This window comes from Lissotriton helveticus, chromosome 5_1, assembly GCF_964261635.1.
Source record: "Lissotriton helveticus chromosome 5_1, aLisHel1.1, whole genome shotgun sequence".
Taxonomy (NCBI): Eukaryota; Metazoa; Chordata; class Amphibia; order Caudata; family Salamandridae; genus Lissotriton; species Lissotriton helveticus.
This window is the reverse complement of record NC_136065.1, coordinates 2,066,128,117-2,066,416,474: the sequence shown is the minus strand read 5'-3', so window position 1 is coordinate 2,066,416,474 and position 288,358 is coordinate 2,066,128,117. Positions and strand designations below refer to the sequence as shown.

General features: G+C 47.0%; 1 protein-coding gene across 3 annotated transcripts; it reads left to right on the top strand.

Annotated features, from left to right (window-relative positions):
* Nucleotides 1–175,721: 175,721 nt before the first annotated feature.
* Nucleotides 175,722–263,495, top strand: APOM (apolipoprotein M). Of its 3 annotated transcripts, XM_078645984.1 has the most exons (8): nucleotides 175,753–176,123; nucleotides 200,179–200,336; nucleotides 220,342–220,415; nucleotides 224,625–224,726; nucleotides 245,290–245,388; nucleotides 258,930–258,967; nucleotides 260,654–260,691; nucleotides 263,206–263,495. In XM_078645984.1, exons 1-7 carry the CDS (start codon nucleotides 176,010–176,012, stop codon nucleotides 260,666–260,668), a joined length of 600 nt encoding a protein of 199 aa, XP_078502110.1. In that variant the 5' UTR covers nucleotides 175,753–176,009; the 3' UTR covers nucleotides 260,669–260,691; nucleotides 263,206–263,495. The 3 variants fall into 3 exon arrangements, with proteins under 3 accessions (XP_078502111.1, XP_078502109.1, XP_078502110.1); XM_078645985.1 differs by lacking the exon at nucleotides 260,654–260,691 and having other exon boundaries at nucleotides 175,722–176,123; nucleotides 200,191–200,336; XM_078645983.1 differs by lacking the exon at nucleotides 260,654–260,691 and having other exon boundaries at nucleotides 175,736–176,123.
* The last annotated feature ends 24,863 nt before the right edge of the window (nucleotides 263,496–288,358 follow it).

Here is a 288,358-nt window from a genome sequence, read left to right as displayed (position 1 = left end):
CCTCGGGTACGGTACGTCACCGCACAACACCAGTGGAATACGTGCCGCATGTACGTCATCGAAGTACGTCAGCGCACTTCACCAGTGTAATAGACGTGTGGGACATGCGTCTGCTAAGTAATTGTAAGTGTAAGTATCAGAGTGTGTGTGTGTATAACACCCCCCCCCCACTGCCCACCAGTGCCCAGCATCAGAGTGGGTGGCTGAGATCCCCCCCACTGCCCACCAGTGCCCAGCATCAGAGTTGGTGGCTGAGACCCCCCCCCACTGCCCACCAGTGCCCAGCATCAGAGTGGGTGGCTGAGATCCCCCCCACTGCCCACCAGTGCCCAGCATCAGAGTGGGTGGCTGAGACCCCCCCCCCACTGCCCACCAGTGCCCAGCATCAGAGTGTGTGTAAGGCTAACACCCCCCCCCCCACTGCCCACCAGTGCCCAGCATCAGAGTGGGTGGCTGAGACCCCCCCCCACTGCCCACCAGTGCCCAGCATCAGAGTGGGTGGCTGAGATCCCCCCCACTGCCCACCAGTGCCCAGCATCAGAGTGTGTGTATGGCTAACACCCCCCCCCACTGCCCACCAGTGCCCAGCATCAGAGTGGGTGGCTGAGACCCGCCCACTGCCCACCAGTGCCCAGCATCAGAGTGGGTGGCTGAGATCCCCCCCACTGCCCACCAGTGCCCAGCATCAGAGTGTGTGTATGGCTAACACCCCCCCCCCACTGCCCACCAGTGCCCAGCATCAGAGTGTGTGTATGGCTAACCCCCCCCCCCCCACTGCCCAGCATCAGAGTGTGTGTATGGCTAACACCCCCCCCCCACTGCCCACCAGGGCCCAGCATCAGAGTGGGTGGCTGAGACCCCCCCACTGCCCACCAGTGCCCAGCATCAGAGTGTGTGTATGGCTAACACCCCCCCACTGCCCACCAGTGCCCAGCATCAGAGTGTGTGTATGGCTAACAGCCCCCCCCACTGCCCACCAGTGCCCAGCATCAGAGTGTGTGTATGGCTAACACCCCCCCACTGCCCACCAGTGCCCAGCATCAGAGTGGGTGGCTGAGATCCCCCCACTGCCCACCAGTGGCCTGCATCAGAGTGTGTGTATGGCTAACACCCCCCCACTGCCCACCAGTGCCCAGCATCAGAGTGGGTGGCTGAGACCCCCCCCCCCACTGCCCACCAGTGGCCAGCATCAGAGTGTGTGTATGGCTAACCCCCCCCCCCACACTGCCCACCAGTGGCCAGCATCAGAGTGTGTGTATGGCTAAAAAACAAAACACTGCCCACCAGTGCCCAGCATCAGAGTGTGTGTATGGCTAACACCCCCCCCCACTGCCCACCAGTGCCCAGCATCAGAGTGGGTGGCTGAGATCCCCCCACTGCCCACCAGTGGCCTGCATCAGAGTGTGTGTATGGCTAACACCCCCCCCCCACTGCCCACCAGTGCCCAGCATCAGAGTGGGTGGCTGAGACCCCCCCACTGCCCACCAGTGCCCAGCATCAGAGTGGGTGGCTGAGACCCCCCCCACTGCCCACCAGTGGCCAGCATCAGAGTGTGTGTATGGCTAACCCCCCCCACACTGCCCACCAGTGCCCAGCATCAGAGTGTGTGTATGGCTAACACCCCCCCACTGCCCACCAGTGCCCAGCATCAGAGTGGGTGGCTGAGACCCCCCCACTGCCCACCAGTGCCCAGCATCAGTGTGTGTATGGCTAACACCCCCCCCACTGCCCACCAGTGCCCAGCATCAGAGTGTGTGTATGGCTAACACCCCCCCCCCACTGCCCACCAGTGCCCAGCATCAGAGTGGGTGGCTGAGACCCCCCCCCCACTGCCCACCAGGGCCCAGCATCAGAGTGTGTGTATGGCTAACACCCCCCCCCACTGCCCACCAATGCCCAGCATCAGAGGGTGTGTATGGCCAACACCCCCCCCCCCCACTGCCGACCAATGCCCAGCATCAGAGTGGGTGGCTGAGACCTGCCCAACAGTGGCCAACCTTTACATCAAAAACCTACCATTCCTACAGATGACATGTCGTGGGCTAAACACTTTTAGAGCATGGCACTCACAGAGCAATGTATGCTACATCTGGGTGCACTGCAGCCCGTGACACGCTGTCACACACCCCACTACAAGAAATAACCCTCTTTACACAAGACTGTGCCTTGTTCTCACCATCAGTGAATGCAGGTGCCCTCTCCATGCTCAGCTAATCAGGGTCCAGAGGATTCAGAGACAGCAGCTGTGGTTACCACACCAATGTTGTGCAGGCAAGTGCCCTCCCACAGCCACATGCGGCCTTATATCTGTGCTGCAGAGGGTCTGTGAGTCCAAGGAGTAGTGTGTGATAGGCCACCATAGTTAGCATCCTATGTTCCATCCAATCACATCACACATAAGCCCATTACACACATATGCATGGTTTGAAAATTGAGCCTGAGCTGAACAACAACTTTTGCAACATTGTATACTTTTGCCAAACTGAATTTTCTAGAACACCTGTAGGAGCCTCAAAAAACTCTGTATCCATGACAACCTGGTTGCATTTTGATCAGTACACTGTTCCCCTAGTTGTTCACTATGAATTTTCTAAAATGCCCACACAAGTACGGTGACATTGCGTTGCTAATGCAACCCAGTCAATGGTGTAACGATGCGTACACACGCACGTACCTTGGGGTACGCTTTGCTCGCGCATGGACGAAAAGCAATAGGGAAACGAGGCGTACACATGCACGTACTTGGGGTACGCTTTGCTCGCGCATGGCCGAAAAGCAATAGGGAAACGAGGCGTACACATGCACGTACCTTGGGGTATGCTTTGCTCGCGCATGGCCGAAATGCAATAGGGAAACGAGGTGTACACATGCACGTACCTTGGGGTACGCTTTGCTCGCGCATGGCCGAAATGCAATAGGGAAACGAGGCGTACACATGCACGTACCATTGGGGTATGCTCTGCTCGCGCATGGCTGAAATGCAATAGGGAAACGAGGCGTACGCACGCACGTACCATTGGGGTACGCTCTGCTCGCGCATGGCTGAAATGCAATAGGGAAACGAGGCGTACACACGCACGTATCATTGGGGTACAGTGCGTCAGACATGGTCAAGTGAAGGCTTGTGTAGGCTGCGTCCCTGTCCACCTTCATGTCACCATTGGGAGCGTCACACCAGGAAATCACATAGCAGGGATGTATTCTACACTCATGTCGACGATGTGGTGCATACATCAGCATGCCATACATACATCAGGATGCCCCTGGTGTGGCAGACATTGAAGAAGCAGAGGGATTGTGACCTTGTGCCTCAGTTGATGTGTGAAGAGCTTGCGAGACATGTCATCAATCTTATTGCACATGTGCATCACATGCAGTCAACACTTTGCACCGGAGTAACGTCAGCAACATGTTGCAAGGAACATCAACACTGGAATGGCTCACCATTCAGTACAGGGAACTGGCACATGATGACAGCAACATGCCCACTGTCACAGAGGTGTAATAGTCATGTGTGTGCCATGAGCGACATTGTGCATGCTGTTTGCATATGAAATGAACAGGTCAGTATCGTATAACTCACCTTAGAATATCCCCACATGTCATCCTGGATATGTCAATTTCCGTTCTGTAGTACACTTGTGTGTCGGTAGGCATGTCCTGCGTCTCTGCATGTGTTGTTGGCGTCATGTGGGCCGTGATGACGTTGTCGGAGTACTCATACGTCACCTCTGCATGCACACGTCAGGTCCTCTTTTTTGACAACACCAGCGCTGGTCCCGTATAAGTGTAACCTTACACACTTTTGTTGCCACATTCATAGTACAATCACTTCAAACCTTTTTGCTTGGATTCTCTGACTCAGGACGGTGCCAATAGGGATGTCATTTTCAAAGCCTGTGAGGAATACTAACTAGTCATGTTGGTGACTGACCCTCACCGTCTGTGTCTCCACTCTTATCACGTCAAGCACAACAACAAGAGCTGCTCCCACTGCCGGGACCAGACATATGAATCCAGGTGTGATTGGTCCCACAAGCCACTCATACTCCAGCAGTTGGCACTGCACCACAATAGCTCATGGGCTGGACGTAGGACGAGGGCATGGGCGTTGTAGTTGAGACATCACAGCCCATTAATTTGACATCAGTGCTCCAGGGCAAAGATGTCAGGTAAACCAAATAAGTCAGATATATCTAATAGCAAATCAAAATCACCACAATGCACGTGCAATGCTGCATGGGATTCGGGTGACACCGACCACGCGGCTCTGTCAGAATTCCAGCCGTCGTAGCCAGCACCACGACCTCCGGTCCCTGCCCTGCATGTGACGCAGGAGGAGTTAGTGCACTTCCTCATGTCCATGATGTCCCTCACCCCACCAACGGCCTATGCGTTGGCTTCTGGCACAGCGGACCCGTCTGGGGGCACTAGCGCGTCTGTTGAATAGCCCCTGACGCCATCACTACCTTACTCCTGGACGCAGGCGGCGCATACGTCCCAGAACCGCTCAGACAGACAGGATCTGAATGTTCATCCTGGTCCCCGCTGGTTCAACTCCCAACCTCACTGGCAACTATCCCCCAGGTGTCAGCCGTGGCGCCGTTCTCGGTTGGTGATGTCCCCGATACCACACACTGTACGGCTCCGGCGTGGGAAATGTGCGGCAGAACACCACTATTAATGCTGCATGGGGAGTTTAAATTTAATGAGCCGGGCACTGCTCATTACAATGGTTGTCAATGAGTATTGGGAGGGTCATGAAGAACCACTGGCACGTGAGTGTCAGTCCCAAGACAACAGGACAGGTGGACTGGGGGATGCAAGTGGTCTGGACACCTAGCCAGACACTGGTGATGTCTCTACTCCTAACGTGGATGAGCGGGCAACGTACAGTGTTGTGTTAACGTGGGCAGCCGGAGCCTTGGCCCTTCATCTCCCCGTTGCTGCCATGAGGACCAACTCCTCACTGAGGTCCTTAAACTCTAAGCATGGGAGTAAAATCCGTTCCGCTCGCGGATTTTTGGCAAATTCGCAATCCGCGAACTCTCGCGAATTTGCCGAAAATCCGCACACAGCGGATTTTTTTGCTTGGTGATACAATATTGCGGCGCGCGGCGTGGCGCGCGGCGTTCACTTTCCGTCATTCAGCGTTTGCCGAGTTGTTTTTCTCGATATTTTGCGAGTGCTGCGCCATTTTGGATCTTGCTGCGGAATCCCGCGGGAGTTTGGCGCCCGCGAATACGTAATCGCGGCTTGCCACCACCTTGCACAGCACGCATCGCGAGAGTTCGCAATTGCGAACATGTAGGTGCGGCGGGCAGGAACAATCTCGCACTCGCGAAATAGAGATTTTGCAATTCTGCACAAGAAATCCACCAGCAAACAGCATAAACCTTCAGAAAATGATGATTTTTTATCAGAATCACTCCTCAGGTTGACATTTGCCTGCACTTTTTTTTTGCAAGGAGTCCATTATTTGGGGGGGGGGGGGAAGGAAGTGCCCCACAGTCTCCAGCTTCCTGTTCCTGTCCAGCAGGCTCCTCCCAGTGCTTTCTTCATGTGCTGGTCACTTTCATTTGGACCTTGACCTGGAAGGATTACTTTTTGTGGGTGCTGCTGGATATTTGGATTTGAGGCCTTTTAGACTTTGTTTGGATCACATTTGGATTAGAAATCAACTTTCACAAGTAAGTTTGTTTAGGGCATTACAGTTGCTGCAACTACAATTTTGGAACTTTTTCAGAACATTAAATAAAATATATTGTGGGTAGCCACAGTATCCAGTAGGACCAGGGTTGGTTATGGGTGCATGATACAACTGTTTTGTTGAATTTAAACATCATTGAGGCCATGGATGGGCTAGGATTGTGCTGATTTTTGTGTTTTTTGTCGATTTTTTGGGGCTGCTGTTGGGGCCTTTTGCCCAGGGGTAGTGGTGCATGGACTGAGTCTGCTTGTGGGGTCTCACTCTCTTTAATGTAAACATCCTGGATGGCATTGGATTGTGGTGATTTTTGTGTGTTTTTCGTTTTTTTTTGGGGTGTACTGTTGATGTGGACTGGCCATGTGGGTGGTGGTGGTGGCCATCTTGAGTGCTGGTACAGGCAACATGTGCTTGGGGTTCAAGGGGCCATTTTGAAGAGAGGCAGTGTCTGAGGCCTGCACCCATTTTGCCTAGCTTTCATCCATTATGCCCAGGGGTAGTGAGTGGTGCATGGGCCTAGTCTTTCTGTGGGGTGTCTTCTTGAATTTAAACACCATTGAAGCCATGGATGGGCTGGGATTGTGCAGAATTTTGTGTGTTTTTTTATCGTTTTTTTGGGGCTGCTGATGGGGGTTTTTGCCCAGGGGTAGTGAGTGGTGCATGGGCCTAGTCTTTCTGTGGGGTGTCTTCTTGAATTTAAACACCATTGAGGCCATGGATGGGCTGGGATTGTGCAGAAGTTTGTGTGTTTTTTGTCGTTTTTTTGGGGCTGCTGGTGGGGCCTTTTGCCCAGAGGAAGTGAGTGGTGCATGGGCCTAGTCTTTCTGTGGGGTGTCTTCTTGAATTTAAACACCATTGAGGCCATGGATGGGCTGGGATTGTGCTGAATTTTGTGGTTTTTGTCGATTCTTTTGGGGCTGCTGGTGGGGCCTTTTGCCCAGGGGTAGTGGTGCATGGACTGAGTCTGCCTGTGGGGTCTCACTCTCTTTAATGTAAACATCCTGGATGGCATTGGATTGTGGTGATTTTTGTGTGTTTTTCGTTTTTGTTTGGGGTGTACTGTTGATGTGGACTGGCCATGTGGGTGGTGGTGGTGGCCATCTTGAGTGCTGGTACAGGCAACATGTGCTTGGGGTTCAAGGGGCCATTTTGAAGAGAGGCAGTGTCTGAGGCCTGCACCCATTTTGCCTAGCTTTCATCCATTATGCCCAGGGGTAGTGAGTGGTGCATGGGCCTAGTCTTTCTGTGGGGTGTCTTCTTGAATTTAAACACCATTGAGGCCATGGATGGGCTGGGATTGTGCAGAATTTTGTGTGTTTTTTATCGTTTTTTTGGGGGCTGCTGATGGGGGTTTTTGCCCAGGGGTAGTGAGTGGTGCATGGGCCTAGTCTTTCTGTGGGGTGTCTTCTTGAATTTAAACACCATTGAGGCCATGGATGGGCTGGGATTGTGCAGAATTTTGTGTTTTTTGTCGTTTTTTGGGGGCTGCTGGTGGGGCCTTTTACCCAGGGGTAGTGAGTGGTGCATGGGCCTAGTCTTTCTGTGGGGTGTCTTCTTGAATTTAAACACCATTGAGGCCATGGATGGGCTGGGATTGTGCTGAATTTTGTGGTTTTTGTCGATTTTTTTGGGGCTGCTGGTGGGGCCTTTTGCCCAGGGGTAGTGGTGCATGGACTGAGTCTGCCTGTGGGGTCTCACTCTCTTTAATGTAAACATCCTGGATGGCATTGGATTGTGGTGATTTTTGTGTGTTTTTCGTTTTTTTTGGGGGTGTACTGATGATGTGGACTGGCCATGTGGGTGGTGGTGGTGGCCATCTTGAGTGCTGGTACAGGCAACATGTGCTTGGGGTTCAAGGGGCCATTTTGAAGAGAGGCAGTGTCTGAGGCCTGCACCCATTTTGCCTAGCTTTCATCCATTATGCCCAGGGGTAGTGAGTGGTGCATGGGCCTAGTCTTTCTGTGGGGTTGTGATGTATTCCTATAGGTTCTGTATCGATCCCCCAATTCCTGACCCTGTTCTGGTTAACAAGTTAACTAGCAGCCATCCCATGATGCAGAAACCGTTATCTGATTAAGCCACACTACGGCACAGGAACGTGTTATCTGATTAGGTCATAACGCTTGCCATCTAATTAAGCAAGCAATATTCCTCCAGCCCCTGATAAGGCATACGGAGTTCTCAAAACAAATCAAACCTATGACAACCTGGGAAAAACCCTGCGCCATTGTTTTGATTTCACCGAGAACTTCAGCAAAAGAATGTGCTAACGACCAGCTTGTATGACATCCTTATTGACGTATCTATGTCCATCCTTACGTCAATCTCGGCACCTTACAGGTATAAATATTACCGGTATTGCCTTAAGCAAACACACGCGGTGGTGACGAGATCGGAGCAGCCAGACTTGCCGAAGCCCAGAGCAGAGCAGACCCCGCTGGCGCAGCCCCGCCTTCCTGACGCGCTGAGAACGACACGCTGCTTTCTCCTGCCGAGAAATCCAGCTCCGGCGCTTCCGGGTAGCCCTCGCAGGCAGCCTGGAATATCGAGACCAGAGACGAGAGATACCATCCCTCATTCATCCTAGATTCCAGGTACAGAACTGAATAACCCCTCACAGAGAATTTTTGAGTCAGTCACTTGGCAAAACAAACTTAACTTAAACTGATACTTTCTATTCCCGCCCACGTATTAGGCTTAGGTCAGGTACACTGGGGTAGGCGTAGTTAGAAACACCAGTTGAGTACGATTAGTCAAATGTATATATGTATGTATCTATTTTATCCATTTTAAACCTTCATATGGCTTAGAAACCATATAAATGTTTTTACAGTATTATTTTATACTTCTGCTTTTATTGTATGCACTTTACTTAACCATAAGTATTGCGATAATATCGATCCATTTCTCTTGTATGAGAAAAGAGACTGATCAATAAATAACATCTTTTATTGAACACGCCCGTCTCTTCCTTTTCTCTACAATCTGGTGAAACTAAGAATGCACGTACTGACTGAGTAAAATAAGTTGTCTTTTGTTTTCACACGACTCTAGAGATACACTCTTGATTAGGGGAGAGCAAAGTTGTCATGTTCTATGGTTGTCAGAAACTAAATCCCTTCTTGTCTATCCAGGGAGGTTCAACTCCTCCTTGCCTATTCGAGAACGTTTCTAGTGAACTCTGAGCTAGCTGGCAAACCCAAAACTTTAAGTCTAATATCGACAATAGAAGACCTAGTTAACGTCTGGTCTAGGCCTATACTATTGAAGGTATTATTCCAATGCGCAGAGCCTATTGGGATAATAGGAACTACACTACAGGGTGTCTTCTTGAATTTAAACACCATTGAGGCCATGGATGGGCTGGGATTGTGCTGAATTGTGTGGTTTTTGTCGATTTTTTGGGGGCTGCTGGTGGGGCCTTTTGCCCAGGGGTAGTGGTGCATGTACTGAGTCTGCCTGTGGGGTCTCACTCTCTTTAATGTAAACATCCTGGATGGCATTGGATTGTGGTGATTTTTGTGTGTTTTTCGTTTTTTTTTGGGGGTGTACTGTTGATGTGGACTGGCCATGTGGGTGGTGGTGGTGGCCATCTTGGGTGCTGGTACAGGCAACATGTGCTTAGGGTTCAAGGGGCCATTTTGAAGAGAGGCAGTGTCTGAGGCCTGCACCCATTTTGCCTAGCTTTCATCCATTATGCCCAGGGGTAGTGAGTGGTGCATGGGCCTAGTCTTTCTGTGGGGTGTCTTCTTGAATTTAAACACCATTGAGGCCATGGATGAGCTGGGATTGTGCATAATTTTGTGTGTTTTTTCGACTTTTTGGGGTGTATAACTGATGTTCCTCTGTCTTCCATTGCTTGTAGGTGCACAAGAGAACCACCAGTGCCAGGAAGAAGTCCTGCTGCGGTGTGTGCAGCACAACGTCACGTGTGGCCACAGACAACTCTGCAACTTGTGCAACTGCGGCCTGCTGTTCAGAGTGACATCTGAAGAAGATGGCCCCAAAAAAAGTTCCCCGTAGCTCCTCTAGCAAGAAAGATGCCAGAAAGGAGCAGAAGAAGCAAGTTACCAAGCAGACTGGTGTGCCACCTGCCACATGTTTTGGGAATAAAAAAAAAAGTACGCCTGCAGCAGCAGCAGGATCTGCTGGGGACCAAGCTGGGAGCAGCACCCCCGCTCCATTGGGCTCAGTGCCACCACCACCACGCCAACTTGGGTCCAAGCCCTTGAGTGCTGCAGAGGCCGCCAGTATAGTTGTTCAATCACCATCGACCAGTGATGTTGGCTCATCGCAAGAAAGTAGCAGCAATGTCCCTCAATCAACACAGGTTGTTGTAACTCATCTGACGAGTGTTGAACAACCACAGCCGCAACAACAATCACATGTGCAAGTACAAGCCCAAGTACATGTGGAAGGAGAGGCGGCGCAAGGAGAGGAGCAAGCAGAGGTGCATGGAGGGGCACAACAAGTGGCCACAATAGTTGTTCCTCCAGAAGTAGGGGCACATCTGGAAATCGACAATCAAGCCGAGGTATCATTCGAGGAAGCCACTCCTCCTGATGATCATTCATTGTCTTCCACATCCCGAGCAAGGAAAAGATCAAGGGTGTTGGTGTCTACATCTTCTTCAAGCCCACCTCCTTCTGATGATATGGAACTTACTTGGGAACCAGCACCACTGCCGTCTGAGAGTGAGGTTGAGGAGGCACACCATGATCTGACAAAGGTAGCTAAGCGTAAAAGGAAGGTTGTCGAAACTCTCATAGTTATGGAGTGTGATGACGCTCAACAAGAAGTGGCGTATACTCCTGCTGCTGAAGAGTCTCACGACGACGACGCAGTCATCTTCACTAACGTCACTGAAGCCCCAGCGGGCATGCAGCACACAGACATTTTGACCCTAGCCCGACAAGCTGCTGAGCGTGATAATGAAGTCGACGAGGAGGCAATGGGAACACCACAATCATTGATGTTAACTAGTACACCACAACCTACCGCTTCCATATTTCTTACTCGCCAGAAGGGACCTCCATCCACCTCGACCTCAATTAGTGGTGGTGAAAGTGCACAACGTAGTAAAGTTCAGCAATACACATCCTCCACTTCATCTGGCATTAGCAGCACGACCACCACCAGTATCGCCTCCTCCGGCCCCCACACACATTTCAAGTCCGCCGTTTGGGACTTCTTTAGTGTTTGCCCAAAAAGGGAAAACATAGCCATTTGTAGCATTTGTAAGCTTGCAGTTAGTCGTGGTAAGCTTGGTACCAACTATGGGACTGGAGGCCAGAGAGGTCATCTTAAGAGACAGCACACTGTCCAATGGTTGGCGCACCTAAAGGAGATCAAGGAAGCCCGAATTGCAAGTCGAGAAAACGTTGATGTTCCATCTGATGATGACGAGGAGGAAGAAGTGTCACACACTTCACTTACACCCAGTACCCCTGTCAGCACACCCCCTGTGAGCCACACTAAGAGTGTGGGACAGAGTGAGACACCAATGCGAAAAAGTTCATCAGCGAGCGTAACTGGGTCGAAGAAGTCATCATCATCATCCCGTAAAATGGTCCAGGGCAACATTAAAACTATGTGGTTTTCAGACGCGCCATATGACCGCAACCACCCAATGGTGCGTCTGTATAACACTAAGCTGGCTAAAATGCTAGCGCTGGATCTTCTCCCTTTTTCTTTTGTAGAAGGGGTTGGTTTTCTAGAATTAGTGGCAGCGCTCTGCCCTAAATGGAAGGTTCCTAGCCGGTACTATTTTGCCCGAGTTGCGGTTCCAGCACTACATGAAGATGTGCTGGAGGTGATTGGGGCAGCTTTGCAGAAGAGTGCTGTTCACACTATACATCTGACAACAGACATGTGGACCAGTGGCGCAGGCACTGATTACATGTGCATCACTGCACGCTGGGTCTCTTTTTCAGGGGTTAAAGCAAAGCTAAACACAGGTGCTGACCTGGACCAAGTTTTTAAAGCTGCTCGGAAACATGCAACACTAGCCATGTTTGGCTTGGAGAAACGTAATACAGCACAAAACATTTTGAATGAGTTCAACACAAAGGTCGTTCACTGGCTGTCTCCAAAAAACCGCGGCATTGGTTATGTTTCCACGGATAATGGCGCCAATGTAGTTAAGGCCATGGAACTGGGTGACTATTTCAGAGTGCCGTGTTTGGCGCACTGTATAAACCTGGTTGTTAAAAAATTCTTGGATAAAGACAGTCCAGCATGCCAGTTAGTGGTCACCTGCCGAAAAATGTGCAACCATTTCAGCCATTCTTTTAAGGCCCGGAAGCATCTGAGGCGCCTGCTACATGAACGTCGAATGCCAGTGAAAGCACTCATCCAGGAGGTGCCAACACATTGGAACTCAACCTTCTACATGCTTGAGCGTCTGGATGAGCAGTTTACGGTACTCGATCAGTATTTCTTAACAATGGGTACAGCTGTGAAGGAGGACCTGAGGTTAAATGCGGCGGAATGGGAGCTAGTTAAAAGCCTGACAGACATGCTTCGTCCTTTTGAGGTCTTCACGCGTGCAGTCAGCAGGGAGGACTGTAATTTGGGAAAAGCTATCCCATTGTTGCGCATGCTGGAGCACAAACTGAAGGCGGTGTCTTCAAAGTTTCAAAAAGATGAAGAAAAGCAAGAAGCTTTTGTATTGGCGGAGAAATTATTAGAGCGCTTACTTGGCGATGAACGTCTTCAAAAGATCCACTCAGAACAGCATTACATTTGTGCTACTATTCTGCATCCACGCTACAAAAAGGCGCTGGCAGGCTGTGCATTATTTCCTTTTAGTGATGAAGATGTTACAAAGTACAAACGTTGGCTAGCCTTGTCAGCCATCAGGTTTGAAAGAGAACGGAAGCAAATTGAAGGAAAAGGCAGTACATCAGCATCAGCAGGCCATCCCCAGTCAAAAGACTCCACTTCTGCACCTGTGGCTGTGGCAGAAGTGACCTCTCAGCCGTTAAAGACACCGGCAACCGCATCATCTGCACCAGACACAACAGAAATATCGGGTGATGAAGAGGATTGGCTAGCTAAGATTGGTTATGGTTCTCAAAAGGTCCGAGCAAAAATTCAGCAAAGTGGAGGAACCGTGGAGAACTTTGAGTCGATGGTGCAGGACTATCTGAATGACTCAACAGAGGTCTATGTTAATGCTGACCCATTGGCGTATTGGCATGGGAAAAAAGAATTGTGGCCAGAGATCACCCGCCTGGCTATACATTACTTGTCTTGCCCACTCGCAAGCGTGTCTTCTGAACATGTTTTCAGTGCTGCTGGTGGCATTGTAACTTGCAAACGGACCCGCCTCTCGCCCAAAAATGTGGAGATATTGACAATGATCAAGATGAATGAGCACCTCATACCACCAGATTTCAAAGTACCAGATTGCACGACGGAAGAAGACGAGGAGGACAGCAACTTAGATGAGGGAATTTCTTCTGTGTTAGGTGACACTGACCTACTCCTGTCTGAATTTGCAGAGTATGAGGACGAACTCTTCTTCCCTGACACCGAGCCCTGAAAATGAGCCAATGAATTCAGAAATTTTCTTTTTCGTACTTATTCACTTTTATTCCTGTGTTTCTGTCTTTCTTTGTTTTGCACAAGTTAATATAATTAAAACTTTAATCACCTGTACTTTTGCTTTTTGGCTGTTTGGGGGTCTTCTACTTGTTTTCACCTGGGTTGACGGCTCTGGGGCCATTGCTGGGAAGGTCTAATACCGGATAAAACTGGTTTAAACAACATCCATGAGGAAAAAGGTTTTGCATTTTCTGACTTTTCGCTCAATGTAGCGTTTTCAGGGGCCTGTATGGGGGGCTTCCTGGTGTTTGTGGGTGGGTTTCGGGGTCTGGGAGCACTACTGGATATGGATAGTTTAGATAGCAAGAGGTTTGAAGGAAATCCATGGAGGCAGAGGGGAGTTAGGGCCTAGCTGCAGAGCGCGCGCTGAGTGATTTTGCAAATTTTCAGAAAAGTGACTAAGTCCACATTTTTGTACTTTTGCTTTTTGGCTGTTTGGGGGTCTTCTACTTGTTTTCGCCTGGGTTGACGGCTCTGGGGCCATTGCTGGGAAGGTCTAATACCGGATAAAACTGGTTTAAACAACATCCATGAGGAAAAATGTTTTGCATTTTCTGACTTTTCGCTCAATGTAGCGTTTTCGGGGGCCTGTTTGGGGGGCTTCCTGGTGTTTGTGGGTGGGTTTCGGGGTCTGGGAGCACTACTGGGTATGGATAGTTTAGATAGCAAGAGGTTTGAAGGAAATCCATGGACGCAGAGGGGAGTTAGGGCCTAGCTGCAGAGCGCGCGCTGAGTGATTTTGCAAATTTTCAGAAAAGTGACTAAGTCCTCATTTTTGTACTTTTGCTTTTTGGCTGTTTGGGGGTCTTCTACTTGTTTTCGCCTGGGTTGACGGCTCTGGGGCCATTGCTGGGAAGGTCTAATACCGGATAAAACTGGTTTAAACAACATCCATGAGGAAAAAGGTTTTGCATTTTCTGACTTTTCGCTCAATGTAGCGTTTTCGGGGGCCTGTTTGGGGGGCTTCCTGGTGTTTGTGGGTGGGTTTTGGGGTCTGGGAGCACTACTGGGTATGGATAGTTTAGATAGCAAGAGGTTTGAAGGAAATCCTTGGAGGCAGAGGGGAGTTAGGACCTAGCTGCAGAGCGCGCGCTGAGTGATTTAGCACATTTTCAGAAAAGTGACTAAGTCCACATTTATATACTTTTGCTTTTTGGCTGTTTGGGGGTCTTCTACTTGTTTTCGCCTGGGTTGACGGCTCTGGGGCCATTGCTGGGAAGGTCTAATACCGGATAAAACTGGTTTAAACAACATCCATGAGGAAAAAGATTTTGCATTTTCTGACTTTTCGCTCAATGTAGCGTTTTCGGGGGCCTGTTTGGGGGGCTTCCTGGTGTTTGTGGGTGGGTTTCGGGGTCTGGGAGCACTACTGGGTATGGATAGTTTAGATAGCAAGAGGTTTGAAGGAAATCCATGGAGGCAGAGGGGAGTTAGGGCCTAGCTGCAGAGCGCGCGCTGAGTGATTTTGCAAATTTTCAGAAAAGTGACTAAGTCCACATTTTTGTACTTTTGCTTTTTGGCTGTTTGGGGGTCTTCTACTTGTTTTCGCCTGGGTTGACGGCTCTGGGGCCATTGCTGGGAAGGTCTAATACCGGATAAAACTGGTTTAAACAACATCCATGGGGAAAAAGGTTTTGCATTTTCTGACTTTTCGCTCAATGTAGCGTTTTCGGGGGCCTGTTTGGGGGGCTTCCTGGTGTTTGTGGGTGGGTTTCGGGGTCTGGGAGCACTACTGGGTATGGATAGTTTAGATAGCAAGAGGTTTGAAGGAAATCCATGGAGGCAGAGGGGAGTTAGGGCCTAGCTGCAGAGCGCGCGCTGAGTGATTTTGCAAATTTTCAGAAAAGTGACAAAGTCCACATTTTTGTACTTTTGCTTTTTGGCTGTTTGGGGGTCTTCTACTTGTTTTCGCCTGGGTTGACGGCTCTGGGGCCATTGCTGGGAAGGTCTAATACCGGATAAAACTGGTTTAAACAACATCCATGAGGAAAAAGGTTTTGCATTTTCTGACTTTTTGCTCAATGTAGCGTTTTCGGGGGCCTGTTTGGGGGGCTTCCTGGTGTTTGTGGGTGGGTTTCGGGGTCTGGGAGCACTACTGGGTATGGATAGTTTAGATAGCAAGAGGTTTGAAGGAAATCCATGGAGGCAGAGGGGAGTTAGGGCCTAGCTGCATAGCGCGCGCTGAGTGATTTTGCAAATTTTCAGAAAAGTGACTAAGTCCACATTTTTGTACTTTTGCTTTTTGGCTGTTTGGGGGTCTTCTACTTGTTTTCGCCTGGGTTGACGGCTCTGGGGCCATTGCTGGGAAGGTCTAATACCGGATAAAACTGGTTTAAACAACATCCATGAGGAAAAAGGTTTTGGCACTTTTTGTAACTTAGGGTTCGTTAGGGTTAGCCCTAGCAGCAGGATTACATGTGTTTCGGGGTGTTCTTGATTTTTGCAACTGAGTTCTGGGGTTTAAGAGCACTCGTGGGAATGTGTAATTTTTGTTGCAAGTGATTTGAAGAAAATCCATGGTGGGAAAGGGGGGATCACTTACTCTGTGAGAGGCACTTAGTGTTGAAAACATTTAGCCATTTACACTTAAAGGAAGAAAATGACACAGACTTAAGTTTCAGGAAAACAAACTTACTGTTAAACCACCACCCACCAGACTCAAAAGCAGTAAAAAACAGGTATGCTCAGATAAAGTTTCAAAAAGTATATTTGTATAGCCCTAACAAAATAATCTCCCTCAAGACCCTCCCTAACCCCAACGATTGTCTTTCAAAAGTCCCAAAAAGAACCCAACTCCCAAATCCCACCCCCCAAAATTCTCTAAAAAAAGGGGCAAGGGACACTACGGCAGGATGCTGTTCACTGTAGCGGCCAGGGCATCATACTTCTTGCGGAGGGTGGCATGGTCGAAGCGGAGGCCCTCCACCAAGTTCTTATAGGTTAAGACCTCCTGCTCCAGGTAGGACACTCTGAGGGATAAGCGGCCATTGCTGGGAAGGTCTAATACCGGATAAAACTGGTTTAAACAACATCCATGAGGAAAAAGATTTTGCATTTTCTGACTTTTCGCTCAATGTAGCGTTTTCGGGGGCCTGTTTGGGGGGCTTCCTGGTGTTTGTGGGTGGGTTTCGGGGTCTGGGAGCACTACTGGATATGGATAGTTTAGATAGCAAGAGGTTTGAAGGAAATCCATGGAGGCAGAGGGGAGTTAGGGCCTAGCTGCAGAGCGCGCGCTGAGTGATTTTGCAAATTTTCTGAAAAGTGACTAAGTCCACATTTTTGTACTTTTGCTTTTTGGCTGTTTGGGGGTCTTCTACTTGTTTTCGCCTGGGTTGACGGCTCTGGGGCCATTGCTGGGAAGGTCTAATACCGGATAAAACTGGTTTAAACAACATCCATGGGGAAAAAGGTTTTGCATTTTCGGACTTTTCGCTCAATGTAGCGTTTTCGGGGGCCTGTTTGGGGGGCTTCCTGGTGTTTGTGGGTGGGTTTCGGGGTCTGGGAGCACTACTGGGTATGGATAGTTTAGATAGCAAGAGGTTTGAAGGAAATCCATGGAGGCAGAGGGGAGTTAGGGCCTAGCTGCAGAGCGCGCGCTGAGTGATTTTGCAAATTTTCAGAAAAGTGACAAAGTCCACATTTTTGTACTTTTGCTTTTTGGCTGTTTGGGGGTCTTCTACTTGTTTTCGCCTGGGTTGACGGCTCTGGGGCCATTGCTGGGAAGGTCTAATACCGGATAAAACTGGTTTAAACAACATCCATGAGGAAAAAGGTTTTGCATTTTCTGACTTTTTGCTCAATGTAGCGTTTTCGGGGGCCTGTTTGGGGGGCTTCCTGGTGTTTGTGGGTGGGTTTCGGGGTCTGGGAGCACTACTGGGTATGGATAGTTTAGATAGCAAGAGGTTTGAAGGAAATCCATGGAGGCAGAGGGGAGTTAGGGCCTAGCTGCATAGCGCGCGCTGAGTGATTTTGCAAATTTTCAGAAAAGTGACTAAGTCCACATTTTTGTACTTTTGCTTTTTGGCTGTTTGGGGGTCTTCTACTTGTTTTCGCCTGGGTTGACGGCTCTGGGGCCATTGCTGGGAAGGTCTAATACCGGATAAAACTGGTTTAAACAACATCCATGAGGAAAAAGGTTTTGGCACTTTTTGTAACTTAGGGTTCGTTAGGGTTAGCCCTAGCAGCAGGATTACATGTGTTTCGGGGTGTTCTTGATTTTTGCAACTGAGTTCTGGGGTTTAAGAGCACTCGTGGGAATGTGTAATTTTTGTTGCAAGTGATTTGAAGAAAATCCATGGTGGGAAAGGGGGGATCACTTACTCTGTGAGAGGCACTTAGTGTTGAAAACATTTAGCCATTTACACTTAAAGGAAGAAAATGACACAGACTTAAGTTTCAGGAAAACAAACTTACTGTTAAACCACCACCCACCAGACTCAAAAGCAGTAAAAAACAGGTATGCTCAGATAAAGTTTCAAAAAGTATATTTGTATAGCCCTAACAAAATAATCTCCCTCAAGACCCTCCCTAACCCCAACGATTGTCTTTCAAAAGTCCCAAAAAGAACCCAACTCCCAAATCCCACCCCCCAAAAGTCTCTAAAAAAGGGGCAAGGGACACTACGGCAGGATGCTGTTCACTGTAGCGGCCAGGGCATCATACTTCTTGCGGAGGGTGGCATGGTCGAAGCGGAGGCCCTCCACCAAGTTCTTATAGGTTAAGACCTCCTGCTCCAGGTAGGACACTCTGAGGGATAAGCGGCGCTGGCGTGCCTTGCAACTCCTGTGGGGGGCAGCTGATGTCTTTGCTGCTCGGCGGTGGCGGTTGGCTTTGGTAGCCCGGCTCCGTACCGCTGGAGCACTGCGCTGGCTGGCAGCCCGTGTGGGCCCGGAGGAGGATGCAGCTGTCGCAGTAGATGTACTAGTAGACTGCGTGTCCTCCTCTTCCAGGGCCAGCAGCCGCCGATATTCTGCAACAGTGGCATCCAGCCTCCGTTGCCGGGCCATTCGAGCCTGCTCCTTCCTTGATGGTTTGTTGGATTTGGAAGGAGCAACTATATAAAGAAAGAAAGACATAGTCTGTAACCAATGCTCTTAAGATTAACACAAAATGATTGAGCAGAAAGTTGTGTCACAGTACAAGTAGCAACTTGAAAGCACAGTACATAACTATTGAGGCCAGTATCTATCTAACCTCCCACTTCTTCATCCTTGTCTTGCTCTAACATTAGTGTGAGTTTAAGGAATAAATTCTACGAGCACTATGGACTTCCATTACAGTCGACAATGACAGTAGTACACCAGTCTTATTCTTCTTCTTCTCTCTTTTTTATGAAAATTGGTACGTTATCTTCTGCAAGCCGGCATAATGCCAGCACAGTGAACTTGCACCCGAGAAAAACAGACGCACACCATGATGAGTGAGACAGACTTGCGTTACTGTACCGGTACAGTACATGCAGGTGGTGAAGCTCATATTTTTCCATTACAGGTGGCACTGAGAAAACTCTGTTAAAAGGGCTACTGCTTAATTAATTTAACTTTCACCCTACAGTGCAAATGAGTACTAGAGAAGGAAAAAGAAGAAACTAAATAATCTGATTATCTATCACTTCACATGGGATGTATTTGATTACATATGGGATGACTTTAGGTGCTTTGCTTTTTTGAGTGAACAGTGATACACCCACACATGAATGACGTACTACTACTAAACTAAAATTATTAAGAGAGGTAGGGAGGGTCCACCGTAATAACCGGATATATGCTGTGCTTGCAGTTGCATACTGCCAACCTGCTCCAGTTTAGGAGGGGCCTGAAGACCTGGCTTTTTAACTCCTAGTCTGTTTTAACTGCCTACTGTTTTTGCTTTGTTCTGTTGTCTGTTTTTAGCTGTGTTGTGTTATTTCATTATGAGTTGATGGTGGAAAGCGTCGGGACACTCCTTGTGAGTAGCTGTACGCTATACAAAAGCTTAATAACATAACATAACATAACATAACATACAAACTACTGCTACTATTCATGGTAGTATTTGGACAAAATTACAACTTCTTTTCCTTGCCTTTCCTACACTGGAACGGACGTGCGGGTGCGGTGTTACATGCTCTTCAAAGTAACACTTAGTTCAGGGGTCTCCAAACCGGTCCTGGAGCGCCGGATCCATGCCAGATTTTTTGGATATCCCCATTGAGATACATGTAGTTATTTTAAAAATCTGGCATGTATCCGGCCCTCCAGGACCGGTTTGGAGACCCCTGACTTAGTTCATCCAGTGACCGTCTACTCTCTCTAGATACACATATGCTATCTAAGAGTCAGATAGTCCCATGATCCAGGCATCCATCCATTCAAAGTATATGCACACATACAGTTTCTGTTTCACCCACCAAGGCTGTTCTCCTTCCACCCATTCTTGCTTCATCATTCACCCAGCCATGCACCATACCATATTCTTCTCAGCCACCTTGGGGACCAAGCAAACACATATCATTCTTCTTTGCCAGTCATCATTAAATTTATCGTCCTTCCACACTTACTTACACCCTTCTTTCGCTTTTCGTTTTTTTATGTGCACACTAACAAAAGAATCTCTGTGACAAAAGCAGTAACCACAGACATATGCACATAAAATACTGCTTTTCGTTCATCCCATCCATCAAGTTCATCTCAGATCTGATTGGGATTCTTCTCGCCAAAAACTTCACCGCTAAGTCGAAGTACATTTAGAGGAGGCTACTACCTGGTTGATACACCCGTGCAGAAAGCACACTCTGCAGTCTTCAATCTCAATAAGTAAGGAATATATAGCTTACCTCTGCCCGCCACCACCGTGTGAACCCTCACAGGCACATTGGTGTCGTCCGGCACTTGCACCGCCTCCTCCCCAGAAATGTCCTCCGAGTCCTCATCCACCACCACCACCTCCGCGCTGGACCCGCCACCAGATGTTCCACCTACAAAGTACATTTAAGAATGTTAGAATACACCACTCACTACTATATAATATTTGGTCTAGGAATAAAGAAATGTGAAAAAAAACAGAAAACAATGTAATAATTTGTGACTGTCTAATCTAAAGTAAAAATTTTCCTTTTTCCAGGGAAGGCTCAGTGCATAGAGCTATTGCTGACTAGAATGGGAGTCCAATGGAATTGCCAAATGTGCAATCTTAGTTAGCTACACAGACAGACTAATGAGAATAATCTAGTAATACCACAGGGAGTCATAGTCGAGGCAGGATAAGAATTTAGATACAGTCTAGAAGAAGATCAAAGACGATTTATAAAAAATCGAATGAGGAACGCTAGGAAAAAATAGGTACTCTATATTAAAATGAAAACTTACTGGGGCCACTGCCCTCGCCTGGCCGATCCTAGCCTTCTACAGCAGCAGCAGCAGCCTCCTCCAATGCCCTCTTGCCCCTGGGGGGAGCTGATGTACAACATGAAAGAAAGAAAGACCAGAAAACATGGATGATATTTGTCAACCAAATCAAACATTTCAAAAGAACAATAACAAAATATTTTGGCGAAATAGCAAATAGACAACTATTCCACGGGATATATTGACCGATCTCATGTGGTCTACTACGTTATTAGTATTGCTTGATTTGCGGACCGTCGACTTGGAAAGTTCTTATGTAACTCACTAAACAAACTACTAAAAAGGTTCGCCTAGGCCTGACAGGCAGCAGTCCGCAGCACGCGAAGTGACAGACAAAGTCCATCGTGATTGCAGATCAGTGAATACTCAAACTATCAATCCACCACCACTATTTCTTCTTATCGCCATGTGTACAAAGGAAGGACTGGACTTGAGTCTGTAGGGGCTGATTTGGAAGCCCCTTGCGGCTCTTTTGCTCCATTGTTGCGTGACTTTTGTGACGCAGCGGCAGAACAAAAGAGGCGCCATGGTGCGGCGTATATTAACAACGTGACGCATATGGGAGATGCATCACGTTGTAAAGCCCTGCGCCATCAGGGGGCGTTCCGGCGCAAGGGAGGGTGTTCCTGCGCAGGAACGCATCCTAAAAGTGGCTGAGGGAAATATACAAGATGTCAATCAGTCACTTTTAGGACAATGATGCGTGACTCAAACCCTGCGCCTGCTTGAAGCAGACGTACGGCTTGATGCAGCATTGGGGAGATAGGGCACCCCAGAGCATTGCTGGAGCTGCGCCATCGTTGTCACGCAACTCCAGCAATGCGCCATCTTTACGGCACAGATGCGTAAGGCTTCTGTGACGTTTTGGGCCCATGGTGCGCCACATTGTAAATACGGCGCACCATGGGTGGTGGTGGCATGGCGCACAATTACTGGCGCATCCCTGCTACTTTGCAGGGATGCGCCGGTAATTGAAAATCTGACCCTTGGTGTCTAGCATTACGCAGTTCTTTACACTACACTCATACATAATTTCTCAGGCCAATGAAATGAACACAAAATAGAAAACAAATAAGCATAGTAGCAAGGCTACTGAGAAGGAGAGCAGTGCACCTGAAATGCACAGAAGATTTTGAAATATAATTTACCTACAATGTAATCGGCAGCATTATTGCTCTTGGTAAAAAACAAAAATTTGCAATATAATAACACACAGAGCGGGAGAAAACAGAGTAGTGATGAAATAGCTAGAAATAGCTACTACTACTCACCAAGCCCGGGGATCTCTACGCCGAGCACGTCCAGCAAGTCGCGTTCCCGGTCCATGAGATCCGTCCAGCGGTGGGTGGCCTGGTTATAGGTGCGCCGGACCCCAGAGTGTTCAAACATGGCCCGGCACACCTTCTCCCACCGCTTCCGGCGCTCCCGGATCCCGTAGCCGGTAGCGATCTTGCCGCCTCCCATGATGGTCTTGGGGAGGCGGCGCTGGACGTGAAAGACTAGTGCGGCCACCTCCTCCACACTAAAAATCTCCCGAGCTATAACTATCTCCCCCCTCAAACGCCCGCACGGGAGCCGGGCACGGGGTGCGGGACCCTTCCCCTTCGCGGGCTTCTTCCCGGCTCCCTTTGCCATGGTCTGGGCAGAAAGGAAGCAAAATAATAAAGAAGAAATAGAACAGGGAAGAAGAAAAGAAAAGCGTTTAAAAAAGTAGTTTAAAATTAACAAAAAGTAGCAGAAAACATAAAAATATAGAGCTAGAAAAATAGAGGGATAGATAATAAGTAAAATAGATTAAAAAAACTTCAAACAAGCAAAGGATGGCAGAGATTCAGAGAGGCTACAGAGAGCATGCCCAGAACCATAGCAATGAATGAGAAACAAGATGGCCGTGCCCGTTCACGACCGCGTGGGTAAGTTCGCGCGAGATTTTCCTCGCGATCACACGCGAAATTGTACTAGCGAGCCGCACACTTTGCGAGATTACACATAGCGCCCGGAAACGGAATTACGTCACGCAAACAAGATGGCCGCGCCCATGTACGACCGCTAGGGTAACTTCGCAAACGTTGCGCTACAAGCGGCTTGCGAACACGCAAAAAATCACGCGAACAAACACGCCGCAAAAAAAACAAATCGTGTATTCGCACGAATTTGCGGCTTCTGAAATCGATCTCGCACGGATTCGCGCCCCGCAAATCGCGCAAAATTGCAGAAAAACGATTTTTGCAAAACTGAAAGCACTCAGCAGGTGCAAACGTTCAATCTTAACATTAGTAACCATTCACTCTAGTGCTTCCTGAGGGGCCCCTCCAGAGTTCAGTTGCCTATTTGCAACTATTCTATGACCCTGCTCTGACCCTCACAGCAGGCTCATAGAATAGCTACAAGTAGGCCATAAAGGTCCTGTGAAAAAAAATTGCACTGCAACAGAAAGCAAATTACAGATAAGGAAGGAAGCAGGTGCCAGCCAGACTGGAAGTTTAAAAATCAGTGACACATTAATCAACCCCAAATTAATTCATGGCAGTTGAAGCAGGGCAGGTGTGCTTGCTTTTTTTCACCCCCATAATCTACAGTGATAAACCAACCAGAGGGTGGCAGTGATGTACCAGAGGGTGGCATGGGTGTACCAGAGGGTGGCAGTGGTGAAACAGAGGGTGCTGTGAACCTGTGATGATGAACCAGACGTAGAAACAACATAGTCGCGGCCGTTGCGAGCCGACAAGTAAGTTCGCAATTGCGAACTGGTACACAAACCTCGCAAACTGGCAGAAACCCTTGCAAACACAAAAAAACACAAAAATCCGCAAATTCGCGAGAGTTCACGGATTTTGCGGATTGCGAATCCGTAAATGCGCAAGTTCGCGTACGCCAGATTCGCAAAATCCGCCCATACCTATTAAACTCCACTCCGGCTCCGCTGAGCCTCTGCAGGCCTATCTTGAGGAATGTACTGTATCTATATTGGGCAGCATGTACAGCCACGCATCATGTTTGGCTGTAGATCGGCACGTTGTCAGACCCCCACACCCCTCCCTGGACTGACCATGTTCCCTGTCCTCCCACCCCACCCCAGAGAGCATGGGCATCCAGGCCTCCAAATCACAGTCCACATTCCCGTTAGCTCTGCTGTAGAGGGTATCCAAGAGGTATGAGCACTACGGAAAGATGTCATCATCCTCCCTGAGTCTGGGACTGAGGTCTTCCAACATTACATGCATCTTAGTCCGCTACCCACACTCTCGGTGGGACATGGTTGTGTAACTGCTGGCAAAGTGTGCGTTGTAGGTACGGGCAATACTTGGCCACGCCCTTGTAGGATGCCAATCAGCGGCACTGTCATTTTTACGGTGTGGCCTGGATACCCCCAACTCACTGGGCAGAGCGATGGTATCCAGGGAGGCAAATAGGTCAAAAGCCTGGTATGTATTGAAAGTCGGGAATATGCTACTAACTACTGTTGCTTACTGATATTTTGTTACAAAAGGTAAGTAATTTGTCCTTACTGTTCAGTACATCTGCTGTAGGAGCATCTATGTAGTGTCCTTGCCGTGATGACAGGGTTACTAATGTACGCACACCATGCCACGTGTGTTAATGACCTGTTCATATGTGTGATGGCATCACAGACCATTTGTGAGAATAAAACATTTATGCTGTATGATGATGGATATGTAATAGTTAGGGATGCTACACACCGCAACATGACTAAGGCAGAACTGTGCAAATGATGGCACATGTGGTGTGTGTGTGTGTGTTTATTGCTGTCAGATGTTTGGTTGTGCAGACAACCTGCTACTGACATTCACATGACGTGTGTCACTGACATGATACATTGTCATGCTCACTAAGACCTTTCCATCAGATCGTTTGTATGCATGTCATATCCATTCCACACACCACAGGTCTTTAATTATTCACGGAGGAGTGGCTGGGAGCTGGCACCCGTTACTTCAGTGTGTATCCCACGCCACACTCCAAATTGTCTAGATTATTTGAAGCAGTCTTGCTTGTGCCATGTACATTGTTATAGTCTTAGTCAGACAGTTGAAGACATTTCCGATAATTTGTGTATTGCAGGGCACCCCCTCTGGAAAGGCCGTTGCCTGACTTGGAAGCCATGAGGGAGCGCAATTGCACCCGTCGGTATCGCTTCAACAGACAGTTGATCAAGGACCTGACGAACAGGCTTGAGGCTCACCTACAACCACGCCACAGGTATCCAACTGCACTGACACCCAAGGTAAAGGTGATGGCAGCCCTCCATGTCTTTGCCACAGGTACGTTCCAATTTACCATAGCTGATGTGGGAGGGATGTCTCAGACAATGTTTAGCCGGGTGTTGAGCGATGTTTTGGCAGCTAGGTTGCTCCACCTAGATGAATTCATTAGATTCCCTACTCCAGAAGAGTTGACAGATGTCAAGGGGGAAGTCTATGCCCTGGGCCGCATGCCACATGTAATTGGTGCAATTGATGGTACACATGTTACTCTGGTGCCACCACAGGCTCAGGAGCAAGCGTATCGCAACAGGAAACACTACCACTCGATAAATGCCCTGGTGGTGTGTCTTGCCAACATGATTATCTCACATGTTTGTGCACGTTTTCCAGGATCGTGCCACGATGCTTTCATCATGAGGCGTAGCAAACCTCAGTGTGCCGGGTTGCAGCAAGTACGCGAAGCGGAGCTTTACAAATATTCACGATTTGCGAAGCAAAACACTTTGGAAACACGCCTAAAGAGTTAGAAATTTTCCTGACGCCATCACGGACCTTTGTACAAAGATGAAAATGAGCACACACCCTAAATAGTTGAAAGACACCGGCACAAGTTGCCAAAGGGGTCACGAATATTGCAGCCCAAACCCCGCGGCACAGACGACATTCTCATTTTAACAGGAGCTACTTTGGGCAGGATTAACACAAGTTCCCATGGACTAGAATCATACCACCCTGACGAGAATCCTGCAAGTCACTAAACAGGATTCGAAACGCGTCGGCACCCCCCCTCTTTTTTTCACTGGCCAGTTGGTCAATGATACTGATGCAAAAATGGGCAATGTTCCTGAAATTTAACTGATTACATCGGGTTCAGGTCTTGGGAGTTGATCTTGTTTGAAAAATACTTTTTCCTCTTTTTTCTCCCTTTGTTTGTGATCGTTTGTTTGTAAAAAGTTTCATATCGTTCACAAATGAGTATGGTCAATTTGTCCATGTCATGAAGATGTACTCATGGTAAAATGCACTTATGGTAAAAAGTCACTTTTTGTAAAAACGTTAATTATTTGTTCGTTTTCACTGTATATATGCACAAATTGTTTTTCAAAATTGTATATGGCTAGACATGAGGTCGATAGTGGTCTTAGGTCTGTTTTTGTTAAATGTAAATCTTTTTTGTGAACTGAGTAACAATTGAAAGACAAAAACTATTGTCTGGGTAAACTAATAAACTGTGGTTTACTCGTACTTGAATCAGTGTGTACCTTAATTAGTTTGGAGGCATAGGCAAACATTTCTATTTACAATTGTGTGGCCCTGCCTACCCTCCGTCCCACTGGGCCCAGCCACCCTTGTTTTTTCTGTTCATCATGAGGCGTAGCAGGGTACCACAGATGATGCTGCAGCTGCACAACCACCGGGCATGTCTAGTTGGTGAGTATACACTGTCAGCTCTGTATGTCAGTATGTCACAACTTCATGATCTGCATCATATTAATCACTCTTGTACATGATGTCATTTTGCAGGAGACGCTGGATATCCTAACATGCCGTGGTTAATGACTCCACTACGCAACCCCAGGACAGCTGCAGACCAGCGGTACAACAATGCCCATGGGAAGACCAGGCGGGTGATTGAGCGAACATTTGGACTCCTGAAGAGCCGGTTCAGGTGCCTGGACAAGACAGGCGGCGCCCTCCAATACAGCCCACGCAAGGTGTGCGACATCTTCACCGTGTGCTGCATGCTACACAACATGGCAGTGGAGAAGGCCGTGCCACTCTACCTTGATCCTGATGAGCTGGAACATCCGCCCCTTGAGGATGAAGGCCTTGCCCAGGATGCCAGTGACGAGGAGGATGAAGATGATATCCGGAGTCACCTCATCCGCAACTTCTTTTCATAATGGTGAGTCATAGCAGCTTTTCTGTAACAGATGGACTGTAGAGTAGCATGGGTAGCATGCTGTGTATGCAACAGGCTGTATGCAAGGTCACTTGGATGTGTGTTGGGCAGTGCCCCACATGTGCAGTTCTAATGCAACACACATACGTGTTATGTGTGCACTTGGAATGTACAGGTGTTCTACAACATCTGGCTATTCATCAGGACATTGTGATAATGACATTATACAGAACTTGACCCCTTGTGTGCCACTCTCATCCACAGCTCGCCCTGCCTGTTGTCCGTTGGGGTCATCGTGGTCATCCTGCTATTGCTCATTATGATTGCAACATCAGCCAAATCAACGGAGCATGCATGGACATTTGTAGAAGTTAATTTGGGTAAGGACGCATATGAGGCTGTTTAGCGTTGGTATGTTTTGAAACGTGTGGTACATGTTCATGTGCATGTAGTGAGACCATGCATACATGCAACTACATTATGTAACTTATTACATGTATGCCCACTCCCATGACAGGATATTCACCCCATCTGACTGTCATCTGTTGTAGTTTGAGACTCTGGTGAATGCATCAATGTGTGTAGACATTGCCACTGCAACATTGCAAATACCTTGGGTTGACATTGTGTCAGAGGTCACAACCACGGACTCTGTGGGGGATTGCAGCCTCACTGTGTGCATTAGATTGTGACTGGATCCTCACCTCCAGCTTGTGGCCCAGTCCAGTTTGATTACCATGAAACTATGTGGCGTGGGTGTGGCCCAGTGTATGTTCCACATGTTAAGACAACTGTCCTGTGAATCAGTTTACATGGATGCATTGCCCCTTGTAGCAGTATATCATGTCACTGTCATGTCGTTACCTCAGTGCAGGTTGAGAATACTGCTACGCCAGCCTTCACAGTGAGTAGCAGTGCTGTTTAGATTCACATGATGCCAAGTATGTTTTGCATGTAAAATGAAAATGTTGGGATGATGCATATGTGATTTATTGTGTTGCACCAGTGGAGTGCAGTCATTCACATGAATCTCTGGTCCCGTGCTGCATTCCTGTGTAATGGTAGGGTCTCATTATGTGGCTCGGATCAACATCACTAGCACTTTATAGTTCTTCAACCTGCATGTCATGTTTTGCATAGTAATGCTAACTTGACAGATCAAAAGACTGGCTACAGAGTGCCTCCATTGCATGTTGGTCATTAGCTTCCTCAACATATGTGATAGTTACAGCTGTTGTGGCTGAAGTCAAGTTTGCCTACATGGCCCTTATGGGTAACCAATATCAGATACAGACATTACAGTTAGCGTAAGTAGCATTTCCATATGTTTCCATTTGTTTGTAAGGTCCACCTCATCTGAGCCAGTGAATGAGTTTTTTACAACATAAATCTAATTGCATGGTAGCTCAGTTGTGAGCGGTACACATGACTCTAATGGATGACAGACTGTCCTAGGTTTTATGTGTCCGTGTCATAGCATCGGATCTCATGTGATGGCATGATTAATCATCTAAACTTGTCTCCAGTTAGTACACTTCACAGGTGTGAGTGGTACAGTGTATCAAATGAGGTATTTGAAATGTCAGTGACATGAGAATGTAATCCTAATGGTTATTTGCCTCTGTTCCAGGTCTCCCTCCCAGCAGTTCCCATCCTCTCCTTCCCTCGCCTGATCACCCTTTTGTGTCTGTCATTTGTACTCAGACCAAGGGGCTATTTGGAGGTGGAACCCTTTGAGCATCACACCACTCTGAAGAAGAAAGGTACGGCCAGTCCTTGACAGGCTTGTAGGTAATAGTACTGCTGCATTACAGGTGACATCAATAACAGTGTAATTTGGACTTCTTGCCAATGCACATGTATGTTTCATGATGCTCCATGGGCTCACAATGTAAATAATCATGTTGTGCATGACGTCTGACTTCTACGGAATATTGTGCCGCCTTGATGTCAACGCACATGTCCTTCTAATGTGCATCTATACTATTTGTCATTAACTTAGCTTATGCTTATTATGTGTTTACCTGTAAAGTGACCACACGCATGGGGTTGGGGAAGGCTAGTATACTATGTTGTGTGTGAGGTAGATGGCTTTGTAGCTGCTGTTTAGCTTTGAAAACACTAGCTGTAGTCTACACCTGATGATGCTGTGTGTCCTGTGCCCCACTTGTCCGTAAGGGCCCTGATCCAGTGACTGTGATCTTGGTGATTACTGTGCCATTTAATTGTCAGTGACCCTGAGTGAGGCAGACACTCCTGCCTTCACATACACATGTCACTTTGTGGCTTGCCAATGGCGTTGTGGTATGTGCTTGTTTTGCAAGTTGTCACACCCCTCCTGCCGTCATGTCTTCACTCATTGCTGCTGCTGCATACACAGCCACCATGCAGCGCACATCATCCAGGAACACGGACACCTACAGGATGACCCTCCTTCCATCCATTTATGGAGCATGCTCCTGCCACCCTACACACCGACAAAACCAGACAATCAGCATCCTGGTATCACAATGCTTCGGACTCAGCCATTGCTGCTGCTATGCATGTGTGTGCGACACATACTGGCACGACTATGCAGATTCACATGACAACGGGTGTACGTACCACCAGGTCATGTGCCGTGTCCAGCACACCCCCACCTTCCACGGCACAATATTGTACAGTGTTACCTTGTCAACACCACTATAGCACTAAACTGCTTGCTTACAGTCACGTGGCTGTACACAACCTGCTCACACCACTGCAACATAGCTGTCACAGTCAGTCAAGTTGCCACATGGAACACACACCATGACCATGTCTCTTGGGTGGGGTGTGATTTCCCCGTTGTGGTGTAGGTATTTGTCAGACGTGTGTAGTTGTTCTGTATGCGTAGCTACCATTACAGTAGTATAGTACTTGTAGCTACATAGGGGTAGGTCACCTATTCAGGTGTGCTTGTGTAGAGTGCTACAGCCCATTGCCCACAGTCTGTCCTGCCAGCCTTGTCCTGTGCGCCACACATCACATCCACAGTACTGCATCATGCTGATGATAGGTCACATACCTGTGGACACAGTTGTAGGTACTCCCTACGTGGACCACTACTTTTGTGCCACTGATATGTACACCTCAAAGTGACTCTCCTGGGCCAGCCTGTGATAGAATTTTTGGGATCCATACCCCCCTCCAGCATTTACTGTCCCACGCAGGTGTGTCTTTCCATCCATGTATGTAGTTGATAGGAATTTCTGACCAATGTGTGTACTCACTCAGATTCTGATCGAAGTGTGTGGCTGACTGCAGTTTGTTGTATACCCTTGCATTTTATACATTTGCACACACATATCAGTTTATGCTGTTTCAAAGATAACTCACCAAATGCGTATGAGGTTTAGAATATTTATTGGGTGATCTTGTGCAGGAAACGTGAATAGATGCTGTACCGGAAGGGGTGGAATCCAAAGTTCACTGCTGGAGATGAGATGCCTTACAGTTTGAGTCACCAGAGTCCAGGGTTCCTCCTCCTCCTCCTCCTCCTCCTCCCTCCCTGTGGCTGGTGTTGCACTTTGCCGTGATGTTGCTGGCCTTGTGACACAGGGAGGGGGCTGCATGTTGGCAGCCATCTGACGTAGCATATGGCAAATGTCCCGATGCACCATCAAGAGCTGAGCCTGGTGTGCCTCCACCCGTCCATAATGCAGGTCTTGCCTGGCTATTTGCTCTGCCTGCTGTTGTCTGACCTGGTTGAGGGCCTCCGCAAGCTGGCTTACCTCCCTGGTGTCCCGCCGGTATGCCTCCAGGATGTTAGCGAGTTCAGGCATACCAGGTGCTGCAGCTGACTGTCCAGATTCTCGCCTCCGCCTTCCGCCACTCCCACCACCCTGACCCACATGAGCACGGCCTGCGCTTGTGGGCACATCCGCTCGACGGGCCCCCCGATTGCTGGCAGGGTGGAGGTCGTCACCAACCTCAGGGGCACCCGACAAAGGGAGTCCTTCATTTTCAGACTGGCTCTCTTGTGGATCATGGGCAGGGCTCTGACCTGTCTGCTGGGATGTGGTGGGAATGGGTCCGGTGGTTGGCTGAGATGTAGCTGGTTCAGTTGCTGCAGGGGTTTGGGATCCAGAGGAGCCAGGTTGGTTGGGGTCATCCACAGTGCGTTGAGGGACGGCGCTGTTGGTGGGGTCTAGGTCCTGCTGAGCCTGGGACTGGGATCCTTCTCCCCCCCTGGTTGGGGGGGAGCGCCGCACGTTCCCCTGTGTGTGGGAGAGACAGACACTGTTAAGGCACTATCAAGTGACATCTTGTTTACTTATCCATTATCAGCATCACAGTTCCACAAGCTTTACATTGTTGACATTGTTAAGTTGTGTATGTAGTGGTACAAAATAAAATGTACTCTGGGGTATTTACATTCTTCTATTGTCTTGACAATGACTGACACAGCCATTGCAGTGTCTTGTGTTGCCGGCACCACACGTGTTAAGCATTGCTCAGGTTCACGCAACATCCAGGATACAGTGTAAATCCTTATGTCTGCGTCATGCATGCACAGAGTTCATATGCAGCGTGTTGATGTAAGAGACAGAGCATCATTATTTTGCATGTCATCTACTACTTTGGATGTCTTTTGCTGTCCCGTGCTGGCCAAACAATGCCAACACCCCTGGACCTGTAGACACACAGTTATAGATCATGGCTTTTGAACTTGGCACTTCTCAAAGACGCATCACCTTGTCGATACCCATGTCCATGTCAGTACTTACGTGCATACACAAAGTTCATGAGATGGGGCACGTGCATTGTTTGAGAGGCACAATGGACTAGAGCATCTGCTATGTGCATGTATGAGTTGTATGCATATTCATATGAGTGAGTGTTTTGTTATGGTACATGACAATTGGGACAGTGTTGCACTCCATTGCCTGTCCCCAGGGGATGACTTTCTGTATGGGGGTGTATGACAAGGCATGCTATTACTTTGCTTGGGAATTGGAAGCGTCCATCGTTCATGATTTGGCTGTCCCCTGATGTAGCATGCTGGCATAATCGTGTTTTTGTGTTGGTGCACAGGATGTGTGACCTTGTCCTGGTGTTTGTGTTTGCAGTGATCACAGGAGGGACTTGTGCTGCCTACACCTGTGCCCATTGTGTGCTACAGAGCATTCCGAGATGTGTGTCCTGACACAGTACAGTGTGGACTGCAAATGGTGGGTGTGTTGCAGGCACATAGCAGATGACTGCTGGTACTTGTGAGACATCCCTTAACATTCTGGTCTATGGTGTTTGTAAGGCCTGTGCAGTGCTTAGGTGCAACTGTGTGTGTGCCCAGGGAGCTGCGGTGAGGTGACAGAGGGAGGAACACTGAGGGATGGATACAGAGGGAGGCAGGCAGACAGAGGGAGGGAGGGCAACAGAGGGAGAGGGCAACGGTGGGAGAGGGCGACAGTGGGAGAGGGCGACAGTGGGAGAGGGCGACAGTGGGAGAGGGCAACAGAGGGAGAGGGCGACAGGGCGACAGAGGGAGAGGGCAACAGAGGGAGAGGGCAACAGAGGGAGAGGGCGACAGAGGGAGAGGGCAACAGAGGGAGAGTGCGACAGTGGGAGTGGGCCACAGAGGGAGAGGGAGACAGGGATGGAGACAGGTTGTTTGTGCTTGCTCGCTTGCTATACTGCCTTACTGTGTCACAAAATATCGCATCTCTGGAAGGTGTGTCCGCAACATGAAATTGTTTAGGAGCTGTGGTCTACTATCTTGTGTGATATTTCCCTATCCCTGTACATTGGGCATGGTGCTTGAGTGAGGCCCTGGGACATATGGGATGAGAGCAGCCTCCTACCCTCCACGTTCCACCCTTTGTGGCTCCCACTTGCAACAAACCACTTTTAGTTGTGTCCTGCTAGGACTCATGGCCACCCACCCCATGCTGCTGGGCACTGTTGTAAGTCCACCCATGTGACATGTAATTTTTGTACACTCACCAGACTCAACGGCTCCTTCTATTTTATGTACTCCCACCGGTGGCAGCAGGGCCATGACTCTCTCCTCCCAGGGATGGTATACAGGAGGTCTGCGGGGACCGCCGCCTCCTGTGTGGTGTGCAGAGGCGTAGTCCTGGTCCATTTTCTTCTTGACCGTCCTCCGCAGCTCATACCACCTGGACTGGCATTCCTGCCTGGTGCGCCGGATGGGTGCAACAGCATTGACCCGGTCTACAATCCTCTCCCACAGGCGTGTTTTTTCTGCCAGGCTGGTCTGTCTGACCAATGCGCCAAACAGCTGTGGCTCGACTCTGATGACTTCATCTGTACGTATCTCCGGGTTAGTGAACTTTGGATTCTTGGGTGTGGTCATGGTGTGGGGTGTATGTGATTGAGGGTGTGATGGTGTGTATGGAAGAGGGTGTGTGGTTGTGATTGTGGAGGGGGTGGTGTGGGTGTAGATGTGATGGTGTATGTGTGAAGGTATGTGGCTGCAATTGTTGGTGTGCTCTCAGTTTCCTTGCAAGAATGGGTATGTTGCAAAGGATGATGGGTTGTATGTGTGGACCCTTTTATTGGTCAAATAGTGGGTGTGGCTTAATTTGAATTGGTTGTGTGTGTGTTATATGGGGTGGGTGTTGGTGTTGACCTCTGTTTGGCTGTGACCAGGACATTGATTCTCAATGGTGTGTACACAGGAGACATGTTCAGTGTTGTTGTGCGACTTGTTTGGTAAGTCCTTGTGCTGCTTTGGGTGTTGGCGTTATGTGTGCGTGGCGTACTTGGGCGTGCGATTGACTTGTACGGGCCGTTGGCGGGTGGGGCCTTTCGCGTGGGCTGGTTGGGGGTGTGTGCGCGTGTCGTACTTGTGCGTGCGGTTGACTGGTATGAGCCGTTGGCGGGTGGGGGTGTTCGCGTAGGGGTGTGTGCGTGTCGTACTTGTGCGTGCGATCGACTTGTATGAGCCGTTGGCGGGTGGGGCTGTTCGCGTAGGGGGTGTGCGTGTCGTACTTGTGCGTGCGGTTGACTGGTACGAGCTGTTGGCGGGTGGGGGTGTTCGCGTAGGGGGATGTGCGTGGCGTACTTGTGCTTGTGCGAGGGGTACACGTGTGGTATGGTTTGACGCTGCTTGATGCGACCCGATATTTGCCGTACGAATCATTGTTTGTCCGAATACTTTGTTCCGTCCGAATCGCTGTCAGGCTTCTCGTACAGGATCGTACTTGTGTGTTTGTACGGGCTGGTTACGAATCGTATGGTAGGATTCCCGATGCATGTTCGTACGGATCATCGACTGTGATTCGGACGGTTCGATGATATTCGTACGGAAATCGTCGGGAACGGATCGGAATTCGCAGGTCGGACGTAAAGTTCCCATTCGTACGGATTCGGATACGAATGCGATTCGTACGGCGGAATATTTTACCGGATCGGAATCGGCCCCTTAGTGTTGAATATGCAACCAATATTACATTTGCATACCAAATAAAACACCTCATTGCCCTAGCATACGTGCCAATCACCGATGTGGCTGAACACTATAATCTTTTAATAGAAAGTCCTTTCTATACACAAAATGAACCAAAATTGGCTCCACTTTTGGATTATTTTGAGGACACCTGGGTGGGGAGACTACACAGGTCAGACGACAGCCTAAATTCCTAATTCCTTGGTGGAATGTATATCTACCAACCCTAAATCAAGAAGCCAAGACAAACAACGCAGTGGAGGGTTGGCATAATGCCTTTCTATCTTCAACTGGCCGAACAACTCCTACACTACACAAACTACTAACAGCAATACAAAAAGAACAAAGTTTCCAAGAGTTAAGAATGGAGCAATCCGTTGTACAATTAAAGCCCAAACTATCAAGACAAACAGCCCAAATGTACCAATATTTACAACAACAAGTACAACTTTACCCCACAACAAGAGGACTAGAATACTTAAAAATGATAGCCAAAACACTAAACTGAAAATAATAACCCAAAAAAATTCTGGACATTTAAAAAAGGCCTTAAATGTAACCAAACCATCTTATTCACAAATTATAAGATATTTGTTTTGTCTAATAATTATAAATATATATTAATTTTTAGCCAAAAAAAATATCTAACTCAACATAAATAGTTTTAAAATAGAACATTTCCCAACCCACAACATTTAATAATATAAATGCATTTACCTTTTCACAACAACGTAATTAGCAAATCCAATGGTCCATAACAATCCATGCAGTAATAAATCCACAGCATAAAAAAAAGTGGCCCAATACAATGGAAAAATACAACTGTTCAAAATACATCCGAAATCCCAATAATTCGATAAATCTGAATCCATCAAAAACCCGAAAACGGTACAAAATTTTAAGAAACGCTCCAGGAAACCCGAAAAATAAACAAAGTGTAAAACACATAGCAGTTACAAAAACTGAAATGCACTTCTTTAAAAAAAAAAAACTTAACAGCTCGGAAACGGAAATGGCTGTTTCCCAAAAAAAACGTACAATAGAAAAAAAAACATTCCCACCCACATAAAACTTAGAATAATACATTATTAATAACTAGAATATACATATATCTAACAAAAAATTAATAAAAAGCCACAAACACAAGAACTCCAAGGCCGTTACTGAGAAAACGCTAAGAAAAGGTAAAAACGTTAATAACCAACTACATACGAAGTTAACCCTAACATAGTAGTCCACAAGCAACAAATAACAAAGTACTACCTTCAAAATTTCCTTAAATTAGTTAAAATATAACAAATAGCAATCTTACCTTCTCAGACGTGAAGTAGCTTCCAACCGCGAGCTTGAATCTTCTAAAATGACCTAAAAAGACTTAGGGGTCCATTAGGATGACGGGCGGACTTTATCAGCCCGTCATCCTACCGGTGAATGGGACCACCCGCCATAAGGGCGGGGGTCCCGTTGTACATATTAAGATGCGCCCGCCACAGTGGCGGGCGCTTACCGCATTTTTAACATTGCGGCGGGCGGTGCTGAAAGCACCGCCCGCCGCAATGCTAAAAATGCACGTCGTGCATTTCAATGCACAACATGACAGGCACCGCGAGGTGCCTGTCATGTTGTGCATTGAAATGCAGGGGAGTACCATAGGTAGTACCCCCCATGCGCACCCCCCACCCCTACGGAGTCCCTGGGGGCCCGCAACGGGCCCCTGCAGGGGGACTCCGCATGCCTTTCCGTGGCGGCATTGCCGCCACGGAAAGGCATTCCCAAATGCATATCCTAATATGGCTGGCGGTGTCTAATAGACACCGCCACCATATAAACCCTTTTCCGCCCCGGCCGCAAGGCGACCGGGGCGGAAAAGTGTCGGACGGTCTTTCCGTCCGCCGCGGCCAACCATGCCATGATAATATGGCGGGGGGTGTTTTTAGTCAGGATGGCGGGCAGATTGCCCCCGCCAGGCCGGCGGTGGCTACCGCCTGCCTGGCGGGGGCAATCCGCCCGCCATCCTAATGGACCCCTAAGAGCGGTTACAAAATAAAACACCCAAATGATAGTATTATCAAAATAATAGTTAAATAAATGTCAAATAAATTTGTTTTACTAATAGAAATTTGGTAAAACTGTATAATCTTTTTTGCTACATTTATGCTATGTATTATTAATTTTTCTAGAACAATATTATTTTGATATTATTTTTTTATTATTACATTATTAATATAGTTTAATATTTAATGTTATAATAAAACAAAACATAATGTGTTTAAATAAGTGAAAATAAAAGTGGTTTTTTTCATTATTTATATAAAAATTGTGACTAATATTTTTAATGTATTAATATTAATATTATAAAATTAATATTAATAAATTAAAAATAGATAACAGATATTATAATTTAAAATGTGTAAAAAATACATTGTATGATATTAACTATAATTATCATCTATGTTGTTATTTGAAAATATATCTACATATATAACATATATTGAAGTTCACATTTATATGTAACAAATATATTACTATATCATTTATTAACAATTGTGATGTATTGTAATTTCTCTTAAAATGTATATACTCTATATATTATATTGTTCCATGTTTTCTCATTTACTATATTATTTACATATACCAAAAATGTAATTTACTGGAAAAGTATCGAAATTTTAAAAAATTTGTGACAATTTAGATTTATTTATTTGTTTAAATTGTATAAAATCATTATTTAAACATGTATTATTTGCTTTATTTACTATATGAACAAATAAAGAAAAAATGTGTTTAAAACTGTGTCATTTTGGTCTACTACCCATTATTAAATAATTACTACCAATATATAAATTTAAAATATATTTAACTATATATATAGATCTTATATTTTTTTACATATATAATGAACTATTGCTATTAATTTACTATTCAAACATAAATATACAATTTATTTAAGTCGATACTGGACACTGAACATAAAACATTTACTTATCCTAATCCAATATAAAAAATATTTTTATTAATACTAAACACTTAACCTATTAAATTAACTAGTCCAACTCCTATCTACATTTAATTAGGATAGTTGCTGGACACTGAACCTATTTAATTTACTATTCCAACTCCAATCTACATTTAATTATGGTAGGTGCTGGACACTGAATCTATTTAATTAACTATTCCAGCTCCAATCTACATTTAATTAGGGTAGGTGCTGGACACTGAACCTATTTAATTGACTATTCCAACTCCAATCTACATTTAATTTGTGTAGGTGCTGGACACTGAACCTATTTAATTAACTATTCCAACTCCAATCTACATTTAATTAGTGTAGGTGCTGGACACTGAACCTATTTAATTTACTATTCCAACTCCAATCTACATTTAATTAGGGTAGGTGCTGGACACTGAACCTATTTAATTTACTATTCCAACTCCAATCTACATTTAATTATGGTAGGTGCTGGACACTGAACCTATTTAATTAACTATTCCAACTCCAATCTACATTTAATTAGGGTAGGTGCTGGACACTTAACCTATTTAATTTACTATTCCTACTCCAATCTACATTTAATTAGGGTAGGTGCTGGACACTGAACCTATTTAATTTACTATTCCAACTCCAATCTACATTTAATTAGAATAGATGTTGGACACTGAACCTATTTAATTAACTATTCCAACTCCAATCTACATTTAATTAGGGTAGGTGCAGGACACTGAACCTATTTAATTTATTATTCCAACTCCAATCTACATTTAATTAGGGTAGGTGCAGGACACTGAACCTATTTAATTTATTATTCCAACTCCAATCTACATTGAATTTGGGTATGTGCTGGACACTGAACCTATTTAATTTACTATTCCTACTTCAATCTACATTTAAATAGGGTAGGTGCTGGACACTGAACCTATTTAATTTACTATTCCAACTCCAATCTACATTTAATTAAGGTAGGTGCTGGACACTGAACCTATTTAATTTACTATTACAACTCCAATCTACATTTAATTAAGGTAGGTGCTGGACACTGAACCTATTTAATTTACTATTACAACTCCAATCTACATTTAATTATGGTAGGTGCTGGACACTGAACCTATTTAATTAACTATTCCAACTCCAATCTACATTTAATTAGGGTAGGTGCTGGACACTGAACCTATTTAATTTACTATTCCAACTCCAATCTACATTTAATTAGGATAGGTGCTGGACACTGAACCTATTTAATTTACTATTCCACCTCCAATCTACATTTAATTATGGTAGGTGCTGGACACTGACCCTATTTAATTAACTATTCCAACTCCAATCTACATTTAATTAGGATAGGTGCTGGACACTGAACCTATTTAATTTACTATTCCAACTCCAATCTACATTTAATTATGGTAGGTGCTGGACACTGAACCTATTTAATTTACTATTCCAACTCCAATCTACATTTAATTAGGATAGGTGCTGGACACTGAACCTATTTAATTTACTATTCCAACTCCAATCTACATTTAATTATGGTAGGTGCTGGACACTGAACCTATTTAATTTACTATTCCAACTCCAATCTACATTTAATTAAAGTAGGTGCTGGACACTGAACATATTTAATTTACTACAGCTCATACCACCTGGACTGGCATTCCTGCCTGGTGCGCCGGATGGGTGCAACAGCATTGACCCGGTCTACAATCCTCTCCCACAGGCGTGTTTTTTCTGCCAGGCTGGTCTGTCTGACCAATGCGCCAAACAGCTGTGGCTCGACTCTGATGACTTCATCTGTACGTATCTCCGGGTTAGTGAACTTTGGATTCTTGGGTGTGGTCATGGTGTGGGGTGTATGTGATTGAGGGTGTGATGGTGTGTATGGAAGAGGGTGTGTGGTTGTGATTGTGGAGGGGGTGGTGTGGGTGTAGATGTGATGGTGTATGTGTGAAGGTATGTGGCTGCAATTGTTGGTGTGCTCTCAGTTTCCTTGCAAGAATGGGTATGTTGCAAAGGATGATGGGTTGTATGTGTGGACCCTTTTATTGGTCAAATAGTGGGTGTGGCTTAATTTGAATTGGTTGTGTGTGTGTTATATGGGGTGGGTGTTGGTGTTGACCTCTGTTTGGCTGTGACCAGGACATTGATTCTCAATGGTGTGTACACAGGAGACATGTTCAGTGTTGTTGTGCGACTTGTTTGGTAAGTCCTTGTGCTGCTTTGGGTGTTGGCGTTATGTGTGCGTGGCGTACTTGGGCGTGCGATTGACTTGTACGGGCCGTTGGCGGGTGGGGCCTTTCGCGTGGGCTGGTTGGGGGTGTGTGCGCGTGTCGTACTTGTGCGTGCGGTTGACTGGTATGAGCCGTTGGCGGGTGGGGGTGTTCGCGTAGGGGTGTGTGCGTGTCGTACTTGTGCGTGCGATCGACTTGTATGAGCCGTTGGCGGGTGGGGCTGTTCGCGTAGGGGGTGTGCGTGTCGTACTTGTGCGTGCGGTTGACTGGTACGAGCTGTTGGCGGGTGGGGGTGTTCGCGTAGGGGGATGTGCGTGGCGTACTTGTGCTTGTGCGAGGGGTACACGTGTGGTATGGTTTGACGCTGCTTGATGCGACCCGATATTTGCCGTACGAATCATTGTTTGTCCGAATACTTTGTTCCGTCCGAATCGCTGTCAGGCTTCTCGTACAGGATCGTACTTGTGTGTTTGTACGGGCTGGTTACGAATCGTATGGTAGGATTCCCGATGCATGTTCGTACGGATCATCGACTGTGATTCGGACGGTTCGATGATATTCGTACGGAAATCGACGGGAACGGATCGGAATTCGCAGGTCGGACGTAAAGTTCCCATTCGTACGGATTCGGATACGAATGCGATTCGTACGGCGGAATATTTTACCGGATCGGAATCGGCCCCTTAGTGTTGAATATGCAACCAATATTACATTTGCATACCAAATAAAACACCTCATTGCCCTAGCATACGTGCCAATCACCGATGTGGCTGAACACTATAATCTTTTAATAGAAAGTCCTTTCTATACACAAAATGAACCAAAATTGGCTCCACTTTTGGATTATTTTGAGGACACCTGGGTGGGGAGACTACACAGGTCAGACGACAGCCTAAATTCCTAATTCCTTGGTGGAATGTATATCTACCAACCCTAAATCAAGAAGCCAAGACAAACAACGCAGTGGAGGGTTGGCATAATGCCTTTCTATCTTCAACTGGCCGAACAACTCCTACACTACACAAACTACTAACAGCAATACAAAAAGAACAAAGTTTCCAAGAGTTAAGAATGGAGCAATCCGTTGTACAATTAAAGCCCAAACTATCAAGACAAACAGCCCAAATGTACCAATATTTACAACAACAAGTACAACTTTACCCCACAACAAGAGGACTAGAATACTTAAAAATGATAGCCAAAACACTAAACTGAAAATAATAACCCAAAAAAATTCTGGACATTTAAAAAAGGCCTTAAATGTAACCAAACCATCTTATTCACAAATTATAAGATATTTGTTTTGTCTAATAATTATAAATATATATTAATTTTTAGCCAAAAAAAATATCTAACTCAACATAAATAGTTTTAAAATAGAACATTTCCCAACCCACAACATTTAATAATATAAATGCATTTACCTTTTCACAACAACGTAATTAGCAAATCCAATGGTCCATAACAATCCATGCAGTAATAAATCCACAGCATAAAAAAAAGTGGCCCAATACAATGGAAAAATACAACTGTTCAAAATACATCCGAAATCCCAATAATTCGATAAATCTGAATCCATCAAAAACCCGAAAACGGTACAAAATTTTAAGAAACGCTCCAGGAAACCCGAAAAATAAACAAAGTGTAAAACACATAGCAGTTACAAAAACTGAAATGCACTTCTTTAAAAAAAAAAAACTTAACAGCTCGGAAACGGAAATGGCTGTTTCCCAAAAAAAACGTACAATAGAAAAAAAAACATTCCCACCCACATAAAACTTAGAATAATACATTATTAATAACTAGAATATACATATATCTAACAAAAAATTAATAAAAAGCCACAAACACAAGAACTCCAAGGCCGTTACTGAGAAAACGCTAAGAAAAGGTAAAAACGTTAATAACCAACTACATACGAAGTTAACCCTAACATAGTAGTCCACAAGCAACAAATAACAAAGTACTACCTTCAAAATTTCCTTAAATTAGTTAAAATATAACAAATAGCAATCTTACCTTCTCAGACGTGAAGTAGCTTCCAACCGCGAGCTTGAATCTTCTAAAATGACCTAAAAAGACTTAGGGGTCCATTAGGATGACGGGCGGACTTTATCAGCCCGTCATCCTACCGGTGAATGGGACCACCCGCCATAAGGGCGGGGGTCCCGTTGTACATATTAAGATGCGCCCGCCACAGTGGCGGGCGCTTACCGCATTTTTAACATTGCGGCGGGCGGTGCTGAAAGCACCGCCCGCCGCAATGCTAAAAATGCACGTCGTGCATTTCAATGCACAACATGACAGGCACCGCGAGGTGCCTGTCATGTTGTGCATTGAAATGCAGGGGAGTACCATAGGTAGTACCCCCCATGCGCACCCCCCACCCCTACGGAGTCCCTGGGGGCCCGCAACGGGCCCCTGCAGGGGGACTCCGCATGCCTTTCCGTGGCGGCATTGCCGCCACGGAAAGGCATTCCCAAATGCATATCCTAATATGGCTGGCGGTGTCTAATAGACACCGCCACCATATAAACCCTTTTCCGCCCCGGCCGCAAGGCGACCGGGGCGGAAAAGTGTCGGACGGTCTTTCCGTCCGCCGCGGCCAACCATGCCATGATAATATGGCGGGGGGTGTTTTTAGTCAGGATGGCGGGCAGATTGCCCCCGCCAGGCCGGCGGTGGCTACCGCCTGCCTGGCGGGGGCAATCCGCCCACCATCCTAATGGACCCCTAAGAGCGGTTACAAAATAAAACACCCAAATGATAGTATTATCAAAATAATAGTTAAATAAATGTCAAATAAATTTGTTTTACTAATAGAAATTTGGTAAAACTGTATAATCTTTTTTGCTACATTTATGCTATGTATTATTAATTTTTCTAGAACAATATTATTTTGATATTATTTTTTTATTATTACATTATTAATATAGTTTAATATTTAATGTTATAATAAAACAAAACATAATGTGTTTAAATAAGTGAAAATAAAAGTGGTTTTTTTCATTATTTATATAAAAATTGTGACTAATATTTTTAATGTATTAATATTAATATTATAAAATTAATATTAATAAATTAAAAATAGATAACAGATATTATAATTTAAAATGTGTAAAAAATACATTGTATGATATTAACTATAATTATCATCTATGTTGTTATTTGAAAATATATCTACATATATAACATATATTGAAGTTCACATTTATATGTAACAAATATATTACTATATCATTTATTAACAATTGTGATGTATTGTAATTTCTCTTAAAATGTATATACTCTATATATTATATTGTTCCATGTTTTCTCATTTACTATATTATTTACATATACCAAAAATGTAATTTACTGGAAAAGTATCGAAATTTTAAAAAATTTGTGACAATTTAGATTTATTTATTTGTTTAAATTGTATAAAATCATTATTTAAACATGTATTATTTGCTTTATTTACTATATGAACAAATAAAGAAAAAATGTGTTTAAAACTGTGTCATTTTGGTCTACTACCCATTATTAAATAATTACTACCAATATATAAATTTAAAATATATTTAACTATATATATAGATCTTATATTTTTTTACATATATAATGAACTATTGCTATTAATTTACTATTCAAACATAAATATACAATTTATTTAAGTCGATACTGGACACTGAACATAAAACATTTACTTATCCTAATCCAATATAAAAAATATTTTTATTAATACTAAACACTTAACCTATTAAATTAACTAGTCCAACTCCTATCTACATTTAATTAGGATAGTTGCTGGACACTGAACCTATTTAATTTACTATTCCAACTCCAATCTACATTTAATTATGGTAGGTGCTGGACACTGAATCTATTTAATTAACTATTCCAGCTCCAATCTACATTTAATTAGGGTAGGTGCTGGACACTGAACCTATTTAATTGACTATTCCAACTCCAATCTACATTTAATTTGTGTAGGTGCTGGACACTGAACCTATTTAATTAACTATTCCAACTCCAATCTACATTTAATTAGTGTAGGTGCTGGACACTGAACCTATTTAATTTACTATTCCAACTCCAATCTACATTTAATTAGGGTAGGTGCTGGACACTGAACCTATTTAATTTACTATTCCAACTCCAATCTACATTTAATTATGGTAGGTGCTGGACACTGAACCTATTTAATTAACTATTCCAACTCCAATCTACATTTAATTAGGGTAGGTGCTGGACACTTAACCTATTTAATTTACTATTCCTACTCCAATCTACATTTAATTAGGGTAGGTGCTGGACACTGAACCTATTTAATTTACTATTCCAACTCCAATCGACATTTAATTAGAATAGATGTTGGACACTGAACCTATTTAATTAACTATTCCAACTCCAATCTACATTTAATTAGGGTAGGTGCAGGACACTGAACCTATTTAATTTATTATTCCAACTCCAATCTACATTTAATTAGGGTAGGTGCAGGACACCGAACCTATTTAATTTATTATTCCAACTCCAATCTACATTGAATTTGGGTATGTGCTGGACACTGAACCTATTTAATTTACTATTCCTACTTCAATCTACATTTAAATAGGGTAGGTGCTGGACACTGAACCTATTTAATTTACTATTCCAACTCCAATCTACATTTAATTAAGGTAGGTGCTGGACACTGAACCTATTTAATTTACTATTACAACTCCAATCTACATTTAATTAAGGTAGGTGCTGGACACTGAACCTATTTAATTTACTATTACAACTCCAATCTACATTTAATTATGGTAGGTGCTGGACACTGAACCTATTTAATTAACTATTCCAACTCCAATCTACATTTAATTAGGGTAGGTGCTGGACACTGAACCTATTTAATTTACTATTCCAACTCCAATCTACATTTAATTAGGATAGGTGCTGGACACTGAACCTATTTAATTTACTATTCCACCTCCAATCTACATTTAATTATGGTAGGTGCTGGACACTGACCCTATTTAATTAACTATTCCAACTCCAATCTACATTTAATTAGGATAGGTGCTGGACACTGAACCTATTTAATTTACTATTCCAACTCCAATCTACATTTAATTATGGTAGGTGCTGGACACTGAACCTATTTAATTTACTATTCCAACTCCAATCTACATTTAATTAGGATAGGTGCTGGACACTGAACCTATTTAATTTACTATTCCAACTCCAATCTACATTTAATTATGGTAGGTGCTGGACACTGAACCTATTTAATTTACTATTCCAACTCCAATCTACATTTAATTAAAGTAGGTGCTGGACACTGAACATATTTAATTTACTATTCCAACTGCAATCTACTTTTAATTAGGGTAGGTGCTGGACACTGAACCTATTTATTTACTATTCCAACTCCAATCTACATTTAATTATGATAGTTGCTGGACAGTGAACCTATTTATTTAACTATTCCAACTCCAATCTACATTTAATTATAGTAGGTGCTGGACACTGAACCTATTTAATTTACTATTCCAACTCCAATCTACATTTAATTAGGGTAGGTGCTGGACACTGAACCTCAATCAATCAATCAAAGCATTTGTATAGCGCGCTACTCAGCCGGAGGGTCTCAAGGCGCTTGGGGAGGGAGGGTCCGCTACTGCTCGAACAGCCAGGTCTTGAGCTGCTTCCTGAAGGCGAGGTGGTCCTGGATCAGGCAGTGGTGTGTCGGGAGGGAGTTCCAGGTCTTGGCGGCGAGGTAGGAGAAGGACCTTCCCCCTGTGGTGACTCTTTGGATGCGGGGGACGGCGGCGAGGGCGTGGCCGGTCGATCGAAGCTGGCGTTTGGGAGCGTAGAAATTGAGGCGGCTGTTGAGGTATCCTGGTCCTTGGTTGTGCAGGGCTTTGTGTGCGTGGGTGAGGAGACGGAAGGTGATTCTCTTGGTGACCGGGAGCCAGTGCAGGTCTCGCAGGTGTCCGGAGATGTGGTTGCGACGGGGGATGTCCAGGATGAGTCTTGCTAAGGCGTTCTGGATCCGCTGGAGTCTCTTCTGGAGTTTGGCGGTGATTCCGGCGTAGAGGGAGTTGCCGTAGTCCAGTCGGCTGGTGACGAGGGCCTGGGTGACTGTCTTCCTGGTCTCGGTGGGGATCCACCGGAAGATCTTGCGTAGCATGCGTAGGATGTTGAAGCACGACGAGGAGACGGCGTTGACTTGTCTGGTCATGGAGAGGGATGAGTCCAGGATGAAGCCCAGGTTGCGTGCGTGTTCTGTTGGTTTGGGTGCGCTGCCCAGGGCGGGGGGCCACCAGGAGTCGTCCCAGGCGGAGGGTGAGGATCCCAGGATGAGGACTTCCGTCTTGTCCGAGTTCAGTTTCAGGCGGCTGTTCTTCATCCATTCGGCTACCTCCTTCATCCCTTCGTGTAGGTTGGCTCTGGCGGTGGCGGGGTCGTTGGTGAGGGAGAGGATCAGCTGGGTGTCGTCGGCGTAGGAGATGATGTTGAGGTTGTGCTGTCGTGCGATGGCTGCGAGGGGACTCATGTAGACGTTGAAGAGGGTTGGGCTGAGCGAGGAGCCTTGAGGAACGCCGCAGATGACTTCGGTGGCTTCTGATCTGAACGGGGCGAGGCAGACTCTCTGTGTCCTTCCGGCGAGGAAGGAGATGGTTCACTGCAGCGCCTTCTCCCGGATTCCGACGTTGCTGAGGCGCTGTACTAGGGTACGGTGGCAGACGGTGTCGAAGGCCGCGGAGAGGTCTAGGAGGATGAGGACCGCTGTTTCTCCGTTGTCGAGCAGAGCTCGGATGTCATCGGTGGCTGCGATCAGGGCGGTCTCGGTGCTGAGTTTGGCCCTGAAGCCAGACTGCGAGAGGTCGAGGGATCCGTTCGTCTCGAGGAAGGCGGCCAGCTGCTTGTTGACGGTCTTCTCTATGACTTTTGCGGGGAACGGGAGCAGCGAGATGGGTCGGTAGTTCTTGAGGTCGGAGGGGTCGGCTGATGGCTTCTTTAGTAGGGCGCTGAGTTCGGCGTGCTTCCAGCTCTCCGGGAAGGTAGCGGTGTCGAAGGAGGTGTTGATGATGTCCCGCAGGTGGGGTGCGATGACAGCGTCGGCATTGTTGAAGACGTGGTGAGGGCAAGGGTCGGTCAGAGATCCGGAGTGGATGGTGTTCATCCTATTTAAGGTGTTCAACCTATTTAATTTACTATTCCTACTCCAATCTACATTTAATTAGGGTAGGTGCTGGACACTGAACCTATTTAATTTACTATTCCAACTCCAATCTACATTGAATTTGAGTATGTGCTGGACACTGAACCTATTTAATTGACTATTCCTACTCCAATCTACATTTAATTAGGGTAGGTGCAGGACACTGAACCTATTTAATTTATTATTCCAACTCCAATCTACATTGAATTTGAGTATGTGCTGGACACTGAACCTATTTAATTGACTATTCCTACTCCAATCTACATTTAATTAGGGTAGGTGCTGGACACTGAACCTATTTTATTTACTATTCCAACTCCAATCTACATTTAATTAGGGTTGGTGTTGGACACTGAACCTATTTATTTACTATTCCAACTCCAATCTACATTTAATTAGGGTAGGTGCTGGACACTGAACCTATTTAATTAACTATTCCAACTCCAATCTACATTTAATTAGGGTAGGTGCAGGACACTGAAACTATTTAATTTATTATTCCAACTCCAATCTACATTCAATTTGGGTATGTGCTGGACACTGAACCTATTTAATTTACTATTCCAACTCCAATCTACATTTAATTAGGGTAGGTGCTGGACACTGAACCTATTTAATTAACTATTCCAACTCCAATCTACATTTAATTAGGGTAGGTGCAGGACACTGAACCTATTTAATTTATTATTCCAACTCCAATCTACATTGAATTTGGGTATGTGCTGGACAGTGAACCTATTTAATTTACTATTCCTACTCCAATCTACATTTAATTAGGGTAGGTGTTGGACACTGAACCTATTTAATTTACTATTCCAACTCCAATCTACATTTAATTAGAGTAGGTGTTGGACACTGAACCTATTTAATTTACTATTCCAACTCCAATCTACATTTAATTAGGGTAGGTGCTGGACACTGAACCTATTTAATTTACTATTCCAACTCCAATCTACATATAATTTGGGTAGGTGCAGTGAACTCAAACTATGTAGATTTTTGTTATAAACTCCCCACCCGTATCCCCTATAAAACCAACATTCCACTCATAAACTTTTATAAATAGTTATAATTTTAAATTTCAAAATCCAAAATCTAAATTTTAGATGTATAATCATATTTCTATATTAATATTTGACTAAATATTAACATCTCTATATAAATATTGTAACCACTCCCCACCCTTATCCCATTTAACACAAAATCCCACTGTGAAATGTAAATATTTATTTAATAATTTCAAATTATAAAATTGAAATTTGTTATTTCTAAATCAAAAACTTTATTTCAAAATTCAAAATAAATATTTGGAAATTTTCTTTAAATTTTTTTAATTTATACATATTTTTTTTCAATCCCCCCCCTTATCCCCTATGAACTCAACCTCCCGCTCCAACAATTTATAAAAAAATTCTAATTTCTAAAATAATTTTTCAACATATAAATTTTGCTTTCAAAATTCAATGAAACTATTTTACAAATTATTATATTTTAATGTTATATATTTAATACACTCTATACCCTTATCCCCTATAAACCCAACATCCCGTTCCAAAAAATTTAATAGATTTACAAATTTCAAATTTCATATTCTAAAAAAATAAATGTCATATTTCAAAAATGTATTTTCGAAATCTATTTTATATAAATATATATTGTAATTTAGACATTTTTTTATTTATATATTTAATACACTCCCCACCCTTATCCCCTATAAACCCAACATCCCACTTCTAAACATTTTATAGATTTTCTAATTTCGAATTTCATATTTAACATTTTAAATTTCATATTTCAAAATTTTAATTTCGAAATCTATTTTATGTGAAAATTATTTGAAAAATAATTTATTTTAATTTATATATTTCATACACTCCCCACCCTTATCCCCTATAAACCCAACATCCCGCTCCTACTAATTTTATATAATTTTGATTTTCATATTTCATATTTCTAATATTTAATTTTGCATTCTAATTTCTATGAAATATTTTTTTTAAATAATATTTTTAATATGTATATTTTTAATACACTCCCCACCCTTATCCCCTATAAACCCAACATCCCGCTCCTAAAATTTATAATACATTATATAAATATTTTATATTATAATTAAACATTATAGCTAATTTATATAACATTTTTTATTAATAATATATTAAACACATATATTTTTAAATGTCGATATTTTGACATTTCGACATTATATATGTCGATATTTCTATTATGGACATTACTTATCTCGATATTATTCTAGCGTCCTTCCCACACCGTAACTCCTGAGGCGGAAGCCGGGAGCGCTGACAACTTCTCTGAGCATAAAATTGTATCTGTGCTTTTTAAAATACCTCACTTGTGTGTCACGTTAATCTGTGCTTTTTAACTTGAAAACTCGTGCGCTGCGGAGCTTAGCGCAGACATGAGACTGTTGATCAGTTACTGCTGCGGAGGCCACGCCCCCTCGAGGCCACGCCCCCCCTCCCTCGCTACTTAAAGGCGCTGAATTCTAGCGTCCTTCCCACACCGTAACTCCTGAGGCGGAAGCCGGGAGCGCTGACAACTTCTCTGAGCATAAAATTGTATCTGTGCTTTTTAAAATACCTCACTTGTGTGTCACGTTAATCTGTGCTTTTTAACTTGAAAACTCGTGCGCTGCGGAGCTTAGCGCAGACACGAGACTGTTGATCAGTTACTGCTGCGGAGGCCACGCCCCCTCGAGGCCACGCCCCCCCTCCCTCGCTACTTAAAGGCGCTGAATTCTAGCGTCCTTCCCACACCGTAACTCCTGAGGCGGAAGCCGGGAGCGCTGACAACTTCTCTGAGCATAAAATTGTATCTGTGCTTTTTAAAATACCTCACTTGTGTGTCACGTTAATCTGTGCTTTTTAACTTGAAAACTCGTGCGCTGCGGAGCTTAGCGCAGACACGAGACTGTTGATCAGTTACTGCTGCGGAGGCCACGCCCCCTCGAGGCCACGCCCCCCCTCCCTCGCTACTTAAAGGCGCTGAATTCTAGCGTCCTTCCCACACCGTAACTCCTGAGGCGGAAGCCGGGAGCGCTGACAACTTCTCTGAGCATAAAATTGTATCTGTGCTTTTTAAAATACCTCACTTGTGTGTCACGTTAATCTGTGCTTTTTAACTTGAAAACTCGTGCGCTGCGGAGCTTAGCGCAGACATGAGACTGTTGATCAGTTACTGCTGCGGAGGCCACGCCCCCTACCGCCCCTGCCCGCTATAAAATATGTGCATCTGGAGGAAGCGCAGCGGACGAGCGCAGCGGGAGCGCCGTTTGCGCGCCAAAGGCGCGCCTAAGGCAAGCCCGTCTGCGCCCGTCATCGCCAGAACATCGCCTCTCGCCAGTCCCCCTGCTCAACTCGCTCCATACAAACTGCAGTACGACAGAAAGACCCTCCTTGCACTCAAACCATACTCAAGATGCGATGACCTTGAAGGCTGACTTGGACAAACAAGTCTGTATTGCAAGCCCTGCAGCTTTAGGACTCCTTCACCTGGACTAGCCAGCTACAATACTACTGCCCATAAGCAATACACCCTTACCATCCTCCAACTGAATGTCAGATCTCTGGTGAAACACCATGCCGAAGTGTTCACCCTCATTACAGAGGAACGTCCAGACATCATGTTTATATGTGAAACCTGGCTCCACGACGACCAAAACAGCATCCTAAATCTCTTGCTGCCCGAGGGCTTCTCTATAAAAACCATCAATAGAGACTCCAGGGGTGGGGGGATAGCTGTGATATTCAGATCGGCATACAACTGTACCTTTGAAAAGGAATCTATCTGGGGCTGTGAAAGCGCACGATTCAAAATCTCTACTAGTCCCCATTTCACTCTATCCGGACTCTATATTTACCGACCCCCCGGCCCTACTGCCAGGTTCATTGAGGAACTCCTAGATGTGGCGCACACTCTGGTGATATCCTCCCCCAACTTTACCATCCTGGGAGACCTCAATCTACACTTCGACTCCCTGACCGATTCTACTATTAAGAACCTCCATGCTGATCTCACCGCCCTTCAGCTAAGCCCACTCATCCTAACCTCCACTCACTCCGCCGGACACCTACTGGACCCTGTTTTTTCCAACTTTTCAGACGCCTTGGCTGACCCCCCTAAACCCATGGGGTGGACTGACCACTCTCTTATCAAATTCTTCTTCAAGATCAGAGACTCGACTATGAAAAACCCAACTAGCTCCCGATACAAGAGACCCTGGCATAAACTGAAACCTAGCGATCTTACCAAGAAACTAGGCAATTTCCGCCTCAACCCCTCTGACGGAGACATTAATTCAGCCTATGCGGCCTTTCAAAAATGGATAAACTCAGGACTTGATTCCTTAATCCCTGCAAAGTGGACCAAGACTCGTAACACTCCTTCTAACCCATGGTACAACGAGAATCTTTTAACCATGCGTAAAGACTGCAAAAGAGCCGAACGCCAGTGGAGGAAAGAATATAAGGAGACGGAAAAAGCCGCCTACCTACTAAAACTTAGGTTGTATCACAAGGCGGTTCGCACCACCCGTGCTTCCTTTAATGCGGTAGCAATCAGCTCCAGTTCAAATCCCTCAAAGACTATCTTTAAAATTGTTCAAGAACTTAGAGATACTTCCATCCCAGCCCCATGTATTACCTCCGCACAACAATGCGATGAACTTGCCACCTTCTTTACGGAAAAGGTAAAGAAAATCTATACCACCTTTCCTCAGAACCCTCCGGACACCTCCAAACCTCGTGAGCCTTTGCCTGACAGTCCCAGTCTGTCCCTCATCCCTAGCGTAACACATGACGAACTTGCTAAACTGTGCTCCAAAGTTAAATCTGGCTCTCCCACAGACGCCATGAGACCCGACAAATTCCTAGAATCTCTGGATTTTTTCCTCCCTCCTCTGAATACCCTACTTAACTTTTCATTCACCTCAGCGGTGGTTCCCACTTGCTGGAAGCAGGCATGGGTCTCTCCAATCTTAAAAAAACCTACCCTAGACCCATCCAAACCAGAAAATTTTAGACCAATTTCACTGCTTCCATGGGCCTCAAAATTGGCAGAAGCCCATGTGAACAAGGTTCTTGCCAACTATATGACGCAACATCGAATCTTAGATCCATCACAGAATGGCTTCAGGCCAGGATTCAGCACCGAATCCGCCCTGCTGACCACCGTTGAACATCTTCGGGATATCCTGGATGCCGGCCAAAGTGCTGCGCTGATTTTACTCGACCTCAGCGCAGCCTTTGATACGGTCTCCCACTCTATCCTACTTAAACGCCTTGAGGACATAGGAATTAAAGACCTTGCCTTAGAGTGGTTCCGATCGTTCCTGACGGACAGATCTTTTCGGGTCTCGGCCCCTCCATTCACCTCCCAGCCTCACCCCATAGAGCAAGGCGTCCCCCAGGGATCGGCGCTCAGCCCGTCCCTATTCAATCTTTATGTCCAGCCTCTCGCCGAAATAGCAAAAGAATGGGACCTGACGCTGGTGTCGTACGCCGACGACACCCAGCTGGTCATCTCCCTGTCCGAAGGCCCCTCGATCTCAGCAGCAAGATTCAAGAACGGATTACAGGAAGTTGCACGCTGGATGTCACACAACTGCCTCCAGTTGAATGCTGGCAAAACGGAGGTGCTGCTCCTAGGTAAAAATCCCGACTACTGGACTGATCACTGGTGGCCATCTGCACTGGGCCCCATCCCTCCCCCCAAAACCGTGGTAAAAAACCTTGGCGTCTGGGTGGACGCAGCTCTTAACTTCCAGACCCACACTAAGAAACTTGCTGCCACCTGTGTGGGCCTGTTGAGGAGCCTTCATCCAATTCTTGGCTTTTTTGACCATCATACGCGCCAGCTGATTGTCCAGTCTACCATTCTGTCTCGACTGGACTACGCCAATGTCCTTTTCCTTGGCCTTAACAAAGCTGAGATGGCGCGGCTACAACGCATACAAAACTCTGCTGCCAGGGCAGTTGTAGGCCTCCCTCGTAGGTGCTCTGCTAGAAATACCATCCAGAGACTACACTGGCTGCGTATGGAAGCCCGAGTTCAGTTCAAAGCTCTCACTACTGTCTTTAAAATTCTCAAGACTGACTGCCCTGGTCTCTTGCGCCCTCTCCTAGAGCCTTACACCCCTCAGCGTGCCCTACGCTCCTCGGGGCAAAATTTGGTTGTTACCCCACGTATAAGGCTAAGCAGAATAGGCGGCCGCTCTTTCAGAGTCTTGGGGGCAAGGCTCTGGAAATCCCTGCCACCCCATATCCGCTCCATGACCAATTTATTGGCCTTCCGCAAGGCGATTAAAACCATTCTATTCTCCCCATCCTAATCCCTTTCTGTCCTCTCTCTCCCTCCCTCCCTCTGGTTACTGTTATGGGTCATTCCCGGGACGCCTCGTTGCTGGGGCAGCTGTTCGCGCTCAATAAAACTTAGTAACATAACATAACATAACATTTACTATACATTCAAATCGATATTTTTCACAACGATATTTACTACATCGATATTTCTTACCTTCGATGTTTCAAACTCGATATTAGTGCTAATCGACATTATTAACTCGATATTTTGACTGTGCACCTACTCCTACATGTAACGTTTCACAATGGTTATCCTTCAAAACCTGGTCTCTTCCACATCTCGGCAAAATAGTTGAATCCCTCAAAGCCAGCTTCAGTTAAGATGATGCCTTACCTTTGTCCTTTCATCCCTACACACCCTCATCCTTATCCTCATCAAGATATATTTCAAGAGCTTTCAAGATAGACCAAACGCTCCCACTCCTTTAGAAACCCACACTAGACCATGAGCTCCTCCCTAACAACCGGCTAATCATTCACCTACCCTTCATTGCAGTATTACTCAATGGGTAATCCACGCTCAATTCCAAGATCATACCAGTGCCAACCATCTCCCGCACGATTATGTATCCAACTTTAAATCATGCTGCATGGAGTGCTACCATACAAAGCGTAGATGATGCCTTCTTGACAACATATAAAGATGATCCCTGCCTCTTGATATTGCTGGACCTATCAACCATATTTGGCACTATCCCCCCCCCCTCATACACATGCTGAATTCACTGGGCAGTGTCCTAAATAATAATAATAATAATAAAGATATTTATAGAGCGCGCAGCTACCCCGGATGGGGTGTCCCAGCGCTAATACCGACAGCAGCCGAGGGGGTGGTCAGTATATACGGTTCTCATTCTGTCTTTCCCACGGACATCAGTTTGGGCACATTGACCCCTCCAGGTCCTGGAAGGTCCCTATTATTGGCAGAGTTTGCGAGGGTTCCATACTGTCCTGTGTGATCTTAAATCTGTACGTGGAGATGCTTCATGCCCGTCAGATAGATAACAGCAGCACGATTCACCCTTGCTCTGATGTAACACAAGTCTAATTGAAAGTCTCCTCCGGTCCAGACACCCATAGCCTCAAACTGCTTTCACTTCATCCAGACCTGGATGTCCAGCACCTACCTGAAGTTAAACCCCAGCAAAACAGAGTTGCTGCTATTTGTCGAGAACACAAAGTAATAACTAGCGTAAACCTGGCTCAAGAAAAAGGGTGGATTTGAACCATAACATTCACACAATACCAAGCCACCTTGATTGACTAGCCACTGACCTCGTCCTCAAGGAACACATCTGGAAGAAAACCAAGGAGGCCTTGTGCCAGCCCTCTCTAGTACCAAATAGAAACTGTTCCTCTCGGACTGCTGTTCAAGCCCATTTACTCTCTCATCTGGTTGGTGGTAACATCCAGCTCGACAGCCCTCCACACTCAAAACAGGGTCCCCTAAAGGGCTTCCTGCGTGCCGCAGCATGCCCCTTGAATGCCTCAAGAAATATGACCAGATCACCACTACCCTGTTTGACTCTACAGGGCTTCTTGGCTGGCCTGCACTATTTTAAAAACTATCTACATCATCTAAAAAGCCATCACGATCAGCATCCCTGAATATTTTGCTAGGAGCTCAAGACACAAACATGTGTGAAAAAACAAAGTAGAAGCCATCAGGACTTCTACATCTACACCTATGCACCCAGTATCTGAAAGGACATCCTTGTATCAATCAGCAGTGCCCCAACTTTACACCCATCTAGAAAGGGGTTCAGACACAGTTCTTTAAAGAACAGTACATCTTTATGCACACTTTCACTTTCTCCCGCAGAACCCTGATATGATCCAATTACTCATTGGCTGTATCTTTGCCTTTGACCTTTAAATGCCTTCCACTGCTCATTGGCTGGGTTGTGTTATAAAAACACCACACACCTACACGGCAGATCTATTCTAACTTTTCCCCCTCAAACTTGGCATCTCACATAACTTAATACCCTAAGCGACTGCGTTGTTTGCCACGTGGTTGTAATGGCAACCCCTGACAGTAACTGCTCTGTGTATGGATGGCGGTTGATCTGCTGCTGACAGTTTTGTTATTGTTCTGTGTTCATGATGGCATACCTGTCTAACAGTCTGAAGGCATGCGTGACGACGGCAGCCTGCCCTGGCGCTCTAGCCAATGGTTGTTTGCTTGCTCCGATTTTTGAGCCCATACGTTCAATGATAAAAGCCAAACTGGAAGTCTCATAAGGCTGATCTAAGTTAAAAATGAAGGCCTGACAGACAGGGTCACACATGGCACAGGGCCCTTTGGCATCTATGTGTACCTACTCTCTGCAAATGAGGAAAGCTTCTACTGTTGCAAACTATGCTATAGTTGAACAGGCTGTAAATCTTTTTGTTATAAAAAAAGCAAAATATTTTCTTTTTCTTGCTCTTTTCCTTTCTTTTTCTCTTCTTTGCCCTCACCCTTTCTTATTTCGTTTTCCCTTGTGAGAATTCAATTCTTTCTTCCCCTCACCCAGGCTTTTTTCCAACTCTCATTATCTTTCTCTTGTGTTTTCATTGTTCTCTGTTTCATTTCCAGCCCTGTCAAGTTCCACCCACATTTTAATTCCTTTCCCTGCATTAACATGTAATTTAAAAAAAATTGCAAAGATTAGAGGCCCCATGCTGCTAATGTGAAGTTCACCTAGGCAGGGAAATACTGTAGAGTTCCTAGGGCAACTTCAATATATATGTTTAAAAATTCATCATGAAGGTGGTGTCAATAGAGGAGACCGTCACTCAATGGTAGAGGCTATTTAGCCCCATTGTAAGAAGAGACACTCGCTCATGTCAACCAATGTAATTTTTATTCACGGAGAAATATTTGGGAAGTGGCATTCCTGAAGAAGGCAGACTAGTGCCGAAACGCGTGTAGATGAATTACTGCCACATCCCTTTTTGGTGAATTCCTCGACTGTATATTTAATTGTGATCAACATTGGGATACTGTATCACCACCCATTTATAATTCTTACAATTCAAATGTATAGAATGTTTCCAAGAACTCAATCATATGTGTGATCTGTATGTATGGGTACATAAATGAGTGCAGTACGCATGTTGAATGATTGAGTAATTTCTCTGTCACAATAAGTTAAATATGGTATAAATGATATAGAAAATATTTAATAAAATATATTTTTATATTTTTGTACATTGAGTGACGGTCTCCTATATTGAAACCACCTTCATGATGAATTTTTAAACATACATTGAAGTTGTCCTAGGAACTCTACAATATTAAAATGTAATTTCAAACATTAAAATAGCTCTTCTGTCCACTGCTCTAGGTGCCAGAGGCAACTGGTGTTCAAGGGCAAAGGGGGCGTTGTTCTGCCACCCTCCTGGGAAAGGCAAGAATAGGGAAATGAACACAGAGTAGCTGAAAATAAATCATTGCTCTGGGATAGTGTGCTGAAACCCTTGGGTGAACTTTGCAGATGTCCTATTGCGCAAGTGCCAGCCTGGGGAGGTTTTCTTCGACCTGCAGGCACAAGCTACAGCAGTGACATCACACAAGAGGGAGTGCTGAATTAGAAAGCAAGTGATCCGGTTGCTTTTGGGGCGCATACATAGTGGCCCTGGGAGGAGTTACCAAACCTCATCCACTTCAAGGGCTGGGCGTGGGGCAGGCCGATGAGATAAGGAGGGAGTGGGTGGCAAAAATGTGTTGGTCATCACAGTGGGCCAGGCTATAGGAGGAGTCCAGGAGACTGCTCTCCTGGCAGTAACACATGTTTAGTGCTGCATTTGGTTTCAGTTTTTAAAAAACTTTTGGAGCTGAGCACAACAGAGTGCTCCTTATTTCGACCATACAGGCCCAAGAGAGTGAAGTAACCAGCTGAACAACAATCTCACTTGTGGGCTAAGGTATGCGTGCAGTTAAGCTTCTGCATGCATCAAGAGTGTCCTCCAATCCCCCACACACTTTAGCAGCTACTTTGGGGTGGGGTTCTTGGTGGGCTTCTTCTGTCTGAAACTCGGCAGACAAAGGCTTATAATTCACTTGGGAGCTTGAGTGAGTGAAAGGAAGGATGTGTGGATGGATGGATGGCTGAGTGAAAGGGTGGATAGTTCAATGAGCCAAAGGAAGGATGATGGATGGATGGAGAAAAATGATGGATTGATGATTGAAAGGGTGAATGGATGAGCAAAATGATGGATGGATGAAAGAGGGGGTGGCTAAGTGAAAGGATGGATGATTGAGTGGATGTATTGGTTTGATGGCTGGGTCCTGGATCAGTGGCGGCTCTCCTTTATGGGCTCCACAGCTACACTACAACCTCCTTGTTTTGTGGTCCATTTGTATTGTATCAAGAGTGAATAATTATTTATTATTGACGTAATAAAAATAAAATGCAGACCCACTTCGGGTCCAGCAACAAACTGAGGCAGCAAGTGACATTGTTTGAATGCTAACACGTGCATGGAGCTGCCTGCACCATTCCAGCACTGCGGGCATGTCTGTGTGACTATGTGTGCAAGTTAAAGTGAGAGAGAGTCGGTGAAGGAATGAGCCAGAGTGAGTGACAATGAGTGACAGTAAGGACCAGTATGTGTGAGAATGAATATGAATGAGCGAGGGAGAATGACAGTGAGTGTAACTGAGTGTTACTGTGTGTGAGACTGAGTCACAGTATGACTGAGTAATTCAGAACGAGTGGGACTGAGTGAGACAGCATGGGCCAAAGTAGAAAGAGTGAGACTGGGTGAATTAGTGAGACCAAGTGAGACTGAGTAAGTCAGCTTCAGACAGTAAACTTAGTGCAAGAAAGTGTAAGAGAATCCTTCAAGAAAAAGCTCTTTGGAATTTGAGACAAAGATTACCTTCTACTACTTGTAAAGGTAACCAGCCGCCACTGCTAGGTACTTTGTGAGCTACTCACTGTGCATCATTACAGGCAGCGTGAGCTCTGCCGTAACTGCCAGGCAATCTGCCAGAGCCAACCCTGGGTTGAGGGGCGGTGATTGATTGCCATGGATAACATGTTTGCATCACTGGCTCACACAGCTTTCTAGTAACATCTGAACCCTCTGTGGTGTGATTCAGCCCCACAAATTCAATGAGGAAGTCATAGGCATTTTCTTCACTGTGCTGCCCAAAGTGTCTCACACTACATGTCCCTGGACTCGTTGCAGTGGTTAGGTCTGCCTGGTCTTCTGTGACTATAAGATTATGTCACAGACCGCCCCTGAGCAGCTCTGTGTGCTATTAGCTGCAGCCAGGACACCCCATCTACTTCACCTAGTGTCATTAGTACCTTGGCAAGCCAAAGCTTGAGCGGTGAGAAGTTTCCCTCCAGCTTGGGTGAGACCGAGCTGTTTGAGTGAGAGCATATAGGTAGCAGGTGCACAGAACTGTAGCGACAGACCAACCCGACAGAGACGGCCACCTTCACAGCATGCCTCACCGCTAGAGCTGGCATGGTTGCAGTATGACAAAGACACTTGGCATGCAAGTCTTTTTAGTTCAGTGCGCCCATCAATGACTGGCATTGTGCTCAGCATGCAGCCAGAGTCTTAGATGACTCACAAGTTGAGCAGGCCTGGGGAGAGCAGCCCACTGAGACCCGCAGACATGGGTCCAGGCCTCAGCTGGCTGCTGGCAGTGGCAAATCTGTTCCCCAGAGTGGGTTTCTGGGGATGATGAACATCTGTGGACCAAGCAAAGATGAACCTCACTGAAATAAATGAGCCAAGGAGCACTGGCTGTCCTCTGGTTCAGAGGGAGCAGGTGAATGAATGAATGAATGAAGTTATATTTGTATAGCGCGTAACTACCCTGAGGCCTTGTAGCGCTTATGGACCGCACAGAGAAGGCACATCAATTTAGGGCACATTGCTAAACAGGTGAGTTTTAAGAAGCTTGCGGAAGGCCAGTATGTTTGGTTCGCCACGCAGAGTGGAGGGGAGAGAGTTCCAAAGGTTTGAGGCATTCAGGGAGAAAGAGCGTCCACCCCACTTAGAACGATGGACTTTCCTGGTAGTGGCAGGTGGTTCTGCTTACGTTCATTTGGTGTGGTTAGTGACCTTCAATTCCACGTGTGTTACAGCAGTTTCAAGGTTTGTTTAGAGCTCCTCAAAAGTGGGTCATTTGTGTTAATTATCTCGACTTGGATGTTACGCCTTGCCTTTTTTTGGGTCAGTTTTACATAACGCTAACTTAGCCCAATGGCTTTAGAGCACTTTACATGAGATCCAGATTGCATTACCCATTTTTAGGTCTCGCCTAGCGATGCAGCGCATACGTTGCTCGCCTTGGCGAGACCTATTGTTGTCGGTTTCTTGGCCAAAGGGGGACAGGACATATACCCGCGTAAGGACAGGAGATGTGCACTGTGTACGCGAGCACATCTCCTGTCCCCGTGTAGGGCTGTGTAAGGCTGCCAGCTTCTGCAGCCCAGCCGGCCCACGTTCCACTTCCTGCTCCAAAGAGAAGGCGGGCACCCTCACCCGCTGAGCCCAATGCGCTCTGCCTCAGTGGGCAGCAACACGGAGCCGTGCGTCAAACCCGGCAACAGCCCTCCAATCCTTGGCGCAAAAAGCGGCAATCCCACCGGCTCGGAGCTTGTAGGCAGCAGTAGGGCCCCTGGTCGGACGTGGAGGACTCCACCGGACAGCGGCAGGAGGAGCAGGTCACCGATGCCTGGCGCGGCTTGTTGAAGTAAGTGCTAACATACCCTCATTAAACCTCCCGAGCTCCCCTCCCGTGCTACCCCTCCCGCCCTCACCTCTGTTCACTGTCCCTCCCGGACTGTACTAACAGTGGCCCCCTTGCTTCTAATGTATGGGGAATTTCAAGTCTCCCTGTAGAATGGGGGCCAACTGTGAAGGCATTGCTATCAAGGGTCGGCAATCTGTCACCTAAGCTACAAGCTGCCCTTTTCTCTCATTGCTGTTTCCACGTCAGCGCATCCACCGCCTGCTCTAGTATATTCTCCTGCTGTAGACGCGTTATTTGGTTGCCAAAACTATCCTACATTTCTGGCTCTTAGAAGGGGCTCTCGGTAGCCCGTCCCGCCTCAAGATAAACATTAATTCATTCTCGACCAGTAGCTCCACGGCTTCCAAGAAGCTGTGGACATGATTCTTAAATATGCAGTGTTTGAAACTCAGCTTTACACAGAGGTCTTCACACTTTCTTTGCGCTGAGATCCACCCCCTGCTCCCCCAAGCAATATATTTTGAAGTCAGTACCCCTGCCAAAGCTTTATGGCAAGGATTGGCAAAGCGAGGGTGGAAGGGCTCAGCACCCAGAGAGGGGCATATGGGTTCATTTCAGGGGTACTTTTTTTATTGATCATAACTTACGTTAATTGTGAAAATTTTAATGCATCAAACAAAAAAATGAAAAAACACTGTTCGCCATAATGGGTAACATGAGCTACTCACACTCCCGGGGGCCAATGCAACTTCACCTGGTGTGCTAATGACCGCAGCGGCTCTGAGGAGTAGGGTGTCTCCTGTACCTCATTCACCCTTTCCCACGCCATGCTTTGCCATCTTTCCAATCTTGAAATGCGTCCTCTGCCCCTTTAAGAAAGTAAACTAACCCCCACATATTGCCCCCCTTTTGCAGCAAGGGCGCCTTTGGCCCTAATGTGAGCAAGGAATATGAGTCCCCATGCACCCTTCTAAAGTAAGGCAGTGATAACTGTGATGTAGTGGGGGCCGCTCACACCCCTGAGCGCAAGTGCCACAGCACCTGCTTCACTAATCATGGCTACTACCATGCGAAGTGGGCACTCGGTGCCTTTTAAATAAAAACAAAAAACAAAAAAAAGAGCCCCTTCTGGATTCACCTGCTCCCCAGCAACTCTCTAGACTCAGGGTCAATTTTCCCCTCCTTTGAGTCATTTGCTTTCAGGCCTAAAGCAAACCTTTGGCACAGAAAGGGTGCCCTGTGCCCCAATACAAGAAAGAAAGGATAGTAAAATGGCCATATTAGGGGTTTAGTTGACCACTTACAACACTGGGGTCCTGGTGCCACTGTACCTTCAGCATCAGTGATACTTACTGCCCTGCCTCCTGTGCCCACTCTACTGGGCCATCACTCGTAGCTCTGAGGCCCAAAGCTGGATGTCTGCACGTTTGTTTATTTAAAAAAAAAAAGGGGGGGGGACAAAAGCCCCACATCTCACCCTTGTTTCTTGGGTCCTTTTCCCTGCACATTAAATGGGACCTAGACCCTATTACTAGCAAGAACAGTGGAACCCCATTTCCCTTTATGGTAATAAATAGCCATAAATGGGGTGCAGTGACTCTTCCTACCCCTGACCCCAGTGCCACTGCACCTGCTGCACTAATAGTAATCATGACTCTTATAAAAAAGCAAGTTCCTTTCCTCTTTCTCCTGGGCCATTACTTTCAGTTTCCAGGGGACCGTACTGGACATTCATGGGTCTGTGTATGAATGGAGCCCGGCTGTCCTACCCCCGGCGACCCCAACGGCTTAGCTGAAAGGACATCTGCATGTAATTACAGGGTAAAGTGAGTAGGATCCATGGGGACTTCCCATGCTTTTTTAAAGTTTTCAAGTTCTTGTACTTTTTGTTACCTGGACAGTAAACGGAGACCTTGAGGTGCCGCTGGCCAAAAAAGAAGTGAGAGTTATATCTAATGTGTTGTGAAGCCCACCGAGGGACATGAAGCTAAAGAGTCAGGCCTTATCACCAGAGGGCCTGATGCTTAAAAGCAATGTAAATGTGCGTAATTGGTTGATCAATGCACAGGCTGCTCGGGACTCTAAAAACATGAACTGATTTCGTCACTTGAGCCAGTGTGAAAAGATGTATTTTATTCATTTTAGGAGGTAATGTAAAGGGGTTATCACCTGGGTTCTGTACTTCATCATTTTAACAACCACCTACCTCAAATGTTCACACCAGATACTATCTGTTTACCTATTGCTAAAATATATAGCATGAAGGCAATTGTTTTGTCTTAAACACAAAATCATATTGCGGCAGCCTGTCTTGCATTGTGTGTAATACGGTTTTAAAATAGTCACACACATATCAACAGTGCTTTCTTTTGTAGGCTAAGGTCTCTTACCACTATAAATACACAAGTCATTTTTTCTCACTGCATCAACCAGGACTCAGTTCTGTGGCTCTCTGGTGGCACACACAGACATCTGCAGTGGTTACATTAGCCAATTGTTCAACACAAAACTAAGAGTGGAATTGCAAATCATTGTTTTAACTTGCATACATATTTAAATTGACCCACTGCAGTGAATGCCCTGCGAGGCATGTTGTATTCAGGTAGAGACTTGAAGCTCCGCCCACTCCCCGCCCGTATTTTTAATTGGCTTGTCATTGTCCACTGTAAACTGTGGCTGTCCATTGGTGAAAAGGCTTAGTAGTCCCTATTACCGCCTTGTCTCATTTTGTAACCTCCCATGGCGACACCCCCTGTTTCGTTTATTGTTACTTGGTAGGCTTTAATTACAGCCTCCAAGTATTATTTTCTCAAATAGTTTTGTCCTGCATGCTGCTGCTTTCAAGATAACCTTTCTCCTAACGTTTTAAAAAATAAATAAAGCACGGGCGCCGAATGCAATTGCAATGCAATGGTATACAACGGTAACAACGCATTTTTTACAACGCGGTACCGTTACCACGCTACTTTTACCACGCATGTCGTTACAACGACATGCGCTGGGGGGCGCTCCATGATAGTAAATACTTTAATTTACTATCCAACTCCTTTCCCTAGAGTCCACGGGGACTGGAGTTGGAATAGTAAATTAAATAATTTACTATCCAGCGCCCCTCCACGCAAGTCGTTGTAACAACTTGCGTGGTAAAAGTAGCGTGGTAACGGTACGCGTTGTAAAAGTACGCGTGGTACCGTCATACATCCAAAACAACACATAAATAAAAGGCATTGTCATTTACAATGCCAATAGCTCAAGCACTCGTAAATGCGAGACCTATTGCATTGCAAATGCTTGTTGTTTTTAGGCATTGGAAGGGTAAGTGATTCAGCCAGAATCACAGGAGGTTGCACTCAAGCCAGGACTCAAGCTTTGTTTCCCAGTTCTATAGGCAGCAGCTCTGGTGGTTAGAACATATCTCTTCCCATATAAAGTGTCACTCAAAGTGCAGGGCTTAATATGTGGCGGTGTCTGTCAGTGCTGACCACCAGAGCTAATTTATAAAACCAGCACTTAATTATATACAGTCTACCACATGGTGGCAAAGTATGTCTTTTTTAACATTAGAAAAGGGTTTTACAGTCATATGCTTAATAACTATACATGAACTAGCATTTATAGTCTATCCTTACAGCTAAAGATGGCCTGGAATAGTAAAAAATGTCACACTTGTATTAGTGGGATGGTTAGCAAGCAGGGTTGGAATTGGCATTTTGGCAGTCTTAGTAGGGACAAGGGATGGTGTGAGCTCCGGTGGCTGAGAGTATGGGTTCCTAAGGCAAGGAGATTAGGGTCGTACAACTTCCTGACTCTCCTTGTTGCTCCGTCCCCTTCCTCCTTTTCTTTTGTCTTTTCTTTTTTGTGATACATGGTGGTAAGGATAGAGGGGAAAAAAAGAAAAAATAAATAAATAAATAAAAAACAAATAAGAAAGAAGGGGTAGCCACATATAAATAAAAAAAAATAAAAAAAGGGGGAATAAATAAATAAAAAAGGGAGAAATCAATAGATGAAGCTAGGTTGTACCTCCAAAATCAAAACAGCTTTCTTAATCAATCGGTGGGGATACAGAAGATAAACTACAAAGGAAATATAATCTAGTTCTCAACTATATAGCTAAAAGTGCTCTGTAGGGGCTCAGAATGGGTAAGGGGGTACCACAAACCGGACATGTTCCGGTTAGACAGTACATGGGTTCCTCAAGGGAGGGGGTGTGGGGTTCACCGGGGTGTGGGGGGTTGGGTAAAAAAGCATAAAATGTTCCTCATTTCCGAATTGGTTGTTGACAATTTTCTTTTTGTGGTATGGGCAAGGATCGCACTACTGGTAATAGCTAAGGGCTGCATGCATGTATCCACCTGTACTAGTAATGAGTAATCTCAGGATCCTCTTCTGGAATATTAATGGCCTGCGCACCAAACCTAGAGCAAATAGGATCTTACAATACCTACGGGATTTCGATGCGCAGGTCATTATACTCCAGGAGACACATCTAGTTGAGGCTGAGCTACTTGACGTGGTTAAAAAGAACAGATGGATAGATCTGTCAGTATCTACCTCCCAATCAATTAATACAAGGGGTGTGACTATCCTTTTTAAAAAAACGATCACCACAAGACTAATCACGCAGAAGGTAGACTCGGCAGGTACGTGGGCAATCACCACCGTGGTTTTAGGTGGTTCACGTTTAACTATAGCTGGTTACTATGGGCCTAACAGGGATGATCCCTCAGCCTTAGAATCTCTATTTTCCGAACTTTTGCACTTCTCAGAACCAGTCATAATAGCAGGGGATTTTAACATCGTGCTTGACCCATCTCTAGATAAGACTACATCTAGTCGACAACAAACATTGTCTAAATCTAGAGCTTTCTTACTCAAATGCATGCATCAATACGGCTTCATAGACATCTGGAGAGTAAGGGCGGGTCCGCAGGCTGGCTTTTCTTTTCGGAATTTCAAGTATCGCCACCAATCTAGGATCGATTTTTTCCTAATAAGCCGAGTTTTGGTCGATTCTGTAAAAAATGTTAGCTATTTACCATCGCACCTGTCGGACCATTCTTCAGTCTCTTTAGATCTTGTCGGTGTTATTCAATCCCCGGCGAGGTCATGGTCTTTTGACCGGTCCCTCCTTTCATCGTTGGATGATGTCTTATGCATTAGATCAGAAGCACGGGAATTTATGCGAATCAACATCGGCTCTGCAGGCTCCAGTACTGTATGGGACGCCTTTAAGTGTTCCCTGCGAGGGGTCATTAAGAATAAGATTGTATTCCGTAGGAGGCAGTACACACAAGAAGTTGCATCTATAGAGGCCAACTTGTTAACATTGCAAACTGAACTAGATGCCTGTAGCAACGTTTTCAACCCTACTTCACTGGCCAAGCAGGAGAAGCTGCTGCAACTTAAAGGGCAACTGGCTTCTGTGTTAAATCAGCGCATCCTCCAGAAATGGGAAGCAAGTAAACTAGCCCATTTTGAATTTGGAGAAGGGGCAGGCAAACTGTTGGCCTGGAAGTCTAGAACGGATCAGGCACGTAATAACATTGATTCCATTACAACTAGTGCAGGGACCGTATCTTCTGATGTAGAAATCAGATTAGCCTTTAAAGAGTTCTTTCAGAATATATACCAGGAGGACAAGAACATCTCTCCTGAAAGCATAGGTGAGTGGCTGAATGGTATTCCATTACCATCGCTATCCCCAGAACAAAGCGCATCTCTAGATAAGGCGATTACGGAAGAAGAGGTGGTGATGGCGATACAAGGTAGCAAGGGGGGTAAGGCTGCGGGGCCTGACGGCTTGCCGGCCGAGATATACAAACACCTTGTGGGTGAAATAGCTCCCTTCCTTGCTGTATTATTTAACCAAATATTGCAGGAAGGAGCACTCCCCCCAATTTCCTGGAACAACGCATCTATTACACTTATTTTGAAACCAGGTAAGGTTGCTACCGATTGCACTTCATACCGCCCCATATCAATCCTTAACGCTGACTATAAAATCTTTGCATCGCTCCTGGCTAAGAGGTTGAGCCAGGTTGCTCCTGTAGTTTTACATCCCAATCAGAAGGGCTTTGTTAAGGGTCGCCAGCTCTTCGAGCTGACGTACGATCTTATAGGAGCAATAGATATGGCGACCATATCCTCTACGCTATTGGCTATCCTCACGCTGGATGCCACCAAGGCCTTCGACAGGGTCAATTGGCTGTACCTGTTGGGGGCCTTGGCTAAATTCGGCGTGGGTGAGGCTTTTCGCAGAGCGGTGGAACTCTTATATCACAAGCCATCCGCATCTGTCCTGGTTAATGGAGGTCTGTCTGAACCATTTGCTATTACAAGGGGAACGCGGCAGGCTTGCCCTCTATCCCCCTCGCTTTTTGATCTCTATATAGAGCCGTATGCTCAAAAATTTCGGGAGGACACAACATTAAGCCTTTTAAATACAGAGACTGGGAAAGGAGGGTGTCCCTGTATGCGGACGACGTCATGATCATGACGTCAGAGATCAGTACCGCGTTCCCCGCAGCTATCAATCTAGCCCTGGAATTTGGGAAAATCTCAGGGTATGAGGTAAACGCCTCAAAAACCGAAATAATGGCGTGGAATAGCAATGTAACAGGATTCTACGAGCAACTAAGCACGAATCTGAGATATCTTGGATTAAGAATTGTTAAAGATATCAATCTGATTGCTTCCACCAACTTTGCTATAGTTGCTAAAGAGTGCCGGAAGTTAATGGGGTCTTGGGGACATATTCCCCTGACTGTTCTGCGTCGTACAAATCTGGTGAAAATGTCCATTCTACCTAAGTTGTCTTTTATTTTTAACACCATACCACTTTATTTTGACACATCTATGATGGCGAAGGTACAGGGTGACATCTCTTCATTTATTTGGAAAAATAAAAACGTAAGAATTGCTTGGAAGAAAATAAGGCGTCGGAGGGAGAAAGGCGGTCTGGTTGGTCCTGACCTTCAGATATATGCATGGGCTTTCCAACTGTCACACGCACGAATGTTGCTAAAAATGCCTCCCCCTGACTCAGAATCCGCCTGAGGCAACGACGGACAGAGCGGGGCCTCCTAATTCCTGAGCCTGGTCCAGGAGAGGTGAGGTCCGATCTCCGGTCTATCCGGGTGTGAGACTTTTTGGGATTGACACAGAGAAAAGAGTAATCAGTTCCGGTCACACATATCCTTTTTGTATAAGTTAATCACCATTCCTTGTAGGAAAACTAAATGTTTTTGTTACACATGCAGTAGCATTAAGAATTAAAGAACAGAGGCCCTGAAGAAAGCCTAGGGTCTTTCCCTGAAGGCTGAAACATATTGGCCCTAAGTATGGGCGTAGAATCCGTTCCGCTCGCGGATTTTCGGCAAATTCGCAATCCGCGAACTCTCGCGAATTTGCCGAAAATTCGCTAATTTGCATGAAGCGGATTTTTTTGCTTGGTCGCGCTTGACAAATAGAATATTATACAATTTTGCGGTGCGCAGCGTTCACTTACCGTCATTCAGCGTTTGAAGAGTTGTTTTTCTCCATGTTTGCGTGTGCTGCGCCATTTTGGATCTTGCCGCGGGATCCAGCGGGAGTTTGTCGACCGCGATTACGTCATCGCGGCTTGCCACCTTGCACAGCCAGAGTTTGTCAACGCGAGTACGTCATAAAGGCCCGTGATCACGCATCGCGGGAGTAAACACTTGCGAACACGTAGATGCGGCGGGCAGCGACAATCTCGCAATTGCGAGATTGCAAAATTTGCAATTTCGCACAAGAAATCCACCAGCAGGCAGCATAAATCTTGAAAATTATGATTTTTATCAGAATAACTCCTCAGGTTGACATTTTCCTGCACTTGTTTTTGCAAGGAGTCCATTTTGGGGGGCGGGAGGAAGGAAGTGCCCCACAGTCTCCAACTTCCTGTTCCTGTCCAGCAGGCTCCTCCCAGTGCTTTGTTCATGTCCTGGTCACTTTGATTTGGATCTTGACCTGGAAGGATTACTTTTTGTGGATGCTGCTGGATATTTGGATTTGAGGCCTTTTTGACTTTCTTTGGATCACTTTTGGATTAGAAATTTCACAAGTAAGTTGATGTTTTTGTTTGGGGCATTACAGTTGCTGCAACTACAATTTTGGAACTTTTTCAGAACATTAAATAAAATATATTGTGGGTAGCCACAGTGTCCAGTAGGACCAGGGTTAGTTATGGGTGCATGATGCAACTGTTTTGTTGAATTTCAACATCATTTAGGGCATGGATGGCATTGGATTGTGGTGATTTTTGTGTGTTTTTTGATTTTTTGGCTTATGTTGTTGGGGCCTTTTGCCCAGGGGTACTCAGTGGTGCATGGGCCTAGTCTTTCTGTGGGGTGTCTTGAATGTAAACATCATGGAGGGCATGGATGGCATTGGATTGTGGTGATTTTTGTGTGTTTTTCGAATGTTTGGCTGTTTTTGGGGCCTTTTGCCCAGGGGTACTCAGTGGTGCATGGGCCTAGTCTTTCTGTGGGGTATCTTGAATGTAAACATCATGGAGGGCATGGATGGCATTGGATTGTGGTGATTTCTGTGTGTTTTTCGATTTTTTTGGCTGTTGTTGGGGCCTTTTGCCCAGGGGTACTCAGTGGTGCATGGGCCTAGTCTTTCTGTGGGGTATCTTGAATGTAAACACCATGGAGGGCATTGGATTGTGGTGATTTTTGTGTGTTTTTGGATTTTTTGGGGTGTTGATGGGGCATGGCCATGTGGGTGGGGGCCATTTTGAGGACTGGTACAGGCAGGGCCTGGCCATGTGGTGGGGGTCAAGGGGCCATTTTGAATCCAGGCAGTGTGCTTTGTGCCATAGGCCTGCATCCAATGTGCCTTGCTTTCATCCATTATGCCCAGGGGTACCCAGTGGTGTATGGGCCTAGTCTTTCTGTGGGGTCTCTATAATGTAAACATCATGGAGGGCATTGATGGCATTGGATTGTGGTGATTTTTGTGTGTTTTTCGATTATTTGGCTGTTGTTGGGGCCTTTTGCCCAGGGGTACTCAGTGGTGCATGGGCCTAGTCTTTCTGTGGTGTGTCTTGAATGTAAACATCATGGAGGTCATGGATGGCATTGGATTGTGGTGATTTATGTGTGTTTTTCGATTTTTTGGGGTGTTGATGGGGCATGGCCATGTGGGTGGGGGCCATTTTGAGGACTGGTACAGGCAGGGCCTGGCCATGTGGTGGGGTCAAGGGGCCATTTTGAATCCAGGCAGTGTGCTTTGTGCCATAGGCCTGCATCCAATGTGCCTTGCTTTCATCCATTATGCCAGGGGTACCCAGTGGTGTATGGGCCTAGTCTTTCTGTGGGGTCTCTTTAATGTAAACATCATGGAGGGCATGGATGGCATTGGATTGTGGTGCTTTTTGTGTGTTTTTCGATTTTTTGGCTGCTGTTGGGGCCTTTTGCCCAGGGGTACTCAGTGGTGCATGGGCCTAGTCTTTCTGTGGCGTCTCTTTAATGTAAACATCATGGATGGCATTGGATTGTGGTATTTTTTGTGTGTTTTTCTATTTTTTGGGGTATTGATGGGGCATGGCCATGTGGGTGGGGGCCATTTTGAGGGCTGGTACAGGCAGGGCCTGGCCATGTGCTGGGGGTCAAGGGGCCATTTTGAATCCAGGCAGTGTGCTTTGTGCCATAGGCCTGCATCCAATGTGCCTTGCTTTCATCCATTATGCCCAGGGGTACCCAGTGGTGTATGGGCCTAGTCTTTCTGTGGGGTCTCTTTAATGTAAACATCATGGAGGGCATGGATGGCATTGGATTGTGGTGATTTTTGTGTGTTTTTCGATATTTTTGCTGTTGTTGGGGACTTTTGCCCAGGGGTACTCAGTGGTGCATGGGCCTAGTCCTTCTGTGGTGTGTCTTGAATGTAAACATCATGGAGGGCATGGATGGCATTGGATTGTGGTGATTTTTGTGTGTTTTTCGATTTTTTGGGGTGTTGATGGGGCATGGCCATGTGGGTGGGGGCCATTTTGAGGCCTGGTCCAGGCAGGGCCTGGCCATGTGGGTGGGGGTCAAGGGGCCATTTTGAATCCAGGCAGTGTGCTTTGTGCCATAGGCCTGCATCCAATGTGCCTTGCTTTCATCCATTATTCCCAGGGGTACCCAGTGGTGTATGGGCCTAGTCTTTCTGTGGGGTCTCTTTAATGTAAACATCATGGAGGGCATGGATGGCATTGGATTGTGGTGCTTTTTGTGTGTTTTCCGATTTTTTGGCTGCTGTTGGGGCCTTTTGCCCAGGGGTACTCAGTGGTGCATGGGCCTAGTCTTTCTGTGGGGTCTCTTTAATGTAAACACCATGGAGGGCATGGATGGCATTGGATTGTGGTATTTTTTGTGTGTTTTTCATTTTTTGGGGTATTGATGGGGCATGACCATGTGGGTGGGGGCCATTTTGAGGGCTGGTACAGGCAGGGCCTGGCCATGTGCTGGGGGTCAAGGGGCCATTTTGAAATGAAGTGAAATGAAAAATTGCACTTGTATAGCGCGTAGCTACCCGGAGGCCTCGCAGCGCTAGTGACTAATTGCTTAACGCGGGCTCAGGGTAGATCAGTAGGTTTTAGCAAACAAGTGCGTTTTCAAAGCTTTCCTAAAGGACATATGATTACTGTTTCTTTGGATAGGGAGAGGGAGGGAGTTCCAGAGTCTGGCCGCAGAATGGGAAAAGGAGCGGCCACCCCAGCGGGCTCTGTTGATTTTAAAGGAGGTAGCCAGCGGAGGGTGCCAGAGCGAAGGGGGCGAGATGGAACATAGGGCATGACCATGGAATGCAAGATTGCCGGGCCTGCTCGATGAAAGGATTTGTGCAAAATGCACATAGCCTTGAATTGCACTCTTGCAGCCATTGGGAGCCAGTGGAGCTCCTTTAGGGCCTTCTTCGCTGACTGCCAACGGGGCAGGTTGTACAGTAGGCGGGCCGCGCTATTTTGGGTGACCTGAAGCCTCTGTATGATATAGGCCGGGGCTCCCAAATAGAGGGCGTTCCCATAATCCAGGCGGGAGAGAATCAGGGCCTGGACCATGACCCTCCTCGCCTGGAAAGGGAGTAGAGGGAGCACCTTACGGAGCATCCTCATTAGCCCAAAGCAGGTGGCGGCAGTCTTGGTGGCTTGGACCGAGAAGTCAAGTGCCGTGTCAAGCCAGATCCCGAGGCTCTTTATCTGGGACTTCGGGGCGGGGGGCAGGCCTAAACATGGAGGCCAGATGGATGCAAGAGCAGATGGGGGAGGATTACCGAGAAGGATGATGTCTGTCTTCTCCCCGTTGAGTTTCAGACAGGAAGATTGCATCCACCTGGCAACAGCCTCTAGACAGGGACCTAAGGTGTTGGACGATCCTTCCGAGTGGTCTAAAGAGACCACCAGTTGGGTATCGTCCGCATAGGTGACAATACGCACACCAAAGGGATGTACTATCCTGTCTAGAGGTTCCATGTAGGCATTAAATAGGGTGGGGCTCAGGGAGGAGCCCTGGGGGACCCCGCACCTGAGCGGATGTTTGGGAGAAACTACCTCACCCTCAAAGACCTGAAAGAAACGCTCGCTTAAGAAGGATGCCAGCCATTCCAGGGCCGCGCCCGACACGCCCATGCCCGCCAATAGTTGTAATAGCGTGGCATGGTTAACCGTGTCGAACGCGGCGCTGAAGTCTAATAAGATGATGGCCACCTTGCCTCCCCGATCTAGTACAGCTCTTGCTTCTTCCGTTACCGCTAGAAGGGCAGTTTCGGTTCCGTGCTGAGGACGAAATCCTGTCTGGGAGGCACGCAACAGACCATTGGATTCCAAGTAGTCCGTTAGGATGTTATTAACGTGCCTCTCAAGCAGCTTGCTCAACCACGGGAGTAACGAGATAGGGCGGTAGTTGGCCAAGTTACTCTGGTCCAGGGTTGGCTTTTTGAGCAATGCCCTCACCATAGCACACTTCCATGAAGATGGAACAGATTTAGAGACGATGGAAGTGTTTAGAACCTCTAAGATGACCGGACGAATAACGTCCAGAACCTTGATAAGGGTCTGAGGGGGTGCTGGGTCGTTAGGCAACCCAGAGGTGACCTTAGAGATTAACCTGTCTAGACCACAGGCATCGAGAAGTGGAATTACGTCAAGCCCACAAGGGACCAAGGAATCAGATATTTTGGGTGCGGTAAGTCCCGCATCGTCCTTAGGATTGCTGAATGAAGAGTATATGGTCTGGATTTTTTGAGAAAAGAAAACAGCCAGCTCATTGCAACGGTCTTGCGCGCCTTCAGTGGAGGGACGCTCAGCAAAAGGTGAGATAAGGGACTTTGCTATCTTAAAAATTTCCCTTGGAGCATTGGCAGCTGCACTAATTTTCCCTTCATAAAAGAGGACTTGTGCCATCTTGATCTCTGATTTATAAAGCTTTATTGCAGCCCTATATTCGGCTTTCCTAGGCTGAGAGTGGTCCTTCCTCCAAGCTCTCTCAAGTTTACGGCACTCAAGTTTCATAGCCCTAAGGGCAGGTGTATACCATGGGGCAACTTTAGGTCTTCTTATGGATTTACAAGGGCATTTGGGAAGAACCTGGTCAAGGGTACTGGAGATCCAGTTGTCAAAGTTATTGGTGGCCGAGGCGGGATTAATAGCCTTCCTCGGTGGATCTCGGGCAAGAGCAGCTGTCCAGTCGGGGGGGGGGAAGTGAGGACCATTTCCTTCCCAGGTGCTTGGCAGAGTCTTGAGAGGAGGAAGGAAAATTAGTGAGCCAGGTAAAAGGTATTAAAAAGTGGTCCGTCCAGGGTAATGGGACAGGAGTCTCCACAATGAGGTCTATGTTGCTGTAAATGTGATCAAGAAGATGTCCCCTATTATGGGTTGCCTGATAGCCCCTTTGGCAGAGGTCAAACGCTTGCAAGTTGGAACGTAAGTTATTGGCTGACGTATCGTGGGGGTCATCAAGATGGAGGTTGAAATCCCCGAGCAAGGTGAAGTTAGGCGAGGTCAGCACAATACTCGCAGTAAGGTCAGTGATCTTAGTGATGAAGTTATTAAGGGTGCCGGGTGGGTGATAGGCCAAAATACCAGAGAAAGTGATAGTGGGGGAAAATTCTAACGAGAAGTGTAAACTCTCGCAAGCCGATGAGGTAGTTGGAATAACACGACACCTAAAACTATCTCTATATATTATGGCCAGACCACCACCTCTCCCAGTCTGACGGTCAAGTCGTTTGAGGGTATAGACTTGAGGTGTGACCCACGTTGTAGTCGGGTCATTATCTATCTGGAGCCAAGTTTCCGTTAAGAAAAGAGCATCTGGATTGAGCTCTTCAATCAGCATATACAGCTCAGTAAAGTGTTTCGGTATGGACCGACAATTGAGGAGATACAATCTCCATTTATGTACGGAGGGAGAGTGGCAGTTATATGAAAGGGAAGTACTCCACTTGCAGTATTTGCAATAATATTCTAGATTAGTGGGAGAAAAAGAGTGACGACAAGACAAACTGGTGGGGGGTCGTAGGGCATGCAATATCGGGGAGTTATAGGCAATGCGATTCCCCACCATGGTAGTAGTCGGTCCAAGGGCCAGCGAGAAGCGTCTGGACGCGGACTGGCGCAGACTGGCTTCTCTTTGGCGCCTCTTCGGCGCGTCTACGGCGCTACCGCTGCGCGTCACCGCTGCGCGGGGAGATGAGGGACCATATAGATTAGGCGAAGGTGGAGACTAGCACGTCAACCTCCCCAAAATGGCCGCCCTAAATGGAGCAACCAGGAAGTGGTGCCGCTTGACCTCCCTCCACAACAATCAGCACTAGTAGCTGCGATGGACCGGGGAGTGGGCGAGCAAAATGCAGGTAAGATGACAGCAAAATGCAGGTAAAATCACAATTCATCACAGTCAATAGGAAATATTTTAAAAGACAATAAAACGCTTGCAGCAGTCCTAATAACTGCCAAGCGCTAGCGCAGCGATATTCGTTAGTCAACTATCGCGCGCGAGTGACTCCCGCCCTAATGTAGTGAGGGCGAAGGGGGAGACCAGCACGTTAACCTCCCCAAAATGGCCGCCCTAAATGGAGCAACCAGGAAGTGGTGCCGCTTGACCTCCCTCCACAACAATCAGCACTAGTAGCTGCGGTGGACCGGGGAGTGGGCGAGCAAAATGCAGGTAAGATCACAGCAAAATGCAGGTAAAATCACAATTCATCACAGTCAATAGGAAATATTTTAAAAGACAATAAAACGCTTGCAGCAGTTCTAATCACTGCCAAGCGCTAGCGCAGCGATATTCGTTAGTCAACTCTGTCATTTGAATCCAGGCAGTGTGCTTTGTGCCATAGGCCTGCATCCAATGTGCCTTGCTTTCATCCATTATGCCCAGGGGTACCCAGTGGTGTATGGGCCTAGTCTTTCTGTGGGGTCTCTTTAATGTAAACATCATGGAGGGCATGGATGGCATTGGATTGTGGTGATTTTTGTGTGTTTTTCGATTTTTTGGCTGTTGTTGGGGCCTTTTGCCCAGGGGTACTCAGTGGTGCATGGGCCTAGTCTTTCTGTTGTGTGTCTTGAATGTAAACATCATGGAGGGCATGGATGGCATTGGATTGTGGTGATTTTTGTGTGTTTTTCGATTTTTTGGGGTGTTGATGGGGCATGGCCATGTGGGTGGGGGCCATTTTGAGGCCTGGTCCAGGCAGGGCCTGGCCATGTGGGTGGGGGTCTAGGGGCAATTTTGAAGCCAGGCAGTGTGCTTTGTTGTGTCATAGGCCTGCACCCAGTCTGCCATGCTTTCATCCATTATGCCCAGGGGTACTCATTTTATTGGTCCTTCCATTTTGGGGGGTGGGTATAATAAAAATGCTTACTTGCAAACTATTAATTGAAGTGCTACATATGCAACATTTATTTAACTGATGTTCCTCTGGCTTCGTTTGCTTTTAGGTGCAGAAAGACGAATCATCAGCCTCATCGTTCCTCATCAGTGCCAGGAAGAAGTCCTGCTGCGGTGTGTGCAGCACAACGTCACGTGTGGCCACAGACAACTCTGCAACTTGTGCAACTGCGGCCTGCTGTTCTAACATCTGAAGAAGATGGCCCCAAAAAAAGTTGCCCGTAGCTCCTCTAGCAAGAAAGTTGCCAGTAAGGAGTAGAAGAAGCAAGTGGCGCCACTTACCAAGGAGACTGGTGTGACGACCGCCACATTTTTTTGGGGAAAAAAGTACGCCTGCAGCAGCAGCGAGGTCTGCTGGGGACCAAGCTGGGAGCATTGGGCTCAGTGCCACCACCACCACGCCAACTTAGGTCCAAGCCCTTGAGTGCTGCAGAGGCAGCCAGTATAGTTGTTCAATCACCATCGACCAGTGATGTTGGCTCATCGCAAGAAAGTAGCAGCATCCCTCAATCAACACAGGTTGTTGAAACTCATCTGACGAGTGTTCAACAACCACAGCCGCAACAACAACCACATGTGCTGCAAGTACAAGCCCAAGTACATGTGGAAGGAGAGGCAGCGCAAGGAGAGGCGCAAGCAGAGGTGCATGGAGCGGCACAAGTGCCCACAATAGTTGTTCCTCCCGAAGTAGGGGCACATCAGGAAATCGACATTCAAGCCGAGGTATCATATGAGGAAGCCACTCCTCATGATGAATCATTGTCTTCCAGATCCCCAGCAAGGAAAAGATCAAGGATGGTGTCTACATCTTCTTCAAGCCCCCTTGCTTCTGATGATATGGATGAAAATTGGGAACCACCACTGCTGTCTAAGAGTGAGGCACACCATGATCTGACAAAGGTAGCTAAGCGTAAAAGGAAGGTCCCCGAAAGTCTCAGAGTTATGGAGTGTGATGATGACGCTGAACAAGAAGTGGCGTATACTCCTGCTGATGAAGACTCTCACGATGATGACACAGTCATCATAGACGTCACTCCAGCCTCAGAGGGCATGCAGCAAACAGACATTTTAACCCTAGCCCGAAATGCTGCTGAGCGTGATGATGACGATGGCGACGTGGGAATGGGACCACCACGAATGCAATTAACTAGTACACCACCACCTACAGCTTCCATATTTTCTCACCAGAAGGGACCTCCATCCACCTCAACCTCCATTTCTTCAATTAGTGGTGCTGTAAGTGCACAACGTACTATATTTCGGCAACACACATCCTCTAGTTCATCTGGCATTAGCAGCATTCCCAGTATCGCCTCCTCCGCCCCCAACAGACATTTGAAGTCTGTAGTTTGGGACTTCTTTAGTGTTAGCCCAACAAGGGAAAACATAGCCATTTGTACCATTTGTAAGGTTCGAGTTAATCGTCGTAAGCTTGGTACCAACTATGGTACCGGAGGCCAGAGAGGTCATCTTGAGAGACAGCACACTGTCAAATGGCATGCGCACCTAAGGGAGATCAAGGCAGACCGAATAGCAAGTCAACAAATTGTATCCGTTGATGTTTCATCTGCTGATGACAAGGAGGAAGAAGCGTCAAACATTGTTTTAAGTTACACCCAGTACCCCTGTCAGCAGCACACCCCCTGCAAGATATATGAGCCAAACTAAGAGTGTGGGAGAGAGTGAGACACAATGCGAAAAAGTTCATCATCACTGAGCGTAACTGGGTCGAAGAAGTCATCCTCATCATCCCGTATAATGGTCCGGACCACCATTAGAAGCATGTTGTTTTCAGATGCGCCATTTGAACGCAACCACCCAACGGCGCGTCTGTATAACACTAAGCTGGCTAAAATGCTAGCGCTGGACCTTCTCCCTTTTTCTTTTGTGGAAGGGGTGGCTTTTCTTGAAATGGTGGCAACGCTCTGCCCTAAATGGAAGGTTCCTAGCCGGTTCTATTTTGCCAGAGTTGCGGTTCCAGCACTACATGAAGATGTGCTGGAGGTGATTGGGGCAGCTTTGCAGAAGAGTGCTGTTCACACTATACATCTGACAATAGACATGTGGACCAGTTGCGCAGCCACTGATTACATGTGCATCACTGCACACTGGGTCTCTTTTTCAGGGGTAAAGCAAAGATAAACGCAGGTGTTGACTCGGACAAAGTTTATAAAGCTGCTCGGAAACATGCAACAATAGCCATGTTTGCCATGGAGAAAAGTCATACAGGAGAAAACATTTTGCATGAGTTTAACACAAAGGTCTTTGAATGGCTGTCCCCAAGAAAACGCACAATTGGTTATGTTTCCACGGATAATGGCGCCAATGTAGTTAAGGCCATGGATATGGGTAACTATTTCAGAGTGCCGTGTTTGGCGCACTGTATAAACCTGGTTGTTAAAAAATTCTTGAGTGAAGTAAGTCCAGTCTCCGAGTTACTGACCACCTGCCGAAGAATGTGCACACATTTTAACCATTCTTTTAAGGCCTGGAAGCAGCTGAGGTGCCTGCAATATGAACGTAAATTGCCAGTGAAAGCACTCATCCAGGAGGTGGCAACACGTTGGAACTCAACCTTCTACATGCTTGAGCGTCTGTATGACCAGTATGCAGTAGTCGATCGGTATTTCTTTAAACTGGGTACACCTATGATAGACATGAGGATACAGGTGGAGTAATGGGAGCTAGTTAAAAGCCTGACAGACATGCTTCGTCCTTTTGAGGTCTTCACGCGTGCAGTCAGCAGGGAGGACTGTAATTTGGGAAAAGCTATCCCATTGTTGCGCCTGCTAGAGCACCGACTGAAGGCGGTGTGTTCTAAGTTTGAAAAAGATGGAAAGGAAGAAGCATTTGAGTTGGCGGACAAGTTATTACACTGCCTACTTCGCGATGATCGTCTTGAAAAGATCCACACAGAACAGCATTACATTTGTGCTACTATTCTGGATCCACGGTACAAAAAGGCAGTGGCAGGCAGAGTATTCTTTCCTTTTGATGACGCAGATGTTACAAAGTACAAACATTGGCTAGCTGTGTCAGCCACTCGGGTTGAAAGAGAACGGCAGGAAATTGAAGGAAAAGGCAGTACATCAGCATCAGCAGGCCATCCGCAGTCAAAAAAATCCACTTCTGCATCTGTGGCTGTGGCTGAAGTGAGTGATTTTCCCTCTCAGCCGTTAACGACACCAGCAACCGTATCATCTGCACCAGACACAACAGTAATATTGTGTGAAGAAGAGGATTGGCTAACGCAGCTTGGGTTTGCTTCTCAAATGGTCCCAGAAAAAAGTAAGCAAAGTGGAGGAACCCTGGAGAACCTTGAGTCGATGGTGCAGGCCTATCTGAATGATTCAACAGAGGTCCATGTTTCTCATGACCCATTGGAGTATTGGCATGGGAAAACAGATGTGTGGCCAGAGATCACCAACCTGGCTATAAATTACTTGTCTTGCCCACTCGCAAGCGTGTCTTCTGAACGTGTTTTCAGTGGTGCTGGCGGCATTGTAACTTCCAAAAGGACCCGCCTCTCGCCCAAAAATGTGGAGAGGTTAACAATGATCAAGATGAGTCAGCACTTCATACCACCAAATTACAAAATACGAGAATGCACGCAGGAAGAAGACGAGGAGGACACCAACTTAGATGAGGGAAGTTCTTCCCTGTTAACTGACCTACTCCCATCTGAATTAACAGAGTTTGAGGACGAGCTCTTCTTCCCTGACACAGAGCCCTGAAAATGAGTCAATGAATCCCTAACTTTCTTTTTCGTCCTTACTCACTTTTATTCCTGTGTGTCTGTCTTTCTTTGTTTTGCAAAATCTATATAAAAAAAAACTTTAATCACCTAATCACAAAAACAAGCCCATCAGCAGAACTGTCTTCACTTATTTGCTTATTGATTTGAAGGTGCCGCAGTCTGCATTCCTCAGGTTCACAAGTTCACAAGAACATGCTCCTCTATCCTCCTCCTCCAGACACCTATTTCACTCAAAGCAGATGGCTGGATTACGCCCAATGAAGAAGCACTTGTGGGGGTGTTCTACTTCTTTGCGGGTGAGTTGACGGGTCTGGGGCATTGCTGTGAAGGTCTAATACCGGATAAAAGTGGTTTGGAGAAAATCGGAACAGAAAAAGATTTTGCGCTTTTGATCACTTGCCTGTCTTTGGGGTGCTGTTTGGCAGGCTTTTAGGTTGTTGTGGGTGGGTTTTGGGGTCTGGGAGCACTGCTGGCACAGTCTAATGTTGATTACATTTGTTTTTCAGGAAATCCATGGTGGAAAAGGGGAGTTAGGGCCTAGCTGCACAGCGTATTTGGACAGAATTGAAGGTAGTAGGCCCATTTTTGCTTTTTGCCTGTATGGGGGTGTTCTGCTTTTTTGCGGGTGGCTGCAGGGGTCTGGGGCCATTGCTGGGAATGTCTAATACCGGATAAAATTGGTTTGGACAAAATCGGAGGTGAAAATTGTTTTGCGTTTTTGCTGACTTGCTTGTCTTTGAGGGGCTGTTTGGGGGGTTCCGGGTGTTTGTGGGTGGGTTTTGGGGTCTGGGAGCACTGCTTGGTATGGATACTTTTGATTGCAAGAGGTTTGAAGCAAATCCATGGTGGCAAAGGGGAGTTAGGGCCTAGCTGCAGAGCGCGCGCGGAGTGATTTTGGAAATTTGCCTGAAAATGTCTAAGTCCCCATTTTTGTAGTTTTGCTTTTTGGCTGTTTGGCGGTCTTCTACTTCCTTCCACCTGGGTTGACGGGTCTGGGGCCATTGCTGGGAAGGTCTAATATCGGATAAAAGTGTTTTGGATAAAATACATGGTGAAAATGGTTTTTCACTTTTTCTAGTTTTCGCTCTCTTTTGTGTTTTTGGGGGCCTGTTTGGGGGGGTTCCTGGTGCTTGTGGGTGGGGTTTGGGGTCTGAGAGCACTGCTGGGAATGGATACTTTTGATTGCAAGAGGTTTGAAGCAAATCCATGGTGGCAAAGGGGAGTTAGGGCCTAGCTGCAGAGCGCGCGTGGAGTGATTTTGGAAATTTGCTTGAAAATTTCTAAGTCCCCATTTTTGTAGTTTTGCTTTTTGGCTGTTTGGGGGTCTTCTACTTCTTTCCGCCTGGGTTGACGGGTCTGGGGCCATTGCTGGAAATGTCTAATACCGGATAAAAGTGGTTTGGACAAAATCGGAGGTGAAAATTATTTTGCGTTTTTGCTGACTTGCTTGTCTTTGAGGTGCTGTTTGGGGGGGTTCTGGGTGTTTGTGGGTGGGTTTTGGGGTCTGGGAGCACTGCTGGCACAGTCTAATGTTGATTGCATTTGTTTTTCAGGAAATCCATGGTGGAAAAGGGGAGTTGGGGCCTAGCTGCAGAGCGCATTTGGACTGAATTCAAGGTAGGCCCAAAGTTTTTTAAGTGTGGCTTTTCCTGGGTTTTGCCTTTTGGCTTGTTGGCGGGGTTAAACTTGTTTTCGCCCGGGTTGACAGTTCAGGGGCCATTGCTGGGAAGGTCTAATACCCGAAAGAAAGTGTTTTGGAGACAATCCCTGGGGAAAAAGTTTTTGCATTTTCTGAGAATTCGCTCACTCTACCGTTTTCAAGGGGCTGTTTGTGGGGGTTCCTGGTGTTTGTGGGGGGGGGGTTGCGAGTCTTGGAGCAATGCTCGGTAAGGATACTTTTGCTTGCTTGCAAGTAGTTTGAATACAATCCATGGTGGGTAAGGGGGGATTTGGGCCTACTTTACTTTCAAAGTACGTTTTGTCACCATTTTCTACTAGGCCTCGTTTTTGGAGATCTGATTGGGGGTCTTCTACATTTTTGCGACTGGGTTTAGTAAGGGTCTGGGAGCACGGCTGAGAAGGTCTAATTATGTTCTAAAACACAGTTAGCAGTACACCTAGCTTTAGGGGAAAGATCCGCTAAATTAATTCACCCATACTTATTTATCCTTCAAAAGGAGACTCAGACAGAGTAGGCACTTTCAAAAATATTGTACTGTCATTTATGAAACTCAAAGTGTGACTTTTTGCACTACACAGCGTACATACCTTATATTTATTTGTCAGTGGTGTTCTAATATCACTTCCTGTTTTTCCATCAATAATTACAGGCCGGGTTTCAGCCTGTGCAATGGGAAAAAAAGGATGAAGGCTTCACATTAGCGAGCTGCAATTCAGCATCCGCCAGGCAGGCAGCGGACAGGGTGTCTTCTGGTCACCAACATTGATGGACGGAGCGTCAGATGGAATGGAGGAGTCCCGCTAATAAGAGGAATGGTTGGATGCATGCAACTTACCAAATTCAACAGGACAACTACAACAACATACAGATACAGTATCCGTTCTTTTCTAATTATCTTTTAAGTAATGTTATTGCTGTGAACTTCTATGAGTGTGACTCTGCATTTTTTTGATCTCTGCTTCTAAATTCATCCCTACAGCCATTCTATAGGTTTTACTTCTGCTATTTTTTAAACCTAATTTAATGTAAGAAGTGTTTCTCTGAGTGCAGAGATAGGCAAGTGAAAACGCATAATTATTACTGCAGCCCTGTACTGTCGCATTCTTTCATTCACGGTTGTCGAAAGTACTACTTACTTTTCAGTAACCATGCATGCAGTAGTGCATGCACTTCCTTTATGTCACTTAAAAGATTTATGGATAGCTTTGTACCCAAAGATTTGTTTATCTTCAATTATTGTTTGTCCATGCTGTGCTTTTTTTTTCTTCTCTCAACAAAACTTTCCCAAAAACCCCCATTCCCATCCATTTTCCAAACCCTAACCCTCTTCCCCCGGGCTGTGTGGTTTTGATTGATGTGTGACTAAATGACAGCAATAATTCCACACACTTGCTGGGGAGGATAAGGTCATAGCAACAGGCTGGTGAAGGAATCCGAGGATATATTCTTACTCAGCTTGACACTGAGTCACTATTGGCAAATGAAAGCAGATTTTCATGTGCGCCATCAACTTGATTGGTCATCAAGAACATCCTCCTCCTAGACGTGGCAAATTATTACGCTGCTGTGTCCTTCATCTTCAGTACTATTTCTTGTAGTAGTAGCCAATGTCAAAGAAATTCAACGCAAGTACTAGTTATACTTTCAATACTTTACCATTTGTTCGGCTACATTGTGGCACTGTTCTAGTGTACTGTCACCTGCTATATTCTCTATCGTACCGTTCTAATGCTACGGTAAGGACAAACAAGGTTTCATTTTCTTTTTTTTCAGATGCTGCAACTGCCACTGTGTAACACCACAAGTACCACCGCAATGATGACATTTCATCCGCCCAGGATTGCCAACCTTAATCGCCATTTCCCGAGCAGCCAGCCCTGTGCCTAGCCCTATTTCCAAACACAAATTACAGGTAAGATAAGCGTTTGGGGGGAGGTAGTATAATGGAGTATTAGGAGAGACGAGAGACTGACGTTCCTAGGACTATTGAATTCACTTACTGTGTGACAGGCACTTAGTTTTGAAAACATTTGGGCAATTACTAGTACTTACACAACTTGAATCAAGATGCCACTTAAGTTTCAGGAAAACAAACTTACTGTTAAACCCTCACTCACCAGCCTCAAAAGCAGTAAAAAACATGTATGCTAAGATAAAGTTTAAAGTATATTTATATATCCCTAACATAAATAATCTCCCGCAAGACCCAACCCACCCCCCCTCCCAAACCCCAACGAATGTCCGTGAAAACTAAGTCCAAAAAAGTAGAAAACCCAACTCCCAATTCCCACCCCCCAGAAGTCTTTAAAAAAGGGGCAAGGGACAGGCTCCTCCTACTGCTGGCTGCTGTTCACTTTTCGGGCCAGGTCGGCATGCTCCTTGCGGAGGGTCTCGAGCAGGGTTTTGGTGTTGAGGAGCTCCTGCTCGAGGTACGACACCCTCAGTGAAAGACGGTGCACGCGTGCCTTGCACCTGCTGTGGGGGGCAGCTGATTTCTTTGCTGCTCGGCGGTGGCGGGTGGCTGCGGTACCCCGGCTCCGTACCGCTGGAGACCTGCTGCGCTGACTGGCTGACCCAGGGAGCGCGGAGGAGGATGCAGGTGTCGCCGTGGATGTTGTCGACGTACTCTGTGTGTCCTCCTCCTCCTGGGCCACCAGCCGCCGATATTCGGCGACAGTGGCCTCCAGCCTCCGTTGCCGGGCCCTTTTAGCCAGCTCCTTCCGTGTTGGTTTGGAAAGAGCATCTATATGAAGAAAGAAAGACATAGTATGTAACCAATGCTCTTTAAGATTAACACAAAATGATTCAGCAGAAAGTTGTGTCACAGTAGAACTAGCAACTTGCAAGCGCAGTACATAACTATTGTGGCCAGTATCTATCTAACCTCCCACTTCTTCATCCTTGCTCTAACATTAGTGGGAGTTTAAGGAATCAATTCTACGAGCACTATGGACTCACTCCATTAGAGTCGACTATGACTATGACCAGTCTTATTCTTCTTCTTCTCTCTTGTTTAGCAAAATTGGTACGTTAACTTCTGCAAGCCGGCATAATGCCAGCGCAGTCAACTTGCACCCGAGAAAAACAGACGCCCGCCATGATGAGTGAGACAGACTTGCGTTACTGTACCAGTCCAGTACATGCAAGCGGTGATGCTCTTACTTTTCTATTACGGGTGGCACTGAGAATACTCTGTTACAAGGGCTACTGTTTAATTAATTTAACTTTCACCCTACAGTGCCAATGAATACTAGAAAAGGAAAATGAAGAAGATAAATAATCTGATTATCTATCACTGCACATGGTAAGTATTTGCTTACATATGGGATGACTTTAGGTGCTTTGCTTTTTATTGAGTGAGCAGTTCTACATCCACACATGAATGACCGAGTTCTACTAAACTTATTAACAGAGGTAGTGAGTGGCCATCGTAATAGCCGGATATATGCTGTGCTTGCAATACAAACTACTGCTACTATTCATGGTAGTATTCGGACAAAATTACAACTTCTTTTCCTTGCCTTTCCTACACTGGGACGGACGTGCGGGTGCGGTGTTACATGCTCTTCAAAGTAACACTTAGTTCATCCAGTGACCGTCTACTCTCTCTAGATACACATATGCTATCTAAGAGTCAGATAGTACCATGATCCAGGCATCCATCCATTCAAACTATATGTCAATCATTCTTCTTCATGTCTCTCATCTGGACAAACCTTACGTTTTCTCACGGGAAAACAACCTTTTCATTTTATTTGGGAAACCGCAAGCCATACATCCGTGCTTGACTTGCATTTGAATTTCAACCAAAGCATATATTGCGCACACAGACAGTTTCTGTTTCACCCACCCAGGCTGTTCTCCTTCCACCCATCCTTGCTTCATCCTTCACCCAGCCATGCATCATATTCCTTCCCAGCCACCTCGGGCACCAATCAAACACGTATCATTCTTCTTTGTCAGTCATCATTACTTTTAACTTGCTCGTCCTTCCACACTTACTTACACCCTTCTTTCGCTTTTCGTTCATCCCATCCATCAAGTTCATCTCAGATCTGATTTGGATTCTCGAAAAAAAATTCACCGCTGAGTTGAAGTAAATTTAGAGGAGGCTACTACCTGGTTGATAAAAACTTTGTTCTAAATTTGAAAGTCTACTTAACAGTATAGTAACTTAACTGTAGAACATATATACTACACCCGTGCAGAGAGCACACTATGCAGTCTGCAATCTCAATAAGTAAGTAATATAAGAGCTTACCACTGCCCGCCATTACTATGGCAACCCGCACAGCAGTTTCGTCCGGCACTTGCACCGCCTCCTCCCCAGAAGTGTCCTCCTCCACCTCCGCGCTGGGCCCAGCACCAGATGTTCCACCTACAAAGTACATTTAAGAATGTTAGATGTCATAGACATACACAACTCACTAGTATTTTGTCTAGGAATGAAGAAATGTGAATACAGAAACCAATCTAATAATTTGTGACTGTCTACTCTAAAGTAAAAATGTCCCTTTTTCCAGGGAAGGGTGTTGTCTTGCTGCACTTTTTGGCACAACTGATGAATGCTTGCTTTTTAACACGCACCATTTTTCTCATAACAGACAGAAGCTTCACTTCTAAGAACAAATCATCATCACTAGGACGGAGTGACCAACGATTCAGCACCAAAAAGAAAAATTAAAGTTCAAACCAGGTGAGGGCTCGGCTCGCCCACAATAAATGTGTGAAATAAATCACTAAGCACTTTTCCATTTTTAATCAACCATTTATGTTTTATGACAAGCTTGATTTTAATAAATATTTTTACTTTTAATAAAGCTTTAAAACTTAAATAGACTCTGTGGTTTTTGGTCAAGAGTGAATGAGCAAAAGGTTTTGCAATTTCCAAGCATGAGTCCGTGCCTCTGACACTTCTGGACTCTGACTCCGTACTCTTGTCCTGCGTTGGATAATCATCATTGGGGATCAATCATCGATGAATTCGGGAGCTAAATGACTCTGCCACACTATCTAGTCAGTAAGGAGATTGGGGGTTCTTCAAAGTCTGATATCACTGAGGTATGTGGAAAGTCTACCTGCGCCTATTATAATTGATAAACAATGCACTATTTAGTGTCCATAGTTCTGTTTGTGCAGATTGTCCCTGCAACAGTAGTAGTATGGATTGTCCTCCTATCCAAACCAAAAGTAAAGTAGTATCTTATTCTTTCTTGGTGGTCATTCACCTTTTTATTGTTGGTAATTGTCAAAGCATAAACATTTAGAAGACTTGAAAAGACATTATGGACAATCCCAGAGGACTGCACTCAGTGCATAGAGCTATTGCTGACTAGAATGGGAGTTTCGTTTAACACCTTTTGCCAAATGTGCAATCTTAGTTAGCTACACAGACAGACTAATAAGAATAATCTAGTAATACCACAGGGAGTCATAGTAGCGGCAGGATAAGAATTTAGATACAGTCTACAAGAAGATCAAAGACGATTTAGAAAAAATGGAATGAGGAACGCTAGGAAAAAATAGGTAGTCTATATTAAAATTAAAACTTACCGGGGCCAGCAAAGGAGCCCTCGCCTGACCGATCCTGGCCTTGAACAGCAGCAGCAGCCGATAACCCCTCCTCCTCTGTCCACTTGCCCCTGGGGGGAGCTGATGTACAACATGAAAGAAAGAAAGACCCGAAAACATGGATGATTGTTGTCAACCAAATCAAACATTTCAAAAGAACAATAACAAAATATTTAGGCGAAATAGCAAATAGACAACTATTCCACGAGATATATTGACCTATCTCATGTGGTCTACTACGATATTAGTATTGCTTGATTTGCGGACCGTCGACTTGGAAAGTTATGTAACTCACTAAACAAACTACTAAAAAGGTTCGCCTAGGACTGGCAGGCAGCAGTCCGCAGCATGCGAAGTGACAGACAAACTCCATCGTGATTGCAGATCAGCGACAACACTAAAAAGTTTCCTACTACATTAACCAGTCATTAAAATACTCAAACTATCAATCCACCACCACTATTTCTTCTTATTGTCAGGTGTACAAAGGAAGGACTGGACTTGAGTCCGTAGGGGCAGATTTACAAGCCCCTTGCGGCTCTTTTGCTCCATTGTAGCGTGACTTTTGTGAGGCAGCGGCAGAACAAAAGAGGCGCCATGGTGCGGCGTATATTAACAACGTGACGCATATGGGAGATGCATCACGTTGTAAAGCCCTGCGCCATCAGGGGGCGTTCTGGCGCAAGGGAGGGCGTTCCTGCGCAGGAAGGCATCCTAAAAGTGGCTGAGGGAAATCTACAAGATTTCAATCAGTCACTTTTTAGGACAATGATGCGTGACTCAAACCCTGCGCCTGCTTGAAGCAGACGTACGGCTTCACGCAGCATTGGGGAGATAGGGCACCCCAGAGCATTGCTGGAGCAGCGCCATCGTTGCGACGCAACTCCAGCAATGCGCTGCCTTTACGGCACAGATACGTAACGCTTCGGTGACGTTTTGGGCCCATGGTGCGCCGCATTGTAAATACGGCGCACCATGGGTGGTGGTGGCGTGGCGCACAATTACTGGCGCATCCCTGCTGCTTTGCAGGGATGCGCCGGTAATTGAAAATCTGACCCTTAGTGTCTAGCATTACGCAGTTCTTTAAACTACACTCATACATAATTTCTCAGGCCAATGAAATGAACACAAAATCGAAAACAAATAAGCATAGTAGCAACGCTACTGAGAAGGAGAGCAGTGCACCTGAAATGCACAGAAGATTTGGAAATATAATTTACCTACAATGTAATCGGCAGCATTATTGATATTGGTAAAAAAAAAAATTGCAATATAATAACACACAGAGCAGGAGAAAACAGAGTAGTGATGAAATAGCTAGAAATAGCTACTACTACTCACCAAGCCCGGGGATCTCGATGCCGAACAGGTCGAGCAAGTCGCGTTCCTGGTCCAGGAGATCCGTCCAACGAGAGTGTTGAAACATGGCCCGGCACACTTTCTCCCACCGCTTCCGGCGCTCCCGGAGCCCGTAGCCGCTAGCGATCTTACCGCCTGCCATGATTGTCCTGGGGAGGCGGCGCTGGACATAAAACACTAGTGCGGCCACCTCCTCCGCGCTAAAGATCTCCTGGGCTATGACTTGCTCCCCCCTCAAACGCCCGCACGGGAGCCGGGCACGGGGTGCGGGACCCTTCCCCTTCTCAGGCTGCTTCCCGGCTCCCTTTACCATGGTCTGGGCAGAAAGGAAGGTAAATAATAAATAAGAAATAGAATAGGGAAGAAGAAAAGAAAAGAGTTTAAAAAAGTAGTTTAAAATTAACCAAAAGTAGCAGAAAACACAAAAATATAGAGCTAGAAAAATAGAGGGATAGATAATAAGTAAAATAGATAAAAAAAACTTCAAACAAGCAAAGGATGGCAGAGATTGACAGAGGATACAGAAAGCATGCCCAGAACCATAGCAATGAATGAAAAACAAGATGGCCGCGCCCGTTCACGACCGCGTGGGTAAGTTCGCGCGAGATTTCCCCCGCGATCACACGTGAACTTGTACTAAAAAGTAAAGTAAAGTCCACATTTGTAAAGCGCACAATCACCCGTAAGGGTCTCTAGGCGCTGGGGGGCCGTCGGGAAGATTAAGCAAGCTATTGCCCAGAGTCACATGGCCGCACACTTTGCGAGATTACACATAGCGCCCGGAAACGGAAATACGTCACGCAAACAAGATGGCCGCGCCCATGTACGACCGCTCGGGTAACTTCGCAACGTTGCGCTACAAGCGGCTTACGAAAACACAAAAAATCACGCGAACTAACACGCCGCAAAAAAACCAAATCGTATATTCGCACGAATTCGCGGCTTCTGACTTCGATCTCACGCGAATTTGCGCCCCGCCAATCGCGCGAAATTGCAGAAAAAGGATTTTTGCTAAACTGAAAGCACTCAGCAGGTGCAAAAGTTCAATCTTATCATTAGTAACCATTCCCTGTAGTGCTTCCTGAGGGGCCCATCCAGAGTTCAGTTGCCTACTTGCAACTATTCTATGACCCTGCTCTGACCCTCACAGCAGGCTCAGAGAATAGCTACAAGTATGCCACTAAGGTCCTGTTAAAAAAAATTACACTGCAACAGAAAGCAGTTACAGATAAGGAAGCAGATGCCAGACTGGAAGTTCAAATTCAGTGACACATTAATTAGCCCCGAATTCATTTATGTCAGTTGAGGCAGGGCAGGTGTGCTAACGAATTTTACAAAACTGAAAGCACTTAGCAGGTGCAAAAGTTCAAGCTCATCATTAATGAGGAAGCACTTACAGCTAAGGAAGCAGGTGCCAGCTCAAATTCAGTGACACATTCATCAGCCCCAAATTAATTCATGTCAGTTGAGGCAGGGCAGGTGTGCTTTTCCCCCCATAATCTACAGTGATGAACCAGAGGGTGGCATGGGTGAGCCAGAGGGTGGCAGTGGTGAAACAGAGGGTGGCAGTGGTGAAAAAGAGGGTGCTGTGATGAACCAGACGTAGAAACAACATGGTCGCGACCGTTGCTACCCGACAAGTAAGTTCGCAACTGGTAAAAAACCCTCGCGAAATAGCAGAAACACTTGCGAACACAAAAAAAATTCCGCAAAATTTGCGAGAGTTCGCGGATTTTGCGGATTGCAAATCCGTAAATACGCAATTTCGGGAATTGCGAATTCGCAAAATTCGCCCATACTGGCCCCTATGCAGTTATTTGTTTAAAACTGTCCTTATATGCACTGTTCCTGGTTTTTAATTAGGAAGAGGTCAATTTCCATTAAAGCTTCTTCCTTTTTGTCCTCTATCCTATTTTAAATTCACCATTCAATACACCTTTCCTTTGGTTAACTGCACTGCACTTATTCCCATCACATATCAGTGTCTACATGGTCTCGGAGTGATTGTGGGTAAAAACCCAACTTCGACCGTGGGTATGGTAGAAACGTCTCAATGATCTAGAGACACACCATCCACGAGGGATGACCAGATGATAGTATTGATCACAACAAGACTTTGATGGGAATCCAATATTACTTTATCGGTTTCACCCTCAATCACTGTTGGTTCTGTGTACATTGTTTGAATGCTTAATTTAGTAGCAAGTATGCTTGGTATTCGATAGACTTGACTGATATCGTTACCCTTAAATAAGAGGTTCCCTTTTTTCCTCGTAGATAAGACCCCTAGGTTTTCTTGTAGTATATAAAAATGCCAACAGACCAGGGTATAGGGACGATGTTTTCGGCCTTATTAAAGGGTGAAGGAGTTGGGCAGTCGGGTTTTCTTTTCAAGTTTGGTGACCCTAAATTAGGTTAAATTGAAGGTGCTGCAGGGCCTAGCAAGAACTTGGTCTAATCTCAGGTCTTCCATAAAACTAGGGTATTACTCGAACAGATCTCCCATATGGGATCTCCCCGCTGCTCCAGGTTGGGTGAATGATATACTAGCAATCCCACTAAAAGATGCCGGAATATCAACATGGGGTGACTTGTTTGTGGAAGGGACTCTGCTTCCATGGGAATATCTAGTGAGCAAAGTGGGCCCTAACCTTTCAAGACTTAAATACCTGCAAATATCAAGTTGGGCTCAAGCCCTTTCCGCTAGAATCCCCCGTCGTAACAACATGCCTCTAGGGGGAGGCAGTCAATTGGAATCACTCTTACTCTATAAACCACCTGTATCTAAAGAAGTTTCTCCATGGTACAATCTAATCCTGGAAGAGATTGATGGGGAATTCCATCTCCCCGACCTACTGTGGGGTTCCTTGATGCCTAGCCTGAATTTGAACGATCTATGGCTAACGTCCTGTAATGTCTTGTGGGATCTAGTCAAACCAGCCTGGCTCCGTAGGAATCACCTTTTCACCCTACATAGGGCCTACTACTCTCCTCAGAGGTTGTCTAAATTCTCAACGGGGGACCCGGTGGCATGTGCCCGGTGTGGACGAGTTGCGGCCTCTGATGCGCATATGTTCTTTGATTGCCCTCACCTGACGTCTTTTTGGGATTCAATCAGCTACAAACTTACATCTTCCATCGGCTTTACAGTGGTTATGGACCTCCGCCTCGTAATCTTCGGTGCAGTGGATCAGAATCGAAGCCCAGCCAAAAACCTTTTGTTCTACTCTATTCTGGTGGCTCACAGAGAAATCTGCAAGCGATGGAAGGAGGCTTCCTCTCCTTCTCTACATGACTGGTGTACTTCAATTCTCCAAATATCGAAATTAGATCTCGCCAGGGCTGGGAAACCAGATAAAAGAGCTTTCTGGCATTTACTCGATTGGTCTCACTAGCCGTACTGTTTTTTTTTTTTTCCCCAGGTCCGATGACTACGTAGTCATGATATACTCTCCCTGCTAAGACACTTTGCCTTTTCGTTGGCACACTGGTGGATATAAGCAATGGTGGTAAATGGCTTATGGTTAGTATCTGCCAACCAAGCAACAAGGTGCCAAGATTGGCATGGTGTATGTCGTAGCTGTTGGGTTATGGCAGTTCCACTCACCTCTTTACCCTCACCAGTCTTTGACTGAGGCAGCACGCCAGCACCACTTTATGCCTCTCTTCCTTGTTCAGAAGTTCAGCAGATCACAACCATGGTGGAGATGAGGACTAAAAAAAAAAGAGCTCCGATGGCCTACTGAGAAATAAACTGGGCACTAATACTTACTTATTATTTATTTATTATTTATTTATTTATTACAAATGAACCACTGTCAAACATTTGGCAGTGGAATATCAGTCATATGCACACTGAAATCACGGACCTGTCATACATGGCAATCCCAAAACTTGGCAGTTATGCATTTCACACCTGTATTATTCTTTCCACTCTTGTTTTCCTTCCCCTTTCTCAGTCTCTCTTTGGCTCAATGTTTTTTGTACTCATTTAGTAAAATCTTCACTTTTTTAGGTCTCGACTTACACAGTGCACGTGTTGTCTCAAAGAGACGTGTTCTGTGTGCTTCAACCAGCTCATAGGTTTCCCATTTGCTCGCTCCATCGTCGCTCTCAAATCTTTGTCCCTGTTTGTCCATGGCATGAATTCGTCAGGCCTCTTCCCTCCCCAGTGCATGGGCCACGTACCTGTGTCCATCCACTGCTCCCATTTTGGAAGCATCTGTTTTCTTTGTCTTGGAGCACTCCATACGAGGGTTCGTGTGTTCACTTGCTCAGTCCTGTTTTTTTCTTAATGCAGTTTTATATAGCGTGAACACAACCCTAAAGTATTATTGGAGCGCTTTCAGTTACTTTGCATAAGGATGCATTCATTATTGGCGCACTTTCAGTTACTTTACACAAGGACATATTAATTTTTGTAGGCACAGGGAGATTATGTGATTTGCCCAGAATAACAGGATGTTGAGCCGACACTGAGGCTCAAAACCAGGTTCCCAGTTCCATAGTTTGCAGCTGTGGCTGTAATGCCACTGTTTGTTGTGGTGTGTGCCTAATTACTGCCTCTTCCTGTCAGTGAGAGCAGCTGTGGGCAGAGGGAAAGGCAGATGACAATGATCTCTGAACCTCTCCGCTCACCTCCCTTTTGGCGTTCTCGGCTGTTGCTGGGTCTAGCTCCATGTTGCTACCTGTGAGGATCCGGGCGTATTAAATTATATGGCTGTGGGGCCTTATCATGGAGTACAGTCACAGATACCATCATGGGTCCAGTTTGTTTTGTTTACTTAACCTTAGCTCAACCTTGCTAGCTGTGGCTGTGAGCAGTAAGGCTTGGCCTAGGAACTAGGTGTGACCCATTTAACAGCAACAAACAACGAAATAAGAAAATCCCACACAAATAAAAAGTCACAACAATACTTCAAAAAAATAGAGTGTATTTGTATGCATTTTTAGAAACCTGGATTATTAAAATCCACTGGAGTATTCCATAGATGCAGATTGTATATGTTTTATCACTTTTAAATGCAACTGCAAACAAGCACTTGTCAACAAAAAGTTTGTAAACTTTTCAAAAGTTTGGAAACATTAGTCCTGGTACTCCAACCCAAGTTGGATGCGGTCTAGGGGGCCAGTGTGGATATTTTGGACACTTACCTGGCCACTAGATGGTTTTTAGAGCAAGTTCCAAACTCTACAGCACCACCACCATAGAAGTCAATGGAGTGGTCCTGATGCTGAGGGATGCAGGCAAAGATGCTCAAAAGGATGCCCGATCTTGGTGCAATCAAATTTCCCCCATTGCAGGAGCTGCAGGCACAGTCCCAATTGAGCTAGCCCAAAATGCAGCAGAGCAGTCCTTCTTCAGTCCTCTTCTCCAATGTGAACAGAGAGAAAGGGTGCCAGGGATGCCTTACTTATCCCAGGAAGTGCTCCGAGGGGACCACATGGACACTAACCCAATGGGCTACTGGGTCCCCTCCTCTCTAGTGATGAAGTCCCTGTTACGTGTGGCATCTGACTATCCCATAGTGCCCCATTCTTGCCCCCTTCAAGATGACACAGCCCTTCCTCAGGCGTTTGGAGCAGGGTAGTCCACCCTAGAGGTGTGGCTACCAGTGGTCTACACGTCCACGGGAAAAGGGTTCAGACAGAGGTTTCCCTCCCTTAGCTCCGTCTCCTAATTGTCTGCAGGAACAAAAAGCATCCTGCTCAGGGATGTTGTCCCAAGCAGCCCTTCAAAGGCGGCTTCATCTTTGAAGACTGCCTTTGGGCTAATACCGTGAGTGGCCATCCTGGGAGGGAAAGTGACTGGGCCTGGGAGTTGTTCAGATGTCTCCCCAGGTGGTCAGAAACCCGTCTATGTGTCAGGGCCTTTGTGAGACGACTGGACTAGCTTGATTGCACAGTGGCAACTTTCTAAAAGAACATCAGGTCAGATTTAAAGTCACAATTAATTTTACACCTTACTTGACTTCGTTAGGTGGTCACATTCAGGAATTAGCCGGGTTGGGGAGACATCTGGTAACCCTGTGTTAGCTAATGGGGCTCCTAACCTTTTCACAGCACAATGACAATTTGGAAGTGTTGCTGCTAAGACTTATAGAAAATTGCATGTTTTATTTAATAACATACAGCTTCCTGTCATAGGACTCTATAGGCCTTCCTCAGGGGAGACTTACTTATATCACTTAAGGTAAGTGGTGGCTTTGCCATTAGGTGTAATGTCAAAGTCGAACTGGCAGTGTCACACACTGCCCTGTCAGTCTGCAGGGGCAGGCTTGGGTACATTTTGTCTCTGTCACATGCAGGGTGGCACAAACAGTGCTGCAGCCCTGGGTGAACACTCAGTCTTAAATGCCCTAGGTACCTGGGACACCATATACTAGGAGCTTATAATTAAGCCTGTATTTGCTGATTGAGTGTATCCAATTCAACATAACTTGGTATAGGGTTAGAACACTGGCACTAAGTTCTGGTTAGAACCAGCAGCATCAGTCCAAACGTGTGGGGGTTAACATGAAAAAAGAGGCATTTACTTACACTAGCTCTGCTGAGCCTGGTGGTACAGGGAATCAGTCCCCTGTGGCTGCCGTTCTGCTGTTTGTGTTGTGAAAATCGTGTTACCTTTTATCTTAGAATCATGTGCCCTGTGATGGTAGTTTGAACGCACGAATAAAGTGAAGTGCATCCAGTCTCCTTCGATTACGGCAGCCATGCCTGTCAAAGTAGCTTCTCATGAGAGCATTATTAAAGGGCTAATTTCATTATCTTTTAGAAGGTCGTGTAACACTTAGTTGGCAGATGGTCAGGTTAAAAGAAAAAGAAGATCTACATGCCAAGTGAGCAGCTGCATGTGACGGATGCACCACTGTGCTCCCTCAGTTGCTCACAGCACTCTAAAGCGCTACAAGGCTCAGTCAGCCAATAGTTGGTGACTGCCGTCGAGCTTGCACTCAAGATCCCAGCAAGTGGCAGAACGAAACTTTAGGGGACCACCCTGCAAAGTGCATGGTGGGGGCCCTCCATGCTCTGGACCCAGTCAGGAGCTCCCAGGCCAGTTGCCCGCCCATGCACTGTGTCAGAGGGGGCCCCCTTGAGATCCGGGGCTGCAGGGGCTATTGTTACACCACTGATTCCAGCTCCCTCCTTGCTCGCAGTTTTCAAGGGTTGGCATTTGCGGTTTTTCCTTGATGTGGTTTCACCAGCCTCATAGTCTTAACATTCCTCCAGCGGAAATGGCCAGAAGCGAACTCAGTCATAAAGAATTGTATTGTGCCTTTCACGCAGACAGTTAAAATTTCTCATGTGACTGCGGCATTTTCAATTATTTTATACACTGGTGCTTGCTGCTCGCAGTGAGATCACTCCCGAGGGTGGGCAGAAAGGAAAAGGAGTCCGTTTGAAACAATTGCAGTTCTCAGTTCAGAAGAAGTTTATTAGGACAAAAGAATTACAACAATGTGCAGAATATAAAAAACAATGAAGGCAGTAGGCTCATATACAATGTATCAAGTGGGTTTAGAAAATAAACAGAATATGAACATAACAAATAAGAAATGCAAATACAGTCAAAAATAATGATAACATAAGCTATATTGTACAAAAGAAGGTATAAATAGAAATATAAATTAACACTAAGGAAGTCATGGAGGTTTAGTAACTTCTTGATGCAGAGGTCCAGGGGTAGTAGAGCATTTAGCACTAGCGTCAATGAATAAAATGACTGGAGCCCATAAATCAGAACGCTTGGATGCCAAATGTGATGGATATACAAATGTAGTGTCTAGCCTATGATTATAACACACCGCATACCACCATGCTTGATATGAAAGCTAAGTGAAATCATTCCAGTTTCTCGTTATTTGCTGGAAGGCTACTGCTATTAGGAGGTCAATTATTTTGACGTTAAACTCAGAATGGTCCCAGATGGAAGATAAGCTACCTAAAAAAATATGCAATGTAGAAAAGGGATGAGTGGACTGAAAAATCAAGTTTAGTTGAGTCCATACCTTTTCCCAAAAAGGGCGAACAAATTTACAATTAAAGAGTAAATGGAGTAAATCAGCATGTTGGGCCGAGCAGGACCAACATTCAAAACGATTGCAGTTCTGCCACTGAAACCCAGAAGGTATAAATCACAGCTTCCCTGATTAAATTGTGTGCACCTGGGCTATACGACTAACGTGCGTTGCCAATGCTTGTTTATTCCTCTCACCTCTCTTCTTCCCACCATTATAAAACTTTGATTTGTCAAAAGTGATTTAAAAGCCCTGGAAGTCACAGTATTTTACTAATCAGACCCCAGCGGCAGGAGCCAGAAAGAGAAACTGTCAGCACATTACAGAGGCCTGAGCTTTGTGGCCCTTGGCAATAAGATAAGTGATAGGTGTGCCTGAGAGGATGTTGACATGTGTTTTTTTTTACATCAGCCAATCAGCAATGACATGCTCCTAGCCAATGCGAACATACGCTGCTCTCCCAAAAAAGACAACACTGCAATCTAGTGGCTAATTTGAAAAAAAACTCATGTTAATTACATTTAGCCCTTTTTCACGTATCACTTTCATGAAAATAGTAACACATCAAAGGAGAAACACCTACCAATATTTGAGTAGAATGGGGAACATGTTAACTAACGCCTTTACTGCACCATGAAAGGCTTGCTCCACAAACTTATTGAAAATGCCCACAATACGACGGTGCAATGTCAGAAATGAGCCCGCACAGACGCCTGCGACCTCTTAAGGAATGTCCTCGTGTTACCATAAACCGCACACAGGCGCAGTCGTGCTGTCCCTTACAAGCAGTAGCATATAACCCCAAAAGAAACGTGAATTTACGGAACGGAGAGCTAAACGCCCCTTTTACAAACAGCTGTAATGACACCCAAGTGCATTGTGAAATTGCGCCAAAAATAGTAGCAGTGCCCCTGAAGGCAGAGACATGAGCCAACAGAAGCAGTTGAAATGTCCTCCAGTTTCTCTATGAAATGCAACCCCAGCAGCAGCCATACATTGACCCATAAGCAGCCTCAATGCCCCTGATGCTGCCCCTAAAATCAGTATAAAATATTAAGGGCCTGATTACGATGTCGGTCGGACAGAGGCTTTCGACTGACGTGGTAGGTTTAAAATCCGACCGCCATGTTAGGATGGCGGTGGTCGGAGTTTAAACTGGCCGGGTAATCCAGTCGGAAAGGCCTCTTAATCCTTTAACCCCTTGGCTGCTGGGGTCATTCCCCTGCCGTGCTGGGGGGAGGGGGGCGCGCACAGCGCCAGGGCGCTCATGATGAGCTCAGCTCGTCATGAGCCACGGTTCTCGTGTGCTCATGATGAGCTCAGCTCGTCATGACCACACCCGTTTGTGTAGAACGTTTGCACAGCAGGGGAATTTCCCCAGCGTGCGAGCGTTCTAACGGTCCTCGTCATGAGCACACGAGAACCGTGGATCATGACAAGCTGAGATCGTCATGAGCGTGGGAGGGGTTAAGGATGGCATTTCCACCGTCAGGATTATGATGTCGATTTCCGACAGCCAATCCATGTCGGCCTTTCCTACATAGATGGCTGTCGAAAACTGACTTTGGGGACCCCTAGTAGGGCCCGCTTTCCTCCGGCTCTCTTCATTTAGCCCTGGGGAGTACTTATGGTGCACCCCTAAACATCCCTGCACCGTTTGGCAGGCACCATAATGTGCCTGCCAAAGAGTGCAGGGGTGTTTAAAACTTCCATTTTTCAATGGGAGCTTGTGCTGCGAGCGGTTGCAGCCCTCCACACAAGCTCCCATTGAATAATGGAAGTTTTCGACTGAGCCAACCTCTGGTTGGTCAGTTCCTTCCACGAAGAGGCAACTCTGACCAACATCGTAATTAGGCCCTAAATGTTTGTTGTGACCCAAACAATTATAGAATCTTCTAAGTAAGCGTCAAGCAAATATCGTTTCGTTTCTACTGGCAGAGACTGGAATCATGCCTAAAGAAATATAAAACATATTGTAATGTGTTCTGTTTTACAGGGGTAGTAACCTTTAAGGATCATTTACATTACTTTAATGTATAGGGATTGTGCCCTAACCACAACTGTGTACACCTAGTTGAAGCTTTGTTAGCTTATAAGACAGTATGCCATATTGGCCAACCTCTGAGACTATAGAAGTGCTAAAAGGAAGCGAATAATTCTGTGTACTCAGAGAAACAATGGACACCTCAAAATTCTAATCAAACGAGCAAATAAAATGCCATCCATGTTTACCAACAAAGCTGCTATGCCAGATTCTAGAGGACACCCTCTGAAGTAAAAAACAAATAGAGAACAAACAAGCATTTACAATGCAACGGTTCCGCCTTTGGAAAAGTTAAAGCTATTGGCATTGTAAATGACAACATTTTTATTTATGTGGGTCATCATTTAGTAAAACATGTCTGATACGCGAATTGTTTTTTCTAAGCCTTTTAAAAAGCCACTTAAGTACATGTCTTGGCATTAGTGTATATTTAAAAGTTTCAAGAATTCACAAGAGTATGTATATATATATATATATATATATATATATATATATATATATATATATATATATATATATATATATATATATATAAATATGCCGAGCAAACGTTTTTGAGATACTTTTTAACATAAGCAAATATGTGCACTTATATCTGCTCATGCGAAACTCTGGTGACCAATTGCAAATGTACTTTTCTTAACTCCGGATTCTCTAACATGAATAAGTTTAGGAGTAGATTTTCAACCATTTCCATTGTGGAAAGAAATTGGAGAGGAGTTGTTGAGTACCCTTTCACATGTAGGTTTGTGGGTTTGCATACACTCACAAGGCATTCCAACCTTGGAACAACCACTCCCTGCTCCCCTACACACTTGAGATTAAGAGTTGGCACAGAACTAATGCGGTGGTAAATCTGCACCCTTAAAAACCAGAACCAAGTATAACACCCCATCAGTACTGTGCAATTACCTGTTTATCCCTATGGAATGGGGACTAAACCTGCAGGCTTGGTTTTACCTGAAATCATATTCCCTTCTCTTTTAGTGTTATCGTTAACATGTATCCCCTGCTCTGGGTAGGTCATTAACATGGGGGCTGCAGTGTGGCAAGGAGGAGGATGGCAGAGTTGGCAGGAGAGACTGTAGTCAGGCAGGGCGCAGCATTACATGCTTTCAGTTTCACATTTCTGAGGGTTTGGTAGGGCAGGAAAAAGGATCCACGTTATAATGCAGCCGGTTACCAAACTGATTTTACCAGTTGGATCGTTTTGTCTGGTAAAATTGTATCCGTTGTGCTCACACGCAGTATATATAGGTATGTGAACGAAGGCTCACTCATGTTGAACAGAACAGAATTCCATATGGGAATTACATTCTGCTCAGCTCATGACCGGGGTCTAAACAGATTTGAAGAAAGGTGGTAAAATTAGAACCTTGATGGATTCCAACCCCTAACAGTACATGAGCCATAGCACAATAAGAGACGCAGTTACCAAAACTCCTGTATAATGGGAATGCTGCCGAAATGTGTCTTCCCTCTGCATGACACCAAAAGGCGAAAGTTTTTTTTTTTTGTTTGTTAACGTGATGAGTAGATTTCGGAAGCAGTCAAGTATATATTTTATCAAATTCCACAACTCCTGCGGCAGGAAGCTTTGGAGTGCATGTAGAGACTAGATAGAAGATGATACAAGCGCACAGAAAGCAAAGGAATGAAGCAGGTAGTAGCAGGAAGACTGGTGGGTCGTATGGCCGATTGAGTGTTGTCACGATGAGAGAGTAGGCACACAAGTGTAGGGTGTGCTGGTACTCCCCAGCAAGGAGTTGAGGCGCAGCGGCTGGAACACATAGAGAGGGAAGTATAGGCACGTAGGGATGGCATAGCATTGTAAGCAGTCACTGACAACCAGGAGAGACTGACAAACAGGAGAGGCTGTCACTAAAGGTTATAGGATTGCCAAATAAAGGCAGAAGGTGGTAGCGCAGGTGTGTGTGCAGGACGTGTTGGCCGCAAGTGAGCAGACTCTAGGCTATTCTGCACAATGCTAGACTGTAGACACTCACCCACTCTCCCGCATGACGTTGCTGTCTCCGTAGTCACAGGCGCCTCCTGCCTGGCTGCGGAACATGTTGAAGTCGTGTCCGGTATGCTCGCCCTGGTGGAAGCACTCCGCGCACAGGGACATGCAGGGAGAGATGCCGCAAGTCCGGCACCGGTACGCCACAAAGTTGGTGGTCCAGACCAGGCCGCAGAGCGCAGCGCTGTCGTAGGCTCTCACGCTCTGGCAGAACACCTCAAAACTATCTCCGCCAGCTACAAGGCAGCGGCACCACTCCAGCACGTCCTCCTGTCCCGCAGCCGGCGGCCGCCCAGCGCCCAGCAGAGAGTCCAGCAGCTCCCGAAGCCGCCGCGCAGCGGAGCCCGAATCGCCCCGCGTGAGCTCTGCTTTGAGCTGGGCGGCAGTGGCTCTCTTGTCCACGGGGAGCAGAGCCGCCATGGCAGCGGCGGCTCTGGGGGTCCTGTCCGACCCCTCACTTTCTGCTGTTGCTCCTCTGCTACCTCTCGCGTCTTCTCGCGACACAGGCACCTGTCACTGGCTGAGGAGGCGGTCATGAGAAGAGGCGTGGTCAAATGTCGGCGTGACGTCCATGTTAGGGTCAGGCAAAATAAGTGTCTCTGAATTGGAACCATATACAAAAACAAAATGCCGTGACGAATGCCATGACGAAAAAAGGGGCGGGTGAATTGGAACCATATACAAAAACAAAATGCCGTGACGAATGCCATGACGAAAAAAGGGGCGGGTGAGGGGCGGGTGACGGAAAAAGGGGGCGGGACTTAAAAAAAGGCACGGGAACGCCCCCGATTCGCGTCCGGACGGGGGAAAGAGTGACGGACAACAATGTCTGCCAATGGATAGCCTCCATTTATGGAGCTAGCCAATGGTAGACTAAGGCGGGACATTGCCACATAGTGTAGCTCAACAGATTTCGCCTGCGCGAACGCTGCTGCGCAGCGGACGCCAGGCGAAACCTAAAAAGCAGGCCAGGCCGGTGTCCAGGGGCAGTCTCTTCATCAGGCACCCAGTGGGTTGGGCTCCCTCTGGTATTAAACTACCGGGTGTGTCTAAAATGTTGTTTAAAGTTCCTTAAAATTAATTATTACTTAGTGACCCCCATATTCCTGTTTTGTTTTTGTGGAGTTTTATATAGCGCGAACTAGACCCGAACCGAATCACATAGCACAAGTTACGTTTTTGTTTTTTTACATGAGGACACACTTATTTTTTTAGGCATGGGGAGATTAAGTGATTTGCCCAGAATCACAGGAGGTTTTGGCGTCGTTACCGAGACTCGAACGCAGATACCCAGGTCCGAGGTCGAGCGCCTTAGCCGTTAGGCCCCTGTTTGTTCTCCAAGGGTTACCTAGTAGCCCTATTGTCAGATTGAAGTCTGTGGAGGTACGTAAAAGAGCCCTACTGTTGCTGTTAGCAAAGCATATTTATCCTGTTTCTTGTAAATTACGCTTCAAAAGAAAATCAACATTTGTGATTTAGTGTTCATCCTGACACAAACATGATTCGGGAAGAACACTATCTGCATATATCAGTCACTCTCTCCAAACATAAAAAGTGTATTGCAATAAAATAAAACCAAAGTGTTTTACTCTGTGGCTATAAAGCATACACAAATAAACGAAGCCACATGTCTGATTGTAAATTTAGAAAACAGACACAACCCGAAGCACACAGGCAGTTTTTCGGCATGTATGAACAATGCTAGTCCATCAAAATCAAACATAGACACTCTTGTTTTCATCATGGAGACAACTCTGCCAATGGACACAGAGATCAAGAAAGTGTGTAGTATGAGCAGTTAGTGCTGCGTGTGGTGTCATCACTGTAGTGTCTTCCACTTTAATTTGGTTTCTGGGGTCCTGAAGCAGCAGCTAAAGAATAACCCAAACTACAAAATCAAAATGTCCTTTTTTTGTTAACATAGCGCTTGAAATGATAAGGGAACCAAGCGCTGCAAATGATTGTCAGCTTGGCTGTTGTTTACCGAGGCCACCTAATGTCCTGAAGTGGGAGCCAGGAGTGGACCCCAGGTCCCCAGAGCCCACACCACAAGCCCTGGCTTATTGGCTGATAAGGGAACAATATGAGAGGCTGATAAGGCTGGGACATCTCGAATGCAATCTGTTTGCCTGGCCTGCCTCCCAGCTCTACTCGCCTCTTTATATCTCTCAGACAGCCTCTGTGGGGCTTTTATTTGGTATTTAGGTTTTGTATGATAAGTGCACATTTATATGGATGAATAACGTGGATTATAAACATTCACCAACCCTGCACCTGGGGAGATCACATGTCGTATAAATGTACAACGCTGGGGCAGCTCTGGTTCTGTCAGTTGTCATTTGCACATACATTCATCACACTTCTCAAACCTCCACCTTGTCTGCTTCTAAGCACTCCCTCTTTTGATGTAGAAAAAACACTGATGTGGTGACGTGTGAGAAGCAGGTGCAAACAAGGCCTCCTGAGACGAACTAACAGCCAGATTCATCAAGCCCAAAACGGCTCGCAAAGGGCCAGATTCTGAGAATCTGGCCCTTTGCGAGCGCTATTTTTTATGCATTTGGGATTCATCATCCCAAATGCTAAAATCGCAGTTTTAGAAATCGCTAAATTGCGAATAATTGCATTTAAGGAATCTCAATTTGAGATTCCTTAAATGCAATTCATGAACCATTTTAAATTTGCGAATTCGCAATCTGGGGCCGCTATTTACCGCGAAGTCTGACTACGTGGTAAATAGCGAAAACTTAGAAAAATGCACTTTAGTGCATTTTTCTAAGTTGTATGTTACACACACACATGTCCTTTGGACATGTGTGTGCGCAACACCAGTGTACATTACCATTTCAGGGGTGCTACAGGGTGTCCTTTGGACACCCTGGCACCCTTGAAATCGCTTCCTTATTTGCAATTCGCTAATTGCTAATCGCAAATAAGGAATGACTCCCCATTCATTCCTATGGGCCTTTAGGCCCATAGGAATGAATGGGGAAGCCATTCCTTATTTGCGATTCGCAATTAGCGAATCGCAAATAAGGAAACAGTAGAAATCGCTAAAAATATTGCAATTTCTACATGAATCCCGTTTTGCGAGTCTTTAATAGCGATTCCTTAAAAATCGCTATTAAGGATTCGCAAAACATGACAATGATGAATCTGGGGGTGTGTCTTCTTGCAGATGCTTGCTTAAAATAGTATACACCAGGTTTGGGGGTTGCCACCTTGGAATGTCTTTAACATCTGTCCTGATGAAGAGTCCACAAAGTTACTGACAGCAAGGTTGAAACATCAACAACTTCTGGTTTTAGATTGTTTATTATGACCAATGATGGTTTTCGAACATGTACACCTGACTAAATCCATTGTTCCACTGGACTAATTCGATAACAATCATTACTACAATTTGTGTTTTTTATTTATAATTCTTTTTCTTTTTTTTGCATTTGATATACAAGTATACCATGCCGTCAGACCTCACTTTGTCCTGTAGCACTATTTTTTTTATGAAAAGAGACAACAATTTCTAGTGCTGAATCTGGTTAAAGCACACCAGTCTCGAAGGCACAACAGCTCATGTGTCGTCCTATGGCCAGTAAAAGAGGTTGACCAGCCTTTCCCAGGTCTTGGTCTGCTTTAGGTGTCCAGTTAGGGGATATCATGGGCCAGCTTAAGGAGAAACTTCCTGCACTGCTGAGGGACCATAAAATCATCTGGTTCCCCTAGTTTGGGGTACCTTGGCTCACTGTACAGGAGTCCGTCCTCCCAGAATACTTTATGGGTACCACTGGTATCCCCCTGCTCCTGCCTGACAGCTAGCTTGTTGCAGGTCTCCTTCTAGAGTAGAGCATGTCTTGTGTCCATTGCTGAGGTCCTCTCTGGAGGGACCCCCTACTCCAAGAGTTTTGCCAGGTAAGGCAGGTTTCCAGGGGCAGTCTTTTCTTCAGACACACAGTCTCACCCCTGAGGGTTGGGCTCCCTCTGGGCTTGTGGACCCTTGGCGGCTAGGCGTACAGTCCTCCAGGCCCTCCTCTTCGCATTAGGAACCTGATCCATAGTTTTAGGCTCCGATTTCCTTTGACCCCCCCTTCTGTGCTCTGGTAGGAACACACACCATGTCAGGTAGACCCAGCATTGCTGCATGTGTCCTTCTTTCCACTTCTGCCTAAGCAGAAGTTCCCAGTTACTGGGATATCAGGGAACACAGCTACCTTCTTTGGGCCAGTAACTCCTCCCCACTCAAAGTCCACCACAAACATTGGATGAGACTTTGTCTCAATGTTGACAATCTGGTGCACCTCTTCTGGAAGGATCTGGGCTGGGGAAACCAGCTTTGTCATTACCACGCTTACACTGGCACGCAACTGTATCCCTCAGAGCCTTCACCTCCATTCCATTGATTTTTGGCCACTGACTATTCTTCTCCATTGTAGGAAGTCAGTGGACTAAAGGTTCAATGTCCTCCCCACACAAAGATGCTAAGGTGGCCTCTGTGTAGCCAATCCTTTGGTTTCGCCCCCAGCGAGTGCCTTTTAGTGCACACTGTATCTCCCCTCTTGTGTTTTGACAAATTGCATTCAAAAGGGGTGTAGCTCTGGGCTCCCCCCTTTTTGGCATATTTTGGTACTCTTTGGGGCTATGCTTCTTTTTATCCTTACCCCCTCTTTTTCCTGAAGAGAGGCCTGACCACTTCTCTTCTGGTCACCACCCAGGGACTTCTTGGGGACCCTGGTACATACCCACTCACCAGCTGTTTTGACAAGTTCCATGGGCCTAAACAGCTTAGAATCTGGTACAATTTCTCTAAATGACAATGAGTTCATATATGCTGCTTGACAATCATGTAGAGCCCTTCAAATATGTCTACTTTGTTGTCTTTAATCCAACCATCTAGTGCCTTAACTGAAGTGTCAACAAAATCAACCCAGGTCTGTGTAACCCCCTTCTTTGTTGTCCTAAGCTTCTGCTTGTACTGTTCAGGGAGTCATACCAAAGAGTTTTTTAGTGCTGCCTTCATGTGTGGGTTGGACTCAGCTATCTTATCCTCAAGTGTGAGTAGTCTGTCCCTACCAACTACTAGCACAAACTCCCATAGTAGTTTTTCCCAGTGTTGTGTACCCATCTTCCTCATTTTGAGAGCGCTCTCATATGAGGCCAGTCACTTGTCAATTTCATCCCCCTGGACATAACTAGGGATAATCCCTTTGGGCGATCTGACATCAGGGTCACCCCTGTCAACACCTCCAATTACACTTCTGCTGCCAGAATCATCTCTGGGCCCTAAACCCAGCCTGGCCCTTCTTTCCTCAAGGGCCAATCTTCTTTCAGACAGAGCTACGGGCCTCTCATCTAAGTCCACACTTACGACTTCCTCCTGAAGGGACCTCTGACTAGTGATAGAGCTTGCTCTGGAATCAACCCTTGGCCTGGTGTAGGGGGTAGGATTCCATCTGCTCCACCAATGACACTGTTGTTGTGCTCCCAAGTAGGAGGGCCCTGATCAACCTCGTCTTCATGGCTTTGTGCCCAAGTTAATCTTCCTGTCTCTGCAAAGTTCCCTCAACTCAGCTCTTTTGAGGGAAGACAGGTTATCCATGTTGAGCTTCATGTTTCCTTGCAAAAAAAGTGACTCCTGAACCTTTTTAAAAACCTTTTGAAAACGTTCCCAAACTATTCTATTGACTTTGCAGAAAACCATGCTACAACGTTTCCCAGCTCCTTGAAAAGCTTTAGCAATCTTTTTGGAACTAAAACTGTGGATGCAATGTGGTCAATGGGAGTCTTCCTGCGGCTACTCCTCAGTCCACGTAGAGGGTGAAATAGTCCTGGCCACAAGGTTGATGTCCCTCAAAGTCCTCCCTGTCCTGGTAGAAATCCAGTCAACACTGGGCTACCAGTCACAGCCAAATCCTTCCCTGGGTGATAACTAGTCTTCTGAGCAGCCAAGCGTAACCCAAACAACTCTTCCAGGCCCAGCAGACTTGGGTGCAACTTTGAGAATTGTGTCCAGGTCCCTTGTGCTGCACGGCGGTGGTTGGTAGCGTTGTGAAGATTCTGGTATACCAACTTGCCCCAACAGGCTTCGTCAGCTGTTGTTGCCCTGTGCTGCAAACAGAAGATCAGCCAACTGGCCCTTGAAATCTCTTGTTTTGGCTGGACTCTGGAGACAACTTCTCCATGAGCAGGACACAGCAGGCACAGTCCCGTCTCCTTTGCTAGCGATCAGCTTCAGACGGTGGAATCCATGTCAGTGTATCCTTTCGTTGCCAGGTCCTTGGCACAGCAGGACAGTCCTTCTTCTAGAGCAGTCAAGATCTGAGTTCAGGGTGCCAGGGGTGCTGTTTTTATACACAGAAAGTGTCCTCAGGGTAGACATGGCCAGTAGGTTTCCTCCCTCCTGATGACCACTTAATGGGAAGTGTGGCATCTGGCTATCCCAGCACCATTTTGCCCATCCCCAACATGGCAGAACCCCTCTCTTGGTGTCCAGAGCTTCCAAGCCGAACCCTGAGGTGTGGATTCCAAGGATAACTAGCTTGGCAACTGGCTTGCCGTCCCTGTTCCAAGTGCCAGCCTGTCATCCTAACCCAGGGGTCTTCAAACATGGGGGTGGGCTCGAATGATCCCGGGAGGGTGGGGGGTGCCAGGCTCTGGCCAAAAGGAGCATTATGCTGATAACAGTCCTTTGTTTGCAGCAGAAACAAATGAACGATGGTAAGGCGCTCTGTAATGGGCCATCACTAACAACTTTTGTTTGTCATTTATATTCTGGCCCGGAGAAGGTGTCAAAAGGAAGGGGACTACAATATTCTCCAAAAAACCCACCCCCATTTCTAATAATCATACTGTGGATACTTTTATATGTTAGAAAGGCCTGCCTGACCAGAATGGTAGGTTTGGCAATCATGTATTCGATTGTATTTGAAAAACGGTAACAAAACCTAACTGCAATGCTTAAATACGTCTATACATATTTAAACATTGCCGGTTTAATAAAATAATTGTGAGAAAATTGAGTGGGGGGGGGGGCAGTTATTTTTTTACACACTTTCAACATTAAAACGTTTGAAGACCACTGGCCTAAATAATGGAACAACCTCTCTCCCAAGTGTTTCCTATTTGTCCTTCAAATGTGGCTTCTCTTTTGAAGCTCGAATTTTGGGCTAACACCTGTGTGTCTTTCTGCAGAAGGGAGGTAACCCCTCTCTCCTGTGGTGGCTTATATTATAGCCTTTCATGGAAGACATTAGCATGGTTCCCAAGAGGACAGAAAGCTGTCTCAGAAACGTATCCCCTTGTGCAACCGTTGAGGGCAGACGAGACTATAGGCATCAAAGTGGCAACTTTAAAAAAGTTGCACAGAGCAACAAGTTACATTATTTCAACTTGAGGATCAAGTCAGCCTTAATGCAATGTGTTGTTTGATACCTTGGAGTATAACCCTGTATTTGCCAACTGGCCAACTGGGCCTTCATGTCCTTCCACAGTAAAAACAACAGGTTTGCATTTTTACTGTCAGAATATGCCAAATAAATATTCTGCTCCCTGACGTAGGACTCTGTAGGCCAGCTACAACGGTGACTTACATACATGCCAGAAAGAAGTCTGGATTTGCCATTGCTTCAAATGGCAGGGTTGGTCTAGCAGTTTAAAACTGCTCCTCCAGTCTGCAGGGGTGGGTCAGGAGACTCATTTTACCTGTGTCCCACCCAAGGTGGCACAACCAGTGCTGCAGTCCCTGGGAGGACCCCCTAACTTACATGCCTGGGGTACCCTGTGCAACATGTACTAGGAACTTTTAGGTAAGTTAGCTTATGCCAATTGGGTAAAAGCCAATGTAACGTGCACGTTTTAGGGTTAGGGAATTGGCACTGTGGTCTGGTTAGCAGGCCTCAGTACACTTTTGGAGCTAAAAAAACAGTATCATCAGTCTAAAAGGTTGGGGGTGATAATACAAAAAGAGACATTTCCTTGCAGCCAGGTACTATGGGAAATCTATCCTTAATGGATATAATTGTGCACCATGCCCTGAAACATAACACATCTTTTTAGGTTGCATGTTTTGCAGAACATTTGCATTGCTACATAAAATGTAAAGAAACTTTTATTTTGAAAGGTAACTGCTATCACAAGTATATTCGCAGTGCGCAGGTAACCTGGGCTGAAAAGACTAGGGGTGAAGTTAAGTTTATGTAGCACTTACATATATAGTCAGTCTCTTCCATCTTTCATCAAGGTACATCCCAGTGTCATGGTCATTTCTGTCTGTGATTTCCCTCACCTAATGTCTTTTGCTCTCCTAGATCTCCAAGTACCACTTCAAAGGGTCGCCTACCTGCTGGGCAAGAGAAACAGCCTGGTGGGATGTGATTTTTAACCCTGGAAGCAGATATTTATTTCCTCACTACATCACTTGTTATGTCATCTATGTATGAGACATATGAGATTTGAGACATGACCATTAATGGTTACCATCACTACCAGTAATAACTACCCTGTAGTGGAAAGTTAATGGGGCCTAACAATATTTGGTTTTGTGTATATTGTCATACAATATGATAGTGCAAACAGGGAAACGTCGTTTTCAACGCGGTGTTTACACCGCACAACCTTTACCACGCTGCTATTACAACGCAAGTCGTTACTACGACTTGCGCTGGATGGCGCTGTGGGATAAGGAATCTTGTAATTTTATATTCCAACACTTTCCCTACTGTTACGGGGACTGGTGTTGGAATATAAAATTATAAGATTCCTAAATCCGCGCCCTCCAACGCAAGTCGTTGCAACGACTTGCGTTGTAATCTCTGCTATGTAAAGTACCGCGTTGAAACCAACTGCGTTGTACTGTCATACATCCGTGCAAACATAGTGTATTTGTACGGGTAACTATATGTGCAAATTGTGGACTGCCATAATAATATGTGTGACTTACCAACATATTTTACTCCGACTTCATGTGAGAAATCTCTACAACATCTAGTTACCATGCCAACCAGCACAGTGGCAGCGAGTGACCAAACCCAGTGCCAAGTTACTAAGGACTTGATTTAGATCTTGGCGGACGGGTTACTCCATCACAACTGTTACGGATATCTCGTCCGATGAAATATAAATCCCATAGGATATAATGGGATTTATGTTTCGGCGGAAGGGATATCCTCAACGTTGTGATGGAGTAATCTGTCCACCGAGATCTAAATCAGGCCCTAAGTGTTCTCACTGAGCAAAGGTTTACTAAGCATCTGTGCCTAGCAACAGGCTGCCATCCTCACCACGCGACCGCCATATCCAGGCACACAGGCTTAGAATGTTCATGCTGACAAGCTTATAGCCCAGTCGTCTGGGTCATACAAAAGTACATATGGAAATGTCATATAGCTCTGCAGATCTGAGAGGAATATAGGTTAGGATTTTTAATACTGAACTCCATTGTTTATTTGCATTACTAGAATTACATTTTCCATTGTTAGTGTTTGTATTATAAACACGACTATTCTAATCCATATGTTCTTAAATCGGTTAGGGTATAATAAAGCCCACATATTATAGTTTTCTATTGGTTGAACACTGATTTTGGAGTCCAAACAGGGTAGGCTCCTTCTTTTTCTTAAATTCTTCTTAACACCTTTGTTCCACTGTGCATACCCCATCAGGAAGTGCATGAAATACCTGCCTATTTCCCTTTATCTGAACTAATGCCTATACCCATGCATAGAGGTTATTGAAACCATCCGGCTATACCCCAAAAGGGAATGGTATCAGGTACTTATCAATAACCCTGCTTAGAAGAGCATCCTTGACAGAATAGAAAGTACATCGCGTTTCCTTATTGAGATGGAGGCTACGGAGAGTCAGTGGGACCATACTTTTCTAGAGTATTGCTACAGGCGAAGACATTATCTTTGAAGCTCATTAGAATGAACTTGGAGTCCAAGGCTTTGAGTCTGGAGGCAGGGCAGAGCTCTGCGCAACTGACACCGCGATCCAGCATTTTAAATTATTGGTGCATAGATCTCCGGATAGTTTTGATGCCACAACACAGGCACCCAAGAATAGAAGTGTATAACTTTGCTGCAAAAGCTACTGGGATTCGCTAGAGCTCAGTCAATGTCTGAAGGGTTTACCCCTTAAAATACTCTGCTTTCCCTACTCCAAGTAGAAGATCTGTCTGAGTATAAAGCTGGAAGAAGACTTCCCTGGACACTGCACTGAAGTATTCCTACCTGCTTGCCATAGATTATCAGAAAAAGGCTGTGCCTGAGATGATGTATTTTGCTCAGGTTACGATGGTCAAGGTGAGGCAGAGGACTTAGCCCTGAGGCCCTGAGATGAGGCAAACATGCTGAATTACAGCTCACACATTAGTACAGGACATTTCTTTTGGACTTAGAAGAGGTGTTGTAAGAGCTCCACCACAATGGCAGAAAGTCGATCTGATTCAACTGAACCAGTCCATTTGTAGAGGGCCTCTTTTTCAAAGCAGCACTAATGCCAGAAATGTTGGACTTTGTTCCCCTGTAATACTAGGAGCAACCTTCCAGCTCTTCCCAAAATAAGATGAAAACTTAGCAAGATCAAGGTTGCTCTGTTTTCCCCCTTCGTGATTTTTGTCCGAAAGTTCGCAACTTCTGCTGGACTGCTTAATCTTCATGACACAAACCTTCACATCCTTTTTCTGGCAAACCTGAATCATCAGTAGAATCTAATCATGGGGTGGGACAATGCTGTCTTAACTAAGCTTTAAAAATGTAGGGGCAGATTTACAAGCCCCTCGCGCCACTTTTGCTTCAGTTTTAGCATGGGAAAGTGACACAAAATTGGCGCAAGGGGCTTGTAAATCTGCGGCGTAGTTTGCGAGCAGGCTCTTTGTATGATTTTATAGTAATCTCAATAAACCTTACTTAAGTATATCTGGAAGAGATTTAAATTTAGTCAACGTTATTTTACACGTTTTTTTTAAAACAAGATGCTACGCAAACATTTTTGGCCAGAATATGCTCCATTGCAAACTTATGTGGAAACTTGTGTGACGATAGCAGAAATGACTCCAGTCGACTTTGTGGTAAGGACAATTAAACTTCTGTTCATTATTCATTTAACAGTTCAGCATTAGAAGGGAGACAAAGTTGCATTTAAAAATATTTGTTAAGGATATAGGTAGAAGCACTAATGAACACACATACAACATGGATGTTCACTCAGGAATGCCTTGGTGACTGTGCCAACCTAACATGAGTGGGTCTCTCAGAGACCAGTTTAACTTTGTGGGCCAGGTTGTTTGGGCCCTGTGGGGCCTCAGAGATCACCCCAAGGCCCTCTCCCATTACCAAGCCTTCCATTTAGGTGCAACACTCCCAAAGGAACGAGAAGGTAAACTTTGATTTCCAGATGGGTCCCTTAAACCAGAGAAATACAAGAGAGTGTATGGTTTATACAAGCTAAGAGAAGGCAGACACTAGATTCATGATTTCCCTCTTAGCAGGAAGAATGAATGTAATCCAAAAAGCAACTGACCTCTGTTGGTCTGAAGCTTCCTGTTTCTGTGAACGGGGGCTGGTTGTGAGCTCAGGTCAGGCCCAGGGTGGCCTTTCACTGGTTGGACGGAGGCTGAAAGTCCCCATGGGACAGAGTCTGAACAGAGCTCTGTTGGACACCGGAAACCAGGCTGCTGCCCCCCCTCGGGAGGGTCTCAGAACCTGGACTCCTTTGTCATTGTGATGTCACCAGCTGCTTTGCATTCTTAGACCATGATCCCTTGCACTTCTGATGGAGCAGTTCTGCAGAAAACAATATTTGATTAAATCAAATGACTGTTCATATTTGTGCCATTCTGCAAGCCAGTTCCGGGAAAGCCCACAGTGACGAGCAAGCTGTGCAGTTGTAAACAGGACACGGTCTACCGGGAAAACAGATACAGGAAACGTGGAGCGAAAATGATGGCTCTGTTTGGTGCAAGGGAAGTACGCTTTGCTTGTTTTCTTTTTTTTCTTGGGTCAAATAAATCCGACCTCTGTGGGGGTGTGGCCCTTGAGTTGCCCTGGTTGCTTAACTGCTGGTATTACAGCACGTGGACTGCAGGCTTCTGCTGAAGCAAGCATCCACGAGTTTAGAGTTTGTAAGTTTCAACACCCCTCCAACCACCACACCATTGTGTCCTGCACCAAATGCTTTCCACCACTTCCCCGCATCCCTGCCTTATTCATGTGGCGACGAGGGCCGTGAAGAGAACCTGCCTGGCAAGGTTTCCCAACTTCATGGGCAAAGATTTAATTTTGTCTGCACATAGCTATGAGCCAATAATAAAAAAAGATCTCGGAAGGCAACCAAATTATTTCTGTTGCCAAACAATCTATCAAATCAATATGGGTGAAAACGTGACTGCATACCTTCCGCGCAGGATGAATGCCTCCTTCTCAAATCTGATTACTGTGGACCGTGCAGGTATTCTAGACATTCTCCTCAAAAAACTAAAATTGATGCAAACTACAGCAGACGACTGGTCATGAATCTCAAACCTTCAGACCATATCCAGCTGTCCTACACCGGCTTCTTGTCAGCGTTGAGCGTTGCAAGCCTCACCCATAAAGCGCAACATGAGGGCGCCCCGAATCATCACACTCAGGGGTTGAGGGCGAGGGAGAGGGAAGCGGAGCGCAGGTGTCAGGTGGGTTGGTGGAAGTTTCTCAAGGTGGGGGTGGGGTGGTCCATTTGGGGATGTCGAGGATGAGTCTAGCTGCTCAATTCTGTATGGTCCTTAGTCTCTTCAGGAGGCGTGCGGTGATTCCTACATAGAGTGTGTTGCCATAGTCCATCCGACTGGTGACTAGCACTTGCATAGCGGTTTGGTTTTGATTGGGAGCCATTTGAAGATCTTACAGAGCATTCAAAGGGCGAGGAAGCAGGTGTAAGAGACTGCGTTGATTTGGTTTTTCATGGTGAGCTTGCTGTCCAGGATGATGCCAAGGTTGCGAGCATGGTCTGTCGGAGTGGGTACTGGTCCTAGTTCGGTAGGCCAGCAGAACTCGTTCCACAGGAGGTGTTGTACTTGAAAATCAGCACTTCCATTTTGTCTGTGTTGAGTTTTTAGGCAGCTGCTATTCATTCAGTCAGCAATGCCCATCATACACCTGTGAAAGTGGGCCTGTGTGGTGGAGGGACCTTCTCATAGTGTGAGGATTAATCAGGTGTCGTCTGCGTAGGCAATGATGGTTATTCCATGGGTTCTGTCGATGTTGGCCAAGGCGTCAACTAGATGTTGAACAGAGCAGGTATGAGGGACAAGCCTTGAGGGACGCCGCAGATGATGTTCTTGGGTACAGAGGTGAAAAGTGGTATGTACATTTTCTGGGTTCTTCCGGTGAGGAAGGATGCATCCATTTGGGGGTGTCTCCAGTGTGATGAAGTCTCTTGATAAGGGTGTGGTGGGATGCGGTGTCAAATGCTATTGATAGGTCGAGGAGGATCCGGGCCGCCACTTCTCTGCAGTTGAGGAGGGTTCTTATGTCATCAGTGGCTGCGTTCAGGGCAGTTTCGGTGCTGTGGTTGGTGCAGAATCTGGATTGGGAGGGGTCTAGAAGATTGTTGATCTCCCGGTGTTCTGCGAGTTGGCAGTTGATGGTCTTTTCAGGGACTATGGTGGGAAATGGGAACAGAGAGATGGGACTATAGTTCGTCAGTTTGCTGGTTCAGTGGAAGGTTTCTTGAGAAGGGGTTTAACTTCTGTGTGTTTCCATACTTCGGGGAAAGTGGCTCTGGTTATGGATGAGTTGAAGATTGTGATGCGCTCACTGCTGATCATTTTGCTCCCAAGGGTGAAAATGTTTAGGGGACATTGGTCAGTGGGTGCTCCGGAGTCGACGGAGTTCATGATGGCTATGGTGTTGTGTATGGTGAGCTGGCCCCAGGCGGTTAGCAGGTATTCGGAGATAGCATCAGGGTTTGTATCCGTGGGAATGAGGAGGCTGAGGTTGTCAGCAGTAGTGGGTTGAAGCTTTTGTAGATGGTGGAGATCTTGTTGTATAAAAAGTCCGTCAGGGTGTCACAGAGTTCCTGAGAAGGAGGTGTGATGTTTTCGGTCGCTAAGGGGTTGGAGAACTCTCTGATGATGTTGAAGTGTTCTTTGCTGTGGATAGTGCTGGTTTCAATGCAGTCATCCAGCGTGCTCCTCTCTGTCCCTTTCAGTAGTTGGTGATATTGGTATGACTTGAAGGTGGCTTAGTCTGTGGGCTCCTTGCTGGTGCACCATTTTCTTTCTATTCGCTTGCAGTTGCATTTCGTGGTACTCACTTCTGTGGTGTACCAACTGGCCTGTTGTCGATGGGACTCTTGAGTTTGGTGGGCTTGACGGGGTGACGCTGCTGGCGCAATCTGTGATCCAGGCAGAGAATTTCATGACAGCCTGTGTCAGGGTGGGAGGTGTTGCTGGCGTTGGTCCACTGGCTCACTGATACTTTGTTCCAGCTGGGGTGTGAGGTGCTGGGAGGCTTGGTGGCAGTGTCCTGTGATGGTGAAGTGCACAATGGTGTGGTCTGTCCAGCTGAGATCGGTGACATTGTGGTACTTCAATCTTTTGCTGCTGGTGGAGATGGGATCAAGCGTGTGTCCTGCGTAGTGTGTGGGATCGGTGTGTAGTTGGGTGAGGCTGATGTTGTTCATGCTTTCGAGCAGGTTGGCGTCGTTGAGGTTGTCGAGGTGAAAATTGAGGTCTCCGGGGAAGATGTAGTGTTTGGAGTTGTTCTCAAAACACCATAAAGTTAGATGCCACATGAAGTTAGGAACACTCAGCCAATTAGGACACAACACACACAACACATGCTGTGATTACACGTTCCCCATGCCGACATCTGGACACATTACCCTACCCACTGGCCCTGATTGCGTCCATGCAAGGTTGAGACCAACCTGCATTTGTCAGCAAGTGGGGGCAATTTATGGATTTATGACTAGGCCCACATTTCACTCCCAAAATAGGATCCATGAATTGTTTTATGGTGCTTCGAGAAATGTATAAAAAGAAGTTCAAAATTATTGTACTTTGAGACAGTCCTCTGACCCTGGCTCTGTAACTGTACTCCCAGCTGTAGTGTTTGATTAAACCAACTGTCCTGTTTTGCCAAATGCCTCTTGTCTTTGTTTTTTTCAAGGTAAATTTATATCCGAGTAAAAGTGCAGTGGATGGTTTCCTTATAGATGATAGAGATCCCACCCTCACGTCTGTTGATCCGGTCCGAGAGTGCGATCTTGCAGCCGTTTGGAGTTGAACATTCACCGGGAGTGAATGCGGGATTGAGCCAGGTCTCAGTAAGGAAGACAAAGTTGGGGATCAGGGAGTTGATGGTGTCCCAGATCTCAGTGGTGGGCTTGCAGAGTGATTATGCATTGAGCAGGAGGCAGTTGAGTTGTTCCGAAGCAGTTGTGGTTAGCATGGTTTGCGTGGTGGTGGTCGTTGTGCATGCGGATGCTGTGGTGTTGCAGGAGAAGTGAAAGTGTCAGCAAGAAAAAGGGCCTACCATTGACCGTGTAGAAGTGCGGCAGCAGTTGTTGTGTGGTCTGGGGTCCAGGGCTCGTGGAGCCCAATGGTGGTGTATCAGCATGTGGTGGGAGCACCAGGGTTCCTGGTGCTGGGCAAGATCCAGGCGCAGACAGGCTTACCTTTGGCGTGCCGGTGGCGCGCTTGCTGCCCGCATCCGCTGCGCAGCCACACTGCGGCCTCCATTAAGTAGGTCCTGGGAAGAGGGAGGGGCGCTGGGATGCAGTGGTGGGGCCTGCGACTGCAGGAAGCGGGAGGGAGATTGAGCAGAAAAAAGCAGTTGGAAAGCGAGGGGACGGAGAAACAACAGAAATTAACAAAGGCAGTACAAAACTAAACAAGTTGAATAAGATTAAACAAAGATGAGTTAAACAAGGTTGAGCACAATAACAAAGTGAACAATATAGTATCTAGGGAGGTAGCGAATCAGACAGTGGGAAACTGTCACGTAGGACCTGCTCACTGGGGCTGCGCTGCGGCCTCCATTAAAAAGGTCCGGGAAGGGGTGCTGGGAGGCAGTGCGCAAGGCCTGCGAGGGCAGGAAGCGGGAGGCAGATGCAGCGGTAAAAAGAGGGGGGGGCAGCGGGAACAAGCAGTAGGAAAGCAAGCGGGCGGAGAAACAGCAGAAATTAACAAAGGCAGTACAAAAGTAAACAAGTTCAAGTTCAAGTTCAGGCATTTATAAAGCGCACTACTCACCCAGAGGGTCTCAAGGCGCTGGAGGGAGGGGTTTACTTTTTATCGAATAGCCATGTTTTCAGTTCTTTTCTGAAGGAGATGTGATTCTGAGTAAGGCGGAGGTGGGTGGGGAGTGAGTTCCAGGTCTTGGCAGCCAGGAAGGAGAAGGATCTGCCACCCATGGTGGTTTTTCGGATGCGCGGGACTGCGGCGAGGGCTTGATTGGATTATCTTAGTTGGCGGGTGGGATAGTAGAAGGACAGTCGGGTGTTGAGGCATTCTGGTCCTAGATTATAAAGGGACTTGTGTGCGTGGGTAAGAAGGCGGAAAGTAATTCTTTTGTTGACGGGAAGCCAGTGGAGGTTTTTTAAGTGACCGGTGATGTGCTCTTGGCGCGGAATGTCTAATATGAGTCTCGCTGATGCGTTTTGGATGCGCTGGAGTTTTTTCTGCAATTTTGTTGTGATTCCGGCGTAGAGTGTGTTGCCATAGTCCAGTCGACTCGTGACCAGTGCATGGGTGACAGTCTTTCTTGTTTCGAGGGGGATCCAGCGGAAGATCTTTTTGAGAATGCGAAGGACGTTGAAGCAGGAGGACGATACGGCGTTGACTTGTCTGGACATTGAGAGGGAGGAGTCTAGAATGAAGCCAAGGTTACGTGCATGGTCTGTGGGTGTGGGCGCAGATCCCAAAGCGGAAGGCCACCAGGAGTCGTCCCAAGCTGAGGGGGAGGATCCTAGGATGAGCACCTCCGTCTTGTCTGAGTTGAGTTTTAAGCGGCTCTGTTTCATCCATTCGGCTACTTCTTTCATACCTTCGTGAAGGTTGTTTTTGGCGGTGTTGGGGTCTTTGGTGAGGGAAAGGATTAGCTGGGTGTCGTCGGCGTAGGAGATGATGTTGAGGTTGTGTTGACGTGCGATGGAGGCGAGGGGACTCATGTAGACGTTGAAGAGGGTGGGACTGAGTGAGGAGCCTTGAGGTACGCCGCAGATGACTTCGGTGGGCTCTGAGTAGAATGGGGGGAGTCGGACTCTCTGTGTTCTCCCGGCTAGGAATGAGATGATCCAGTCCAAGGCTTTTCCTTGTATGCCGATGTTGTTGAGGCGTTGTATGAGGGTGTTGTGACAGACAGTGTCGAAGGCGGCGGAGAGGTCGAGTAGAATGAGGGCCACTGTTTCACCGTTGTCCAGGAGTGCTCGGATGTCGTCGGTCGCTGCAATGAGGGCGGTTTCGGTGCTGTGTTTGGCTCGAAAGCCGTTCTGTGAGGGATCCAGGGAGTTGTTGGATTCAAGGAAGGCAGCTAGTTGGCTATTGACGGCTTTCTCGATGACTTTGGCCGGGAAAGGGAGTAGGGAAATGGGTCGGTAGTTTTTCAGATCTGAGGGGTCTGCTGTTGGTTTTTTCAGAAGGGCGCTGAGTTCGGCGTGTTTCCATATTTCTGGAAAGGTGGCGGAGTCGAAGGAGCAGTTGATGACATCGCGGAGTTGGGGAGCGATGATGGAGTCAGCTTTGTTGAAGATGAAGTGGGGGCAGGGGTCAGAAGGTGAGCCAGAGTGAATTGAGTTCATGAGGCGAATGGTGTCTTCAATGGTGATTGGGTTCCAGGAGTTGAGGTAGTTAGTTGGAGGGGTGGGATCTGAAGTGGGTGGGGTGAGTTGGTCATTGGGAGTATTCTTGAAGCTGTTGTGGATGTCGGCAATTTTGTTGTAGAAGAAGGAGGATAGCGCATCGCAGAGGTCTTGGGAGTTAGTGATGTCGTTGGATGCTGCGGGAGGGTTGGTGAATTCTTTGACGATATTGAAGAGTTCCTTGCTGTTATGAGAATTGTTGTCGAGACGGTTCTTAAGTGCTGATTTCTTAGCGGATCGGATCAGTTGGTGGTGTTTGCGGGTGGCTGTCTTGAGGGAGTCCATGTTGTCTGAGGTTGGTTCTTTTCTCCAATTCTTCTCCAGGGTGCGGCATGTCTTCTTGGATTTTTTAAGGTCATCATTGAACCAGGGAGCTTTTTTGCTGGATGATTTCGACTGGTGTTTTTTCAGGGGTGCTAGTTCGTCCGCACTGTGGGTAATCCATTGCCTGAGGTTGGTGGCCGCTAGGTCTGGGTCCGTTGCCAGGGTGGGAATGTTTTGGCTGAGTGATGTGAGGAGTTGTTCGGTGGAGATTTTGTTCCATTTTCTTCGGGGAATGGGTTGTAGACGGTTGTGGGTCAGGGTTGTTTTGTATCTGAAGTGAACACAGCTATGATCCGTCCAGTGGAGGGCTGTAGTATGATCGAAGGAGATGTGCTTGCTGGAGGTGAAGATAGGGTCGAGCGTGTGTCTGGCTATGTGAGTGGGGGTGTCAACAAGTTGTTTGAGTCCGAGATTGGACAGGTTGTCCAGAAGGGTGGTGGTGTTGTTGTTGTGAATGTTGTCAAGGTGGTAGTTGAGGTCTCCTAGAAGAATGTAGTTCTCGGAGGCGAGGGCGTGCGGGCTGACGAAGTCGGTGATGTCGTCACTGAATTGGGATCGGGTGCCTGGGGGCCTGTAAATGAGTGTTCCTCTAAGTGTGGTCCTGGGGTCGGTGTGGATCTGAAAGTGGAGGTGTTCGGCGGTTGCAAGATTTACGTCAGAGCTGGTTGTAATTTTGATGGTGTTTCTATGGACGATGGCGATGCCTCCTCCAGTTTTTTTATTGGTGCGGTCTTTTCGAATGATCTTGTAAGTGTCCGGTATGGCTATGGCGATGTCGGGGGCAGAAGATGCATTCATCCATGTTTCAGTAAGGAAGGCGATGTCAGGTGACGCAGTGTCGATTAGGTCCCAGAGTTCGGTTGCATGTCTGTGGACCGAGCGGGTGTTCAGTAGGATGCATTTCAAGTCGTTGGGTTCGGAGCTGTGTGTGGAGGAAGTGTGTTTGGTGAGGGTCCTGACGCAGTTGAACTTACAGGAGAGGCAGGAGAATGGGCCGTGAGTACGTCCTGGGGTAGCTTCGCAGCAAAGTGGGGTGCGTCCGGCGTTGAGGGCGAGGAGAGTAGCGGCATCATAAGTTACTCTGGGGGGTTGGGAGCGGCATAGAGCAGGGGGACGTGCGCTGGGCGCGGTCCAGGCGCGGACTGGCGTAGACGGGCTTACCTTTGGCGCACCTTCGGCGCGACTGGGGCGCGGTCGCTGCGCGTGAACGCTGCGCGCAAGAGCATCTGACATAAGTGGGTGGAAGGGGAGGGGCGAGGGAGGCTCAGCTGGGAGGCGGGGCGTGCTCTAAAGGACGGTCTTGCCGTGAAAACAACAACAACAACGAAATGGCGGCGGATGGTCAAGCACTATCAGCAAAGCGCCAGAGAAGAGTAAACGAAGGCACAATGAGAGTGAGTGCGCAGCAGTTAATTGTAATATGAAGGTGTGAGGCAGACTTTAATATTTAACGTCCCAGCAGTCAAAGTGCAATAAACGCGCAGCAGGTTAAAATGCCAGATCTCAAGCGCAGCCCACCGAGAGAGTCACAGTGCAGATATAACTTTACAAGATACAAATGCAGATCCCAAGCGCAACACAACAATACCAGTACACGCAGGGAGCCAGGGGAGCGACCTCTCACAGCAGCGATGAGATAGTCACAGCGCTTCCGGGGACGGGAGCGCTGTATGTAATCAGTGGGAGGGAGGCTCAGCTGGGAGGCGGGGCGTGCTCTAAAGAACGGTCTTGCCGTGAAAACAACAACAACAACAACGAAATGGCGGCGGATGGTCAAGCACTATCAGCAAAGCGCCAGAGAAGAGTAAACGAAGGCACAATGAGAGTGAGTGCGCAGCAGTTAATTGTAATATGAAGGTGTGAGGCAGACTTTAATATTTAACGTCCCAGCAGTCAAAGTGCAATAAACGCGCAGCAGGTTAAAATGCCAGATCTCAAGCGCAGCCCACCGAGAGAGTCACAGTGCAGATATAACGTTACAAGATACAAATGCAGATCCCAAGCGCAACACAACGATACCAGTACACGCAGGGAGCCAGGGGAGCGACCTCTCACAGCAGCGATGAGATAGTCATCAAGGTGAGCAAGATTAAACAAAAATTAGTTAAACAAGGTTGAGCACAATAACAAAGTGAAAAATGTAGTAACCAGGGAGGCAGTGAAGCAGCAAGGGGGGAGTTGTCATGAAGGAACTGCTCACTGGTGCCACGGTGCGGCCTTCATTAAGTCGGACCTGGGAGGAGGCAAGGCCGCTGGAAGGGGGTGGGCGGTGCCTTCGATGGTGGGAAGGGGAAAGGAGATGTGACTGGAAAAAGCAGCTGGAAAAAGCGGCACGGGAAAACATGCAGGAAAAAGTGATGGGAAAGCGAGTGGCCAGAGAAACAACAGAAATTAACAAAGGTAGTACAAAACTAAACAATATCAATCAATCAATCAATCAAGACATTTATAGAGCGCACTACTCACCCGTAGGGTCTCAAGGCGCTAGGAGGGGGGGGTGCCGTTACTGCTCGAACAGCCAGGTCTTGAGCTTCTTCCTGAAGGAGAGGTGGTCTTGGGTCAGGCGCAGGTCGGTCGGGAGGGAGTTCCAGGTTTTGGCGGCCAGGTAGGAGAAGGACCTTCCTCCTGTTGTCGCTCTTCGGATGCGGGGGACGGCGGCGAGGGCGTGGCTGGTTGATCTGAGGTGGCGCTTGGGAGCGTAGAAGTTGATTCGGTTGTTGAGGTAGCTCGGGCCTTGGTCATGTAGGGCTTTGTGTGCGTGGGTGAGGAGACGGAAGGTGATTCTTTTGTTGACGGGGAGCCAGTGCAGGTCTCTCAGATGTCCGGAGATGTGGCTGTTTCGTGGGATGTCGAGGATGAGTCTGGCTGAGGCGTTCTGGATCCGCTGGAGTCTCTTCTGGAGCTTAGCGGTGGTTCCGGCGTAGAGGGCGTTGCCGTAGTCCAGTCGGCTGGTGACGAGGGCCTGGGTGACAGTCTTCCTGGTCTCGGTGGGGATCCACCAGAAGATCTTCCGTAGCATGCGTAGGATGTTGAAGCATGACGAGGAGACGGCGTTGACTTGTCTGGTCATGGAGATTGTCCAGGATGAAGCCCAGGTTGCGTGCGTGGTCCGTCGGTTTGGGTGCGGTGCCCAGGGCGGGGGGCCACCAGGAGTCGTCCCAGGCGGAGGGCGAGGAGCCCAGGATGAGGACCTCCGTCTTGTCTGAGTTCAGTTTCAGGCGGCTGGTCGTCATCCACTCGGCTACATCTCTCATCCCTTCGTGCAGGTTGGCTCTGGCGGCGGCGGGGTCGTTGGTCAGGGAGAGGATCAGCTGGGTGTCGTCGGCGTAGGAGATTATGTTGAGGTTGTGTTGGCGTGCGATGGCCGCGAGGGGGCTCATGTAGACGTTGAAGAGGGTGGGACTCAACGAGGATCCTTGAGGGACGCCGCAGATGACTTCGGTGGCCTCTGACTTGTACGTGGTAGGCGGACTCTCTGTGTTCTTCCGTCGAGGAAGGAGGTGATCCATTCCAGTGCCTTCTCCTGGATTCCGATGTTGCCGAGGCGCTGCACTAGGGTGCGGTGGCAGACAGTGTCGAATGCCGCGGAGAGGTCCAGGAGGATGAGGGCCGCTGTTTCTCCGTTGTCCATCAGGGTTCGGATGTCATCGGTGGCAGCGATGAGGGCGGTCTCGGTGCTGTGGTTGGCTCGGAAGCCAGACTGTGAGGGGTCGAGGGATCCATTCGTCTCGAGGAAGGCGGCCAGCTGTTTGTTGACGGTCTTTTCGATGACTTTGGCCGGGAACGGGAGGAGCGAGATGGGACGGTAATTCTTGAGTTCGGTGGGGTCCGCTGTAGGTTTCTTGAGTAGAGCGCTGAGTTCTGCGTGCTTCCAGCTCTCCGGGAAGGTGGCGGTGTCGAAGGAGGTGTTGATAATGTCCCGCAGGTGGGGTGCGATGACAGCGTCGGCCTTGTTGAAGACGTGGTGAGGGCAGGGGTCGGTCGGAGATCCGGAGTGGACGGAGTTCATTGTGCGGATGGTGTCTTCGGTGCTGATCGGAGTCCAGGCGCGGAGGGTGGTGGTGGGTGGCGTTGCTGCGGTTGTGGCGTGCGTTGGTTGGATGCTGAAGCTGTTGTGTATGTCCGCGATCTTGTTGTGGAAGTAGGACGCGAGGGAGTTGCAGAGGTCTTGCGACGGGGTGATGTCGTTGTTTCCGGCGTTGGGGTTGGAGAGCTCTTTCACGATGTTGAAGAGTTCCTTGCAGTTGTGTGCATTGTTGTCCAGCCGGTCCTTGTATGTATTTTTCTTGGTGGCGCGGATCAGTTGGTGGTGTTTCCGGGTGGCGAGCTTGAGGGTGGTCATATTGTCCATTGTTGGTTCCCTTCTCCATACTTTCTCGAGGGCTCGGCAGTTCTTCTTGGAGCTCTTGAGTTCGTCGGTGAACCATGGGGTTTTTCTGCTGCCGGGTCTGCTGGGCGGGGTCCTCAGAGGGGCGAGTTCGTCCGCGCAGTTGCTGATCCACTTCGTGAGGTTGTCGGCGGCCTGGCTGGAGTTCGCTGAGCCGGCAGGAGGGTGCTGGCTCAGGGAGGCGGTGAGCTGGTCGGCTGTGATCTTGTTCCAGCTTCTTCGGGCAACCTGTTGCTGGTGGTGGTGGATCGTCGTTCTTTTGAAGGTGAAGTGGACGCAGCTGTGGTCCGTCCAGTGGAGTCCTGTTGCGTGGCTGAAGGCGATGTCTTTGCTGGATGAGAAGACGGCGTCGAGTGTGTGTCCAGCGAGGTGGGTGGGGGTGGACACCAGCTGCTTGAGTCCGAGGTTGGCGAGGTTGTCGAGCAGGGTGATGGTGTTGCGGTCGCTGTTGTTCTCCAGGTGGAAGTTGAGGTCCCCCAGGAGGATGTAGTCGGCGGAGGGGAGGGCATGCGGGCTGATGAAGTCGGCGATGTCCTCGCTGAATCGTGTGCGTGGTCCCGGGGGTCGGTAGATCAGGGTGCCTCTGAGGGTGGTCTTCGGGTCGGTGTGGATCTGGAAGTGCAGGTGTTCGGCGGTGGTTAGGGTGTCGTCGGTGTTGGTCGTGATGCGGATGGTGTCTCTGTGGATGATGGCGATGCCTCCTCCCATCTGGTTGGCGGTGCGGTCCCTCCGGGTGATCTTGTAGCCCTCTGGGATGGCGATGGCGATGTCGGGCGCTGAAGAGGCGTTCATCCAGGTCTCCGTGAGGAAGGCGATGTCAGGGGCTGTGGTGTCGAGGAGGTTCCAGAGTTCGATGGCGTGTCTGTGGACGGAGCGGGTGTTGAGCAGGATGCACTTGAGGTGGTTGCTGCTGGTGTTCGGCTTGGCGGGTGCTGGTGCAGGGTAGGTCCGGATGCAGGTGAACTTGCAGGCGTGGCAGCTGAAGGGTCCGTGGGTGTGCCTCGGGGTGGCTCGGTGACATCCCGGGATACCGCCGGTGTTGAGTGCGATGAGTTCGGCGGCGTTGTAGGTTCGTCGGGTCGGCTTCCGTCGGTGGGGGCCAGGGGTCCTGGCACTGGGCGCGGTCCAGGCGCGGACGGGCGCAGACGGGCTTACCTTTGGCGCGCCCGCTGCGCGTCAACGCTGCGCCTTCGCACGGTCGCCATATATGGCGAAGTGCGCGGGGGGGCGGAGCAGCTGGGAGCGGGGAGGGTACAGAAGGCAAAAAGGGGCGGGGTTAGCGGCGGTGGCGGGAAGCGGGGAGGGAGGACGAAGGGCAGCTAGGCAATGCAGAAAGGAAAATACAATAAACTAGAAAAAAAAAACAGGCAATACAGAACGACAAAAAACAATTCAAAACAGCAAAGACAACAGGGGCCGGTCAGGCGAGCACGGACCACGCCGCTCGAAGGCAGGGGGCGCGGTCACGCGGTGGCAGCGAGGCAGTCAGGCAGGGTAGGCACACGCAGCAGCTGGTGGCCGTGCGGCGCGGGGGTGTCCTAGAACTAGGTCACACTCACCTGCGTCGCACGGTCGCCATATATGGCCAAGTGCGCGGGGGGGCGGAGCAGCTGGGAGGCGGGAGCGGGGAGGGTACAGAAGGCAAAAAGATGAGTTAAACAGTGGTGAGCACAATAACACAATAACAAAGTGAACAATTCAGTAACCATGGAGGCAGTGAAGCAGCAAGGGGGAGATGTCACGAAAGACCAGTCCGGCCTGCTCGACAGCTAACACCACTAAATCACAACCGGACCATAGAGAATCTAAAGCAACATGACAACGGCCTCAAAACATTACATGCTCTACGAGCCTAGAGAACCTGGACCACTTAGAGCATGAAGTGCATAAAGAGTCCAAGAAGACATTTCTCCTAACCCATCTGTGCACCAAGCAGGTGGGAGACTAAAAATCAGGGAGGTGGTCAACCCTGCAGTCAGATTGCAAAAGCCAAGACCACACCCTGCACAAGCTTACACCTCTATGTGGATACCCTATAAATTGTGTAACTTTCTACCTTTTTGACCAATACCATCCAGAAGAACTCAACTTATCAAACCATATTCAACAAATAGTACCAATGCAATGCGCATTACAAAGCTAAGTCATGCATTGGACTCCATATGTAAAGGTAGGCAATATATTGTAAACTCAACTCAGCCACCCATACAAAACACTGCCAATCGGACGAGCGACAGCCTCCCTAAACCAGAGTCTGCAAAAGGGTCACCTTCCAGCTACTCTAAGGACTCCGCTATCCATGGGCAGGAACTCCCAGCTTTAGCAGAAACCTTACATCTCTTGGAGCTTCAGTTTATAAAAGACCCTATCACAATGAGCTCACCACCTGACTTGGATATGGTCAATAACTCCCTGCAAAGCTTCTCCTCGCTAGCTTGGACAACAGACAACTCCCACACCAATCTGAGAGAGACTAAGGTAAAGGAATGTACCACGCGTATAAAATGACTGTCACTTAAATGTATTAATTCCTGAACTATCAAAACAAACCCTAGCCATCCACAAACAAGACATCCTGATGGATAAAAAGAAATAATCCACTCATCAATAGAATTTAGAATAAGCATCCTGAACACTTTGATCAACTGTATGCAAGAGGAAGAAACCAAATGCTTCATTCCCCTGTTCAACTGTCTTAGACAGATTATATAAGGTTCCAGGGATTCTGCAATTAGTGGTGGAACAGCTCATGCTCAGAAACCCAAAACCTCTGATCTGATAAGTTCACACTAACTGTGCACAGGGAGATACTTCCTCATACAGTGGTGACAGCAAACACACAACCTCTTCTGCAACAGTCACTTCTCAATCACCAATTGAAGTATCTGGCTGAGTATGAACAACACGCCTCTGTTTATACCATACTTGTCTAAAAATAGAAAAAAATTGAGGAAGTTAAAGAAGAAATTAGGTTTTTCTGCGAATAAAACTGGCACATCAGCAAGTACCCAAAATACTACACGTCTATAGCCTAATTTCAAGCCGTTTGAAGTAAACTCAAAACCGGTCCATACCAATAAGACACCAGGACACAAGATGCAACCAAAACCTAATCTAGGACTGACAGTGCTCCCAAATGAGAGAAAAACAGATGATGACTTTCCACAACTCGTCAAATCCATTCCAAATATCAACATCGCTGCACCTTTCTCCCCAATGGTATTACAAAGGATATGTAATGTAGTTTCATTCATCATTGGGAGAGTAGTGTAATTGCAATTTCTGCTTTAGGAGCTTGCAATGCTGTTTCAGATCTTTCAATGGTGGGGGTAAACCAAGACACCGCGCCTATGCTTGACTAGTTTCAAGGGGATATATTTATCAAGTGCCAAGGTAATCCATGTATTACACTTAAACACCATTTTGTACAAGAGTTTCTAAAGAAACATTTACTGTGGCCAAATTTATAGATAACTTATGTCAAGACCTTTTAAGCTGAGGTAGGTGGGGGCTACTTTGAGATGACTGGGAGGCGTTCCCATGAAGGAAAGGGAAATGGCTGTGTGGTCAGTCTACACCAAGGGGAACAGGAACCAATAGTCACTAGATAATCTGGAGACAAAAACATTAGGTCCAAAATATGTCATTTATGGGTAAGATTAAAACTCACACAGTCTTTAATGGGGGTGCATTCCACAGTGTCTCTAAGGGAATACGGCCAATTATACCACCGATCCTCTCCCGGCTAACGCAGTTAAAGATCTAACCCCTCTGATCCTGCCGCTCGGGACTAGGATCATCAACAGCTCTCTGCATCAAGACTGCATCCCTGACATCCTCAAAATTGGTCAAGTGACACCCATCCTAAAAAAAAACACAGCTGACCCAATGGACCTTAACAACTATCGTCCTATTTCTAACTGCCCTACCCTAGCCAAACTCTTGGAAAAATGCGTTCTCCAACAACTGACAAAACACATTGACCTTTTTGATCTCCTGGACAATCCCCAATCTGGATTTAGAGCAGGGCATAGCACCGAATCAGCCATGACTCACATTATCGACGACGCGTTACAAATACTCGACCAGAATGGATCATGCCTACTCATATTACTAGACCTCTCCTCTGCCTTCGATGCGGTCAAACACGAGAACATGATTGACCTGCTGAATCTCAGAATGGGCCTATCAGATTCAGTGCTCAATTGGTTTACCTCCTTTCTTCAAAACCGGACCCAAAAATTCAAGGTCAATAACTCCTTCTCCAAACCTGTATCAGTAACTCTAGGAGTCCCACAAGGGTCCGCACTATCCCTGGCACTATTCAATCTATTTATGGAACCTCTTACTGTCTTGCTGCAATCATCCAACGTCCAATTTCACATGTATGCAGATGATACACAACTCTACCTGAAGATTCATACTCCTGAAGATATCAAATTACTCAACAAAACACTGCTGAACACCCAAACATGGCTAGCTGAGAACCATCTCAAGCTTAACGCACTCAAAACTGAATTCCTACTTATAGCTCCACCCTCCAAAACTCCCCTCCTCCAGGATTGGCACAAACACCTCACGGCATTCAACGTTCAACCAACAATCACTGACTCAGCTAAAATCTCCTTGGTATAACCCTTGATTGCAACATCAACATGCATAAACATATTGGCAACGCAACAAAAGGAGCAAATTTCCAGATTAATATTCTAAGGAAACTCAAACCCTTCCTACCAAAAACGACCTCAAGACGGCAATTCAAGCTCTAGTTATCCCCAGGATCGAGTACGGAAGTGTCCCTCATTGCGGCCTCCCCAAAGCTACAACAGCACCACCAAGAGCCACCATCAATGCGGCAGCCAGGCTCATCACAGGCTAAAAAAAAAGGTCTCACATCTCCCCTGATTTAAAAGCCTTGAATTGGCTACCATGGGAAGCCAGAATTCACCTAAAAATAGCCTGCATGACCCACAAAGCCATTCACCATAAAACACCCAGCTATCTCTCTCAGAAACTGTCTATCTCTGGGGGTAAGAGATCCACAAGAAGTGCAAAAAGCCTATTACTGAAGCCACACAGATTTAATAAGTCGAAAACTTACAAACGCTCCTTCTCTGGGATGGCTCCTAGGATCTGGAACGCACTACCCCCAGAAACCAGACTTACCACATCTACTGCATTGTTCAAAAAGGAAGTAAAGGTGATTCTCATGGAAAAATTCACATGATCATCACCGAAAGATACCATGACTTATATAGGTGCAAACAGACAATCTACATGACACTGATGCTCTCTCAGCCCACACCTTTCTCTGTATCTTATTTTGGACAACGTAGGATGCAGATTTGATCTACCTCTCTCGTTTGTTTTATGTATGCACACTATGTACACGTATATTTGTATTTGGTATTGTGTTGTATAACTTTCACTGCCTGTAAAGCGCTCTGATATCCGCAAGGGTCTGGTTCGCGCTCTATAAAACTTTCAAAATAAATTGCATGCACCTTTCAGAAACTTCAAAACAGCCTTTGACAGCATTGACAGCTGACTCTTGAGGCAAAAACTAGTTAAGTGTGGTAGCGCCCCAACTATAGGCTTATGCAAGAATATATTGGTACAAATGAAAGTTAACAACAATGCCACCCTCAAGAATAACATCTACACTAATAAGGGCAAAAACGACGCTGAGTCCTTGAATGTATATTGCTTAATCTATATGTTGCCTATATCGGCATCGCTTTTAAAAAACAATGACTCCCTGCCCCCAATAATATGGCTGCCATTGAACATTGATGATACAGTACTTTTACATGACACCAAGAATGGGTTACAGCACACATTAACTCTTCGGCAACAACCACTCCCCCGGGATGCCTCTTGGTGGCCCTCTAAACTTGGCCCTGTGGAGCATTCCAAGAACCTCTGGATCATCCCGGACACCGCCCTCTCCTTGAGCAGACAGATTGATTACAGAAATGCATTCTACATTGGAAACCCAGCACATGCCCTACACCAACTCCAAACCGCCCAGACAGCTGCCACCAGACTCATCCTGATCATCCCGTGAAATAACCACATCTCTCCACACCTCAACAATCTCCACTGGCTCCCAGTGCAGAAAGAGGTAAGTTCAAGCTACTCACCCACGCCTGCAAAGCTCTCCCCAACACCGGTCTAGCTTACCTCAACCTCAACCACCACCTCAACTTCTACCAACCTATTACATACCTTTGATCTGCGTCCCAGGCAAGAGCACACACCCCTCGCCTTAAGAAGACCAGAAGTAGAGGACGTTCCTTCTCATACTTCTCAGTCAAGATCTGGATCGACCTGAAACACCTCTGAACCTTCCCCTCCCTCATGGGATTTCAAAGGAACCTCAAGACACGGCTATTCCAGACAAAACAGGCATGATCTCCTCCTCCCTCTTCAGGCCTGCCTTACTCAGCGCCTGTATACACTCACAGGATATTAGCCACTCTCTACAAATTCACATAACATAACATTAAATGCACTTGGTGACTACTGCAAACAGGATAATCCAGAAATCAAGTACTCTGAACCAAACGTTGTAGCTACTGCCTGCCATGAAAAAACACGGCCTTGTGGAAATTGTGTGTTACCATTTAACAGTACCTCAAGGTCTCATTTCAATAGCCAGGCTGACCGTGAAACATATTCTTGATGTAATCGGTGCAAACTTTGTGCATCTGCTGCATTATGGCCCCTAAGCATTTTCAGATGATTTTGATTCTAGCCTAAACAAAACTCAAGGCAGCTTGTTTAGGACATTGTTCAGACTCTTGTTCCACCAGCCAATTTGCCTTGAACTGCGGCTTCAGGACCGATACCTTGCATCGAAAGTGTCCATGTCAAGGAATTGGTCCAAGCCAAGAGCCTCAAACTAGGGCACACTCCAGGGCAACCTATGGCCTGAACTAAAGTTACCTGTTCCCGCTCAAGCAACCAGATGCAGTCTCCGCTCTATCCCAGTTCAACATGTGGTGGCCTGGGATGAGGCTCACCGCACCAGGGTATCCAAATGGTTTCAAAGAAAAACAAGCTCGATGTGTTTCAACTGCACACGGTAAATCACTTGTTGAGAATCGGAGTCACTGCTCCCTGGTGCCCTTAAGCGACAGTAGCACCCATCTGCAAAGGAGTCAACAGCTCACTTTATCATGGGACCTGAAATTAAACTCACTACCTTGTGGTTTGGCCTTTTTGATTGAGAGAATGTTGCAGAAACCTGGAACTAGCAAATGACAAAAAACCCAGGTGCCAGGTCTGTAGTTACAGAAGTTAAAGTATAGTTCATGGTATACGAGCTGGATAGCCCATGCTGTGTGCTGCTGGTCTGCTTTTATCTATGAACCCAAAATGTTTTATTCCCCTCACTCCACCATTCAGGCCTTCGAAATTGTAAGGACACAATGTATTTATTCTACTTGTTTCTTTTATTTCCATTCATATGTTTTAATTGACCTTTGATAAATTTTAAACTGAACTTTAAACTAAGTTAAACTAACACTGTTGATGGAATTCAAACTGGATTAAACTAACACTGTTTAAACCAGGTTAAAACTAACCAAGCTTTAAACTAGATTAAACTAACACTGTTTAAACTAGATTAAACCTAACCTAACTTTAACTAGATTAAACTATCACTGTTGATGGACGTTGAGGTGAATGACTAGTTGAAGATGATGCTAGTTGGCGCGGAGGTGAAGAGAGCGAAAGTGTAGACACAAATGGTCGAAAGGTCTGGCCTGGACACCACCAGGTAACAGCAGCGCCATGTTTGGGCACAGTTTAGGGAACATAAACCGGAGTGGGCTGTCTATTTTCTTATTGCGTTAACTTTTAAAGAGTTGTGGTTCTTGGGTTTTATCTCCCTGCTTGGGTCTGGCTAACTGTTTGCATCGTGAAATGAAGAATGTAGGCATACCGTGCTACCATATGTGGCAATGGCAAACTTTAGAAGTTTGGATGCCAGTTGGCCACCTCTGTCGCAAGCGGCGATAAAAGCATAGCACTTACTTGCATTCATGCCCCCTTGAGCATCAGCGCGAGGCTGCGGTGACCTGGTGCTAATCCATTATACTCTGCAGTTGTGGGCACACATCCTCGCTGGTGAATCATGCAGAGGGCCAAGTGAGGAGTAAAGCAGAGATTTAATCTGTCTAAATCCTCGTTCAAAACCTGTGCTAGAGATTATTCCCTTATATTAGAGGCTCAGAGCAATTGGCAAAAGTGCCATTGAACAAGTATGACATTTATTCATGAAGGTGTAAATTTGTATTTTGAGTAAATATACAACTTTTTATGAATTCTCTAATAATTGCAGGAGTACTTGAGGGAATTCGCAGCCATACAAGAGTACTCTTTTGAGTAAGTCTATACACATACTGAAATGTGATGCATTTTCATTATGTAACTTTGTTTCTCAATGCAAAACTACGTTTTCATTACACCTCGATCAATTTCCATCCTGAAAACAGTTCACACCTGCTCTTGTCTGCAGTGGATAGCCACAAACTTGTGAAAGAGTGGACTGACCTCAACTTTTGCAGATCGAGCCACAAAATAAAAAAAAAACACAAATCCACCACCGTGGTCCATCACCTGGAGCTTTCATCATACTAGCAGAATTCCCTAGTGAGTAAATCCTGTTTAAGAAGTTTAAATTCCTACCTTGGAAAATCTGGTAATTTCAAAGTAGATTTTTTCCTACACAAGTGTGACTATTTGCTCACAAATACATAAATATACAATGGATAATGTCAAACTCATTATATCACATAGTTGCCAATATACACTGATAGTAAAAATTCGGCAATGAAGCAATGGATTATTGTGCAACATTATCAGAAACGTCAGAATACCAGGGAAGATAAACAGCCGAGAGATGGTGGCAAAATCAGAAATAAAGTCACTAATTTTAATATAAAGGAAGTAGCATCTTAGAAGAACTCGCAAGAACGACGCATTTCCTTGTCTTGGATGCAGCAACTACGGGAATGTCACGCAAGGTTCTGACATTCTACATTCCAAAATGGGCAGAAAAATAAATGTGAATTTTTAAGGAACATGTGATCCGTCAATTGTGTATTTATTTGATGAACTGTCGCTGAGGAAAGATTTATGCGGCTTAAACCTCATGCAAATTATAAACTCATGCAGAAATATGTAAATATAAAGTAGGAGTGGCTGGGATTAGATCTAGTCTCGTGAAGGAATTTCTGAAAAACAAACATCAAATTATTCGATTAATTTCTTAATTTAAATTATTTACATTTCTCATAGATGAGTACATTTTAAAAATACCCTATAGAGAAGAGAAGGTTGCGGGTTAAATTCTTGAATCCTGAATCACCCTTTGGCATGAATGGCAAAGTGGAATATAGGTTTTTTTTTATGATAAGAAGAACAGTTACAATAGGACTGATCCAAAAAATCTACCAAAGCAGTCTAGCCTTTGAGAATATGTGACTGGAAATAATGCAACAAAATAACAAAGCAACAGCGTGAACAAATCAGATAACACTACGCAGTCTCCTTGGTCGCTATGAAGTAAGTGGGTGCCGCAGGAAAAAGTGTTGTAAATAGTCGTAAACCTTGAGAATGAGGAACTGGAAAACATTCAATAAAATGTTTTTAAAAACAACGTGAATTTAATTAATGTAGACTATGCGGTCTCATTGATGAATAAGGAATAGCCACAAATTGTACTGTAGTTTTTAGGTGAAAAATTCAGTTTGGAAAGTTTACGACATTGAGCGATATAGTTGATGTACTCTGAAGACTGAGGCACTACTAGTAAAATTAAGTGATTTTTTGGGAGAGTAATAAGTTTGAAAGTAGTGAAAATTATGTTTTGAAATGTGTCTGAAATGTATGTGATTTATATAATACTTTTATGTTGTTTTCTTAAAAGGTGTACAAATAAATGTACTCCTGATGGATTGGCATCTACATCCGAAGCACATTGTGTTTAAACATGTATCTTGGATTTTGATTTCATAATGATGTAAAATTCGGATAAAGTGGAAATTAATTATTTTTTTCGTGCTAAAAGAATCTCGAATTGAAAACAAGTATTAAATCGATGTGATAATACATGTTCCCTATTGAGTGTTCTTATTGAAGCTTGAACATCATGCCCATATTTGATGTGAGACCTTTAATGCCACCATTGGCAAGGCATGTCGAGGCCTCTGTTGGTTGGACCTCTAGTGCAGCCTGTAGATGTTCCTTTGGTGACGATTCTAGGACAGCCATTAATGAGGCATTTAAATGCCACTACTGGTGAAGCCTATAGATGCCCCATTGGTGAGGCCTGGCGTACAGTACATTAATTGGTGAAGTAGATATTTCATTGCCAAAGCCTGTAGTGCAGCAATTGGTGAGGCCTGTAGCTATCCCCATTGGTGAAGCCTACAATACAGCCATTGGTGAGGCCTGTAGATATCCCCATTGGTGAAGCCTATAATACAATAAAAACCAGAGGGAGTAGGGTCCAGGGGAATATTTAAAGACCAATACACAGTTATAGCCCCCTAAACAAAACACTATACTAACAAAAAATAACTGTGGGTCTGGGATAACTACTAACTCTGCGTTCAATCTGTGTCCACTCTGTAACCTGTACTCCTGTGAACTCAGTGAAATACATCGGGACTGATCATGATGTGATTATGTTCCTATCAGTTACACACTCTGAACCACCCTTTTTGTCATCATTTGGGCCATGTCACAAAATGGTATGTCCACAATGTAGACATAGGTATTCTAGAAAGTGGTAACTGGAAGCAGTGCTAAAAAAAAATTGTGAGTGGAAGTGCTATTGTTAAAATTGGATAGTTGGTGCATGAACAATTTTATTAGAAAGCAAACCACTTCAAAGATTAAAAACAAAAAAGTGCAAAGTAACAGTAGTTCATAACAAATATCTACTGCATGTGTGGTAAGGTTGACATGTTTCTGCAGTTTATAGATCCTAACGGTATCTCCTGCTTCCTCAGGACCAATATTCTACTTTGCTCCTGCTTCAATAACAAGTGAGTGCATAACAAATCAAAAAATGTCAAAGATATCACCTGATTCAGTCCTCTCACTTCTCTTTTGGAGTTAAACAGATATCCGCACACCAGATATACCGTACAGAGAAGACACAATAACAAAAAAGAAAACAGAGAAAGTGAGATAACATATTGATAAAAGAGTTATCTCACACATAAGCTTTATTATAATAATCACGGTGTGGGTCACGCACTCCTCGTTTGTAGATAGGTTAAGTAACCTGTGGTGTGCCTCAAAGATATCACCCCCTGACGAGAAGGTGTAGTAATCAATGCGTGGTTAGTGGCACTTAGGATAAGCGCCAACTCTTTGAGCACAACCTCTGTGAAACGAAGTTCGTTTCTGTGTTCAATGCACGTGGTGCCAAAATAAGGTTTGAACCAAAATTGTATCAAGTTTCATTCATGTTTTATTCACATGAGTTTCTTATCGTTCATCATACAGTTTCATTCCAATAATTCATGTCTGAAATCCACTTTAGTATATGCATAACATCATCATTTCCCAATGCATTTCGGACACAACGGTCCTTCATCAGGGGAATCCTGAAAAACAATAATCAAATCTAAATATGATCCACCGAGATTAAACCAAGCATACAAGTACATGCAGGCATATCCATTATTTTGCTGAGTAATTAATAAATCAACGTTACAACTCATATTAGAATGTGTGATTATCAAATGCGTGTTTTCCCGAAGGTGCATAAATAAATCAATGAATTATGAGTTACCCGATAGGTCAAATGAACCCGCTGTCATTATAAAAAGTGCCCAAACAATTCAACGATACTCGTTCGTATCCAGACCATGTGCATAGTGTGACCACAATTAATGCCCAAAATCTTACACAATCATGCAAGCCTCGTGGAGCATGGAACTTACAGATAAAGTTGAGCAAGATCCCGCGTCTCACTCGTGTGCCCTTCGCCGGTGAATGCAAACAATGTGTTCCGTATAAACGGAAGTGAGTAAAGTAAAACCAAAAGTATGGAAAGCGGACTTCCCAAGTGGCGGCCATCTTGTAGAGGTATCGAAGATTGGTGAAAAAAAAACTTAAAATCGATTGTGTAAACAGTGCATCAACAACATAAAGACCCAGTCTTAAACATAAAATAACAATTATATTCACAATATGAAAGTTTTTACACGTTGAAGTAAAACGTAATGGTTCGTTACTCGAGTTAATGGAATCAATGAAAACAGAAAATGTCGTTATGAATATAGTTCTCTACAGATAACATGTAAATTCCATCCGGTCATTAAGACCGGACGGTTTCATGGATTGAAGATATTTTATCCAGTGATTTTCACGCTGCAATAAAAAATTGTTATTGTCTCTGTCATCACGCTTAGTGACCACTTCCACAGCAGCGAACCTGAGTTGACTAATGTTGTGTCTGCTGTCTTTAAAGTGCAAAGCCAAATTGGATTTTAAATTCACAGTTCTTATGTTGCTCTTGTGTTCATTTATTCTCAATTTCAATTTTCGAGAGGTCTTTCCAGTATATACCAATCCACACGGACATTTGATGATATATATAACATTCTCGGTGTCACATGTTGCATTTAGTCTCAATTTTATATCAGTGCCCTTCATGGGATGTTTGATCACAGGACCTTTGATAATGTTATTGCAGTTCTTGCAATTAATACAAGGTTGGTTGCCTTTGTACATGGTAACAGAAGGGTGTTTTGGGTTTTTGATGATTTCCTTGAGATTATTGCCTCTTTTGTATGCGAATAGTGGTTGATCACAAAAGATATCATTAAAATCCTGTTCTCCCCTGATAATCGGCCAATGTTTCAATATTGAAGTTTTGTATGCCTTTGATGCCTCTGAATATTTAGATACGACCACAGGTCTTTTTGCATTGTTTTTTTGTTTTGTCGTCAGTACATCTTGACGTTTTAAACTGTCACATCGTTCTTTGGCATTGGCCAAGATGGTTCTAGGATACCCTCTTTTTTCAAAACGTTCTAGCATGTTGGTTGCTTGTACTTCATATTCAGAATTGTCAGATACAATCCGTTTCACACGGAGAAGTTGCGAGAATGGAAGATGATTCTTCAATGATCTCTGATGATAGGAACTGTAATGAAGGGTGTTGTTTTTGTCTGTTACTTTCCTGTATAGATTGGTTTCTAGATGATCACTGACCCTTGTTAATCTGACATCCAGGAATGTGATAGTTTGTTGATTAATTTCAAAGGTGAATTGGATACGATCATTAATGTTATTGAGGTCTGTTAGTGCCATTGTTAAAGACTCATGGTCTTTAACATGCTAGAACATGCTAGAACGTTTTGAAAAAAGAGGGTATCCTAGAACCATCTTGGCCAATGCCAAAGAACGATGTGACAGTTTAAAACGTCAAGATGTACTGAGGACAAAACAAAAAAACAATGCAAAAAGACCTGTGGTCGTATCTAAATATTCAGAGGCATCAAAGGCATACAAAACTTCAATATTGAAACATTGGCCGATTATCAGGGGAGAACAGGATTTTAATGATATCTTTTGTGATCAACCACTATTCGCATACAAAAGAGGCAATAATCTCAAGGAAATCATCAAAAACCCAAAACACCCTTCTGTTACCTTGTACAAAGGCAACCAACCTTGTCTTAATTGCAAGAACTGCAATAACATTATCAAAGGTCCTGTGATCAAACATCCCATGAAGGGCACTGATATAAAATTGAGACTAAATGCAACATGTGACACCGAGAATGTTATATATATCATCAAATGTCCGTGTGGATTGGTATATACTGGAAAGACCTCTCGAAAATTGAAATTGAGAATAAATGAACACAAGAGCAACATAAGAACTGTGAATTTAAAATCCAATTTGACTTTGCACTTTAAAGACAGCAGACACAACATTAGTCAACTCAGGTTCGCTGCTGTGGAAGTGGTCACTAAGCGTGATGACAGAGACAATAACAATTTTTTATTGCAGCGTGAAAATCACTGGATAAAATATCTTCAATCCATGAAACCGTCCGGTCTTAATGACCGGATGGAATTTACATGTTATCTGTAGAGAACTATATTCATAACGACATTTTCTGTTTTCATTGATTCCATTAACTCGAGTAACGAACCATTACGTTGTACTTCAACGTGTAAAAACTTTCATATTGTGAATATAATTGTTATTTTATAGTTAAGACTGGGTCTTTATGTTGTTGATGCACTGTTTACACAATCGATTTTAAGGTTTTGTTTCACCAATCTTCGATACCTCTACAAGATGGCCGCCACTTGGGAAGTCCGCTTTCCATACTTTTGGTTTTACTTTACTCACTTCCGTTTATACGGAACACATTGTTTGCATTCACCGGCGAAGGGCACACGAGTGAGACGCGGGATCTTGCTCAACTTTATCTGTAAGTTCCATGCTCCACGAGGCTTGCATGATTGTGTTAGATTTTGGGCATTAATTGTGGTCACACTATGCACATGGTCTGGATACGAACGAGTATCGTTGAATTGTTTGGGCACTTTTTATAATGACACCGGGTTCATTTGACCTATCGGGTAACTCATAATTCATTGATTTATTTATGCACCTTCGGGAAAACACGCATTTGATAATCACACATTCTAATATGAGTTGTAACGTTGATTTATTAATTACTCAGCAAAATAATGGATATGTGTGAGAAGTTGGCCTGATGTGCAGTGCTCACTATTCTAGTGATCACTATATATCAGTCCAAACAACCCTTATTGATGATTGGTTGTAAGTCAACCTTATAGACCAGCTATCCTAGTAGCATGGATACGAGCAGTCTAAGGCTAAGACTCTAGAGGGCGTGTTAAGCCAGCTGTTTTACCATCACATTACCCCTTGAACACCCAGTGAAAGGACACCACACAAGTGTTATGAAAATAAACAATGTATTTATTAAAATCACAACAACCCTGTACTCTTTATGAGGACAGGGTGCTAAGCACACAACAAAACTCTTATGAAAATACTTAAGTTAGCACAGTATACACAAATGCCCGAGGGGCACGAAAAACCATATACTCTAAAAGTGGAATGCGAATTACTAGCAGGTAAGTAACAGTACTAATAGGCTTTGGAATCGCTAGGACTGGACTAGGGAATCGTTAGATTACTTCTAGGAGGCCCAGGGGACTCGGGTGCAGAGTGTGCACTCTCACGCGGGATGCGGGACAAAGTCTATGGAAGCTAGAATTTACAAAGTTAGTGTTCACGGGCGAACCCGACCTGGTAGGGAGAAAACGACAGTGGATCCTGACCCTTGGATAGTGAGGCTATGCTGGGGCACCGAAGTGCCGAAGTTACCTAGCCCAGGGGCTGCAGCTGCATAGGTCTCAAAAGACGTCGGGAATCCTCGTTGCCGGACCAGGAGCCTGGAAGAAAGGAGTTGCTGGCAAGCGACCAGTGAAGATTGTTCGAGTGATCCAAGCCTGGATCGAAGATCGATGACACCTGAAAGCAGAGGGGATCAAGTTCGTGACTACTAGCCAGTAGTCAGTGGGCACCAGGAGGGCACCGGATGGTAGTCACCTCGACTAGGTGAGTGGGCGACGCTGGCTCTGCAGATCTCACGGACCAGGAGGCGTTGTCGGTGACCAGGATGGAGAGGCGAGCTGTCCCACGATGGATGAAGCTGTCGGCGTCGAAGTTACCCAGGATTGGGCAACAAGCCTTGGCTAATTCAAGCCCATGCGGTGGACTCAAAATGGCGTCTTGAGTGGACCAGGAGGGTCCGGGGTGCTCCTCTTCTGGAAGGGAGCAAGGGCCAGCCTGGAGCAACCAGACCAGCAGCAGTGATGTTGTCGGGCGTTGTTAGGAAGGCCACAAGCCAACGGGCTAGTAGCCAAACAACGCGGTGAGCAGCAAAAAGCAGAAGGGCCCCACGCAGATCGTGGAGATGCTGGGAGGCTGCACTTCGGTGCTGGAGCTGCTCAGGGTCGGGGCTTCTCGGACCCCAAAGCACTCACCAGGAAATTACTCGGCGGGCTTGCTGGAAAGAAGTCGTGCAGTCTTGCAGATGGCCGGTCCCTCGAGGTCTCGTCGCACCCACGGTTCTCAGCTGGGCTGTAGAGGTGGGTAGAGGTCAGAGGTGCCAGGGAAGCCGATTCTCGTCAAGCTGGGCAGTCGGATTCCGGAGGAAGGACTTGAAGCAGACCGCAGTGTTCTTAGATGGTGCCTGCGGATGCAGGGTGACTACTCCTTAGCCACAAGGGAGAATCTTGAAGAAGAAATCTTGATGTCCTTTCGTAGAAAGACGTGTCTTGATTCCAAAGATGATCTAATTTGGAAGGGGGCCAGTCTCTACCTTTATCTGGGAAAAGGGGGCTGGCACGCTACTAGGTCCTGCCCTATGGGTGGGACCAGGAGGGGGGTGGTTACACCCACTTCCTTGGCGGGCTTTTCCCCAGCACAGGGTCTGGAGTGTCCCTGGAACTGGTTCAAGCCAGCCTATGCACAGTGAGCACCGGGGTGCCACGTGCAGTCACCTTCCTCTGAAGCCCTGCCTACCTACAATACACAAAATCCTGTCTGGGACGGTGCTGGCACCGCCCCTGGCAGGAAACCCTTTGTCCTTATCTCCTGCTCTGGGAGGACTCCCAGCAGCAGGAGGGCAGACTTGTGTCTCGGTGGCAGCATCCATTTTGTGGATGCTAAGGCTCTGTCTGACTTTAACCGGGGTTAGGGGTTACATACATTTCGTGTCCCTCTAGAAGGGTGGAATGCTAACCCCGTCGCCAGAATTGGCGAGGGGTTAGTATTCCAATTCGTATGACACCTTACCCGACATGTTTTGATAAAGCGATACCAGAGTTGGCATATAACCGCAAGGATTATAATGCACTTAAGAGTATATGGTATGCGATATCATGGAAACGGCTAAGGGATGGATCCCGAAAGCCGCAGACAGGCTCAGCTCATGCCAGAGCACCATCTCACACGATTCCAAGCACTCTGCCTTCAGGATTGTTAAGGCCTGCCATAGGAGTGACTGATAGGAGATCTGGGTGTCCATTTTAGGGTTAGATATAGGTATACTATATCTAAAGCAAAGGGTGAGTACACCTCCTTGCCCCAGCTGTCGTGCAGCCAGTTGTGTCAGTTTAGTTAGTCAATCCAGGGGTGGCACAATACATGCTTCAGCCCCTGGGAGACTTCTGGGTGCACCTCAGCCCTGGGTACAGGGACTTGGAGAGGGCCCAGTGCCAATTCAGTACCTGAGTACAATTTGGATAGAGAGAACAGCTAGGCTGTGGGTCTGATTAGCAGGCCCACAGCCAGGGAAAGTCGTAAACCAGTGCAGCAAAAAAGAAAAAATCTGGGTGATCATAGGATTGCAGACCCTACTCTCCTACATGACCCCCCCCCCCAAACTTTGGGACAATAAACTAACCTTGACCAGGTGAGTCTTATTGCTCTAAGTGGAAATACCTGGAGAGCCCATCAGCATTGCTGTGATCAGTACCAGGTCTATGCTCCACTGTAAAATCCATCCCTTGTAGGGAAATGGACCACCTAAGCAGTTTGGGGTTTTCACCCTTCATCTGATTTAGCCACAAGAGGGGCTTATGGTCTGTCTGAATGGTGAAGTGAGTGCCAAACAAGTAGGCCCTCAGCTTCTTCAGGGCCCAAACCACAGCAAAGGCCTCCCTCTCAATAGCTGACCAATTTTTCTCTCTGGGTGTCAACCTCCTACTAATGAAAGCAATAGGCTGATCATTACCATCAAAATTCAGTTGAGACAGAACAGCCCCCACACCCAACTCAGAAGCATCTGTTTGGACAATGAATGGCTTGGAGTAATCTGGACTCTTTAGGATAGGTGCTGTGCACATGGCCTGCTTTAGGTCATTGAATGCTTTCTGACAGCTTGCTGTCCACTGAACTTTCTTTGGCATCTTTTTGCTTGTCAGGTCATTAAGAGGGGTCACTATGGACCCATAATTTCTGACAAACTTCCTATAGTACCCAGTCAGGCCCAAGAAAGCTCGAACTTGAGTCTGGGTGTTTGGAGGAGTCCAGTCCTTGATGGCCTGTATCTTACTCTCCAGTGGCTGAACCTGGCCTCCACCTACAAGGTGGCCCAGGTATACAACCTGTGTCTGCCCTATCTGGCACTTTGTGGCCTTGATAGTGAGGCCTGCCTTTTGCAGAGCCTCTAACACTTTCCTCAGGTGGACCAGGTGATCCTCCCAGGTGGAGCTAAAGACAGCAATATCATCAAGATATGCTGCACAGAAGTCATCCAGCCCAGTGAGGACTTGATTCACCAACCTTTGGAAGGTGGCAGGTGCATTTTTCAAACCAAAGGGCATTACCACAAACTGATAATGCCCACCAGGGGTAGAAAATGCTGTCTTGGGTTTGGCTTCCTCAGCTAACCTGATTTGCCAATACCCAGCTGTCAAATCAAATGTACTTAAGAATTTGGCAGAAGCCAATTTATCTATAAGTTCATCTGCTCTTGGAATTGGGTGGGCATCAGTCTTAGTGACTGCATTAAGGCCTCTGTAGTCTACGCAAAACCTCATCTCTCTCTTACCACCCTGGGTGTGAGGCTTTAGCACTAGAACTACTGGGCTAGCCCAAGGGCTATCTGAGGGCTCAATGACTCCCAGCTCCAACATTTTCTGCACTTCAGTTTTGATGCAGTCTCTAACATGATCAGGCTGTCTGTAGATTTTACTCTTGACAGGCAGACTGTCTCCAGTGTCAACATCATGGGTACACCAATCAGTTTGGCTGGGTGTCAGAGAGAACATATGTCTGAAGGATTGCAGAACTTGCCTGCAATCCTGTTGCTGATGTTCAGTGAGGCTGCCACAAAAGACAACACCATCAACTGATCCATCATCAGGATTCTGAGTGAGCAGGTCTGGGAGAGGGTCACTCTCTTCCTCCTGTCCCTCATCTGTGGCCATGAGCAAGCTCATGTCCTTCCTGTCAACATATGCCTTGAGCCTGTTAACATGGAGCACTCTGAGAGGGCTCCTGGGAGTTCCAAGGTCCACCAAGTAGGTAACCTCTCCCTTTTGCTCAATGATGGTGTGGGGCCCAGACCATTTGTCTTTCAGAGCTGCTGGGGCCACTGGCTCCAGCACCCACACCTTCTGTCCTGGCTGGTACACAGTCAGAACAGCCTTTTGGTCATGCCAAGCTTTTTGAAGTTCTTGGCTGGCCTCAAGGTTTTTAGATGCCTTTTCCATATACTCAGCCATCCTGGAGCGGAGACCAAGTACATAGTCCACTATGTTGGTTGCAGGCTTTTTGAGAGGTCTCTCCCATCCTTCCTTCACCAAACACAGGGGTCCTCTTACAGGATGCCCATACAGAAGCTCAAAAGGGCTGTAGCCAACCCCCTTCTGTGGGACCTCTCTGTAAGCAAACAAGAGGCAGGGGATCAGGACATCCCATCTTCTCCTAAGAGTTTCAGGTAGTCCATGAATCATCCCTTTCAGGGTCCTGTTGAATCTCTCAACAAGCCCATTGCATTGTGGGTGGTAGGGTGTGGTGAACTTGTAGTTCACACCACACTCCTTCCACATTGCAGTCAGATATCCTGACATGAAGTTTGTACCTCTGTCAGAAACGACCTCCTTTGGAAAACCCACTCTGGAGAACACTCCAACTAGGGCTCTTGCCACCACAGGAGCTGTGGTGGTCCTCAGGGGAATAGCTTCAGGATACCTGGTGGCATGGTCCACCACCACCAGTATAAACTTGTGCCCTGATGCTGTCTGGGGTTCCATTGGACCAACAATGTCAATCCCCACTCTTTCAAAGGGAACCCCCACCACAGGTAGTGGTATGAGGGGGGCCTTTGTTGTGCCACCTGACTTACCACTGGCTTGGCAAGTGACACAGGAGCGACAAAACTCCTTGGTATTCTCATTCATATGGGGCCAGTGAAAGTGTGAGACAAGCCTGTCCCAAGTCTTTGTCTGACCTAAGTGACCTGCAAGGGGAATCTCATGGGCCAAGGTGAGAAGGAAACCTCTCAGAGACAAGGGGATGACCAGCCTCCTGGTTGCACCAGGCTTGGGGTCTCTTGACTCAGAGTACAGGAGTCCATCTTCCCAGTATACCCTGTGGGCACCTGTGGCATTCCCTGCAGCCTCAGCAGCAGCCTGCTGTCTGAGGGGTTCAAGGGAAGGGCAGTCTAACTGTGCCTTCCCCAGGTCTGCTCTGGAGGGTCCCCCTGAGCCCAGAAACTCAACTTGATCAAGTTCAAGCTCTTTAGGCTCAGTTTCCCTCAGCTCTCTCAGATCAGCCTCCTCAGAGACTTGATCCTCAACCTGGGGCAAGGGGGAAGGCAAAGCCTTAACCCTACTGCTCTTCTTCTTGGGAGGTGTCTGGTCCATCATTTCAGGATCCAGCACCTGTTCAGTGGGGCATCTTCTGGCCTGTGACCTAGTCACAGCAAGCACATGTGCTGGCAAGCCTAACATTTCCATGTGAGTCCTCTGCTCCACTTCTGACCATTGTGATGACTCCAAATCATTGCCCAACAAACAATCAACTGGGAGGTCTGAACTGACTACAACTTTCTTTTGTCCCTTCACTCCACCCCAGGAGAAAGCCACAATTGCCACACTATGACTAGTAGTGACATTGCTGGCATTGGTCACCAGGAAATCAGTACCTGGCATGATCTGTCCAGGGTCCACAAAGTTAGGTGTCACCATGGTGACACTGGCACAAGTGTCCCTATAGGCCTGAGCCATTTTGCCATTTATCAAAGGTGTCTGCCTGTATTTGCCCAAAGTATTGGGACTTATTTCAGGGGACATATCCATATCCCCTGTACAGACAAGAACAGCCTGAGTGAGTGTGCCAACTAAGTTGTCAGACCCCTCAGTACCCAAGGTTAACCCAACTAATGCCTTGGGAGGTACACTACCACTACTGACTGTACTAGGGGGTGCAGTTGCCTTAGGGGCTGTAGTGGCAGGAGTTTGTCCTCCTCTTTTGGTGCACTCACTAAACCAGTGAGATTTACTTTTACAGTACTGGCACCACCTTTTTGACTGGCCTCCTTGAGTCTTCTTCTTCTGGGAAGCCTGACCCCCACCCTCTTTGGTTTGTTGGGGACCTGGTGAAGACTTCTGGTCATTTTGCTCATTCTTAACATTACCCTTCTGGTCTGCTTTCTTCTGACCACCCTGGTTCTGGTTCTGGTTCTGCTTGATCCTTGTCCTGACCCATTTGTCTGCCTTCTTTCCCAATTCTTGGGGAGAGGTCAGATCTGAATCAACAAGGTGCTGGTGCAGCAACTGGTTCTGACAATTGTTTAAAATTTGTTCTCTCATCATTAGATTATACAATCCTGTGTAATCTGTAACCTTGCTACCCAGCAACCAGCCCTCCAAAGCCTTAGTGGCACAATCCACAAAGTCAGACCAATCCTGAGACTGAGTTTTCTGGGTGTCTCTGAACAGCAACCTGTACTGCTCAGTGGTTAAACCAAACCCATCAACCAGTGTATTCTTCAGGACCTGGTAATTGTTAGCATCCTCCACTCTTGTAGTGAGGAGCTTATCTCTACCTTTACCATCAAAGGAGAGCCACAGTATAGCTGCCCACTGACTCTGGGGAATGCACTGCACAGTGCAGGCCCTCTCCAGAGCAGCCATCCATTTCTGGATATCATCCCCTTGCTTAAAGGGGGGCACTATTTTAGTCAGGTGTTTAGTATCTAAACCCTTCTCTCTATCTCTTGGGAGATTGCTGCCACCAGTGGGAGCTAGCCCACTCATCTGCTGCTCTCTAGCAAAGGCAAGCTTCTCTTTGGCCAGGGCAAGTTCTTCCCTTTAAATCCTCAGTTCAGCTTGTCTCATCCTAGCTTCATGCTCCATTCTCTGAGGGGAAGTAAATCTCCTCTGTGGAGGATTCCTTCTCCTCTGGGAAGAGGCATTAGAGTGCAGAGATCTATTGGAGTCCCTAGAAAGAGATCTATCTCTCCTAACTCCAAGGTTAGGCCCACTTAGGGTTAGTACTGGGGGTCCCCCAGATCCTAGCCCAAGTAAGTCTAAGTTGGCCCTGGTTAGTCTTCTGACTACCTCAAGACCTTTGTCTACCGCATCCCCAGAGAGTTCCTCTTGATCCTCCTCCTCAACTGCAGTAGAAGTGTTGGGGAGGTCTGGATCCCCAGAGGTTCCCTCTAAGGCTGGCATATTCTCATGTAACTGAGAAATCTTTCTGGCATCATATGTCTCTAAGAGACCTATCAGAAAGGGAATGGTGGGGTTAGACCCCTGCTTCAGTTTCCTGGAGACACAGATTTGTCTCATCTCCTGGAAACTGAGAGCTGCATATCTTGAAGTGACCTGTGGAGGGTCAACACTGACCAGGGGAGTCTCAGTAGATTCTCCCTGGGTAGACATGCTTTTCTAGTAAGGTGTAAGTGGTGCACTTACCTACACTATGTGTTTGCCTACTGATCCCTTGCTAGAGTTGTAGTTTAGGGTGTGCTAGGCCCTAGGAGCTACAACAGCTGGTTCAGTAGAACTCAGAGTATTCTAAGCTAAGTTATATGTACCTTTAGCACTTATGTGATCTTTCACAAGATATTCTTAGGGCATGTGTGGTAAAACAACAGCAAGCTCAAATCCCAACCGCTGCTCACCAATGTGAGAAGTTGGCCTGATGTGCAGTGCTCACTATTCTAGTGATCACTATATATCAGTCCAAACAACCCTTATTGATGATTGGTTGTAAGTCAACCTTATAGACCAGCTATCCTAGTAGCATGGATACGAGCAGTGTAAGGCTAAGACTCTAGAGGGCGTGTTAAGCCAGCTGTTTTACCATCACATTACCCCTTGAACACCCAGTGAAAGGACACCACACAAGTGTTATGAAAATAAACAATGTATTTATTAGAATCACAACAACCCTGTACTCTTTATGAGGACAGGGTGCTAAGCACACAACAAAACTCTTATGAAAATACTTAAGTTAGCACAGTATACACAAATGCCCGAGGGGCACGAAAAACCATATACTCTAAAAGTGGAATGCGAATTACTAGCAGGTAAGTAACAGTACTAATAGGCTTTGGAATCGCTAGGACTGGACTAGGGAATCGTTAGATTACTTCTAGGAGGCCCAGGGGACTCGGGTGCAGAGTGTGCACTCTCACGCGGGATGCGGGACAAAGTCTATGGAAGCTAGAATTTACAAAGTTAGTGTTCACGGGCGAACCCGACCTGGTAGGGAGAAAACGACAGTGGATCCTGACCCTTGGATAGTGAGGCTATGCTGGGGCACCGAAGTGCCGACGTTACCTAGCCCAGGGGCTGCAGCTGCATAGGTCTCAAAAGACGTCGGGAATCCTCGTTGCCGGACCAGGAGCCTGGAAGAAAGGAGTTGCTGGCAGGCGACCAGTGAAGATTGTTCGAGTGATCCAAGCCTGGATCGAAGATAGATGACACCTGAAAGCAGAGGGGACCAAGTTCGTGACTACTAGCCAGTAGTCAGTGGGCACCAGGAGGGCACCGGATGGTAGTCACCTCGACTAGGTGAGTGGGCGACGCTGGCTCTGCAGATCTCACGGACCAGGAGGCGTTGTCGGCAACCAGGATGGAGAGGCGAGCTGTCCCACGATGGATGAAGCTGTCGGCGTCGAAGTTACCCAGGATTGGGCAACAAGCCTTGGCTAATTCAAGCCCACGCGGTGGACTCAAAATGGCGTCTTGAGTGGACCAGGAGGGTCCGGGGTGCTCCTCTTCTGGAAGGGAGCAAGGGCCAGCCTGGAGCAACCAGACCAGCAGCAGTGATGTCGTCGGGCGTCGTTAGGAAGGCCACAAGCCAACGGGCTAGTAGCCAAACAACGCGGTGAGCAGCAAAAAGCAGAAGGGCCCCACGCAGATCGTGGAGATGCTGGGAGGCTGCACTTCGGTGCTGGAGCTGCTCAGGGTCGGGGCTTCTCGGACCCCAAAGCACTCACCAGGAAATTACTCGGCGGGCTTGCTGGAAAGAAGTCGTGCAGTCTTGCAGATGGCCGGTCCCTCGAGGTCTCGTCGCACCCACGGTTCTCAGCTGGGCTGTAGAGGTGGGTAGAGGTCAGAGGTGCCAGGGAAGCCAGTTCTCGTCGAGCTGGGCAGTCGGATTCCGGAGGAAGGACTTGCAGCAGACCGCAGTGTTCTTAGATGGTGCCTGCGGATGCAGGGTGACTACTCCTTAGCCACAAGGGAGAATCTTGAAGAAGAAATCTTGATGTCCTTTCGTAGAAAGTCGTGTCTTGATTCCAAAGATGATCTAATTTGGAAGGGGGCCAGTCTCTACCTTTATCTGGGAAAAGGGGGCTGGCACGCGACTAGGTCCTGCCCTATGGGTGGGACCAGGAGGGGGGTGGTTACACCCACTTCCTTGGCGGGCTTTTCCCCAGCACAGGGTCTGGAGTGTCCCTGGAACTGGTTCAAGCCAGCCTATGCACAGTGAGCACCGGGGTGCCACGTGCAGTCACCTTCCTCTGTAGCCCTGCCTACCTACAATACACAAAATCCTGTCTGGGACGGTGCTGGCACCGCCCCTGGCAGGAAACCCTTTGTCCTTATCTCCTGCTCTGGGAGGACTCCCAGCAGCAGGAGGGCAGACTTGTGTCTCGGTGGCAGCATCCATTTTGTGGATGCTAAGGCTCTGTCTGACTTTAACCGGGGTTAGGGGTTACATACATGTCGTGTCCCTCTAGAAGGGTGGAATGCTAACCCCGTCGCCAGAATTGGCGAGGGGTTAGTATTCCAATTCGTATGACACCTTACTCGACATGTTTTGATAAAGCGATACCAGAGTTGGCATATAACCGCGAGGATTATAATGCACTTAAGAGTATATGGTATGCGATATCATGGAAACGGCTAAGGGATGGATCCCGAAAGCCGCAGACAGGCTCAGCTCATGCCAGAGCACCATCTCACACGATTCCAAGCACTCTGCCTTCAGGATTGTTAAGGCCTGCCATAGGAGTGACTGATAGGAGATCTGGGTGTCCATTTTAGGGTTAGATATAGGTATACTATATCTAAAGCAAAGGGTGAGTACACCTCCTTGCCCCAGCTGTCGTGCAGCCAGTTGTGTCAGTTTAGTTAGTCAATCCAGGGGTGGCACAATACATGCTTCAGCCCATGGGAGACTTCTGGGTGCACCTCAGCCCTGGGTACAGGGACTTGGAGAGGGCCCAGTGCCAATTCAGTACCTGAGTACAATTTGGATAGAGAGAACAGCTAGGCTGTGGGTCTGATTAGCAGGCCCACAGCCAGGGAAAGTCGTAAACCAGTGCAGCAAAAAAGCAAAAATCTGGGTGATCATAGGATTGCAGACCCTACTCTCCTACATGACCCCCCCCCCCCAAACTTTGGGACAATAAACTAACCTTGACCAGGTGAGTCTTCTTGCTCTAAGTGGAAATACCTGGAGAGCCCATCAGCATTGCTGTGATCAGTACCAGGTCTATGCTCCACTGTAAAATCCATCCCCTGTAGGGAAATGGACCACCTAAGCAGTTTGGGGTTTTCACCCTTCATCTGATTTAGCCACAAGAGGGGCTTATGGTCTGTCTGAATGGTGAAGTGAGTGCCAAACAAGTAGGCCCTCAGCTTCTTCAGGGCCCAAACCACAGCAAAGGCCTCCCTCTCAATAGCTGACCAATTTTTCTCTCTGGGTGTCAACCTCCTACTAATGAAAGCAATAGGCTGATCATTACCATCAAAATTCAGTTGAGACAGAACAGCCCCCACACCCAACTCAGAAGCAACTGTTTGGACAATGAATGGCTTGGAGTAATCTGGACTCTTTAGGATAGGTGCTGTGCACATGGCCTGCTTTAGGTCATTGAATGCTTTCTGACAGCTTGCTGTCCACTGAACTTTCTTTGGCATCTTTTTGCTTGTCAGGTCATTAAGAGGGGTCACTATGGACCCATAATTTCTGACAAACTTCCTATAGTACCCAGTCAGGCCCAAGAAAGCTCGAACTTGAGTCTGGGTGATTGGAGGAGTCCAGTCCTTGATGGCCTGTATCTTACTCTCCAGTGGCTGAACCTGGCCTCCACCTACAAGGTGGCCCAGGTATACAACCTGTGTCTGCCCTATCTGGCACTTTGTGGCCTTGATAGTGAGGCCTGCCTTTTGCAGAGCCTCTAACACTTTCCTCAGGTGGACCAGGTGATCCTCCCAGGTGGAGCTAAAGACAGCAATATCATCAAGATATGCTGCACAGAAGTCATCCAGCCCAGTGAGGACTTGATTCACCAACCTTTGGAAGGTGGCAGGTGCATTTTTCAAACCAAAGGGCATTACCACAAACTGATAATGCCCACCAGGGGTAGAAAATGCTGTCTTGGGTTTGGCTACCTCAGCTAACCTGATTTGCCAATACCCAGCTGTCAAATCAAATGTACTTAAGAATTTGGCAGAAGCCAATTTATCTATAAGTTCATCTGCTCTTGGAATTGGGTGGGCATCAGTCTTAGTGACTGCATTGAGGCCTCTGTAGTCTACGCAAAACCTCATCTCTCTCTTACCACCCTGGGTGTGAGGCTTTGGCACTAGAACTACTGGGCTAGCCCAAGGGCTATCTGAGGGCTCAATGACTCCCAGCTCCAACATTTTCTGCACTTCAGTTTTGATGCAGTCTCTAACATGATCAGGCTGTCTGTAGATTTTACTCTTGACAGGCAGACTGTCTCCGTGTCAACATCATGGGTACACCAATCAGTTTGGCTGGGTGTCAGAGAGAACATATGTCTGAAGGATTGCAGAACTTGCCTGCAATCCTGTTGCTGATGTTCAGTGAGGCTGCCACAAAAGACAACACCATCAACTGATCCATCATCAGGATTCTGAGTGAGCAGGTCTGGGAGAGGGTCACTCTCTTCCTCCTGTCCCTCATCTGTGGCCATGAGCAAGCTCATGTCCTTCCTGTCAACATATGCCTTGAGCCTGTTAACATGGAGCACTCTGAGAGGGCTCCTGGGAGTTCCAAGGTCCACCAAGTAGGTAACCTCTCCCTTTTGCTCAATGATGGTGTGGGGACCAGACCATTTGTCTTTCAGAGCTGCTGGGGCCACTGGCTCCAGCACCCACACCTTCTGTCCTGGCTGGTACACAGTCAGAACAGCCTTTTGGTCATGCCAAGCTTTTTGAAGTTCTTGGCTGGCCTCAAGGTTTTTAGATGCCTTTTCCATATACTCATCCATCCTGGAGCGGAGACCAAGTACATAGTCCACTATGTTGGTTGCAGGCTTTTTGAGAGGTCTCTCCCATCCTTCCTTCACCAAACACAGGGGTCCTCTTACAGGATGCCCATACAGAAGCTCAAAAGGGCTGTAGCCAACCCCCTTCTGTGGGACCTCTCTGTAAGCAAACAAGAGGCAGGGGATCAGGACATCCCATCTTCTCCTAAGAGTTTCAGGTAGTCCATGAATCATCCCTTTCAGGGTCCTGTTGAATCTCTCAACAAGCCCATTGCATTGTGGGTGGTAGGGTGTGGTGAACTTGTAGTTCACACCACACTCCTTCCACATTGCAGTCAGATATCCTGACATGAAGTTTGTACCTCTGTCAGAAACGACCTCCTTTGGAAAACCCACTCTGGAGAACACTCCAACTAGGGCTCTTGCCACCACAGGAGCTGTGGTGGTCCTCAGGGGAATAGCTTCAGGATACCTGGTGGCATGGTCCACCACCACCAGTATAAACTTGTGCCCTGATGCTGTCTGGGGTTCCATTGGACCACCAATGTCAATCCCCACTCTTTCAAAGGGAACCCCCACCACAGGTAGTGGTATGAGGGGGGCCTTTGTTGTGCCACCTGACTTACCACTGGCTTGGCAAGTGACACAGGAGCGACAAAACTCCTTGGTATTCTCATTCATATGGGGCCAGTGAAAGTGTGAGACAAGCCTGTCCCAAGTCTTTGTCTGACCTAAGTGACCTGCAAGGGGAATCTCATGGGCCAAGGTGAGAAGGAAACCTCTCAGAGACAAGGGGATGACCAGCCTCCTGGTTGCACCAGGCTTGGGGTCTCTTGACTCAGAGTACAGGAGTCCATCTTCCCAGTATACCCTGTGGGCACCTGTGGCATTCCCTGCAGCCTCAGCAGCAGCCTGCTGTCTGAGGGGTTCAAGGGAAGGGCAGTCTAACTGTGCCTTCCCCAGGTCTGCTCTGGAGGGTCCCCCTGAGCCCAGAAACTCAACTTGATCAAGTTCAAGCTCTTTAGGCTCAGTTTCCCTCAGCTCTCTCAGATCAGCCTCCTCAGAGACTTGATCCTCAACCTGGGGCAAGGGGGAAGGCAAAGCCTTAACCCTACTGCTCTTCTTCTTGGGAGGTGTCTGGTCCATCATTTCAGGATCCAGCACCTGTTCAGTGGGGCATCTTCTGGCCTGTGACCTAGTCACAGCAAGCACATGTGCTGGCAAGCCTAACATTTCCATGTGAGTCCTCTGCTCCACTTCTGACCATTGTGATGACTCCAAATCATTGCCCAACAAACAATCAACTGGGAGGTCTGAACTGACTACAACTTTCTTTTGTCCCTTCACTCCACCCCAGGAGAAAGCCACAATTGCCACACTATGACTAGTAGTGACATTGCTGGCATTGGTCACCAGGAAATCAGTACCTGGCATGATCTGTCCAGGGTCCACAAAGTTAGGTGTCACCATGGTGACACTGGCACAAGTGTCCCTATAGGCCTGAGCCATTTAGCCATTTATCAAAGGTGTCTGCCTGTATTTGCCCAAAGTATTGGGACTTATTTCAGGGGACATATCCATATCCCCTGTACAGACAAGGACAGCCTGAGTGAGTGTGCCAACTAAGTTGTCAGACCCCTCAGTACCCAAGGTTAACCCAACTAATGCCTTGGGAGGTACACTACCACTACTGACTGTACTAGGGGGTGCAGTTGCCTTAGGGGCTGTAGTGGCAGGAGTTTGTCCTCCTCTTTTGGTGCACTCACTAAACCAGTGAGATTTACTTTTACAGTACTGGCACCACCTTTTTGACTGGCCTTCTTGAGTCTTCTTCTTCTGGGAAGCCTGACCCCCACCCTCTTTGGTTTGTTGGACCTGGTGAAGACTTCTGGTCATTTTGCTCATTCTTAACATTACCCTTCTGGTCTGCTTTCCTCTGACCACCCTGGTTCTGGTTCTGGTTCTGCTTGATCCTTGTCCTGACCCATTTGTCTGCCTTCTTTCCCAATTCTTGGGGAGAGGTCAGATCTGAATCAACAAGGTGCTGGTGCAGCAACTGGTTCTGACAATTGTTTAAAATGTGTTCTCTCATCATTAGATTATACAATCCTGTGTAATCTGTAACCTTGCTACCCAGCAACCAGCCCTCCAAAGCCTTAGTGGCACAATCCACAAAGTCAGACCAGTCCTGAGACTGAGTTTTCTGGGTGTCTCTGAACAGCAACCTGTACTGCTCAGTGGTTAAACCAAACCCATCAACCAGTGTATTCTTCAGGACCTGGTAATTGTTAGCATCCTCCACTCTTGTAGTGAGGAGCTTATCTCTACCTTTACCATCAAAGGAGAGCCACAGTATAGCTGCCCACTGACTCTGGGTAATGCACTGCACAGTGCAGGCCCTCTCCAGAGCAGCCATCCATTTCTGGATATCATCCCCTTGCTTAAAGGGGGGCACTATTTTAGTCAGGTGTTTAGTATCTAAACCCTTCTCTCTATCTCTTGGGAGATTGCTGCCACCAGTGGGAGCTAGCCCACTCATCTGCTGCTCTCTAGCAAAGGCAAGCTTCTCTTTGGCCAGGGCAAGTTCTTCCCTTTCAATCCTCAGTTCAGCTTGTCTCATCCTAGCTTCATGCTCCATTCTCTGAGGGGAAGTAAATCTCCTCTGTGGAGGATTCCTTCTCCTCTGGGAAGAGGCATTAGAGTGCAGAGATCTATTGGAGTCCCTAGAAAGAGATCTATCTCTCCTAACTCCAAGGTTAGGCCCACTTAGGGTTAGTACTGGGGGTCCCCCAGATCCTAGCCCAAGTAAGTCTAAGTTGGCCCTGGTTAGCCTTCTGACTACCTCAAGACCTTTGTCTACCTCATCCCCAGAGAGTTCCTCTTGATCCTCCTCCTCAACTGCAGTAGCAGTGTTGGGGAGGTCTGGATCCCCAGAGGTTCCCTCTAAGGCTGGCATATAGTGTGCACTCTCACGCGGGATGCGGGACAAAGTCTATGGAAGGTAGAATTTACAAAGTTAGTGTTCACGGGCGAACCCGACCTGGTAGGGAGAAAACGACAGTGGATCCTGACCCTTGGATAGTGAGGCTATGCTGGGGCACCGAAGTGCCGAAGTTACCTAGCCCAGGGGCTGCAGCTGCATAGGTCTCAAAAGACGTCGGGAATCCTCGTTGCCGGACCAGGAGCCTGGAAGAAAGGAGTTGCTGGCAGGCGACCAGTGAAGATTGTTCGAGTGATCCAAGCCTGGATCGAAGATAGATGACACCTGAAAGCAGAGGGGACCAAGTTCGTGACTACTAGCCAGTAGTCGGTGGGCACCAGGAGGGCACCGGATGGTAGTCACCTCGACTAGGTGAGTGGGCGACGCTGGCTCTGCAGATCTCACGGACCAGGAGGCGTTGTCGGTGACCAGGATGGAGAGGCGAGCTGTCCCACGATGGATGAAGCTGTTGGCGTCGAAGTTACCCAGGATTGGGCAACAAGCCTTGGCTAATTCAAGCCCACGCGGTGATCTCAAAATGGCGTCTTGAGTGGACCAGGAGGGTCCGGGGTGCTCCTCTTCTGGAAGGGAGCAAGGGCCAGCCTGGAGCAACCAGACCAGCAGCAGTGATGTCGTCGGGCGTTGTTAGGAAGGCCACAAGCCAACGGGCTAGTAGCCAAACAACGCGGTGAGCAGCAAAAAGCAGAAGGGCCCCACGCAGATCGTGGAGATGCTGGGAGGCTGCACTTCGGTGCTGGAGCTGCTCAGGGTCGGGGCTTCTCGGACCCCAAAGCACTCACCAGGAAATTACTCGGCGGGCTTGCTGGGAAGAAGTCGTGCAGTCTTGCAGATGGCCGGTCCCTCGAGGTCTCGTCGCACCCACGGTTCTCAGCTGGGCTGTAGAGGTGGGTAGAGGTCAGAGGTGCCAGGGAAGCCGATTCTCGTCGAGCTGGGCAGTCGGATTCCGGAGGAAGGACTTGCAGCAGACCGCAGTGTTCTTAGATGGTGCCTGCGGATGCAGGGTGACTACTCCTTAGCCACAAGGGAGAATCTTGAAGAAGAAATCTTGATGTCCTTTCGTAGAAAGTCGTGTCTTGATTCCAAAGATGATCTAATTTGGAAGGGGGCCAGTCTCTACCTTTATCTGGGAAAAGGGGGCTGGCACGCGACTAGGTCCTGCCCTATGGGTGGGACCAGGAGGGGGGTGGTTACACCCACTTCCTTGGTGGGCTTTTCCCCAGCACAGGGTCTGGAGTGTCCCTGGAACTGGTTCAAGCCAGCCTATGCACAGTGAGCACCGGGGTGCCACGTGCAGTCACCTTCCTCTGAAGCCCTGCCTACCTACAATACACAAAATCCTGTCTGGGACGGTGCTGGCACCGCCCCTGGCAGGAAACCCTTTGTCCTTATCTCCTGCTCTGGGAGGACTCCCAGCAGCAGGAGGGCAGACTTGTGTCTCGGTGGCAGCATCCATTTTGTGGATGCTAAGGCTCTGTCTGACTTTAACCGGGGTTAGGGGTTACATACATGTCGTGTCCCTCTAGAAGGGTGGAATGCTAACCCCGTCGCCAGAATTGGCGAGGGGTTAGTATTCCAATTCGTATGACACCTTACTCGACATGTTTTGATAAAGCGATACCAGAGTTGGCATATAACCGCGAGGATTATAATGCACTTAAGAGTATATGGTATGCGATATCATGGAAACGGCTAAGGGATGGATCCCGAAAGCCGCAGACAGGCTCAGCTCATGCCAGAGCACCATCTCACACGATTCCAAGCACTCTGCCTTCAGGATTGTTAAGGCCTGCCATAGGAGTGACTGATAGGAGATCTGGGTGTCCATTTTAGGGTTAGATATAGGTATACCATATCTAAAGCAAGGGGTTAGTACACCTCCTTGCCCCAGCTGTCGTGCAGCCAGTTGTGTCAGTTTAGTTAGTCAATCCAGGGGTGGCACAATACATGCTTCAGCCCCAGGGAGACTTCTGGGTGCACCTCAGCCCTGGGTACAGGGACTTGGAGAGGGCCCAGTGCCAATTCAGTACCTGAGTACAATTTGGATAGAGAGAACAGCTAGGCTGTGGGTCTGATTAGCAGGCCCACAGCCAGGGAAAGTCGTAAACCAGTGCAGCAAAAAAGCAAAAATCTGGGTGATCATAGGATTGCAGACCCTACTCTCCTACATGACCCCCCCCCAAACTTTGGGACAATAAACTAACCTTGACCAGGTGAGTCTTCTTGCTCTAAGTGGAAATACCTGGAGAGCCCATCAGCATTGCTGTGATCAGTACCAGGTCTATGCTCCACTGTAAAATCCATCCCCTGTAGGGAAATGGACCACCTAAGCAGTTTGGGGTTTTCACCCTTCATCTGATTTAGCCACAAGAGGGGCTTATGGTCTGTCTGAATGGTGAAGTGAGTGCCAAACAAGTAGGCCCTCAGCTTCTTCAGGGCCCAAACCACAGCAAAGGCCTCCCTCTCAATAGCTGACCAATTTTTCTCTCTGGGTGTCAACCTCCTACTAATGAAAGCAATAGGCTGATCATTACCATCAAAATTCAGTTGAGACAGAACAGCCCCCACACCCAACTCAGAAGCATCTGTTTGGACAATGAATGGCTTGGAGTAATCTGGACTCTTTAGGATAGGTGCTGTGCACATGGCCTGCTTTAGGTCATTGAATGCTTTCTGACAGCTTGCTGTCCACTGAACTTTCTTTGGCATCTTTTTGCTTGTCAGGTCATTAAGAGGGGTCACTATGGACCCATAATTTCTGACAAACTTCCTATAGTACCCAGTCAGGCCCAAGAAAGCTCGAACTTGAGTCTGGGTGATTGGAGGAGTCCAGTCCTTGATGGCCTGTATCTTACTCTCCAGTGGCTGAACCTGGCCTCCACCTACAAGGTGGCCCAGGTATACAACCTGTGTCTGCCCTATCTGGCACTTTGTGGCCTTGATAGTGAGGCCTGCCTTTTGCAGAGCCTCTAACACTTTCCTCAGGTGGACCAGGTGATCCTCCCAGGTGTAGCTAAAGACAGCAATATCATCAAGATATGCTGCACAGAAGTCATCCAGCCCAGTGAGGACTTGATTCACCAACCTTTGGAAGGTGGCAGGTGCATTTTTCAAACCAAAGGGCATTACCACAAACTGATAATGCCCACCAGGGGTAGAAAATGCTGTATTGGGTTTGGCTTCCTCAGCTAACCTGATTTGCCAATACCCAGCTGTCAAATCAAATGTACTTAAGAATTTGGCAGAAGCCAATTTATCTATAAGTTCATCTGCTCTTGGAATTGGGTGGGCATCAGTCTTAGTGACTGCATTGAGGCCTCTGTAGTCTACGCAAAACCTCATCTCTCTCTTACCACCCTGGGTGTGAGGCTTTGGCACTAGAACTACTGGGCTAGCCCAAGGGCTATCTGAGGGCTCAATGACTCCCAGCTCCAACATTTTCTGCACTTCAGTTTTGATGCAGTCTCTAACATGATCAGGCTGTCTGTAGATTTTACTCTTGACAGGCAGACTGTCTCCAGTGTCAACATCATGGGTACACCAATCAGTTTGGCTGGGTGTCAGAGAGAACATATGTCTGAAGGATTGCAGAACTTGCCTGCAATCCTGTTGCTGATGTTCAGTGAGGCTGCCACAAAAGACAACACCATCAACTGATCCATCATCAGGATTCTGAGTGAGCAGGTCTGGGAGAGGGTCACTCTCTTCCTCCTGTCCCTCATCTGTGGCCATGAGCAAGCTCATGTCCTTCCTGTCAACATATGCCTTGAGCCTGTTAACATGGAGCACTCTGAGAGGGCTCCTGGGAGTTCCAAGGTCCACCAAGTAGGTAACCTCTCCCTTTTGCTCAATGATGGTGTGGGGCCCAGACCATTTGTCTTTCAGAGCTGCTGGGGCCACTGGCTCCAGCACCCACACCTTCTGTCCTGGCTGGTACACAGTCAGAACAGCCTTTTGGTCATGCCAAGCTTTTTGAAGTTCTTGGCTGGCCTCAAGGTTTTTAGATGCCTTTTCCATATACTCAGCCATCCTGGAGCGGAGACCAAGTACATAGTCCACTATGTTGGTTGCAGGCTTTTTGAGAGGTCTCTCCCATCCTTCCTTCACCAAACACAGGGGTCCTCTTACAGGATGCCCATACAGAAGCTCAAAAGGGCTGTAGCCAACCCCCTTCTGTGGGACCTCTCTGTAAGCAAACAAGAGGCAGGGGATCAGGACATCCCATCTTCTCCTAAGAGTTTCAGGTAGTCCATGAATCATCCCTTTCAGGGTCCTGTTGAATCTCTCAACAAGCCCATTGCATTGTGGGTGGTAGGGTGTGGTGAACTTGTAGTTCACACCACACTCCTTCCACATTGCAGTCAGATATCCTGACATGAAGTTTGTACCTCTGTCAGAAACGACCTCCTTTGGAAAACCCACTCTGGAGAACACTCCAACTAGGGCTCTTGCCACCACAGGAGCTGTGGTGGTCCTCAGGGGAATAGCTTCAGGATACCTGGTGGCATGGTCCACCACCACCAGTATAAACTTGTGCCCTGATGCTGTCTGGGGTTCCATTGGACCAACAATGTCAATCCCCACTCTTTCAAAGGGAACCCCCACCACAGGTAGTGGTATGAGGGGGGCCTTTGTTGTGCCACCTGACTTACCACTGGCTTGGCAAGTGACACAGGAGCGACAAAACTCCTTGGTATTCTCATTCATATGGGGCCAGTGAAAGTGTGAGACAAGCCTGTCCCAAGTCTTTGTCTGACCTAAGTGACCTGCAAGGGGAATCTCATGGGCCAAGGTGAGAAGGAAACCTCTCAGAGACAAGGGGATGACCAGCCTCCTGGTTGCACCAGGCTTGGGGTCTCTTGACTCAGAGTACAGGAGTCCATCTTCCCAGTATACCCTGTGGGCACCTGTGGCATTCCCTGCAGCCTCAGCAGCAGCCTGCTGTCTGAGGGGTTCAAGGGAAGGGCAGTCTAACTGTGCCTTCCCCAGGTCTGCTCTGGAGGGTCCCCCTGAGCCCAGAAACTCAAGTTGATCAAGTTCAAGCTCTTTAGGCTCAGTTTCCCTCAGCTCTCTCAGATCAGCCTCCTCAGAGACTTGATCCTCAACCTGGGGCAAGGGGGAAGGCAAAGCCTTAACCCTACTGCTCTTCTTCTTGGGAGGTGTCTGGTCCATCATTTCAGGATCCAGCACCTGTTCAGTGGGGCATCTTCTGGCCTGTGACCTAGTCACAGCAAGCACATGTGCTGGCAAGCCTAACATTTCCATGTGAGTCCTCTGCTCCACTTCTGACCATTGTGATGACTCCAAATCATTGCCCAACAAACAATCAACTGGGAGGTCTGAACTGACTACAACTTTCTTTTGTCCCTTCACTCCACCCCAGGAGAAAGCCACAATTGCCACACTATGACTAGTAGTGACATTGCTGGCATTGGTCACCAGGAAATCAGTACCTGGCATGATCTGTCCAGGGTCCACAAAGTTAGGTGTCACCATGGTGACACTGGCACAAGTGTCCCTATAGGCCTGAGCCATTTTGCCATTTATCAAAGGTGTCTGCCTGTATTTGCCCAAAGTATTGGGACTTATTTCAGGGGACATATCCATATCCCCTGTACAGACAAGGACAGCCTGAGTGAGTGTGCCAACTAAGTTGTCAGACCCCTCAGTACCCAAGGTTAACCCAACTAATGCCTTGGGAGGTACACTACCACTACTGACTGTACTAGGGGGTGCAGTTGCCTTAGGGGCTGTAGTGGCAGGAGTTTGTCCTCCTCTTTTGGTGCACTCACTAAACCAGTGAGATTTACTTTTACAGTACTGGCACCACCTTTTTGACTGGCCTCCTTGAGTCTTCTTCTTCTGGGAAGCCTGACCCCCACCCTCTTTGGTTTGTTGGGGACCTGGTGAAGACTTCTGGTCATTTTGCTCATTCTTAACATTACCCTTCTGGTCTGCTTTCTTCTGACCACCCTGGTTCTGGTTCTGGTTCTGCTTGATCCTTGTCCTGACCCATTTGTCTGCCTTCTTTCCCAATTCTTGGGGAGAGGTCAGATCTGAATCAACAAGGTGCTGGTGCAGCAACTGGTTCTGACAATTGTTTAAAATTTGTTCTCTCATCATTAGATTATACAATCCTGTGTAATCTGTAACCTTGCTACCCAGCAACCAGCCCTCCAAAGCCTTAGTGGCACAATCCACAAAGTCAGACCAATCCTGAGACTGAGTTTTCTGGGTGTCTCTGAACAGCAACCTGTACTGCTCAGTGGTTAAACCAAACCCATCAACCAGTGTATTCTTCAGGACCTGGTAATTGTTAGCATCCTCCACTCTTGTAGTGAGGAGCTTATCTCTACCTTTACCATCAAAGGAGAGCCACAGTATAGCTGCCCACTGACTCTGGGGAATGCACTGCACAGTGCAGGCCCTCTCCAGAGCAGCCATCCATTTCTGGATATCATCCCCTTGCTTAAAGGGGGGCACTATTTTAGTCAGGTGTTTAGTATCTAAACCCTTCTCTCTATCTCTTGGGAGATTGCTGCCACCAGTGGGAGCTAGCCCACTCATCTGCTGCTCTCTAGCAAAGGCAAGCTTCTCTTTGGCCAGGGCAAGTTCTTCCCTTTAAATCCTCAGTTCAGCTTGTCTCATCCTAGCTTCATGCTCCATTCTCTGAGGGGAAGTAAATCTCCTCTGTGGAGGATTCCTTCTCCTCTGGGAAGAGGCATTAGAGTGCAGAGATCTATTGGAGTCCCTAGAAAGAGATCTATCTCTCCTAACTCCAAGGTTAGGCCCACTTAGGGTTAGTACTGGGGGTCCCCCAGATCCTAGCCCAAGTAAGTCTAAGTTGGCCCTGGTTAGTCTTCTGACTACCTCAAGACCTTTGTCTACCGCATCCCCAGAGAGTTCCTCTTGATCCTCCTCCTCAACTGCAGTAGAAGTGTTGGGGAGGTCTGGATCCCCAGAGGTTCCCTCTAAGGCTGGCATATTCTCATGTAACTGAGAAATCTTTCTGGCATCATATGTCTCTAAGAGACCTATCAGAAAGGGAATGGTGGGGTTAGACCCCTGCTTCAGTTTCCTGGAGACACAGATTTGTCTCATCTCCTGGAAACTGAGAGCTGCATATCTTGAAGTGACCTGTGGAGGGTCAACACTGACCAGGGGAGTCTCAGTAGATTCTCCCTGGGTAGACATGCTTTTCTAGTAAGGTGTAAGTGGTGCACTTACCTACACTATGTGTTTGCCTACTGATCCCTTGCTAGAGTTGTAGTTTAGGGTGTGCTAGGCCCTAGGAGCTACAACAGCTGGTTCAGTAGAACTCAGAGTATTCTAAGCTAAGTTATATGTACCTTTAGCACTTATGTGATCTTTCACAAGATATTCTTAGGGCATGTGTGGTAAAACAACAGCAAGCTCAAATCCCAACCGCTGCTCACCAATGTGAGAAGTTGGCCTGATGTGCAGTGCTCACTATTCTAGTGATCACTATATATCAGTCCAAACAACCCTTATTGATGATTGGTTGTAAGTCAACCTTATAGACCAGCTATCCTAGTAGCATGGATACGAGCAGTGTAAGGCTAAGACTCTAGAGGGCGTGTTAAGCCAGCTGTTTTACCATCACATTACCCCTTGAACACCCAGTGAAAGGACACCACACAAGTGTTATGAAAATAAACAATGTATTTATTAGAATCACAACAACCCTGTACTCTTTATGAGGACAGGGTGCTAAGCACACAACAAAACTCTTACGAAAATACTTAAGTTAGCACAGTATACACAAATGCCCGAGGGGCACGAAAAACCATATACTCTAAAAGTGGAATGCGAATTACTAGCAGGTAAGTAACAGTACTAATAGGCTTTGGAATCGCTAGGACTGGACTAGGGAATCGTTAGATTACTTCTAGGAGGCCCAGGGGACTCGGGTGCAGAGTGTGCACTCTCACGCGGGATGCGGGACAAAGTCTATGGAAGCTAGAATTTACAAAGTTAGTGTTCACGGGCGAACCCGACCTGGTAGGGAGAAAACGACAGTGGATCCTGACCCTTGGATAGTGAGGCTATGCTGGGGCACCGAAGTGCCGACGTTACCTAGCCCAGGGGCTGCAGCTGCATAGGTCTCAAAAGACGTCGGGAATCCTCGTTGCCGGACCAGGAGCCTGGAAGAAAGGAGTTGCTGGCAGGCGACCAGTGAAGATTGTTCGAGTGATCCAAGCCTGGATCGAAGATAGATGACACCTGAAAGCAGAGGGGACCAAGTTCGTGACTACTAGCCAGTAGTCAGTGGGCACCAGGAGGGCACCGGATGGTAGTCACCTCGACTAGGTGAGTGGGCGACGCTGGCTCTGCAGATCTCACGGACCAGGAGGCGTTGTCGGCAACCAGGATGGAGAGGCGAGCTGTCCCACGATGGATGAAGCTGTTGGCGTCGAAGTTACCCAGGATTGGGCAACAAGCCTTGGCTAATTCAAGCCCACGCGGTGGACTCAAAATGGCGTCTTGAGTGGACCAGGAGGGTCCGGGGTGCTCCTCTTCTGGAAGGGAGCAAGGGCCAGCCTGGAGCAACCAGACCAGCAGCAGTGATGTCGTCGGGCGTCGTTAGGAAGGCCACAAGCCAACGGGCTAGTAGCCAAACAACGCGGTGAGCAGCAAAAAGCAGAAGGGCCCCACGCAGATCGTGGAGATGCTGGGAGGCTGCACTTCGGTGCTGGAGCTGCTCAGGGTCGGGGCTTCTCGGACCCCAAAGCACTCACCAGGAAATTACTCGGCGGGCTTGCTGGAAAGAAGTCGTGCAGTCTTGCAGATGGCCGGTCCCTCGAGGTCTCGTCGCACCCACGGTTCTCAGCTGGGCTGTAGAGGTGGGTAGAGGTCAGAGGTGCCAGGGAAGCCAGTTCTCGTCGAGCTGGGCAGTCGGATTCCGGAGGAAGGACTTGCAGCAGACCGCAGTGTTCTTAGATGGTGCCTGCGGATGCAGGGTGACTACTCCTTAGCCACAAGGGAGAATCTTGAAGAAGAAATCTTGATGTCCTTTCGTAGAAAGTCGTGTCTTGATTCCAAAGATGATCTAATTTGGAAGGGGGCCAGTCTCTACCTTTATCTGGGAAAAGGGGGCTGGCACGCGACTAGGTCCTGCCCTATGGGTGGGACCAGGAGGGGGGTGGTTACACCCACTTCCTTGGCAGGCTTTTCCCCAGCACAGGGTCTGGAGTGTCCCTGGAACTGGTTCAAGCCAGCCTATGCACAGTGAGCACCGGGGTGCCACGTGCAGTCACCTTCCTCTGTAGCCCTGCCTACCTACAATACACAAAATCCTGTCTGGGACGGTGCTGGCACCGCCCCTGGCAGGAAACCCTTTGTCCTTATCTCCTGCTCTGGGAGGACTCCCAGCAGCAGGAGGGCAGACTTGTGTCTCGGTGGCAGCATCCATTTTGTGGATGCTAAGGCTCTGTCTGACTTTAACCGGGGTTAGGGGTTACATACATGTCGTGTCCCTCTAGAAGGGTGGAATGCTAACCCCGTCGCCAGAATTGGCGAGGGGTTAGTATTCCAATTCGTATGACACCTTACTCGACATGTTTTGATAAAGCGATACCAGAGTTGGCATATAACCGCGAGGATTATAATGCACTTAAGAGTATATGGTATGCGATATCATGGAAACGGCTAAGGGATGGATCCCGAAAGCCGCAGACAGGCTCAGCTCATGCCAGAGCACCATCTCACACGATTCCAAGCACTCTGCCTTCAGGATTGTTAAGGCCTGCCATAGGAGTGACTGATAGGAGATCTGGGTGTCCATTTTAGGGTTAGATATAGGTATACTATATCTAAAGCAAAGGGTGAGTACACCTCCTTGCCCCAGCTGTCGTGCAGCCAGTTGTGTCAGTTTAGTTAGTCAATCCAGGGGTGGCACAATACATGCTTCAGCCCATGGGAGACTTCTGGGTGCACCTCAGCCCTGGGTACAGGGACTTGGAGAGGGCCCAGTGCCAATTCAGTACCTGAGTACAATTTGGATAGAGAGAACAGCTAGGCTGTGGGTCTGATTAGCAGGCCCACAGCCAGGGAAAGTCGTAAACCAGTGCAGCAAAAAAGCAAAAATCTGGGTGATCATAGGATGGCAGACCCTACTCTCCTACAATATGCCTGCATGTACTTGTATGCTTGGTTTAATCTCGGTGGATCATACTTAGATTTGATTATTGTTTTTCAGGATTCCCCTGATGAAGGACCGTTGTGTCCGAAATGCATTGGGAAATGATGATGTTATGCATATACTAAAGTGGATTTCAGACATGAATTATTGGAATGAAACTGTATGATGAACGATAAGAAACTCATGTGAATAAAACATGAATGAAACTTGATACAATTTTGGTTCAAACCTTATTTTGGCACCACGTGCATTGAACACAGAAACGAACTTCGTTTCACAGAGGTTGTGCTCAAAGAGTTGGCGCTTATCCTAAGTGCCACTAACCACGCCTTTATTATAATAACCCATTGTTGGTATGTTAGGAAAACATTACCCAACCCATTCTTATTTGGATTCACTCTCACTCACCTTGAGTGTGAGAGGTAGGCCTCGCTCCTCACCTGGCTACAGCTGAGGAAATTGGGGCACCGCTCTAATAGAAAACCATAAGGTCGATTGTAAGTAGCCTTCATGAACACTGCCAAACAAACATTCTGTCTACACTATTACTTCTATTCTTATTGTCCAGTCTTATGCTGATTTCATAAGGACCAATACTCATGGTGTCGGTATGTCTCCAGACCCTCACAAGCATGCTCAGATATTATTAAATATTGTTATATTGAAGGAGAAGTTAATTAGGCAATTTATATATCTCCTGAGAGTTATAAGCTCCACTTGTTTCTAAACGAGTTGCCTTTCTTAACAAGCGCTTCTCATAAAGGATACTAGTAACAGAGAAGAGTCAAATAAGTGGTATATAAACGTATATCTGTGTAACTCCAAAAGAGAAGTGAGAGAACTGAATCAGGTGATATCTTTGACATTTTTTGATTTGTTATGCACTCACTTGTTATTGAAGCAGTAGCAAAGTAGAATATTGGTCCTGAGGAAGCAGGAGATACCGTTAGGATCTATAAACTGCAAAAACATGTCGACCTTACCACACATGCAGTAGATATTTGTTATGAACTACTGTTACTTTGCACTTTTTTATTTTTAATCTTGGAAGTGGTTTGCTTCCTAATAAAATTGTGCATGCACCCACTATCCAATTTTAACAATAGCACTTTCACTCACAATTTTTTGTTTAGCACTGCTTCCAGTTACCACTTTCTAGAATACCTATGTCTACATTGTGGACATACCATCTTGTGACATGGCCCAAATGATGACAAAAAGGGCGGTTCAGAGTGTGTAACTGATGGGAACATAATCACATCATGATCAGTCCCGATGTATTTCACTGAGTTCACAGGAGTACAGGTTACAGAGTGGACACAGATTGAACGCAGAGTTAGTAGTTATCCCAGACCCACAGTTATTTCTTGTTAGTATAGAAGCCTATTATACAGCCAATGGTGAGGCCAGGAGATATACCCATTGTTAAATCCTGTTGAGCAGCCAATGGTGAGGCCTGAAGATATCCCCATTGGCGAATCCTGTTGGACAGCCATTGGTGAGGACTGTAGATATTCACATTGATGAAGCCTATATTACAGCCATTGGTGACCTCTTGAACAGCCAATGGTGAGGCCTGCAGATATTCCAATTGGTGAAGCCTATAATACATCCATCTGTGACCTCTAGCACAGCCAATGGTGAGGTCTGCAGATATTCCCATTGGTGGAGCCTATAACGCAGCCACTGGTGACATCTAGGACAGCCAATGGTGAGCCCTGCAGATATTCCCATTGGTGAAACCTATAATACAGCCATTGATGACCTCTAGCACAGCCAATGGGGAGGCCTGTATATATACCCATTGTTGAATCCTGTTGAACAGCCTTTGGTGAGGCCTGTAGATATCCCCATTGGTGAAGCCTACAGTGAAGCCATTGGAAGCCTTTAGTACAGCCAGTGGTGAGGCCTGTAGATATCCCCATTGGTGAATCCTGTTAAACAGCCATTGGTGAGGACTGTAGATATTCACATTGGTGAATCCTATAATACAGCCATCGGTGACCTCTAGCACAGCCAATGGTGAGGCCTGCAGATATTCCCATTGGTGGAGCCTATAATACAGCCATTGGTGACCTCTAGCACAGCCAATGGTGAGGCCTGCAGATATTCCCATTGGTGAAGCCTATAATACAGCCATCGGTGACCTCTAGCACAGCCAATGGTGAGGCCTGCAGATATTCCCATTGGTGGAGCCTATAATACAGCCATTGGTGACCTCTAGCACAGCCAATGGTGAGGCCTGCAGATATTCCCATTGGTGAAGCCTATAATACAGCCATCGGTGACCTCTAGCAAAGCCAATGGTGAGGCCTGCAGATATTCCTATTGGTGGAGCCTACAACGCAGCCACTGGTGACCTCTAGCACAGCCAGTGGTGAGCCCTGCAGATATTCCCATTGGTGAAGCTTACAGTGAAGCCATTGGAAGCCTTTAGTATAGCCACTGGTGAGGCCTGGAGATATCCCCATTGGTGAATCCTGTTGAACAGCCATTGGTGAGGACTGTAGATATTCATATTGGTGAATCATATAATACAGACATCGGTGACCTCTAGCACAGCCAATGGTGAGGCCTGCAGATATTCCCATTGGTGGAGCCTATAACGCAGCCACTGGTGACCTCTAGCACAGTCAATGGAGAGCCCTGCAGGTATTCCCATTGGTGAAGCCTATATTACAGCCATTGAGGACATCTAGCACAGCCAATGGTGAGGCCTGCAGATATTCCCATTGGTGGAGCCTATAATACAGCCATTGGTGACCTCTAGCACAGCCAATGGTGAGGCCTGCAGATATTCCTATCGGTGAAGCCTATAATACAGCCATCGGTGACCTCTAGCACAGCCAATGGTGAGGCCTGCAGATATTCCTATTGGTGGAGCCTATAACGCAGCCACTGGTGACCTCTAGCACAGCCAGTGGTGAGCCCTGCAGATATTTCCATTGGTGAAGCCTACAGTGAAGCCATTGGAAGCCTTTAGTACAGCCAGTGGTGAGGCCGGGAGATATCCCCATTGTTGAATCCTGTTGAACAGCCTTTGGTGAGGACGGTAGATATTCACATTGGTGAAGCCTATAATACAGCCATCGGTGACCTCTAGCACAGCCAATGGTGAGGCCTGCAGATATTCCCATTGGTGGAGCCTATAACGCAGCCATTGGTGACCTCTAGCACAGCCAATGGTGAGGCCTGCAGATATTCCCATTGGTGAAGCCTATAATACAGCCATCGGTGACCTCTAGCACAGCCAATGGTGAGGCCTGCAGATATTCCTATTGGTGGAGCCTATAATACAGCCATTGGTGACCTCTAGCACAGCCAATAGTGAGGCCTGCAGATATTCCCATTGGTGAAGCCTATAATACAGCCATCGGTGACCTCTAGCACAGCCAATGGTGAGGCCTGCAGATATTCCTATTGGTGGAGCCTATAACGCAGCCATTGGTGACCTCTAGCACAGCCAATGGTGAGGCCTGCAGATATTCCCATTGGTGAAGCCTATAATACAGCCATCGGTGACCTCTAGCACAGCCAATGGTGAGGCCTGCAGATATTCCTATTGGTGGAGCCTATAATACAGCCATTGGTGACCTCTAGCACAGCCAATAGTGAGGCCTGCAGATATTCCCATTGGTGAAGCCTATAATACAGCCATCGGTGACCTCTAGCACAGCCAATGGTGAGGCCTGCAGATATTCCTATTGGTGGAGCCTATAACGCAGCCACTGGTGACCTCTAGCACAGCCAGTGGTGAGCCCTGCAGATATTCCCATTGGTGAAGCCTACAGTGAAACCATTGGAAGCCTTTAGTACAGCCAGTGGTGAGGCCTGGAGATATCCCCATTGTTGAATCCTGTTGAACAGCCTTTGGTGAGGCCTGTAGATATCCCCATTGGTGAAGCCTACAGTGAAGCCATTGGAAGCCTTTAGTACAGCCAGTGGTGAGGCCTGTAGATATCCCCATTGGTGAATCCTGTTAAACAGCCATTGGTGAGGACTGTAGATATTCACATTGGTGAATCCTATAATACAGCCATCGGTGACCTCTAGCGCAGCCAATGGTGAGGCCTGCAGATATTCCCATTGGTGGAGCCTATAATACAGCCATTGGTGACCTCTAGCACAGCCAATGGTGAGGCCAGCAGATATTCCTATTGGTGGAGCCTATAATACAGCCATCGGTGACCTCTAGCACAGCCAATGGTGAGCCCTGAAGATATTCCCATTGGTGAAGCCTACCGTCAAACCATTTGAAGCCTTTAGTACAGCCAGTGGTGAGGCCTGGAGATATCCCCATTGGTGAATCCTATTGAATAGCCTTTGGTGAGGCCTGTAGATATCCCCATTGGTGAAGCCTACAGTGAAGCCATTGGAAGACTTTAGTACAGCCAGTGGTGAGGCCTGTAGATATCCCCATTGGTGAATCCTGTTAAACAGCCATTGGTAAGGACTGTAGATATTCACATTGGTGAATCCTATAATACAGCCATCGGTGACCTCTAGCACAGCCAATGGTGAGGCCTGCAGATATTCCTATTGGTGGAGCCTATAACGCAGCCACTGGTGACCTCTAGCACAGCCAGTGGTGAGCCCTGCAGATATTCCCATTGGTGAAGCCTACAGTGAAACCATTGGAAGCCTTTAGTACAGCCAGTGGTGAGGCCTGGAGATATCCCCATTGTTGAATCCTGTTGAACAGCCTTTGGTGAGGCCTGGAGATATCCCCATTGGTGAATCCTCTTAAACAGCCATTGGTGAGGACTGTAGATATTCACATTGGTGAATCCTATAATACAGCCATCAGTGACCTCTAGCACAGCCAATGGTGAGGCCTGCAGATATTCCCATTGGTGGAGCCTATAATACAGCCATTGGTGACCTCTAGCACAGCCAATGGTGAGGCCTGCAGATATTCCCTTTGGTGAAGCCTATAATACAGCCATCTGTGACTTCTAGCACAGCCAATGGTGAGGCCTGCAGATATTCCCATTGGTGGAGCCTATAATACAGCCATTGGTGACCTCTAGCACAGCCAATGGTGAGGCCTGCAGATATTCCCATTGGTGAAGCCTATAATACAGCCATTGGGGACATCTAGCACAGCCAATGGTGAGGCCTGCAGATATTCCCATTGGTGAAGCTTATAATATAGCCATTGGTGACCTCTAGCACAGCCAATGGTGAGGCCTGCAGATATTCCCATTGGTGAAGCCTATAATACAGCCATCGGTGACCTCTAGCACAGCCAATGGTGAGGCCTGCAGATATTCCCATTGGTGGAGCCTATAATACAGCCATTGGTGACCTCTAGCACAGCCAATGGTGAGGCCTGCAGATATTCCTATTGGTGAAGCCTATAATACAGCCATCGGTGACCTCTAGCACAGCCAATGGTGAGGCCTGCAGATATTCCTATTGGTGGAGCCTATAACGCAGCCACTGGTGACCTCTAGCACAGCCAGTGGTGAGCCCTGCAGATATTCCCATTGGCGAAGCCTACAGTGAAGCCATTGGAAGCCTTTAGTACAGCCAGTGGTGAGGCCTGGAGATATCCCCATTGTTGAATCCTGTTGAACAGCCTTTGGTGAGGACGGTAGATATTCACATTGGTGAAGCCTATAATACAGCCATCGGTGACCTCTAGCACAGCCAATGGTGAGGCCTGCAGATATTCCCATTGGTGGAGCCTATAACGCAGCCATTGGTGACCTCTAGCACAGCCAATGGTGAGGCCTGCAGATATTCCCATTGGTGAAGCCTATAATACAGCCATCGGTGACCTCTAGCACAGCCAATGGTGAGGCCTGCAGATATTCCCATTGGTGGAGCCTATAATACAGCCATTGGTGACCTCTGGCACAGCCAATGGTGAGGCCTGCAGATATTCCCATTGGCGAAGCCTATAATACAGCCATCGGTGACCTCTAGCACAGCCAATGGTGAGGCCTGCAGATATTCCTATTGGTGGAGCCTATAACGCAGCCACTGGTGACCTCTAGCACAGCCAGTGGTGAGCCCTGCAGATATTCCCATTGGTGAAGCCTACAGTGAAACCATTGGAAGCCTTTAGTACAGCCAGTGGTGAGGACTGGAGATATCCCCATTGTTGAATCCTGTTGAACAGCCTTTGGTGAGGACGGTAGATATTCCCATTGGTGAAGCCTATAATACAGCCACTGGTGACCTCTAGATATGCCAGGCTGGGTCGCCCCCACGCTCCTCCTGCTCCTGTCCTGGTTTTGCTGGTTTCCTGTTTGCTGGTCTCTGCCGCCACAGGCGACCCAGCCGCCGCTGAGCCGGCCACACTCGCCTTTTCCCGCCGCTGCCTCCCTGCGGCCCCGCCCCCCGCCAGCCGATTGGCCCCCCCCGCTCCCGCCACCCAGCGGACCCTCCCTCCCGGCTCCCTTCTTATGTCGCCTCCACGCACACGCAGCGGTCACGCGCAGCGGGCGTGCCGATTGTGCGCCGAAGGCGCGCCAAAGGCATGCCCGTCTGCGCCCGTCCGCGCCTGGCCCGCGCCCTGCGCCAGGACCCCTGACCCCCGACGGTGCTACGACGCCGCCACCCTCATCGCACTCAAACCCAACCGACCGAGAGCCTGCCACCGAGCCACCCCGAAACGCACCCACGGACCCTTCACCTGTCAGGCCTGCAAGTTCACCTGCCTCCGGACCTGCACCGCACCCGCCAAGCACCAGCAGCAACCACCTCAAGTGCATCCTGCTCAACACCCGCTCCATTCACAGACACGCCATCGAACTTTGGAACCTGCTCGACACAACCTCACCAGACGGCGCCTTCCTCACGGAAACCTGGATGAACGCCTCCTCAGCACCCGACATCGCCATCGCCATCCCAGACGGATACAAGATCATCCGGAGAGACCGCGTCAACCAGACTGGAGGAGGCATCGCCATCATACACAAGAACACCATCCGTATCACGACCGACTCCAACAACACCTTCACCACCGCCGAGTATCTCCACTTCCAGATACACACCGACCCAAAGACGACCCTTAGAGGCACCCTCGTCTACAGACCCCCGGGACCACGTACACAATTCAGCGAAGACATCACGGACTTCATCAGCCCGCACGCCCTCCGCTCCGCTGACTACATTCTCCTAGGGGACCTCAACTTCCACCTGGAGAACAACAAGGATCGCAACACCACCGCCCTGCTGGACAACCTCGCCAACCTCGGACTCAAGCAACTGGTCAACACCCCCACCCACTACGCCGGCCACACGCTTGATCCCGTCTTCTCAGCCAGCAAGCACATCACCTTCAGCCACTCCACCCGAGTTCACTGGACCGACCACAGCTGCGTCCACTTCAGCTTCAGAAGAACCACGATCCACCACCACCCGCAACAGGTTCCTCCCAGGAGCTGGAACAAGATCACCGCCGAGCAGCTCACCACCTCCCTCAGCCAGAACCCACCCGCCAGCACAACGGACCCCAACGAAGCAGCCCGCAACTTCACACAGTGGCTGACCGCCTGCGCCGACGACCTCGCGCCACTTAGGAACCCGCCCAGCAGACCCAGAAGCAAGAAAGCCTCCTGGTTCACCGACGAACTCAAGAATTCCAAGAAGAACTGCCGCACCCTCGAGAAAGCCTGGCTCCGCGACCAGACCACAGACAACAGGGCCGCCCTCAAAGACGCCACCCGCAAGCACCACCAACTCATCCGCACCACCAAGAAGAAATCACTGAAGGAACGACTGGACAACAACGCCCACGACAGCAAGGAACTCTTCAACATCGTCAAGGAGTTCTCCAATCCCAGCACCAGCAACAACGACATCACTCCTTCACAAGATCTCTGCGACTCTCTCGCCTCGTACTTCCACCGCAAGATCGCCGACATCCACAACAGCTTCGGCGCACCTTCCAAGCACCCAACCGTCGAACCAATGCCCCCCACCGCCACCCTCCGCACCTGGACCATGGTGACTACCGAAGACTCAGCCCGCACGATGAACACCATCCACTCCGGTTCCCCAACCGACCCCTGCCCCCACCACGTCTTCAACAAGGCCGACTCCATCATCGCACCCCAACTCCGGGACGTCATCAACTCATCCTTCAACACCGCCACCTTCCCGGAGAGCTGGAAGCATGCCGAGCTCAGCGCCCTACTGAAGAAACCAACAGCGGACCCCACCGACCTCAAGAACTTCCGCCCCATCTCGCTCCTCCCTTTTCCTGCCAAAGTCATCGAGAAGACCGTCAACAGACAGCTTGCAGCCTTCCTCGAGACAAACGGATCCCTCGACCCCTCGCAGGCCGGGTTCCGAGCCAACCACAGCACCGAGACCGCCCTCATCGCAGCCACCGACGACATCCGAGCCCTGCTCGACAACGGGGAAACAGCGGCCCTCATCCTCCTGGACCTCTCTGCAGCGTTCGACACCGTCTGCCACCGCACCCTAGTGCAACGCCTCAGCAACATCGGTATCCAAGAAAAGGCACTGGAGTGGATCATCTCGTTCCTCGCCGGAAGAACACAGAGTCCGCCTCCCCCCGTTCCGATCCGAGGCCACCGAAGTCATCTGCGGCGTACCCCAAGGATCATCGCTCAGCCCAACCCTCTTCAACGTCTACATGAGACCTCTTGCAACCATCGCATGCCAACACAACCTCAACATCATCTCCTATGCTGACGACACACAGCTTATCCTTTCTCTCACCCGAGACCCCGACACCGCCAGAACGAGCCTACACGAAGGGATGAAAGACGTCGCCGAATGGATGAAGAACAGCCGCCTGAAACTAAACTCAGACAAGACGGAAGTCCTCATCCTGGGACCATCGCCCTCCGCCTGGGACGACTCCTGGTGACCTCCCGCCCTGGGCACCGCTCCCAAGCCAACAGACCACGCACGCAACCTGGGCTTCATCCTGGACTCCTCCCTCTCGATGACCAGACAAGTCAACGCCGTCTCCTCATCGTGCTTCAACACCCTGCGTATGCTCCGTAAGATCTTCCGATGGATCCCCACCGAGACCAGGAAAACCGTCACCCAGGCACTCGTCACCAGCCGACTGGACTACGGGAACACCCTCTACGCGGGAACCACAGCCAAACTACAGAAAAAACTCCAGCGCATACAGAACGCCTCTGCCCGACTCATCTTGGACATCCCCCGACGCAGCCACATCTCCGGACACCTGAGGGACCTGCACTGGCTCCCCGTCAGCAAAAGGATCACGTTCAGACTTCTCACCCACGCACACAAGTCTCTCCACGACCTGGGCCCCAAGTACCTCAACAACCGCCTGACCTTCTACACACCCACCCGCCAGCTACGCTCTACAAGCCTCGCCCTCGCCGCCGTACCACGCATCCGAAGAGCCACCGCCGGAGGAAGATCCTTCTCCTACCTGGCAGCCAAGACATGGAACTACCTCCCCATCCACCTCCGGCTGACACAGGACCACCTCGCCTTCAGGAAACAACTCAAGACCTGGCTGTTCGAGCAGTAGCAACCCTTCCCCCTAGCGCCTTGAGACCCTTCCGGGTGAGTAGTGCGCGATACAAATGCCATGATTGATTGATTGATTGACATTGGTGAAGCCTATAATACAGCCATTGGTGACCTCTAGCACAGCCAATGGTGAGGCCTGCAGATATTCCCATTGGTGAAGCCTATAATACAGCCATCGGTGACCTCTAGCACAGCCAATGGTGAGGCCTGCAGATATTCCTATTGGTGGAGCCTATAACGCAGCCACTGGTGACCTCTAGCACAGCCAGTGGTGAGCCCTGCAGATATTCCCATTGGTGAAGCCTACAGTGAAGCCATTGGAAGCCTTTAGTACAGCCAGTGGTGAGGCCTGGAGATATCCCCATTGTTGAATCCTCTTGAACAGCCTTTGGTGAGGACGGTAGATATTCACATTGGTGAAGCCTATAATACAGCCATCGGTGACCTCTAGCACAGCCAATGGTGAGGCCTGCAGATATTCCCATTGGTGGAGCCTATAACGCAGCTACTGGTGACCTCTAGCACAGTCAATGGAGAGCCCTGCAGGTATTCCCATTGGTGAAGCCTATAATACAGCCATTGGTGACCTCTGGCACAGCCAATGGTGAGGCCTGCAGATATTCCTATTGGTGAAGCCTATAATACAGCCATCGGTGACCTCTAGCACAGCCAATGGTGAGGCCTGCAGATATTCCCATTGGTGGAGCCTATAATACAGCCATTGGGGACCTCTAGCACAGCCAATGGTGAGGCCTGCAGATATTCCCATTGGTGAAGCCTATAATACAGCCATCGGTGACCTCTAGCACAGCCAATGGTGAGGCCTGCAGATATTCCTATTGGTGGAGCCTATAACGCAGCCACTGGTGACCTCTAGCACAGCCAGTGGTGAGCCCTGCAGATATTCCTATTGGTGAAGCCTACAGTGAAGCCATTGGAAGCCTTTAGTACAGCCAGTGGTGAGGCCTGGAGATATCCCCATTGTTGAATCCTGTTGAACAGCCTTTGGTGAGGACGGTAGATATTCACATTGGTGAAGCCTATAATACAGCCATCGGTGACCTCTAGCACAGCCAATGGTGAGGCCTGCAGATATTCTCATTGGTGGAGCCTATAACGCAGCCACTGGTGACCTCTAGCGCAGTCAATGGTTAGCCCTGCAGGTATTCCCATTGGTGAAGCCTATAATACAGCCATTGGTGACCTCTAGTACAGCCAATGGTAAGGCCTGTATATATACCCATTGCTGATTCCTGTTGAACAGCCTTTGGTGAGGACGGTAGATATTCACATTAGTGAAGCCTATAATGCAGCCATTGGTGACCTCTAGCACAGTCAATGGTGAGGCCTGTAGATATCCCCATTGGTTAAGCCTACATTGAATCTATTGGCAGCCTTTAGTACAGCCAGTGGTGAGGCCTATAGATATCCCCATTGGTGAATCCTGTTGAACAGCCATTGGTGAGGAATGAAGATATTCACATTTATCACACCTGTAGTACGACTTTAGTGAGGATTGCAGTACAGCAATTGGTGAAGCCTACAGTACAGAAAGTGGTGCAGCCGGTAGGTATCCCCATTGCTAAAACCTGTAGTACAGTCATTGGGGAGGCCTGTAGATATCCACATTGATAGCACCTGTAGTACAACCATTAGTGACAAATACAGTACCACCATTGGTGAAGCCTGTAGTACATCCAATGGGGAAGGCTACAGTGCAGCCATTGGTGACGCCTGTAGTACAGCCATTGGGAAAGCCTACAGTGCACCCATTGGTGAAGCCTACAGTGCACCCATTGGTGAAGCCTACAGTACAACCATTGGTGACGCCTGTAGTACATCCAATGGGCAAGGCTACAGTGCAGCCATTGGTGAAGCCTACAGTGCACCCATTGGTGAAGCCTACAGTGCACCCATTGGTGAAGCCTACAGTGCACCCATTGGTGAAGCCTACAGTACAACCATTGGTGACGCCTGTAGTACATCCAATGGGCAAGGCTACAGTGCAGCCATTGGTGAAGCCTACAGTGCACCCATTGGTGAAGCCTACAGTGCACACATTGGTGACCTGTAGTACATCCAATAGTGAAGCCTGTTGATATAGCCATTGTTGAATACTGTACAGTGTTTGGTGAAACCTATATCACGAAGTTCATTGGTGAAGCCTATAGTGCATCTCAGTAAAAGAGAGGGGCCCTTTAGTACCAAAGAGGTAGGGCCCAAATAGACCAGGGTCAAGAAATAAGAATCCCCTCTGGCAAAAGCAATCACGTCACTCTCATACGTATATACCAATGATCAAACAACATCACCAAAACATACATTGAAATGAGTCCTATATACACTCAGTGTGGGCCTACAGTGCAGCCCTTAGTCAAGCCTGTAGTACAGCCATTGGTGACCTGTAGTACAGCTAATGGTGAAGCCTGTAGGTATACCCATTGGTGAACCCTGTAGTACAGTAGCTGGCTATGCCTGTAGATATCCCCATTGGTGAACCCTGTGGATATACCCATTGGTGAACCCTGTAGTACAGTAGCTGGCAGTGCCAGTAGATATCCCCATTGGTGAACCCTGTAGTACAGTAGCTGGCCATGCCTGTAGATATAACCATTGGTGAACCCTGTAGTACAGTAGCTGCCAATGCCTGTAGATACACTCATTGTGGAGAAGTGTGGCTCAATGGTTAGAGCGGCAGACCCTGATGCAGAGGTCAGACCAGGACCAGGGTTCAATTCCCCGCCTCGGCGGGTCTTGGGCTCAAAATTCCACGGACCTGATAATTCTCGCCTCGGTGCCTATTCCAATCATGGGTCCCACTCTGCAACTCTGGGCAATAGCTTGCTTAATCTCCACAACAGCCCCCACAACGCTAAGGATGCCTGGCCTCCACCTTGGGGGTGCCCAGGAGTGGACACCTCACAGGGAAAGCCAGGATGGGTTCCACAGCGGTATTCGTACAAGCGCCTTGAGACCCTTGCGGGTGAGTAGTGCGCTATACAAGTATCAATTTACAATTTTATTGGTGAACCCTGTAGTACAGCAGCTGGTGATGCCTGTAAATATCCCCTTTGGTGAACCCTGTAGTACAGTAGCTGGCAATGCCTGTAGATATCCTGATTGGTGAACCCTGTAGATATCCCCATTGGTGAACCCTGTGGTACAATAGCTGGCAGTGCCTGTAGATATCCCCATTAGTGAACCCTGTAGTACAGTAGCTGGCCATGCCTGTAGATATACCCATTGGTGAAGCCTGTAGATATACCCATTGGTGAACCCTGTAGTACGGCAGCTGGCGATGCCTGTATATATACCCATTGGTGAACCCTGTAATACAGTAGCTTGTGAACCCTGTAGATATGCCCTTTGGTGAACCCTGTAGTGCAGCAGCTGGCGATGCCTGTAAATATCCACACTGCTCACGCTTGCAGTGTAACCACGAATGGGGGTTGCTGTACAGCAGTGTGTGAAGCCTGTGTAGCTCTACTAGAAAGGGAGACCTGAGCTAAAGCCCTTTATAATTGTAGAGATAACAGCTAAAAACAAACCACTTGCAAAGAAAACGGTTTCACACACGTGTTAAAAATCAAAAAGGCTCATAAACAAGGCATACAAATATTGTATCGAACATCCTGCTGATATGCCTTCAGCATCAAGATAAAAATAGCAAATAGTTCCTACAAGTCACATATTTTGGATTTTCTACAAGTGCAGCCTTGGGTTTCCTGCTGTAAAATAACATCTCTACGCTTAACCCCTTCCTTCTCCAGCTCATTCGGGCTAGAGTTTCAACATGGGTTGGTTTCAAACTGTTCCGTATCCCCAGCGGCCACAATCTACTTAATAGGATTGAATATTTAAGTTTAAAGGTGGTAAGTGCTTGTGCGTATTTTTTTTTATCATTTTATTCAAATTGTATTTAAAATAAAAACATTAGCATTATCACTCAATAACACCTTTTTGCAGACTTCACCCCCTCGTTTGGTACAAGAGCCCTAGATGGTTCTGCCTGGTCAGCGACCACTCACGTAGAAGCTTAATGTGGCCAGGGCGTCGCATACTCGCACGTCGAGTTGACCCAGGCCCGGGCACCCGTGCCAGTGGTTGCCACTTAAATGGTTGTATTTTAAATCCGATCTTTGTTCTGAGAGCTCTGCTTTGGGCCAAGGCGGCCCCCGGATGGGGCCGACGAAGGTCGTCAGAGCCCTTAACCTGGGCTAATAATTACCAGGAGAGGAGCAAGGGTTGTTTAGCAGAGTAAAGTCGGACAGAGCCTCTCTCGGGGGCTCAGTGGAGTGAGTGTGAGGACGGGAGCAGAGGCAGCCGAGGAGCAGCCGAGTGGGACCCCCAGCAGCACCCGCAGACACCCACGCGCCTTGCAAGGCCGCCATTTTGTTTCCAGGATGCTGCAGCAAGTATGGGCTTACTTCCTGTACCTCTTTGGCATCGTGATGGACGCAATCACCGTCTGCGAGCACGCAGGCAAGCTCTCGCCCAATGACCTCGACAGGCAGCAGGTAAGCACAGGGGCTTTTAGCCTGCCCGACCTGGCATCCTTTCTCCAGGGTGCCCCCCCCCCCTCCAAACACTTCAATCCTCTTCCCTGAGGAGGCAGACCCTTCCGAGAACCCAGGTCTAAGTCCTGAGACTATCACTTATGGAAGGCAATAGTCAATGTCATAAGACTTTGAAAACATGCATATTTTGCTAGCCCAAAGGGCTTTCTGCCTTGCTTTTCTTTGTTTGATGTATCTGCTTTTGTGCCGCGTCAGATCTTTTAGGGGTTCCCAAAGCCAGGAAACGCACTAGTGATGGTGTGCTTTGGAGGTGCGTAAATAAATTAAAAGGAAAGGCCAAGTGGACACGTCTTATCCAATACCCTCGTGGGAATGCACCGAGAACCCCACACACCGCTCTAGATGCCATCTCCAGAAAAGCGCACGGTTATTCAGATGCGACTCCTGAACTCAACAATTTAAGAATCCAGACCAGGACACTGTACCACAGAGGAGGTGCCCGAACAGCCCCCAGTGCTTCACACGAAGGCTCGAGATGAGGGTTCCAGACCAGGACACCATAGATCATAGAGAGGTCCCAGAGCAGTACACAGTCCATATCAGCCCTGCAGAACTACACAGTACTCACGCTACTCCTCCAGGAGGGCTAACGCTGCTCCAGATCTGCCACCCAGAGCTAGAAGACCGGTCCCCAGTAAGTACTGTATGGGATCAGGAAGGAGTGTGGGGTAAACAAGTGATCTGGGTAGCAATGCACGCCTATGAAGTGACAAATAAACAATTCTGTTGCATTAGAATGTATCCTTATCATTGTAACTAGTTACCTAGCTAACAATACGTCACATATGTTTCACATTTAGAACACCTCTTTTGCTTCCCTAACTTTGCAGTCAGTTGCAGCAGGTTCTGCTGCCTCTCACTGTTGCTGTGTGCACTTTTAAGTTGGGAACCACCCTTCACTTCGCGTTATATGCCTAACAGAGGGTGTAAATGTGTAGTACTTGTATAGCGCACGAATCACCCATGAGGCATCTCAGCGCTTGTACGCATACCGCTGTGGAACCCTTCCTGGCTTTTCCCTGTGAATTGACCACTCCTGGCCACCCCCAAGGTGAAGCCAGGCATCCTAGCGTTGTTGGGGCCGTTGTGGAGATTAAGCAAGCTATTGCCCAGAGTTGCAGCGTGGGACCCATGATTAGAATAGGCACTGAGGCGAGAATTATCAGGTCCGAGGAAATTGAGCCCGAGACCCGCCGAGGCGGGAATTGAACTCTGGTCCCGGGCTAGACCTCTGCATCAGGGTATGCCGCTCTAACCATTGAGCCACACTTCTCCACAAAGGTATTTCCAGGGTATGACTAAGGGGGCGTGACAGCAGCCAGCTCTCATAGGTGTCCTAAACAGGGGAGTTATCCAGACTTAATACACCTGACAAGGGGTGTCACTGACTGCCACCAAGGGCACAGAGAAGGGCCACACGCTTCCTATGCACTGTGTGCTCCCCTGTAAAATCCATCTGTCACTAACTTACATCAGGCGAGCAGGGCAAACGGTGGCCATGATGAGGGCCGTAGAAGCGCCTGATGTCCAGACAGTGGCTCTAAGTGCTTTCCGATGTGTGGCTTGTGTCCGCGGTTGTGTATTTGCCCATGGAAGGTCTTCCATGATGGGTGTCCACAGGTCATCCATGAACTGACTGGGTGACTGTGGTGTTGGATGTTGAGTTTTCCCGGTAGTTGTGGGCAATCGGGGGTCCATTGTGAACTTTATGAAAATCTACCTGCGAATCTGAGACCCTGCACCTCCCTCCATAGTATCTCAGAAGTAGTCAGCCCTATAGCCTACAGGCGTGGGGCCTGGTCTTTTGCCAACCCTATGCATCTTATCAAACTTTGATCAGGCCATGAATAGATGCTTTCTTTCAGTTCTGGTGCCTGAAGCTGCCTCCCCTTTTATTGTCTTTCGTCCATCAGGTTGTTTGCCGTTGACGCCATTTTGTCATCACACCTTGATTGTGTGGCTATGTCCTCCTCAGACTCCTGGACATCGATTACCAAAATCCCCGCTAATTAAAAAATGCCCATGGTATCAGAAGATTGTTGGCTGGTTGGTGCAGTTGATGCCCCAAGTGTGACGAGTATGTCCAGATGTGGGTCCAGTGCTTACTGTGCCATAGGGCTCAAGCTGTACTTCACTGATGAGACCATAGAAGGTCGAAACATATGTACTGTTCCCATGAGGAGCAGGGTCGGTATTGAGTTGCATAAGATGGGCCTTTGTTTAGAGTGGCATGGTGGGCGAAAAAGGATGGACTGGTATGCAGCCTACCCATTGCCAACAGCTGAGATTCATTCAAGCATTCCATCCGTCACCTTGTTGTGTTTGTTGGAAGAGACATTAGACAGCCTTTGACCCCTGATGACTTAACAGAATGGACTTCTAGCTGTTCTGTCAATCATAGCTAAACACATTCTGATTTGCTGCTAAGGAGCAGCAGAGGGCAAGGGTGGAAACTGCAGGAAGTAAGCAATGCCACTATATCTCTGGCAGTCACTCCCTGCATGACCCCGGAGACAACAAAAGGGGTCACGTGGACAGTACCAGGAGTACTAAAGGGAAAGTCCTAAATGACGTCTATGAGTGAGACTTAGAAAGTTTCAGGATATGGCTCCAGGCTTCCACTCAGAGTGGAAGGGCACAAAGTTCAGTGGCAAGATTTACAGAGCATCAGGGAAATTGACCTATTTATGTCTGAGTGCCTCTTTCCCCCATTAACAAGGCCATCATTAAATCCATTCAAACTATTTGTTGAAGTCCGATGGTGCCCTAAGGAGCTGCGTACGTCAGCCAAACAAACTCCAGCCTTGGGTGGGGTGGCTAACAGTATTAACTCTCTCTGGTTGGCCCACCAGGAATTCTTCATTATATGGTATCCTGTTTGGCTTTCTATAAAAGATAGATCCTCAAATACAACTGTTTTCACAGGGATCTCTGCCCAAAAATAAATTACGCACTACATGCACTTTTCGAAATTGTTACACGCATTTAGCGTGATGCGATGTTACCCAGTGTAACATTCCCCTATGGCTTGGCCTGTTTCCAATGCACCCAGCGCTCGTGCGCGCTACTTTGCATGACTTATACCGGCATGGGTTTGCATTCTGGGCTCATTCAGGGCCCTTACCACCTGCATTGCATCGATTTTCAGGGATTTCTCACTATCCCCCAGACGCATCAACAACCCATTTTGCGATTCCTTAATAGCGAAAAATACCGATTCGCTATTAAGGAATAGCAAAATGGAATGCATTAAGAAATCACAAAAAAAATAGCGATTTCTTAGAATTCCTTAATTACGACTCACGAATTGCATGTCGCAATTAAGGAATACCTCCCCATTCATTCCTATGGGCCTAGAGGCCCATAGGAATGAATGGGAAAATGTAAATGTAAATGTAGTTTAGCTTATATAGCGCACAGCTACCCGCAGTGGGTTTCCCGGCGCTTGCTTAGGGAACCCGTCCTGATATTCCCCTGTGAGATAGCAGGGTATCCACAAGGTGAAATTCAGGTATCCCGCCGCGAGGGGCCGTTGTGGAGATTAAGCAAGCTATTGCCCAGAGTCGCAGAGTGTGAACCAGTGAGTCGGGGAGGCACCGGGGCGAGAATTATCGAGTCCGTGGAATTTTTTATCCCAAGACCCGCCGAGGCGGGGAATTGAACCCTGGTCCAGGACTGATCTCAGCTTCCGGGTCTGCTGCCTCTAACCCCTGAGCCACACTTCTCCCCAAAAACAATCTCAATTTGCGTATTGCAATTAGCGATTCGCAAATTGAGATTGCGATTTCAAGGGTGCAGGGGTGTCCAAAGGACACCCTGTTGCACCCCTGAAATTGATCTGTGCACATATGTTGCGCACACACATGCCCTTAGGGCATGTGTGTGCGCAACATGAAACTTTGAAAAATGCATTTTAGTGCATTTTTCAAAGTTTTTGCAAATTACCATGAAGTTGTACTTCATGGTAATTTGCGTGCCCTATTAGCGAATTTGCTATTTTTAAAACTTTCATGCATTGCATTTAAGGAATCTCAATTTGAGATTCCTTAAATGCAAATATTCGCAATTTAGCGATTTCTCAATTTGCGATTTTTGCATTTGGGATAATGCATCCCAAATGCAAAAATACCGGTCGCAAAGGGGCAGATTCTGAGAATCTTCCCCTGTGCGAGCGGATTTTTGTTTGATGCATCTAGCTGTATGTAAGGCGACGCCATTAACCCTGCACTTTCGGCGCAAGAAACCTTTTGTGCAGGCTCCTGGAGTCCAAGCTAGCCACCTCTGGGGGTCAATGCCCTTTGCCCTTCTCTGCAGAACAGGTCTCTTGATGTTTCACAGGGTGGGATTTTTTTTATTTGATCGTAGTTTTATATAGTGCAAACTTGACCCGAAGGTATCGGGTATCATCAGAGGCTTTACACTAGTACCAGTTGCGATATACAAAAATACAAGGACACATTCATTTTTGTTAGGCTCCGATATAAATATTACTCTGCTCTTTACCTGTGCTGCTACTCTGACAGTACTGTGTCTAGAATCCCTTAAGTGTTAGGGCCATATGTATCAAGCAAAATTGCATTCGCCTTTGCGAATGCGAATTTGCTAAATGGTATGTATGTATTAAGCAAAATCTGGTGCAAAATAAGAAATTGCTAAATTTGTGATTCCTTATTTTGCAATTGCATTTAAGGAATCGCAAATTTTGCAATTCCTTAAATGCAATGTATGAAGCAAAAAAATTTGCAAAATGTCCTTAAGGAATCGCAAATTACCACCAACTTCTAGTTGGCGGTAAGTTGCGAATTCCTTGAAAAATGCTAATTTTTGCATTTTTCAAAGTGCCATGTGACGCACATACATGTCCTTAGGGCATGTATGTGCGCCACATGTGCACCCATGCATATTTCCGGGGTGCAACAGGGTGTCCTTTGGACACCCCTGCACCCTTGAAATTTTTCTCAATTTGCGATGAGCAAATTGCGAATCGCAAATTGAGAATAACTTCCCATTCATTCCTATGGGCCTGGCCCATAGAAATGAATGGGAAAGTATTCCTTAATTGCGATTTCGCAATTTGCAAATCGCAATTAAGGAATTTAAAGAAATCGCAAATAAATGTGATTTTGTACATTCATACCTATTTGCGATTCTCAAATAGCGATTTCTTAAAAATCGCTATTTGAGAATCGCAAATGGGTATCTTGATACATATGGCCCTTAGTTGTGTATTAACATGACTCTATACTTCAAGATGCCTGGTCTTCACTGCCAACAACTTCTGTGGGCATCAGTGGACATCTGGGGCCCGGTGGAGTGTGGGGGCCTGTCTCTCAATGACCCAATGATGCCTTACGTCTCAACCCCTGGTGTCCATCTCCTCCCACAAACTTTTAGGGTACCGCTAGAAGCATTAGTTTTGAGGAAAACAGGCCCCTCTGCCACTATGTGGGTTGTAAAAGATAACCAGAAAGGGGTGCAGAGGGCCCCTTTTACAAGGGGCCCTGGCGTCACACACCTGCTTAATAGCTTCGCCCTGCCTCTGAAGGTTAACATGTCATACGATAGACTCGGTCACGTGTCAGGCCGGTAGGGTTAGGGAGGGGTCAGTCACTTGCTAGGCATAGTTTACTTTAGCCTCCGGTTCTCTAATATGTAACATATAAAGTCCCTGGCTTCCAAGGAAACGATCTCTGGGGTGGGCGGATTAGCCAATAATGGAACTTTCCTGAAAGCAGGAGTCCTTTTTCTACAAAACACAAATTTTTCATCAATGGTGGTTCTGGGTGAGCAGGATTGGACTGGGACAGAACGTCGGCCATGGCACCAAAATAAAAGTGGCCCCCATTAGCGAATCAGGTAGCTAAAACAAAGTGTTCCATATTTGCAAATCAAGGCGGTTTTCATCTTATAAAGACAAGCTGTACACATAATTTGCAAGGTAGGACAAACTACATGCATTTGTCCTTGCTGCAGGCAATGTTTGTGGTAATATCTGAAAAATCAACACTAAAACTAGCACAGCAGACTATAAAACAAGCCCACAAACTGCTAAAAACAGTCCATGCACTGTCCAGCTCTCCGGGCGCTGCCAGATTGCCCTATAGGCCAGTCTGACCCTGCCGGTGAGAGCTGTAGGGTGTGTGTGCATTAGGTAGGCGTGCTGGCTGAGGTGTTCTCAGTTCTGAAGGGTAGGAGTAGAGGTGCCCAGATGAGCACGTGTGCAGGCAGTGGCGTCACTGGGGTTGGTGTCACCCGGTGCGGGTAACTCATGGTGTCACACCCCTCACGACTTACCGCATGGACCACCTCTGTCGGAAATGTACGGTGCTAGGTACTGTCTTACTCCCTCTAGCTCCCTCTCTCTGTCTAGCTCCCTCTCTCTGTCTTACTCCCTCTAGCTCCCTCTGTCTCCCTCTCTCTCTGTCTTACTCCCTCTAGCTCCCTCTCTCTCTGCCTTACTCCCTCTAGCTCCCTCTCTCTCTGTCTTACTCCCTCTAGCTCCCTCTCTCTGTCTTGCTCCCTCTAGCTCCCTCTCTCCCTCTCTTACTCCTTCTAGCTCCCTATCTCTCTGTCTTACTCCCTCTAGCTCCCTCTCTCTGTCTTACTCTCTCTAGCTCCCACTCTCTCTCTTACTCCGTCTAGCTCCCGCTCTCTCTCTTACTTCCTCTAGCTCCCTCTCTCTCTCTTACTCCCTCTAGCTCCCTCTCTCTGTCTTGCTCCCTCTCTCTGTCTTACTCCCTCTAGCTTCCTCTCTCTCTGTCTTACTCCCTCTAGCCCCCTCTCTCTTACTCCCTCTAGCTCCCCCTCTCTCTCTTACTCCCTGTAGCCCCCTCTCTCTCTGTCTTGCTCCCTCTAGCTCTCTCTCTCTGTCTTACTCCCTCTAGCTCCCTCTCACTCTGTCTTGCTCCCTCTAGCCCCCTCTCTCTCTTACTCCCTCTAGATCCCTCTCTCTGTCAAGAGCCCTCTAGCTCACTCTCTCTCTGTCTTACTCCCTCTCTCTGTCTAGCTCCCTCTCTGTCTTGCTCCCTCTAGCTCCCTCTGTCTCCCTCTCTCGGTCTTGCTCCCTCTAGCTCCCTCTCTCTCTGTCTTACTCCCTCTAGCTCCATCTCTCTGTCTAGCTCCCTCTAGCTCCCTCTCTCTCTCTTACTCCCTCTAGCTCCCTCTCCCTCTGTCTTGCTCCCTCTCTCTCTATCTTAATCCCTCTAGCTCCCTCTCTCTGTCTAGCTCCCTCTCTCCCTGTCTTACTCCCTCTGTCTCCCTCTCTGTCTTACTCCCTCTAGCTCCCTCTCTCTCTGTCTTACTCCCTATAGCTCCCTCTCTCTCTCTGTCTTACTCCCTCTAGCTCCCTCTCGCTTACTCCCTCTAGCTCCCTCTCTGTCTTGCTCCCTCTCTATCTGTCTTGCTCCGCCTAGCTCCCTCTCTCTCTGTCTTACTCCCTCTAGCTCCCTCTAGCTCCCTCTCTCTCCGGCTTAGTCCCTCTAGCTCCCTCTCTCTGTCTTGCTCCCTCTAGCTCCCTCTCTCTCTCTTACTCCCTCTAGCTCCCTCTCTCTCTGTCTTGCTCGCTCTCGACGTGAGAATTTTTTTACGATATGAAACAGCTAAAGTAAAAGCTAATTCCCAGGTGGTTAATATCCCCCCTCCCCGCCCCCCCCCTCTTTAGCACCGTGTCTTTTTCCATATAAATGGCGGGGGCACCTCATTACTACACTTTTCAAACTTTAACTAATGAGAACATTTTAATTCGAATAGGTGAGAAAATATCTCTGTTCGCTTTTGTTTTTAAAGCGGATGGAGTCTCTCCGAGGCCTTCGGGTGCGGTGCAGGGGGTGCCATGTACAGAGGCCTGCTGGGGGGGGGGGGGGCGCAACCAGATGGTGTCACCCCCATGTGAGGGTGTCACCCGGTGCGGGCCGCACCCCCCGCACCCCCCTAGTGACGCCACTGCGCCTAGCTCCCTCTCTCTCTGTCTTACTCCCTCTAGCTCCCTCTAGCTCCCTCTAGCTCCCTCTCTCTCTGGCTTGGTCCCTCTAGCTCCCTCTCTCTGTCTTGCTCCCTCTAGCTCCCTCTCTCTCTCTTACTCCCTCTAGCTCCCTCTCTCTCTGTCTTGCTCGCTCTAGCTCCCTGTAGCTCCCTCTCTCTCTGTCTTACTCCCTCTAGCTCCCTCTCTCTGTCTAGCTCCCTCTCTCGCTGTCTTACTCTCTCTAGCTCCCTCTCTCTCTGTCTTACTCCCTCTAGCTCCCTCTCTCTGTCTAGCTCCCTCTCTTTTGCTCCCTCTAGCTCCCTCTGTCTCCCTCTCTCTCGGTCTCCCTCTCTCTCTGTCTTACTCCCTCTAGCTCCCTCTCTCTGTCTAGCTCCCTCTCTCGCTGTCTTACTCTCTCTAGCTCCCTCTCTCTCTGTCTTACTCCCTCTAGCTCCCTCTCTCTGTCTAGCTCCCTCTCTTTTGCTCCCTCTAGCTCCCTCTGTCTCCCTCTCTCTCGGTCTTACTCCCTCTAGCTCCTTCTCTCTCTGCCTTACTCCCTCTAGCTCCCTCTCTCTCTGTCTTACTCCCTGTAGCTCCCTCTCTCTGTCTTGCTCCCTCTAGCTCCCTCTCTCCCTCTCTTACTCCTTCTAGCTCCCTCTCTCTCTGTCTTACTCCCTCTAGCTCCCTCTCTCTGTCTTACTCTCTCTAGCTCCCACTCTCTCTCTTACTCCGTCTAGCTCCCGCTCTCTCTCTTAGTCCCTCTAGCTCCCTCTCTCTCTCTTACTCCCTCTAGCTCCCTCTCTCTCTGTCTTGCTCCCTTAGCTCCCTCTCTCTGTCTTACTCCCTCTAGCTTCCTCTCTCTCTGTCTTACTCCCTCTAGCCCCCTCTCTTTTACTCCCTCTAGCTCCCCCTCTCTGTCTTACTCCCTCTGTCTCCCTCTCTCTCTGTCTTACTCCCTCTAGCTCCCTCTCTCTCTGCCTTACTCCCTCTAGCCCCCTCTCTCTCTGTCTTACTCCCTCTAGCTCCCTCTCTCTGTCTTGCTCCCTCTAGCTCCCTCTCTCCCTCTCTTACTCCTTCTAGCTCCCTCTCTCTCTGTCTTACTCCCTCTAGCTCCCTCTCTCTGTCTTACTCTCTCTAGCTCCCACTCTCTCTCTTACTCCGTCTAGCTCCCGCTCTCTCTCTTACTCCCTCTAGCTCCCTCTCTCTCTCTTACTCCCTCTCTCTCTGTCTTGCTCCCTTAGCTCCCCCTCTCTGTCTTACTCCCTCTAGCTTCCTCTCTCTCTGTCTTACTCCCTCTAGCCCCCTCTCTCTTACTCCCTCTAGCTCCCCCTCTCTGTCTTACTCCCTCTGTCTCCCTCTCTCTCTGTCTTACTCCCTCTAGCTCCCTCTCTCTCTGCCTTACTCCCTCTAGCTCCCTCTCTCTCTGTCTTACTCCCTCTAGCTCCCTCTCTCTGTCTTGCTCCCTCTAGCTCCCTCTCTCCCTCTCTTACTCCTTCTAGCTCCCTCTCTCTCTGTCTTACTCCCTCTAGCTCCCTCTCTCTGTCTTACTCTCTCTAGCTCCCACTCTCTCTCTTACTCCGTCTAGCTCCCGCTCTCTCTCTTACTCCCTCTAGCTCCCTCTCTCTCTCTTACTCCCTCTCTCTCTGTCTTGCTCCCTTAGCTCCCTCTCTCTGTCTTACTCCCTCTAGCTTCCTCTCTCTCTGTCTTACTCCCTCTAGCCCCCTCTCTCTTACTCCGTCTAGCTCCCTCTCTCTCTCTTACTCCCTGTTGCCCCCTCTCTCTCTGTCTTGCTCCCTCTAGCTCTCTCTCTCTCTGTCTTACTCCCTCTAGCTCCCTCTCACTCTGTCTTGCTCCCTCTAGCTCCCTCTCTCTCTCTTACTCCCTCTAGCTCCCTCTCTCTGTCAAGAGCCCTCTAGCTCACTCTCTCTCTGTCTTACTCCCTCTCTCTGTCTAGCTCCCTCTCTCTCTGTCTTGCTCCCTCTAGCTCCCTCTGTCTCCCTCTTTCTGTCTTACTCCCTCTAGCTCCCTCTCTCTCTGTCTTACTCCCTCTAGCTCCATCTCTCTGTCTAGCTCCCTCTAGCTCCCCCTCTCTCTCTTACTCCCTCTAGCTCCCTCTCCCTCTGTCTTGCTCCCTCTCTCTCTATCTTAATCCCTCTAGCTCCCTTTCTCTGTCTAGCTCCCTCTCTCCCTGTCTTACTCCCTCTGTCTCCCTCTCTGTCTTACTCTCTCTAGCTCCCTCTCTCTCTGTCTTACTCCCTCTAGCTCCCTCTCTCTCTGTCTTACTCCCTCTAGCTCCCTCTCTCTTACTCCCTCTAGCTCCCTCTCTGTCTTGCTCCCTCTAGCTCCCTCTCTATCTGTCTTGCTCCGCCTAGCTCCCTCTCTCTCTGTCTTACTCCCTCTAGCTCCCTCTCTCTCCGGCTTGGTCCCTCTAGCTCCCTCTCTCTGTCTTGCTCCCTCTAGCTCCCTCTCTCTCTCTTACTCCTTCTAGCTCCCTCTCTCTCTGTCTTGCTCGCTCTAGCTCCCTGTAGCTCCCTCTCTCTATATCTTACTCCCTCTAGCTCCCTCTCTCTGTCTAGCTCCCTCTCTCGCTGTCTTACTCTCCCTAGCTCCCTCTCTCTCTGTCTTACTCCCTTTAGCTCCCTCTCTCTGTCTAGCTCCCTCTAGCTCCCTCTCTTTTGCTCCCTCTAGCTCCCTCTGTCTCCCTCTCTCTCGGTCTTACTCCCTCTAGCTCCCTCTCTCTCTGTCTTACTCCCTCTAGCTCCCTCTCTCCCTGGCGTACTCCCTCTAGCTCCTCTCTCTATCTTCCTCCCTCTAGCTCCCTCTCTCTCTCTTACTCCCTCTAGCTCCCTCTCTCTCTGTCTTACTCCCTTTAGCTCCCTCTCTCTCTATCTTACTCCCTCTAGCTCTCTCTCTCTGTCTAGCTCCCTCTCTCTCTGTCTTGCTCCCTCTAGCTCCCTCTGACTCCCTCTCTCTCTGTCTTACTCCCTCTAGCTCCCTCTCTCTGTCTAGCTCCCTCTAGCTCCCTCTCTCTCTGTCTTACTCCCTCAAGCTCCCTCTCTCTTTCTAGCTCCCTCGAGCTCCCTCACTCTGTCTTATTCCCTCTAGCTCCCTCTGTCTCTGTCTAGCTCCCTCTCTCTCTCTCTGTCTTACTCCCTCTAGCTCCCTCTGTCTCCCTCTCTCTCGGTCTTGCTCCCTCTAGCTCCCTCTCTCTTATTCCCTCTAGCTCCCTCTCTCTCTGTGTTGCTCCCTCTCTCTCTGTGTTGCTCCCTCTAGCTCCCTCTCTCTCTATCGTACTCCCTCTAGCTCCCTCTCTCTGTCTAGCTCCCTCTCTCTCTCTCTCTGTCTTACTTCCTCTAGCTACCTCTGTCCCTCTCTCTCTGTCTTACTCCCTCTAGCTCCCTCTCTCTGTCTAGCTCCCTCTCTCGCTGTCTTACTCTCTCTAGCTCCCTCTCTCTCTGTCTTACTCCCTCTAGCTCCCTCTCTCTGTCTAGCTCCCTCTCTTTTGCTCCCTCTAGCTCCCTCTGTCTCCCTCTCTCTCGGTCTCCCTCTCTCTCTGTCTTACTCCCTCTAGCTCCCTCTCTCTGTCTAGCTCCCTCTCTCGCTGTCTTACTCTCTCTAGCTCCCTCTCTCTCTGTCTTACTCCCTCTAGCTCCCTCTCTCTGTCTAGCTCCCTCTCTTTTGCTCCCTCTAGCTCCCTCTGTCTCCCTCTCTCTCGGTCTTACTCCCTCTAGCTCCCTCTCTCTCTGTCTTACTCCCTGTAGCTCCCTCTCTCTGTCTTGCTCCCTCTAGCTCCCTCTCTCCCTCTCTTACTCCTTCTAGCTCCCTCTCTCTCTGTCTTACTCCCTCTAGCTCCCTCTCTCTGTCTTACTCTCTCTAGCTCCCTCTCTCTCTGTCTTACTCCCTCTAGCTCCCTCTCTCTGTCTAGCTCCCTCTCTTTTGCTCCCTCTAGCTCCCTCTGTCTCCTTCTCTCTCTGCCTTACTCCCTCTAGCTCCCTCTCTCTCTGTCTTACTCCCTGTAGCTCCCTCTCTCTGTCTTGCTCCCTCTAGCTCCCTCTCTCCCTCTCTTACTCCTTCTAGCTCCCTCTCTCTCTGTCTTACTCCCTCTAGCTCCCTCTCTCTGTCTTACTCTCTCTAGCTCCCACTCTCTCTCTTACTCCGTCTAGCTCCCGCTCTCTCTCTTAGTCCCTCTAGCTCCCTCTCTCTCTCTTACTCCCTCTAGCTCCCTCTCTCTCTGTCTTGCTCCCTTAGCTCCCTCTCTCTGTCTTACTCCCTCTAGCTTCCTCTCTCTCTGTCTTACTCCCTCTAGCCCCCTCTCTCTTACTCCCTCTAGCTCCCCCTCTCTGTCTTACTCCCTCTGTCTCCCTCTCTCTCTGTCTTACTCCCTCTAGCTCCCTCTCTCTCTGCCTTACTCCCTCTAGCTCCCTCTCTCTCTGTCTTACTCCCTCTAGCTCCCTCTCTCTGCCTTGCTCCCTCTAGCTCCCTCTCTCCCTCTCTTACTCCTTCTAGCTCCCTCTCTCTCTGTCTTACTCCCTCTAGCTCCCTCTCTCTGTCTTACTCTCTCTAGCTCCCACTCTCTCTCTTACTCCGTCTAGCTCCCGCTCTCTCTCTTACTCCCTCTAGCTCCCTCTCTCTCTCTTACTCCCTCTCTCTCTGTCTTGCTCCCTTAGCTCCCTCTCTCTGTCTTACTCCCTCTAGCTTCCTCTCTCTCTGTCTTACTCCCTCTAGCCCCCTCTCACTTACTCCCTCTAGCTCCCCCTCTCTGTCTTACTCCCTCTGTCTCCCTCTCTCTCTGTCTTACTCCCTCTAGCTCCCTCTCTCTCTGCCTTACTCCCTCTAGCTCCCTCTCTCTCTGTCTTACTCCCTCTAGCTCCCTCTCTCTGTCTTGCTCCCTCTAGCTCCCTCTCTCCCTCTCTTACGCCTTCTAGCTCCCTCTCTCTCTGTCTTACTCCCTCTAGCTCCCTCTCTCTGTCTTACTCTCTCTAGCTCCCACTCTCTCTCTTACTCCGTCTAGCTCCCGCTCTCTCTCTAGCTCCCTCTCTCTCTCTTACTCCCTCTCTCTCTGTCTTGCTCCCTTAGCTCCCTCTCTCTGTCTTACTCCCTCTAGCTTCCTCTCTCTCTGTCTTACTCCCTCTAGCCCCCTCTCTCTTACTCCGTCTAGCTCCCTCTCTCTCTCTTACTCCCTGTTGCCCCCTCTCTCTCTGTCTTGCTCCCTCTAGCTCTCTCTCTCTCTGTCTTACTCCCTCTAGCTCCCTCTCACTCTGTCTTGCTCCCTCTAGCTCCCTCTCTCTCTCTTACTCCCTCTAGCTCCCTCTCTCTGTCAAGAGCCCTCTAGCTCACTCTCTCTCTGTCTTACTCCCTCTCTCTGTCTAGCTCCCTCTCTCTCTGTCTTGCTCCCTCTAGCTCCCTCTGTCTCCCTCTCTCTGTCTTACTCCCTCTAGCTCCCTCTCTCTCTGTCTTACTCCCTCTAGCTCCATCTCTCTGTCTAGCTCCCTCTAGCTCCCCCTCTCTCTCTTACTCCCTCTAGCTCCCTCTCCCTCTGTCTTGCTCCCTCTCTCTCTATCTTAATCCCTCTAGCTCCCTCTCTCTGTCTAGCTCCCTCTCTCCCTGTCTTACTCCCTCTGTCTCCCTCTCTGTCTTACTCCCTCTAGCTCCCTCTCTCTCTGTCTTACTCCCTATAGCTCCCTCTCTCTCTGTCTTACTCCCTCTAGCTCCCTCTCTCTTACTCCCTCTAGCTCCCTCTCTGTCTTGCTCCCTCTAGCTCCCTCTCTATCTGTCTTGCTCCGCCTAGCTCCCTCTCTCTCTGTCTTACTCCCTCTAGCTCCCTCTAGCTCCCTCTCTCTCCGGCTTGGTCCCTCTAGCTCCCTCTCTCTGTCTTGCTCCCTCTAGCTCCCTCTCTCTCTCTTACTCCTTCTAGCTCCCTCTCTCTCTGTCTTGCTCGCTCTAGCTCCCTGTAGCTCCCTCTCTCTATATCTTACTCCCTCTAGCTCACTCTCTCTGTCTAGCTCCCTCTTTCGCTGTCTTACTCTCCCTAGCTCCCTCTCTCTCTGTCTTACTCCCTTTAGCTCCCTCTCTCTGTCTAGCTCCCTCTAGCTCCCTCTCTTTTGCTCCCTCTAGCTCCCTCTGTCTCCCTCTCTCTCGGTCTTACTCCCTCTAGCTCCCTCTCTCTCTGTCTTACTCCCTCTAGCTCCCTCTCTCCCTGGCGTACTCCCTCTAGCTCCTCTCTCTATCTTCTCTCTCTATCTTCCTCCCTCTAGCTCCCTCTCTCTCTCTTACTCCCTCTAGCTCCCTCTCTCTCTGTCTTACTCCCTTTAGCTCCCTCTCTCTCTATCTTACTCCCTCTAGCTCTCTCTCTCTGTCTAGCTCCCTCTCTCTCTGTCTTGCTCCCTCTAGCTCCCTCTGACTCCCTCTCTCTCTGTCTTACTCCCTCTAACTCCCTCTCTCTGTCTAGCTCCCTCTAGCTCCCTCTCTCTCTGTCTTACTCCCTCAATCTCCCTCTCTCTGTCTAGCTCCCTCGAGCTCCCTCACTCTGTCTTATTCCCTCTAGCTCCCTCTGTCTCTGTCTAGCTCCCTCTCTCTCTCTCTGTCTTACTCCCTCTAGCTCCCTCTGTCTCCCTCTCTCTCTGTCTTGCTCCCTCTAGCTCCCTCTCTCTTATTCCCTCTAGCTCCCTCTCTCTCTGTGTTGCTCCCTCTCTCTCTGTGTTGCTACCTCTAGCTCCCTCTCTCTCTATCGTACTCCCTCTAGCTCCCTCTCTCTGTCTAGCTCCCTCTCTCTCTCTCTCTGTCTTACTTCCTCTAGCTACCTCTGTCCCCCTCTCTCTGTCTTACTCCCTCTAGCTCCCTCTCTCTCTGTCTTTCTCACTCTAACTCTCTCTCTCTCTGTCTTCTTACTCCCTCTATCTAGCTCCCTCTCTCTCGCACATTAAACCCCGGGGTGGGGGGGGGGGGGCAGGACCCCCCCCCCCCCTTTTACACTCTCTGCCGCTTTCATGTGGTTTCTCTTTTAAAGCTTTTCAAGATGCAAAAAGAAATCTGTGTACAAGGCACCAGCGAGTTTGTAGACGTGAGAATTTTTTTACGATATGAAACAGCTAAAGTAAAAGCTAATTCCCAGGCGGTTAATACCCCCCCTCCCCGGCCCCCCCCCTCTTTAGCACCGTGTCTTTTTCCATATAAATGGCGGGGGCCCCTCATTACTACACTTTTCAAACTTTAACTAATGAGAACATTTTAATTCGAATAGGTGAGAAAATATCTCTGTTCGCTTTTGTTTTTAAAGCGGATCGAGTCTCTCCGAGGCCTTTGGGTGCGGTGCAGGGGGTGCCATGTACAGAGGCCTGCTGGGGGGGGGCGCAACCAGATGTTGTCACCCCCATGTGAGGGTGTCACCCGGTGCGGTCCGCACCCCCGCACCCCCTAGTGACGCCACACAGTGCAGGTTGGTGGGTGTAAGTAGGTTCAAAGGTTGGGTGGGTGTCCATAAGTGTGCTGGGTGGAGTTACACAGCTGCCGTAGACAAGCAGCAGTGCAGTCTGGGTATTTATGGGCAAAGGTAAGTAGGTGCGTAGGGTGAGTTTTTAGGAGTGTAAAGGGTAAATGTGTATAGCTGCCGCAGAGTAGGTGCACAGGGGGAGTGTAATTTCCGTGCAATATTTGTTCTTTGCTGAGGAAGGTGAGTAGGTGTGAAAGGCGGGAGTGCAAAGGTGCACAAGGTAAAAAGGCGAGTGGGCAGAATAGGTGGTCCCTCGGGTGGGTCGGTTCAGTGCTAAGAGCTTCCATGATAGACAGCAGAAAAGGCTACCAGGCCCACACCCTGGCCACTGAGGCACCCACTGGCCCTGCTATCACCAGCTTTACACCCGCCACACCTCCGCCTCTAACTATACGTTGGGAGTAGTGGTGCTTTTGATGGATGGCAGAGGAAAGGGATGCATTAATGAGTGGGTGAAAGGATGAGTGAATGGATGGATAGATAGCAGGATGGATGGATGGCTGGCTGGAAGGATGGACAGATGGGTCACAAATAAATAGATGAAAAAACTGAATAAGGAGTCATTTGTGGTGAGCCAGCATTGCCAGACATACCCCGTTCCCTAAGTGAGCCTTTATATGGCCCTATCCAGCTCCAGAGCCAGGGCTTTAAGTGGGACGGGTCTCTACACTGGCAGATTAAAAGCAGACTTGGAAACGCGTCCCTCTCAGGCTCTATGTTCATATTCTACACTTCACTGGTACAACAATTTTCAATTTCTCAACAATAACTGTTGAGGGAGAGGATCACTTAATCTCCCTGTACCTAACAAAAAAGAATGTGTTCATCTCTAACGAAACTGGTGCTCATGTAAAGCACTCTAATACCGGATATCTTCGGGTCGAGTACGCGCTATATAAAACTCTAAAAAAACAAATTAAAAAACCTGTAAAATCCCATAAGGTATTCCATGTAAGTGATGCAACCCCTGTTTGCATCTCACATGTTTTGCTTCCTCTTCCATTCCTTTGGAGTATTTGCTTTTTCTTAAATGCTATGTTTCTGTACTTTTTTCATGCAACATATGACTCTTGTCTGGCGCACACCTTGAACTGAGCCACCACCAGGCGTCTAGGTGACTTCAGGTGGTGGCTGGGTGTTTATAGCGGTGCTCGACTGAGAGCTTTGAAGTGGGGCTGAAGGCAGTGCGAGTTCCTCACAGTGCTTGTCAGTGGGTCACAGAGGGAGGTGATGTGTGAGATATGCAAATGGAGGATTTCAGAAAAATGTGGGGCGGATAAAGGACCTACGCGTCTAGCAGAAAGACTGCAGAAGAGAACAGCCTGAAGGGGACAAGAGGAGAGACTGACACTCTGAAGACCACTACCCTTTCCACAGACATCGGGAATGTCTACTTCACAGCCTCAAGCTTTCAGGATTGAAATGTACAATTCTATTTATTCACAACACCTTTGCTACTCATTTAACTGATACAGCTAACAAGCACTGGCAAAGCTAATAGGTCTGGCTTGTTTTAGGTGTACATGTTTGTTGTATTACATGTCTGGATGCAATAACAGCAACCTTGCAGTGAGACACCAAACCCTGGGAAGGCAGCGGGTACCATAGCTTGCCCATCCCGACAGTTCGGTTAAACTGGACCCTGATTACCCATCTCCTTATAGCTCTGTTGAGCTGGACCCTGATTACCTATTTCTTGATTAAATTGCGAAATAGGACCTTGACTACCCATATCCCGATAAAATCGTTAAACTGGACCCTGATTACCCATCCATTGACATACCTGTCACACTGGACCCTAATTATCTGTCCTCTGATAGCCCTGTTAACCTGGGTGCCGATTACTCATCCCCCGGCAGCTCTTTAAACTGGACCCTGATTACCCATCCATTGACATACCTGTCACACTGGACCCTAATTATCTGTCCTCTGATAGCCCTGTTAACCTGGGTGCCGATTACTCATCCCCCGGCAGCTCTTTAAACTGGACCTCATTACCTATCCCCCGAAAGCCCTGCTAAACAGGACTTTCAAGACTAGTTTTAGCACCTCAATCTTTCACTTGGTTGAGTGCTTTGTTTTGTGTGGTTTGTGTGTCCATTGCATTTTGGTTTTTAGCACTCTGCACTTTACATGTTTCCTGTCTCACTTCAAAACCTGAGTCCTGTACTTTTTATTAATATAAAGGATGCTGGGGAGGAGCTTCGCGCGCATCCGAGATGGCCGCGTGAGCACAGGGCTCCCGAGGACCCTCGCTGCCTCCCACATTTATCCTGTACAATATCCTGATTTGATGGAAGATTATTGAAGGCACAACCCGGCTGGTGTACTAGCAGGTTTTTGGGTCAAAATCGGACGCAGGGTTCCCGAGCTTTACCTTCTTGAACTTTGTGGCCTTCTCCATGGAGCAGCCTGGACCTTGAGTGGTGGCAGTGCCCGGGTCGTAATTCAACAACAACGGCTTGCGGAGATCGGACCACAGCCTCACTTCACTTTCGGTTTCGTTTCTCCGGCGCCCTGCCTCATATATGCGGTGTGTCTGTTGATCAGACGAGCCCTGATGCCAGCTCATTGAGTTTCGGCGGGCGACTGTTTTGCTGTGGTCTCCACTTGGCTCACCTTTGCCTCCTGTGTTCCTGTGTGCGACTTTAAAGGAGCCATTTGGACCAGATCCCAAGCCTCCCTCCGGGGCACCCGACTCGCCATGACGGGCAAGCCTGAGGGTGAGAAACGGAAGGTCAAGACTACTATCCGTGGAGCTTCTACCCAGATGAACGTCATGGAACACTATACACTCTCTAAAGGATCCCCTGGTGGCGCATCTAAGACCCGGGAGGAGGTGGTCAATGATCCTGCTGTGTTGGCGGACTTAACGCTACAAGACGTGATGGGCGCCATTGCTGGCATTCAGTCTTCTATTGGCCAACAGTATGAAGCCTTGGCCCTGAAGTTGGACACGGTGGCTATCGATGTCAACCTCATTCGCACTGACTTGGCCAAGACGAATGAGAAGGTGAAGTCGTTAGACCTGAAGACATCCAGCCTTACCACGGAAGTGTCCGGCTTGCAAACAGAAGTGCGCAATCTTCGATCTGCTAATGACTTTTTTGCTCGTCGCTTGGAGGATTTTGAAGGCCGTGCACGGCGCAATAACGTGCGTATTATTGGGGTCCCGGAAGAATCTAGTCCACTCACCACTGATCTTCGAGTGGAGGACCTCATTCTTAACCATCTGGCACCAAAGGGCCTGAGCAAATTCTTTGCCATCAAACGTGCGCACAGAGTGCCAGGGGGACAGGCGAATCCTGGCTTTCCCCCCCGTCCGATTATTGCACGGATCTTCAACTTTAGAGATCGCGACGCCATTTTGCAGGCGGCACGGACAAGCGGCCCTACGCAGTTCGAGAACGCTGCGGTGAATTTTTATCCGGATTTTTCTCCATCGATCCAGAAACAACGTATGGGTTTTCAGGGTGTGAAACGGCGACTAAGAGACATGGAACTACAATATGCTATGTTATTCCCGGCCCGACTGCGTGTTGAATATGACAATCGAACATTTTTCTTTGTCAGACCTGAGGAAGTGAGTGACTGGTTGGACACTTTGCCGAATCACCGTACTGGCCAGGAACATGCTGGTGTGCGGAAGGGGGACTGATGGACCAAGAATGAATATGGTGCCTTTGTCCGGAACACTTTTCAACGTGATCGGCCGGAGTTTACTGACTTTTTTGATCATTCTGTTCGTATCTTCGGAGGTAGCGGGGATGGCGGGGACCCTTTCCTCCTCTGGGGTTTTCTTTGTGTAGATTAGTTCATGTTTGTAATTGCTAGGGCGACAGGCACACTGCAAATTGGGGTGGCTTTTGAGTCGGTGCAGGGGTGCAGGGTGGGGGGGAGTTGTGTTGGGGAGCTCGGGGGGAGGGAGGGACATGTTTTGGGATTGTTTGTGTTTGTTTTTTCTTTTTCAAGGCAAGGTACTTTCACTATCTTTGACATTGGTGTGATGCTCGTTATGCGATGGGAGTTCATTGTGAATGGGGGGTAGGGGGTTGAGGGTATTATGCTGGAATGTGAATGGGTTGGGTAATCGCATAAAGAGAGGGGTGGTTATGCAGCTGTTGCGGCGCCTTTCGCCTGATGTCATTCTGTTACAAGAGACACACTTGATAGGAAATACTTGTCACGCTCTTAATAGACGGGGTTATCGTCTTGCTGCCACTCTGAGGAGTGGGTATTCTACTTAGGGTTTCCCTCCCCCTCGAGGTTGATGATGTGATCCTCGATGCCAGGGGTCGGTATGTTGCACTTGTCGGGCGGTGGGAGGGAAAACCTATCTCGTTGGTGTCAGTTTATGTCCCTCCGGGCTTGCAGTCCACGACATTCATGGACCTGGGGCGGATGGTGCTGGGTCTCCCTGAGAGTGTTTTGATACTGGGTGGTGATTTTAACTCCGTCATTTCTGGCAAGATAGATCGCTATCCCCCCTGAGATCTCCCTGCTGCGCAGTCCTGGTTGGGCGATTTCCTGGAAACATTGGGCCTCATAGACTGCTGGAGACTAATGCATCCAGAGCAAACACAGTTCACTTTTCACTCGGGGGCTCATGGCAGTCTTTCTAGATTGGATTATATCCTGATACCGGCGGCACTGTCCCCCGCGATTGGAGAGATTAGACACCTGGCCCGGGGCATTTCGGATCATTCCCCTATTTGGTTTCATTTTAATCTTAGCATCGGGGCTGAAGGCAGGGTGGCTCCGATTAACCCATGGTACCTCCTCAACCCCAAGACACGCGCTGAATTGATTAAATCATTTTTTGTATTTTACTGAAAATGTTGGTTCTGTATCCTCACCTGTTTCGTTGTGGGAAGCTTTTAAGACTGTGATCAGGGGACAGGCATTGTCTTTGGTGGGGTGTGCCAAGAAACGTAAGAATGAGGCAATAGTTCAGCTCGAAACTGAAATCACAGACCTGGAGATTGCATTGGAGCGGGGGGTGTCTCGGGATGCCTTACATGTCCTCCACCTTAAACAATTAGAATATAAAACTCTGGTCACTGATGTGGCAAAGACGATGAGTAGGGAACAGCAGGGACGACTCTATGATGTGGGTGATAAAGCAGGTAAATTGATTGCTTGGCTGGACAGAAGAGAAAGAGCGAATCGAGTGGTTCCGGGGATTTTGACACGTGATGGTGTGGGTGTAACTGATCCCGTGGGAATGCTTTGCTGATTATTTTCGAGAGGTTTATACCTCGGTGTCTGACAGGCCTGAAGAGGATTCGCACTTGTTGCTCCATGACATAGCGCTACCCTGTTTGTCGGATTCGGAGCGTGATTGCTTGGATGCCATAATAAGGTGGATAAGGTGGCTCTCGCGCTGCGCTCCCTTTGCTCCGGCAAGGCTCTGGGTCCCAATGGCCTTCCTGTGGAATTGTATAAGTTACGCCCTGATACTTTGGCTCCCCATATGTGTGCTATGTTTCTGGATGCCGAGATAATGGTTCCCTCCCCAGGGACCAGCGTATTGCGACCATTGTGGTGATCCACAAGGAGGGTAAACCTCGAGATCGCTGCTCGTCTTATAGACCCATTTCACTTTTAAATGCGAAACCCAAGATCCTCGCCAAACTGCTTGCTAATCGTCTGATTACGGTGATCGGCGACCTGATTCATCCGGATCAATCGGGCTTCATCCCGCACCGTAACACGGCATTAAATTTGCGACGTTTGCATGGTGTTCTCGCGAGGGCCCCGACGCTGCGTGAACCGGACATCTTGGCATCCCTGGACGCCATGATGGCCTTTGACATGATCGAGTGGTCTTATCTCTGGGCGGTACTTGCCAAGTTTGGATTCGGCGCCGGTTTTATCGGTTGGGTCAAACTCCTGTATGAAACACCGCTAGCCCAGGTGGTGGTTAATGGTCGCATCTCCGCTCCTTTTACTCTTGGTAGGGGCACACGACAGGGTTGTCCGTTGTCCCCACTCCTTTTCGCTTTGGCGTTGGAGCCCCTCGCCGCCTGGCTACGGTGGGAACCCTCGATGAAGGGAATAAGCTGGTCGCCGAAATTTGAGGATCGTATTTCCCTATACGCGGATGATATTTCATTGTACCTTACCTCTCCCCAAAAATCACTCAATGTGTTGTTTGATGTACTTACCTCCTTCGGGAAGAACTCGGGCCTTATCATTAACTGGTCGAAATCTTACATTTATGTACTGGCGGGAGATGCCCCTCGTTTGCCACGGGGCTGTCCCATCCAGTTGTCGCAATCTGGCTTTAAGTACCTGGGTGTGTTTATCTCCATGGAATCGGTGGTTCGCTACGAACGTAATTTGCTCCCCCCACTCCAACGATTACGCTCCGATGTAGCGCGTTAGCGTAAATTACCGTTGTCTCCCCTGGGGCGTGCGGCCCTTTTTAAGATGATGTCCTTACCTCGTTTCCTATATGCCCTCCAGAATAGTTTTGATGTTATCCCGTCACCGTATTTTCGCGAAGTATAATCGTTGCAGAGGCAACTAATATGGAACGGACGTTCGCGCATAGCTCTTCCGAAATTGACGCTCCCCTGGTATGATGGCGGTATAGCGCTCCCGGATATTCGTAGGTATTACTGGGCTTCCCACCTTGCTGCCATCAACCACGGGATGTATGGCCCGGCGTTGAATCCAGCATTCGAAATGGACAAGTGGCTGCTCCCGGGTGGAGATTATTATAGGGCACTTTACTCGAGACCCTCCCGTTCACAACTCACGGGACCTACCGCTATAGCTGTGCGGGTATGGCATAGCGCAACTGCGGCTATGGGCTGGAATGATACATTGACAGGTGCGACACCACTCTATGCCTCTGCGAAGTTGGGTGGCCTATGGAGGACGAAGGGATTTGATAAGTGGGACATGATCGGTATTAGTAAAGTGCGTGATCTCTGGGTTAAAGGAAGAGTTAAGGCCTTCTCTATAAATTGAGTGACAGGGAGAGATTTCGTTACATCCAGGTACGTCATGCTCTGAATTCTGTGTTGCCAGTTGGTAGTGCTCCCCCTCGAAGATCGTATACTGGAAGGCTATGTGCCGGATAGTACTATCTCGCTGTTCTACAAGAAAATGATTAATGACCGATCGGGTCTGCTCGATCGCCTCCGTGAGGCCTGGATTGCTGATGGTATTGGACTGGACGATGAGGATTGGCAGTCTGCGATCGCCTCTCCCAAGGAGGTGGCGATTCCGGCCCGTCTCCGTCTGGTCCAACTCAAGATCCTCCATAGAATTTATGTCACTGGTCCCCGTCTAATTCATATGGGCTTCTCTACGGATGGTATGTGTTGGCGTGGGTGTGGTCTCCTTGGCACCTAGCGCCACATCATATGGGAATGCCCTGTGGTGGTGCGATTCTGGAAACGTATACATGAGATTATGGGTGATGTCACGGGTGTTGTTATGCTGCCGGAAGCCCGACAATGTTTATTGAATGTATGGGGTCCGAATGACTATGACGTGTCGCAGCTTCGGTGGGTGACTTCTATTTTACCTTTTTATGTGACTAAGGTTTTATAAATCGAAGAATCTATGTTGATGAAATGTATCTTTTTTTTAACATTTTTGCTTTTATGGCTTTTACTTGCCGAATAAAGTACCTTTCAATTTGATTCGACAACAAGTGGCTGTGGATTTTTTAAATGGAAAATCATCAAACACAATAAACTGTCTCGTTTCCACCAAGTCCTAAAAAATCTATAGGGCACGACATGTCATTGCAATCCTGCTGTCCCATTGACTTGCTTTGTTTAAAATCAAAGTAGAGAGAACCCACAAGTCTTGAAGACTTCTGAGAACACCCAACTGTTCCCTCATAGGAGAACATGGTGCCTTGAGCACAGTGTTACTTAAAAATCTAGTGAGTAGTATATGAACACTACAAATATGTTTGGGGCTGCAGCTTGGCCCCAGAAGCAGCTTCCACCACCAGTGTTTTTGTTTATATCATATGCTTAACTGCCTTATTTTACTCACATGTTGATGATATGCTTTCCCTCTTTGACATTATAGCATTGTGTGTGTGCGTACAGTGTGTGTACTCACTGTGTCATGATGTATCTTAGGGCCAGATGTAAGAAGCCATTTGCGATTCGCAAACGCCGGAATTCGCAGAATTCCGGCGTTTGCGAATCGCAAAGCGGGCTTTTTAAGGAATACAAATGCATATGATTCATACTGTGACTCAATACAAGGTCAATAATGAATCAAAATAATCTTGACTATGATTAAATCAGAGCAACAACTTTAGTTGCGGACTGTATATTGTTCCGTTTAAATGAGTTCCTTGTGAACATTGCCTTGTACTCGTTTAGAGAATGACGTCACAATAAGTTTCAAAACCCCAGATGTCATCATCCAACCAATGACCATTCTAGAGCACCTATTGTTTGCGATTGTTAGTGATGCAGGACACAGAAAAGGAAAGACTTTTGTCCTCCGCTCTGGATGGCCCTTGAAATGCTACGGAAATGTCTCCCACTCTTCTTACTCTCTCACAGTTCCCTTCACAGTATTATGGAAACTGGTATTTCATCGCTGCAGCGGCATCAAAGATCTCACCATCGTTGGAGGCCTACACCACGGTGGACAACACGCTCTTCAACATTAATGAGGAGACCCGACCAGACCGACTGCTCCTCAGGGCTGCCATAAGGATGTAAGTCAAGCATTCCTTAAGCTTTTGTAGTAGAGAATCATTAAATTGTGCCCTTGAAATAGTTGTTGGCGGCCCAGCCTGAACTGGGAGGCCAGTCTAACACCATTTTTGCAGTGTCATTGATGCTGGACAGTCTTCCGGCTAGAGCAAGGAGTGGTGGCCGTGCTATCAGAAATTCTACCTACCCATTTCATTTACTGATGATGTTCAGCATCATCAAAATGTTTTTTAAAAGGTGCAATGATGGGACTGCTACTGCCGGACACGTCATTCCACTGGTGCATGACTCAGGCGCCTTTTGCTTCAATTGTTTATGTACCAATCCAAGATGGACGCCATTTTTATTAACGGATACAAGTTGGCGTAGTGGATGGCCACTGAAAACAGTTAATAAAAAATATTTTATAGCCCGGAAAGTGGAAATTTAAAACAAAAAATCCACAGGGGTTGGTGGTAATGGAGGAGCAAACTGGGGATCGGGTGGGGGCGAAGAGTGAAGAGCGAAGAGTGCATGTAACTGTATTACATGCAGTTGAGAACAACTTTGGGCAGGGGAGAAGAACACATGGAGATAAAAACACTAAACGAGCGTGAGGGAGAGAAGAACACAGAGTGTGGGGATGAGGGGAGAAGCACATGAGAGAAAGAGAAGTGCACAAAAGTGACTGCAACTATGGGAACGGGGAGAAGAGCACAAGGGCGAGAACAAGAAGAAGTGGGCCTGGAAGAGAAGTATATAAGAGAGAAACATGGAGCATGGGGACTTGCGGGAGCATACGAAGGGGAGAATGAGAGCTGGAAAATGCATGCACTCTCATGGAGTGCTCAACCAACTTTAAAAGTATTCCCCAATAATTAACTGTGGTAGCATAGAAACCAGCCAATCAGAGCGATGTTAAAGAGGTTATGCTCCAGGGGAGGGTCAAACATATGATGTACAAGCTGGGACAAGGAAAGCTATTGCATAAGAAGAAAACATATGAGCGTGACAAGAAATTCAACCAATGGTGTCATGTGCCATTGAACATTTCACTATTGATCACTGGTGAGATATTACTTTATATATATTAAAACAAGCTTAAACAGATTAGTGAGCAGCTACTGCACAGCGTTACTGTCTTCAGCGCACAGCTGCTGGAAGAAAGGAAGGAGGGCTTTGGCAGTAAGCGGAAGTGTGGACAATTCCCTCTACACCGGGTGGGAACAATGAAATAAATCCCAGGTGGCTTGCAAAGGTCTGAAGACTATAACTTTGATCCTGACAGTTTTTATACAGAGGGGGCTGTCAGGAGCATCCGGCACATGTTTACTGAACTTAGTAGCATAGGTTGAAAACCTTGGATCCTGGAGAAAGCAAGGAAAATGGCCACTTTGATTGTTGTTGTGGTGGTAAAATACAGCAATTAGCAGGGTACAGTGGACTTCCCCATGGCTCTGGGCCCCGGTGCCACTGCACCTGCTGCACCAGTGGTAGCCATGCCCCTGACTGACATCAGGCAGGGCGGGGCCTGAGACATCTGGAGTAGCCAAGCCAACCCTGTACAAAGCCCCAAAAACTCTGCAGTAGTTAAATAAATAATATAAACTCATAGCAACACTTGGGTGGGGGAGGTGCCTGGCAAACCTATGCTGTGCGCACTCCCAGCCCCCGTAATGCAATCACCCAAGGGAGGAATACAGGCATCCTGCATGCAAACAGAGCCCTGAAAATGTAATAAGAAAGATGTGTCTGGCTCCCTGTGGTTGTCATAGATACGGCACAGATGGCATCTATGGAGACAAGGGGGAGATGGAACTGGGAAGCTAATTATTTTAGAGGGGAGCAGAGAGCTGTGCTTGAGTATACTTTTCATACATATAGTCAGGGGCGTAGCTTCGGGGGGGGGGGTGTTTGGGGTGTTAAACATCCCTTAAAAATATATTCTTTCTTAAATAGTTGAGTACAAGTGCTTTCAGTCAGTTGTGATGCACATGCCTACACTGACAAAAACAAACACACCCTCTCTCGTCTCTGTTTTGAAGTCTTTGAAAAATGTTCTAGGTCCCCTTAACAACCCTCCCTCCTCTCTCTTTCCACTGCCTCTTACACTCCTGTTGTGCAGTGCTTCTCCTACAATGTGTTTTAATAAGATATCCCAGCGTGATTGTTGAGAAATCTGAAGCTCCCCCCACAACCCCCCTAATCTTATTGACCAAGCTGCACCCTTGCATTGGAAGTTGTTTGCAATTGTAGCATTAGTAAAAAAAAAACACAATCTGAAATGGAGAGCATGGGGAGCAACATGGAGGGCCCGATTCACAGAACTAACTTAAGACAAAATCCTAAACTTACTACCATTTTGGTATTCACAGAAGGCACTTACTCATTTCGGTATTTACAGAAGTTAGGAGTCCCAACTTTAGGACTCCTAAATGCCTTCTGTGAATACCAAAAGCCTTAAAATTAGAATTTTTCTCAATTTAGTAGTAGTAAAGTAAGGACTCCTAACTTTAGGACTCCTAAATGCCTTCTGTGAATACCGAAAGTCTTAAAAATAGGATTTTTCTCAGTTTGTAGTAGTAAAGTTAGGAGTCCTAAGTTTAGGACTCCTAAATGCCTTCTGTGAATACCTATACTCTTAAAATTTGGATTTTTCGCAGTTTAGGAGTCCTAAAGTTAGGGGTCCTAACTTTACTACTACTAAATTGAGAAAAATCCTAATTTTAAGACTTTCGGTATTCACAGAAGGCATTTAGGAGTCTTAAAGTTAGGACTCCTAACTTCTGTGAATACCGAAATGAGTAAGTGCCTTCTGTGAATACGAAAATGGTAGTTAGTTTAGGATTTTGTCTTAAGTTAGTTCTGTGAATCGGGCCCTGAGTGTGCAGGGGATGGTGCGAGTGGGTACGAGGGAATGAAGCAGAATGCGCAGGAAAAAGCTACACAAACACATGCACTCTCATAAAGTGCTTACTGAAAAAGAAAAAATCAGTGCCTGACAAGTAAGTGGTGGAAGGACACAAGTAATGAGGTTATGCTCCAAGGGAGGGACAAACAGAAGAACAGGAGGGAAAGCCCACAGAAGCTATTGAATGAAAAGCAAGCAATGGTAAGGGTAAGGAATCGGCGAGTTCCTAGCCCACCATAAGCTGATAATAGGTCTTTCCGAAACTGTCACTGTCAGATAGGCGATTCTTTAAAAACAGGAGGGAAGCAACAGAAGTGAAGAACACAGAGATATCGCCATGGAACAAATACCGGCTTAAACAGTGCACTGGTGTGAGTCCCACAGAGATATGTACACAAATCTGTTTGTGTGCCTGTCTGTACACCACGTAATCGTACCAGAATTTCATCACAACTTCTATTTCGTAACCGGAAGTACCAGCTCACAGGTTTTCATAAAGGCTGCTGTGCCCTGACCGAGAGTGTGCTAGCGATTTTATGCAGAATTACTCGACATGCACTCTTTTTTACTATATTTGCCAAAGGTCCATAGGACACTAACCAAAATGCCTCGGATAGCCTGCAGGTCACCTATAGCTGTAGTAAGCAAGGGCTTAACACTTTTAACCACTTTTCCAGTATTTAAAACCTTCATTTATCCAGTCATTTGTATAGTAATTGCATTTATATAGCGCTTACTACCCCTGACGAGGTGTCAAAGCGCTTTTTCAGTGAGTAGCATGCAACTCCGGAACCCATAAAGGATTAGTGGTGAATTCGTATAGTGAAATATGAAAGTGAGTTGAGTGGTAGCTATGTTAGTCCGTTATTTGGATTGAGAAGGATAGTGAAGAAATAGAAGATGGAATAAGGTTTGCATTTATATAGTGCTTGCTACCCCTGATGAGGTTTTGAAATGCTTTTTCGGCAAGTAGCACGCTACTCCGATACCCATAGATGATTAGTGGTGAATTAGTATAGTGAAATATGAAATTAATTTGAGTGGTGGACATGTTAGTCTGTTATTTGGATTGAAAAGGATAGTGGAGGGAAAGAAGGGGGAAGATTTAGAAACATATATATATATATATATATATATATATTACTTTCTTTTCTTTGTTCGTTTAGAGCTCATAGCAGTAAGAGGAGGCTTTTGATGAGTAAAAGGGAGGTAGGTGGGCGGGGAAGAGTCTGATGGAAGGGTTTAGAAAGGCTTGTTTTGGGAGATCGGAATAGTAAAAGAGGTATGAGATGATGAGATGATGCAAGGAGGGGTAGAGTAGGGAAGAGTCTAGTAGTGGTATGGGTTTGGGATAAATGAGAGAGTGGCTGTAGAAGACATATTTATAGAGGTTTAGGGTGAGACATAGGGTAGTGCATTCGAAAGAGTAGAAAGAGGTTTGAGATGAGTCAGAGTTGAGGTAGAGGATATATTGAGAGTGGTATAGGGTGAGAAATAGAGTAGTGCATTGGATATGCTAAATTAGAGGAAAAGTAATGCATATATAGATCCATAAGTACATGGAAGGTATATAGATGTATAAAGGAAGCTAGTATACTTAGATTAAAGATGCATTAAATACTCTGGCTTTCAAGTGTTGCTGTACCTTAAATTAATTTCATTTATATATATATATATATATATATATATATATTTTTTTTTTTTTTTTTTATAACTCTATAGTGAAGCAATCGTAGATAAATAGTTTTGGCAAAAGATTTACTTATTTATGCAGTCACTTATATACATGTTGAAAACAGAATAATGTAACTATCAGTAATATGTACATTTGTTAAGCTGAACTATTGAATATCTCTCTCTATATATATATATATATCCAAGAACCTCCTTCAAGAAAGAGAAGAGGCCACAGCAGGGGAAATGTTGGAAGCACCTTTATTCTGCAACACAAGCCGCGGTGATTCAGAAACACCCTTAATGGCGAATGCATTTCGGCGTCATCTTGCCTTCTTCAGCGCCGGGGGTGTGTGTGTCAGGATGCAGGCGTGTATCAGGGATTAAATATCCTGCCCCATCCTGATTCGTGGAGAGCTGCTCCGCCCCCAACGTGAGTTCCAATCGCCTATACCTCTTACAGGTCGCCTCATGTACAGCGCCTACAAGTCCCAGCATGCAATGTTCTTTTCTGGAAGGTATTGTGGGGGGTGGATTAGCGCTGTGATGTTAATGAACCCCAAAGTCCATGTGTCCCTCGAACAAGACGCCTCCTCCAGTCCCCAAACCGCCTCAACCCCCATGCCACAGGGATCCATTTGGCGGGGGCAAGGCTGGAAATCCGCCTCGCCCAACGTGATGTCGAGTGACCTCAGCACCGCCTCATCTCCTACCAGGCTAGGAGGTGGGCCCTGGTCATTCCGGTAACCCGGATTCCAAACAAAGATCCACCGTAGCGGAGACCAGCCAGTCCAGTGCCTCTTGAAGAAGCGGGGGCCTCTTAAGCGTGACACTGGAGCTCGCGCTGCAAAGATATCCACGAAGCTCCTTCAAGAAAGAGAAGAGGCCACAGCATATATATTTAAAACAATTATTCTACACGTTTATACAAATCAATACACATAAATAGGTACCTATGTATAGTACAAATAAATGCTGATACATAGATATGATGTATATTTCTGTTTGCGTATTGTGGATATGTGGGGAAGAACCAATTCTTGAGTAGTTTTCTGAAGATAAGGTGGATATCCATGGATCTAATGTTGGGGGTAAAGAGTTCCATAAACTGGCTGCTTGAGCAGAGAAGGATGTGCCACCCACGTTTTTTTTCTTGTATCTTGGGATTTTGAGGCGAGGTGCCACTCTAGAGCGGAGGTTCCTTTGTTGAATGTGTTTGGTGATTTTATTCCTGATGAAGAGAGGTCATGTTCCATATATCGCTATGTGGGTGATACAAAGCAGCATGAACGTGGATCTTCCGGTAACGAGTAACCAATGCGAGGCTTTCAAGGCAGGGGAGATGTGGTCTCGCGGTTTTATATGTAAGAGTAGTAAGAGTAGTCTGGCAGCCGAGTTCTGGATCCGTTGTAGTCTTTTCATGGTCGTTAAAGGTGATCCGTGGTAGAGGCTATTGGCGTAATCGAGTTAGGACAGAACAAGGGAGATGGTAGCCTGGACCTTGTGTGGAAATCCCAAATGGGGGAAGATTAGTTGCAGAGTTATTATAGTAACAAAGCTAGCTCTTGCTAGTTTATCCACTTGGACATTCATCGATATCTTGGAGTCCATGGTCATTCCAAGGTTTCTTAATTCCTTTGATACTTTAGACAGTGTTCCCAGATCATCAGTCCATGCGGCATGTGGGTCATAAAGCTGATGGCAGGCCTGCTTGGTTTGACCAGGTCCATAAATGCAACGTGTGAAATGTGTTGGAAGGAACGGAGAGGCTGGGTTAGAGTATTCTTGGATTGCTGTTTTGAAAAAAAGAGTTAGGGCTGATGCTTTGTCTCTGTTTTAAGTATGAGTCCGATGTGTCTGCTTTTTCCGTGTAATGATTTGGTAGTTTGTCTGTGAAACCTTGAGTAATGGAATGAGCTCCTTCTAGGCAATATGGTTTATGAAATTTATTGAGATTTTAAAGAATTCTTTATTTGCACATTTAGCATTTCGAATTCTTTCTAAATAGTAACTTTTCTTTGCTTTTTTTGATAGCTGACTTGTATAATCTGTTGTTTTATCTCTTTTAGCTATGTATTTCTCCAAGGTGTTTGTTTTCCTTTGTTCTGTTGTGTGGTTTGTAATGGTATCAGGATATCAAAAGCTTCCTGTAGCCACTCAAATAGTTTTTTAACAGAATTTATTGTTTCTTGATCTGTACTGGATGTTAGTTGTGTTTCTAAGTGTTCCAAATTGAGTTTGTTCCACTGCCAATAGATGGTTGCATGTAAGGTGGTTTTAGGTGCGTTGCTTAGTGTTGTTTTATGTTGGAAGGCAAGCAAATGGTGGTCTGACCATGTGACTTGGTTTATCATTTGAAAGGTAACTAGCTCTGTATTAGCAGAAATTACATCTAAGATGTGTCCAGCGATGTGTGTGGGTTCGTGGACGATCTGATGCAGGTTCAGTGTGCCTAGGCCTGCTGTGATTGTTTTGGGATGGGGCATAATGGGTTTGTAAAACCAAATGGTGAGGTCACCCAGAATGCATAGATTGGAGTGTAGTGTTTTCAGGTTTGAAACACTGTCTAGAAGTGTGTCTGGGAATGTTGCATTGCTAGGTGGAGGTCTGTAAAGGAGCAGGAAGTTACAGGAGGAAGACGGTGTAGGATTGCATCTGGTGAAAAGGGCCTCACATTGTTTTATGGCAACGTCGTCAACTTTAGTGATTTGTAATGATTGCCTGAACACAACAGCTAGGCCACCTCCTTTTTTGTCCATACAATTTTGTATTTTGTGTGATCGTTTGATAGCCTAGCGGAACATTCTCCAGTTAGCCTACTCTGTCTGGAGCACAGAAAATATAGAAGGTGGAGCAGCGCCTACTTTCCATTCAAAAAGAAAAGAGGGGGAGCAAAAATGTACCTCACCTTAAGTCTCAAATAACTTGAGACATCTCTGCTTTAATTGATATATACCAAAATCCAAAGTATGAGAGCATACTATGTATGAGGGGAAAGTATTTTTTATAAGCTGCAACTGTTCATACTTGAGGCCCTTACTTAAAACATCAGAATAGATAAACCAAGAGCTCCCTCACCTGAAGTAACGTAGGCATACTACTCGTAAATCCATTTGTGAATAGCGTACAATTGTAAACTTACACAAAAGTGTAACGTTACCTTTGTGAATCAGGCTCTAGGTGTGTAATTTAGTACGTAAAAAAGAACTGGGGACAAACTCCTACATATAGCTGTATGGACATTGTTCATAAATAGATTGTCAAGCCCCTTGTGGGTGTGTGTGAGTGCGCGTGCGTGCGCTTGTATGGGTGTGGGTATCATCCAACACTCGGACAAGAACATTAACTATTTAATAAACAGTGAAGGGCATTGCCTAGCCAAGATGATGCAATAAAGAGATTGTATTTTAAGGTAATCCTTGGGTCTTGTCTCCAGTTACATAATAAGCACCTATTACTTTTCAGTTCTTAGATTGCTTAATCCTTTAGTCCAGCAATCAAAGGATTATAAAAACAGTTTGTGACAATCTAAAGCAAACAACATTAGTTTATTGCAAGTTCTGGGATGGTTTTACCGTGTGTTGACATACAGAGAAAAGCTGTTTGAGAGTCCAAACTTAGCTTCTCAGCAAACAACCAATTAGGTAAAACAGAAGCACAATATATTGTCCTGTGGCGGTACTGGCTGTATTCCCGGGAGGGAGAGCCAGGAGATCCACGTCATCGTCAGAGATAGCACTGGTACGTTGGCATAAATGAAGTTCCTTAAAAAAATTAAAAAAAATTCCATACCCGTTTCTCGTATTTATTATTTGCTAAAATCCAGTCTTAGCACACCGTACAAAACACTACTTCCTGTTGGATTTTAAGGGCCATACGTACAAAGCGTTGGTCGTAATTTGTGCCTGTTCGTTTTTTTGACCCGTGTGGCATTTGGCAAACCGACATTGGCACTAACGTAGGTCGGTTTGAAAAATACTATTAATGAAGTAAATGCCAACTTGCTACCCAAAAGCAGACCACCATGTCTGTGACTGCTTTTAAACTAAGCTGTCTTTTTTTTTTTAGATGCAACCCATTTTATTAAGGAAACCGGGATGCAATAAAAAAAATATATATAACGTAACATTTTTTAAGAGTAAGCCATGGTCCTTGGGGCCACTACCTACTCTTAAAAAAAAAAAGACAATTTTCAAAGGGGAAGGGGCCCTTCACTTTTGTGAATTGGTTACCGCTACATGTTTGTAGTCTATAAAATATTATTGTTTTGCTACAAGATTTCAGTCGCAATACTTTAATACATACCCTTCAGATTAGGTATTTGGAAGTGACGCCCAAATCACGCCCTTTCCAAATACCTGTTTGCTATTAGGTCACAACCACAAACTGTGACTCAGTAAAGTTTTACTGAACCTCAGTTTGCGGTTTGTACATAACAAAATGCATTTTTGCAATCGCAAACAGCCTGATTCTGTGAATAGAGCGGTTTGTGACCATAAAAAGCCTTCTACTTCTGTCTCCTAGTCTTGTCATTGCAAGTACAGACATGCAGAAAATCAGTTGTTAGTGTTGCTTCCAATGTTAGTCTCTCTTAATTTCTTACCGCTAGAAAGAAGTGCCTAAACTTTTGTTTTCTTGTTATCTACTGTGACCATTCACCTCAGCAGACAACACACTAATACTTTAGGAGAATCCCAAATTGTTGCATTCCTTGTCCTGAATCTGAAAGTGCCTCTTGGAGAAGGACACACCAAATCAATTCTAGGTCTAAATAAGTAGGAATTGCTACCCTGCTCTGCAGGTCTGTTTCCCAATGAAAAAATCTACTTTACGAAACGGCACTTTTTGAGAGAAAATGATTCATTTTTGGTAAATAACATTTTGATTAGAATCTGCAGGATGGGTATAGCTTGTAATCTCATCAAACATATATATTTCACGGCCCTTTTGTACAAATGTGTGTAGAAATGTCAAACGAAGTACTAGATAAAAGTGCCACAGAGTGTGTTGGTTAATTTGCTTGTAATCACATAATTTGCCACATCATTTGTCTTCCCTTGCCTCATAATTGTGTCAGCCCTGCCCCTCATTAGGCTATCCCCTACTAGGTAAGTCAAGAGGTCCTGGGTATAACTCCATCACTGATACAGATGTCGTTGCCAAACTCTGATATGCTCCAGCCGGTACTTCTGGTGGTTGTAGTGCTTGCATGCACTTTATATTTTTATTTTATTTATTTTATATTCTTATATAGCGCCTGATTAGACTCCCGAAGGGGTATCTCCGCGCTTTTTGCAAATGGTAGAGTATGACTCATAGTGACCATGAACAATGAGGGAATGAGCTATTGCCCAAAGGAGATTAGTTGCTTGTGAACAGGTGAGTTTTGAGAGTCTTTCGGAAGGCCAAATGGTTGGTATGTGATCTCAGTGTAGGAGGAAGTGAATTCCAGAGCTCTGGCCCTGCGTGGGCCAGAGCACGGCCTCCTTGCCTGGCTTTTTTTATTCTAGGAACCTGCAGCAGCTGAAGGTTGCTGGATCGTAAAGAGCGTCCAGGAACATAAGGTTGAAAGATTTTGGTCAGGTATTTGGGGCCGGTGCCTGTTAGACCCTTGTGAATGGTGCATAGGGTCTTAAATTGTACTCGTTTTCGCACTGGGAGCCAGTGGAGTTTAGTCAGCAGGGGGCGGGAGGGAGTCCTAGGTGGAACATTCAGGACAATCCTTGCCGCAGTGTTTTGGACTACCTGTAACTTATTGAGTTGTTCTTCGTTTGCTTCTAAGAGGAGACCATTACAGTAGTCCACTCTGCTAATGACTAGCGCCTGGACAAGTGTTTTTCTGTGGCAGCCTGGCAAATAAGGGAAGACCCTCCTTAACAGTCCGATGGCCCGAAAGCATGTACCAGCCACTTGGTTGACGTGATCTTTTAGTGTGAGTGCCTGATCTGGTAGCACCCCCAAGTTTTTAACAGTATGCTTAGGATTGGGAACGGGTCCCAGTTCCGGGGGCCACCACTCAGGGGACCAAAGTGTTGATGCTTGCCCAAACAGCATGACTTCTGTTTTCCCTACATTGCACTGTAGGCAGTTTGATGACATCCACTCTGATACTGCCCTCATTCCATCTGCAAATGATTTTTTTAATGCAGGCGTCAAGATTTTAAAGGGAAACAGGAGTTGGGTGTCGTCGGCATACGACACCGGGGTGAACCCAAAGGATCTTACTAAGTCGGCCAAGGGGGCCACATACACATTAAATAGTGTGGGGCTCAGGCATGAGCCCTGTGGCACTCCCTTGTTGAGCTCCCTAGAGGTGGATTTATGGGAGCCCAGCCTGACTTCTTGACAGCGGCCGGACAGGAAACTCTCCATCCAGGACAGAGCTACGCCCCCCAGGCCTACATCCCTTAGACGGCCAAGAAGCACCTTGTGTGACACCGTATCAAAAGCAGCGGAAAGATCCAACAGCACCAGAATCATAGAGCTTCCCCCGTCCAGTGCCATTCTGATGTTATTAGTCACTGTTTGGAGGGCTGATTCGGTGCTGTGGTTGGGCCTGAACCCAGATTGTGAGTAGTCCAGGCCCTCCGTTGCTTCAAGATGTTTTGATAGATAGGTGTTCACGTGCTTCTCTGCTATCTTGCCGATGTATGGCAAGAGGGAGATAGGGCGTAGGTTTGAGAGGTCTGACCATGGGGATGCCGCTTTTTTTCTTATTGGGTTTACCACTGCCTTTTTCCATTCCGCAGGGACCTGTCCCTCCGTAAGGGAGATGTTGATCACGGTTTGTATAGAGGGGCCAAGGAGGGAGATCAGGGGGGCAACCATTTTAGCAGGGAGAAAATCATTGGGGGACCCTGATTTTATGTGGGTAATAAGAGGGAGAAGGTCTGTATTGCCAATAGGTGGAAATGATAGCAGAGAATGTTTATTTTGATTGGGCGGGTTGAAGGGGGGGGGGGCTTATTATTGTTTCCCGTGTTGTTAGATGCTACTATTCTTTCGTAAATAAGATTGATTTTATCTTCGAAGAACCGTGAAATTTCGTCACAGAGAGTCTGCGAAAAGTCATCGGAGCTTTCGCAGGCTGTGGGTTTTACGAAATTTTGTAAAATTTTAAAAAGCTCCCTAGGGCAATTACCCGCTTCTGCTAGTTGTTGCGTCAGACAATTTTTCCTAGCTTGCTTTATATTTTTGTAATAAGTTGATTGAGCATCTAGGAAAATATTTTGGTTCTCCTTGGTTTTCAGTTTCCTCCATGCTTTTTCAGCTCGCCTACACTTCTGCTTTTCTACTCTAAGTTCTTGTGTGTACCAATTTTCTTGTTTGGAGGGAGGGTATTGTTTGTGTAACTTTAATGGAGCCAAGATGTCAATGGCTTGCTTAAGTGAAGCATTGAGTTTGGCTAGTGCTGTGTCTGCTGTGTCTTCCCCCAATATGGCAGGTTGTTTCCAGATTTCCCGCAATTTTTCAGCTGAGACTTTATGCCATTGGCGACGCCAGATAGGTGGAAGTGATGTTTTGTTTAAGGGTTTTTTTGGAGCCATTAGTGTAAACTCGATAAGGAAGTGGTCTGACCATGGAATCTCTCTGGCTGGGGAACAACTTATTTTAGTACAATTACAGAAAAGTAAATCTAAAGTGTGGCCGCCTTTGTGCGTGGCCCCGTTATTCTGTATTTTTAGACCCAGGTTGGAGAGATCGGTAGTCAGGGAGATAGATTCGGGGAGCGCTGGATTATCCACATGTATATTGAAATCTCCCAGGAGGATGAAGTCCTCTTTAGATTTAAGGTGGGGTAAGATGAGATTGAATCCAACGAAGATTCATGCAACAGGGCGTACATTCAGGAGCTGTCATAACCTCGCTTTAGGACCTGGACTCTTGCCCATCGCCTCTTCCATCTTCAAAAAAATCTTTAGTTTATATTTCACTAAAGTGTCTGATTCCACTAAACACTGAGGTGACCAAATCAGGCTTTCACCCTTAAATTATATATTCTATTTAAAATATTTAACCATGCGCGTCTTAACCCAGAAGGATGAAAGGCACCAAGGAGTAAACCATTATTACCAAATATAAAGTAAAAGATGTGAACTAAATGTAAACACGTATAGCATGTTTGTGGGTGCTGGTGAGAAAGGAAAGTGTTTAAGAGGAATTCAAAGTCACAGCGTCAGTGGGGTGACTTCTCCACTACGTTTTTCAGTGACCTGAGTCCGGAAGTGGAAAGGAATAGGTGAGATTTCGAGCTTCTCCAAGAAGTTTGAGCCAGGTGTTGCTTGTGCGCGGGCAAAGTCTGCCTAACATTTGGGCTTAGACCATCTATGTGAGAAATAAGTGGGCTAAGACCACCTTTGTGGGCAATAAGTGGGCTACATATATCTGTGTGCGCAATAAGTGGCCGAAGGGCATCTCTGTGAGCATTAAAGGGGCTAAGGCCATCTGTGTGAATGATAAGGGAGCTAAGACCATCTGTGTGAGAAATAAGCGGGCTACATCTATCTGTGCGCAATAAGTGAGCTAAGGGAATCTGTGTGAGCATTAAGTGGGCTAAGGACACCTGTGTGAGCATTAAGTGGGCTACATCTAAATGTGTGCACAATAAGTGGGCTACATCTAAATGTGTGCACAATAAGTGGACTAATGACATCTGTGTGAGCAATAAGTGAGCTAAGGGAATCTGTGTGAGCATTAAGTGGGCTAAGGACACCTGTGTGAGCATTAAGTGGGCTACATCTAAATGTGTGCACAATAAGTGGACTAATGACATCTGTGTGAGCAATAAGTGAGCTAAGGGAATCTGTGTGAGCATTAAGTGGGCTACATTTAAATGTGTGCACAATAAGTGGACTAATGACATCTGTGTGAGCAATAAGTGAGCTAAGGGAATCTGTGTGAGCATTAAGTGGGCTAAGGACACCTATGTGAGCATTAAGTGGGCTACATCTAAATGTGTGCACAATAAGTAGACTAATGACATCTGTGTGAGCAATAAGTGAGCTAAAGACATCTGTATGGGTAATAGGTGGGCTAAGGCCATCTGTGTGAGCAAAAAGTGAGCTAAGGCCATCTTTGTGAGCAATAATTGGGCTAATGGCATCAGTGTGTGCAATAAGTGAGCTAAGGCATCTGTTTGAGCAATGAGTCAGCTAAAGGCATCTGTGTGTGCAATAAGTGAGCTAAAGGCATCTGTGTGTTCAATAAGTGAGCTAAGGCTATCTGTGTGAGCAATAAGTGGGCTAATGGCATCTGTGTGAGCAATTAGTGAGCTAAGGCTATCTGTGTGAGCAATAAGTGGGCTAATGGCATCTGTGTGTGCAATAAGTGAGCTAAAGGCATCTGTGTGTTCAATAAGTGAGCTAAGGCTATCTGTGTGGGTAATAAGTGGGCTAGACCCATCTGTGTGAGTAATAAGTGGGCTCAGGGTATCTGTGTGAGCAATAAGTGGGCCTAGGGCATCTGTTTAAGCAATAAGGGGTAAACACCATCTGTGTGAGCAATAAGTGGGCTAAACCAATCTATGTGGGCAATAAGAGGGTACAGGCATGTGGCAGGACACCTGTAACAAACATCTGATAGCAGTGTCAGTAGATGCTATCATCAAAATTACACAGAACCACTGAAATTATTGACGATTTACTATATTATGTGGAAGGAAAGGCACATTATATGGCACGGCAATGTACATAAATCTACATATTACGCAACAAAGTACATTATGGCCACATTCCCTGTTATTCTTAAATAGCTGTTTGGAAGTTTTGCACTGATAGTTGCAGTGCTTAATTTGTAACATAATGAGTGGCAGTGTCCAAAGCACTGCTCAAAAGACGCTGGCCGGTGCCGCTAAATGTCCTCGCACCCAATACCAAGGCTGCGTACTCCTGAATCCACATCATGATACTTTAATCCACTGCCAGACGCTCCCTGCCCCTTTATCTCACTCCTACAGGCTCCTGCTTTCTCACTTGTTGACGTTTTTCCATCTTCTCCTCCTTCTTCTCTCCCATCTGTGTGTTTTTCTCTCTGTTGCTCTCGGAGAATTTCTGATAAGGAGAAATAAGTGCCGGTGGACTCCACCAGCCGCAGGAATGAGACCCGGTGGGCCCCACCGGCAATCACCGGCTCGAATTAAGCCCTGGATAGTTGCTGATTTAAAGAAGAGTAGTCAAGTACATCTAATGATGCGTTGAAAAAGCAGTGAGTCCTCTCTCATACTTTGGAGTGCACAAATATTTGTGCAAAACTTACAAAAGCTGTAGTCAACATAAAGCAAACCTATATGGACACACTGCGTGTAACAAAAGGTGCACCTCTTTTATTCCGAGAATTTCAGCTTTGTTTTAAAGGCTGTCTTCAGATGATCTTTTTTCTCTTTTTGAGTTCACATTGTAGGGTCTCTCAAGGTACCTCTTCCCAACAAGAAATTGTCATGGAGGAATATATTGAAACCACCAACTCCTACTACAATGGTTGGGCTTCTTCTAAATTCTTATGTTGTCGTTAAGTCACTCCTGCTTTGCAAACATTGATGTACAGACACATTTCCAATGACAGGCATCACCAAACAAGAAGCTATTTTATTGAAAGTGCTTGAATTACATTTCGATGCCTAACGTTTTTATTTGCTAGACAAAAGCCACCCCTAAGTCCATCAAGAAGGGGTATTCTTGATGGCCTAAGTCCATTTGGGTGAAAATGACCACACCATCAAAGCGTCACTACATATGAATGAGGACTAGTTGTCTTTTGTGGAGAAGCGTGGCTCAATGGTTAGAGCGGCAGACCCTGATGCAGAGGTCTGGCCCGGGACCAGGGTTCAATTCCTGCCTCGACGGCTCTTGGACTCAATCTCCCCGGACCTGATAATTCTCGCCTCGGTGCCTAGTCCCACTCTGTGACTCTGGACAATAGCTTGCTTAATCTCCACAATGGCCCCAGCAGCGCTTGGATGCCTGGCTTCACCTTGGGGGTGCCCAGGAAGTGGACATTTCACATGGAAAAGCCAGGAAGGGTTCCACAGTGGTATGAGTGCAGCGCCGGGACGCCCCGTCGCGTGGGCAGCCGTGCACTTTACAAATACAACACATTTACATTTACATTTTGCAAGGTGACCTCTGCTGATTTGCATCCAAATCAGTCGTTTTTGGTCACTTATGTAGAAAGTCCCACGAATACATATTTACTGAGAAAACGCTGTAGCAACAGGGTCATTCAGGATTGATGTCCCTGACAGAAACCGGGGGCAGTCTGGGCAATTATTGTAAAGTAAATTATGTCAAGCATGCAATATTTGTATTTTATTGTATTGTAAAAGATTTTCTACCACGGATGCTAAGTTTGTTGAAAGGGGACCCACAACAAAGGGTGCCTCTATCTCTGTTTGAATCCACACTCTTAACCAGGTTCACTGGCGGTAGAAGCAGCAGAATATAGTGAGGGCAAAAGGCTTTTTTAGCTGCACCCCTGGTGGCGAGGCTACACGTGGGTATCTCTTGTAAATATATGATGAGGTCTTCATATCTGGAGCCCTTGCCTATTGTCAGAACCCTTTCACGGGGGCCATAAGGCAGACATGGACTTCTGAGCTCCAACCATGGTTGTTGAGGTGATGTGGTCATAATGTATTTGGGCAAAACAGCAGTCTGGACTAAGTACAACCCTCCCTGCTCTTGACTCTCACGGTAGTGACGGCAAGCAGTCAGACCTCTCAGGGAGGTGGTGTGCGGCCAAGAGCTCAGAACTCAATAGTCAACCAACAGACACAATAATGTAATGTCCAGCTCGGTGCTTATATTTTATTTGAAAGGAAGTCTGTTAATCTAACAGCAAAACAAAATACTACACAGTTCAATAGAAATTGAAATTGCAGGTTTGCATATTTGTTTGGAGACTGTTGCACAGTTGTTTTGCAGTATGCCCCTCTAGAATCTAATCTACAAAAGGTAATAATGAGATATGGCTATACATTTTGAATATTGGAGGGTTTGCCTCCTTTTCTTTCATTTTTACTTTGACGGGTTCATCTACTTTCATTTTCGTAGCAACATTTTTGTGGTTTAGAGCATGCCATTTTTGGACTGCAGCCGCATACCTTGCACTCTCTTCTTTACAGACTTTTGAAAAGAAACAGGGTTAGAGTCCTCGACAATCCACTGCTTCCAGCATGACCATGGCCACATTTGAGAGGCTGGTTCCTTTCCTTTCAATAGAATAAATAAACTAACCCCCAGATTCATCATTGTCCACTTTTGCGAGTCCTTAATAGCGATTATTAAGGAATCGCTATAAAAGACTCGCAAAACGGGATGCATGTAGAAATCGCAATTAATTTTGCGATTTCTACTGCTTCCTTATTTGCGATTAGCTAATTGCTAATGGCAAATAAGGAATGGCTTTCCCATTCATTCCTATGGGCCTCTAGGCCCATAGGAATGAATGGGGAGTCATTCCTTATTTGCGATTAGCAATTAGCGAATCGCAAATAAGGAAGCGATTTCAAGGGTGCCAGGGTGTCCAAAGGACACCCTGTAGAGCCCCAGAAATGCAAATGTACACAGGTGTTGCGCACACACATGTCCAAAGGACATGTGTGTGTGTAACATACAACATAGAAAAATGCACTAAAGTTCATTTTTCTACGTTTTCGCTATCTACCACGAAGTTACACTTCGCTGTAAATAGCGGCCCCATATTGCGAATTCGCAATTTAAAAAAGTTTCATGAATAACATTTAAGGAATCTCTAATTGAGATTCCTTAAATGCGATTCTTCGCAATTTAGCGATTTCTGTAATTGCGATTTTTGCATTTGGGATGATGAATCCCAAATGCAAAAATAGCGCTCGCAAAGGGCCCGATTCTCAGAATCTGGTCCTTTGCGAGCCGATTTTACTTTGATGAATCTGGCCGCAACTCCTGCAGAAGCATAGGTGATAATGTGTTATGCCTACAGCCTTTCCTCCAAGGCAGAGTTTTCCAAACTGTGGGTCGGGACCCACTGGTGGCTCGCAAGCTGATTTTTGGTTGGTGTGTCATAAATATCAGAGCGATAAATAAAAAAGACAAATGTCAGGCTGCTTTATTCTTTTACCATGTGGATTGATGTTTACTTGTCTATCCCTGACTGGACAGTGAGACAATTTAGGATGCTGTTTTCTTTTTTTGTTGCAATACACTCACGTTAATACCTGTAAATGAACTGCATGCATCCATCAGTTAAGAAAGCAAAAATGAAGCACTTTTTGTAATTCTAAAGTGTGCTGGAAACAGATTTTAATAGGATCAAAACAAATCAAGAAACTTACTCGGTGATGCACAAATTATATATTTTCACAGAAGAGTTTTATCAGTAAAACTGTATGTCTGTGCAAATTTAGTGGCAATTTCAATGGAAAATGTGCTGTCTGTAAATGGCAATGCGATACCACACAATGTTTTAGTTACATTCACAAATTGCCCGACATTATGTACATTAAAGGTAAATGGGTCACGAACGTTTGTTGTTCCAAAAAGTGTGCTGTGTTCCTAAAACGTTTGGGAACCACTGCTCTAAGGTATTTACCCATGTAGGATTGGTTTATTTTGCCAATTTGACACTGTCTTTAATGTACTGATTGAAGTGTTCAACTTGCCCATTACATTGTGGGTCATAGAAGGCAGTGTTAATATGTTTGATATGACACATGTTAAGAAACTCTTCCATTTTGGAAAAGCTTAGTTGCATATCATTGTCACTAAGATCTTTGTAAATATTTGCTTGCTACATACCATTCATAGGAATTCCGCTACACCTTTATTGCAGACATGTTCAAAAAGCTTTATGTCTGGCCATTTGGAGTGATAGTCAATAAGTACCAAAACACATTTTACATTTGCAGGCATAATTTTAAATGGCCCTATAATATCAAAAGCTGTATTTTGTAGCAAAAGGCCTCTGTACAGGAACAAATGAAAGAGGTGAAATAGAAACATTTGTGTCACCAGGGGAGCCAACATTGCATTGTTTTATCTAATTGTCAGCATCAGTGTCCATACCAGGCCACCAAAAGTGTGTTTGTTACAAGTTCTTAAGTGCACCCATTCCCATGTGACCCTGATGTGCACTTTTAAGTAGTACAGCTCTCATGTCTTGTGAAGGAATGCGCATATTGTCTCTAAAGTCCAGGTTACCTTAATGCTGAATTCTTATGCAATGTAGCCAAAATCCCTCAAATGGCCTTGCAAAACCTCAAGGCTGACCGGCCATGGTTGATAAATAGTTTGACTTGTTTAATAATGGAATTATCAAGATCAACAGATTGCAACGCATCTTCAGAGACCATCAAAAATGATGGGCCCACTACTTTATGACTGGCGGACACCTCCAGGCTTCTGGTCCCACAACATGAGGTAGGCCTGTAACAAATAGTAATTATTTCTTATAGCACAATTTCACATTTTAATCAGAGTTAGTTCAGAATTAGCAATGCAAAAAGCCTGCCTCATGTGTTCCACAGATAACGTTTTATTTGATGGGCAAATCTGGTTATACCTTGGAATTCAAAAATGAAACAACACATTTCTATGCTCACATATAGAACTCCAAATTGTAGTAGAATCTGAATGATTCAAAGGTATGTGGGTCTCTAAATTAGTACAAAGCATCCAACATTCAGCCTATTCATATTTGAACATTTGTCATTTATTGGCCTGAACATAACCCTTCTATATTATAGTTCCTCCAGTAAGGATTCTTATTAAATATAATAGTCTCTCTGCTAATCAATAAGTCATTCACATTTCTCAGTCAATGCATCATTGTCTCTACAAAATTACCCCTTCACAGTCATCAAGCACACACAGAAACAGAGCATACATAGACATCATAAGTGCACATCAAAGCCCAACAACTTAATCAAGACCCCTTACATCACCAGATACAACTCCACCCACCCAGTGGACATCACACTTATTGCTCATCAAAACAGACTCCACAGTTCTTCTATAAGTACACATCACAGGTACCATCACTACACATCTACATCATTGAAACTTAGTTCTCTGCAGCCTGCACCCACATCCATCATACAGCACCTCAACCACACACACAACCAGCGGGGGCTCCCTGGTTCTCGCCTGATTTCCACCAGATTGCACGTTTGAGTCCATGAAGAACTTTAACAGTTCTTTAACAGTCCACAACCAGTTACTTCTCCTACCACACGTTGTGTTTATGATTGTCTTTGACCCTGTACATGGCTCTGCTGCCTTTTTTTTAGGTTCGCACTATAGTAATTCCACAGACATACATAATAGTTTATGATATTTAAAGATTTTAAGGATTTTCATGGCCAATCATTTCTGTCTACTAACCAGTTTATCTTTTTCTCTTCTGATTACTATGCTCCCTCCTCTCCAATCTGCCCACCTCCAAATCTCTGGCCTCCCTTTTGACCCCAGTAAAGATGGATCCTGCATTCCTCGGGAGTGGATCTACCTGGTTACAGAGGACAGTCTTGACCTGGGCACAGAAGGTGGGTAGGAGCATAGAATTACAAATCCAAACAGCTGTTAATTGAATCAGCATGTGTTCATATGTATCAAGCGTTATTACCAACGACTGTCTTCATGGCATTGTATGACACCAGAAAAGAAGTAAATAGTGTCTTAACCTTTACAACAACTTCAGCAGCATTGGCAATTTATGGAGGTGCTGGGATTGTAGTGTGAGGACTGGGTGCTAAGTGGAGACTAAGAAATCATGAGTGTGGAGATTGTAGCCTCAGACAGTCATGTGTATAGGAGGGGGTGATGTAACATCAGATGAAGTCTAAGGTATAGGGGTGAAGAATGTAGCCTCAGACGGAATCTTGTGTACATGAGGGAGTGATATAACATTAGATGGAGTCTCAGGTATAGGACTGAGGAATGTAGACTTAAATACAGTCTTGTGTACATGAGGGGTTGATGTGACACCAGATGGATTCTCAGGTATGGGGTAAGGATTGTAGTTTCAGATGGAGTCTTATGTACATGAGGGGATGGTGTAACAACAGACGGAATCTAAAGTATAGGTGTGAGGGTTGTAACCTTAGATGGAGTCTTGTGTACATGAGGGGTTGATGTGACGCCAGATGGATTCTCAGGTATGGGTTAAGGATTGTAGTTTCAGATGAAGTATTGTGTACATGAGGGGATGGTGTAACATCAGACTGAGTTTAAGGTATAGGTGTGAGGGTTGTAGTCTTAGATGGAGTATTGTGGACATGAGGAGGTGATGTAACGTCAGATGGATTCTCGGGTAAGGGTTGTAGTTTCAGATGGAGTCTTGTGTGCACGAGGGAGTGATATTACATCAGATGGAGTCTCAGGTATAGGGGCTAAGGTTATAGTTTCAGATGGATTCTGGTGTACACGAGGGGCACGGTGTAGCATCAGACAGAGTCTAAGGTATAGGTGTGAGGGTTGCAACCTTAGACGGAGTCTTGTGTACATGAGGGGTTGATGTGACATCAGATGGAATCTCAGGTATGGGGTAAGGGTTGTAGTTTCAGATGGAGCCTTGTGCACATGAGGGGTTGATGTGACATCAGATGGAGTCTCAGTTATAGGGGTGAGGAATGTAGACTCAGATGCAGTCTTGAATACTTGAGGGGTTGATGTGACATCAGATGGATTATCAGGTATAAGGGTAGGGGTTGTAGCCTCAGACGGAGTCTTGTGTACATGAGGGGTTGACGTGACATCAGATGGAGTCTCAGGTATGGGGTAAGGGTTGTAGTTTCAGATGGAGTCTTGTGTGCACGAGGGAGTGATATTACATCAGATGGAGTTTCAGGTATATGGGCTAAGGTTATGGTTTCAGATGGATTCTTGTGTACATGGGGGGACGGTGTAACATCAGACGGAGTCTAAGGTATAGGTGTGAGGGTTGTAACCTTAGATGGAGTCTTGTGCACATGAGGGGTTGACGTGACATCAGATGGAGCCTCAGGTATGGGGTAAGGGTTGTAGTTTCAGATGGAGTCTTATGTACGTGAAGGGATGGTGTAACATCAGTCGGAGTCTAAAGTATAGGTGTGATGGTTGTAGCCTCAGACGGAGTCTTGTGTACATGAGGGGTTGACGTAACATCAGATGGAGCCTCAGGTTTGGGGTAAGGGTTGTAGTTTCAGATGGAGTCTCATGTACGTGAGGGGATGGTGTAACATCAGACGGAGTCTAAAGTATAGGTGTGATGGTTGGTAACCTTAGATGGAGTCTTGTGCACATAAGGGGTTGATATAACATCAGATGGATTCTCAGGTATGGGGTATGGGTTGTAGTTTCAGATGGAGCCTTGTGTACATGAGGGGGACGGTGTAACATCAGACAGAGTTTAAGGTATAGGTGTAAGGGTTGTGACCTTAGATAGAGTCTTGTGCACACGAGGGGTTGATATAACAACAGATGGAGTCTCAGTTATAGGGGTGAGGAATGTAGACTCAGATGCAGTCTTGAATACTTGAGGGGTTGATGTGACATTAGATGGATTATCAGGTATAAGGGTAGGTGTTGTATCCTCAGACGGAGTCTTGTGTACATGAGGGGTTGACGTGACATCCAATGGAGTCTCAGGTATGGGGTAAGGGTTGTAGTTTCAGATGGAGTCTTGTGTGCATGAGGAAGTGATATTACATCAGATGGAGTTTCAGGTATATGGGCTAAGGTTATGGTTTCAGATGGATTCTTGTGTACATGGGGGGTTGATATAACAACAGATGGAGTCTCAGTTATAGGGGTGAGGAATGTAGACTCAGATGCAGTCTTGAATACTTGAGGGGTTGATGTGACATCAGATGGATTATCAGGTATAAGGGTAGGGGTTGTAGCCTCAGACGGAGTCTTGTGTACATGAGGGGTTGACGTGACATCAGATGGAGTCTCAGGTATGGGGTAAGGGTTGTAGTCTCAGATGGAGTCTTATGTATATGAGGGGATGGGGTAACATCAGACGGAGTCTAAGGTTTAGGTGTGATGGTAGTAACCTTAGATGGAGTCTTGTGCACATAAGGGGTTGATATAACATCAGATGGAGTCTCAGGTATGGGGTAAGGGTTGTAGTTTCAGATGGAGCCTTGTGTACATGAGGGGGACGGTGTAACATCAGACAGAGTCTAAGGTATAGGTGTAAGGGTTGTGACCTTAGATAGAGTCTTGTGCACACGAGGGGTTGATATAACAACAGATGGAGTCTCAGTTATAGGGGTGAGGAATGTAGACTCAGATGCAGTCTTGAATACTTGAGGGGTTGATGTGACATTAGATGGATTATCAGGTATAAGGGTAGGGGTTGTAGCCTCAGACGGAGTCTTGTGTACATGAGGGGTTGACGTGACATCAGATGGAGTCTCAGGTATGGGGTAAGGGTTGTAGTCTCAGATGGAGTCTTATGTATATGAGGGGATGGGGTAACATCAGACGGAGTCTAAGGTTTAGGTGTGATGGTTGTCACCTTAGATGGATTCTTGTGCACATGAAGGAGTGATGTAACATCAGATGGAGTCTCAGACATAGGGGTGAGGTTGAAACATCAGATGGAGTCTAGGACACATAGGGCGAGTGTTGTACAGCTAGGTCTTTGCTCATTTCATGTAACCAACAAATGTATAGCGCATTTCTACTATTTGTATGCTTGGATAGCACTTTTGGAATCTGGAAGTCCTATGGAGCTCTGGAATTCTCACTGACTGTACACATATTGATATATGCAAGAAGGTCATAATGCATGCCGCAGTGGTGCGGGGGGACCCCCATACCTAAGTAGGCCTTCCATTCAACCTAAAACCTATAAATATCTGTGAGTTACGGGAGACTTGGGCCCCTCAACAAAGGGAAACCCCTTTATTTTGTGCTACACCACTGTGTGTGTTAGGCCACTAGGGGGCAGATGTATCAAGCCGTTTGCGATTCGCAAAGGCCGGAATTTGCAGAATTTTGTAACAAAAAATCGCAAAATAAGGAATTGCAAAAAATTGCGATTCCTTATTTTGCTTAAGCATTTAAGGAATCGCAATTTTGCGATTCCTTAAATGCTATGGATGTAGCATTTTGGAATTGCGAATTTAGGTTAAGAAACCGCAAATTTGCGATTTCTTTAAAAAATGCCCTATTTGGCATTTATGAGGGTGGCATGTGATGCACATACATGCCCATAGGTCATGTATGTGTGCCATATGCACACACATGTAGATTTCAGGGGTGCAGCAGGGTGTCTTTGAGACACCCCTGCACCCTTGAAATTATTCTCAATTTGCGATTAGCAAATTGCGAATCGCAAATTGAGAATTATTTCACAATCATTCCTATGGGCCTCCTGGCCCATAGGAATGCATGGGAAATTATTCCTTAATTGCAAATTCGCAAAATGTTAATTCGCAAATAAGGAAGACTAAGAAATCGCAAAACAATAGCGATTTTCTACATACATTCCATTTTGTGATTTCTAAATAGCGATTCCTTAAAAATCGCTATTTAGAAATCGCAAAATTGAATCTTGATACATCTGCCCCTAGGCGTTTCACACCAATGTTGCACCATATGATCTGCAGAACACATGTGCGGTAAATGCTGTGTAAATATTGGCTGATCCTCCTGTGCTGTCTTTGCCAGCTCCACTTGCTGTCATTCAGTGGAGACTGGGTTAGAGTGCACACATATGTCAGAAAGCCAACTGACCTAACATTATTTTTTTTATCACCTAGGTCGTCCAGACAGGAATACAGAACTTTTTGCCTCAAACTGTTCCAGCTGCATCATCATGCAGGAGACAGACCCGCACATCATTCGGAGGCTTCTGCTTTTCTGTGAGTATCCTGAGGGATTTTACTAAGAGAAGGTGGAGGAAAGTCTTAGTGACTGAAGAGGTGGCCAAGAGAATGAGGTGTCTGAGATACCAATGGGAAAACAGAGAGACCGAGGGGGTGTCCAAGACACCAGAGAGATGACCGATGGACTTAAAAGGTGTCCAAGGTAACTGAGGTTTCTGAAGGCCTGAAGAAAGTAGTGTATGGGTGTGTGGTGCATTAGGGACTGATACCTGAGAGAGAGAGACAGTGTCCATGGAGCTGAGGTATAAGAGAGGCTAAAGGGGTGTTTGAGGTAGGGAAAAAGTCAAACAAACATCCCAAGCATGTCTGTGGGACAGTTCATACAGAGAGAAACTGGAAGGCCCCAGGAAATTCCTGTCTCCTGCAGAGTCCCCAGGGTTCCATCCTGTCTCCCATCCTGGTCGGCCTCTTGATTCCTTACTCAAGGACAACATCAAGATCCACAATACATTGACAAAACTACAACCAATGACTCAAAGCCTGATCCGAGCAAATCCAAAACAGGATATCAAGTCCCTACCTAAAGTTCATCCACCTAAGAGAGAATTACTCTTGTTCCCCAACAGCATTAAACAGCCCAACAATTCAAGTTCCAAGCTTGCTAGTACACATGAATCTAGAAGGCTTCATCTCAGCACTGACCCATAGTTCAAAGAACATATCAACAGGAAAACTAAGACGTGTGCTATCTCTCCCTTCTGAAAAAAAATAAAACTCTTCCTGAAAATTATTTTAGAATAGCATTGCAAGCCCTGGTTCTTTCACACCTGGAAGAAAATAACACTGCTCCATGGCCAACCCGACAGTATTATGGCACCCCTCTACGCCTTCCTGACTGCACTGCATGTCTCATCAAGGGCTTGTAGAAATGTGATTATATCATACAAGCGCTCAAAAAATTACATAGGCTCACCCTCCAGACCTTTATCATGTTCAAGGCCCGCTGCATCACATACAAGACCATCAGATATGCCAAGAAACTAACCACCATCCAGGACATCATAAGACTGGAATCAAAAGTGTTCAAGAAAGAAAACAAAATAGTAGGCAGGCCTTCTCCATTTGTACTCCCAACAGCAAGACCAACATGCCTGCCGGCATCAGAATTGTTCCTACCCTCCTGCAAATAACCTCAAGAACACTATCCCTCAAGACAAAAGGAATGCTCATTTTTCTGCCTCTTTGGAAATGACCCTAAATCCTACCTCTGGGCTCCACCCATTGTTTATCTCACTTAACTTCTGCAATAACATATATACATATGGGGTGCTAGTAGGGTGTCTGAAAGACTGAGGAGGTGTCTGTGAAATCGAAGGGATATCTGAGGGCCTGAAGAGGAGAGTGTATGAGGGAACAGTATTCAGTTTATTTATTACTTATAGTATTTTAGCACATTTACCTATGGCAATCAAATGTTGTGAGTGTACTTTGCATAGGGCCAGTTACATAGTGCATGCAAGAGGTTTACAGAAGAACAACTGTATATGATATTTCACATAAGAACAGTTTCATACTGAATAGAAGTTTACACACAAACGGAATCACATAGAGATTTCACAAAAACAAATGGCTCCAAAAGAAAGTAGTAAAATGTGCAGTTCTTGAGGTCTTCCTTCATCACCCAAAACGGACACTCAAAGTTCTTACAAAAATTCATGTAAGGGTTATGTTCTCCTTGTGGTATTGATAGAGATCGCAGGTCACCCGACCAATATTTTCACCACTTAGGTCTCGGGCCCATATACTTCAATTCACCATTTGCATTGATCAGATGACCCTACAATCTACTACCAATATTCATGAGTCCCTTTCTACTATTTCCAGTGTACCCGACTTACCAACCACTGTTACGGGTACCTATGACCACGATGGGTCAGGGAGCTAGCTGTAAAAGGAAAGGCAGAAGAAATACAAACCCAACATATAAACTTTGATTTTCTATAAAATGACCACGGACAACTGGAAGTTTTAAAAGATTTATCTAGATTTCATTTTCATAAAGCATTAGGCTTACAGTTAAAAGACAGTCGATAATCAAGATAACAAAAAGCATATAACCATAAAGGAACAGTGTAAGGGCAATCATTTAGGTTTTCTAAGAAATAGTGAGACAGGGAACACACTGAGTGGAGTAAAATGGTAATGCCAGAATAAACTTTTATGAATGGGCAAACTTATGCACAAATAAAATTAAGCAATTTGATATACTTCATAAACCTAACTAAGAACTCTGGAAATCCTAATCAGCTATAGAATGAGCAAAAGTGAAACACGCTATAAATCAAAGTACAGCTTTATGAGAGACTGCAATGGAGAAAATGATTTCTAAAAGGTAGGGTAACATAGGAACACGCTATGAAATTAAATGCAAATGACTTTTATGATATGCAATAGTTGCGGAAGGCATGGAAAATTATCATATGCAAAGGTATGTCTTTATTGAAGCAAAGACAGAAAATAGAAAGGTGCAGTTTTAAGAGTTTCAGTACGATATTTACCTAGACTGGTGTGAAAACCAACCCTGGCCACGGGTCAGTTAAGGACAGGAAAACCCTCAAGGACGGATAACCCTCAATGGGACAGCAGGTGCAGAATGGACACCCCAGGACAGGACAGGAAAACCAGATTAGGATCAGGACAGGACCACCAGGATACGACCAACACCCGCAGTTTGGAAGCAACGCCTGCGCTCCACCTTCTCTGCAGCTATCAGTCAGGACCCCGATTGGGTCAGCGAATTCCCCAGCAAAGTGCTCCGCCAGCACTTAAGGTTTAGTAAAACCTTCAGAGTCTATGGTCAAATTCGGACAGAGTGCTCCGCAGCACCACTGTATTAAGTCACCTATTGAGTGCGTTGGGTCAGTGACAGGTCAGCTATTCGGACAAGTCGGACAATTTCTCTAGCTGAACTCAGGCTAGTTATACTGTTTTTGGGTCAGTGTACCACCCCTCAATGTTGCAAAGTGTCAGAATCCCAAATTTCGATTGGTCCTAAGGTAGGATAGGTTAACACACCAATCAGAACAGACTTTTCTAAGGCCCTATTTACATGTTTGGGTACCGCCTAGCAAGATTGGGGTTCTCACAGAAAAGTAGCACAGAATACAATAGGAAAATATTATTGTAACAGTTTCAGAACGAGTTAACTCCATCTTGCTGGGTCGTGGGTCATTTCTCATGAGCATCTTGACTGTGGCTGCCAGCTAGCTGAGTTCCACTGTCCAAGGTTATTTCTTCCCTGGCTGCGCGAGCATGCGCGGAAGGGACCTTCAAGATGGCTCTCAGTTCATTCAAACCCCCCAGTCATCGTGATACATGAAATGTAAGCGAAAACAAATTAAAACATAGAAATAAATGCATGTATTACATCTCATGTTCTTGTACTTCAGGTTTCTTATCTTAAAAATATACTATGCAATTAAGGGTAAGTGCAACAGACAATATCACAAGAGCAGCGGTGCAAGCTTCACCTCGTTATCACAAAGCGCGGCCATTTTATGGCTATTACGCATGCGCACCCTTTCCCTCCAAACTGCAACTACGTCATATCACGTGAGTGTGCCTAACGCATGCGCAGAAACAAATGTCAAGCAGCGGCCATTTTTATTCACAAGGGTTACTCGTATTAGTAAACCACATAGGCAAGCATCACTATGATACACATGCATATTTAGAATACATAAAATTAGTAAAACGAACAATTGGGATTATAGGATTATAACAGATTTCGAGGTTCTTGAGTCGAGCAAGTCGCGATGCGAAATCTTGCTCTATCAATCCCCTCTTTGATGATATTTACTATCATCACAAAATAACGGAACCAGATGCCAACTTTTTTTTCACACTTTGTACAACTCTATCTCCTCTAACAGGCGATTCAGTTTCTCTTTCTCGTTTTTAGTAGGGTGAGAATCTTTCACCCTTTTGTAAATCTGATTATTCATTTCTTCCAATTCAAGCTCATCCGCACCCCGTTTCACACCTCTCGCATTCACTTGGTACTTTTTTTTGTGTTTTCGACATTTGCAACAGACGAATATGAGAAATATGATGAAGCCTATCACTCCAATTGGCATCAGTACCTTAAACAATAAACTTTTACCTAAATTAGCAAACCAATGACCTACATTTGAGAGACCATCAACTAGTCTCTTCCAGGCACTATCAACCTCGAGTGGTTTGAGTTCCTTTTCCAAATTAGTAATGTTTTTCACATATCTTTTGAGCTGTACACTTTTGTCCGGTATGTAAGTGCAACAATGTTGCGCCTTCAGCATCCGGCAGACTCCGCCCTCTTTTGCTAATAAGGTATCAAGAGCAAGTCTGTTCTGCAAAACCATTGATCTGATCGCAACCATTTCGGTATTGACCAACAGAAATCCATGAGCTGTGTCGGTAGACAGCACATCCACTATTGTGGATAATTTGCAAATTCTGTGTGTGTTCAGAACCACTCCCACTCCAGGTATCAGTGCACTAAAAATACTACCCATTATCTCACCTACGCTTTCTCTTTTACTACGCAGTAAGCCATTAGTATTTTCATTGCTTCCAGCAATTTCATTCACATGGTATATTTTCGGGAAGACAATGCCAAAGTAGCAGCTTCCATACCAGTGATCCGGCAATTTGAAATAAGCCTTGTCTGGAGAGGTGTGGCGCCGCGGCCAGGGCGACTGACGCTGGAATCTGGGGATCAGGGTTCGATCCCCGACTCCGGCGGCAGATTAGCCCAGCACCCTGTGACTCTGGGCAATAGCTTGCTTAATCTTCCCGACGGCCCCCAGCGCCTAGAGACCCTACCGGGTGATTGTGCGCTATACAAATGTGGATTATTATATTATTATTATTATTGTCTCCACATATATAATACATTCCAGGAAACACAGGCTCTGACCCATTTTTGAATCCCCAACCTCCAATAACCTTGTAATTGTGCTCACATTGACTGGAACCAATGAAAATGTTATTATAATAACTAGTCCTTTCGCGGTGAAGACAGAGTTTCCCTTTCCTTTCGAAATCCAGCAACAAGGCAGGACCCGCCCCACCACTTGAGGTGCTCTCCATGTTCTCAGCCCATTTAGGAGTTTTCTGTCTCTTGTCATTAGCCTTTCTTTGGAAACTCTCCCTTCTTTTTTCTGCCATGTTTAGAAATACTTTCTCTTGTTCATGTAATGAACAGGTCAAGTTGTCTCTGTGTGCTTCATTTAAGTCTATGGTACCTATAGTCAGGAAGTATTCTCCCATATAACGTGTAACGTCACTTTTAGTATGTACAGGATTTAGATTCCCACGTATAGGAAGTTCAGAAAATATTACGTCTGCGTTAGAGTAGTAGTACTGTAACGGTCCTCTTTTGTAAAATAAGCTTGCTAAAATGCTACAGGAAATGCCATAGGTCAAAGGTAGGTGATGATAAGTCACGCCTTCAGCTACAGAAGTAGGTAGCTTCATGCAGACATAGCAGTCTTCTATTTCCATAGTTTCTACGTAATGCACTAACAAGTTTGCGAAAACTTTTAAATTAGTCTGGTTCTTAACTCCGTGGTAATGTAGTCCTTCCTCATCTGATGCTTCTAAGTCTCGTTTTGTCTGTCTGAGTGCCTTTTCACGTCTTTCTACACTTCGTGTTGTCAGTTCTTCAGTGTCAGTAGTCTGAGTAGGGTCAATGTTAGTATTTTTGCTTACCATAAAAGGAATGAAAACTGTTAATCCTATCCAAACTATTATTACTATAGCTATACTACATACACACACTTTGCAGCATGTTTTGCAACAACTGCGACTAGGCCTTCCATTCACTCTTGAATCAGACATTTTGGATCAGAAGAAGTTTTCCAACCCCTCTTAGTAACTTTACACAGGTAGCTTACTCTGTGCAATTTCAGGTGAGCTCGTCTTCTTCAGCAGACAAATCAGCAATCTGTTCTTCATCAATTTCGTCAGAGATATCAAGATCCTCAAAATTTTCCAAGATTAAGTAAGTCCACTCAGGATCCTGGTATTTTTCGTTCAGTCTTTTTATTCGATCACTCCTTCTTTTGGAGCTTTCTCCAATTTGCTCTGCAATCCGTGGACTTCTCCTTTTGTCTGCAAGTTTCTCTTCTACTGTTTTTATTCTCAGCCTCAGTCTCTTAATATATCTTGGTTCGATATTTTTCTTTTTCTTGAGTCTCTTGGCTGGTACTGTTATTTGGCTTTCTTCTAATGTTCTTTTGTTTTCATTTGTTTGTGGCACTTCTTCTGTCTCTTCCCTTCCTGTCTGACTAGTCCCAGGTCTTGTATCTACCTCTTCTGCCTGGTTTCTAAACTGGCCTGGTTCAGGTGAATTTTTGTTTTGGCTTTCAAATGTCTCTGTTTCTGTGTCCTGAACACGTTCTTCTAATGCTATCTGATCCTGTTCGAGCACTTCGATCCCTTGATTTTCTTCTGCTCGAACCTTTACACTAGTACTAATCTGTCCCTTTTCTATTTCAGGAGTTAGTGGAGGTGTGTCAATCACTTGCTCTGTCCCTGTCTGACCTTCCTCTTCGTCCTCAGATTTGACGTGAATCTCAATGATCTGAGGGTCTTCGCCTGTGCCTGACTCGACCTCTCTATTCCACTCTCTATCTCCATAGATTCGCTCTCTTGTTCTGATTGGGTCTTCAATGAGATCGATTATTAGTATCCAATCATCTTGGCTGGTGCTCGGTTGCTCGTCATCAGCTACTTCCGGACCAACGTCTCCAGGACCCTCAGCTGGACTGGTGCTCGGCTGTGCGTTATCAGCTACTTCAGGACCAACATCTGCAGATCCCTCAGCTGGACAACCTTCAGCTCCAGGCTCCTCGTCTGGTATCACTTTCTGGGTATGGCTGGCATGGATCCACTTGGGAACACCTGCACACTTCACCGCTGTTGTGGTCACCAGTATTACTTGGCGCTTTTTTCCCCACCTCGGTGCAAGGCAACTCGAACGAGTGTGTTTCTTGATTTTAACCCAGTCACCAGGAACCAATTTGTGAACTGGAGTTGTCGGGTTGGCGACGGCGTCTTCCCCAATCTGGCGTGAGATAGAACGCACTTGGTCACCCAGTTGCTTGCAGTACTCAAGTACTAAATCATCAGAAATGCTTAACAGTTTGTACCCTGGTACCCACGCTTGTCTCATCACTCTTCCCATCAGGATTTCGTGGGGGCTCAGGCCTGTTTTTCGGTCTGGAATACTTCTGAGTCCCATCAGAACAAGAGGCAAGGCATTTACCCAGCTCATGCCAGTAGAGTCACACATTTTTGCTAATCTTGTTTTGATCGTGCCATTGATTTGCTCTACTACTCCAGAAGCCTCTGGACGATGTGCACAGTGCAGTTTTTGTGTGATCCCAAATGCTTTGCAGAGTTGAGCCAACACTTCATTCTGAAAATGTCCGCCTCTATCTGATTCAATAGTGACTGGAACCCCGAACCTAGGTATCAATTCTTTCAATAACAATTTGGCTACTGTTATGGCATCATTCTGTGTGGCAGGGTAAGCTTCCACCCATTTTGAAAATAGGCAGACGATGACAAGGACATATCTTTTTCCCTCGCAACGAGGCATGGTGATGAAATCAATCTGTACTCTCACAAAGGGACCCCCTGATTTCCCAATCTTTCCAAGTTCAACTACTGTTCTTTTGCCAGCGTTGAACTGTTGACACGTCAAGCACCTCTGGCAAAGGGATTCTGCTACCTTCCTAAACTTTGGGTTATACCAGGTCTGTTGAAATACCAGAACCATTGCATCCCTACCAATGTGTGATCCTTCATGTATCAATCTGGCCATAGGGGCAAGCAGGTGTCTAGGTAACACAGGCATACCATCTGGGCCCACAATGACACCATCCTCATGTCTTGGTCGACAACCAAGTTCCTTCCACTTCTCTTTCTCTTCCCAGGGCGCAGCATGCTGCCATTCTTTCACTTCATCCCAGGTAGGCACTTCTTCAAACATCATAAGTTGGCAGCTGTTTCCAGTCCCTCCCCGTCTGATATTTATTGACATGCGATCCATAGCACATTGTTTTGCCACTCGATCAGCAAAATCATTTCCCAAAGATACAGGGTCAGGGCCCTTTTTATGAGCAACACATTTGACCACTGCCAATTCTTTTGGTAATTGGATTGCCTCTAGAAGGTCTTGTACAACTTTTCCGTTTCGAATGGGGGTACCTGATGAAGTCAGGAATTCTCTTTGTAGCCATAATTGGCCAAAGTCATGCACAACCCCATAACAGTACTGGCTATCAGTATACACTGTTATTCTTTTGTCTTTTCCCAATTTGCAAGCTCTTATCAGGGCAATCAATTCGGCTACTTGTGCAGACTTTACTCCAAATAAACAGGATGCTTCTTCAATTTTGTCCAAATTTACCACAGCGTATGCAGCACTTAGACCCACAAGTTCGTGTCTCATGCATGACCCATCCACAAACCATTCCTCATCATGTACAGGCAAGGGTGTTTCTTTAATGTCTGGGCGGGGTTTAGTACTAAATTCTGTCAGGTCAATGCAGTCATGCTCGTTTTCTCCCTTATCTTCCATTATCATTGAGTCAGGGAGTAGAGTGGCTGGGTTCAAGATATTACACCGAGTAATGACTATATTTGCAGCACCCATGAGAATTCTCTCATATTTAGTCAGCCGACTAGGGGTGAGATACTGAGGGGTGAGTTTTTGTGCGGGTCAATAGAATCACAACTGCATGTGGAACATACACCGTTACAGGATGTCCCATGACAATGGACTCACTCTGTTCTAAACTTGTGCAAGTGGCAGCTACTGCTTTCAGACACCCATGTAATCCAGCAGCCACTGGATCCAAAGTGGCAGAAAAATATGCCACGGGCCTTCTGGTCAAGCCATGCTCCTGAGTCAGGACTGACAATGCACAATTATCACGAGTGTCACAGAATAGACCAAACTCTTTGGAATAGTCAGGCATCCCTAGAGCAGGGGCTGTACACAGACAATCTCGCAACTGTGTGAAGGCTGTTAAGCTCTCATCATCCCATTCCACTGGGTCCTTTGCTCCTTTCTTTGTCATATTTATCAAAGGCTTTGCCAGGACTGCAAATCCCACAATCCATTGCCTGCAGTAACCTACAACTCCAAGGAACATTCTGACTTCTTTCTGAGTACGGGGTAACTGCATCTTTTGAATAATTCTGACTCTCTCGGAGGTGACTTTTCTGATGCCTTTTTCTATCTGGTGCCCCAGATATTTCACTGACTTTGTACAGAACTGTAATTTTTCAGGGGCCACTTTATGTCCCTTTTCGCTTAGGTGATTCAGTAGGGCAATGGTGTCAATCACGCAATCCCTATGACTTTTGAACGCCACCAATCGGTCGTCAATGTATTGCACCAAAACAGACTTTCCAGGTAAGATTAAAGATTCAAGACATTTTTTCAAGATCTGATTAAAGATAGAGGGGCTTTCTGTGTACCCTTGGGGGACCCTATTCCAGACATACACGTGACTGTTGAAAGCAAATGAGAAAATACATTTGCTGTCTGGATGCAATGGGATCGAAAAGAATGCGTGACATAGATCTATCACGGTGAACCATTCAGCATCCCAGGGAATCTGATACAGGATCACTGCTGGGTTCGGGACAATAGGACAACAAGGAACCACAATTTTATTTACCTTTCTCAGGTCCTGCACTACTCTGTATTTGCCACTAGGCTTTTTGATGCCCATAATGGGTGAATTACACGGGCTACTCATTACTTCCTGTATAATATTTGCTTCTAGCAATTTCTGTATTTCAATGGCAACACCTGCTCTCACTTCGGCACTCATTTTGTAAGGCTTAGTGTTGGGGTAAACTGCATCTTCTTTCATGGTTATTTGTATGGGGTCTACGTTTTTCATCAATCCTACATCCTTTCCAGTAAAGTCCCATACTTCTGGTTTCACTGTCTGTTGAAGTTCTGCAGGTAAGTCCTGTATAGTCATTCGCTTTATTTCTGAGTCAGGTCTGACTAACATTAATTTGTAGATACCATCTTCATCTGGGGTCTGAATTTCGACGCCCTTTGGTGTGCAAAAGATAGTGCAGTTCATTTTGCACAGCAAATCACGTCCCAGTAAGTTCACTGGACTGGTATCGCAAACGACAAATCTGTGCATTTCTTTAAAGTTCCCTATTGAGATCTCCATTGGTTCTGTAACGGGGGTACTAATCAATTGATTAGATACACCCACTACTTGGATTGCTTCTCCCGAGAGGGGTAGGTTTGGAACGTCCGCTGTTCTCACAGTAGAACGGGTAGCACCAGTGTCCAACAGAAAAGTGACATCGTTTCCGTCAACCTTTCCTTCAATGTATGGCCCTGACTGGTCTACCGGCAAGGAGGCGCCAAGTACGCACTCCTCGTCCTCCCCTCTCAGGTCCCGTCAGTACTGGTCGTCACAGAAAAAGGTGTCATTTAACAAATACTGCGAAGTTGCTGCATTTCTGTTCTCATTGCCTCCCCAGATCTCTACGTCGTCACCCTGCGGTGATTTTCCCTTGAAACTAGGCTTTGGCGCTCGGGGCACTTGAATCGTTTTTACCTGCTGCTGGGTCTTTCTTGGTTTTTCATTCTGCGTCTGTGGAATTAAATCAGGGGTTTGGGCATTATCATGCTGTAAATAGGGACACTCGTCTCGCCAATGTCCAATTTCTCCTCACTGGTGGCAGGGAAATTTCTTTTTAGCTTCCTCTCTGCTCATTTTTGCTCGGGGCTTTCCCCCACCCCCAGGGCCTTGATTCTGAGTAGTTTTATTTAACTTATTTAATTGCTTTTCCTGCTGTTCTGCGAGCTTTACCTGTGCCCACATCACTTTTTCCTTTAAAGCCTTTTTCTTTTCTGCCATTTCATGCTCACAGTACTTTGCATACCGTAGGACCTCGTCCATTTTCTTGGACTGCCAACAAATTTTATTATCTTTTATCCACTGGCAAATTTCGGGCCTTAAACCGTTTACAAACCTGTAAATGAAGTGGGTCATGTCCTTCATCTCGATGTTATCTATACCACTGTATGTTTTGAACACCTGCAACAGCCTTTCATAAAAGGAGTGCACAGTCTCGTCCCTTTCCTGCGTCGTTCTATCTATCTTGGTCCAATCAGTTTCCTTTGCGGGCACCTTTTGTTTCAGGTGTTGAATTACTTGTTCATATTTTTTCATCACTTCTTTGGATGGTTCTCCTGTTGTTGAGTCCCTCGGGTATTCCTCACTAGGCCAAGCTATGGCTATTTTACACTCGGTCCATACATCTACAGGGACCACTATATCAAAGAACCCATCCAGATCCTTCCACAGGCATTTCTGTACCTTTACAAATCTTTCCACTTGCCTGTAACAATCCACAGGCTTCTCTCGGAATTTTGGGAAATCATTGGTAAAGGATACAATATCCTGTCTGGACCAAGGAACATGCACGTATTTTCCACCTGGCACTTCGCGCATGGGGAGTAACTGTTCTGGTTTGTCAGCTTCCCTTACAACAAATTCAGGAGTTACTTGTTTGGATCTGGCCTCATCTTTCTTTCTGGCCCATCTAGCTTTCCACCTTTCCACATCTCCCCATTTCTGCAACACGGTTAATAATTCTTTGACCTGTGCCTTTTTCCCGGACACATTCAGGTTTTCCAAATCTTTGTCTGAGAAATCTGCTCTATACGGTTTCTGTAAAGGTTTCGATTTTGAGATATCTATTCCCATGCTAGCAGCGGTGTCTGTCAATTTTTCATGAAGTACTCGGGTATTTCGGGTGAGACTTTTGCAAATAAACAGCATCTCTTCTTCAGAGTAGGTATTTAATCTGTCTAATCCTATGTTTCCTGCCATTAATTCTTCTATTTCTACTCTCAATTTGTAGAGATCTAAAGGTTTCGTTGGTGGAGTTTGTTTATCTAATTCTTGACTCCATCTTTCGATCTCTTCAGGAGTCACCAACGTGACACTCCTGGTACCCGAAGTTGATTCCATCTGAATCTCCCTCGTGTTAAAAGGGTTATGCCTTTTCTGCATCCTCTTTCCTGTGTTTCTAATAGGTAGATCCAGTAGCGAGGCCTCAGACTCGCATTCACTTGTCTGGTCATCTACAATTAACGGTTCTGGTCTCGGTGGTGCTATAACAGGAGTAATAACTGGAGTTTTCGGACTCCCTTGACGGTCCCCATACAACGGAACCACTGGTCCGATAGTTACTGGGATTGTCAAGGCTTCAGGACTTGTATTTAACTGGGAGATTTTCTGAATTATTTCAGCTCTCTGTTTAGCTAGAGCATCTCGTTCCCTGTCCTCCAATATCCTTTCGACTGAATTGTCATGTAATATCTGAGGAGTTAAAGTTGGAGCATAACTCGGGGCAGTGGGTTGTGTCTCTCTCGGTCCTTCACCACAATTTTGTCTTGGGAACAAACTTCCTGTGCCTAGGGATCTTGGTTCTTCCTCATAAAGGGGATTTAAAATCGGCATTCCTGAACTTAATGGTCTTTCCTCACCTCCATAGGGAAGTCTAGCGCAAGACCCCCTTTCTCGCGAGTATCTTGCCTCCCCACTAGTGGGTCTTTTTGGGTAAATCTCTCTGGGCTCTATGGGTCCTAGACTTTCAGTATAGGGAGGTATTTGGTAACCCCCTCCTACACTTGCGGACCAGGCCTCTTCCTGGGGTGGAGGTCTTCAAGAATTTCCCCCCTCGCTAGAAGGTCGGTGCCCTTCATTATAAGGTGGTGGACTTCTCATACACATGTCATCTAACAACTCATCATACGACTCTCCAATGGGCACCCAATGTTTGCATTTTTCTGTCCTCTTCTCCCCCCCGGGAGGACCACCCGCTGGCATCATTGGAAACAGTCCCTCAACAATCATATTCTGTCTCCACTGTTTCATCTTTTTATCTCGGGTTTCTTGTTTCAGTTTTGGATACAATTTTGTTAATCCTTTATCCATTCGGGGCTTGTCCCTCTCAAAAGCTTTGATTTCCCATTCCTCTAGGGCTTCATACTGCGTTAGTCTAGGTCTGGGATGTAAGTCATTCATTCGGGTTCTCAAATTAAATAGGATCCTACCATTAAATGTACCTTCTAACGGAAAAGCCAATACTCCGTCATCTTTTGTGTATTCCGCCCAGTTTTCCAACCATACACATGAGTGGTACCCTTTATCAAACATCATAAAAGATGCGGGAGTATTTGGTGGTGGAATGACAACACCTTCTCTGGTTTGTCCTTTTTGAAATAATTCTTGACTTTGTTCACAAGTGACAACTTTCTCTTATTTCCGTACATAATGTCGGTGTTATGTCCTTTCCACTGATCGTTCTCAAACCCTAAATGCCTAGGATCTGGTCTAGTATGCGGTCTGTACGTATGCCACATATAATTTCCTTCAAGCGACTCTCTGTTTACAAAATCACTTCCAATCTAAATGTGTTTCTTATTTTCGTGCAACCAATGAAATGCACGAATTCAAATAATCTTGACCAATGGGTGCGCGGCCTCTTCGCGAGACAGTTCTCACGCTTCGGCACTCACCCCTCCTTCACAATTTCAGCTCCGCTACCAGCCCGCTGCGTCTACCAATCCCAGCGCGGCACAGAGTGACGTCAGAGCAGCTTCGCGACTGACTCCCTCCTTTACAAGGTAACGGAAACTTTCTTTCTTTCTAAAGTGCTTAGTGCTTGGTTATTTCACAACGAATACACATTCGCCACTGTACTCAAGTGTCTAGACAGGAAAAAATGTGTTTCACTGCAAGTAAACTACTTCCATTTACTTTTCACACGCTACGGATAGATCTCTTCCGCCTATCCTTCACTCTAGCATTAGGGAACCTGTTACTTCCTCAGACTCATCCACTTTTCTGGGATATATCCGAGACTAAGGTTTCACCAGCGAACCCTTTTGCTTTCTCCCAAGCTCCGATGAACCCGCTACTCTTCCGATGTGACCCTTACTAGGTTATGCCACAATAGGAATTTTACCAATGAACTTCGTTGCTAACATTTATTCAAACATGCATTCAGAAAAACCCTAGTTAGTGCTTCCAGTTCTGCCTAACCTGCACCAACTTTCCTCGAAAGCCAGTGACCTCCGAGCAAATGGATTCTATTCACCATTCGCTATTCCATTCCCCGTGGATTCCAACAACACAAAAAACGTTTAACAAACGAATGGATTAATACATATAACATTATAATAACAAGGATAACAATTTTAAAACATTTCATAATTTTTCAAAACAAGCATTTCAAGTGAGTGATCAGATCACCTGAAATACCTATTCTCGTAGCAGCAAATAAGGTTTCCTATCTAGCAGTATCCAACTTAGTTAGTCTAACTAATCCTACCTAACCTTTAGCTATTCCCTAACCATCCTCGATGCTACCAGAAAATTACTGATAGAGATCGCAGGTCACCCGACCAATATTTTCACCACTTAGGTCTCGGGCCCATTTACTTCAATTCACCATTTGCATTGATCAGATGACCCTACAATCTACTACCAATATTCATGAGTCCCTTTCTACTATTTCCAGTGTACCCGACTTACCAACCACTGTTACGGGTACCTATGACCACGATGGGTCAGGGAGCTAGCTGTAAAAGGAAAGGCAGAAGAAATACAAACCCAACATATAAACTTTGATTTTCTATAAAATGACCACGGACAACTGGAAGTTTTAAAAGATTTATCTAGATTTCATTTTCATAAAGCATTAGGCTTACAGTTAAAAGACAGTCGATAATCAAGATAACAAAAAGCATTTAACCGTAAAGGAACAGTGTAAGGGCAATCATTTAGGTTTTCTAAGAAATAGTGAGACAGGGAACACACTGAGTGGAGTAAAATGGTAATGCCAGAATAAACTTTTATGAATGGGCAAACTTATGCTCAAATAAAATTAAGCTATTGGATATACTTCATAAACCTAACTAAGAACTCTGGAAATCCTAATCAGCTATAGAATGAGCAAAAGTGAAACACGCTATAAATCAAAGTACAGCTTTATGAGAGACTGCAATAGAGAAAATGATTTCTAAAAGGTAGGGTAACATAGGAACACGCTATGAAATTAAATGCAAATTACTTTTATGATATGCAATAGTTGCGGAAGGCATGGAAAATTATCATATGCAAAGGTATGTCTTTATTGAAGCAAAGACAGAAAATAGAAAGGTGCAGTTTTAAGAGTTTCAGTACGATATTTACCTAGACTGGTGTGAAAACCAACCCTGGCCACGGGTCAGTTAAGGACAGGAAAACCCTCAAGGACGGATAACCCTCAATGGGACAGCAGGTGCAGAATGGACACCCCAGGACAGGACAGGAAAACCAGATTAGGATCAGGACAGGACCACCAGGATACGACCAACAACCGCAGTTTGGAAGCAACGTCTGCGCTCCACCCTCTCTGCAGCTATCAGTCAGGACCCCGATTGGGTCAGCGAATTCCCCAGCAAAGTGCTCCGCCAGCACTTAAGGTTTAGTAAAACCTTCAGAGTCTATGGTCAAATTCGGACAGAGTGCTCCGCAGCACCACTGTATTAAGTCACCTATTGAGTGCGTTGGGTCAGTGACAGGTCAGCTATTCGGACAAGTCGGACAATTTCTCTAGCTGAACTCAGGCTAGTTATACTGTTTTTGGGTCAGTGTACCACCCCTCAATGTTGCAAAGTGTCAGAATCCCAAATTTCGATTGGTCCTAAGGTAGGATGGGTTAACACACCAATCAGAACAGACTTTTCTAAGGCCCTATTTACATGTTTGGGTACCGCCTAGCAAGATTGGGGTTCTCACGGAAAAGTAGCACAGAATACAATAGGAAAATATCATTGTAACAGTTTCAGAACGAGTTAACTCCATCTTGCTGGGTCGTGGGTCATTTCTCATGAGCATCTTGACTGTGGCTGCCAGCTGGCTGAGTTCCACTGTCCAAGGTTATTTCTTCCCTGGCTGCGCGAGCATGCGCGGAAGGGACCTTCAAGATGGCTCTCAGTTCATTCAAACCCCCCAGTCATCGTGATACATGAAAAGTAAGCGAAACCAAATTAAAACATAGAAATAAATGCATGTATTACATCTCATGTTCTTGTACTTCAGGCTTCTTATCTTAAAAATATACTATGCAATTAAGGGTAAGTGCAACAGACAATATCACAAGAGCAGCGGTGCAAGCTTCACCTCGTTATCACAAAGCGCGGCCATTTTATGGCTATTACGCATGCGCACCCTTTCCCTCCAAACTGCAACCACGTCATATCACGTGAGTGTGCCTAACGCATGCGCAGAAACAAATGTCAAGCAGCGGCCATTTTTATTCACAAGGGTTACTCGTATTAGTAAACCACATAGGCAAGCATCACTATGATACACATGCATATTTAGAATACATAAAATTAGTAAAACGAACAATTGGGATTATAGGATTATAACAGATTTCGAGGTTCTTGAGTCGAGCAAGTCGCGATGCGAAATCTTGCTCTATCAGTATAGTTTTTTTTAAATAACAGATAACATGGTTGCTGTTATGTGGATACAGGCATTTTATGATGACCTTGGAACCACGTGGGGGCTGGTGCTTCGACAGGGCATTCGGGTGATAGAGAGTGAGCTTAACTCTTCTTGCGCCCCGTTGTTGACACCTATCCTTTATTCAACACCTCACAGCATAATCACCATGACTCCCATGTGAACAGACATGGCTCTGGGCAGCATCCCTGTTGAACTGGAGCTCCTCATTGGCTCCAATAGCAATATAGCCCTCTCTAGATCTGAGCAATATTGGGTGCCTAGCGTGGCCAAACTAAGGTGTCGATTAGGATCGCGGTTTTCCCGCATCCTCCGGGCCGGCGGAAGCCACCGCCGGCCCGGAGGATGCAGGATAACCGCTGCGGAGCCTCTAAAGACCCACCGCCATATTAGGATGGCGGTGGGTCTTGAAATCTGTCCGCAGCTTTTCCGCCGCGGTCGCCTTCCGACCGCGGCGGAAAAGCTTTAACATGGCTGGCGGTGTCTATCAGACACCGCCAGCCATATTAGGATGGTGTAAGATGTATGCTTTTCCACGGCGGCTTTTCCGCTGTGGAAAAGCCTACGGACCTTCACTTCGGGGGCCCGTTGCGGGCCCCCTGGGTGAAGGTGAGGTGGGGGATGTACATGGGGGGTACCTATGGTACCCCCCTGCATTTGCGTGAACAAAGCAGCAGGCACCGCGCAGTGCCTGCCGCTTTGTGCACGCAAATGCGATGCATGCATCTTTAACATTGCGGCGGGTGCAGCTTGAAGCTGCACCCGCCGCAATGTTAAAGATAGAGGATGTGACCGCCACCCTGGCGGTCACATCCTAATCTGCATGGAGGGAACGCCGCAGCCCATGCGGACGTTCCCTCCTACTCTGGGGTCGCAGACGGACTCAAGTCCGTCCGCGATCCTAATCGACCCCTAAGACGGGCATCCTGCTGGTGCAGCTGTGGGCCTCTTTTTTGGTCAGTGTGGTGGCTAATGTAGGCTGTCTCTGTGCTGTCAGGATGCAGCCAGCAGCCCAGTGGGGGCTCGATCGGCCTATCACGAGGCCGACCTCCCTTTTACCAACGGGGCGGAGGTGTCATTCCCAGTCTCTCGCTGGGTCGTCCCATTATTGTATGCAGATTTGGCAGGGGGCCTGAGCCGAAGTGGTCTCACTTATTATATTCAGGTGTGGCTCACCATTGTGGACTAATCTGTGCACAAAGAGTCCTGGCAACATTTGCATTTTTTGTTATCTCAGTGAAGTTAAGAAAACATGCCTCTTTTAGAGAAACCCCTCCTTCTTTTCATAATACTTAAAACACTGAAGTAATGTGAAGTAATGAGAAAAGGCGCAATCCTCAAATGTGGGTCACTTTTGTTTTTTTAGAGTGCCCAGACCTATTTTTGATCCCAATCCAACCCTGGGAGCAAGTGCAGCAGGGAGAAGTGTGGGACCCATCGCACCCCAATCATGGCCATAAAGTGACTGGGGTGAGATGGCTGAAGAGAGGGCGGAGGGATGAGAGGGAGTGGTCAGAGGGTGTGAAGCCGGAGGTACAGAGGGCGTGTGTGAGGGACCGAGGGGTTACCATGTACCAGGACGGAACAGCAGCAGCAAAGACTGTTCCCCTCTCCCACGCGCCTCACCCCCTGCTCCCGCGGCTCAGGAAACACGTGATACTAGAGTTACAGAGACAATGACAAACACTAAAGAAATGCAGCCTTGCAACCACGAGTGTTGGCAGAACACCCTGCTCGGCACGCGCATTCTTGAAAAAACGCGTGATTAGCCTGGCTCTAGGTTCAGGCAATCTGCCAACCCGGAAGTAGAAGCATCAACCTGCAGCGGTACAGGTACTCCCACCACAGTGGGCTGCTGCTGACGCCTGTCCTTTCAGGCAAAAGCTTTGGCAACACAAACTACCAGGCCAGTATTTTATCCAAAGTGTAATTTAGTACAATGTACAGCTTTTAGGGCTAGATGTAGGTAATTTTATTTTACCACCTCTTAAATACCGAATCATACCGATTCGGTATTTAAGAAGTGGTAAAATAGAGGGGGGGAGATGTAGGTATTTCAGAATCGGTAAATACCGAATCGTTAAGATTCGGTATTTACCGATTCTGTAAATACCGATTCGGTAATGCCCATTGATTCCTATGGGCATTGAAGCCCATAGGAATCAATGGGCATTACCGAATGGGTATTTACAGATTCGGTAAATACCGATTTCAGCAAGGGTGCAGGGGGTGTCACTTTGACACCCTCTAGCACCCCAAATACAGGCATGTGTGCCACGTGGCACACAGACATGCCCTAAGGGCATGTCTGTGTGTCACATGGCACAGGTGTGCATGCACAGATGTGCATGCACACCTGAATTCGGAATTTTACCACCCAATTGGATTGGGTGGTAAAATACCGAATTCTGAAGGCCTGTAGCACTGTAAACAGTGCTACCTACATCTGGGTTTTACCGAATCGGTAAAATTACCGATTCGGTATTTTACAGATTCGGTAAATTTACCGTTTCGGTAAATTTACCGAATCTCTAAAATATTGGCCCCTACATCTCGAAAACCAATTACCGGTCGGTAACGGCCGAAATCGGCCGTTACCGACCGGTAATTGGCGACATACATCTGGCCCTTGGTCTTTAATATCAGACTCTATCTCTGAGGGGTGCAGCTTGTCTGGTAAACACAAGAAGCTAATGGCTTGGATGTGTCAGAGCAGAAATATGAGGGATTCGGAAGGAAGCACATGATTGGTGGTTTCACTTGGAGGCTTGGATGGTGCAGGACATGAAGACTCAAGCTGGGATACTGGGAGCCAGTAAATCTCCTGCAATCCAACAGCAAACCTCCTGATGCAGTCCTGAGCCTTTCACCTGCACATCATTGTTAGCAGGTTTGTTAGTCGAATTAAGTGACTGTAAGCAAGACGAGACTGCCATACCCAGAGTGCATTAGGTTATTCCATTAAAGTCCATACTGGAAACAGCATCTGCAATGAGCTGGAGGAACGTGGTCACCCGTCCATGAACATGGCTTCCTTCCCTCGCAAGAGTTGTTCTGCTGACGCTGATGGCACTTATTGGTTGGTGTTCACCACGCATGGCCTGTCCTTTGCAACTGGGATGTTCTTCTGAGTGGTACTCAAATTGCTTCAGGATTTGATGCACATGACACACTGTATGGGTGCAAACATTTCTTGCTGACGTTCTCCAGACCACGATAACGCAATGTCTGTGAAGACAGTTATAAGCGCTCTTGGTAACAGCCTAACAGGCAAGACACTAGTGATCATGAAGATCTGAGGGATCAATCAATCAATCAATCAAGACACTTATAAAGCGCACTATATACCCCTGAGGGTCTCAAGGTGCTGCGAGGGTCGGAGGGGGGGTGCTGCTGCTAGTGATCAAAGAGCCAGGTCTTGAGGAGTCTTCAGAAGGCCAGTAGGTCTTGGGTCTGTTGTATGTTGGTGGGGAGGGTGTTCCAGGTCTTGGCGGCGAGGTGGGAGGATTGATGGTTAGTTGGATTCCCTGGGGCTAGTGTATCAAAGGGACTAAGGGTTGGTCTGATGGAAGGAGACAGAATCTATCAGGGTAAGTGGGCTGTGTCCGGGAGGCTGGTGAATGGGGAGGGTGATTTATTTGCAGACAGAGAGGTAGTTCCAGAGGGACAGTGTTATCTGAAGGACAGTAGTCATTACATATATAAAATTAGCCAACTGTAGAGTACAGAGTGATGTCATTGCCCAATATGTATATTTCATTTACATAGGTACATGTAGCCTATATTTCAGTGACATATAGACAGTATAGTAAGCGTTACAAATCTTGTCAGAAACTCCTGCATCCATAATATGTTACAGTGCTTATCACATCTGATTTTATTTCAGTGGTTGCTGTATGTACCTCACTCGTTTAGCCATCGCAGACCTTTCTCCCACATACTTTTACCAACTCGGTGCCGCTTGTTGTCTCACACAGCTCGGAGCTCGCATCTGGACCAGAGATATATCGATGACTTCAAGAAAAAGGCAGGCTGTGCCGGAATGCACAAGGTCTTGGTTATGCCACGAGCCCAAGGTAAGACAGCAGAGGTGCCTCCTGAAACTCACCTTCACAAACCAATGACGCAGTGACTTCACCAACTAATGGCAGTGGTGACTTCATGAATCAATGGCGGTGGTGACTTCACCAACCAATAGCGCATTGACTTCACGAACCAATAGCGCGATGGCTTCACGATTCAATCGCGACTGTGACTTTTAAAATAAATTCCTGCTGCCACTTCCCTAAGTGATGGAGTGAATCAAGATGGACCCAACTTCATACAAGAAGTTTAAGGAGGTCTCTATTGAGCTATGTTAATCAAGAAACAGAGCCAAATAATGCATCTACCAGCACAATTTTCACACAGATTTGTTAAAAAGCCAGCGGTTCAGATGTGGCACTCATAAAATATTCAGATTCTTTCATACTGCCAAGCAAGCTTGAGAGCCTGCCCAGGTGTGCAGGGGGATTACTGTCCCCAAGAAAACACCTAATGGCACAATTTCCGTACAAACAGCCAGTTAAAAAAATTGGGTCTGGTATTGCATATTTCCTTCAATTTTACAAAATGTACATAGCATCTTGAGCTATTGCTAGAATTCCCTTCTTTCCTTTTTCCTGTCCTTTCCAAATGAGATTCAGGTTGAAAGAGGAAAAATGTAAAAATCTAAAGTTACACAATTTTCATAGTTTCCGGTAGTCGACAGTGAAACTAAAGGGTAGTGATAGCCTCATAAAATAGTGGGCATATGCTGTAAACAAACATTGGCAAAGTCAATAGGTTTACGGTTGGCTGCCATCTTTGGGCATTGTCAATACTCGTTTCATTCTGACCTATTCTATTGTTGGTGAATATTTAAAAAAATAACTAAAGGAAAAAATATTTATTTGGTTTCAAAAAGAACACATGGCCGTAACAGTCTCTTGCCCTGGATGTCCTCATTGTGAAAGAGCCGAGTGCTTGCACACACAGTGAAGTTAGCCAATCACTGTAGTGGGTTAATTATTTGCCCTGTGCTGTATGCTGTAGTAGTCAGAAAAAACTGTGAATGACACAACAACAGACCAATGGATGAGGACGGGTGACTGAAAGCACCAGGGGCATACCTTAGTCAGTGAGATTCGGGCGGAGGCGGTGAATCTCAAATTTCCCAACTACAAAAGCAGTGAGGCACAGGGTGAATGGATGAATGAATGAGATGACCAAGGTGCGGGATGGAGTGTTCCCAGGAAGAACAGCGTCAGTACTGATTGCATTAGGTGGGCCTCTGGGGCTGATTTAGAGTTTGGGAGACAGGCAATGTGAGAAGTTGGGCTGATATATGATGTTCACTAGTTCTAGTGATCACCTTGTATCAGTCCAAACAACCCTTATGGTGATTGGTTGTAAGTCAACCTTATAGACCAGCTATCCTAATGGTAGCATGGACAAAGCAGTCTTAGGCTAAACTCTTTTGGCATGTGAAGCCAGCTGTTTTACCACATATAACCCCTTGAATACCAGATGAAAGGACACCACACAGGTTGTTATGAAAATAAACAATATATTTATTAATAACAAACACCTCTGAACTCTTTATGAGGTCAGAGGGCTAAGCACATGACAATTTCTTAGGAAAAATACGATAAGTTGCACAAAATTACAATGGTGCCCTAGGGGCACGACAAACCATATACTAAGTAAATGGTATAAGGAAATCGATAGAAGGAATGGAGCTGTCCAGAGGCTGTAGGTTCGCTGGGACTACACTATCCTAACCACAGGTAAGTAATAGGAGGTCCACGGAACGCGTGTGCAGAGTGTGAACTCACACGCGAGATGCGGAACAAAGTCAATGGATAGTACAGTTTGCGAAAAAGGTAAGTACGGACAGTCTTTACTATCTAGGACTAGAACGAATGGAAATCTGGACACTAGGAGAGTTAATCTACCCTTGAGCACCGAAATGCTCTTGTTACCTCACCCACGGGCTGCGGGTGCATAGGTGTCAAAGTGTGTCGGGTTTCCGCGTCGAAGTCAATGGAGCCTTGAGGAAAGATGCTGCAGGCGACCAAGTGGAAGATGACCGGTGCGATCCACCGGTGGATCGAGGAAGAAGAGGACCTGAAAGCAGAGGGGACAATGTTCAAAGTCACTAGCCAGTGACCGGAGTGGAACCAGGAGGGAACCAGATGCTGTTGTCGCGATCAGGTGAAGAGTGGACGCTTGTCTCTGCAGCCACGTGGACCAGGAGGTGTCTTCGATGACCAGGATGGAGGCATGAGCTGTCTCACGCAGGCTCTCGCTGTCGGCGGTGTCGGGTCCGGATTTGGAGTCAACAGACCTTGGCAAAGGCAACCCACGCGGTGAGTGGAAACGGCGTCTGGGGTGGACCAGGAGGGTCCGGGGTGCTCCTCTTTTAGAAGGGAGCAAGGGCTAGTCTGGAGCAACCTGACCAGCAGTGTAGTTCTCGTGGATCATCGTCTAGGAGGCCACTAGCCAGCCGGCAAGGGACCAGACAACGCGTCGAGCAGCAGACAGGCAGAAGGGCCCCATGCAGATCTCGTGGATGCTGGAGGGCTGATCTTCGGTGCAGGAGCTCCTCGGGGCTGGGGCTTCCCAGTCCCCAAAGCACTTCGTCGAGGTTACCTCAGAAGTCGTGCTGGAAGCGAAGTGCAGTTTCTTTCAAGGTGGCCGGTCCCACGTGTCTCGTCGCACCCACGGATCTCAGCTGTGCTGCAGATGTAGGTAGAGGTCGGAGAGGTCTGGAAATACGGGTCTCGTCGGGCTCTGAAGTCTGGATCCTCGAGGGAAGATGACAAAGTGAAGCCGCTGTACGCTTGATGGTGCCTGCTTGTGCAGGGTGGACACTCCTTGCCCACAAGGGAGATTTTTTCAGTCTTCTGTGTAGAAAGTCGAAGTCCAGAGTTTCTTCTTGTAGAGTTTCAGTTCAGGATTAATCTAACTTGGAATGGGACCAGCTCCTACCTTTATTCTCCTAAAGGGGGCTGCACTACTACTAGGTCCCTCCCATGGGTGGGACCAGGAAGGGGGGTGGTTGCACCCCCTATCCTTTGTCCAGCTTTGCGCCAGAGCTAGAGCAGGGGTGCCCCAGCAACTGGTTTGAACCGGTGTATGCACAGGGCACCTGGTGTGCCCCAGGCTTGTCTCATTCCTTTCAGGCCGGTCCTACCCAATACACAAAATCCTGTCTGGGGTGGTGCTAGCACCTCCCAAGGCAGGAAACCCTTTGTACAAGCCTCCCTCGCTGGAAGGACTCCCAGCAGCAGGAGGTCAGGCTTGTTTCTGTGGTGGCAGCATCCATTTTGTGATGCTGAGGCTCTGCTTAACTTTAACCGGGGTTCACAGTTACATACATGTCGTGTCCCTCTAAAAGGGTGGAATGCTACCCCCATCGCCAGAACTGGTGAGGGGGTAGTATTCCAATTCGTATGACACCTTACTCGACATGTTTTGATAATGCTATGCCAAAGTTAGCAATAACCGCGAGGATTATAATGCACTTAAGAGTATATGGTATACCGTTATCATGGAACAGCTATAAGGACTTGGTTCCGCAAGCTGCAGACAGGCTCAGCTCATGCTAGAGCACCATCTCACATAATTCCAAGCACTCTGCCTTCAGGATTGATAAGGCCTGCCATAGGAGTGACTGATAGGAGTATATGTGTCCATTTTAGGGTTAGATATAGGTATACTATATCTACAGCAAAGGGTGATTACACCACCTTGCCCCAGCTGTGTTAACAGCCAGTTGTGTCAGTTTTTGGATGCCCACCCAGGGGTGGCATAATACATGCTGCAGCCCCTGGTAGGCCCTGGGTACACCTATGCACTGGGTACCTAAGGTACTCTGTACAGGGGCTGATAAGGGGGCCCAGTATCCAATTAGATATGTACCTAAGGTACATGGAGTCCATTTTAACAGAGAGAGCAGGAAGCCTGGGGTCCTGAATAGCAGGATCCCAGGCCAACTAAGTCAAAAACCAGCAAAACACTAGGCAAAGAGTTGGGGGTAACCATAGTCAGATATCCACCTTCCTACAGGCAACACAACAGAGTACCTTATCCATCAAACTCAAGGTCCACCTGCCCAATTTTGAGTCAGATGGAACACAAGGTTTACACTGGCAAAGTATAATTTACTCTGTCAGTGTTAAACCATCCTCTACAGCCCGACGCTGTAGGGGCCGTCGGAGGTCAGCCATCTGACTATCTGCCCTATTTAGAGTGGACAATTGAGTGGCTTTTTTTTTACTGTCCGTCACTGCCAGGAGAGGGACTGGAAATAAAGAAAAAATAACCCCTCACATACTGGGAGAAATCTTCCATAGTGTGGGATCATTAGTTGTTATACAACCACTTTATGGATTTGCTTTAAAAATAAAAAACATTGGGCATTGTGATAGCCGGCTGCCATATTTGACGGAGCATCAGTCAAGCTTTTCCTACATTGACAGAAACTGCTATGATGGCAGTTCCTGCCAATGTACCGAGATGTCTGTGGGGCATGAGGACATCTTTAAATTTGGTGGGCGGGGTAAAGGCAGGGTGGTGGATGTGGTGGTGGATGAAAATTCTGCCACGCTGTCTACCTTTACTCTGTCTACCAACCACTAAATGTGGCCCTCTGTCTAGAATGGCATAGACGACAAAACATTGTTTGAGATGTTACCCCGAACGATTGCTGGTGGTCTCGGCTATTTTCAAGCATTTGTCCCACCACCTTTTGGGTATTTGATTGCCAGTAGCATACCTGGAAACCAGAGACTGGCACAGCATTCCAAGGCTACTGCTTCCAAAGTTTGTGGATTCCAAAAAGCAGTAATTGTGCACCCATTCAAGGAATACTTCCTTGGGTGCAGATTTACTACTTGTTTGGTAAAACAGTCACTATATATATTCAAGGCCCTGATAAAAATGAATAAGTTAAAGTCTCTCAGTGAAACCAGGAAGACAATAAATTCAACACAGACATAACAGACCCGATTCAGGGCCCTCAGACCCAACTACAAAGCCTGGGATGCATTTATTTGGTGGGGGAGGGTCGCACAGCAAGCACCCCCACTGAAGTTACACCCCTGGAAAGCAGCTGCCAGTAATGACATTATATGTATAATTTTAGTTAAAGCAAAAGGTTTTGGTTAAAGCAAGACCTTAAAACTTAGGATGAAAAGAGCAGCAAAATAAGCTTTACCCTGGGAAAAACTCTACAAAAATGTCTTTGCAGGAAAAATCTCCTGGAAAACCATTTTTAGGTGTGGCTTGGCAGACCAGCTTGCCCCAGACTTTATGCGTTGAACCTAAAAAAAGAGCCTGGAGAGACTATTTTACGTTCCTTGGTTGCCAAAAGTTAATTTAAATATACATTTATTGTTAATTTTTTAAAAAATTATATTACTAAATGGTATTTTATGTACTTCAAAATGTATATTTTATATAGTAATTTAATTTCCCAATTTAATATACTGTAATTTTAAATTACCCTTCCATGAATCCTAAAAAACCCTTACCACTCCTTAAGGCTACCCACGACCCTTTATTACTCCCAACCCTGAACCCTAAAAATCCATTACTAACCTTTAGATCTAACATTCCTTGTACCCTACACACCCTTAGTACTTCTCAACAATACCTGAACCTAAAAAAACACTCACTACCCCTTACAGCTTCCCTTGCCTGAACCCTAAAACCCCATACTACCCCTTTGCACTACCCTGCCACAAACTCTAAAACCTTCCTATCCATTAAAATGACTCCTCCCTGAACCCCTTCCACTCCTTAACACTACCCTTCCCGGTACTCTAGAAACTATTAATGCCCCTTAACACTACCTGTCCCTGAACCCTAAAACAACCCTTGCTAGCATTTACAGCTACACTACCCTCACCTTAAAAACTCCTGAACCTTAAAACCCCTACTATCTCTTAATGTTACCCATCCCTGAACCTTTAGAAGACCCTTGCCACCCCTTACAGTTACCCAGCCCAGAACCCTAAGGACTCCTTACTATCTCTTAACACCACCCTTTCCTGAAACCTACAAACCCTTAAAAGCTCCTTACTAGTCCTTAACACTACCCTTCTCTAAACCGTAAACACTTTAGTACCCCTTAATGCTACACCATCTCAGAACCCTAAAAACCCCTTTCTACGCATAATGCTACCCTGCTCTGTACCTTAAAGCTCCTTACTACCCCTTAACAGCACCCTTCCATGAACCCTACAAACCCCTTAATGCTACCCTTTCTTGAACCTTACCAGCACCATTCTATCCTTTAATGCTACCCTAAAACTCTAACTACCCCTTAACACTAGCCTTCCTTAAACACTGAAAACCCATTATTACCCCTTAACAGTACCCTTCCCTGAATCCTAAAAACCCTTACTACCCTTATATGCTACCCTTTCCTGAACCGTACAAAGTCTTTACTACCCCTTCAAGCTCACATGGGGAATCTGCCTGTGGAAAACGGAGGGAGCCTAACAGTGAAATGCGGAAAAGAATTGGGAATCAAATTAGTGATTCCCAGTGACCCCATTTCTAAGGTGACCATCACTTGTGATGGCTGTTATTTTTATCACCATCTCCCTCCCCGCAGTTATCAATGCCCCCCGTTATTGGCAACACTAGGGAGGAGTTACCGGGTAATATTAGGCGTTGAGCATCACAGAAAAGCCTGCCCATTTAGTGAGTGAGAAGAACGTTCTAAGTGCATCAGTGGAAGCACTTTCAGTGCTATATCCTGCTGCTTATGTAAAGTGGAGTTTGGGAGAAAGGCGCACCGCCCACTAATGGAGGATTTTACGGAATGTAAGATATATTGCTGTTATACCATATTTCGTTAATAGCTTTACCTCAACCAGTTAACATGACGTTAACCCAAATTTAGAGATAAATAAGAAAGCATTGTTTCTGTATTTTTCCACAATTATTGGTGTAAAATTTCCACCAGCTTTTTTTGCTTGTGCTCTGGTGCTAATAGACACAACATGGAGTACTTTTCTCTTAATGTTGAAAATAGAGTTAAATGTACTGGAAACTTCTTTCCACAAATTTCACCAGATTTGTATAACTTCCCATGTATTTTAAATTATCCCCAAAGTAGTTTGTCCAAGAATTGCACAATTATACCAAATATCAATGCATGAAAATTCTAACTATTTCATATTATAGGCCTAAGTGAAGTAAAAATCCATTTAATGGTCTGTCTTGATTGCGCAGCTGTCTCAATGACATATTTTTTGAAATTCTGTAAAATATGTATAGAGGAGGCATTGGCTTGACTCCACCCAGAGGGGGATTACCAGAAGCAGCCCGTGCAGGTGAGAGCTGTGGGGCAGGGTGGTGGGGGGACTCGACAGACAACAAGGGAAATTTAAATAAATATTTAATTTTCCCTTGTCATCTGTCGAGTCCCCCCTACTCTACCCCACGGCTCTTACCTGCACGGGCCGCTCCTGAGCATTACTCGCTTACCTCATGCTATCTGCTGGTAATGTATCATTCCGACTTCCAGGTGGTTCTTCCATTAGCATGCATGGGGGATTATTCTAAATCTGCAAAATAAACTCAACTATGGGGTTGTGACTTACCCACTCACTCATACAGTCACACACCTCCTCACCCACCCTCACAGACATTCAGACACCCATACAAATACTTAGACAACCAATTGGTCACCCACACATCCACTCACATACCCACTCACACACCGATACAGCCACCTAGACACCAACTGACAGACTGATACAAACATTCACACAACCAGTCACTCACCTATACATTCACTGAGACACCTAATCACTCACTTATACAGTCAGTCACAAACCAACCGAATCATCCATACAGGCAAACCTACACCCACTGATTCACCAATACACCTTGGTATATATATATCTAACACACTTAAACTTTTTAAAAACACTCACAGTCACTGTATGATGTCACCAGTGACGTCATTTGAGATGTCATCAGTGATGTCACTGACCATGTCATGAGTAATGTATGTGAGATCATAATCAATGCATAGCGGGTGTAACTATAACTGCTGAATTTCACTGGTTTTGTATGAGTGAAACCTCAGCTTAACTATAACGTCCTTGTAACCAAACGTCCATGTAACCTTTGGTTTTTTCAGTGAATTTCTAAGTTTAAAAAAAAATGCTTATTCCTATCTATAACGTCCCTGTAACCTTTGTTTTTTTTCAGTGAAGTTCTATGTTTTTTTAAGTAGTAATGGCATTTGCAGAGTGGTGGAGAAAGGGGGCGGGCCACTGACCAGCTCTCAGGAATCCCACTGTGTAGGACTTATAGAAAGTTCCAGGAGGGCTTCTTGGCTCGAAGCATCTGAGAGGACTTCATTCCCCAACCAGTAGTGTGCAAGGAGATGCGTTACCAGAGTGGTGGAGAAAGGGGGCGTAGCCTCCAAAGACCTCTTAGCAATCCAGCTGTGTGGGACTTACTGGAGGTAATAGGAGGGGTTGTTCATCCCCAAGGATGCTCAGTAGCCAAGGGGACTTTATCCCCCAACTACTAGTGCACCAGGAGGTGCTTTTGCAGAGTGGTGGAGAAAGGGGGCGTGGACTCCAAAGACGTCTCAGCAATCCCTCTGTGTGGGGTTTACTGGCTGTAACAGGAGGTCTTGTTGGCCTCCAAGGACCCTCAGCAGCCAAGGGGACTGTATCCCCCAACCAGCAGCATGCCAAGGGGCGCATTTACAGAATGGTGGAGAAAGGGGGAGGGTCCTCTGGCAAGTTGCCAGGGTTTTTTTTCCATTCTTTTCTTCAGAGAAGGGGGTTGCGTAGCCCCCTTTTCCTGGGCCAAATTCGGCACCGGGGACTCAATCTACGGGGACCAGGCATTTTTTGAATGGAGGGCAATGTGGCCCCCTCCCAGACCCATCTGGCCCCAGAGACCCCATTTCCTGGGGCCTGGCCTTTTTTTCTTACAATTTTTTTTATAATCAAAGGGAGGGGGGACTAGCAGCCCCCATCCCAGGCCGATTTTGGCCCCGGGAAACCCATCTGCAAGGGCCCAGCCTCTAGTGTAGGTGTCACTCACAAAGGATGGGGACTGCGGGGAAGCCTCAAGGCTCATGCAGACCCTGCCGGATACCACCTCTTGTGGGAGCCGGGATTGCTTTTGGACAGAGGGAGCTGATGAACATGCAGCTCCCTCTGTCCAAGAGCAATCCTGCTCTGCCATATGCAAGCAAGAGCATTTTACATGCTCTCGCTTGTAGAAAACGGAGCAAAGCCGCCAAGGCATAGCAAACTGCAATGTCCAGTGGGGGCACCCCAGGACATTGCAGGAGCCAGCCATGAGGGGTGGCGGTCCCTATGGCCATTATTGTCTCCTGGAGGGGGCCACACAGCCCCCTCCTTTGTTCTAATTTGCCCAGGCGAGGTGGTGGTTCATACGGGCTTCCCCTGCATTTTTTCCCTATGCAGCCCCGGGTAGGTGGTGGTCCCTGGGGCTTATTAAGCCCCAGGAAGAGGGGCCCATGCGTCCCCCCTATCTGCATAATGCCTCCACGACCTGGCCCACTCAAGGTCCGATAATGGAAGAAGTGCGGTAGGCCGCGCTTCATTTAAAAAATAAAGAATTCGACCAGATCTGAGGATCCTGCTGAAAATTAACAAAAAAAATGCTTTTTTGGGCCCTGCAATGTCCCAGTGGGACCCCCTCCCCCCCCAGGCCTAGGGGGTAAAAGTGTTTCTACCCTACCCCCTTTTCTTTTTTTCACATTTATTTTTTGTGGGACTCGGTTCAACTGAGTCCCAAGATGGCTGCCAACCCTTCACGGGGGGAGAGGAGTTGGCCTAACGGCTAGGGCGCTCAACCTCGGACCTGGGAATCTGGGTTCGAGCCTCGGTAACGACGCCAAAACCTCCTGTGATTCTGGGCAAATCACTTAATCTCCCCGTGCCTAAAATGAAAGTAACTGGAAACGTAAAATGTAACGTAACTGGAAAATATGTAAAGCGCTCTGATACCTGATTCGGTTCGAGTCTAGTTTGCGCTATATAAAACTCTGCAAAAAAAAAAGTGTTGGTAGCCAATCAAATTTCAGTAGAGTTTCAGTAGGATTTGGGCTCCCAGATAGCTATATTGTTTTTTAACTTAAATATCTCTGAAACTACTGAATGGATTTACCCCAAATCACAAAAAGCATGCTTTCTAGACCAACATCTAGCTTTCTGCCAAATTTGGTTGCGTTTAGCGGTTCGGGCTGTAGTTGTGTTAAAAAAATGAAGAAACCCTGTAGAAATAGCTTTTTTCTCATCCCCTCACTTGACGCCTCACCCCAAAATTTTCAACCCAACAGCTGAACCAAAAATGGGACGTGTTTGAAAAGTTTCGTGAAGATTTGTCAAGCGGCGCCAAAGTTATTGGCAAAACAAAATCACTTTTCCTATGGATACTTTGGTCCTAACTATTACTACCTACTGGCGACCACCAGGAGGTAATATATATATATATATATATACAAACACACTCACACACACAAACAAACACACACAAAGCAGTGCAATTCAATTAAAACTGACAGAGATTACGATGACCGTACATATCCCTACTATCGGTATCTCTTCCTGGTCCGAAAACAATATATAATAAAATTTAACACAGTATAGCACAGCTCAGGAGTACTTAATTGTTGTACACAAGAGAAAACCACCTTATGAGACATAGTAGAGAAGCTGCGTGAAAAGGGTAGAAGAAAATGTTTTCTATGGGCTCTGTAGAGCAAAAAAGGATAAAGTGCAACGTGCTCTGACTTGATCTACCATCACACAGACATACAGGGAGGGAAAAAACCCTTGATACTGGATTCGGGAATGCCACTAAAAAGTGGACAAGGTTAAAACATAGCCTTGTAAGAAGAAACCTATGACATTCTTTTGAATAAATTGAAGGTAAACCTCCGGGTCAGAATTTGCGAAAGTACTCCAACGGAATGACCCCGGATCCCTTACAAACAGTTCCGCCATACGCTTATTAAAAAAAAAATGTAACCTGGCCTTTCACCAAATCAGGACTTAGGTGTTGGAAACTCTCCGGGTTTAAACATAGTTCTGGGACCCCTAACTCAAAAAAGTAGTCCTTAATATATGACAACCATAGGATTCTAGTGACATTGCCTATGGCAAGGCAGTACAATTAAATCTCTTTTGTGAAGTGGACTTCTGGCTTTCTCCAGACTCTTAACCACATTAGAAGGGGTTGTAATTTAATATAGTCTCCAACGAAGCTCATCTCCACCCAGCATGGCAACAGACAGTAGATGAGGATTGTAGGACTGCCAGGAGCCTTCGTATAAATCTATTCTCAATCTTTTGTATGGGTCTGACATTCGTGTACCCCAAACTCCAGCACCAATAGTGCTAATACATTTTTATATATATGGACAATTTTCAAAACGGAAGACAGAGTCAATAGATGTTTGGAACTGGAGTGTTCTAATTTTCGACAAACATCTCCAATGAAAAGCTGCATCCAACGGAATTTCCAGGTAGGTAAAATATGGGAGTTCGGGTCACCTCGATTCCAGAGATAGTACATTTCTGGGGTTTAGAAAATCTGGGACCGCATTTCATAATATAAGATATGGAGAAATTTGTCTTTACGCCCAAATCAACCTTGAAAGAGTTAAAAGCCTCCAATAATATCTGCAGCCCATTGGAGGGTTTAGCGAAGAGGACCGTGTCGTCTGCATACCAAACCGGGACGAGGCGGGAACCTATTTTAACCAAATCTCTACCTTTTTTAGACAAGAAATCATCCAGGCCGCTAATATGAAGTAAAAAAAGGAATCGTGCTAAAACACAGCTTTTACGTACCCCAAATGGAAGTGTTAATTTTTGACGATAAGTCTCCCTCTGTACTGTATCGAATCTGAGAAGATGTGTGCCAATGTAGCCGACGGGGTGGTACGTCTGAGCATACCCTGCCAACTTATGGCGAACACTTTGTTTATCAGACTGATTTACATATGGCCATGTCTGAACTGGGGTGGCAGAGTGGGCTAAAGAACGGTGATGGATTAAACCCAGATCTGTTAACTGGGTGTGAGTGTTTAATTGGTTCAGATGCTCCGTCCATCACCACCCCCTTTTGTACCACTTTGTTCGCCATATGTGTGGCAGGGTATGCTCAGACGTGAGTCCCTTGCTCACTTTGCCACTGGATTCAAGCAAGCCGGGCTGAAGACGGCTGAAATGCCAGAAACCGGTTCTCGGAAGCTTTTTTCCGGTCCAGGGAAGGCATGGCTTGGCAGTTCGGGCTGGACTGTTCCCATGAGGCACAGGGTCAGACTGATTTACATATGGCCATGTCTGAACTCGGGTGGCAGAGTGGGCTAAAGAACGGTGATGGATTAAACCCAGATCTGTTGACTGGGTGTGAGTGTTTGATTGGTTCAGATGCTCCGTCCATCACCACCCCCTTTTGTACCAATGTAGCCGACGGAGCAGGTCAACGCTAACCCTATCACACAATTAGTTATTTTTCTTCTATATGCACTCTACACAGAAAGCAATTTTTTTGAAACATGTTTCCAGCATTGGCAAAGCCAGTTGGACAGGCTTTAATGTGATAATTTTTTTTTACATGCAAACAGTTAGTAAATACCTGTGTTTACATTTATTGGTACATTAAAGCAGACCTGTTGGCTTTGCCAGTGCTTGTTGCTACAATATTTGATGTAGGCAATGCTGATAAACTTTCCAGTTTTGTAAAGCTGCTAAGTTTAACACCCTTGTAAAACTTCAGGGGTGGACATTTACGTTTGCAAATTCCTATATGCACAGTACATGATGCAGTGACAGCCTCAACGAGATCCTGGATTAATTAGTGTTCAGGGTATATATGAAGAAAATGTCAGTCGTCAGTTCATACAGGGAACTAGCTCAGCTGTATCCAGGAGAGTGCCCAGTGGGAGTTTCAAAATTGTTAGCAGGTCAAAAGCTATAAAAATATTTAGAAACCATAGTTGTGCATGTTTTCCATTTCATGAAGTCAGTTTTTCTGGAAATTGATGAAGTTTCATAATTTCAAACATCTCTAATTCTGCCACATCTCTTCAGAGAACCCAGGAGCATGACTTTCATGAACTCACTCTTTGAGTCCGACTCTTGGATTTGGGAATGCGATAAGCAGTGCTTAATTTGAGCCTGTGGTTTCCGGTGCTCGGCACCGGCACTTAATTGTCAACACAGGTGCTTGTGTCAGGCTGCCACAAGGGGTGCTGTCTGACTAATTTAGAGATGACCTCAACAACAGTTAATTATTAATTCAATACACATTAAAAATTACTATTACCTGCTGCCCAAGCCATTCGTATAGCTTGGGGGCCCTGAAATAGTCCAAGTTGTCACACTTGTAGGAGTGAGATGGTTAGTAGTTGTATTGCTATTGTCATTGGCAGCGCTGGCAGGGGCAATGTGTGGTGCAGGCGGCAATGGCTTCCTGATGAGAGGCCTCGCACTTACTTTTTACAAATGAGGCACTGGAGCTACGTACCCTGACTGTATAAATTAATTGTATCATATTCCTCTCTCTGTTTCAGAATACTGTGATTTGAAGCCTACCAAAGGAAAACGAAAGGTGAGTTTGCAAAAAAAAAAAGCATGCAATATCTAGACCCATGGTTCCTGTTCTAGAGAATGTCCATTCTATTATTAAATTACAGCGAGGATCTAGCTAGAGAATTGTGCAGGGGGTGTCAACCTCAGGGCGGGAGCCCCGATGTCTAGGCTGCTGCATCTTCCTACTCTTTTCCTTCTATGTCCCGGGGCGTGCTCTGCGATTGGTGACTCAATGTTTTGCGCGGGTGCTTCGCTTTAGGTTTCAGAGGATGGGTCGCAGTTCCTTTGCGGTGAAGGCCAGCGCAGCCTGGAATGCCCTTCCCCTCTCCCTGCGATCTATTCAGATCCCTGTCATATTCAACAGGAAACTCAAGACTCACCTCTTTTTTGTTAATCGCCTCTTGTACCCCTCAGGCTTCGTGCCTGGACACTAATGAGTATCCGTGCGCGCTACAAGTGGACATAACATAACATAACATAACAACTCTATCTGCTTCCACGACACAACAGATACAGGGTTCCTGTCTCTGAGTGTGCCGGAGATCTCCTGCTAATGCCTTCTGCCTTCAACGTGACTCAGGCACCCACCATGGTAGCTCCATGATGGGTAGATTCCCTAACTGAGACTCTAGATAGGCCTCACCTCTAGAGTCATGGATAGAGAAATGGAGAAGAGTGCTAGGCCCCAATTAGTCCCTCAGATCAGGTGACACTGCTGACTGTGTGGCTAGCCCATTGGTCCCAGCCTTCTCCCTGTGGGGATTGGCTGTCATACCGGTATTAAAGAGTGGATGTCAATTATGTGTTGAAAGAGAAAGCATCTGCAACCCCTGGCTGGCCCTTCTGTACTCTCGGCTTTGCTGCCTGGACCCTGGCACTGCCAGCCTAAGGATAGTCATGGGGTATATGACTCTTTACTTGCACCCGGACTGTCGCTCTGTGGTAAATCCGGGAAGCCTGTTATAACCACTGACTCCCCCAGGGGTGTGAAAAATGCCTGTGGGTTGTGGTGTACATGAGGGGCTGTGGTATCACAGGTTGGTATACAAGGCAAAGCATGCAGCTGTCATGCTTTCCTGTTGAATGTCCCATCTCTGCTCCTTGCTTCCCCCCTTATTGCTGCTTGCTGTGGAGTCTCCGGTTGAGAGCAACAAAACAACCAACAGGGATCCAATTCCTTGTGCTCACCCCAGGGTGGACAGGTCATCCTCTGGCCTGTAAAAAAGCAGCATCTTTAAAAACCTTAGGCCGGTGGCATGGCCGCTGCTCTCACCTGCCCATCCCCAATGTCCTGTGGCTAGATCTGGTACAGAGAGCTCAGCAACAGATCCTGATTGGCTGGAGGACAGTGTCATTCCCAAGGAATCTGAACATTATGGGATGTTCGTTATCATCGGACGGACCAGTCTCTAAAGGAAGATGCTCTTCTACTTGATTGGTCCTCCTCTACCACACAACGTCAGTGCTTGTTGGTGTATCTTCAGCTGCCTCTGTTTGAGATTATATGCTGTAGCCAAGACTGGACCACAGACAGAAACCCTGGCTGCCCTCTCTAGAGTAGGAAGAAGACTCAAAGACTGAGGGTAAAGGTGCTGAAGTGGCCTCCTTATGAGAGGCCTGACACTTACTTTTTACGAATGAGGCACTGGAGATAAGTACTCTGGGGGTATAAATTAATTGTATCATATTCCTCTCTCTGTTTCAGAATACTGTGAACTGAAGCTTACCAAAGGAAAACGAAAGGTGAGTTTGCAAATGAAAGCATGCAATATCTAGACCCATGGCTCCTGTTCTAGAAAAAGTCCACTCTGTTATCAAGTTACAGAGAGGATCTAGCGAGATATTTGTGCAGGTGGTGTCAACTTCAGGGCGGGAGCCCCGATGTCTAGGCTGCTGCATCTTTCCGACTCTATCTGCTCCCAAGACACAACAGATACAGGGTTCCTGCCAATGCCTTCTGCCTTCACCGTGACTCAGTCACCCACCATGGTAGCTCTCTGATGGGTAGATTCCCTAACTGAGACTCTAGATAGGCCTCACCTCTAGAGTCATGGATAGAGAAATGGAGAAGAGTGCTAGGCCCCAATTGGTCCTCAGATCAGGTGACACTGCTGACTGTGTGCTACCCATCCTCTAAAGGAAGATGTGGGAGGTAGACTGCCCTGAATCTTTATTACTCTAATGAATTAGCTCGAGGGCTGCAAAGCCCATCTGCTGTAAATGCTGCCCTGAGGACTGTTGCTTAGGAGATACATTTACCTGAGCCCCTCCCATGAGAGCAGAGCTCTGGCCAATCACTGCAAGAAAGAAGTACTCAGTATTCTACCTAAGTCAGATGTCCAGGTCCCAGTTATCAGTGAAGAGCTCATGAAACCTGCAGGGCCAGGCTGCTTCTGAACCACTTGTTGCCTCAGGCGCTCTTCCTACCTCCGATGCAGAGATGTTGAAGTCATGGGCACAGTGGTCAATTGCCCAGGTCCCTCACATTCCGAGGGGCCCCTTGTGAAAGAGAACTTTCTCTATACTTGACCTCTGTCCAATCTATTTCTTTCTCTCTAAACCTCTCTCCCTCCACCCCTGACTCCGTCTCTCCACCCAGTGTTATGTTAGGGATTTTTGGGGTCCCGGGCTAGACATATTTCAACTGTTGTGTGACCCTGTTAAAGTTTAACACAAAACGTATTATTGTTTGGGATCGCGGAGGGCATGAATTATCATCAATTGCATAGTAAAATTCAAATTTGTTCCATAAGGGGGCCCCAACAAAATGTCTTATCTGGGGCCCCAAAGACCTTAAGATGACACTGCTCCGTTGACCATATTACCATTGGGTGTCTTGCAAAGCTTTCCCGTGTTCCCCTGCTCCCTTTGTCAATCTCAAAGATCATATTGCCCATTGGAGGGGTACCTATTGTCCCTCTCTTGAAACTGTGAACTACATTATGCAGCCGGGGCTTCAGTACAGTGAGTGCCACAAGGGACCAGAGAGACACAGTTGATCCACAGCACCTGCCAGCAACCACCATCACCCAAGGAGTCTCCAACCGCACATGCATGGATAGTGACACGGAAGCCAAATCTGACCTGCCCTAGCACACACTTGCATTTGAAACAGTAATGGCCTGATTGAGACGTCAGCGGACGGGAACACTGTCACAAACGTGTATTATGAACACATTCTATCCTATGGGGATCGTAAGCCGGTTGGCGGAATATCTGTCACATTTGTGATGGAGTATTTATTCCCTCGGCTGACTTCAAAGTCTATGAATGGCTAAAAATCTAATCTAGACTTTCTGAGCTCCTGGAGCAGATGCAACATGGTGTCGAAGCCTGGAAATCTCATTACATTGCTGGTGAGCGTCGATTACCCCCAAGAGACGCACACTGCCCTGCATGTTGCATTGAGTAGCTTACTGCAGGGTTAACTATATTTCCTCACACTGTTGAAGCATAAACTGAATAAAACTTCACACTTTTTCTCATAGATCTAATGATACATGCATACTCCTAGTATTGCATGCCTTTGTTTTGTTATCTGTATCAGGGTCTTTAAATTTTCATCGTTCTCCAGGTATTGGTCTTGACTGCTTTCCCTTGCTGCCCAATAACAGTAATTGTATGTCACAATATTGACTAGCGAAACATCCTGCCACACAAATACCTTCGCAAAAACATCGCTAACCAAAATATCGAGGAGGTCAGTATACATAGGTAAGTTTAGATTCAATATTCTTAATTCTACATGTTTATGCATTGAATATATACAGATATCAACAATATATTGATATGTGGAGTTAAGCAGAGAAAAACTATACCTACAATATCGATATTTTGGTTGTCGCAGTTTTGGTTGTTGGTATTTGTGTTACGGGATATTTAAACTTCAGTATTCCAGTACCACACCCTTCAGGTCAACGCCTAAGGAGACGGTTCTTGCCGGTCTGTGAGTTCACAGTATTCCCTGGTTCCTGAGGTTCCAAGGACAGCCGGCAATGCATGTCACACAGAGTGTGTAGTTGCCCCAGGGTGAGGTGAACTTGCCAGACAGTGCCCTTGGCTCCACGTCTGCCATTGGTCTCCCTGGGGTCTAATCCGTTCTACACTCCTTCATCCATGACCCATTTTCAAATATATTCTTTGGGTCCCGGATTCAACCTAAGGGTTTTTCAATTCAATTCCCAACACCTGTCTGATCTTTGCCAACATTGTGATGACTTCTCTCACTTTGGTGCTTTTTTCTCTTCCTTACTTTAGAGTAAGAAGGATCCCCTTGAGTGAAGAAGGAAAGAGACAGCCATTTCCCCGATGCCGTTGCACATGTCTGCAGAGAACAAACCAAGCCATTCATCCATGGACTTCTGACGTTGAGGCGGTCCCACCCCAAAGTGACAAAACGTGAAGCTGAGATGAGGAAATCCTGGTTCAACTCATGCCTTGTGTGGTAGAAAAAATAGGGATACATTTGTGCAAATGCTCAAAGTTCTAGGAAAAGAATCACATGATTTAATGTGCTGTACTGGTCAAATAAAAGTGTGTGTACGGGCCCCGTGTGTGCACATCAAGCAGAATTATTGAAATGAGAGAAGATTTAGTGACTGAGAGAGAGTGTGAGTGCGAGAGAGTGTCTTGTCCCTCGATTATTCTAATAAATACAGATGTTTACTCTCTGTAGCTCTCCGTGTACTCATGCGCCACGCTGTTCTTTTCAGAGCAGTGGTTCTGAACAAATTTCTCCAGAACCACAGAGGTTTATTCCGGGCAGTGCGATAAAATCAAATTAAATCTCCCCTGTTGCCATGGCCGCCGCTGTTATCCGCTGAAAACTAACTCGACCTGGAATTCATCTGGCTCTAAGCTGCGATTACTCAATAGAATGAAACTGTGCTCTGAGAACAGCAGAGAGCTCTCTATGCACCGTAGGAATGAATGGAAACATGCTCAGTTTCTAAGTCAGAGGTTCGGTAATGGTGAATACAACAGGGTGCAGAGGGGAACCCCTGAACTCATTCGAGTGTGTCACTTTGATAAAGCCAAGGTTTGGCTTGGAATCCCGACTTTCAGCCAGCATTCTTCATCCTTTGGTCTACTAATGTGCCATTCACATGTTTCTTGGTCCACAGCAGCATATAGCATGGGGCACCGGGTCAGCCCACTTCAGCCTTTGGCTGACTTCACTGTGAGTGACAGGATTCTTCCCTTTCACGAGGAGTGCATCCATATACAAAGTAGTTCCCCTTAGTGCCAGGCGATACAGTGTACTTTGGGTGACAAAAAATATGTTTGCTTTTATCTTTTTCCTTTTAGCTAGATGAGGGCTGGTAGCTTCCCCACCAATAAAGATTTGCAACCTTGAGCACCATTGATATAGGTGGGAATTCCATCTCGATTATGCTGGATCTATCGGCAGCCTTTGATACTGTCCCCCATTCTAGACCTCTAGCTCTATTTCAATCAAGCTGGTACAGCTTTGAAGTGACTTTCATCCTTTTTGGAGGAAAGTCGTCCTCCAAACACATGAGCTGTCGATTGGTGTGCCGCAAGGATTGGCTCTCAGCCCTACACTATTTAATGCCTATCTTATGCCTAGTGTGTCTAGCTGAGGCCCTTGGGGCTGAAATCATTTCATAAGGTGATGACGCCCAGCTTTTGTTCACCTGTGAAAAGGGCGAGGAGATTGCAGGTGAGGCTATAAAAAATGCCTCCAACATGTGTTCCACTGGGTATCCAACTGAAATGTAATCCGGACAAGACTGAGTTTCTATCGTTATCTCACCGGATTCATGGAAAACCTTTTGGCCAAGGTATGCTCCCATCCCTGGCCCTCAACATGGCACTGTCAAGAATCTAGATATTAAGTTTAAGGGCGCCCTTTCATTTAGACCACAAATCCAGGTGGTAGTTGGTGTCTGTTTTGGACTGATCTGAACTTTAAAAACCTTTCTCCCCCCACTCTCTGTACCAGTACAGTAAAGAAAACAGTGGTTTAGTCCTTGATCACATCAAGACTAGATTATGGAAATGCCCTTTATGTGGGTCTTCCAGATTATCTTCTTAACAGATTTCAAGTAGTACATAATTAGGCTGCTGCTTGCTCTTTAATCTTCCTTCACAAACTCATATCTTTCCTTACCTGAAAACACTCCACTGACTTCCAATTAAAAAAACATATCACCTACAAAACTCTAGTCCTTGTGCACAAAGCACTGCAAGACACCGGTGCGGGCTATCTCAGGAAGAGGATTAAAGAGGAAATTCCCTCCAGGAATCTTTGGTCCTGTCAGGGTCGATTGGCTGGAAGTCCCAAGATCCACCGAGCACAAACTGATGGCATATCCTTTTCCTACCTTGGGCCAGTTGCCTGGAACAAACTTCGATTGGAGCTGCACACCACAGCCGAGCTTTTGATTTTTAGGAAAAAGCTAAAACATGGCAATTCCACCAGGATTAGTCTGATAGCCTTCATATTGCAGGTACACTCTTTCTGAGTAGCTGAGCGCTTTATAAATTTATCATCATCATCATCATCATCAAAAACCATGACAAAAGAAGTGTTGAGAAAACCAAAAGGCTGGCAGCCAATGCCACACTAATTGGCTTTGCCAACGCTTGGATTAGCTTAATCGAAGTTCGCCCTGTATATGAAATATCCGCAGAGGTTTGAAATCCACCATACTCAGCAAGAACTCCGACCTGTACTATGGAGAAGAACCAAGCAAATCTTTTGAAAGTGATTTTTTAGAAGTTACCAGTCCTCCTGAGATACTTCAATGAACTGATGGAGACAGTTGGTTTATGTGGAGATCTTTGTTGGTGTGGGCACACTCTGGAACTTGTTTTAACATTGCATCCCTGAGATGAACAGCAGTTACAATAAAGATCTGGCAACTGGGGTGCCTGTCCTGTTCCTGGGATGCCAAGAAGGGACAGATCTCCGAGGGGTGCAGGCTTGGGCCCCTGTTTCCTGGCATGCAGGGAATGTAATCTCACAATGGGATCCAAAAACTGTTAGGGTGCAACTTGGTCACACAACAGCATCCACAACTAATCAGATGAAACTTCCACCAGGCGGTGCATTATCTTCAACTGGACCCACTCACACCGGTTGTATGACTTTAAAACGCATTCCGTTGTAGCGCATGCCTTTACCACGCATGCGTTACAACGCGAATGCAATCACCACGCATATCCTTTACCACGAAAATTCCTTTTACACGCATACTTTTACAATGATTTTCGTTTTAAAATTATGCATGTAAAAGGTATTTTCATGGTAGAGGATTTTCACCCTAAAAATTGACCTTTTTAATTTACCTCTCCGCGACACCACCCGCTCATTCCTCCTTACCTCTCCTCTCCTTGATTTTCCATGGTGACGTTGTACGTCATTAAGAGGAAGCGGAAGTGTTTTTCCATTTCCTCTTATGACGCTGATTGTCTTCACATCTTTTTCTATTTTTTTCAGAAACTGGTTAGTTTTTTTCTTTTAACCCCACACTTTTTTTTTGTGGGGGGGAGACCCCTCCAAACCCCCCTGTTTTTTTGTTTTTTTACTTTAGCACACATGCCTTTACTACGTATTTCGTAGTAAAGATATGCGTGGTAAAGGCTTCTCATTATAACCACGCATGCGTTGTAATGCATGCATGGTTATGGTGTGCGTAGAAACGACCACGTTGTAGTGGCGGTTTCCCCTCACACCCAACCAGAAGAATGAGTGGAGAAAAATCCTCCCAGCACACATCTCTCTTCTCAACTAAAGATATCACTGACTGTTTATATAATACAAGGCGCAATCCAATGCTAAGAAAGCAATTTACTCCACAAACCCCAAAACTGTCAGGATAGATGCATTATTTTTGTGAACTCTGCACTCCCCAAAAATTGAAAGTGAAAAATATGGTAGTGACGCTATTTACATGAATGGTAACGAGCATATCACATGTTAAGAAAGCTTGGAGGGGTTAAAGTACCTCCTGCAAACATCTAAGAGGATCCAAAATGCCTCTGTGTACACTACTGATAAGACAACTCAGGTGGGTAATGTTCGAAACATGATAAAACAGCTTATGCTACAGAGCATGTGACATAACTTGCAGATCAGAGGCTCATATGCTAATCAGACATCTATACTGATTTGTTGCAGAGATCCTTAAGCAGATATTATATCCCAGTCTTGGTACAGTAAGTTACTGAGTTATACTCCTGCTGCAAACAAGTGCATGTAGCCTGCAAAGGCATAGGTTTGAGTCCCTGCAGGATTTCACTCAATCGTGCTTTAAACTAAGGTGGATGAAATGAGTACTTTTCAGTCCAGCAGTAACTGACACCAGTTACGTGAAGATAGTGAGTCCGTTTTTATCATGTTATAAAATTGATCATTATCAGTGTACTTACAGAGACCCTCCCTATCTCACATGCATGCAATGCTTGATAAGGTAAGGTGCAGTCATATCCTGGTGTATGTATTGGCCATCCTTCCCTGGACACCTTGTGAGCTGATCTTTGCTTCCAAGATGGCCTGATGAGTCTGAAGGAGAGGTGTGACCGTGGGCAGCTCTGCAGACACCTGCTCCGCACCAGGAGACGACTCAAAGAAAGGAAACCTCGAAGTGAAGGATCTGGAGCGAGCACAGTCGCTGGGGGAAGTGTGTGTGTCGGTATGCGTGTGGGTGGGTGGGGGGGGGGGGGCGTTAAAGCCCTCTCAGTGCCAGAAGTACCTCTGCAGGTTGTAGCTGTACTCGGCACAGGCTGAACTGAATGGTCCCAGATGCCACTCTGGCTGATGTTGGCACACTGCACTGGGACAAATTCTTGAGGACTCACTAGCACCGGGCCAAGACCAGACTCTTGCGTAAAAACGCCTGCAGAGACCGCCATGCAGCTGGCACCGCGTATATTCCAGCACTGGCAGAAACGGAATGTCTGCTAGTACTGAATGCCCAAGGCTACGGCCACCCAGTGGGCCCCATGTTAACTGTTCAGTAAGGAGCACAAGCCAGGTGAGATCTGTTACCACAAGACTCTGTGTACTGTGGGTAACATACATTTGTTGTATTTATTTATAAGGAACGTAGAAAAAAAATGTATCTCTGGGTGCCACTTCTGAAGAAATAACGGGAAGAAGATATGGCGCCATGAAAAGCGTGGCAGTGAGGCAACTAAGGGGGCCTTAACAGGGACCCCTGCTGCTTCTGGGGGTGCATGCTGGGGGCACCTGGAATTGCACCCCATTCCAGCATGGTGTGGCATGCACAACATAGCGCATGCCACACCCAGGGCAGGACTGGGAACCAAAACCGGGCCTGGCAAAGTGCTCAGCCAGCCCCCGGGGAGGTTGGGGGTGCAACCGAGCTCTTTGCCGGGGCCGGTTTTCGGGCGATTTTGTTACAGGGCCGATTTTGGAGCTATGGTGCAAAAACGGTCTTGTAACAATAACGGTCCCCAGGGGCCCAAAACCGGCCCTCACCCTTGAGGCACACCGGGGGATCGCCCGGTGCCCGCAACGGCCAGTCCGGTCCTGGCCACACGGTGCTGCAAAAAAAATAAAAATCAAGCATTTGCTAAACAAAAAGGTTTCAACAGTAAAACTTATTGGCTTTGCCAATACTGTTTTGGGCTAACTAGCCACCGCAAATGTGTGCACAGCCACGGCGGCCCTCTTTGACTGCATTTACCTACTCAAAGTTGCTCCAAAATGGCCGTCTTTTGTGCATTTGTAATATTTTAATGAATCCCTTTTAAAGATTCCATGGTAGATGTGTGCACATCTTTGAACAGATGTGTTAAAGTAAACCCATTTATATATGCTGCCGTGTTGCCATGTTGAAATTGATAGCAAAAAAAGAATCATTGACACCTGTCAATAGCACTGCAAGCAAAGAAGTAGCAGGGGCTGGGATATGATATTTAAAAATCGAACTGGGTGAGGAAGGGCTAGGGAAACAATAGGCGAGTTGGGGGAAGCAACATGGAGAGAGAAGAGGGGCAGGGGAAAGGGAAGGGGTAGCATCTCACAGAAGAGAGGAAGAAAACCCCCGTACTCCCAGGGAATGCTCACAGCAAAAGAAAACAGGTACATCCCTGAAAGCAAGCAATGTCACAAAAGGAAGGAGGCATGTTAACCAAACAGAACACTGTGAGCCCAAAGTGCTCCTGGGTGGGACAAACACTTGAATAGGGAGGAAAGTCATCAAACAAAGAGGAGACAGCTGAGAGAGACAACAAAGCCATCCAATCATGAGCAAGGGACTGACCCAAAGCTCCCTCTATGTAGAGCAGAAATAATTGGTCCGGCTCACAGTAAGCTAAAGTCAGCCACGGCCCGTATGGGCGTGCCACGGGGCGGTGACGTGAGGCGGGGGAGGGGCAGGCTGGGGGGTTGTAAAAAGCGTCAAAGGAACGATTTCAGATAACGAAAAAATAAAAAATTAATTTTGTTGTGCGCGCTGCATCGCCAAATGCCAAATGCGTCACCACCCGGTGGCACGCCCTATACGGCAGTGGCTGGCTTAAGTTGTCCACAACCTAAAAAGGCTATACAACAGTAGCTGCAATTGGGCAGCAACAGTCAAACAAACATTTACTAATTAATAAAAAAAGTTTTGCTGCTTAGCTAAAGCAGAGGACAGTTTTGTTTGAGCTCCACAATCAAGGATCTAGAACCAAGAATCCCTGCATTCACCCACAATAAGCTGCTTTTGAGAACAGCAGGAGCTCTAAGCTACCACATGGCAGTCTATGATGGGGACGAGTCGTGTGGATGGAGATTATGGGAAATTTCTCAATAAGATCTAAGGGTGGGAAGCCATGTACAAATCGTATGTCAAGCATAGCGCAGTTAACATCATGTATTTAACCGGGAGTTACTGCAGGGAACGAAAGCAATGAGAGATGATATCACATTGCAGCAGTATTATGGGCATGTCAAAGATGAGCAAACGAATGCACTGATAGCCCCACAAAGAAAGTCGACTATGCCTTGAGTGTGATTCTTTTTAGTAAAAAGGTAGCTCAAAGGCAGTCGAGGCAGAATGGACTTACCACACCAATATTCTCTTCAGAGCTAAAATCTCAGTCAACATTATAGTAAGAAGTAGGAAGGTCAAGAGGGATCCTCCATGTACTGGATATGCTTATTCTGGCATCTACCACTCCTAGAGTCAAGCCTTATCCTCCGACTCCCTGACACAGTCAACGCCAGCATGATTCGTCCAAGCAGCTCTTCGTCCAACCCTTCTCTCACCACTTGAAAGTCACGGTGTGGGCCAGATTGACTTGCATGTAAGGCTCCCTGTTTTCCATTTTTACAGATAAAAACAGACAGAAAACTATTTATTTTCTTGCCTGTATTTATTTTTAAATGTGGAACAAAACGCAAATTGGGTGCTTTTTGAGTAATTTTAAGTACTGTCTGCTGTGACTGTCAGCCCAATAGCTGTGTGGATTGATGTGTAAGGGGGTTAAAAAAAAGGAATTTTAGTATAGAGGCTTAAATAGCAGTAGATATGCACAAGGGTGATGCTGAAATGTGCACTGATTTATCTTCTGCAGGTGTTTACAGCACTGAAACCTGGCAGACATTCAAGCATGAGTGCATGTTTATTTTTTAAATAAATGTGGAAATATACTGTTTTTAGCCACATTTTTCCACAAAACCTAAAATAAATATGGATAAATACAGAAACAGTTAGCAAAAAGTAAATATGGATAAATACAGATGGAAATGGCAAAAAAACAAATACCATATAAGTCATCTACACAGAAATGGAATTGGCATTATTGAGATAAGACTTTGCCTCTAAAGATGTTAAAGAAACGTGGTGAACCCTAGTGGACACTGCTTTATTAAGATTTCGGGATCATCGAACATATTAGTCTGAAATTACAGAAAGAAACCTATTGAATGCAGAGTTTGAGTTCAAGGCTTCTGTCTCTAGGTGAATTAGCAGCAGGTCATAGTATACAGTACCAAACCCCACGGAGGGGGATCAAACAAGACGAGAATTGCAAAAGCTTTTCCTTGTCTGCGTCAGCTACGACATCACCCAGCAAGGACACTAGAGCTGCCTCGGTCCTATGAACACCACTAGAGCCTGATTAATGGCTATCCAAGCTGTGACTCTCTTCAACCAAGCACTGTAGCTGATCAGCAACTCCTCACCCCAAGACCCTGCAAACCAAGAATAAGGGATCAGTTCTGGGACGTTCCAGATTACAAAGGTGCTTTCTAGAGAGTTTTTGAATCCGATGTGAGACAGCCCAGGACTAATGCGACCAATTACTAAATTTCTTGACACCAGGAGAAATAACATTGGTCACAAAGTTGCCAGACAGAGCAGAATGAACATCGAGGTCATAAGAGGCAGGGCTGTTCTTTCTCATTTGCCCGTCTATATCTTGGAACTCAAGTTACAAGAAAGACAAAACTGGCTGGAGACATGGTCTCTGTTGTAATCGATCAGATGGAAAGGGAATGATGAAGTTATAGGAAGTGGTTTGACCGTATAACGAGAGCGGTAACAGCATTATGAATATCTATAATTACACTTTGTGAGAAAGTGCCTTCTTTCTTGCATGGTATGCCCCCACATTTTGCTGAATTGCTGATGTTCTTTGACTGAGTGTGCCTTGGGCTCCTGCCTATCAGGTACCCAGGGCATATGTTCCTTCCCTAAAACTGCATTGAAGCCTAAACCCAATTGGCATCTCTGGACACATGTCAGCCCCTCGTAAATGGTACCACAGGTACCCAGGGCACTGTGACCAGAGAAGGCCTCTAAGGACTGCAGCACTTATTGTGCCACCCTTAGAGGCCCTGTACCCTGACACTCATCCACTGCCTTTGCAGGCTGCGTGTCTTGGTGCAGAACAAAGTGAAGAGTCGACATAGCACACATCCCCGTGTGCCATGCCCACAAACCACTGCCCTGGCATACATCAGCCACCCCTTTAACTGGGTGCCCTATGCCAGTGGTAAGGGTACAGGTGCATGAGCCCTGTACCCCTACAGTGCCCATGTCCATTCCTGGGCACTGTAAGAGCAGTGCTGCCATTAAGAGTATATGGTGCTGGAAGTTTGTCATTACGAACTCCACAACACCATAATGGCTACACTGTAGACTGGGAAGTTTGGTATCAATCTTCTCAGCACATTTAACCCACACTGATGCCAGTGTGGGATTTAATGTAAAAAGCACAACAGAGGGCATCTTAGAGATGCCCCCTGAAACTCGACCAACTTCTAGTGACCTGACTGAGTGGCTGCCTAGGCTGCCACCGGCAGACATGTTTCTGGACCCCTGGGCGAGAGCTGCTGCTCTTGGGAGCCTGAAACAATGCAAATCCTGGGACAAGGTGCCAAGCCTCTGCCCCCAGGATGGGCAGGGTTCACGACCGTGAAGCTTCAAAGGCATGCCGCCTTTTTGAGCCTCTCTAGACCATTTTTCTGCTTTCCCCACTGGTTCTACCCCCCAATTTGGGCGGGAGAACTGGCGATAAAAGCAAGTGAGGAAGAGAGGTGTGCCCACCTCTGCCAACTCCACCCCTCAGGTGGGGGAAGTGAGGTGAAGCACAACCTCAAGTCCCTGCCATCTTGAGGATGGGGGAACCCAGCCAACCAGGGACAGGTTCCTGCCTCCCTCCCACTTGAGAGGGGCATAATAGGGGGTGTACCCACCCCAAGGAAGGGACCCATTGGTCCCCGCCCTTTACCTATCTGTAACACCCCTAAATTTAGTTTTGAGGGGGCACCCTGAACCTTCCTTCCTCAAATCCAGAAACAACAAGCAAAGAAGATAAGAAGAAGGATGAAAAGCTATGCAGAGCTAACAAGAGGACAATGCCCGCTGACTTGGCCCCAGCCCTACAGGACTGTCTCCACTTGAACCTGCTCCTACAAAATCCCGGTGTGTCCTGCAGCCAGCAACCTCAAATACCCCGGAGGACCTGCCTGCCTTCACCTCAAAGACTGAATCTCTAGTGAACACCCGACTTGTTCAAACTGCAGCTTCTGGTGCCAGCCAGAAACAGCCAATCCATCCCACTCTACATCTGCCGGCCCGAGCCCGAGTGATAAAATACCATGAGGAGGTCCCCCGGCGATCCTGACCAGAGATCCGGCAACCCCTGCCTTCACTTCAAACACTGAATCTCCAGTGAACACCGGACTTGTTCAAACTGCAGCTTCTGGTGCCAGCCAGAAACTGCTCATCCAGCCCACTCTGCATCTGCCGGCCCGAGCCTGAGTGGAAAAATACCACGTGGAGGTCCCCCAGCGATCCTGACCCGAGATCCGGTGACCCCTGACCTGCCTCAAGCCTCTAAATGACGCCTGTAGCCTCAATCCAGAGGACCCCCTACCGCAACCAGAGCGGGTAAGAAAATATGACGTCCCAAGGCAGCCCTGCACATGACGCCCCAAGCCTTGTGTGCCCAAACCAACAGGGCCTAACCAACCCTCAACATCCCAACTTACCCCTCAAAGTGGTGGTCGCACCTGGAAGATCCTCGTCCCCAAGCCTGCAGTGTTTCTTTGTCCCGAAGGTTCTCCATTAGAAACAACAGGGCCTCCCAACCTCGAAACTGCACCCTGCACCCGGCCGCCCAGTGCCAATGAGGGTGCACCTTTGGTGCTACTTTGGTTCCCAACTTGCACTGAGCTAAATCCTAGGAGCTTTGCTCCCACAACCTTGTGGCCTGCTTGCCAGCAGTCACTAACTGGAGACCCCCTTTCCTCCATTGGATAACATTGGGCCTCATCACTCGGCCGTCCTAGTGCAGCTGAGGGTGCAATTCCAGTGCATCAATGACCATGGGAAACCCCTGAGTCTAACCCCAGAACCTTAACTCCCAGAGTTGTTTACCTACCTGCAAACCGATAACCTGTTTTTCCTTCATAGGTCAACATTGACAATTTTCCCTCCCAAAAAAATGACAAAGTGTGGAGTTTTGAAGACTACAGATATTTTTTACAAATTGTACAAATAACCAAAACGTGTTTTCTCACCTGTTTGCAGGACATGTCCCAGTGCTGAATCTGGGCATCCAGCACTTAGTTAGAAAAAGTAACGTAACAGTAACTCACCTGCAATTTATTGAAAAAGTCTATTCATTCCAATGTACTCTATTTGCTAAGTGTTGTATACTACTGGTCTCCTGTAAATCAAACAAAGTACAAGTTCTATTGCATTTGCAAACTGTTCTATATCCAGTAACGTATTATTACAAAGTATTTAATGCTTGCCAGGCTTGCTTGGTTCTAAAAATAAACAGTATATTTTTATACAAAAACAATTGGCCTAGAGTTCAGTTCTTGAGAGTGTGAATTCATTTGCTGACTGAGGCTGTACATCAAATGCTTAACACTGTCCTCTGATACTGCCTTACTGCTCGTCCACTCGATCGCAATTAGAGAGTAAGGTTCTATCTAACTTTAACCTCTGCCTACCTCTCGGGACACTTGGACTCTATACACACTATACCTCATTTTGGCGTAGTATATATAGAGCCAGTTTCTTACACACCTTCAACCTGAAAGGGAGTCTTGTGACCTACAGCACTGATAGTTTATAGCAAGGTCCCCATGTTGTGTTCATTGTGGTCAACCAGCTCTATAATAAGACCTCCCAATGTGAGATGTTCTGCTCTCAAACTGACTAAAGAGTTCTTAAATGAAGCAATAAAGCTATGCAGTGTTGTAAGAGTAACTTGTTTGTATGCTAGCAGTTAGTATACATTTCCAATGTGGAAGGCTAATGGGTACCTACTAATCCTCAGGTGTTTTTTAAAATGATTACTATCCACTCCCTTCTACCAGAGCAGATACTACCCCTAACAGTGTTCCCTTCAGGGACCATTTGGCTGATCGTCAGTGCACAGCGAAAACTGTGTTAAGTTTCTATGCACAAAAGGCAGCATTCTAGGAGTCAGCAGGTTGCATAGATCAGCATTCACAACCACCAAACAGATATGGACAAGACCACAGGATAGCTATGAAGTGTTACCCATGATGATTCTCCCCCCCCTCCCAGGTAGGTCAACAGTGAAGACTGAATTCAGGTGGACCAGACAGGCCTCCTACTCTAACAGTGCATCGGGATCTGCTTCTTTGTCCTGAATTCCTGATCTAAAAGCATGATGTGTCAAAAAGAGTGGGGCCCGGAGCCGTTATTTAAACAGGTCCTGTACACAAAGCTCCAAGTTACCTGAGCTACAAGTGGGTATGTAGTCCCTAAAGGGGACAGGAGAAAGACAGGTCTTTCTTCGTGATGCCCTCACACACCCCGAAGGATGTCATGCTTCATCATTGCGCTCTGCTCCTTGTCGGGCCGGCGCTGCAATGCCCGACAGACTCCCGTAAATGGGGCTTTTTGACTGAGATCTTTTGAAGAAACCATGGGGTGCATGCGGGTAAGAGGACAAGGATAGTGTAGTGCACAGGTAGTGGGTATTAACCCCTTAATTGCTGCCGTCGGCCAACGGTCGTCACGGCCACTACCTCCCCAGTGCTGCGCACGACCGTTGGACGTCCATTCAGCACTAGTTCCAATGGACAGCGCAGCACTGGGGAGGTTTATTTACAAGCTCTAAAGGGGTTAAAATAAGTCTGGAGCAGTCCTGTTCAGAAATAGTTTTAATGGTTCAGGTAGTACCAGCTTAGTTAAAAGATATGTGGACGCCCTACGTGGATGCAATATTCCTAGAGGGCTATCGCTAAGTGATGGGTCGACATGATTCATTCCCTTATTGCTCCTAAAGAGTCGTTTGGCACTTCATCAGGACCAAAGTGAGTGAATGGTGCACTACTAGAGGTCTTGTTCCCTAGGTTTAGTATGGTAACCAGACACAATAGAGTGGCGCTCTAGTAGACTTATACTGGGCAGTTAGAGACCTGTAGGTGGAGGTAAGGGGAGAAACAAACAACAACAATGGAGGTTAAAACCTGAATGAACAGGGAGTAGCTCTTTTGAGTATAGGACCTAACACCTGGATCCTAAGCATGCATGGATAGTAAAACTTGATAGCATGCGAGTGCTTGTATAGTGAAGTCATAGTCGCATTGCGCCACTCACAAACACCAATGGTTACAGTGATAATGCTAATTGAACCATTAAAACTACTTCTGAACAGGACTGCTCCAGACTTATTTTAATACCCACTACCTGTGAACTACACCATCCTTGCCCTCTTACCTGCACGCACATAACCGGCTTCTTCAAAAGATCTCTGCCAAAGAGCCCTGTTTACGGGAGTCCGTCGGGCATTGCTATGCCAGCCTGATGAGGAGCAGAGCCCAATGATGAAGCATGACATCCTGCGGGGTGTGTGAGGGCATCACGAAGAAAGACCTGTCTTTCCCCTGTCCCCTTTAGGAACTGCATACCCCTTTGTAGCTCTAAAAGCATGATGCTCTGCAGCCACAAAGCCAGGATGGCCATGGTTTTGCCTTCTCCTTGGTATAACCATTAATAGTGGATTGCTGCCTGACAGGGGTCTGCCTAGGGATTCTGTGTCTGACACTAGGGACTGAAGAGTCAAGCATAGAATTCAGTCCAGTCTAACTTGTAAGTCTTGCACTGGAGAGTAAAAAAATATACTCTTTCATTGTATGTATGAGAACTTAATTCTCAAGCAAAGAGGCTAGATATTGGGCTGCTTTTCCTTCTGGTATCCCAGACACAGGGAGAAATGAGAGGTCTAAATCCATGGTCAGCTCACAGTTATATCAGGTGTCCGCCCTGATCCCATCGGAAGCGGACGCTCCCCACGACCCCTGGTCTCTCCTGGGTATCGTTGTACTGCTGCATTGTACTGCTGGCTTGCTCTGCTGCATTGAATTCGATCTGGTGCCTGCGCTGCTCGCATTGCCTCTCTAGTTGCATCTGCCTTTGTACCACTCGCTTTGATCAGCTTCATTTAAATTGTGTGCTGCTCGCTTTGTTGTGACTCATTTAAATCGCATTGCATTGTACTGCTGGCTTGCTAGGCTGCATTGAATTTGATCTGGTGCCTGCGCTGCTCGCATTGCCTCTCTAGTTGCATCTGCCATTGTACCACTCGCTTTGATCAGCTTCATTTAAATCGCATTGCCTGTGTAATAATTTTAGTCATTGTGGTATTAGCCCGCTTTGCCTTCAGAGTGTGTAGCCTGATTGTGACAGTGCCCCTGCCCACAGCGTAACCTTGTCTGTGCCCCAACCTGTTCCGGTTTCGCTTTTGCAGCCATTTTGTTGTTTTTGTGCCTCGGAGCCCGTCCCCTCCACCACGATCCCGCCCGGGTCCTGCCTTCCCCTGATTCAGAATCGCCGGACCTCACGGAGGTCTGACTGAGGGAAAAAACTCGGCGAAAAAGGACCATCGGGAAGGGGCTGAGAGGCAGGTGCGTTCCCAGGCCCCTGGGGGCCACGGCGGGTGGGCCCCGGGTGCTGCCTTCCCCCGTTCCCATGATGCACTGGGCCAGGGACAGACTAATTTGCATATAGCCAGGTTCTGAGCTGGGATGAGGCAGTGAGCTAAATAACGGTGATGGATCAAGCCCTGATCTTTGGACTGGGTAAGAGTGGTCTGCTTAATTCAGACACTCTGTTCATCACCACCCCCTTTTCTGAATCGCCTTCCCCCGTCTCGGCATCGCCAGGCCTCACGGAGCTCTGCTTGAGCAAACTCGGAGAAAAAGGACCATCGCCAAGGGGCTGAGCGGCAGGGGCGTACCCGGGTCCTGCCTTCCCCTGATTCAGAATCGCCGGAGCTCACGGAGGTCTGACTGACCCTCTCCCTAGTAATCCGGAGGAAAATTACCCCCCTTTCTTGTAATCCGTGCACACGAGGTGACAGAGGGGACCCAAGGTGCAAATGTACCCGACCTCCTGGAGCCCTTGCTGGGATCCGGGAGGCAAATGGCACCTCATCGGGACTTCCAGGGAAGTTCGGCCATCTGGTCGCCCCGTAGGAAAGCATTGCGGGCGACCAGATGGCCGAGGGGATCTGGGTGACCAGATGGCCGGGCACGAAAGGGAAGCCGCCTGGACACCCTGTGCCCCAACCAAGGAGTGTGCGGGCGCCGGGGCATGGCGGACCGGAGGCCCGGAGCCCCAGCTGGGCCCCTGCTGGGCCCCAGCCATGGAGGCTGCCAGGGGGCCCCAACAGGCCCTCCGACCCGGGTCCCCAAGACACCTTGACGAGTAGGGGAGGCCTGCCCTGGCGCAACGGAACCCCGACCCGGGCCCTTGGCAGTTCAGCGGGCTTGGGGAACAGGGCCCAGGGGCCGGGGCCCGGCTGGGCCAGGCCGGGGCCCTTGGACCCAGCCGGGGCTCCCAGGCACGGAGGCGCAGGGGAAGCCTACCCCGGGCCCTCCGGACCCCGTCCCAGGCACCCTACCACGCGGCAGGACCCAGGATGGAGCCCCGGGTGGGGAGGCCGCCCTCCCCGGGGCCCCTGAGAGCTCCTGAACCCAGCCAAGCCAGGGGAGGCTCCCCGGGCACAACGGAACCCCGTCCCGGGCTTTGGCAGTGCGGCAGGCCAGGGGATGGGGCCCAGAGTCGGGGCACCCGAGCCGGGGGCCCGGCTGGGCCCCTGGCCCCTGGCCCTCTGCTGGGAGCCCGGAGGCACAGGGGACGCCTCCCCGGGGCCCTCTCGGACCCCATCCAGGGCTTCATGCCACGCGGCAGGCTCAGGGATGGACCCGGGGCTGGGGCGGCATCCTGACCCGTCCAGTTTCCAGCTGAACTAGGCCGAGAGGATCCCTAGTAATCCGGAGGAAGGCTACCCATCTTTCTGGGAACAAGTGCGCACCGCGAGGCTCAGGGGACCCTGGGCGCGAACGTGCATGACCTCCTGGAGCCCTCGCTGGGATCCGAGAGGCGAATGGCACCTCATAGGGACTTCCAGGGAAGTCCGGCCATCTAGTCGCCCCATAGGAAAGCGTTGCGGGCAACCAGATGGCCGGGACCAAAAGGAATCCCTGCTTCCCACCCCAAACCTTTGTGGTAGGGCTTCTGCCTGCCCACGCCGGGCAGGGCTCGGGGACCCCGGCTGGGACTCAGGCACAGTGAGGACCTCTGGAGCTCTCAGGCCCGGACACAAGGGGGACGAATGCCCGGGACTCATAGAGCCCGTCCTGGGCACTTTTCCATGCCGTCGGCCTGGAGCCCCCCCCGACACCCAGGCGAGGACCACCGTGAAAACCATGGAGCCCGACCCGGGCACTCTGCCATGCCGTCAGCCTGGATGGAGCCCCGGACGCCCGGGGGACGAATGCCCGGGACGCACAGAGCCCGTCCTGGGCACTTTTCCATGCCGTCGGCCTGGAGCGCCCCGACACCCAGGGGAGGACCACCGTGAAAACCATGGAGCCCGACCCGGGCTCTCTGCCATGCCGTCAGCCTGGATGGAGCCCCGGACGCCCGGGGGACGAATGCCCGGGACGCATGAAGCCCGTCCTGGGCACTTTTCCATGCCGTCGGCCTGCATCCCCCCCGACACCCAGGGGAGGACCACCGTGAAAATCATGGAGCCCGACCCGGGCACTCTGCCATGCCGTCAGCCTGGATGGAGCCCCGGACGCCCGGGGGGACGAATGCCCGAGACGCATGGAGCCCGTCCTGGGCACTTTTCCATGCGTCGGCCTGGAGCACCCCGACACCCAGGGGAGGACCACCGTGAAAACCATGGAGCCCGACCCAGGCACTCTGCCATGCCGTCAGCCTGGGTGTAGCCCCGGACGCCCGGGGGACGAATGCCCGGGACACACGGAGCCCGTCCTGGGCACTTTTCCATGCCGTCAGCCTGGACCGCCCCGACACCCAGGGGAGGACCACCGTGAAAACCATGGAGCCCGACCTCTCTGCCATGTCGTCAGCCTGGATTGAGCCCCGGACGCCCGGGGGACGAATGCCCGGGATGCATGGAGCCCGTCCCGGGCACTCTGCCATGCGGTCGGCCTGGATGGAGCCCCGGACGCCCGGGGGACGACTGCCCAAGAGCCATGGAGCCCGTCCTGGGCAATTTGATATGCCGTCGGCCTGGAGGAAGGAAGCCAGCCCCGGGTGGCCTAGGGAGGTGTTACCCAGGCATAGCCCATCTGGTCCCCCTGGCAGAGAACCACCAGCCTTGGAGGGGTGTCCGGGCGTACCCTGTCCCTAGTAATCCGGAGGAAAATTACCCCCCTTTCTTGTAATCTGTGCACGCGAGGTGACAGAGGGGACCCAAGGCGTGAAAGTACCCGACCTCCTGGAGCCCTCGCTGGGATCCGGGAGGCGAATGGCATCTCATCGGGACCTCCAGGGAAGTTCAGCCATCTGGTCGCCCCATAGGAAAGCGTTGCGGGCGACCAGATGGCGGGGACCGAAAGGACTCCCTGCTTCCCACCCCGAGCCTTCGCGGTAGGGCTTCTGCCTGCCCACGCCGGGCAGGGCTCGGGGACACCGGCTGGGCCTCAGGCACAGTGAGGACCACTGGAGCTCTCAAGCCCGGAAGCCAGGGGGACGAATGCCCGGGACGCATGGAGCCCGTCCTGGGCACTTTTCCATGCCTTCGGCCTGGAGCGCCCCGACACCCAGGGGAGGACCACCGTGAAAACCATGGAGCCCGACCCAGGCACTCTGCCATGCCGTCAGCCTGGATGGAGCCCCAGACGCCCGGGGGGACGAATGCCCGGGACGCACGGAGCCCGTCCTGGGCACTTTTCCATGCCGTCGGCCTGCAGCCCCCCCGACACCCAGGGGAGGACCACCGTGAAAACCATGGAGCCCGACCCGGGCACTCTGCCATACCGTCAGCCTGGATGGAGCCCCGGACGCCCGGGGGTCGAATGCCCGGGACGCATGGAGCACGTCCCGGGCACTCTGCCATGCCTTCGGCCTGGATGGAGCCCCGGACGCCCGGGGGATGACTGCCCAAGAGCCATGGAGCCCGTCCTGGGCAATTTGACATGCCGTTGGCCAGGAGGAAGGAAGCCCCGGGTGGCCTAGGGAGGTGTTACCCAGGCATAGCCCATCTGGTCCCCCTGGCAGAGAACCACCAGCCTTGGAGGGGTGTCCGGGCGTACCCTGTCCCTAGTAATCCGGTGGAAAATTACCCCCCTTTCTTGTAAACTGTGCACGCGAGGTGACAGAGGGGACCCAAGGCGTGAAAGTACACGACCTCCTAGAGCCCTCGCTGGGATCCGGGAGGCAAATGGCACCTCATCGGGACTTCCAGGGAAGTTCGGCCATCTGGTCGCCCCATAGGAAAGCGTTGCGGGTGACCAGATGGCCGGGACGAGAGGGGCGACCAGAGGGCCGGGACCGAAATGACGCCAATCTGCCTGCCCCGAGCCTCCGCGGGAGGACTCCAGTGCTCCAGGGCTCGGGCTGCAGGGCTCTGGGGCTCTGGGGCTCCGGGGCTGCAGGGCTCCCGGGATCCAACCAGGTCGGGGAGATCAGGGAGTCTGCCCAGGCACGAGGGACCCCTGTCCAGGGCACACGGACCCCCAGGACGCGCCCCCGTTTTCCAAATTTTTTTTCCCAAAACTTTGCGTAGTGTGCGTAGTGGCACTACGCCCAGTCTTAGTTTCAACACTCCCTTAGAAACCCCTCCCCATGTGCTAATGCCTTACCACAACTTTTAGTCAGTCAGTAAAACATTAATGTTTAGTAACCCAATTCAGGTCACAAAATACTATTATATCTCACTGAGATTCCCTGTTTGGCAGGCATGCCTTAAACATGCACCTTCCAAATACCAAATCTGTATGTAGTTGCAAACTCAAATTATGATTTGGTAATGTGTTTAATAACTAAAGATGGTCATTACAGTAGTTACCAAACTGGATTTAAGAGCAGCTGGTCGCTGTGCCCTGACTCACAACATCTTGGTATTTTTCAACTTTTTGTAGGATGTCCTTCAGACTAGTTTCAGCTGTGGTCATTTTTTTAGAAGTTTATGTCTAAAATGTTTCAGAAACAACTCAGCACTAGTTTCATTCCAGGATGATGTCTTAATATTTTCCAAAACGTATCCGATTACGAAAGAGCAATAAGTTATGTCCATAGGATAACATGGGCTGGCACCTGGGCAAGCTCAAGGTCACCAGCTCCATTATGGTACTGTCGAAATATGTCATGTTTGGTATCTTCACTCCTGACACAAATCTTGTGTTGAAGACGATGTGGCATGCACCAAGGTGGCTACACCTGGTTGCCCCAGCCTTTCCTGTGCTCTGGCTCACAGCCCGAGGCTGCTGCTGCCAAGGCAGGAATTGGATCACTTGGCAGGAGGTTGAACTCTCCCAGGATTTAGAAACAATGGCCTGGATGGGAAGGAGGCCACGCCTTCCTCCCTGACAGGATGGCTAGTGAAGTGGCACATCAAGGCGTGATTTTTAAGGCCTTCACTGCCTGTGATATGCAACCAGGCTGCCCTCAGGTAAATTTTCACCTGAGCAGGTGGGAAAATTGGGTACTCAGGAGGTATACACCCCCAAAAGGCTAGCCAACCCTCCAGGGTGTGCGACTTAGTCTGTACAGATAAGCAAAGGTTTCTGCCATTTCAAAAAGTGGCAGAATAGAGAGTTGTGGGTAGAAACGGTGACACTGGAATTTAGGCTGCACTCTTGTGCGATCGCTTAGGGTGGCTTTTAGCCAGGTTTAGTTGTCCGGGGTCACTTAGCTAGTTTGGCTGCCTGGAGAGACTTTGGTACGAGGAACGCACTGTCCTGATATACGGCCCGCGCAGCTCGGGCTGCATTTGTCTCGGAGGGAGAGGATGTGGTCTTGCGGTATACTGCCGGCCTTTTATGCTGGGATTACACGTTTCGAGCCGCGCGGTCGGCTACACATTCAGTTATTTAAGCATTACTTTTACGCGCCGCATCCTGATTTTGAGGCGTCATTTATTTCCCTACTCCCTGGTTCGCCGTTTTCCGGTGCTCCTTAATACTGGTCACAGAGATGGTGCATTTAGGAGGCATCCATTCTGGGCAGGCTCTCATTCCTGAAGGGCACCCGGCTAGTTCTTGGTTCTTATCAGGGACACGTCGTTTCAATGTTTGATATGTGGAGCTGTCCCTTCCCCCCCATTTGGTATAGGTAGCCGACCCTTGCTGGGAGTCAATGGTCTTCCTTCCGCACTGCATCTAGTTGTAGGTCGGGGAAGGACTTAGGGGCTGTGCCACGGGTGGGGCGGGCCCTGAATAGGAGGCGCAGCGCGTAGGTTCCCCGGAGTCAGCGATGGGGCCTTCATGGTCCACGGCTGCATGCTGTGGAGTGGGCGTGGCGTATTGGCTCGCGTGCCGACTTCCAAACGGGGAAGCCAGGTCGAAGCATGGAGCAAGGCTCAAACATCCTTCGGAGTTGCTTGGTTGGGGCGCTCTCTGTAGTGCACAGCAGGGTCCTGGTTTTCCCCCACAGCTTGTTTGGCGATCGGGGGCAGGCTCTCCTTTTAGTAACACAGGAACGAGTCGTAGGCAGGGGGGAGGTTGAGGTCACGCATGCGTTGCTCTTGCCAGCGATATGGGGAAGAGCCCGGTCCCGTTCGGTACTTTGTGGAATCGAGTGTGGCGTAGTGGCACGCACGCCGGGTTTCTCTCGCGGCTATACTTTTAGAATGTTGCATTAGCCTCCTCCACTTTCTAAGTTTAGGTAATCTCTTCACAGGAGACAGCCTCAGTGAATGCTGGGTAATTAGGGCGTCATACCCATCAGACTTAACTGTTTGCTTATATGTACAACAAAAAAACAAACAAAAAAAAAAGGCACAAATATGCCCGAAAGATATCTACACACAGGGCTGAAGTATGTTGTGTATAAGTCGGCACTAACATGTGTGTATTTTCAGGAAATGGGTACGTGTACGGCTGGCGAGGACTGGCTGGAAGGGAGCTGGGTTATGGTGGCACGATGCCAGAAGCTGAAGGAGCATAACAGATTAAAAAGCTCAGCTGAAGGAATGAAAGGAACGTTATGACAATGTCTTTTATCTTTCAGGATTCAAAGCAAAGTAATCAGCGCAAAGGACGAGGAATAGGTCGAGGGGGCAATTGGTGGGCCAGATACAGGTATATGGTTAAGGAGCAGTCCTCGGTGTGGACACAGAGGGAGGGGGCATGCACACAGAAAGGGAGAAGGAGCACGACGGAGTGATGTCAGAAAGATTGTCACCTACAGTTGCACCAACTGACGTTACCTTTTCCCTCCATAGCCCCTTTTCCGCCCTCGCTCGCTGAGTTTACTCCGCATCGATCGCACGTTTCGTTCCGCCTTTCCGCAACACTGTGATATCCGTGAGGGCGAACAGAAGTGAGAATGGACAGCCAAAGTTCCCCCCCCTCTTCCAAGAAATTACCCAGGCAGAGGACTCGTTGCCAGGTACCTCCCAGGATGCACAGTGGGCAGACTTTTTGGAGATGGCAAAGCTTAAAGGCCTTGCTTGGGCACAGAGTTTGATGCACCCGCCAGAGCCAGACGATTCTGGTTTCCCGGGTGATTCTCCAACGTCGGATACCCAGACCAGTGCCGATGCCGCTCCCTCCAGGCCCAAAAGGATCAGGAAGCCCACTGTTAGGGATTTCCCCCAGGAATTACTGCCACAGACACAAAGCAAATCGGTGGCGACCCCCCCGTGAGGTCCCGTCGCAGGGGGTACATGCCACTCTGCCACCCCAGGTCCTCTCTAAGGACAACCAGGCTGCCCAAGGTAATTTTGCAACAAGAGACGATCTGGCTAAAATTTTTACTGAACCTACTCCTGAGGCAAAATAGCCGGGAGCTGCATCATTGTTTTATTGTGTATACTTTGATTTTAAGAAGCACCTACCAGGCTACTGTCGCTTATTTCTGCAGACACTCGCCCAGCCTATCGAAGGCACCTGAAGCCGAGGGTTGCTAAGGCAACGCCGCCATTGAGGTTTGCGCACACGCCCACCCGCGCTGACCACGCCCCCCCGCCTGTCTACTTAAACGAGCGAGCGTTTTACTGAACCTACTCCTGAGGCAAAATAGCCGGGAGCTGCATCATTGTTTTATCGTGTATACTTTGATTTTAAGAAGCACCTACCAGGCTACTGTCGCTTATTTCTGCAGACACTCGCCCAGCCTATCGAAGGCACCTGAAGCCGAGGGTTGCTAGGGGAACGCCGCCATTAAGGTTTGCGCACACGCCCCCCCGCGCTGACCACGCCCCCCCACCTGTCTACTTAAACAAGCGCTGAATACGAGCGAGCGTTGTACTGAACCTACTCCTGAGGCAAAATAGCCGGGAGCTGCATCATTGTTTTATTGTGTATACTTTGATTTTAAGAAGCACCTACCAGGCTACTGTCGCTTATTTCTGCAGACACTCGCCCAGCCTATCGAAGGCACCTGAAGCCGAGGGTTGCTAGGGCAACGCCGCCATTGAGGTTTGCGCACACGCCCACCCGCGCTGACCATGCCCCCCCCGCCTGTCTACTTAAACGAGCGCTGAATACGAGCGAGCGTTTTACTGAACCTACTCCTGAGGCAAAATAGCCGGGAGCTGCATCATTGTTTTATTGTGTATACTTTGATTTTAAGAAGCACCTACCAGGCTACTGTCGCTTATTTCTGCAGACACTCGCCCAGCCTATCGAAGGCACCTGAAGCCGAGGGTTGCTAGGGCAACGCCGCCATTGAGGTTTGCGCACACGCCCACCCGCGCTGACCACGCCCCCCCCGCCTGTCTACTTAAACGAGCGCTGAATACGAGCGAGCGTTTTACTGAACCTACTCCTGAGGCAAAATAGCCGGGAGCTGCATCATTGTTTTATTGTGTATACTTTGATTTTAAGAAGCACCTACCAGGCTACTGTCGCTTATTTCTGCAGACACTCGCCCAGCCTATCGAAGGCACCTGAAGCCGAGGGTTGCTAGGGCAACGCCGCCATTGAGGTTTGCGCACACGCCCACCCGTGCTGACCACGCCCCCCCTGTCACGTCATCTTGCTGCATGTTAAATCATGTGCAGCAACAGGAAGCGCAGCGGACGAGCGCAGGGGGCGCGACGAATGCGCGCCTTCGGCGCGCATAAGGCAAGCTCGTCTGCGCTCGTCCGCGCCGAGGACGGGCCTAGGGCCACCCCCCTGTCACCTCACCCCTACACTCAGAGGTTGATACGGCGAGACTCTCCTATACGTCTGCCGAACTATTGAAACTTAGACATGTTATGTTATGTTATGTTAAATTGGCTCTTCTATAGCGCACGGCTACTCCTAGGAGTGTCCCGGCGCTTTGGCGAAGAGAGAGACAAGGAAAAGTTTACAGCATAACATTGCTCCAGGAAAGGACAGGATTTACCGGGAAAAAAGCCAGGTCTTTAGCTCCTTTCTGAAGGCTAACAAGTTGGTAGCCAATCTTAAAGATCGAGGGAGATCGTTCCAGCAACGCGGTGCAAGGTACCGAAAGGAGCGACCTCCGATTCGAGTGCGCCTGATGGAAGGAACCACAGCTTTGGCCTCATAAGCAGACCTAAGCGTTCTTCTAGGGACATAGAAGGCGATCCGCTTACAAAGATAGTTTGGGCCAATTCGGTGAAGCGCCTTGAAAGCCAGAGTCAGAATCTTGAAAGTGACTCTCTTGGCGATCGGAAGCCAGTGGAGTTGTTCAAGAAGCTCCGAAGCCCGCGCCCTTCGCGGGAGTCCAAATAAAGAGCGTTCACGTAGTCAAGACGTGACCCTATCAGGGCCTGCACAGTGATTTTTTTGTGCTGGAGGGACAGTAAAGGGAGGAACTTCCTTAGCATTTTAAGGATGCCAAAACATTTCCCTGTCAGCCCGATGATCTGGGGTCTGAGGGAGAGGTCGACATCACACAGGAAGCCAAAATTTTTCACCTTTACTGATGCAGTGTTGGGTGGAGACATGTCGCCAGGCCACCATGACTTCCAGCCCGGATCGGGCGGGCAGCCAAAGAAAAGCAACTCAGACTTGCCGAGTTGCACTTCAAACTGTGACCCTGAAACCACTTAAAAACGGCTTCGAGGCATTCCTGAATCCGCCCGCTGTCGAAATTTTCCCCCCTGCCACATGAAAAAAGAAGCTGGGTGTCATCCGCGTAGGATATGATCTGGGCACCAAAAGACTCCGCCACCGCCGCAAGAGGGGCCATATAGATATTAAAAAGGGTGGGGCTCAGGATAGAACCCTGAGGAACGCCCACATCAAGCGGCGGCATTTCGGCGGAGAACGGAGGTGCCCAGACCACTTGCCGGCGGTTGGTCAGAAAGGACTTAAACCAGTTCCACACCGCCCCACGAAAGCCTATCTCCCAGAGTCTTGCAAGGAGACCTGCATGGGGCACGGTGTCGAACGCCGCCGACAAGTCCAGCATGACCAAGATGGCTTTTCCCCCTCCATCCAATATCTCACGAATGGCATCAGTGATTTCAAGAAGAGCCGTTTCCGTGCTAAAATTAGCACGGAAGCCCGACTGCGAGTCGTGCAGGATGTTATTGCTCTCTATAAAGGTGGAAATAGAGAGGTGCACGTGCTTCTCAATCACTTTAGCCAGCGAGGGGAGGAGGGAGATTGGTCTGTAGTTTACATGTGCAAGAGGGTCTAAAGATGGCTTCTTCAACAGCGGGAGGATAAGGGCGTGCTTCCATGCATTTGGTACCTCTCCAGAGATCAGGGAGGCATTAAGCAAGGGATTAAGCAGAGTATTAACTGCCGATGCAATTTTCCCCAAACACTTGGCAGGGCAGGGATCAAGCGGCGAGCCCGATTTAAGCCGAGAGAGCAGATTTAAAGAAGAAGCATGAGAGATAGAAGGGAAGTCCCAAAGCAGAAGGCCAGCATCCTGGCCTGCTGAAAACAAAGATGCTGGAAGGTCGGCCCCAGGGGAAAGCCCCGATGCCGAAAAAGAGCCTTGGATGTGTTTGATTTTATTGGTGAAAAATTCACCAAGTTGCCTGATCCAGGCTGCGGTGTGAGCATGTTTAGGTGTGCAGGATACAGGTGACACAAATTCCCGAACAACTTTAAAGATTTCCTTGCTCACGCATTCAGCAGCATGTAGGGAAAACACCCCATGCTCTACCACAACTCGGATATACTAATTTTATCTTAGGCCCGCACAAATGTCCAACTTGTACAAAGGTTTCTCCACCTTTCACCAAATCTGCTCCACAACAAGTGTTAGCAGCACTAATAAATGCTAGATCCCTTCCCAAACATAAATTGGAAGTAGCCGACTTGATCGACTCACACAAGCTAGATCTGCTTTTTATTACGGAAACATGGGGGGACGAATCCTCCGGTCCTGATTTTACTGCCGCCACTCCAATTAACTACAGTGTCTGTAGATTGGACAGACCTAAAAAGAAGGGTGGAGGCATAGCAATTATTTATAGCGACCAGCTTAAACTCACTACGACTCAAGCAAATTGCTCTGAGTATGAGGCTTTTCTCTTCACTATAGGC

Excerpts from the sequence above, each read along its gene's own strand:
- APOM (XM_078645983.1), top strand. The coding sequence starts at position 176,010 with ATGCTGCAGCAAGTATGGGCTTACTTCCTGTACCTCTTTGGCATCGTG. Across the intron at positions 176,124-200,178 it reads ATGACCTCGACAGGCAGCAG|TTCCCTTCACAGTATTATGG; the intron begins GTAAGCACAGGG and ends ACTCTCTCACAG. Across the intron at positions 224,727-245,289 it reads TCGGAGGCTTCTGCTTTTCT|CTCGGAGCTCGCATCTGGAC; the intron begins GTGAGTATCCTG and ends TGTCTCACACAG.